This window comes from Myodes glareolus, chromosome 18 (assembly GCF_982192425.1).
Source record: "Myodes glareolus chromosome 18, mMyoGla1.1, whole genome shotgun sequence".
Taxonomy (NCBI): domain Eukaryota; kingdom Metazoa; phylum Chordata; class Mammalia; order Rodentia; family Cricetidae; genus Myodes; species Myodes glareolus.
The window spans coordinates 61170230-61452171 of NC_142043.1; the positions used below are offsets into that span (position 1 = coordinate 61170230).

General features: G+C 47.9%; 7 protein-coding genes, 2 long non-coding RNA genes and 1 pseudogene across 16 annotated transcripts; 4 read left to right on the plus strand and 6 right to left on the minus strand.

Moving 5' to 3' along the window:
* Window positions 1–916: 916 nt before the first annotated feature.
* Ybey (ybeY metalloendoribonuclease) lies at window positions 917–7373 on the minus strand. Of its 2 annotated transcripts, XM_048451431.3 has the most exons (5): window positions 7267–7373; window positions 6505–6757; window positions 4712–4840; window positions 3097–3165; window positions 917–1768 (listed from the first exon to the last, which is right to left on the minus strand). In XM_048451431.3, the coding sequence occupies exons 2-5, from the start codon at window positions 6712–6714 to the stop codon at window positions 1682–1684; spliced, it is 495 nt and encodes a 164-aa protein (XP_048307388.3). In that variant the 5' UTR covers window positions 6715–6757; window positions 7267–7373; the 3' UTR covers window positions 917–1681. The 2 variants fall into 2 exon arrangements, with proteins under 2 accessions (XP_048307388.3, XP_087754390.1); XM_087898264.1 differs by lacking the exon at window positions 3097–3165.
* Mcm3ap (minichromosome maintenance complex component 3 associated protein) lies at window positions 7372–59343 on the plus strand. Of its 3 annotated transcripts, XM_048451430.3 has the most exons (30): window positions 7372–7789; window positions 8165–8430; window positions 8953–9484; window positions 9711–9934; window positions 14191–14269; window positions 14417–14561; window positions 16546–16736; window positions 19004–19143; window positions 19817–20014; window positions 20302–20570; window positions 23056–23218; window positions 26662–26822; window positions 27600–27841; window positions 28160–28359; window positions 29018–29118; window positions 30273–30404; window positions 30810–30923; window positions 31028–31180; window positions 36122–36319; window positions 38947–39015; window positions 39094–39228; window positions 42003–42156; window positions 44829–45087; window positions 45294–45391; window positions 46409–46799; window positions 47393–47650; window positions 48641–48770; window positions 50932–51135; window positions 54747–54912; window positions 58259–59343. In XM_048451430.3, exons 2-30 carry the CDS (start codon window positions 8272–8274, stop codon window positions 58415–58417), a joined length of 5424 nt encoding a protein of 1807 aa, XP_048307387.3. In that variant the 5' UTR covers window positions 7372–7789; window positions 8165–8271; the 3' UTR covers window positions 58418–59343. The 3 variants fall into 3 exon arrangements, with proteins under 3 accessions (XP_048307387.3, XP_048307385.3, XP_048307386.3); XM_048451428.3 differs by having other exon boundaries at window positions 8165–9484; XM_048451429.3 differs by having other exon boundaries at window positions 8165–9484; window positions 16657–16736.
* Window positions 59344–62122: 2779 nt separating this feature from the next.
* On the minus strand, window positions 62123–67133 carry LOC125411384 (uncharacterized). Its single transcript, XR_014998367.2, has 2 exons — window positions 66998–67133; window positions 62123–66437 (listed from the first exon to the last, which is right to left on the minus strand). It is a non-coding gene; the product is annotated as an uncharacterized LOC125411384 (long non-coding RNA).
* Window positions 67134–67341: 208 nt separating this feature from the next.
* On the plus strand, window positions 67342–91579 carry Lss (lanosterol synthase). The gene is made up of 22 exons (XM_048451427.3): window positions 67342–67421; window positions 67601–67769; window positions 69850–69988; window positions 71220–71328; window positions 71865–71986; window positions 74352–74448; window positions 75583–75718; window positions 76217–76325; window positions 76743–76861; window positions 77676–77773; window positions 78397–78424; window positions 79722–79778; window positions 80333–80404; window positions 81246–81296; window positions 81832–81981; window positions 82553–82649; window positions 83021–83126; window positions 85733–85798; window positions 86443–86523; window positions 87634–87804; window positions 89010–89088; window positions 89602–91579. Exons 1-22 carry the CDS (start codon window positions 67408–67410, stop codon window positions 89731–89733), a joined length of 2202 nt encoding a protein of 733 aa, XP_048307384.2. The 5' UTR covers window positions 67342–67407; the 3' UTR covers window positions 89734–91579.
* A 5658-nt stretch (window positions 91580–97237) lies between these two features.
* On the plus strand, window positions 97238–111243 carry Spatc1l (spermatogenesis and centriole associated 1 like). 2 transcript variants are annotated; one of them, XM_087897839.1, is made up of 4 exons: window positions 97238–97550; window positions 100212–100559; window positions 110310–110461; window positions 110722–111243. In XM_087897839.1, the coding sequence occupies exons 1-4, from the start codon at window positions 97349–97351 to the stop codon at window positions 111046–111048; spliced, it is 1029 nt and encodes a 342-aa protein (XP_087753965.1). In that variant the 5' UTR covers window positions 97238–97348; the 3' UTR covers window positions 111049–111243. The 2 variants fall into 2 exon arrangements, with proteins under 2 accessions (XP_087753965.1, XP_087753966.1); XM_087897840.1 differs by lacking the exon at window positions 110722–111243 and having other exon boundaries at window positions 100212–100495; window positions 110310–110411.
* Window positions 110219–111597, minus strand: LOC148119172 (uncharacterized). The gene is made up of 2 exons (XR_015735411.1): window positions 111374–111597; window positions 110219–110444 (listed from the first exon to the last, which is right to left on the minus strand). It is a non-coding gene; the product is annotated as an uncharacterized LOC148119172 (long non-coding RNA).
* Window positions 111598–114429: 2832 nt separating this feature from the next.
* Ftcd (formimidoyltransferase cyclodeaminase) lies at window positions 114430–125866 on the plus strand. 3 transcript variants are annotated; one of them, XM_048451424.3, is made up of 15 exons: window positions 114430–114577; window positions 115289–115472; window positions 116345–116473; window positions 118458–118546; window positions 118664–118843; window positions 119893–120030; window positions 120108–120239; window positions 121659–121720; window positions 121993–122122; window positions 122347–122508; window positions 123202–123245; window positions 123464–123602; window positions 124409–124504; window positions 125240–125390; window positions 125505–125866. In XM_048451424.3, the coding sequence occupies exons 1-14, from the start codon at window positions 114524–114526 to the stop codon at window positions 125372–125374; spliced, it is 1674 nt and encodes a 557-aa protein (XP_048307381.3). In that variant the 5' UTR covers window positions 114430–114523; the 3' UTR covers window positions 125375–125390; window positions 125505–125866. The 3 variants fall into 3 exon arrangements, with proteins under 3 accessions (XP_048307381.3, XP_048307382.3, XP_085535894.2); XM_048451425.3 differs by lacking the exon at window positions 125240–125390; XM_085679768.2 differs by lacking the exon at window positions 122347–122508.
* A 7042-nt stretch (window positions 125867–132908) lies between these two features.
* Col6a2 (collagen type VI alpha 2 chain) lies at window positions 132909–158269 on the minus strand. Of its 2 annotated transcripts, none has more exons than XM_048451421.3 (28): window positions 158111–158268; window positions 151187–151335; window positions 150468–151066; window positions 150240–150260; window positions 149475–149540; window positions 148531–148584; window positions 148383–148427; window positions 148032–148058; window positions 147695–147721; window positions 147564–147608; window positions 147195–147248; window positions 146718–146780; window positions 146059–146121; window positions 145795–145884; window positions 145181–145243; window positions 144581–144643; window positions 144252–144314; window positions 143764–143826; window positions 143252–143302; window positions 142865–142900; window positions 142478–142540; window positions 141479–141541; window positions 141269–141304; window positions 140768–140813; window positions 140476–140628; window positions 139895–140347; window positions 139754–139792; window positions 132909–133935 (listed from the first exon to the last, which is right to left on the minus strand). In XM_048451421.3, exons 1-28 carry the CDS (start codon window positions 158137–158139, stop codon window positions 133337–133339), a joined length of 3123 nt encoding a protein of 1040 aa, XP_048307378.2. In that variant the 5' UTR covers window positions 158140–158268; the 3' UTR covers window positions 132909–133336. The 2 variants fall into 2 exon arrangements, with proteins under 2 accessions (XP_048307378.2, XP_048307379.2); XM_048451422.3 differs by lacking the exon at window positions 132909–133935 and adding an exon at window positions 134889–136589 and having other exon boundaries at window positions 158111–158269.
* Window positions 158270–240553: 82284 nt separating this feature from the next.
* On the minus strand, window positions 240554–257906 carry Col6a1 (collagen type VI alpha 1 chain). The gene is made up of 35 exons (XM_087898269.1): window positions 257673–257906; window positions 256774–256903; window positions 255350–255550; window positions 253803–253962; window positions 253361–253489; window positions 253258–253278; window positions 253081–253101; window positions 252952–252996; window positions 252172–252225; window positions 251632–251676; window positions 251486–251512; window positions 250999–251025; window positions 250857–250901; window positions 250099–250152; window positions 249795–249857; window positions 249360–249422; window positions 249217–249270; window positions 249098–249133; window positions 248700–248762; window positions 248254–248316; window positions 246897–246959; window positions 246613–246675; window positions 246278–246328; window positions 246037–246072; window positions 245742–245804; window positions 245521–245586; window positions 245282–245317; window positions 244852–244888; window positions 244549–244557; window positions 243869–244002; window positions 243388–243497; window positions 243095–243278; window positions 242808–242988; window positions 242322–242351; window positions 240554–241957 (listed from the first exon to the last, which is right to left on the minus strand). Exons 1-35 carry the CDS (start codon window positions 257791–257793, stop codon window positions 241335–241337), a joined length of 3108 nt encoding a protein of 1035 aa, XP_087754395.1. The 5' UTR covers window positions 257794–257906; the 3' UTR covers window positions 240554–241334.
* Window positions 257907–280127: 22221 nt separating this feature from the next.
* Window positions 280128–280547, minus strand: LOC125411179 (small ribosomal subunit protein uS19 pseudogene; annotated as a pseudogene).
* Between the last annotated feature and the right edge of the window lie 1395 nt (window positions 280548–281942).

Consider the following 281942-nt stretch of genomic DNA (forward strand, 5'->3'; position numbering starts at 1 on the left):
AGAGTACCTCCTGGAGCAGCAAGACAGAATCTGCCCCTACGGGCTGGGAGCCATGCCAGAGTGGCTGGGCTCAGGCTGACCAAACCATAGATTTAGGTCAGCAGAGCAACAGGCTGGAAATGTGGTGAGCACTTGCTAAGCATGACGATGCCTTAGATTCCATCTCCACTACTGCAAAACCAAACCAAACCGGAAATACCGAACAGAGTCAGTTAGAGGACTATGAAGGAGGGAACAGGCTGCATGGGTATATGAAGGCAGACATGGCAGTGGGGTCAGAAAACCCTATCTAGGTCCAAGGTTATTGGCTAGGCTACATGCTGGGAGGACAAGTAAACTAGAATTATATAGATGTTCAGCATGTCCAGTAAAGCTGAACTTCAAGTTGGCCAGAATTCTATGCTCTAGGGCTTGAGCAGAATATTGCAGGATGTCCTTCTGTATGCTGTGAATATGTGTTGCTTTTATTGGTTGATGAATAAAGCTGCTTTGGCCTATGGCAGGGCAGAATATAGGTAGACGGGAAATCCAAGCAGAGATACAGGGAGAAAGAAGGTGGAGTTAAGAGAGGTGCCAGCAGCCACCAGAGGAGTAAAATGCCAGGCATTACTGGTAAGCCATGTGGCACGTGGCGATATACAGATTATTAGAAATGAGTTAATTTATATGTAGAGCAAGCCAGTAAGAAGCCTGAGCCAAAAGCCAAACATTTATAATTAATATTAAGCCTCCAAATGATTATTTCATAAGAGGCTTTGGGGACTGGTGGGCTGGAGAGAACCTGGTCCAGCAGGAAAGAAACTGGTTCAATGGGACTGGATAGGACGAAGAAAAAACTCCGGCTATAAGAATTATCATTCCTCTATCAGCCAATAGGAGGAGTCCTAGCAGCAGGACCACAAGGAACAACGAGATGTCAGTGGTATGGCTCCGAAGCTTTATGTCAAGCTTGACACCCGAGTTCAGCCTCTCCTACTCACATCATGGAAGAAGAGTCATCTCCCCCCAGTTGTCCTCTGCCCTACACATGCGTGCAGTGGGACATGCGCACCCACACATACACACCCACATCAAATAAACACAATTCAATTTAAAAAATTTAAAGCAATAACAACAAACATAAGGGAATTGGAGATGGGCCCGACTGAATCTCTGGCTCCCGGGCAACAGGATTTGTGGACCAGTAGGCTTTCTTAGGGTGTCTATAGCCCATGGCTTAAGAAAAGTGAGGGCACGTGGTAGCTCTTAGGAGTGGAGCAAGCAAGGTACAGGTCACAGAGTCCGAGGGCTGGGGTAGGAGCCTTGCCCTTTCAAGCCTGCTTCTGTGCAGGGACCCATCCTCCTAGGAAGAACATCTCAATGTTCTGAGATGGGATCCACTTTGGGAAGACAGGGCAGTCCACCCAAACTCTATAGTTAGAAACTCAAAGAAGCATTCAGAACTTACATGTTTCTTCTCTTAGGAATGGCCTAGAACTGCTGTTTCTAATAATTAAGATAGCTTTCTAAACAGAGCAAGAGCCAACCCAACACCTCTTTGGTACTTCTTGAAGCCAATTTCCACTCATGGAATTGAGCTTCCGTGTGGGCCGATGTCACCCAGGGCAGCATGACCAGCAGAGATCCATTCTGGAGGGGCAGGACTCTGTCCATCAATGTCTCTAGCTCACAGTATCGAACATTAGTAGAGGCCCCTGCTCAGGGGCTGGAGGCTGGCTCCGGTGCAGCGATTCAGTTCCTCCAGCACCAGTTTCTCCTGGTTGTACATCTGGAACACAGCAGCACACACGCTGACGAGAGGGCACTTCTGGGACTTCTGTCCCCAGTCACACTCCTCCCTGTACCTCCTGCAGAGGCCCCCATCTCAACACCACACAAGTCTAAGGGCAACACCTGAACAGAGACCGAAAGAGCTCTGGGTGGACAGGAGCTACAAAGGAGTAAGGACAGCAGAGAGGGGGCCCTCAAAGGGTTGGGGGAGAAGCTTGGATACCCAAGAGGACCAGGGAAGTATGGGAAAGCGAGGGAGTGGGCATAGAAAGGACTGGGTGGGAGCAAAGCCAGAAGGGGGTCTACTTTTAATTGAAGTAGAAAAACAGTTCCTTCATGGGGGCTGGAGAGAGAGCCTCGCAGTTAAGAGCACTTGCTGCTCTTACAGATCCCCTGGGTTTGGCTCCCAGCATCCACATCAGGCAGCTCACAACCACTGTAACTCCAGTTCCAGGAGATCAACTCCCTCTTCTGGCCTCTACAGGTACCTGCACACAGGGTGCACATAGACTCATGAAGGTACACAAACAGAGAATCTTTTTTTTTAAAGTTCATTTCAAGTAATAGACTATTTGCTTGCAGATATAACCTAAGCCTGCCTATTAGATGCCATAGTGGGCTTCATAAATGTGGCACTTATCAGCCTTTAGAAACAAAAGAACCATTACTTCATATTACCTGTAGCCAACTGATGAGGGAAATTTTCTTTTTTTCTAAACATTAAATATCTCTTGACTCCCATCAATAATAGCTAGCACTTCAGGGAATTTAATATTTAATCTGTTTGTCCAGGTGCCTTCTTTTTTTTATATATTTATTTATTTATTATGTATACAACATTCTGTCTGTGTGTATGCCTGCAGGCCAGAAGAGGGCACCAGACCCCATTACAGACAGTTGTGAGCCACCATGTGGTTGCTGGGAATTGAACTCAGGACCTTTGGAAGAGCAGGCAGTGGTCTTAACCTCTGAGCCATCTCTCCAGCCCTCCAGGTGCCTCCTTTCAGCAGAGAACTATATAAGTGTCTTTATCTTTTTTTTTTTTTTTTTTTTTTTGAGACTGGGTTTCCTTCGTTGTACTGGCTGTCCTGGAATTCTGACCAGACTGGCCTTGAACTTACAGAGATCCTCCTGCCTCTGCCTCCCCTCCCCCAGTGCTGGGACTAAAGGTGTGTACTACCACCTACTACCTCATCGGTTTAGGCCAGATAGATGGAAGCCATAGATCCTGCTTCTTGTCATAGGGTGCATGGGGCTGGATATGCCTAGAGGTTAGGGTTACATCTGTGGATAGCACACAGCCCCTTGCACAGGTATTGCTCCTACCTTTTGCCACTCGACCTCAGAGTTATGGGTGAAGCCCAGAAGGTGACAGAGTCCATGGGCGGCTGTCACCTGTCAGAGCAAATGAGAAGTCAGCTTAGGGGATGATCTACCAGAAAGCTGCCCCTTGGGGGTCACAGACTACCCTTGTAAGACTGAGTTGCCTTATGCCAGGACACTGGGCAGTTAGTTACTTCACTGTGCAGGAGTTAAAGCACCTCAGTTCCCTCGTATCTAGGCAAGTGCTCACCATTGAGCTACATTCTAACCTCAGCTCCCTCCTGTCTAGGCAAGTGCTCACCACTGAGCTACATTCCAACCTCAGTTCCCTCCTGTCTAAAATGGAACATTTTGGGACTGGAGAGATGGCTCAGAGGTTAACTTCCTGAGTGAAGAGGTCAAACTTAAATTAACATCAGTGAGGCCATGACAGGCTCAGACTAACAAAACTGGGACTGGGCCTCATTATTACAATAACCAGGAAAAGTCACAGACAGTACCCTGCAGGGGAACAATCAGAATTGAGACAAACAAGTACTAGATGCTCCAGAACATTAAGAATAGCTTACCTAACCTGTATATGGGTTACCAATTTCATTACAGCAACGCCAGTATCAATACCTGTTTGACTAGATTTCTGTTACCTCACTCTGTCCCAATCAGGAGTTCAAGCCCCATCTGAATCAGGAATTCCCCTACCCCCTCATCCTTTACTCCTTAAAACCCTGCCATAGCTGAGCTCAATGATCCAACTGCTGTGTCGGAACAAATGGAGGGACCAAACTCAAGCTTGCAGTAAAGGGTCTTTGCTTTTGCAAACAAACTCAGACTCCTGGTGGTCTCTGGGGGCTCATGGCGCAGGCATAACGCTAAGTTCAATTCCCAGCAACCACGTGGTGGCTCACAACCATCTATAATGTGATCTGCAGGCAGAACACTATATACATAATAAATAAATCTTTAAAAAATTAAGAGGAAATAACATGGAACATTTTACATAGTTCACTTAATTAGTGTGGAGCATCACTGCTTGGGACTGTGCACAGGTAAAGAGAGTTGACTGTCCTTGGCAGGGTAGTTTCGGCTATCCAATTAGAACTAAGCAGGAGGGAAGGGTGGCTTATGTCTGTAGTCTCAGATCTAGAAGGCTGAGGGGAAGGACTGATTGGACCAAAGAAGTCAAGACCAGCCTGGGCAATGTAGTGACTCCATATCTTTTCATTCATTTATTTATTATTTTAAAATTGTACGTAGTGTCTGTGTATGTACAAACGAGTACAGATGCCCTGGGAGCCAGAAGAGGACACCAGGTTCCCTGGAGCTGGAGTTCCAGGCAGCTGTCAAACACCCCATGGGTGCTGGGAATAGAACTCAGGCTCTCTGGAAGAACAGTGCATCCTATTAACCACTGAGCCATCCCTCCAGCTTGAGCCTACATCTCTTTAAGAAAAAAAAGTTAAGCAGCAAGGAGTGACTAAATACAAGACAGGGGAAGGTGGGAACAGGGCTGACAATTGCTAATTTATAATACAATGGTACCTGTGGATACTAGCGTACCCTTCTCAGCCTTCTCTATGGCTTTGTTAGTGAATATATGTGATTTTGCATCCCCACTTACCGTTAGGATGTCATAGAAATCTTCATTTTCTCTGCACTGCTGGAAGATATACTCCACACCTAGGAAAACATCTCCCAAATTATAATCATCTGGCGACTGTGGCTGAGGAAATTCCCCTGCTTTCAGATTCTGAAAATGAGGAAATAGAGTTGGAGGCCTTGCAAACAGTAGCCTAACCACAAGGACTCGGCCCACTTGCCCAGCAGGGGACATCAAACTCTTGACCACAAGATGGATGCTCAGATGCTCAAACCACGTGATGGAGGCTAAAGACCATCAAAGAGGCCGAGGAGGTGGACTGCGGACTGCATAGTTATTACACACAATGGCCCTCACATGCTTTGATCTCACCAAATTATTCCATTTCTTCTATCCCTACCAAAGTAATTCACATTCTATATCGTTAAGTTGGCATATGGACACAATTACGTTCTTTCCCATTTGCCTGCCTCCATTTTCTTCCTATTAAGGAAATCACGTTACACTGTACCTTCTTCATGCTTTGGCCTCTCAGTTCTGTAGGTGTGACATGGGTAGATTATGACATACACATTTTAAGTCTTTGAAGCACTGCTAACTATCAATTTGCTTTCCCAAAGGATTGTTCCAATTTATGCGGCTAACGAAGGGTAAAGGTGTTTATGTCATGTAGCTACTTGTAGCTATCACAAGGTATCTGTTGAAACTTTACCACTTTTTACTTTGCATTTTTCTAACCCAGCATTCACTACTGAGGTACACTTACAATTTGAAAGGCGCTTATTTGAATTCCCTGACAGCACAGAGGAAGGGAAGGTGGCCCCTGCATAGAGGAATTGTGATGTTTAGGGACAGACATACTTAACGGGCATGGGTTACAGGTCATATTGCTTCACTTCTTTTGTTTTTATTTGCTTGTTTCTGAGACAGAGTCTTGTGACAGTCTTGGTTGTCAACTTGACTATCTGGACTGAATGACAATCCAGAAATGGAGGGTACACCTGTGATCCAGATCTCGAGCTGGAAGACACATGATTTTAGTCCAGATCTTGAAGTGAGAAGACACACCTCTAATCTAAGCCACACCGTCTTCTGGAAGCCTCTATAAGGACATGGAAGAAGCAAGGTTTTGTTCTTTGCCTGTTTGTCCTTGCCCTGTCAGCACACTGACTCCTTCGCTGGCCTTGGAGCTGACCTCTTCAGGATTCTAGCATCTACTGAAGACCAGTGGAGACACCCAGCCTTGTGGGCAGCTACTACATTCTTGGACTTTTCATTCAGGGCTAGCCACTGTTGGATTATTGGACTGCAGCCTGTAAGTCCATGACAATAAATTCTTCTACCCCCAAACACAAAGAGATTCATTCCATATGTTCTGTGACACTAGAGAATAGTGATTGCTACAGGGTTTTTTGTTTTGTTTTGAAGTTTTTCCAAGATAAGGTTTCTCTGTATATGCCTGGCTATCCCAGAACTCACTCTGTAGACCAGCCTTGCCTTGAGCTCAGAGATCCACCTGCCTCTGCCTCTGTCTCCCAAGTGCTGGTATTAAAGGACTGGGCCACTATTGCCTGGCTCAGACAGGGGCTTATTATGTAGTCCTGTCTGGCCTTGAACTAACCAGGTAGACCAAGGCTGGCCTTGAGCTCACAAAGCTGTGGTCGCCTTTGCCTCTTGAATAGATGGAATTAAAGGCATGTATACCAGGTCAGACGTCAATGCATTATTTTGAAAAATTCCAAAACCATATCTGTAACTAACAAGAACTCTTCTAGAAGAAAGGTAGGCTACATGTGAGGAACATATTCTTTTACCTCATGGAATGGGAAAGACAACACATCAGTTGGGACGTTTTTCTTCCTGTAGATCCTATTAATGTGCTGAATACGCTTGTTGTCAACACAGATGATCCCCACGTCAAAATCCTTCACTCCTAAAATACTCCTGACCACATTCATCCTGCCGCGAAGTGGCACTCTTCTGATGGGGACCACCCGCTGCAGATTTTTAATCACCAAACTCATTTTGGGAAGAACATCCAGCCCCTTAAAAATGATTGGAAGAAACCTGTGGTTGAAGTTCGAGAAAAGACCCGTCAGTATTAGAAAGTGATAAATTATGTAAAAATTACATACACACTCACAATAAATCAATTTTATTTCTGGGTGGTGGGGGCGCACGCCTTTAATCTCAGCACTCAGGAGACAGAGGTAGGCGGATCTCTGACTTCAAGCTCTGGTCTACAGAGTTAGTTCCAGACAGCCAGGGCCACACAAAGAAACCGTCTGAGAAACAAACAACTAAACCAAAACAGACAAACAAAAATTTTATTTGGTGGAATCCATCGGCACTTGTCAGGGAATTTACATTTACCATAGGAAACTATGAAACAGGGTAGGCTGGGCACAGTGTGCGGGCATAAGGCAGTTTGGGACAGTTGCTATCGTGTAGAACCAGGTAAGGGTGAAAAGATGGGGTCTCTGTGGGTCCAGGGTCTCTCCGACACTCGGGAGGGTGGATTCATACACAAGCATGGTGTTTCTACGCCGCACAAGGAGAAATCGTCGCACACTTACCGAAGCAGGTAACGTGGGAAGCTGGGAACCAGATAGCTCTCCTGCCGGAAGATCAATAGCAGCACACCCAAGAGAGCGGAAGGCGGATGCGGAGGACCGGAAGTCGGTCCGACGAATTTGTCTTCCGCCGCACACATCTAAGGGACGGTCCCAGTGGTCTGTAGTGAACCCATAGTGCGGTGGGCCTGGTGGTGAACGGATGCTTTCTGTGAATGAACATCGGCGCTCGTGACAGGACGATATCTGGTGGAAACGCTCCTGCGGCGGCCTCCGTGGTTCACTGCGTTCTTGCCGAGTTGGTTAAGCCCTGGCTTCGCCATCTTCGCACGAAGATCTCTGTAGTCCCTGCCACCCGTTTTCTAAGAGCTGCCGGCGAAGGCAACAAAACTTAAGTCTAGGCCAGGTCAAGGCATCTCAAGTTCGAGTTACTGGGAGAAAGATGAGATGGTAGAAAATCAGAACGGTGGCATTTTAACAGTATTACGCTATAATTCTCTGGCCTTGGAGATCGCAAGAATCAGGCGTAAGTGATGTTTTCCGTCTTAATGCTGAGATTTTTAGCCTTAGCTAGATCTGGTGGGGCACGCCTGTGATCCCAGCTGTTGGGAAACCAAGGCAGGAGAAAGGAACGTAAAACTATGCTTGACAGTATATAATAAGTTTGATGCAAGCCTGGGCTGAGACCTTGTCTTAAAACAAAACAAAACAAAAAAAACTTTAAACCTCCAATTACACAGTAATTTATTTGTACTTTCTTACTCTGTGTCCAAAACAGGAAGAACCTATTGGTTCTGAGTGGTTGGTCCATTGTGAACGTGCCTTTTAAATTATCCTTAGAGTATTCGCGATTTAAGACTTGTAACAATGTGCTGGAATGTTCTGAACTTTTGTTTTTTAGGTTATCCTGAGGGATGAAGGAGAACTTCCCCAGGCAACAGGCAGTTTAAGGAAGAGAGCTAGTTGTGGACAGACTGTATTGATTGCCTTCCAATAATTGGCTTGAAGATGAACCCAGGGAACCCCTTCATTGGGAAGCAGCCCAGTGCTTTTGCAGTATCTTCTAGTACCACAGGAACATTCCAGACGAAGTCACCATTTCGATTTGGCCAGCCTTCCCTTTTTGGACAAAATGCCACGCTGAGCAAGAACCTTGGATTTTCACAGGTATCGAGCTTTGCAGCACCCTCTGGAATAAGTCATTCTTCCTCATTGCCAACGTTTGGACTTACCCAAACCTCTAGTGCTGGACTGTTTACTAGTCTTGAATCCACACCTTCCTTTCCAGCTACCTCTGGGCCTTCAAGTTCATCTGCGTCGGGAAATACAGGATTTAGTTTTAAATCACCCTCTAGCGTTGGGGTTTTCCCAAGCGGTTCTTCTTTTGGGCCAGAGACTGGAGAAGTAGCAAGCTCTGGTTTTAGGAAAACAGATTTCAAATTTAAACCTCTGGAAAATGCAGTATTCAGACCAATCCTGGGGGCGGAGTCAGAGCCAGAGAAAACCCAGAATCAAGCTGCGTCTGGCTTTTTCAAGTTTTCCCAGCCTGTTAGTAGTGCCTCTGGAGGCCTGACCCCCTTTCCTTTTCCTCAGGCGACAAGTAGTTCAGTGACTAGTTCAAATTTTGTCTTTTCAAAGCCAGCTAATAGTAATACAACATCTGCCCTTATCCATCCTTTGCCCAACCAGAGTGTGGAGGAAGAGAAGAGGGGACCTAAGTCAGTATTTGGAAGTTCGAATACTGGTTTCACCACTTTCCCTATGTCATCTGGATCCTTGGGGGAGCACTTCCCAGGCAACAAAGCAGGTATCCATCAAGGATGTGAGGAAGCCATTTCTCTGGTGGAGCCGCTTCCTACCCCCATGAAAGGACTAAAAAGGAAAGAGGACCAGGATCGCTCCCCAAGGAGACACTGCCACGAGATGGCAGAAGATTCAGACCCCCTGTCCCGGGGCGACCATCCCCCAGATAAACGACCCGTCCGCCTAAATAGACCCCGCGGAGGCACTTTGTTTGGTCGGACGATACAGGATGTCTTCAAGAGCAATAAAGAAGTAGGTCGCCTGGGCAGCAAGGAATCTAAAAAGGAAACTGGCTTTGTGGAATCTGGGGAAAGTGACCACATGCCCATCCCAGGAGGAAATCAGTCTGCCCTGGTACCTCCCCGGCTTCCTGCTGTGAGTAAAGAGGAAGAGGCAGAAGGTAGAGATGAAAAAGAAGGTGAGTTCTAGATGTGCACGGCACAGGACACCTTGCTGTCGCGCTCTTGTCCTTTTCCCGGTGTTGGCTTAGTGTAAGTCCCCACCAAAACACTGGAGATCCTTACAGCGCTTTAGGGCCGGCCTTCCATCCGTGAGCATTTACTTTGCTTTTACACAGTAGCAACTCCTTGTGCTTGGACGTGCTATACCCCACAAACTTACATGTCTGCCTTCTGACTTTCTAGATTCCCTCAGGGGAGCATCTGGGCGCCAGAGCAAAAGGAGTGAGAGCACAGACAGTCTCGGGGGCTTGTCTTCCTTAGAGTCCACAGCCATCCAGTGTAAGAACATCCCCGACTATCTCAACAACAGGACCATTCTGGAGAACCACTTCGGCAAAATCGCCAAAGTACAGCGGATCTTCACCCGGCGCAGCAAAAAGCTGGCAGTGGTGCATTTTTTTGATCACGTGAGTATTCCCATCTTACCTCTTGGTACTCCAGATTTGAACTCAGGGACGTGTTTTCCCCTCGTGCAGACGATCAAACCCAGTGCTTGGAGCACACTACACAGGCACTGTACCACTGAGCTGCTGTTCTGAGGCCTCAACCTGGTCTCTTAAGATTCTTTTAATTATTTTTATTTTATGTTTTTGGGTGTCTGTCTGCATGCTTGTCTGTGCACCACTTGAATGCCTGTTGCCCTAGAGGACAGAAGAGGGCTTAGTTCCCCTGGAACTGGAGTTACAGATGGTTGTAAGCTGTTGTGTGGGTACTGGGAATACAATCCAGTCCTCTGGAAGAGCAACCAGTGCTCCTAACTGCTGACTCTCTCTGCAACTTCAACTTTTGTGCCTTTTAAACTTTCCCCCTTTTCATCCCTAAGTGGTTTGCTTGATACACTATAGGGAAAGCACTCAGGTATCGCATTCTTTTCTCTTTAATTATCTCATCCGAAGTTTAAGATTGTGTGTGTGTATGGGGGGGGGGCGTGGGTCATGAAGTTAGAAAAGGGATCTTAAAAGAGGGGCAGGAGAGGATGACGAAGGTAATGGACATGTGATGTGGAAACAGAAGGAAGACTGTTTCGGGGAATGTAGGGAAATAACCAACAGGAGCGCAGGGGTGGAGTAAGGGAAGGAAGCAAGTGCATAAAATGACATAATGAAATATGATATGTAATATGTATATTTTACATATTGTATGTATATTGTGTATAATATGTATTACATATACATATATATTATACGTATTATATATCTATATCCCATAGTAGATATGTCTACTGAAATAATTTTTTAAGAATCTCATTCTTCACTTGAGGTTGCGATGGTGTTTACTTTCCTGACTTAGGGTGTGCGTGTCTGAGGTCTCTGTAGAGCAAAGTTTTCTGGGGAATGTGAGTGGGCGCAAGTGGAGTCGGGTTCTTTTGAAAACCTTGAGAGTCACGTGTAGCTGCGGAGTACTTTTCCAAGCTCGGGTTCTCTGATTTTTATTTATTTCATTTGGATAAGTTCATGATTAGTGTAGACATTCAAGCAATACAGAGAAAAGGAAGTCTCTCTTTGAATCCTATTACCTAGGAAAAGCTGTTGGGTTTGTGGCCAGTTTCCAGTGTATACGTAAAGCACTTTCTGTGTGGTTTCACCTTGTGGGACTTTATATCTTTGCTATTTTTCTAAATATTCTTGTAGAAAGATTAAATCATATAAGAATTTAAGAAGGAGAAAGCATGTTTTCATAGCTTAAATTTTATCTATCTATTTATTAATCTTTGCATGAGTGGTATGTAGGGTCAGAGACAAATGCCTGGAGGTCAGAGGACAACTTTTGTGGAGTCACTTTTCTCCTACCTTTTTGGGGGCTCGAGGTCTTAAACTTGGGTTAAGTGCCTTTACTTGCTGAGATATCTGACTGGCCCTCATTGCTTTTTTTGCTCCTCTTTTGTTTCTGGAAGCATCCCTGTATGTAGTCCCTGCTCTGTCTTCCTGCTTCTACCTCCCAAGTACTGGGATAGTAGGTATGTGCTGCTATTCTCAGCTTACAACTTTGATTAATTATTTTTTAAGAGACAGGGTATTGCTGTATTGCCCAGACTCATTTTGAATTGCTGGGCTCTTGCCTTAGCCTGTGGAGTAGTTCAGGACTAGACAGGCATGTTCCATTGCATACAACTAACTGTTGGTATTTTCTGAAATTAATAGAAAGTCTGAGCCAGAATGTGAACCAAAATACTACATAATGTTTTGCTCTGTCTTGTTTACTTACTTACTCGGCTTTCTCTGTTTTTGAGTTTTATTTTTAGTTTTCTTTTTGAGGCTGGGTCTTGCTCTGGAGGTTCTCCCCTGCTTCAGTGCTAGGGACTGAGTGGGCCTTCAGCGTGCAAGGCAAGTCTTTTACCTCTAAGCTGTGTTTTAAGATGTGGTCTTGCTGCATGGCTGATCTCTCTATAGCTTGGTGTGTTACCCAGCTTGAAATTGTTATTTATTTATTTATTTTTGTTTTTTTTTTGAGACAGGATTTCTCTTTGTAGTCCTCTCTATCCTTTAACTCACTCTGTAGACCAGGCTGGCCTTGAACTCAGAGAACCTGGAATCAAGGCTGGGATTAAAGGCCTGTGCCACCACCACCTGGCTAGCCAAGTGCTTGGATTACGTGTATGTACCACTGTACCCAGCCTCGTCATATATTTTGGAATAGTTTTTGTCCTTTATTCAAATCTCTGAGAATAAAATTTTTGTGCCAGAACATAGTGTTTTATGGATTTTATTGTTTATTTCTTCATATTGATTACAAATTAATAAAAGTTTATAGTCATAATTATGTGCATCATAGTCACTGTTTTTGACATGCGTATTCTTAGACTAAACTGGTCTAGAACTTTAAGACAATTTGAAAAACTTATTTGTGTGTAAGTATTTTGCCTATATGTATATCTGCACTACATGCATGTTTGGTCCCTGTGGAGGACAGAAGAGGATGTTGAATCCCTTAGAGCTAGAGTTAGAGATGATTTTGAGCCATATTGTGGGTGCTGGGAATTGAATCTGGGTCCTCTGGAAGAGCAGCCAGTGCTCATAATCACTGAGCCATTGCTCCAGGCCCTGGCCTAGAACCTTTGATTTTTTTTCTTTTCCTGAGTGGTCTGATTGAAGGTATATACTACCATGCTTGGCAATCATAGTACTGTCTGTTTCCAGAATGTTCTCATTATCCCAAGCAGAAATTCTATAACCACTAAGTAGTATTTCATTACTCTGACCAACCTTTGGTTACTTCTGTTTTTCTCTAGGTATTACATGTATGTGGGACTCATACAGCTTTTGTTGTTGTTGTTGTTTGTTTGTTTGATTTTCAAGACAAGGTTTCTGTGTGTAACAGCCCTGGCTGTCCTGGAACTCACTCTATAGACCAGACTGGCCTCTAACTCAAGAGATCCATTTGCCTCTGCCTCCCAAGTGCTGGGATTAAAGGTGTGTGCCACCACTGCCCAGTGAGCTGCTATATCTTATGATCTACATTTTGAAAAATGTTATATATGCGGTCAGAAAAATGGCTCAGCGGTTAAGAGTATTTGCTGCTCTTATAGAGGGCTGAGATTCAGTTGATAGCACCCAGATGGTGACTCACAATTATCTGTAACTCCAGATCCAGTAGATCCAGTACTCTCTCCTGGCCTCCTCAGTACTGTATACAAACTATCCACCTATATTCATGCAAGCAGAACACTTGTGCATGAAATCAAAATAAGTAACACCTAAAAATAATAAAATGTTATATGTATGTATGTATCTGTGCATGTATTTTAATTATTGTTTTTGAGACAAAGTCTTTTGTAGTCCAGGCTGGCCTCACAATTGCTGTGTTGCTGAGAGTACCTTAAACTCTTTTTTTTCCCTCCTTTTTAAGACTGGGTTTTTCTGTGTAGCTTTGGCTGTCCTGGGATTTGCTCTGTAGACCAGGCTGGCCTCACATTCGCAGAGATCTGCCTGCCTCTGCCGTTAAGTGCTGGGGTGAAAGGAGAGCACTACCTCATCTAGCCTTTTTTTTTTTTTAAAGATTTATTATGTACAGTGTTCTATATGCATGCATGTACACCTGCAGGCCAGAAGAGGCCACCATATATCATTGTGAATGGTTGTGAACCACCATATCGTTGCTGGGAACTGAACTCAGGACCTCTGGAAGAGCAGTCAGTGATCTTAACCTCTGAGCCATCTCTCCAGCTCCTGTCTTTTTTTTTTTTTAATTTTGTATGTATGTGTCTGTGAATATGCCCAAGGAAGCTAGTAGAGAATGAGGGTTGGATCTCTAGGGAGCTGGAATTACATGTAACACGAGCCATCTGATGCAGTGTTGGGAACCCAGTTTGAGTCCAGAAGAGCAGAGCAGCAGGCACTCTGAATATGGGGCCGTCTCTCCAGCCCCTAACATTTATGTCTTCATTCTGTGTGTGTGTGTGGGGGGGGGTTGGAGTAGGGGACATCAGTGTGCCATGGTGAGTATTGTGGAGGTTAGAGACCAATTTTTGGAGGTCCATTTTTTCCAGGAGCTTGAATTCCAGTCTTCTGGCATGGTGGCAGGCAGCTGTACCTGCTCAGCCATCTTGCTGGCCCTCCTATTTATTTTTAAGTCGTCTGTTCTGATTGCAGCCTCTGAGTGTTGAGTTTTGTTTTCTTTGATCTCTACATGTCCTCATAGTCGGTGGTTCTGAACTGTTTTTCAGGCATCTGCAGCCCTGGCTAGGAAGAAGGGGAAAAGTCTGCATAAGGATATATCTATCTTTTGGCACAAGAAGAAAATAAGTGAGTTTTCAGTTATTGATTCTATAGTCTGATGCTCTGTGCAGGCCCTTGACATTCAAGTGGAGTGACTAGCTCCAACTGCGTCCCGCATCTCATCATTGTTTCTGGAAGCTTTTATCAACCCTGTTCTGACCCTTGTGTCTTCAGGTCCCAGCAAAAAACCCTTTTCCGTGAAGGAGAAGAAGCTTGGTGATGGTGAAACCAGTCAAGGCATAGAGGATCCCCCATTTCAGCATTCCCCTCTTGGCAAGCCCATACTGAGGCCTGCAGCTGGCAGCCTGCTGAGTAAAAGGTGGGGTTGACCTTTCTTAATAACTGTCGTAAAAGAAGAGAAGTAGGGGAGAGCTCTGACATTCTAGTAGGAACTGAGGGGCCATGGGACAGGGACAAGGAAGAGCTGCTTTTAAAACCCCTCCCGCACAGTGAGCATGGTCAGTGGGACGGTTTAGGACAGCTGATCTGAACTGTTGCCAGCTTGATTGGTGATTCTGTTTGTTCTAATAGTTCCCAGGACCTAGGATTTTGGGAAGACCCTCTCTAATGCAGGTCTGACTTCTAGGAGATTTTCTTAGGGAAAGCCTTATTACAAAACTGCCATTTTTGCTCTAGTCCTTTATTTTTAAAAAAAATATTTAGCCGGGTGGTGGCAGTGCATGCCATTAGTCCCAGCATTCAGGAGGCAGAGGCAGGTGGATTTTGGAGTTCAAAGCCAGCTTGGTTTATGAAGCAAGTTCCAAGTTAGGTAAGGACTACACAGAGAAACCCTGTCTCAAAAAATAAACAAATATAAATTATTTGTTTTCATTTTATGCCTGTGTCTGCGTGTGTGTCTAGACATCACTCTGTACAGGGCTGCCCACTCCACGGGGATCATAGAATGTGGTGCTCTGTGCAAGTTATCCTCGTACGGCTCCTCTCTTGTCTCTCTCAGTCCCACACCCTGGCATGTAAATCCACACGGGATAACTTCCGCTTTTATATGTCCAACTGAACTGGTCTTGCTGGAGTGTATTTGTGTTTTGTTTGGTTGGCTTTGTTTTCGAGACAGGGTTTCTCTGTAGCTCTGGCTTAGTAGATCAGACGCCTACTTAGTAGATCTACTCGCTTAGTAGATCAGACGCCTCTGCCTCCTAAGTGCTGGGATTAAAGGTGTGCACCACTGCCACCCCGCTCTCGCCTTAGTTTTCAATTGCTTATATACACGTGTACATGTTTATCTGTACATATGTCTGTTTAACACATATATTCAGTGCTCAAGGTGGCTAAAGGAGGGTATCAGATCCTCTGGAATTTAGAGTTACGAGACAATTGTTAGCCACTGTGTGAGTGCTGGGAACCAAACCTGGTCCTCTGTAAGAACAGCGAGTACTCTTACCCCTGAGGCCTCTCTCTAGCATCCACCCCCCTTTTCTTCTCTTTCTTCCTTTTCTTTTCTCCTCTTCCTCTTCCTCTTTCTCTTTTTCCTCCTCCTCCTCCTCCTTGTTCCCCCCGCCCCCGCCTTTCTCTTTCTGAGACATGGCCTTATCTCTTTCAGACTAGCCTGGGTCCCATGTAAGATCTGCAAATACTCTCAATTGTTGCATCATCTTTCCGGTCCAACCCACCCCCCTTTTTGGTACAGGGTCTCACCTATACCAGACTGTCTGTATTCATTGTGTAGTGGAAAATGACTGTGAAGTCCCCTTATCTCCTGCTTTCACTTCCTCAGTAATGGGATTATAGGCACGCACCACTACACCCCATGTATGAGGTGCCAAGGCTTGAACCCAGGACTCTTCTCTACTAACTTGAGTTACATTTTTAATCCGTTATCTCATTTTCTTAAGTATCTAATATTTCACAATTATTAAAAAGCCAACAAATTTAACATCTTTGTTCTCAGCACTGCCGCCCTTCTTGTAGGGTCCTGTTAGTTGCTCTGCTAACAGGTTGCTGGCTCAGACTTGTTGAAGCAGCAGCTTTATTTTTTGTATTTTAATTAAAAGTGAAAAAAATCTCATAATCAACTTTATTTAGGCTTTATTTTGTTTATTTTGTTTTATTGGGGGGAGGGGTGTTTAGTTGTCTTAGAACTCCTTATGAAGACCAGGCAAGCATTGACCTCAGAAATCTCCCTGAATTAGCCTCTCTAGTTCTGGGATTAAAGTCATGTGCCACTATGCCTGGCTGGCTTCTTTAATTTTGATGCTGTATTTTCTTAGCTTTAGAGGACCAGAAAGTCTTGATTCAGAAGTGGAAATGGTACAAGGGCCATGAATGTGTTGTTTTCTCTGTAGCTCTCCATTGAAGAAGCCAAGCCTTCTAAAGATCCACCAGTTTGAGATAGACCCTTTTGACTCTGGATCTGAGGGCCCTGAGGGCCTTGGTTCATGCGTGTCATCTCTTAGCATCCTGATAGGGACTGTGGCTGAGACATCTGAGGAGAAGTACCGCCTTCTGGACCAGAGAGATCGAATAATGCGGCAAGGTATGGTGTGCAGAGACAAAGTCCAGAGTCCCTGATGAGGTCAAGGTTGGGAGGCAGTTGAGTCTTGGGATTTCTTCTATGCCATGCCTGGTGTGACTGTGCTCTGGTCTTCCTGGGGGTATGAGCTGTGTGTGTACTAATGTATGGTGAGTGCATGTGTTTATGTATGTACAGGAATATGTAGAGGAACAGTTCACAGAGATTGCTGGTAGAGAGGGACAGTGTCTGAAAGGCAGAAGTGAATGGTGATGCTCCACTTCAGGCATTGTTTCCCTTTGGAATGGTAAACTGAATGCATTATTTTCAAACTGATAAATTAACATTACGAGTATATAGTATCCCAAATGGAAACCCATATTTACAATTTTTTCTTTTTTTCTTTAAACTCTTTTCTCTTTTTAAAAGTCTATTTTTTGTTTCATATGCATTAGGTGTTAGGTTTGTATGTCTGTCTGTGTGAGGGCGTCGGATCCCCTGGAACTGGAGTTATGGACAGCTGTGAGCTGCCATGTGGGTGCTGGGAATTGGACCTGGGGTTCTCCAGAAGAGCAGCCCTTAACCTCTAAGTCTCTACCCCCCTACAGTTTTTTTCCCTTAATTTTCAGCTGTTTGATTCTTTTTCCACAGCCGTACAGCCCATGCTGGCTAGAGCTTAAGATTTTCCTCTTTCAGCCTCCCGAGTGCTGGGATTGCACATATCTATCACACCTGCCAGAATTTTTTTCAAAAGTTGAAAATAATTGTAATAATCACAGAACTCGCTTATGATGGTAATAAAAACCGTTGCCATAATTTATAGAATTGATGCTTTTTACATTTCTCATGCATTTACGTATTAGTTAGCATTGCTGTTGCTGTGATGAAACACCATGGCCAGAAAGCGCGTTGGGAGGAAGGGTTTATTTGTCTTATACTCACTGTTCATCACTGAAGGAGGTCAGGGCAGGGGCCTGGAAGCCGGAGCTGATGCAGAGGCCATGGAGGGTGCTGCGTACTGCTCTGCGCATCATAGCTTGTTCAGTCTGCTTTCTTCTAGAATCCAGGACCCCTCCCCCATCAATCACTAATTAAGAAGATGTCCTACAGTCTTATCTTGTGGAGGCATTTGTCTTTTGTTTTCAAGACAGAGTCTCTCTGTGTAACAGCCCTAGCTGTCCTGGCATTAGCTTTGTAGACCAGGCTGGCCCTGAATTCACAGATCCACCTGCCTCTGCCCCCAAGTGCTGGGATTAAAGGCTGTTTTAAAAGTGTAACCAAAATGTGTATGTGTTGTGTTGTCAAGTTTCCTTTCAAACCTTGCATTCTGTGAGTAAAAATAATGGTATTCTTACTCAGGTAGGCACCCAGCTAACTCATATTATATAATTTTGAATACTGAGACAGAATCTTAGAATACTGATGTATTTTGAGTTATTTATATTTTATTTTAAATTTTTAAATTTTATGTATTTATTTATTTTGAGATATAGTCTCACTATGTAGCCCCTGGCTGGCCTCAAACTCACAGAGATCCTTCTGCCTTTGCCTCCCAAGTGCTGGGATTAAAGGTGTGTGCCACTGATGTCCAACCCACAAATTTATTCTTTGATTGAATTCCTGTTTTACCACTGAGAGGTCATGATAAGAATTACAGAATGCTGGCAGCACACATTTCTTTGAGTGGAAGTGATGGCATGCTCCATCTGTTTGTAAAAATCTTTTAATTTGTTTTTATTTTATGTGTATGAGTGTTTTGCCTACTGTATAGATGGCTGTGTTTCACTTGTATGCATCATGCCCAAGAACACCAGAACCTGGGTCCTCTAGAAGAGCAGGAAGTGCTCCTAACAGCTGAGCCATTTCTCTAGTCCCCGTCTTCCATCTTGAGTCTGTAATGAAAGTGTCTGATTATTGGAGAATTATTATAGGAACCTTTGTGGGCCTAAATGGCTGTTGCCTGGCAGGATAGTCTACAGTTCCTTTTCTGCAGCTCAAAGTTTAAGAAACATTTCTTTTGTGTGTATGACTTTTGGGCAGGGCGTGCGGGGGGAGGGGGGCAGTGCACAGATGAGAGAGGGTCTCACCGTATAACCTAGACTAGCCTGAACTTCATGTGACCCAGGCTGGCCACAGATTTAGGGTTCCTTGCCTCGGCCTCCTGAGTGCTGGGATTATAGTTAGTGTTTTTGTTTGTTTGTTTTCTTTTTTCCTTTTATGGAGCTACACTTTGTGAATTCTCAGTACCCATGTGGTGCATACACCGTCCCCTTTGGCTTGATTTCCTTCAGCTCGGGTGAAGAGGACTGATCTGGACAAAGCAAGGGCATTTGTTGGGACGTGCCCTGACATGTGTCCTGAGAAGGAGCGCTACCTACGGGAGACCCGGAGCCAGCTGAGCGTGTTTGAAGTGGTTCCAGGGACTGACCAGGTAGAACCCTGTCTGTCCTAATGAGCTGCTATTTTCCACTGTTTTGATTTTTTAAAAATGTATTTGTTTATTCTGTATGTGTGTGTGAAAGAGAGAGAGAGAGAGAGAGAGAGAGCGCATATGTGCCATAATGTATGTATGTAAGAGGATAGCTTAGAGGAGCTGGTTCTCTACTTCACTGTTTGGGTTCTGAAGATTGAACTCAGGTTATCAGTATCAAGTGCCCTTAACTCATGCTGAGCTATCTTGCTTGGCCCCATTTTTTTTTTTTTTAAAGACAGAGACCCTCTGTATGGTCTTGGTTGTCCTGGAACTCTCTCTGTGACCAGGCTTCCAAGTGCTGGGATTGAAGGCATGCACCACCACCCAGAGGCACAGCTTTTGTTTTTAATATTGATCTTAATATGTTTTCTGTTTCTTGAAGCCCATTTACCTGCTACCTCTGTGCTTTGGGATGAGTAGATGGGTCTTTCTTTACATTTCTGTTCTTGTGACACCCTCTTGAGTCCTTGTTCTATTCACCTGAATCAAATTTCTTAATTTATATTGTCCTTAAAATTTGTCACCTTTAACAGAACATTTTCATTGAGAAACTGTGTTCCCAAGCACTGATCTCCTGAGGGTGTGTATGTGATTTCCTCCTTCATTTTAAGGTCTCTATCCCTTGCCCCAGGTGGACCACGCAGCAGCCGTGAAGGAGTACAGCCGGTCCTCTGCAGATCAAGAGGAGCCCCTGCCACATGAGCTGAGGCCCTCAGCGGTTCTCAGCAGGACCATGGACTACCTGGTGACCCAGATCATGGACCAAAAGGAAGGCAGCCTTCGGGACTGGTACGACTTCGTGTGGAACCGCACACGGGGTATACGGAAGGTATCGGCTCCCTCTAGTCACATGACTAGGAAATGCATGTATAGTCACAAATTGAACTTTTGTTTGTTTTATGCAAATATTTTATATGAAATAGAAATGATTTTGTTTGAACCATTATAAAACTATTTGATTGTGTTTCATGGGGTTGGTTTCAAGTTGAAATGTAATTCAACTCATAAGCATAATTTTTAAAAAAGTTGACTTTTCATGGACTATGTGTGTATGTGGCTTAGGTGTGAGTGAGGAATGCATGTGTGCATATGTAATCCTCTCTAATGTGTGAACAGGACATCACACAGCAACACCTCTGCGATCCCCTGACGGTGTCTCTGATTGAGAAATGTACTCGATTCCATATCCACTGTGCCCACTTCATGTGTGAGGAGCCCATGTCCTCCTTCGATGCCAAGATCAACAATGAGAATATGACCAAGTGTTTACAGAGTCTGAAGGAGATGTACCAGGACCTGAGGAACAAAGGTGTTTTCTGTACCAGCGAGGCAGAGTTCCAGGGCTACAATGTCCTGCTCAATCTCAACAAAGGAGACATTTTGAGGTGTGTTTTCAGATTCAGAAGTTAGGCTTTGATGTATAGAAAGCCCATGGTGTAGCTGCCAAACTGAGCCAGGAGTAAATGTGTGAGCATGTCCTGAGACCAGCATGCTGTGTATAATCCCTTCACGTTCATTCCTGAGGGATCCTCTCAATGACATAGGTGGGAAATGAGGATATGTAATGAGGAAGTCCCATTTGTGTGTTGACTGTTCTGCTTCAGAATGTGTGGTTGGTGGTGTATAGTAGAAGGAAAAGTTAGAGCCAAGTGGATAAGTTACTGGGTGAGAGAATTTGAAATGCTGGTTTGATATTTCAGTAGACCTTTAACTAAGAAAGAGATACAGCAGATTTGCCTGGCCCACGTTTGGTAAACTAAACTCAGTGGTAGCCATTGCCTCCTTTTATTTGTAAAAAAAAAAAAAAAAACCTTATTTATATTACAATTAGTTGTTTTGTATTCTTTCTCTCCCTTCCTCCTCCCTCCTTCCCCTTTCCCTCCCCCCTCTTTCTGACTCTTCCTTTCTTTGATATAATCTCATTGTGAGATGTGACCCAAGTTGACCTCAAATTTGACGTTTCTTGTCTCTGCCTTCTGAAAGCTGGGATTATAGTTTATAGCTGTGTACTGCCTTGTTTAGCTGAAATTATTTTTGTTGTTAATATTTTCTCCAAGAACTTATTGTTGTAGGTCTATATGTATGATTGATTTAAGCTTTACAGCAGATAAACAGGTTATAAAAATTGCCTGGTAGACCCAGGTGGTGGTGGCGCACACCTTTAATCCCAGTACTTGGGAGGCAGAGACAGATGAATCTTTGTGAGTTCGAGGCCAGCCTGGTCTTTAGGAGCTAGTTCCAGGACAGGCTCCAAAGCTACAGAGAAACCCTGTCTTGAAAAACCAAAAAAAAAAAAAAAAAAAAAAAAAAAATTGCTGGTTGGTATCTCTTCATATATGACAATCATTTGTACCCATTTTGAATAATGCAGTTTAAAAAATGGGGAGCTTGGTCTTGAGACAGGGTTTCTCTGTGTAGCAGTCCTACCTGTCCTGTAACCCACTACGTAGTTCAGGCTGGCTTCAAACTCACAGAGATCCTCTTGCATCTGCCTCCTGAGTGCTCGGATTAAGGGTGTGTGCATCACTGTGCCTGGCTAAATGTATTTCTTTTACTAATGTTACTTTGTTTGCATCTGTGTTTATGAGGGTTTTGCCTGCTTGTATGTCTTTGCACCATGTAGTCTGGTGCCCAAGGAAGCCAGAGAATGGCATTGGAACCCCTAGAACTGGAGTTATTGACAATTTTTAGCTGCCGCATGGGTGCTGGGAATTGAACTTAGGTACTCTGGAGTAGCAAGTGCCATTAGCAACTATCCATCTCTTCAGCTCCTAGTTTTACTTTATTTTTGTTTTTTGGGGGGATGCGTGGTGAGACAGGTTCTTACTGTGAAGGGCGTGGTCGATCGGTAGTTAGAATTAACCAGACTAGCTTAATATTAAATATTTAGCTTTAATAAACAGAAGAAAGGGAACTTACAAAACCAGGGTTCCAGAGATCCAGAAGCGCAGGGAACAAAAAGGGCAGAGGCAAGAACACCTGGATTTTTATTTGTTTTCTTTGGCCCCAGGGGGTCACACCCTAAATAGAATGTGATTGGCTGAGCTTCCCCATCATCACTGTGTAGCTCTAACTGGCCTGGAACTTGCTTTGTACCCCATGTTGGTCTTGAACTCTCAGAGATCTGCCTTCCTCTACCCCTTAAAAGCTGGGATAAATGGCGTGTGCCACCATAACCCACTCCGTATTTTCATTTATTTTATTTTATTTTTCAGTTTTTTGAGACAGGGTTTCTTTGTGTTGTCCTGGCTGTCCAGGAACTCACTCTGTAGGCCAAACTGGCCTCAAACTCAGAGATCTGCGTCCCAGGTGCTGGGTTTAAAGATGTTTGCTACCGTGCTCAGCTCTGTATCGTCTTTCTAAGACTTTATTTATTACTATTTTAGTTGTGTATAGTGTGATCTGTGTGTAGGCACACGCATGCAGGCTCCTGTAAAGGACCGAGAGGGTGTGAATATCCCGGAGTTGACGTTCCAGGCAGTTGTGAACTACCTCACATGGGTGCTAGGAACCAAATTTGGGTTCTTTGCAAAAATAGCAAGTGCTTTTACCCTCTGAGCCATCTCTCTAGCCCCACAGTTTATTATCTTTTCAAAGAAAAGCTTTGAAAACCACACCTGTAATTCTGCGGGAGTTCACGGTCATCTTTGGCTCCATAGTGAATTTGAAGCCTGTGGGATGCGTAAGTTTCTATCTCAAAGAATACAACAAAATAAAAAGGAAAGAAGACCTGTGTGCCAGCTGGGTGTGAGAACTGGCAGCTCTGATTGTGGAGCTTAGGTTTCAGTAGTGGCTGTCAGCATTATTGCTGAGGTCTCGTTGTTTTATCGGACTGACTTAAATCAGCAGTGACGGTTTGCCTCCTTACAGGGAAGTGCAGCAGTTCCACCCTGGTGTTAGGAACTCCCCTGAGGTCAACTTCGCTGTCCAGGCTTTTGCTGCGTTGAACAGTAATAATTTTGTGAGATTCTTCAAACTGGTCCAGTCTGCTTCTTACCTGAATGCGTGCCTGCTACACTGTTACTTTAACCAGGTGAGTAGAAGCACCGCTAGCAGCACAGGAGCAAAAGCAGTAACTTGAAGTGTCGAATTGCTTCTCTGATCCTGTACTCTTCCAAATGGGCAGCCGTCAAGGTGTTTGTGGTTTAACCATGGATGATGAGCTGTCATGGGTCTCCACCAGCAGAGAGCATGCAGTGGGAAGAATTCTGCAGCTCACAGAAACCTTTGGGATGGCAGATTGAGTTCAACACTGTCGTCTTTCATGAAAACAAACCCTAAACCACAAATATTATATTTTACCAAATGCTTAACTTCGAAATTCTTAGTATTGATAAAAATTTTGAGAGGACAGCCAGAGTAACATAGACTCTGGAAAAAACAAAAACTAGTCAACTGTTTTTGAGAATGAGGCTGATGATGCTAAATACCTGTTTTTTCACTCTGTCCTTGCGTGCTTGGTCTTGGGACTACAAAGGCATTCAGAAGACCTTTATTTATTTATTTATTTATATCAAGGGATTTAAAATTCTTGGTCTTATTTCTAGTTAGTTGTTTGTTTCAGCACTTTCCATTGGCTTGGAGATTTCAGTAGAGGCCAGGTTAGTCCTCTGTAGGTATTGACCCAATGAGAAATGACTGGTCCTGTCACTCTTCCCCAGTGTGCCCTTCCCATGAACATACTACTTCAGCTGGACATGGGGTGATTCTGCTTGGCCTCTGCAGATAGGAGAGGGGGCTATCTGGAGGGGACACACACACACACACACACACACTCTTAAATATAAGGACAACCTGCTTAGTCTGGATAATGTTTCTTGTATATTTGTTTTCAGGGCTTACCACTGGTATTAGATATGGTATGCTCTTCCTTGAGGTGAACTACTTCTTCTCTTTTCTTTTTTTTCTTTCTTGTTTATTTCTTTATTTATTATGGGTGTGATGTTCTGCTGGCATGTACATGCTAGAAGAGAGCACCAGTTCTCATTACAGATGGTTGTGAGCCACCATGTTGTTGCTGGGAATTGAACTCAGGACCTCTGGAAAAGCAGCCAATGCTCTTAACCTCTGAGTCCTCTCTACAGTCCAAGGAAGAATATTTCTTCCCATTCTCAGCATTCTTTAGATGTTGGAAGTTTTTTAAATTTATTTTCCATACCAATCCCAGTTCCCCCTCCCTTCTCTTCTCCCACTCCCCCAACCCCCTCCCCCCAGTTCACTCCTTAGAGAGAGTAAGGCCTCCCTGGGATGTCTTTAGTTGTCAGTAGTTCTTTGTATAGAGTTGAGGCCTCCTTGGCTTTCTCCTGTCCACATAGTGTATCTGTTGTACAGTCATGTCTGTAAGCCTTCATGGCTGTAGCTTCTGATATCTGTAGTTGACACAATCTCATGACAAACTCCCCATTCCTTTGGCTTTTTTTGAGAGCTCTCTGTTCATGTCTCAGGCCTATTTTTTTTAACAAGTTGATTCTTTTGTTTGTTTTGTTTTTGATTCTTTGTGTATTCTGAATATTAATCCTCTGTCAGATGTACAATTGGCAAAGATCTTTTCCATTCCGTGGGCTTCCTCCCTGCCCTGTTGAGTGTTTCTTTAACTGTGCAGAAGCTTTGGTTTCCTGAAGTCCCAGCTCTTAGCTGTTGGCCTTAACTCTGGGGCAGATGGAGTCCTCCTCAGAGAACCCTGTCCTACACCTCTTATGTAGGTGCTGCCTACGTCTGTTCTAGTAGTTTTTGTGGTTAAGGGCCCACATTTAGGTCTTTGATCCGAGTTAGGGTTTTTTGTGCAAGGTGATAGGTGCGGATCTGATTTTTTCCTCTTGCACATGGATGTCAGTTTTCCGAGCCCTGTTTGTTGAAGATACTGTCTTTTCTCCAGGGCATGTTTTGGCATCTTTGGTTAAACATACACTTGACTTTGTTCCACTGTCTACACGTCTACTCTCCACAGCTCTAGCAAAGACTCTTTGACCAGTTGGCTTGCTGTTGTTAGACTTGCCGGTCACCAATTCTGGAACAAATGAAAACGTTACTAATAACCTTCCTTTTAGAGAAGTCTGTGCATTTGTCAAGTGGAACTTGCAGTTACTATTTTTTTAATTTAATTTTTTGATATTTTTACGGTTTATTTGTCTTCTCCTTAGGCATTTGCACCATTCTTGCAGAAGCTCTGTTCCTTTTGCTATACCCAGTCTCCAGGTCACTGTTTGGCACCTCTGACCCTCCTCATTCTGCTCTTGAGTTTTTTTCCCCTGTTTTCTGGAGACCTCTTTCTTCTCATGAGGCCACATCTCCCAAGTCTGTCAAGTCTGTGTGTAGGCTCAGTCTTCTTCCTGTAATCCAGAGAATCACATGAACCCAAAGTCAGTTGTCTTTCTACTGCCCAGTTGTTTAAATCCCAATGCAATGGTAGCACCTGGTATTGTTTTGTCCACTTTGACTAGCTTTTCCTGAGATTTTGTCTTTGATACCGATGCTCTCCCAGTGTGAAGGGAGTCAGTGGCCATTTGTTTTCTCTGAAGCAGATGGTCAGTCATGGACTTCCTGGTCCAGATAGTTACTGTGTCACTCGTGATGTGGTCCTCAAGCAGCTAAGGAGGCAGAGAGTAGTTTTTACTGTTTAATTGAATAGTAGTGTTAATATAATGTTAGATGCTATAGGCCACTTTAAATAAAAAGATAGGATTTCTTTGTGTATCCTTGACTGTTCTGGAACTCATCCTGTATTCTAGGCTGGCCTAAAACTCACAGGGATCCACCTACCTCTGCCTCCCAAGTGCTGGTATTAAAGGTATGTGGTACTGTAGATAAAGCCTGCTCTTTAGCTTTCTGGCCGCCCAGACCTGAATAGTCACTCAAAAACTATATTAATTATAACACTGTTTGGCCTATTAGCTCAGGCTTCTTATTAGCTAACTCTTGCATCTTAAATTAACCTTTTTCTATTGATCTGTGTATCACCACAAGGCCGTGGCCTACCAGTAATTTCTGGATCTTTCTCCTTCAGCAGTTACATGGAATCTCTTCGACTCTACCTACTCTTTCTCTATATATCTTCCAGCCTGGCTTTATCGTGCCTTGCCATAGGCCAAAGGAACTTTATTCATTAACCAATAAGAGCAACACATATACAGAAGGACATCCCACATTAGGCCACCACCACCTGGCCCTTCTGCCTGACTCTATTCCTGATGCTCAGAGTGCAATGGGAACGAAACCAGCACAGTTCCCATTTCCACACTACTGGCAGGGTAGGTAAGAAACTAGTGCTAAAGATGCTGAATACATAAAGTACATTTCATGGAAATTGTGTGCAACAGAGAAGAAAGGCAGTCCAAGGGAATATGAGCACTGAGAGAGAGATCAGGGTGAGCTCTTCCTAGATAGGGAAGTAGGAGCTCATGATTGTGTGGCTGACTGGCCATGCTCTTGGTTTAACTGTGTTTCCCCCTGAGCTTGCATCGACACGGCTTCTTTCAGATCCGTAAGGACGCCCTTCGAGCACTCAACGTTGCATACACTGTGAGCACACAACGCTCTACCGTCTTCCCCTTGGATGGTGTCGTACGCATGCTGTTATTCAGAGATTGTGAAGAGGCAACAGACTTCCTCAATTGCCATGGCCTCACTGTGGCTGATGGGTAAGAGCTGTGACTGCACTTGTATGCTTTTCTTTCTCTGTCCCACCCCCCCAACACACACACACCTTTTTAAAATTCTGATAAAGGGCTAATTATTGGGTCTCTGAGAAGGCCTGTTTTGTTTATTGCTTCCCTACTGTGAATCTAGGGAATAGTCCCAGGGCACACACAGGTCAAGACCAAAGTTCGTTCTTTTGCTTTTGTTTTGTTTTGAGTTAGGGTGTGTAGCCCTGGCTGGCCTCAAACTTACAGAGATCCGCTCCCAAGTGGTTTGATTAAAGGTGTGCTTAACCAGGGATTTGAGAATGAAAAGAACCAGACCAAGTTCTTTTTATTCCCAAATCATTGCTTTTCATCAGCAACCAGAGAACCTAAAGATAAAAAGGATTTTTCTACTGTTTTTTTCGAAGATTGCCTTTGTTCACCCATGTTTGACCCCTGTCCATCTGGTAGCAGAGCTGGGAGTCCAGTAGGCCGTGTCAAGTACTCTGTAACTGTAATCAGGGCTTGGAGGCTATTGGTGCCACAAACTGTTTCCCAGATAATGGCTGTGACTTTAAATGAGCGGGCTGCATCTCTGAAAGAGGGGAACAGTTGTTTGTATCTTTCCATGCACGGCTGTTAATGCCCCGGGTCCTGTGATTCCTCAAGACTGGAAACTTTCTCCTCATATCTGTCCAGTCCTACTCTAATCAAGGATCCAGTAGTTGGGTTTGAGGAGGTATAGTTGTCTTCTTTTCCCCCTGACTTCTCTCTGTGGGCTCTTTGTGTTTGTAGTTGTGTTGAGCTTAATCGGTCGGCATTCATGGAACCAGAGGGATTATCCAAGGCCAGGAAGTCAGTGTTTATTGCCCGGAAGCTGACTGTGTCAGTTGGAGAAGTCGTGAATGGAGGGCCACTGCCCCCTGTACCTCGCCATACACCTGTGTGCAGCTTTAACTCCCAGAATAAGTACGTTGGGGAGAGCCTGGCGACAGAGCTGCCCATCAGCGCTCAGAGAGCTGGTGCAGATGCAGCCGGTGAGTGAAGCTATAGGGCTTTCCCTCTTGAAGCCTCCCTCTTACAGAAGATTCTGTCTGGGTTTGCATGTCTGGCTCTTGGCCAGATGCTTAGATAACTCTCATTTTGCCTGGATTTGGAGTTTTGAAGCCCTTGTTAGTGCTTATGTGATACCCTGATGCAGTTTCCACACAAAGCAAATATTATCCTATGCAATATACCCTTAGGATGATTGTCAAGAGGGCGGTCCACTTCATAGGGTTTGGATAGCTCTGGGCCTTTTGTAGAGATTGTAGCTATGAGGTTCTGATAACAAGCACCTGTGTGTTTCTTTCTAGGTGGTGGGCGAGGAGAGGAGCGTGAGGCAGAGGTGGATGTGCCCCCACTGGCTCTCCTCCCACAGCCTCCTCCTGCACCCTCATCCACACCAGTGATTCATGTGGCACCACTGGCCCCAGCTGTGGCACCTGGTCTTTTCCAGTCCTCCATGCAGCCTGAGCTGCTGTCTCCAAAGCCTGCTCCTGTATACTCTGACTCGGTAGGGGTCTTCCACGATAAAGCTTCTTGAAATCTATAAATGTTTTGTGGGAGGGGACTGTGTTACCTGGTCTCATTGGATAGGAACCAGAGTCGGGAAAGTGAAGGAGAGGGCCTATCCAGGTCCTAGTCTCAGGTGACAGATGTAAGGCACTGTTTTCAGGGTAGCTTCAGAGACCCCATCTTCATCAAAGCAGTCAGGAGTACGCTGGAGTGGCTTCTGCCATAGTACCAAGCTGAATCCACATGTCTGTTCCGACCGTTCAGTGTTTGCTACTGGGTGACACCAGCGGATGGGCTGACCAGGGCCTGGGGGGCCACAGCACTGCCTTGTGCCTATAGACAGAGGGTGGCTTTGGTTTTGAGCAGAACTTATCTGTTGCACAAGTGAGGATTGTGAATCGCTGGCCCTACTGGAGGAAAAGCCTAAAGGTCACAGAAATCGAGGGTTTTGATGTGAGCAAGGATGATGTGTAAAGGTGCTGTTGGGGCCACCTACAGGGCAGTCATCAGCAGGCTTGCCCCAGCCCCCCAGGAAGGCACCTTTCTCTTGTTCGGAGGTCTTCCTGAACTGTGCAGACTAAGGCCCCGTGCTTTACCAGGAAGACCTTGATGAGTACCCACTGAGAAGTATTCAACCCTTACTGGTCTCTCTGTAGGACCTGGTGCAGGTGGTGGACGAGCTCATCCAGGAGACCCTTCAAGTGGACTGTGAGGAAGTCAGCACGGCCGGGGCAGCCTATGCAGCCGCAGCTCTGGGGTGAGTGACACCTGACATGCCAGCCTTTCCTGCTCAGCTGTTATTTGCTCTCTGAGGACAGTCGTGTCCTTCCTTATAAGCTGTTCTAATTCATCAGCAAGACCCAGTTCTATTTGTTTATGATCCACAGTGCCACTTGCAAGGGCTTCGCACCTCTCTCTCTGAGGCCTAAATGTTTCCTCTGTTTTCTAGGTGTTTTCTGTTCCTGTCCTTTAGTTCTTTCTTTTTATTTTTCTTGGTTATTTTTTCAAGGCAGAAAAAATAGACCAGGCTGGCCTCGAACTCACAAAGATCCTCCTGCCTCTGCCTCCTGAGTGCTGGGATTAAAGGTGTGCACTGCCGCCTCCCAGTTCTGACCTTTATTTCTTGTTAGCGTGTGATTTCCATCTGTGGTTGGTTTTTTAAATGTTTTGAAATTTATTTATTTACTTGTCATTTATTTATTTACTTGTTTATTTTAAACTTTGTGTTTGAGTGTTTTGCCTGCATGTATGTATGAATATTTCACGCATGTCTGGTACCTGCAGAGGCAAGAAGAGGACATCAGCTCCCCTAGAACTAGAGTTACAGATGATTGTGAGGTGTCATGTGGGTGCTGAGTATCAAATTCAGATCCTCTGGAAGAATAGCTAGTGCTCTTAGCTGCTGAGCCATTTCTCTAGCCCTAACCCTAATTTTTTTGGGGGGGGGGGTTGCTTTTGAGACAGGATCTCACTGTGCAGGCTATGCTAGCCTCCAACTCAGTCTGCTTCAGCCTCCCTAGTGGTGGAACTAAAGATGTGCTCCACCATCCCCAGCCCATAGCCTTGAGTTCTGGCTCTGATTTCCTTAGACTCCTGACCACTAGGGTTGCAGGCGTGAACCACCACATCCAGTGCAGTGGTTCTTCTTCCCCCTCCCGTTCTTTGTGACAGGAAGTGGTATCTCACTATAAGTTTGACTCTGTCCTCTCATGACTGACGACTTTGGCCCTTACTCTTTATGACCTTTGCTCGTTTTTGCACATACTTTTATTGCCGAGCCGTCCTGCAGTCTGTGATTGGTTTTCATGTATTGAACTGTCTCTGTGTTCCACAAGCAAATCTCACCTGGAAAGAGTGAATGGTGGTTTACACTTTTTCTGAGTTTGATGCCATCTGTTTTGTTTTGTTAAGTGTTTCTGATGCTGCCGTGGAGGATCTGATAACAGCTGAAACCACAGGCATCTTGAGGCATGTTGCTGCTGAAGAAGTATCCATGGAAAGACAGAGAAGAGAGGAAGAAAAGCGGCAGGCTGAAGAGGAAAGGTGGGTATTTCCTGTTCCTGTAGCTGGGCACAGAGGTCAGTTTGTACCTGACCTCTGATACCTGTTTTGCTGTTCACTGTGTTGCCATCTGACCCCTGTTGGGCTATTCAACATCCTCATGATTTGATGAAGAAAGGGGTTTTGTGTGTGTGTGTGTGTGTGTGTGAGATATTGTGTGTTGGGAGGTGGATGGCATATATATGTAAATGCAGGTTCTGTGGAGGCCAGAAGAGGGTGTCAAGTCCCTGGAGCTGTAGTTACAGGCAGTTGCATGTGGGTGCTGGGACATGAACTCAGGTCCTCTGCAAGAGCACTATGTACTCTTAACAACGGAACCATCTCTCCAACCCTCATTTGTTTTTATTCATAAGTATTACCTTTGTGCTTCTTTTCTTCTGCCCATAGGTTGAAGCAAGAGAGAGAGCTGGTGTTGACCCAGCTGAGCGAGGGCCTGGCTGCAGAGCTGACTGAACTCATGGTGACAGAGTGTGTGCGGGAAACCTGCTCCCAGGAGTTAAAGTGAGTGGAGCCCTGGGGCCCTGAGTGCCGCGAGTGTGGGAGGAGGCAGGAGGCGCTATGGCCAAGCCGGTTATAGTGTATGTGCTAATTGCTCTGTGCTCTAGGAGTGCGGTAGAGACAGACCAGAAGGCCCGCATGGCCCGCTGTTGTGAAGCCGTCTGTGCACACCTGGTGGATTTGTTTCTTGCTGAGGAAATTTTCCAGACTGCAAAAGAGACACTCCAGGAACTTCAGTGCTTCTGCAAGTATCTACAGCGGTGAGTCCTCTGTTCTGTCAGGAGTTGTCCACCCACATGGAAGTCCTTTATCAGTTCAGTGTCTGTGAGCCATCAGTTCCACTAGCCAGAGAAGATGGCTTAGAGCATGTTCTGTAAGAATGTATCTGACATCTTGATATTTGCAGGCAAATGGATGGACCTAGAAAACATCATTTTGAGAGAGGTAACCCAGACCCAGAAAGACAATTATCACATGTACACACTCATAAGTGGTTTTAAACATAAAGAAAACCAGCTTACAAATGACAATCCCAGAGAACCTAGACAACAGTGAGGACTCTAAGAGAGACATACATGGATCTAATCTACATGAGAAGTAGAAAAAAACTAGATCTCCTGAGTAAATTGGGAGCATGAGAACCTTGGGATAGACTTGAAGGGGAAGGGAGAGGCAGGGAGGGGAGCAGAGAAAAATGAAGAACTTAATAAAAATTAATAAAACAAAACAAAATAACAACAACAAAAAACAAAATTAATTGGTATTCTACAGAACTGAAGTGATAACAAAAATCTTGCATATATATAAAACAGGAATGTATCTGAAGTAGACATAGACTTATAGAAGCAGCTGGTCACACATGCATGTCTTCTGTCCTCAAGGCATTTGGCTAGGGCAAGGGTGTCTGGCTGTCTTGTATTGGAACAGATATTTATAAAGCGCGTGCTGCTTTGATTGAGTGGACTAGACCCAAGGAAATGTCTGTGCGTCTGTTAAACAAATGGCTCATGGGTGAACCTCCCAAGTGTAAGTACTCTTACTTTCCTAAGACAAAAACAAAACACTTGCCAGGCAGTAGTGGTGCACACCTTCAAATCTCAGCACCCTGGAGTCAAAGGCAGGCAGATCTCTGAGTTTGAGGAGAGCCTGGTCTACAGAGCGAGTTCCAGGACAGTCAAGGCTACCCTGTCTAGAAGAAACAAAAACAAATAACCAAACACTTATTTTTTTAGATTTATTATTTTTTATGAGTGTTTTGTCTGTATATATGTATGTGCATCACGTTTATGCTGTGTTCCCAAGGAGGTCAAAAGAGGTGTCCCATGCTCTGCACTAGTGTTACAGACAGTTGTGAACTGTACAGTGCTGGGCATTGAACCTGGGTCCTCTGCAAGAGCAACAAGTACTCTTAACACAGCACTAGCTATCCAGCTCCCAGAAAAAATTGCTGATTTTCTTAAAAAAATTCTCTGTAAGTTGAAAATGCATTTATGGGGGTTGGGGGAGAACTGGAAAGAGAGGAGAGAGGGAAAACTTTAGTTGAGTTGTTAAAATAAAACAGATACAGATTTATTACACCCGACCTTCCCAGTACCTAGCAACATCATACACTCTATAGTGCTGGGTGTTTGCTTTCTTGGCTTACTGGGTAGTAGCTGGTTGTACGAGATTTTCTCATGATAGTGAGAAAGTATTGTATAGCTATCACTAGCCTAGGGTAAAACTTCTTAAATGTGGAGTTGTATAACTGGCTATGAGAGTTGGAAACAAACAAAATATGCAGTGAAAGGTTTCTGCATGTGCAACCACCAAAAATCAATTTGAAACCAAATGTGTAATAGATCTGAGGTGAATTTTGGCAGCACAACCCTTTGCCTTGTGACACTGAACTGCATATTTGATTTTGAATATACAGCACATGGATTTTTCACTGCCATGGTGTCGTGCCAGTGAACATGGTCTGAGATTCAGGACTGATACAGGACTTGCAGTACCTTTACTATACAAAGCTTTATATTACAGAGATAAAATAGATTAATTAAAAAACCAGAATCTTAAACTGTTTTTAAAAAGATTTATTTATTCTTTTATGTGTGTGGGTCTTTGACCTGCATGTGTGTCTGTGTGCCATGTGTATAAACAGCCTGGAAAAGGTCAAAGGAAGGCTTTGGATCTCTTGAAACTGAGTTACAGTTATGAGCTGCCGTGTGGGTGCTGGGAATTGAACCTGGATCCTCTGGAAGAGCAGCTGATGCAGAATGCATCAAAGAGGGGGCGGGAAACATGAGTCAGATAATCCCAAGCTAACTCAGAATAGAGTATTCTGAGGTCCTTCTTTATTAAAAGGGAATTCACTGACAGTGAGGAAATAGGAATGGGGTCCAACATCCAGGTGTGGCTTGTGGGAAGAAGGGACCGAGCAGGGCAGTACCACAGCTTTTTTTGTACCCAAAGTCATGCCCTGACCTGATCCAGCCTGTTAAAGACAATTGGCTGAAGGAAGTTTTCTATCACCTCCCCCTTTTGTCTAAATAAGAGAATTCCAAACCCAATACAAAACTATATACACTAAGAACTGATATCAAGTATAAAAATTAGAATTACAACTAGCATAACCAATATTAAGCAAGGAACATTTTATGCTAAATGTTTTAATAATCATTTTATCCTAAGGATTCTAAGTCTTGTATTAGAAATGGCTTGGTTAGAGCATAAGAGGAAAGTAACTACAACTATATAATCTTTCACCCCATCAAAGGCCTGAGAAGGGAGATAATATTACTTGAGTAGGCAGGAAGTGCAATCAAGCAGCTTCCAAAATGTGCAGTAGATGACAGAGACAACTAGCTACCTGGGCAGTCACTCAAAGTCTCATTTGTAATGTTGAAACAATCTACTTGGGCTAAGGCCTAATGTAACTGACAGACCATCTTCAGAGGCAGGAAAAATTTTCAAAATTGTCTTACCTTGTCTTGGCAAGGTTTGGCAGTCTTTTTTCTTGTATCCTGTTTGTTCAGTCTGGACACCATACATTTTGTCAGTGGTCAAGGCATAGGCAGTTCCTTGCTCAAAGGCCAGTTGTGCCAAGAAGAAAGCAAGCTTCAAGTGGCATGTCTTCGGTGCCCAACATTATCTTGAGAATAGATTGGTGCTGCCAGGAGCAGTTGTGTCTCACGTCAGCAGAACGCTAAGTTGTTTAAATGCCATGTTCTACAGATCTTCGAAGTGGTTGAAGATTACCTATCTGTACAGAATACAATCTCTGTGTAGCTAAAGAACCTAATTAGTCTGACTATAAGTATGACAGACATGAATGATCTGACCTATAATGCTTAATGCCTACATAACTTAAAGACTAAGACTTCATATCAGAATGTTAAATAGTCTTTAAACAACTGTGCAGTAAATGAGGACAATGACCTCACAATGTAAACAATGTATAAGTATCTTGATTAGAGGTAGAAATATATTAGGCGGGGGCTGGAGAGATGGCTCAGCGGTTAAGAGCATTGTCTGCTCTTTCAAAGGTTCTGAGTTCAATTCCCAGCAACCACATGGTTGCTCACAACCATCTGAAATGAGATCTAATGCCCTCTTCTGGCCTGCAGGCAGACACACAGACAGAATATTGTATACATAATAAATAAATAAATAAATATTAAAAAAAGGAAATATATAATGCAATGTGATAAATATATTCTAAAATTGTATCAATATATCAAATGTCTTAAACAAATGTAGAACATGCTTGAATACTATCTTACAAAATAATTTTGCATAGGTATACAAATATTATAAACAGAAATAGGATCATATTCAATATAACAAATATAATTTGAACTTGTATCAATGTATAAGAATCTATACCAATGTAAATTGTCCATAAATAATAGCTCACAAATATTCACTCTATTACTCACTATTATTATTATTATTTTATTAATATTATTATTATTATCATTGTGAGTAAGCTCACACAAATCTACCTATTATCCCATTCAGTTTCCTTTTTTTTTTTTTAAGGCAATCTCTAGGCCTACATAATTTCCACCCCAGCCCCCAACACTAAATGATGTCTCTAACCCTGAGGACAGACTTTGTTGGGAGAGGGGACATCATCTTTTAGAATTGCTTCCAGCTGTTGTGAGGGCAATATTCTTTTTATGGATCTTGTAAAAGTAAAATGATGATTAAGTTTCAAGATTACTTTCTTATATAATTGCAAATGATCTCTGAGTAGTCATTGGGGTTTTTCTGAACTTTTTATTTGGTAGTTCTGGCTAGAACGTTGGAAGAATGTGCCCCATTTCAGCTAACTAAGTTGGAACCATCTTGAGCAGCTGGTACCCAAAACTGGTCTATTTGTAGTGCTATCAGCATCATGACGTCATATCAACCAGGTGGAGTCATTGTGGGGCCCTAGCTTCTTCCTGGAAACTTCAAATATTACTGCAGGAAAATCTTCTGTTTATTGTGGAAAACTTAAACATTATTTATATAAACATATATTTAACAAAAGATATGATAGATAAAATAGCCATGGGGAGAAGCAAAAGGTTTTCTAAACTTTTTCTTTCTTCTGTTCCATACCAGATGGCTCCTGACATGAGACAGAAACTCTGATTTTTTTTATTAAATAACATGCTTGGATTTAGAGGATAGCCATTGTCCAACTCCAAAGCCTGCTTTGACTTTTAAGTGACTTTATAACTCTATAGGAATACACACACACACACACACACACACACACACACATACACACACACACACAAAATGAAGTTTTACCCTCAGATGCCCTGCCCTCATAAGTCACATTTTTCTTTACTTGGTGATCTTTTTTGGATCGTTATTTTTTTCTCTTTAGGCATCCAAATGTCCAGGGTCCCTTGACTTTCTGAAGATGAGTATTCTTTGGTATACCTGTAATATGCTTTATATTATAATAGGCAAAAACCTTTGCTGTTCTTACAGAAGATCTGGGTTCAGTTCCCAGCACCCACATTGGTGGCTCATAACCATCCACAGTCGTGTTTCAGGTGCACATACATGTACACAGGCAAAACATTCATACACGTGAAAATAAATATAAAAATATTATAACAAAAACTTCATTTCTATATTATTATACTGGACTTTATATTTTCCCCACAGAATGAGCCATAAACACACTATCTAATAATGCTATGTTGATTTCTCTGTAGGTGGAGGGATGCTGTTGCAGCCCGGAAGAAGCTCCGGCGTCAAATGCGGGCCTTCCCTGCAGCACCGTGCTGTGTGGACATGAATGACCGACTGCAGGCACTAGTGCCCAGTGCAGAGTGCCCCATTGCTGAGGACAATCTGGCCAAGGGCCTCTTGGACCTGGGCCATGCGGGAAAAGTAGGCATCTCCTGTACCAGGTCAGTGCTCAGCGGCACATTCTTGGGGCTCTTCGTGTTGCAAAAGGAGCGGCAGGCTGTATTCCCGCCTGGATCCCGGCTAGCTTACCCCCGAAATAATTACACGGAAACTGTATTCTTTTAAGCACTGCCTGGCCCATTAGTTTCAGCCTCTTATTGGCTAATTCTCACATCTTGCTTTAACCCATATTTAGTAATCTGTGTAGCACCACGAGGTGGTGGCTTACCAGGAAAGATCCTAACCTGCATCTGTCTTGAAGAGGGGAGTCATGGTGACTGACTCACTGCCTTCTTCCTCCTAGCATTCTGTTCTGTTTACTCCGCCTACCTAATTTTCTGTCCTATCAAAGGGCCAAGGCAGTTTCTTTATTAACCAATGAAAGTAACACATAGACAGATGACCCTCCTCCATCATCTATGCCGCAACTAGTTTCAGCATGCATTAGACTGATGTATTTGTGGATGAAGATGGGTGGAGCCAGAAAGTAAGGACAGACATAGGGGTGCATCTTAAGGGTTGTGTTCCCCACAGTTGTGAATGTGTGACTTGTTCACCACTAGGAAAAGAGGCTCAAGTTTTCCATGACCTTGAAAGACTCAGGTTCTGTTGGTAGGCTCTGACTTAGCATTAGTGATTCCTAAGTCACCTACCCTGACTCTCTGCTTCTAGACACTGCTCCCTGCTGTGCTTCCTTCATATCCCACCTTCTGTATTCTGTAGAACTGCCTTTTTCTTCCTGTGTGCCCCACAGCCAGGCCTCTATGCTCCTGCCAGTCTTCTCGAGCTGTCCAGTTCCTGAGGTCCAAATTATTCAATCATAGCCGTCTTGGGCTTGGTGTTTCTCTTCAGGCCCAGTTTCAATATCATTTTTCATGGGGACTTTCAAGGCCATCTGCCTCCTAATGGGGAGGCCCTAGGGAGACAACGTGGAGGTGCATGGACCCTGCCTGAATGGGTCGTGTTTATTCTTCCCCTGGTCATCACAGAATGGTCTCTCTGAGCCTTTCCTCCTATGGTTTCATCTGATTCTCAGATCCCATGGTCACCTCTGTGTGCTTGTCAATGGGGGTTATAGTTTGGCACATACTCCAAAGTCAGGGCCTTGACTGGGCTCCAGCTCAGAGATCCACCCACCTCTGCCCCTCAAGTGCTAGGATTAAAGGTGTGCACTACCTCTCCTGGCCTATAGATGTGTTCTGTGAAGCATGAAGCCATCACAGAGGTTCTTCTCTTTTGTGAGAGAATATCTAGAATGTCTTTCCTGTTGCCATCTCACTGTGAATAGTTCAGCAGATGTTTGATGGGGTTGTCTGACCTGTTGGCTTATCAAAGTCTAAATGCTCTCCACCAGGAAACATTGGCAATTACTTTTCACCCAGAAATATCAGTCAATACTATTTATTTTTAAATTTTTCATATAGTATATTTTAGTTGTATTCTTTCCCCTCCCCTAACTCCTCCCAGTGTCCACCCACCCACTCAACTTCATGTTCTTTCTCTTTCTTAAAAATAAAACAAAAGGTAACAATAATAAAACAAAACCCATGAAGGCTGATTTGTGTTGGTCAACTACTCCTGAGCATGAGGTCTGCCCTGTGGTTGATTTACACAGTGTCATTCATTCCTTTGGGGAGATCTGATTTTCCCTCTTAGTAGCTATCAATTGCAAATGGCTTCTTGATCAGGAATTGAACTTTGTGCCTACTTCCTCTTCTCCATGCTGCCATTTTGTGTGGCTTCAGCTTGTATAGGTCTTGTGTATGCTGTCACAGTCTCTAAGAGTTTATGTTATGTGTATTATCAGTCCTATTGTGTCTAGGGATTGCTGTTTCCTTGAAGTTATTCATCGCCTCTGGTCTCTTAGCAATTTTTCCACCTCCTGTTGTGCATAGATTCTGGAGCCTTGAGGGAGGAAATTGATGGAGATATCCCATTTAGAGTTGAGGGTTCTAGAGTCTCTTACTCTAGTTGTAGGTCTCTATGTTAATTACCACCTACTGCTAGAAGAAAGTGAGGACTGATTGATGTACTGATCTTTGGATATAGTAGTATGTCATTAGGATTCATTTTATTGCTGTATTTATTTTATAGACTAATAATCTTAAGTGTTCCCCTAGGGCCCACGACCTGTGTAGTCCCAGATTTTTGCCCATGGTGTCAGGTATGGGTTCCATGTCATGGTGCAAGCTTTGAGTCCAAGCAAAAAGTATTGGTCACAGCCACTACATTTGCAGCACTGTTGCACCAGTGGTTGTGTCTTATAGGCAGGGCACCCTTGTTGCCACAGAATTCGTAGCTTGTTAAGACTGATGATTGCTTTTTCTCCTCCTGTAATTCATATAGTACACTGTTTCACTAATCAGTAGGGCCGAAGTTTGAGGTGCTGCACCAGCTCCTTTTCTCCATGTTTGATAAGTACATGGTGTCTTTAGCAGTAGAATCTTACCATCAGGTTGATGGGCAGCAGCCTGTAATGTTTGCGGGCAGGCCTATGGGATCCCTTTAGCCAATCAAAAAAAAGTAATCCATTCATGGTACTAGGCCAAGTAAATACTACTAATTTGTTTCTATGGGTTGAAAGTAGCCTTTTGTAGTCCTGGTATCTTTCTTTTTTTGATCTTTGTAGGTTGAGGCGGCTTAGAAACAAGACAGCTCATCAGATGAAGGTTCAGCACTTCCACCAGCAGCTGCTCAGGTCTGTCATTCTCACCATGTGTGTTCTTCCTGTTTGGGACTGTACAGTGGCTCATTCACTGTGATCTGTTCTTTCCAGTAATGCTGCCTGGGCACCTCTGGACCTGCCGTCCTTTGTGGCTGAGCACCTCCCTGTGAAGCGTGAGCGCATGTTTTGGAAACTGGTGCTGGTGTTGCCTGATGGAGAAGAGCAAACTCCAGAGAGTTCTGGCAGGTCAGGAGGTTTTCTGTGTGGGGAGCGGGATGTTCATGCGGAGAAGGACTTCTCTGCTGATAGTCACGTACACACATGCAGGCAGAATTGTGATTCTTGCTCATGATCTTTAGATTTTTGTCATTGTTCTATATACTTGGCATTATTCCATATATAGTCTTAGTCCAAAAGCTTTAATAGTTGAGAATTTAAATCTATTGTATAGTATCCTGATTAGTATCTCCTTTATTTAAGATTTTGGAAGGAATTAGTTTATACTTTTGTCTGCTATACTTTGTGTGTTTCATCTTAGGAAAAAATGTTTGACATTTTAAGAAATTGAAAAATGAGATACTACTTTCTTTTTTCTTTTTCATTTTGATTTTTTTGAGACAGAGTTTCTCTGTGTAGTTCTGGCTATCCTAAAACTTGCTTTATAGACTTTGCTGGACTTGCTACCACTGCCCAACAATGATACTGTTTTCTATAACCAAATAGCTTCCAGAAATTATAATAAAGCAACTATGATGCTGATATAGATTGGCATATGCCTAACACCCCCCATAGATTGGCATATGCCTACCCCCCTCTTCCCCCTTGAAGGCTGGCAGAAGAGAATTGCCATGAGTTTTAAGTCAGCCTGGGCTATAGAGTTAAGAGACCTTGTCTCTGAAAAACACCATGTAGAGGCTATGGAGAAACCTCAGCTGATATGTGCATGCATGAGCACCTGAGTTTGGGCGCCAGACCTCATGTAAAACCGTGGTAGCCATACTCCTGTAATCCTAGCACTGGAAAGGTGGTGACAACAGTGTCCTGGGACTCACTAGCCAGCTACCCCAGCCCATGGTGAAAACCCTGTCTTACAAGACAATTTGGGAGGACCTTAAGGAGTGACAGTCAAGGTTGACTTCTGCTTTCCACATGCATGCATGCACAAATACATGTCAGTATGTACATACTCACACATACAATCCCAAAACAACAAGCAGCCCTCCAGCTACAGAGTAAGTTATATTTATTCTAATAGCGCTATTGAAATGTAACTCATGTATTGTAAACTTTATTCACAATGACTTTTATTCATGATACTTTACAATCATCATCTCTATCTTATTCAAGAACCTTTTTTCTCTAAACATAAACTATGTTAATTAGCAGTTTCCATTCTCCTCTAATCCCAGCTCTGGGAGTGGCAGCTCTTCTGCTTATGTTTAGAGATTTGCCTAATGTAGGTGTCTTATGTAAATGGTGTCATATGTACATATAAAGTACATATCAGCCAATTGTCTAGGATCATTCATATAAGAATGTAAGAAAATACCCCTTTTCATTTATCTGATGAGTTGATAGCCATTGCGTTTCCACTTCACTTCTCTTACGTACCTAGGATTAGAATGACTGGGTTATGTAGCTTTGTTTAAGGCGTTGAAGAACTGCCATATTTTGCACAGTAGCTCCAGGTTGTCTGAATACATTACTTTTAACCAGTTATTTTTGGTATATAGGCTACGGAAAGAGAATAAGGAAATCATGAGCTTCATTTCACAGGACAGTTGAACAAAATGAAAGAGTTATAACATTTTTTAAAGTAATTAAATGATGTATTTTTTAAAGTAGCGATCATCTGGTTTGCTGAGTTCCTTAGGAAATGTGTGTCCTGTAACAATTCTTAAAGACTCGGACATGATACCATTTTTTTTAACTATATGTGTGTGGGTATTCTGCCAGCATGTGTGTCTGTGCACCTTGTGCTTGCAGTGCCCTCAGAGGCCAGAAGAAGGCATCAGATCCCCTGGAACTGGAGGGGTTAGCTGCTTTGTTTGCTGGGAGTTGAGTTGAACCTGGGTCCTTTGGAAGAGCAACTAGTGCTCTTAACTGCTGAGCTATCTCTCTGGCCCTGAAGGAAGTTTGTTTGTTTGTTTTGTGTGTACACCTGTGTGCTACAGACCACATGAGATCAGAAAACTTGGTTTCTCTTTATACAGTGGTTTTCAACCTTCCTAATGCTACCCTTTAACACAACTCCTCCCCAACCATAACATTATTTTCGATGCTACTTTATAACTGTAATTTTGATACTGTTATGAATCATAATATAAACATATGATATGCAAATGGTCTTAGGCAACCCCAGTAAAAGGATCATTTGACCCCAAAGGGTTTGTGACCCACAGGATGAGAAACACTGCCTTATCTCATTTGGGTTCTAGGGACTGAACTCAGGTTGGCAAGGCTTGGCACCAAGTGTCTTTATCTACTGAATTGTATCACAGGTTCATTGTGAGAAATTTGATTCTGTAAAACAGTTTTTTTTTGTTTTTGTTCTTGTTGTTGTTGTTGCTGGTGGTTTTCTGAGACAAGGTCTCACTATGTACCCTGACTGGCCTGGAACTCCCTGTATAGACCAGGCTGGCCCCAAACTCACAGAGATCTGCCTGCCTCTGCTCCATAGTGCTGGGATTAAAGGTGTGCGCCACCATACCTGGCTGAAATGGGTGTGTAACTCCAGCGATGGTTTCTGTTGCTCAGGCCTTTCCCTTGCGGTTTGCTGTTTTAAGTCGCATCAGAATGGGCCAGTTGCATGGTCGTCCTTTCCACTTACTCAAGTAAGTGACGTGGTAGAGGTCCTAAGTCCATTTCAAAGTAATAACCTGTTTTGTCCAGGCCAGCTTCACCATGCGATTTGGTGTCTAGCCCTGTATCTATATAGTAGTTCTTTGTTTTCCTGAAGATTTCTGTAATTTATTTTAGAATTAGACTTTCCCTCTAATGGTATTTTCTTTTATCTACAGAATACTAGAAAATTGGCTAAAGGTCAAGTTCACAGGGGATGACAGCCTGGTGGATGACACACATGATGGTGCCGGAGATATCCAGACACTCACAGTCTTTAATGCGCTCAGTAGTAAAGGGGATCAAACAGTTTCTGTCAATGTGTGCATAAAGGCGAGTGACAGTCACTTCATTTACTTACCTGTATGATTTCGTTTCTTTATTCAGACATTACTGAAATTATAAATTGCTATTTATTCTCAAAAGTGGTTTTAAATGATTTTGAGAAGATCAGAAGCAAATGGCATTATCTATTTTTCTTTACATCTTGATAATATACAGTCGCCCTCTACTTGTGTAAGGTTTAGTCTGCATTCTCTTTCTGTCCCTGTTAAACGTGTCTGAGATTATCAGTTTTCTAAGAGGGGATGTTTACTCTTGCTGGTAGTATTGATGATTTCAGTCTGTGCCTGATCTTGTTGGTCCTTTGAGGAAGCACATCCTGGTTGTGAGGGTGGGTAGGGGCACACAGCAGAAGCAAAACTGTGTGTTTGACAGACAGCCAGGAAACAACAGAGAAGAGGGGGAGGCTGGCATTCTGCAGTTCCTTCAAAAGCATGTCCCATTGACCTAAAACCTCCAACTCTTGGGTACACAGCCACCTCCTAATAGTGTCAAGTTGGAGACCAAATCTTAAACTCCTGGGCTTCCGAGGGGCAGTCAGGATTCAGACTACAGCAAGCATGGAGCCTTGGTTGCCACAGACCTTCTTGAGAACATGATACAAACCACATTACAACTTTATATTTTATTTTTTGCTTGACTCAAGGTATAACCTCTATCCAAATAGAATACCTTTGAGTCATTTTTTGGTGAGCATTTATCCCAGTTACTCTACTTCACATAGCACTTTCATCTGACAAGTATCCCAAAACCACTTAAACACAAAACACAATATTCTCCCTACGTCTCTTTTACCCAGAGAAATAGTTAAATGCTGTGGCTCTGCTCACCAGGTCCTTGAATTTGAAGTAAACTTTTCCATGTAGTGTGCTCAGAGCAGTGTCTGGCAGACACCTGGAGCTCGTCTGTTGGTGTTGGCAACAGTATAGTACTTTTCCTTGGTTTAGTCCCTTCCTGACAGTATATATCCTCCAGCCGATTCTGAAGAAAGGATGTGTAGGAAGGAAGTTTTCTCCTTTCCTCTATGAAAATATACTTAGTGTGCCCTCTTATTTTTTTTTATTGTTGTTTAACCAATTTTTTAGACTTGTAAATAGGACATTATTTTACTTCTTAGTATCAATTACTGCTGTTACGATTTTCCTTGGTAACTTTTCCTTTCTGTCCATGGGGTTCTGAAAGTTGGCTCTGAAGTGCCAAGTGTGCTAGATTTCCTTCATTGGTTGTATGAGCTTAGCAGGTCCCTTTAGGCCAGAGACTCTTATTATTTGGGTATTGGGACTTGGACCTGGGGCCTCATGCATGCTAGGAAAGTGCTCCACCTCGAGTTGCTCACCCAGGCTTTTCTAAAGAGTTTTTAGGTCTTAAGGATCTTGGTGAGTTTCTGAGCTGGCCTGGAACTTGCAGTCTCATTGTCTCAGCTTCCCTGAGTAGCAGTTCTGGTTATAACTGGTTTTAGGCATGTAGTCTCCTGACATGGAACCTTATGTTACTTCTGGGTCAGTTTTGTAGGGTTTCATTTGTTTGTTTTTTAAGTTGCAGGAAAAAATGATGGGTTTCATTGTAACATTTTGTATATAGATATCACTGTACCATTTCAAGTTGCCCCTCTCTCTCGCCCCCTTCCTTTCCCCTAATAGTTTCTCATGATATCTGTTCTTCTTTCCGTTACTTTTTTATTAGACAGGGATTGAAGCGCATGAGTTGATCCTCTGAACTTTTATTCTCTCTACCCTGTGTCTGTCTGTGTCTTTACACTGTATTCTGAAACATAGTCTTGGCACAGCACACCCACCAGATGGGTCACCTTATTTCTCAGAGGAGGTCAGTGCTGTTGGGTCAAAGATCTGGACAGTAAGAACTCTGAGTTTCTTTTATGTTGGCAGCTCTTTCTTCAGATATCTTAGCTGAGGCTGACTGTCTGTACCTGAACAGGGCCCTTAAACGTTGGCCAGAAGTTCTGTTTGGGTAGCAGTGGATGGTCACTAAACAGCGAGCAAACCTTTTTCTGGATCTGGGCTTCTATTCTATGGGCTGTTCAGTTTCTAGAGAAGCTTCGTTCCATTTCTTCCTGGCGCAACTGCTATTACTCAGGTCAGAATCAGAGGTGACCTCTGTAGCCTTACCCCTGTAGCCTCTACATCATTTATCCAGAGATTAGTCCCGTTTCCTCAATAATGTTAAGAAATATATCCGAATCTTTTGTCCACTACAGGCTTAGTTTCATGATGGATTTAACCTTTTTATATTTGTTCAAAGTTGTTAAGATGATAGTTATGTGGTCAAACATAAGATGTTGCTGGAAGTTTTTGTATCTCTTGACCAGACAGTTTCGTGGTCTTGTGAAGGGCTGGCTCAGCTGTGGATTTTGTTTGTCTTTTTGTTTTGTTTTGTTTTATGAGGTAGGGTTTCTCTATGTAGCTCTGACTATTCTAGAACTCACTGTGTAAACCAGGCTGACCTCAAACTCACAGAGATCCACCTGCCTCTGCCCCGTGAGCACTGGGATTAAAGGTGTGTGTCAGCATGCCTGGTCCAGCTTTGTCTTTAAAGGACTCCCCAGAACACAGTGAATGCATGGTGACTGGAACACTTTGGGGCAGACTGTTTCCTCTGTCCTCTTCTCTGGTACATTCATCCTGATGTCTTTGGTTCTGTTGCAGGTCACCCATGGCACCCTTAGTGACAGTGCCCTTGATGCTGTGGAGACACGGAAGGACCTGTTGGGAGCCAGTGGGCTCATGCTGCTGCTTCCTCCCAAAGTGAAGAGTGAGGATGTGGCAGAGGAGGACCTGTACTGGCTGTCGGCCCTGCTGCAGCTCAAGCAGTTACTTCAGGCCAAGCCCTTCCAGCCTGCGCTTCCGCTGGTGGTTCTCGTGCCCAGCTCCAAAGGAGACTCCATGGAGAAGGAAGTGGAGGATGGTTTGTGAAAGCCGTTTCATTTATGGTTTTAATTTTTAATTAGTGGGTGGAGCTTGAGTTTGGTGGATGACAGGCAGTACAGTGTTGGGAACCTTTGAGACTAGAAGGTTCTTGTCTACTGCATGGTGGGCCAAGACCAACACTGGCATATGTCACATGTGGAAATGAACATTATTACATGGAACCTTCCTCCTTTTCTCTTACAGGTCTGATGTTACAGGATTTGGTTTCAGCTAAGCTGATTTCAGATTACATTGTTGTTGAGATCCCTGATTCTGTTAATGATTTACAAGGCACAGTGAAGGTAAGTTCCATCATTTTTAAAGGTCTATCAAGACACTTGTTTCTCCCTCTTCTGATCTATCTTGAATTCTAATGGGTGGTTTTGTTTGTTGGTTGGTTGTTTTTTGCGATAATATCATGTAGGACAGACTAACCTCAAATTTGCTCGGTAGCCAGGGTAACCTAGAGCTGATCGATCGTTCTGCTGCTCCCTCTTCTGTTGGGATTGTAGCATGAACCGTCATGTCCAACTTATATTAGGGATTTCCATTTTAATCTTATGCTTTATACACACATATAACTTTCTAAAGATATAGGCAGGAATAAAAATAAAATTTTAAAAAATGCCCCATAGTTATGCTTTCAGCAGTATATGAAATTGCTCACATAAGTTTTTTGGCTTTGCTTTTATGAATTTAAAATGCCATATTTATTCAATTTTTTTAGAGTGATTGCTCTTGGAAAAGATAAAGAAATAGAGATTTCCTAAAAAGGTCTGCTAAAATTATATAGGAAAAGAAGTATAGGAATTAGTAAGACTAACTATATGGCCTGAGGATGTAGCTCAGTGGTACAATACCACCTTACCGTGTAAAATGTCCTAGGTTGTATCTCTAGCACTATATGAAAACAAAACAAAAGTCCTACAGAAAAGAGGTAACTGCAGGTTGTGAAGCGTCCTGGAATGCGGAGAAGCTGCTAATTCTAGGACTAAAATGGTGTGACTCTGCTTCAGTGGGCAAAGGAAGAACTGAGGTCCTAGGTCCTTCCAGGAGGGCTCTGCAGCCTCCACTTAATTGGTTGGATAATATTCATGGGCCTCCCCTTTGGTGCCTCTGTAAGGCCTGTCTCCAGGGCTCTAGGAATCTACACTCCCGCACAGAGGGCTTGTTCCCTACTGCAACGCCTGAGATTCTGTTCTTACACTACTTTCCTTCCATAGCCATGCTGTGGAAGAATGCTAAGCCCCTTTAGAAAGCTGCTTTTTAAAGTGGGTGTGAATTGTTTGACTCCATCCCCCAATTGTCTTGTTCCTCAGGTTTCTGGAGCAGTCCAGTGGCTGGTGTCCCGATGCCCTCAAGACCTGGACCTTTGCTGCCAGACCCTTATTCAGTATGTTGAGGATGGGATCAGCCGTGAGTTCAGTGGTCGGTTTTTCCATGACAGAAGAGAGAGGCGCCTGGGTGGCCTGGCCTCCCAAGAGCCTAGCACCGTTATTGAGTTGTTCAATAGTGTGCTTCAGTTCCTGGCCTCCGTGGTGTCCTCTGAGCAGCTGTGTGACATCTCCTGGCCTGTCACGGAGTTTGCTGAGGTGGGGGGCAGCAATCTGCTTCCTCATCTGCACTGGAACTCAGCAGAACATCTAGCTTGGCTGAAGCAAGCTGTGCTTGGCTTCCAGCTTCCACAGATGGATCTCCCACCTGCAGGAGGTGTGTACCCACTCTGAGGGCTAGCTTCCTGTTCCTTTCTTGTTTTATTGGCATTGTACCAGGTGTGGGTTCCAATGTGAAGTTCACAGTCCGCCTCTACTGTGCACCCACCTACACCAACCGTTGGGTCTAAGGTGGAAGGAAACAGGGTTTTATGGTGTAGAACTTGTCATTTCCCCCATAACAGCCCTGAGACTGTCCCACCTGCCCCACAGATCCCACTTAGCCCGGATGCGTGAGCCTGATGCGACTGTCTCTGAGCTGCTGGCCCTGATGGGGCCACAGCACTTAAGTGCTAGTTTATGCCAATGCTCCTGTGAGCCTGACTGTGCCTATGGTGCCTGCAGGATGAGGCCTGTGGTCTGTTTGATGCAGACTCCACAGGTAGTCTGGGCTGGCTCAAACCTGCTGCTGCAGGGCCTGTTCTTTCCTATTTTGATGACACCAGGAAGGAGGGAGCCTCCTTGCTATTTAGCTGACAGAGCTTGTAACCTTATTATATATTCTCAGTACTTCATAACTACACAGTAGCCCTCTACTAAGGAGATAGAGCATTAGTAATATTTCATGTTTTCTGGTAACTTTCTCTGCAGCGCCCTGGCTCCCTGTGTGTTCCATGATCATTCAGTATACCTCCCAGATTCCCAGCTCATGCCAGACCCAGCCTGTCCTCCAGTCCCAGGTGGAAAACCTGCTGCGCCGGACGTACCAGAAGTGGAAGAGCAAGAGCCTCTCTCCAGGCCAGGAGTCGGGGCCTTCAGTTGCTGAGATCCCGTGGGATGACATCATCATCTTGTGCATCAATCACAAGCTGAGTGACTGGACACCCCCCAGACTTCCCATCACAGCAGGTAGTTGGGGCTGGGTCTTCATGAGATTTCCCTGATCTAATTTTAACAAAAGAGGGGGTTGAGTTTTTGTTTGTTTTCTAAATAGGATCTCACTGTGTAGCTCTGGTAGCCAGGAACTCACCAAGTAGATAGGCTGGGCTAGCCTTGAACTTAGATCCACTTGCTTCTGCCTCCTGAGTAGTGAGATTAAAGGCAGACATCACCATACCTGATTGAAAAATGTTTTCTTGATACTCTTTCTTTTTCCTGTGTCCCATCTTCCCTTTCCTCAGTTCTTCCCTTTAAGGTCACTGGTTTCCAGGTGACTTGACTTTGGGTAAGAGCTAAGGTTTTACTGGGCATGGTGGTTCTTATCTTTAATCTCAGTACTCAGGAGGATCTCTGTGAGTTTGTGACTAGCCTGGTCTACATAGCAAGTTATAGGACAGCCAGGACTACATGAAGACACCAGTCTCAAAAGAGGGCTGGAGAGATGGCTCAGAGGCTAAGAGCACTGACTGCTCTTCTAGAAGTCCCAAGTTCAATTCCCAGCAACCACATGGTGGCTCACAACCATCTGTAATGAGATCTGGTGCCCTCTTTTGGCCTGGAGTCATACATGCAGATAGAACACTGTATACATAATAAATAAATACATCTTAAAAAAAAAAAAAAAAACAAGAACAGTGTCAGGCATGGTGGTACACACCATTAGTTCCCAACACTTAAGAGGCAGAGGCAGGCAGATCTCTGAGTTTAAGGCCACCCTGGTCTATAGAATAAGTCCTAGGACAACCAGGGATACACAGAGAAACCTTATCTTGAATAAAATAAAATAAAAACTTTTTTTTAAATAAAAAGGGGGGATTCCAGTAGAGCATAGACTCCTTAGGTTATGTCTTAGAGGGGCCTGTGCTCTGAGAATTATTCCTGGCCCTTCCATCCTGCGTGAATGAATATGCATATGTATATTTATATACATCTTAAATCTGTTTTTGTCTTGTTTCTCAGAGGCACTGAGTGAAGATGGCCAGATATGTGTATATTTTTTCAAAAATCTCTTAAGAAAATATGATGTTCCCTTTTCATGGGAACAAGCCAGAATGCAGACACAGAGGGAGCTACAGCTGAGTCAAAGACGGTAAGTTCTACATCACTGTGTGATAAGAATGCTGGTTTCCCATCTCATAAACCCAGTTCACAGATACCAAATGATATCTTAGTATTCATGGTCTTGCAACACCTAAAAGCATTCCCGAGCAGCCTTTGCCCCAGGATAAACAGTCTCAGCAGTAGAAATTTATTAATAAAATTTGCTGCTACGATAGAAAAGCATATGGTCATTTTAATAAGTGTTGAAATAACTTTTAAACATTTTTATTTATTTTGTACATAGGGAAGTTCTGCCAACACGTATGGCAGTGCACCACTTGCATGCCACTGTTGTCTGCTCTAGAACTAGAGTTGCAGGCAGTTGTGAGCCTGTGTGCAGGTGCTGGGACTAGAACCTGGATTCTTTGGACAAGCACTCAACTGCTGGCTCATCTATGTCGCCCCTAAAATGAGCTTCAGACTTAAACTCAGGGTCAGATAGATGGAACAGTGGGTCAAAGTACTTGCCATGTAAGGCTGGTAATCTGAGTTTGAACCCTGGTGTCCACTTAAAGGTAGAAGGGGAGAACTGACTTCACAGAATTGGTCTCTGACCTCTATATGCACCATGAACTAGGCTGCTGTCTTAGTTTCATTTCTGTTGCTATGGTAAAAAAAAACTCTGACAGAAGAAACTTGGAGAAAGGGGTCATTTTAGCTTCCTATTCCAGGTAACGGATTATCACTTGGGAAAGTCAAAGCAGGCATTTGAAGCAGCAGTCACAGTCAGAATGCATGCATGCTTGATTCCCGCAGTAGAGAATGGAATTGCACGTGTTGGGTAGAGTCTTCTCACAGCTACTAATGGAATCTAGACAGTCCCCACAGACATGCCCACAGACATGCTCGCTCTAGACTGCCCCACAGACATGCCTACAGACATGCTCGCTCTAGACTGCCCCACAGACATGCCCACAGACCCGCTCGCTCTAAACTGCCCCACAGACATGCCTAAAGACCCACTTGCTCTAGACTGCCCCTCAGACATGCCCACAGACATGCTCACTCTAGACTGCCCCTCAGACATGCCTACAGACCTGCTCGATCTAGATAGTGCCCACAGACACACTTACAGACCTGCTTGCTCTAGGCAGTCCCTCATGATGATCCTGCATTGTTTCAAGCTGATAGTTCAAACTAATCACCACAGCTACATACCATAAAGCTAATTTTAAAAAAACCCAGTAAAATAGAAGTATGACAACAACAACAACAAAATCCTGCCCTTCAATGAAACATTAGACAGGAAAGGCAGAATCAGCCTTTGCTGTTCATGTTGGCACTGATAGTGGCTAAGAACACTCGCTCCTGCAGAGCACCCCAGGCTCGATTCTTAGCCCCATGTAGTGGGTCACAACCACCCATAACATCAGTTCCAGAGAGCTGATACTCTCTTCCCAACTCCTTGGGCACCAGGCACATGTGTAGTACACATACATACAATACTCATACACATAAAATAAATCTTAAAAAGAGATCTACTTATAAGCTTACTGTATGGAGCCGAAGAGAGTTAAGTAGTTAAGAGCATTTGTTGCTCTTCTAGAGGACTCAAGTTTGATTTCCAGCACCCATGGTGGTCCTCAATCACCTGGAACTCCCGTTCTTGGATTTCCTCTTCTGCTTCCATGGCTCCTGCATGCTGGAGGTACATATAAACTCAACAGAGGCCAAATACATATACATAAAATAAATCTTAAAATGCAGACACACATGAGAGAGAGAGAGAGAGAGAGACAGACTGACTGGTATAAGAACCAAAGCCCTAGATTGAAGCAGCTCTGAGAACCCAGTGCCTCTAGATAGTGGAACATTTGAAAGCAATAGTCTCTTTCTCACTTTTTGTATTTTGAGACAGGATCTCACTCTGTAACCCTGGCTGGCCTGGAACTACAATGTCTCTGCTTCCCAAGTGTTGGAACTAAAGGCACATGCTACACACCTGGCCACCAGTGTCACATGATGTGTATGAGAACCACTGACTCTTGTTAGGGGAAGTCCAGAGCAGGCACAGGCTGACATGAGCATAAACCGTCCGATAGAGTGCATGGATCTTGAGACTTTTGTTCATAGAGTAAACATGTGTCCAGCTGTGTCTGTGTGCTTTGCATCCTTCTTAACCAAAAGAACTTCCACACTTGTGCTTTCAGTTCAGGGATAAAGGCTTCTCATCCTTCTGCAAGCAGTTTTTCTACTCCACTGCTTCATGTGCACCATAAAGGGAAGAGAAACGAGGAGAGTGGCCGAGAGGGGAACCTCAGTACAGACAATCTGATGCGCGGAGCTTCAGCGGAAGATCTCCTGGCACAGTGTCTGTCCAGCAGTCTGCTGGAGGAGAAGGAAGAGAACAAAAGGTGGGTCTGCCTCCCTCCTGTGCATGTGTGCCATTCATTCCACTTCGTGCAGGAGTGGGCAACTCCTGCTCGGGTAAGTCAAGACAGCCAGTGGTAGAGGAGCAGCTGGGCCAGCAAGGGCTATAATGATGGGACTGTTTTAAAAAAGAAAAGGAAGGAAGGAAGATGTTTATAAGTAAAAGCTTGGGACTAGAGAGATGGCTCAGAGGTTAAGAGCACTTGCTGCTTTTCCAGAGGACCCAGTTTGGTACCCACACCCACATCAGACAGCTCATAACCATCTGATACATCTGGCTTCTCTAAGCACTCATTTGTATTCACAAATGTGTACACACACACACACACCTATACATAATTGTTTTTTTTCTTTTTTTAATTGTTTTTATTGAGCTATATATTTTTCTCTACTCCCCTTTTCTCCCCTCCCCTTCTGCCCTCTTCCATGGTCCCCACACTCCCAATTTACTCAGGAGATTTTGTCTTTTTTTACTTCCCATGTAGATTAGATCCATGTATGTCTCTCTTAGGATCCTCATTATTGTCTAGGTTCTCTGGTCTAAGTGAACTATAGGCTGGTTTTTCTTTGCTTTATGTCTAAAAGCCACTTATGAGTGAGTACATATGATGTTTGTCTTTCTGGGTCTGGGTTACCTCACTCAATATGATGTTTTCTAGATCCAGCCATTTGCCTGCAAATTTCAAGCTGTTGTTATTTTTTTCTGCTGTGTAGTACTCCATTGTGTAAATGTACCACATTTTCCTTATCCATTCTTCAGTCGAGGGGCATTTAGGTTGTTTCCAGGTTCTGGCTGTGACAAAGCTGCTATGAACATAGTTAAGCACATGTCCTTGTGGTACAATTGAGCATCTTTTGGGTTGCTCAATAGTGGTATTGCTGGGTCTTGAGATAGATTGCTTCCTAATTTTTTGAAAATTGTCATACTGATATCTAAAGGGGCTGTATCCACTAGGAATGGAGGACTGTTTCCTTTACCCCACATCCTGTCCAGCATAAGTTGTCGTCAGTGTTTTTGATCTTGGCCATTCTTAGAGGTGTAAGGTGAAATCTCGGAGTTGTTTGGATTTGTATTTCTCTCATGGCTAAGGATGTTGAGCATTTCCTTAAGTGTCTTTCAGCCATTTTAGATTCCTCTGTTGAGAGTTCTTTGTTTAAGTCTATATCTATTTTTTATTGGATTATTTGTTCATTTGATGACCAATTTATTGAGTTCTTTGTATATTTTAGAGATCAGACCTCTGTCTGATGTGGGGTTGGTGAAGATCTTTTCCCATTCTGTAGGCTGCTGTTTTGTCTTGTTGACTGTGTTGTTTGCTTTACAGAAGCTTCTCAGTTTCGGGAGGTCCCATTTATTAATGGTTGCTCTCAGTGTCTGTGCTACTGGGGTTATATTTAGGAAGTGCTCTTCTGTGCCTATGCATTCAAGTGTACTTCCCACTATCTCTTCTATGAGGTTTAGTGTGGTTGGTTTTATGTTGAGGTCTTTGATCTGTTTGGACTTGAGTTTTGTTCATGGCGATAGATAGGATCTATTTTCATTCTTCTACATGTTGATATCCAGTTATGCCAGCACCACTTGTTAAATATGCTTTCTTTTTTCCAATTTATAGTTTTTGCTTTTTTTGTCAAAAATCAGGTGTTCATAGGTGTGTAGATTGATGTCTGGGTCTTCGATTCTATGAGTCCTCCTATCTTTTTTTTTTAAATATTTATTTATTTACTTACTATGTATACAATATTCAGTCTGCTTGTATGCTTGCAGGCCAGAAGAGGACACCAGACCTCATTACAGATGGTTGTGAGCCACCATGTAGTTGCCGGGAATTGAACTCAGGACCTTTGGAAGAGCAGGCAATGCTCTTAACCTCTGAGCCATCTCTCCAGCCCCCCCTCCTATCTGTTTTTATGCCAATACTAGGCTGTTTTCAGTACTATAGCTCTGTAGTAGAGTTTGAAGTCAGGGATTGTGATGCCTCCAGAGGTTCTTTTATTGTACAGGATTATTTTGGCTATCCTGGGTTTTTTGCTTTTTCATGTGAAGTTGAGTACTGAAAGTCTGTGAAGAATTTTGCAGGGATTTTCCTGGGCATTATGTTGAATCTGTAGATTGCTTTTGGTAAGATTGCCGTTTTTACTACGTTAATTCTACCTACCTACCCAAGAGCACGGGAGATCTTTCCACTTTCTGGTGTCTTCTTCAATTTCTTTCTTCAAAGATTTAAAGTTCTTGTCCTACAGGTCTTCCGCTTGTTTGGTTAGAGTCACTCTGAGATATTTTAAGCTATTTGTGGCTATTGTGAAGGGTGATGTTTCTCTGATTTCTTTCTCAGCCCATTTATCTTCTGTGTAAAGGAGGGCTATTGATTTTTTTTTTTAGTTAATATTGTAACCTGCTTGTTTTTTATTTTTCAAGAAAGGGTTTCTTTGTGTAACTCTGGCTGTCCTAGCTTTGTAGACTAGGCTGGCCTCAAATTTACAGACCCGGGATTAAAGGCATGGGCCACCACTACCTGGCTCTAAAAGTATAAGCTCTTAAAAGATGGCCATGCTCTAGATAGAATGTTTCTACGGTTTATCATTTATCATCGACTTTGTTGTTTATTATTTTAAAAGTCTATGTTCAATTTTCTAGAGGAAAATATGTTTAGCTAAGGCTACTTAACTTCTACCATGACTGGTCACAGCCTTTGGCCCTTGGGCAGCCTGCGGCTTCAGTGGATCATTTCCTACTAGGTGGGAGGAGCTCCTCTGCGTAACTCAGCTTCCCTTCCTCTGTCCTGTCCTCTTCTGTCCTCACTGGATGGTCTTTTTACTGTGAGATAGAATTGGGAGATAGAAGTTGGTAAAGGTCGTCTTCCCCCAACCACTGCCTGCCCTCTCTCCCCAGTGGAGTATTGTGTGCCTGCTGTACCTCTCCCGCAGTTGCTGGCGCTGAGCACCCCATCTCTAGTCGCCGTCAACTTGCCCCTGGGTTGCAACTTCACTTCCAGCCTCCTCACAGCACCCAGCCCCTAGGGCTCCCTGAGACATTGCCCTTCCCTCCACTCGATCATGCACGTCAGCACACAATCCTGCAGACATACGGACACATCTTTCTGTGTGGCCTCAGCTCTCTCTCGCCACCTCTGCATGCTTCTCCTTTAATAGTAGAACTGTAAGTAAAGCCAGCAGTGTTAGTCATTGCTCGTCCCTTTTGCCTTTCAGCCTGCACACTTGAGCCTGGTCATGAGCCCTGTCCCTGTCAGTGATCGCATCCTCGCTTCTCATTCTTGTTTCTAGTCCCCTTCAAGGATTTTCCTGTTTTTCTCTAGCATCCAGATCTACTCTCTGGACTTCATCTCTGCCTCTTACATGCCTACTCACTCCTCCATAATTCCATCCAGTTTCAAGAGTATTTAAATACTATCAATCTTGTAATAAATCCAAAAATTCCACAAAGCTGTCCTCTGACCCCCACGTGGGCATCCATGTCCACATGTATACATGGGCACACAGAAGAGTCGGTGAAATAAACGTAAGATGAGTGGTAGTTAAAGTTTTGCTTTCCAGTGCTCTGATCTTTCTCATATTTTGAGATGTCCTCCTGTTTCAGGTTTGAAGAGCAACTCCAGCAGTGGGTATCTCAAGACTCACAGCCATTTGCAGAGTCAACTTGCCTTCCTCTCTACCTTCCTCAGACACTCATATCTTTCCCTGACACTATCAAAACTCAGACTGTGCTGAAAACACTGAAAACATCTACAACAAGGAGACCTCAGGTGAGAACGGGGGGCTTTTCACATGTACAGAATTAAAGACTGAGAGGATGTGCCAGCCTCAGGGGACCATCCCTTTAATTCCCGCACTCCAAGAGTGTGAGGCCAGCCTGGTCTACACAGTGAGTTCCAGGCAGTCAGGGCTACACAGAAAGCCTGGAACGCTGTGTTAGATTCGTCCTGTGATGCGTTAACACATGGAAGTTAGACCTTTAAACTTCACATGTCAATGTTACTGAGTTCCTACCTGTGAAATACATGGAGAGGAGACCTAAACACAGTAAAACACTGACTAGGGGCTAGGAATGTAGTCAGTTGGTAGAGTGCTTACCTGGCATGTAGAAAGCCTGGGGTGCGTTCCCTAGCACTGAGTAAACTGTGCACCGAAAATCCTAGAGTTAAAGGCAGGCGGAGCAGAAGTTCAAGGTCATCCTTAGCCACAGAGCTCACTGAAGGAAAGAACAGAGCAAACCCATACCTGTGCCGATGTGCATTTAAACAGAGTAACGATGGCATTTTCTTAGCTGCTTTTTACAGCTGATAAGATACCATGACCAAAAGTAACTTGGGAAGGAAAGGGCTTGTTTCACTCCACATGACAGTTCATCAGCAGGGGCAGTCAGGGAAGGAACCTAGAGGTGGGAACTAATGCAGATTCCGTGTATGAATTTGTCACCAGCTTGCTTCTCCTGGTTTGTTCAGCTTCTTGCTTATAGCACCCAGGACTACCAGCCCAGGGATGGCACTCACAGTGAGCTGGACCCTCCCCCATCAATCATGAAAATGCGATGGAGGTGTTTTCTCAGTTTGGAGGAGGTGCCTACCTCCACAGTTGAATAGATATGTTAAGGTGATGTAAAACTAGCCAGCATGATTGGCTGTTTGTCAGCTTCACACAGACACACCACTGTCCAATCAGGACCGCTCCTCTTTGATTTTTCTTCACCCAAGATCACATGTTAATATGAATATCATAGTATAAAACATTTCAACTTTTAAAAGTCTCACCGTCTTTAACAATTTAAACACTTTCCATGTGGTGGTACACGCCTTTAATCCAGCACTCAGGAGGCAGAGGCAGGCAGAGAAACCTTGTCTTGAAAAAACCAAAACCAAACCAACCAAAAACATTTAAATATTTTTATACACTTTAAAAGTTCTATCCCTTTAAAACATCAAAGACTCCCTAAAATATTCATAATCTCTGTAAAATAGCCAAAGTTTATGTAAATATCCAGTCTCTTTAAAATTCCAAAGTCTCTTTGAAAGTTAAAAGTCTCTCAACTATGGATACTTGTAAAGTAAGAAATGAGTTACACATATTCTTATTCCGAGAAGGAAGAATAAGGGCACAGTCATAATCGTCAGGTGAACCCAGAGTCCGACAGCGTAAAGCTTAGTGTCAGGCTTCTGGCATCCACTCACGATCTTCTGGGCTCCGTGGACATGCGTGGGCAGCTGTGTGCAGCACATGCAGCTGGTCTCCTAGGCTCAGGCTGGTTCCACTCCACAGCTGCCGCTTTCCCGGTGGTCATCTCCACTGCAGCTGGTCTGCTCCTTCACCAGTAACTTCTTTTTCTTGGGCTCTCTTCAGGGACTCTAACCCTTTCACATTCACCAGGACCTGCTTAATCCTGGGCTTCTGCTGTGGTTGAGAGCACCAGCGGCCTGGCCTGGCCTTCACTGTGCCAAGTCTCAGCTGCTTGTCATGATCCCTTCATACTTTCAATCCAGTACGAGCTGGGAGTCTTACACTGCTAGGTTCAGCTCCCTCTGGACCACAGCTTCTGTGTGCTGAGCCTGAGGAAACACTTCACAGATTTTATCTCAGTGATGCTGGTCTCTTCTTAATCACAGCTGGCTCTTCAGTCCCAGCTGACAGCATCCATTGTTCCAGCAAAGCGAAGCTTCACTGTATCATACAAACAACCCTAATAGAGAACTTGAGGGACTCACAAACTTCCTCCAACTTCACAAGCCATCTTCATCTGCACTACTCCCAGCATTGTCTGCTAAGTTCCCACAGCAATTCATTAATCTTTGAGCACTAAAAGGTTTTTCTAGTCCAAAGTTCCAAAGTATTTCTACAATCCTCCAAAAATACAAGGTCAGGCCTGTCACAGCGATACCCCAAGGCCTGGTAACTAATTTCTTAATTGGGATTTCTGTTGCTGTGATAAACACCATGACCATAAGCAGCTTGGGGAGGAAACGGTTTATTTCCTCTTCACTTTGGATGTAGTCTGCATCCAAAGAAATAACTGCAGGAACTCAAACACGGCAGGAACCTTGAGGCAGGAGCTGATAGAAAGGCTATGGAGGGAGCAAGCTTCCATGGCTCGCTCAGCCTGCTTTTTTATAGAACCCAGGGTGACCCCATCCACAATGACTTGGGTCCTCCCATATAAGCCACTAAATAAGAAAATGTCCTACAGTCTTGCCCACAGGCCAGTCTTGAAGGGGCATTTTCTCAGTTGAGTTTCCCTCTTCCATAATGACACTAATTTAAAACTAACCAGCACAGATAGGAAGAGTAACTCCTGTCTGTAGGACTGCGTTACTATCTGAACCATGGCACTGACCAGACTCAATCCTGGCCTTAACTTTCCCTAAGCAAACACAGTAAATAAAGAAGATAAAGCTTACAGAAATCAGCTTCACCCGATAATAGTTGCTTTTCAAAATCAGATCTTCCAGGCTCCAAAGCTTCTCCATGTTTTTCTTGGGGGCTAAGGAAGCAAATGCAATTTAACTGAAGACACATGTGCAGGACAGGTGAGAAGGTATTTCTGGGGTGGTTTAAGAGCCCTCAATAAGAGGAAGATAAATTAAGACAACACACTGTTCCCACTAATAAATCTGATTAATACTTTAAAATTGTCTTCTCTTTGACTCACTGTGAGACATAGAGGTGTACACTTGTAACCCCAGCATTTTGGAGATGAAAGCAGGAAAATCATGAGTTCAAGGCCAGTCACTACTACGTAGCAAGTTTGAGGCTGTTCTGAACTATTCAAGCCTTTCTCACCCTACTCCACACTACCCTCCAGAGCTACTTAGGCTCTTTGACTAATTCTCTCCAAAGAAGTTGCCAGATAAAATTTAATGTACAAAAGTTTTCCCTGTGGTATTAGATGTGTGTCTAGTCAACAAATATCCCAAGGTGGGAGCCAGATTAAGTAATCCCAGTCCATAGAATACTATATGTGTAGTAGATGAAGCTGGAAAATGTAAGGTAGATACCAAGGGAGGGTTCTGTGGAGTCCAAGAGACTCCAAATGATGTAAACATGAATCAGGTATAAAGCCTTCACAGATGACTACTTTTGGCTTCTTTCTTATTCAACTAGAATGCAGGGGCAGAAGAGCAATTGCAGTTGTCAGAGATATCAGACATGTCGCTAACCGGAAGGCTGAAGCACCTGGAAAGGCTGATTCGAAGTTCAAGGGAAGAAGACGTTGCCTCTGAGCTCCACCTGTCTGCACTGCTGGACATGGTGGACATTTGAACAGTCTGACACGAGAAGTGTTGCTTTCTTTGTAATGGTTTCGGTTTTAACCAAATTATGCTGTGCTCAGATGCTTGGTGTCCTGTCGGAAATGAGATTATCAATTATGCAAATAAACTATTTGAGTCATCTGAGATCCTTCTTAGTTTTTGAATAAAAGGCAGTGTGATGTCTTTAATAGTATTTGTGCTGTAACCTTAGACTGGCACTCCCCAGAAAATCCTCTGAGGAAGTTTTTATGAGTGTCTGGTTTTCTGTGCATATACATTTTGAGAATTTCATGTATAAGTAGCTGTATTTACATCATTTCAACCCCTCCCTCTACCTGCATGTTCTGGAACTCCTGACCCACTCTACTTTAATGGTTGTTATCTACTGAGTCTGTATAATGTTGCTGATATGTATATGTGTTTAGGGCTGACCATTTGGAATTGGAGAACCTATTACAGGTCTCCTCCCTGAAGAAACTGATCCTCCCTTGGTAATCCATTGACTACTTGTCCTGTTCGAATAGATGATTAATTCTCTTAAGAAAGTCTCTGACCCTGGTGTTCTAGACATCAGAAATGCAGGGACAAGGTCAACTCTGCTCATCAGGAGAGCCAGCAGACCTATGCATACATACATGCATACATACATACAGTACTTACATATACACATACATGTTGTTGTGGTTTGAAAGAAAATGGCCCCCAGAGGGATTGGCCACTCTTTGGAGGTTTGGCTTTGTAGGAGTAGGTATGGCTTTGTTGGAAGGAGTGTGCCACTGTGGGGGTGGGCTTTGAGGTCTCTATATGTTCAAGTCATGCCCAGTGTCTTAGATTACTTCCTGTTACCTGAAAGGTGTAGAATTTTCAGCTCCTCCAGAATCATGTCTGCTTGCACACCACCATGTCCTGATATGATAATAAATCTCTAAACTGAAAGCTATAGTGGTATGTTATTTGTGTTTTAATAAATAAAGCTTGCCTGAAGATTAGAGGGCAAAGCAGCCATACTAGTCAGCCATACAAGCCAGGCTGTGGTGACACACACTTTTAATCCCAGGACTCGGGAGACAAGACAGATGGATCTCTCTGAGTTCAAGGCCATCCTGGGATACACAAGATCGAATCTGTCTAAAAGAAAAACAGCGCACACAAAGGTGATCCCAGCACTTGGGATCACATGCCTTTAATCCCAGCATTAGGGAGGTGGAGACAGGAATGATATGGTTGGGTGGAGAGAGGAACTCTGTGGAGTGTAGCTCGAGGACTTGTCGAGACAGAATCTCGCCCCTTCAGTCTGAAGAGTTGGTAGTGGATGGCTGCTTTGCTTTTCTAATCTTCAGGTTGAACCCCAATGTCTTTGTCTCTGAGTTTTTATTATTCATGCTACAGAAAGCTAGCCCCATTTTCCTTTCTAAGAGCTGCTGCGGCCTTGGTGTCTTCACCACAGTAAAACCCCTAACTAAGACACGTACATACAAACATATAAACATATATACACTTGGAAGATGTGTATGGGCACATACATATGTAATGTGACTAGATGGTTTTGAGGGTGCAGCATACCTGAGAAAGCATGACGAAAGCCTAGAGGCACTAGCTGGTTGTGTGGCCAAATGAACAGGCCAGCAGGCTCAGAATATATGCAGAGGGCCATGGGAATCAGTTGTGGAAGAACATTAGGCAGAAGTGACCTGGTCCTGTAAAAATAGCATGTGGAAGTCAGGCGGTGGTGGCACACGCCTTTAATCCCAGCACTCAGGAGGCAGAGGCAGGTGGATCTCCAAGTTCGAGGCCAGCCTAGTCAACAGAGCTAGTTCTTGGGAAGCCAGAGCTGTTACACCGAGAAACCCTGTCTCTAAAAAAACAAACAAAAAGCATGTGGAAGGGATGGCTTGGCAGTTAAGAACACTTGTGAGAGGAGATTTTTTTTTTTTTAAAGGAACAGTTATTGCAGAAGACTGGTTTTTGGTTTCCAGCACCACATGGTGGCTTACAACCATCCAGAACTCCAGTTCCAGGAGATCTGACACCCTCCGTTGACCTCTGCAGGTACCATGCATATGGTACACTACATGGGTGCAAGACACCACCCATTCACGTAAATAAATAAAATGGCATTTTTCAAGGAAGGGAAGGAAGTATTAATAAACTTGATGTTCACCTTTCTTAAACTGTACACTAAGCATTTCCAGGTTATCATCCTACAGCCCCTAATATTGCATTCAAGAAGAGTGTAGCATCTCTGGTTCTCTTAAACCTCTGACAGATCATGACCCTGCCACCACACCTGGTTCTTGTTTCATTCACTGAGCACAAAAGCACTAAGAAAGCCTATCTCACCATCAAAACCATCAGCAAGTCTCTCTCTTCCCCAAGCAAACACTACATCTTTAGCCTTTAAAACATTTTTATTGTATGTATCTTAATGGAAACTTTACATTTTGTCTGCACATGTGGGCAAGTGTGTGCTACAGTGTATATGTGAAGGTCAAGTTGTCCTTCCATGTAAGTGTGGTAGCACATCATAGGACAATTTCCAGGGTCAGTTCTCTTCTTCCACCGTATGGGATCTGAACTCCCACCATCAGACTTGGAGACAAGCACCTTTACCCACTGAGCCATCTGGTGGGCACAAATAGATCTGTGTCTGCACGTGTGTGCGTGCACTCGTGGATGTGAAGGGCTCAGAAGACGACTTTTCAGAGCCAGTTCTCACCTTCCATCCTTGTTGAGGCAGGGGCTCTCATCTGTGGGGTTGTACTGTATATCCCAGGCTAGCTGACCCTTGAGTTTCCAGCCAATTCTTCATTTTATTTCACTTTATGTGTTTTGTCTGCATGTATGCCTATGTACCATATGCATATCTAGTGCCCAAAGAGGCCAGAAGAAGGTGTGGGATCCCCTGGAACTGGAATTATATATGGTTACAAGCCACCATGGGGTGTTGGGACTCACACCCAGGTTCTCTGGAAAGGCCACTAGTGTTCCTAATCTCTCCAGTCCCTTCCAGAAAGTTCTCTCTATCTCCAATCTCTGGATAGGGGTGCCAGGATTACAGATGCACACCACTGCTTCCTGCCTCGTGGGGGTTTTAGGGATCACACTCAGGTTGTAATTTTGTGTGTCCTGCTTTACCGAGTTTATTAATAAAGACTTGCTGTTATTTTTTAAATGTTTATTTATTGTGTGTTATTGTCCTATTGCTGTAATATGGCACCATGACACAGGTAACTTATAAAAGAAATCATTTATTTGGAGTTTTTAGAGGGATGGAATTCACGACATCATAGCAGGGAACATAGCAGCAAGCGGTAAGTTTATACCTCACCTCCAGTGTTCCACCTCCTCCAAGGCCACACCTCCTAATCCTTCCCAAACAGTTCCACCAACAGGGGACCAATTATTTAAATGCACATCAGGGGAAACACTGTTTTCTCCTTCCATTTGGGTTTTGAATTTAGCTAAGGCTTTTATCGTCCACGTAGACCATGAAACCCAATATGGACAAGTTCAACGGAACTGTCCTATACAGGCTTGCCATGCATGCTTCAGCATTGCCAGGGCATAAATTTCATTTCATTCAAAAGGCTTTTATGGTTGGTGGCTGCCACGGACCGGCTCAGGGGAGCCACTCAGACCGTGGGGAATCAGGGCGAAGGCACAGGAGAAATCAGGATACGGCGAGGAAATTGACAGACAGACCATTCTCAATGTATTTGAGACATGCTGCTGCAACTTTATTCTTACAGTGTGAGGTTTTTATATCTTTACAAACAAAGAACTTGGTAAAGGCATACATCATCAGATTATAAAATAGAAAAGATCAGCACAAAACAGTTTTACAAAGAGAATCTTTGAAGATGCTTTGGCATGGGTACAAGGACTTTTGCTCCCTCGCATTTTGTAAAGTCAGCCTTTTTTCTTGTTTTTAGAGAGACCACTGTTCTTGAGTTAGGCCATCTTTATCAGCTTACACCAGGTGGCCGGCTGGTCTGAGCTAGGTGACCTTGTGCTCAGAATATCCTGGGTGGAAGAGAGGAAGGCCATTATCTTCCTGGGAAAACTTTCTGCTAGGAAATTTTAAAGACATGATCTCAACTCTCCTCCCTTCCTGATGCTCAGGTGTTGTTATCAGCCTAGGTTTTCTGGCCATAAGGAAGGGCTGCATAGGCCTCCTGTTGAATTGCACGTAAATGTCTATTACTGTTTTCCTGTAGAAGGTTTCTAAGGTTTTTCCTAGTAAAATTAACTCCTTTTGTTCCACATCATCAAGGAATTATTCTAATGATGACCCTGCCAATTCCCAGAACTGGCTACTTCTTTTAAGGCTTTAATGAATGATGGGGCAAAATTCAAAAATGTCCTCAGCAGTCTTGTTTGTATCTGCAACTGCCTGGAATAGTCTGATCTGTTAGCAATATGCAAGGATCATAAAGAACACACAGACAAGGGAAAAGACACACATTATGGCTCCAAGGACAGCAAAGTCGAGTCAGTACAAATGGCGACTCAGGTGGCATCACACCACAACTGATTGCCAAGGGACCGCCTGGAACACACTGCTCCGAGAAGCACAGATCCCAATCCTCTGGCAACACCTGCCTGCCCAGTCAACATTTCTGCTATACTGGTGTGACAGACGTGGATGTAGCAGGTGGCAAGCAGTTCTATCTGTTGAGCCATCCTGTAGGCTCCTTAATGTCACCCTTTCACCTTGGTTTAATCATGACATTATTTTCCTACAATAAAAGACTCATATCTTCCCTATAGCATACAAACATATATACATATATTTTCTTTATTATTTGCCTCCTTGAACAGTTTAATGTTGGCTAAATTCAACGTTCAGTAGAGCTATGTTTGCTGCTAGTTGCTGAATCCATACTGATTTATTACTTTATTTCATTTTGGTACAATTTTGGCTTTCCCTACCTTGTTTTCTCTGGTTTTCTGAGCTCTTGTTGCTACTACACAAACTCTCAGTCCATTGAACACAGCCATGTTTACAAGGTAGTTCTAGTTCCTCTTCTGCTTGAAGATGCCTTCTGGGAACCCTGTCTCTCTAAAATGACTTGAACGCTTCCTGGGTTCTGAATAATACCTTTCTCTTCCCTGGTCCGTTTTCTCAGTTTATGAAACTCATGCTTTAGTAGCCTTCTGAGCTTTTACATCTAAATGTTTTTTATTTCTTTATTTTTATATCTTTAGTTCTTTACATTTGATTCAACATTTCAGTGAGAATAACGTTTTAGATGGTAAATCATTACCTTGTACCCTCGTCTGCTGTTATTAATGTGTGTGCTGTGCATGACGTTTGGGGCATGCATGGCGGTCAGGGGACAGCTTTGTGCAGCTGATCCTCTCCTCTATCCAAGGTTGCACAGCAAGGGCCGTTACCCACTGAGCCATTTTGCAGGCCCTTTCTTGAAATTGTTATGGTCACTTCTGGGGGGTGGAGTGGGTAGGCTTGGAGAAGTCAGTGTGAGGGGTGAATATGATCAAAATATAGTGTATACACTAGAAATTAAAATTTAAAATATTGTATTATGCAACTTCTGTCCATAACATACTAGCTTAAAAGTGAGGCATCGCCTGAGCAGCTCCTCCTTCACATCCCTCGTGTACTTTAGTCAGGTAACGGCCGAGGTGCAGACGTCTGCTGCCGCACTGGGCTTCACGCCCACGCATGGGCAGACGTGTTCTCACATTGTTTTCTTCTGCACATGTGGACCATGGAGCGCTGAGTCAGTGAGCATGGTCTGCCTGCGGATGGGCTGCTCTAGCTTTCTACTAGATCCCAGTTACCAACGCTTGTAGGGCTTTCTTCTTTCTTCTTTTCGTCTATGTGCTCATGTGGGTAACATTGGGGTCCTTTTTTTTTTTTTTTTTTGCGAGAGGGTTTCTTCTCGCTGAACCCAGTGCTTGTGCTTGCCAGTTCTTTCAGGCTGGCTGGCAAATGGGCTTGAGAGTTTTGTTTCTGCCCCTCTAGCACTGGGTTGACAGAGCGGTGCCACTCTGCCTGGCTTTCATACGAATGCGAGGGATCCAAATTCTACTGCTTGGGAGCCAAGTACTTTACTGACTGAGCTATCTCATCAGCCCACTCCCTTCCCTTCCTCTCTACCCTCCTTCTCTCTCTTCTATGCCCCCTCTCTCCTCCCACTCTCTCAGGTGGTCCTTCTATGTAGCTCCGGCTGGCCAAAATTACAATTCTCCTGCCTCAGCCTCTGAAGTGCTGGGATTATAGTCATGTGCCACCATGCCCAATGTCTTACAGACTACTCTTGTCTCAGGCTCTCTGTTGGAATGTGAGAGGCAGGACCAGTTCCCCTCCAAGTGTAGACTTTTAATCTCCCTGCTTTTGGTGACCACTGCTACACTTCATGCCCAGCTCTGATCTGCCCTTTACTTGGTCGTTCAGGCTTCCACCCAGGCGGGGAGATGACACTGTAATAATGTTCCTTTGAGTTTTCCACCACTCCTCCCAGTTTCTGCACTTCAGGGTTCATTGGCAAGATCTGTCACTTTCCTGTTGACTTTACACACACACACAATATATATACACACACACACACACACATACATACACACATGTGGCTTGCTGAATCAGTCACTCCTCCATCCATTTCCAGCCTTTATAATTTTCCTGTGTCTTAAACTCTTTTCTAAAGTTGAGAACATCACACATGCATATTCTGTGTTTCATTTAAACCCATCTAACTCTTTTCCTATCTCCCCTGTTTCTTTCCACTTTTGTTGTCGGTTTTTATGTCTTTTGACCAGTGTATGGACAGGAAATAGAGGACAGCTCTACATCCAGCCTGGTGTTTTTAAACTAGAAATTTATTTCCCCGTCACTAGACTTCTCTTGTCTCCTAAGATAGCAGCTCAGTCACTACTTATTTTCCCACAGCCAGTTAACAATTTCCCCCAGCTTCATCTTATAATCCCTTCAGAACTTCAATACAATCAGGTCTTCACATGTTTCTTGACCCGTTCACTTAGTTCTCTTCCTCGACAGACCAGGAAAGATTGGTACCTCAGAGCTCACCCTAGGGCGTCTCAAGTGGGTTTCTAGTTGATCTTAGCCCATCTCATGATTCCAAATGCCACCTGATCAGATTCCTCTCTCTGGACTTGTCTCTGCTGAATGACAGTCAACGTAACATTTCCACTTGGATGGCTAATATCCATCATACCATATCCCCAGTGCAAGCTGAAATTTCCAAGCAAGCCTTCCCTCTTTTCATAAACAACAATGGCTCCTCCGATCTTTTCTTACTTCTATGCCTAGCTTAGGCCTTTCCCCTTGGCCTATCTTATAACCCTTGGGCTCCAGGATCTTTGCCAGCCAAAGCTCTCCCAGTCTTCATATGGCTAAGGTATATTGCCTTCCTTGTCAAGGGAAGCTCACTCTATACCTAGCTGTCCTGGTTCCAAACTTGATAGTCTTCTGCATTTAGTTTATAGAATAAGATAAAAGTGGTACAAGCTGAGACAAACATTTCTTTCTGATGATCGTCTCTAGACATTTATCTGTGTAAATTTGCAGACGGACTTGATGTTTTTCTTTCTTAGATATTTAAAAGTTTGACATTTTATTCATGTCTAGTCCAGCAGTGCATGCATTGCCTACATGTCTCGTGCCTGAAGTCAGAAGAGGGTATCAGGAGTTATGCACGGTTGTGAGCTGCCATGTGGGTGCTAGAAACCAATTCCAGGTCCTCTTCAAGAGCAGCAAGCACTGTTAACCACTGGACCCTCTCTCCAGTCCCCACACCAACCGCCTGTGGCAAGGCTGTCATTATGATTCCATTATGATCTTGTATCTTCAGAAGTTTCTAAGTTGGGCTAGGATGAAGTTAGTGCTCCTGACTAGCCATCTGAAACTCCAAGATTCCATCGTGGGAAGGTGTGTGGGTGTTCTCTCTCTCCAACGTCTTCCTCTGACTTGTGGTACATGGCCTCTTCAAGTTTCACAAGGGCAGCGGTTAGAGGGCTGGGTGCACGAGGCTATCTGATTTGGGTACCTGTAACAAGGTTTGCACTCCGTAGGGCAGATGAAGCCTTAATGAGCCGCGGTGGGTTCTTGGCGCTCTATCTTCAGTACTCTGGTTGTCCCTGAACGCCCGCAATGCTTCTCAAGTCGCCTCCATTTCTACATTGTTCCTTACTGTTAGTTTCTGCCTTATACCACAGGCTTTCCTGCTTTCTTCCCTATGTTCAAACATAATCAAAGCCTTCCCCTCTGCCCCTTTAGCTGTTGGGATCCCAAGCCCCAGTACCCTGAGTTCTGTGGCTAAGAAGGTGGAGCTCCCCACCCCCCCCCCCCCCCGCCCGCTGCTGGCAGCTAGGAAGTCAAGGCTGCCTTGCCAGCCTTGACCATGCCTTTCACCTAGTCCCTATCAGAAGCTGTGCCTAGTTTACAAGAACACGGCGGCCCTGGCCCTCTTCCCAACCACGTCATCTCAGTTTACTCCGTAGACTCAAAGCCCCTGCCCCATGCTGGTCCCATCCTCTGTCGTGGCGCCTTGGCTTCCTGCGTGGCCCCTGTTGAACACCGATCAACGCTAGTTTATTCCGCTCTCACCTCAGGCCATTCTAGCCTCCTCGGTGCTTCTCCTGAAGCTCCCGTGGCTTCCGCGGCCTCTTTCTTGCAGGTGTCGGCGGGGCCATTCTTCACCCACCCTGCAGAACTCCACCTCTGAACGTCCAGGGCAAGTCGCTTAAGGCCACGCCCCTCCCATAGGTCCCGCCTCCTAGATCTCCCCGCCCCCTCGGGCCCCGCCTCCTGGGAGCCTGGCGGCGTGGGGCGGCAGGCGCTCAGCCACTGCGGTTGCGGTGCGGCTGTCGTGCTCACCTTCGTGATGCTCTGATTGGCCGCGCTAGCATCGGCCCACCCAGCTATTCCGGTCGGCCCAGGCTCGCGCCTGCGCAGTGCGCGAAGTTGTCATTCAGGTAAGGTGCTGGCAAGCCGGTGGCAGAGAGTGCGGTGCTGTCATGACAGAGGGAACGTGAGTCCCGGACCCTGGGCCTCCCGCGGGTGCTGCGAGGAACGCGGCAGGGCGGTGGCAGGGAAGGTGCCCGGGCAGCAGCAGGGTGGCGTGGTGGGTGGCTCTCCTCGCCTGGGTTGCAGACAGCACCACCTGGGTGGAGCCTAACGACCGCTGCTTATTGTGGCTGACCCGCTCAGGTGTCTGCGGCGGCGAGGGGGACCCTATAAAACTGAGCCGGCCACTGACCTTACCCGCTGGCGGCTCCGCAACGAACTGGGTCGGCAGACATGGACGTACTTCCAAGCGGAGGACGACCCTGGTCGAGAACAGACTGGGTTGGAGGCCCACTCTTTGGGACTGGACACAGTAAGTGATGTGATTCGGATTATTTTATGATTTCCGCCATTATCCTCAGGCGCCATCTCACCCCAATCCTGGAAGTGACCACAGACCAGCCTCTGCCTTGTCTTTCCTGCGCCAGAGCCCTGAAACAGGAGAGAGCCATGTTCAAAAAGCAGGCAGCTCTCCAGTAAATAAAGTATATGTGAGTGTAGTGTAACACAAAGAAAAGCTAAATATGCTAAATATAAAGTGATGGGGAAGGACGAAGTGCAGATAATGGACTCAGTTTACGAAAGAAGGTGTAAAGCCAGCTATTTTTGCTGTTTTTGTTCTGGGTGGCGGATTAATGCATAAAATGCATTGGGATTGAGAGTATAAAATTTAAGGTCGAGCTTCACGGCTTCTTTTCAAATGCCAAGTTTGTTAGAATAGACTTTGTGTGTGACTCGTTTTGGTGTGTGATGTTTTTATTTATTTGCAATAATGAAGCTTACAGTTTTTATAGAGCGGTGTAAACCTGGACATGGGGCATTTCTGTAATCCCAGCTACTCAGGAGACTGTGGCAGGATCTGTGTTTGAGATATGCCTTGGTAACTTTGACTTTGTCTCAAAGCAAAGAAGCTGGGTGTGGCTTTAACCAGTGCTCAGGAGGCAGAGGCAGGTGGGTCTCTGTGACCTGGAGGCCAGTCTGGTCTACAAACCAAGTTCTGGGTCAGGCCTGGCTACCCCATCTCAAAACAGCAGCAAACAAGCAAAGCAAAAGAAGTGATGAGCAGCTCAGTGAATGTTTACCTAAGCTCAATCTCCAAGATAGAAACAACAACAACGAAAAGTGTGGTGACCTGGGGACCATGCCCTCTTGTAGAGACATGATTGAAGCAGCCATGTTGCTTCAATCCCTTCATCCCAGAGACCGGTGGAAGAAGTTGTCCTAATTTGATTTTATTTTCAGCACTCTACTTTGATAAAATCTTTGATTTGTAAGAGAATTACAAAGATGGGTGTGATTTTGTTCATATTTACTCTTTGGTTTAATCTTAATAAAAGCTTCTCCGTCAATACAAGAAACTTCAATCAAACCAGATTAGACCAAATTAAAATGTACGTGTTTAGTAAATGCGGCACTCTTGGGTGGACCTAGATAGCATGGCGGGGAGAAAAGCTCAGCAAACCTAAACCACTGCATGAACTTAAATAGCCTGTGAGAGTGGTCCTGACCCTCTCCAGGGAAGGGGTCAGCGCTTGGCATGCTGGGAGTTGGAGTTCAGCCTGGGGCGACTCCCAGACCAAGGGCTTCCAATCTACAAGGTGAAGTACTTGGACCTTACCTTGTTGTGTGTGTCCACATAGTATGAAACTCAATCAGTCATAGAACAGTTAGCTAACATGCTTCTTTTCTTTTCTCTTCTCGTCTCGTCTCGTCTCGTCTCGTCTCGTCTCGTCTCGTCTCGTCTCGTCCCGTCCCGTCTCTTCTCTTCTCCCCTTCCCTCCCCTCCCCTCCCCTCTCCTCCTCTCCCCTCTCCTCCCCTCCCCTCTCCTCCCCTCCCCTTCCTTCCTTCCTTCCTTTCTTTCTTTTGAGACAGGGTTTCTTTGTGTAACAATCCTAGCTGTCCTGGAACTAGCTCTTGTAGACCAGGCTGACCTCGAATTCACAGAGATCCGCCTGCCTTTGCCTCCCGAGTGCTGGGATTAAAGGTGTGCACCATCACTGCCCGGCCATTAACAGGCTTCCTGTGAGTCCTGGCCATCAGCTGTGAAAACCTGCTCTGGTGATCCGCTATGCTGTTATGTAGGCCCTGTCTGAGAAGGTCCGCTCAGTATCAGTTGGGCGTCTGTGCCCCACCCTATGCTCTGTGCTGTGTTTAGTTAAGATGTTTTGAAGTTTTGAAGAAATTTGCAGATCGGTATCTGGAAAGTAAATCATGACCACATAGAATTGCATTTTTACTTTGCTGGTGTGATCTTGTCACCAAAGACTTGTCTCAGATTGAAACCAAAGTTTTAAAGTAAATTAGATTCACTATTTTGACATGAATTGTGAATGAGGAGGGTTCCTCAGGGCACCACGCAACCTTAACTCTCATTTTTTCTTTCCCTTCACAGAAGAGTTATTTCAAAGACTTCCCTAAAGCTCAAACAGCCCGTGAGGGGGCCCTGAACGGAGTAACATTTTATGCCAAGCTGCAGGCTGAGGATGGACACTGGGCGGGTGATTATGGTGGACCCCTCTTCCTCTTGCCAGGTAGGTGCACGCTATCCTAACTCAAGGGGAAGGCTGTTCCGGACTGTCGGTGGGTAGGGCCTTGACCTACACTGGTAAAGCAGGCTGAAACCCGGCAGTGCGTTGGAAGAGCTCTGGGGGAGGGTGGCCTTGTATCCCATTCATCTTACTGCCGGGATGGGGAATGATGGTAAAGCATGATTAGCCCAGGGTAGACTGGCAAATGCTCTAATAATGGAAGCAAACGGGTCTTTTGGAGAGGGGGACGGGTGCTCTTGAATCCCAGTGCAAAATGGTACTCCAGGTAGAAGGCCCAGACAGTGCCAGGGCAGGGCGCTGTAGATAGGCAAGGGTATTGGTGAAGAGCTGGTATCCATGTGTGTACCGTTTGAGCACTAAAATATCCCTTGTGAACTTGCTGTCAAATGGTGGCTGAGGGAGTTCTGGCAGGAAAACCACAAGTCCAGGTTGGTGAGTGGTAACAGGATTGTGTTTGAACACGTGGGTCTCTGATCTAGTTTAGGTAAGATTTTTTGCATCCTGGCAGTGTTTCTTTAAAGAAACCCATTTTCATGCATCCAGACCCTTTTCCTCATTGAGTTTTAACTTTATTTCAGTAGCCTGAATTCTTAGGAGAATGTGGGTTTGTTTCTAAAGTAGCTGCCATATGATGCCCTTCCCACGCCATGCCATGGACATATGATATGGAGCTGCCCTGTGGATGATGAAGATAGGAGTGTACACTCAGTGACCAGCCATGGAACGCAGGTTTCCTGTATAGTGTCGTCTATCTCCATATGTGCAAAGTGGCACATACATGTAAAAAGTTTATAAAACAGAACACTTAAATCTAAGCAATAACTATTATCCTGTCCAGGGTTGCCATTTTAGTATTTCAATCCCAAGCAGATGTTAAAACAAGACCTGGTCACCCCCTGTGGTCCCACTGATCTTGAATTGGCTCTTAATAGGCCTTCAGAGCACTTGTGGGAGGCCTCTTCAAGGCTCTGCCATGTTTCTCTGACCCAGATTGTGGTATGGCTGCCAGGCATCACCACTTGGGCTCTGCAGGCCCTGGCCTGATAGTGTTTCCAAAGTCATTCAGCCTAGGAAGAATGGCCTTTCTGGGAGATTGCACGGGAATGAAAGCCACAGGGCAGCTATGTGTCAGGATAGGTTCTTAAGAGGAAGAGCTTAAGTTTAGTAGTGCTGAGCATCGTTCTAATGTGGGGACATCCTTCTCACCACACAGGTCTCCTGATTACGTGCCATGTGTCACACATCCCTCTGCCAGCTGGATACAGAGAGGAGATAATACGGTACCTGCGATCAGTGCAGCTCCCCGATGGCGGCTGGGGCCTGTGAGTGTCCAATTGCACATATGTACCTGTGTGTGCTTGCATGTGTCTTTATGTAACTCTTGCTTGGGTTTCCAGGCAGCCGTTGAGAAGTGGGATAACTGTAACCATGAACCTAAGGTGGGGTCGGAGAAAGCCTGGCGGGAGGAGAGCAGGCTGGTACCTATGCGAAGCCTGACCAGGGTTTTACTTGGCATGAGACTCACATGCCAAGTTAAAGCAATGGTATTTTAAAATTGTGGAGGCAGCAGAGATGGCAAATGTAGGGGCCCCATAGACCCCTCTCCATCTGCTTCTCTGATATAGACATTCTGGGAGCAGAGGGGTAGGCAGGCCCTGCCGAACTAGTTTTGGAGCAATTGGCTATCTCCTGCTGGGTGGACTAAACTTCCCCACAGTGTGCTTCCTGCATTGTCATGCTGTAGGAGATATTTTAGTAGTCTTTTCTAGGCGATCTTCATCGCCAGTATGACTTTATTTCTTAGAAATAGTGACAGATGACAGAAGCCCTTTCCCCACCAGTCTCGTGTTTCCATTAGGCATGTTGAGGACAAATCCACAGTGTTTGGGACTGCCCTGAACTATGTGGCTCTCAGAATCCTGGGTGTTGGGCCTGATGATCCTGACCTTGTACGTGCTCGGAACATTCTTCACAAAAAAGGTATGTCCTGTATGGCATGTGGGGTTTGTGTCATACTGACACAGTGAGCTCTTGTAAATGGGAATTAGTAAGATGCACCTCTAGTTGAAACACTGGGAAAAACATGAGTAAGTGGAAACTGTTGAGCTGTGTAATGATTAGTAACATTAATAATAATTATTCCTTTTAATTATTTTAAAAGACTTTTGGGTTTTTTGTTTGTTTATTTGTTTGTTTTTTGAGTCAGGGTTTCTCTGTGTAGCTCTGGCTCTCCTGGAACTCTTAACTCTATAGACCAGGCTGGTCTCAAACTCAGAGATTCATCTGCTTCTGCTTTGCGAATGCTGGGATTAAAGGTGTGTGCCACCACTGCCCAACTGGAGACTTATTTACTTTTATGTGTATGGGTGTTTTGCCTGCACGTATGTCTGTGTACCACGTGTATGCAGTGCTCGTGAAGGCTAGAAGAGTGTGTCGGAGCCTCTGGAGTTGTAGTTAGAGATACAGACCTGCTAGCCGCCATGTGAGTTCTGGTAACTGAAGTCAGGTCCTCTGCAGTTTGTGCTTTTAACCTCTGAGCCCTAATTTTATTGTTTTTAACTAATTATTTTCTGTGTGTGTTTGTTTTATGAGGTGTGTGTGTTTATGTCATTATTTTCTCTGTGTGTTTGTTTTGTGAGGTGTGTATGTGGAGTGTGTGTTTGTATCACAGTGCACATGGAGAGGTCAGAGGACAACTTTGTGGAGTTCTCTCCTTTCATCTTTACCTGAATTCCATGGATCAGACTCAGGATACCAGGCTTGTGTGGCCAGTTCTTTGCCCACTTAGCACAACTACAACTCGAGTGCTGTCATGGTTTTGTTGTTGTTTTTTTTTGGTGGGGGGCAGGGTCTCATGTAGGCAGGCAATCCTTGAACTTACCCCGTAACCAAGGTTGGCCTTGAACTCCTGATCTAACTGCTTTTTCCTCCTGAGTGCTGGGGTTACAGACATGCACTACCATGCCTTAGGTATGTAGTGCTGGGATTACAGACATGCACTCCCATGCCTTAAGTATGTAGTGCTGGGGTTACAGACATGCACTACCATGCCTTAAGTATGTAGTGCTGGGGTTTGAACACAGGGCTCTGTGCCTGCTAGAGAAGCATTCTACCAATTAAGTTTTATCCTTAGCTCAAAACAATTTGATATTTTATATTCTGCTTCCTTCATGAATTGGTAAAGATTTAAAGGCGCCATGCTAACACAGTACTTGGGGTACAGTTCATGGAGTCTGCCTTCTGAAGGCAGCTGAGCTACAGGTGCACATCCCCAGTGAGGGCTCTGCACATCCCTCCTTACCATCTCTGGGCCTGGGCACAGTTACTTCTCAACTCACCTGTGGGCTTTGGAGACCATTTCAACCTTCGCAGGCTCTGTGGCTCCCCTTGCTCTTAGTCCAGAGCTTATCTTGCATTACCAATCTGCAGCTTGGCATGAGGTCCTGTGCCTTGCCTCTCCAGGACCTGCACTCCTGTCTTGCTCTTTGCTCCATGATCAAGGGTCTCCTTTCACTTGGTCAAAGTGGTTTCCTACCTCGAGGTTCCCATGCGCTCTGTCCTCTCACCCCACTTTCCACCTTTGCCGTGTTGTCTTAGAAACTCCTCGTCACACTTAGAGTATGTCTTAAACTTCACTCCTTCGGGCTCTCTTTCTGACTTCCCAGGCTAGAGGAAGTGTTCTGTATGCTTTATGAAATTCTGCAGTCTCCTGTCAAGTGTTTGCCCCTGTTGTGATTAAGTAAGTCATCATAACCTCTGATGGTATTGATCGTGTGCTCTCAAAGTTTTCTCTGTTTCCCTGTTGCTGTCTTGTTCTGAGGCTGCCAGGAGGAGGAATGTGCTTGAACCATGCTTCAGCTAGCACCTTTCTCAGTCTTTCTAACTTCGACATATTTGAATTTAGGACAGAACTTGTAAAATGTGTATAAATCAGTATTGCCATGTGATGCATAAAAGGCTGACCATTGCTTGGTAGGGGCAGGAGTGGCTCTGAATGTGGGCTGCATGCTAGACTGTCTGCAGTCACTCATGCCAGGCTGTCTGCTGAGTGGAAACACACAGATGTGCAGCTTGGTCTTGGCTGTGCAGTACAATGCACAGTGCACAGCACTGGCCTCTTCCTTCCCTCCCTGAGCTGCCTTCACAGGTGGCTGCCTTCATGGGTTCCTTTTTAGGGATAAGGGCTGTAAACAGCTCTCCTAAGATTGGTCATGCTTGTTCCTGACTGGGAGTTACCGGACCCATGGCAGGTTGACTCTCAGTTCATGCAAGAGGAGGTACAAGAAATAGCTTCAAGCCAGTATTCACACGTAACAATAGCTACTTTGTCCTGTTCTCTTTCCAGGCGGTGCAGTGGCCATCCCCTCCTGGGGGAAGTTCTGGCTGGCCATCCTGAATGTTTATAGCTGGGAAGGACTCAATACCCTATTCCCTGAGATGTGGTATGCCTGCCCTCTTTGCACTGCCTTCTAGTAGACTGATGGGACCTAACGGGGTGGACTAGCCTCTCACTAGAGGCCCTTCATGTGTTCTACACATAGGTAGAAGGGGGTTCTCTTTTCGGTAAGCGCAAGCTATCAAACCACACAGCAGTGGAGCAGGCTGTGGGACCTGTAGGGTATTTCCATACCCATTGTGTGGTTTGGTCTTTGTGGTGATAGACAGCAGATCATACCTGGTAATTACAAAGACTTGGGGCATCTTTAGGAGTAAAGGAAGAGCCTCCCCCATCTCTGTATCTTGTTTTCTTAGCTGATTTGAAAGTCCTAGATACCATTTCACCAATGAACGCTTCCACGTGCATCTTTAAATTTTTTTTTATTTTTTAATAATTACCCAACACAAGCAATTTCTAGTCCTTACTAACTGAAACCTATTGTCACTGTTTTTATCTTTTTTGTGAATATCTTGTAAGAACATTGGCTCTCTATATAATGTGTATATAAATTTACCCCTAAGTTAGGTAAGCTCTCCAGAACTATACAGAGTTCAGGTAGAGCCTACTGTCCTATTGAAGACAGAGTTGAGGGTTCCTGTAGTAGACAGCTTTCATACGCAGAAAGATAGGATGTGAGTGACCCCTTGGAAGACAACAGGGTCCTGAAACAAGGATTAAAAGGCTTGACTCTACAGCCTGGTTGAATAAGTGGAAGATGTGGCAAATGCCTGAACCAGTGAAGGGCATGGAGAGAGCTCTCCATGTATGGGACAGGGTGGTTGTACTGTTTCTTGAAGTACGGAGATATACTACAATTGAGCTAACATCCAGATGCTAGGCTTGCCTCAGGAGGTGCAGGCAGAAGAAGGCTTTGCCAGGCTAGAGTAGGGTGCTGAAGTTTGGGACTGGAGAGGCTTCTGGTCTGTGTCCCTACACAGTAGGGCTCCACATATGACTCCACATGTGTGGAGCACAAGCTCCACAGTCATTTGGCATTAGAATGCAGAACGCAAGCATGCACACACATGGATGGATATACTCACAGCAGCATAAGTGTCCATGCTTGGAAGAGTACAAGGCCTCAGGGCTGTTAATAGTGGAGCTTATGTCCTGTCCCACTGACACATGCTTTCTTCAGGTTGTTTCCTGAATGGGTACCTGCACACCCCTCCACTCTCTGGTGTCACTGCCGGCAGGTCTATCTACCCATGAGCTACTGCTATGCCACTCGGCTAAGTGCCTCAGAGGACCCACTGGTTCAGAGCCTCCGCCAGGTAAGCCTTATGGTCTCTAGGGTCCTTGTAAGGTTATGACACACAGTCCCTAGAGCTTAAATGCATCTTGGTACTCCGGGGTCCAGAGGATCTGTAAACAAATGATAAACTGCTCATAGAGGCCCGAAAGGCATCTGCCTTGTACAGTGTCCCACTGGGGCTTGGAGAGTTCACAAGCTGCAGTCCTAACCCGGGCTTGTAGTCATTGTTCCTGGGAAAGAGCCCTGAGATGGGCTTTGGAACAGGACTTGCACTAGAGTGGGACTTAGGCTCTTGGACTGAGGCAGCTCCTCAGATTAGCCCTGGTGTCACTGAACTAGCTGAGCCTTACACCCAGTGATAGTTTGCTGGGTGTCTCCACCCCTGAGAAAGGATGTGACCCAGAACCCTGAGAATGTACAGCCGGAGATCACTCCTGGTTAGAGCTAGTCCATCTTCTGTGTTTGGGAGGCTTGCCTGCTGCTTCTGCTAGGCTCTCAGGTGTCCCCTGGTCTTTAGGAGCTCTACGTGGAGGATTATGACAGCATTGATTGGCCAGCACAGAAGAACAACGTGTCCCCAGATGAGCTATACACGCCACATAGCTGGCTGCTGCATGTGGTTTATGGTAGGTGCTTCCTGAGGGTTGGGAGAGTCGGAGTTAATAGTTAGATGATGGTCAGTCCTCCACATAATTCATTCACTCTGACTCACTCTGTCAATGCAATAAATAAATGGCCCTGGAGTGGAAACTCAGAAGATATAACGTTGCTCTGGTCCCCAGCAAAGACCAGCTGCTGTCAGGCCACCTAGGTAGGGCAGGGCAGGGTCACGGTGGGAGGTAGGAAGCAGCACTTCCTAGATGGGAAGGAGGAAGTAGAGATGAAACAGAGTGAGTGGGAGGAGGATTCCCGGGGGAAATGAGAGGCCAGATGCTGGACTGTGTAGGACCCATTCCCGTCCGTAGGACTAGGGCATAGCCTGTCCAGGGATGCCAGTTGTCCTCTCCTGTTGCTGAGTGTCCCCAATGCCTTCTCCCCTTCAGGAATCCTCAACCTGTATGAACGTTTCCATAGTACCAGCCTGCGGCAGCGGGCCATCCGAATGCTGTATGATCATATTGTTGCCGATGACCGCTTCACTAAATGCATCAGCATTGGCCCGGTCAGTGTCCCTGTCCTGGGTGCCTGTAGCACCTTTGGTGACAGTGAGGTCCTGTCAGATGCCCTAGGATAGGCTCTGTGGAGTTAGGAATGAGGTAGGCTTATTTCCTAGATTCTGGCGCATCTCAGTTTGGGTTGGTGTATTTGAAGCACCACTTAATACTTGCTTCCTGGGCTCCCGTTCTCCTACCTGGCTCTTGTCTAAGAGTCTGAGAACCTCCTGGAAGACCACTTTCTGAGCTTTCTGGTCAACTGAGTGGGGTGCCTTTTTCCACTTACTCCCTCATAGATTGCACCCTAGATAATCCATCTTCTACCCTTTATATAAGAGTTATAGGTGTCTAGGGGTGTAATGCAAGCAGCAGGATCCTCATGTTCACTTCTGGTCTCTCCCATCTGGCTGAGGATGCCAGGCCTCTAGTCTGACCAACTGTGCACAGGCTTTGGGACCTTACAGAGCACATGCCTGCGGCTGAGTAGTCAGCGCATAGTGACCAGAGCTACTGGAGACCCAGCAAGGAAGCTGTCCTCATAGATGGGAGACGATCAGGATGTGGATTGTAATATTGGGGACTACACTATGGTCGGCTGCCCATAGGTTCTCTGGATAAATTGAGCTTCCTCCTCCCTCTCTGTGGACTCTTGGTCCTTGTTTGTCACACCCTAAGCTGACTCGGAATCGTGAGTGACATTGCCTTCAGTTTGAGTCTTGGGGCATGAATGTATAGAGAACACTTAGGAAGCTTGTATTAGAACAGATAGGGCCCTGTCCCAGGGTAAAGTTGCATGGGTCCTGAAGCCCACATATTCTGCAGATCTCAAAAACCATCAACATGCTTGTTCGTTGGGCAGTGGATGGGCCCTCCTCCCCTGCCTTCCAGGAGCACGTCTCTAGGATCCCAGATTACCTTTGGTGAGTGTGACTGAGTGGTGGCTGGGGTGTGGTGACAAGTGCTGACCATGGACATGCAGCTTAATGCTGGCCCTGTGCCTCATCTAGGTAGCGGTGCCAGGGTGTCACACTTCTGAGAATATTTTATGGAATCAGGGACACTGCCAGTTAGATTGTCTTTGGGAAGATTTTTTTTTTAATCTAGCAGTAACTACTACTAGACTACTACTAGACTCTACTAGAGTCAGAGCCAGGAATCCTGGAGGCAGGCAGTCTTAGACTGTTGTAAAAAAGGCCAGTGGACAAGAGGCTTGTCAGCTCTGTACTGTGTCCAAGGTGGGGACTGTCACAGTGACCATAGCAGGGAGGCTCTGGCGGTGTGGTGTGAGCTGAGGATAGCAAGGTAGACCTGGCTGTAGAAGCTTCTATGTACCCTGGCATGGACTAGAGCTCCCTGGGTAAGCCACTGTCTTGTTCCTGCTGGGTGTAGGCCTTGTGCTTGTGAGCCCACTGGGCAGCCCCGAAGTCAGCATGGCGGGAGGTGGGAGATCTGTGTGCTCTTTTGTGTATGTGTGGCTCCTGATGGACAGCTGGAATCCCAGCTTTCACATTGTCCCTGACGTAATCTTTTCTCATCCCTGTAGGCTGGGCCTTGATGGCATGAAAATGCAGGTAAGGACTGTAGAACTGAGGCCGCCTCTCTCTTTGTAACCATCTCTGCTTATTTATTATGATTCAAAAGTGACAGTCAGGCATGGTGGCGCTTGCTTGTAGTGCCATCACTCAGTTGGTTAAAGCAGAATGATTGAGTGTGGGATCAGACAGTGCTATACAGCAAGACCCTATTTCTGAATTTAAAAAAAAAATGGGACAGGGTTGAAAAACCATCCTCAATACAGTTTGTAGTAAAAGAGGAGAGACAGAATTACCCTTTATTCCTCGTGTCTGTGGGGCTTTGAGTACCTCCTGGTCTCTGTGGTTGCTGTTTGTTCTCACGGGTCCATCTGTAGTCCTTCATCAGGGTAGACTAAACCATGGCAGATCCAGACTCGGCTCAGACCCTCAGGAACCATCCTCCTGCTGTTGTGAGGGAAAGTGGCTCTGATTGGGAATGGGCCTCTCTGTGAGGCCATCTGGAACTCCTCTGGCGGGTTACTAGGAGCTGTGTGTGCTCACCTAATAGGATAACCCTAGAGATTTCCCTCTGTAGCCACCAGTACAGGAGAAGCCTCTGGGGCAGAGGGGCAGGCCCTGAAAATTGTTCCTTTCTTGATACCCAGTGGTAAATGGGGATAGCACTTGGTGTATGGTCAGCTTTCCCCTAGCTCCTCCTAGGGCTCTGGCCAAAGGGTGGCAGTGGAAATGCTTCTTTCTGGTCAAGTGTTTGCCTGCGATCTTTGGCCCCCAAGGAGCTGTGAGAAACTTAGTCTATGATTACCCTGTAGTGTTGGGAGCGGGGGTTTCTGCCAAATATTTAGAGATTCCTGAACAAAACCCATTGTCAATTCGATCATCCATTTCCTGCACTGAGACCCAAGAGTGTTGTCCAGAAATCCAAGGTTCCAGGGTGGGATTTGAAGTGGACCTTTCTCATCCTGTCAGGGCCACAGTAATGTGTCAGCTGGGTCCCTAACCCCTCAGGCATATTTGGAAATGGAGGAGCTTTATTTCTGCTTGTCCCATGCCTGGGGTACCCTGCTGTCATGGGGTGTTTAGGAGCCTTCACGGGATCATGTGGTCCTGGGTATGTCCTGAGAAAGTGCTGTTCTGCTGGAACTTTAGAGGCAGGTAGGGCTCTGTTACCCATGGGTGCCTGCAAGGTTTAGGGTTCTTTCTGACCTTTGTCAGCTGCTTTGGTGCACAGGATTCAGACTCTGGGATAAGGTATTAGCTGGGTATGTCTCCGACACCCTCGGATTCTAGGAGTCAGTGGATGGGGATGCTATAACAGCTCATTCTTTGTGAACAGGGCACCAATGGATCACAGATCTGGGACACGTCATTTGCTATCCAAGCACTGTTGGAGGTATGCGGCTCTGTTTCTCTGTGCAGCCCATGTGAACTTCCTGTGTGTGTGAGCCACACATTCGCCCTGAGGAAAATGATGCTGCTTCCATGCCTCTGCCCCTTGAGCTTCCCATTTGCCTGGATGCTCCCAATCCCCTGTTGATGATCCTCTGGAACTGGACACTAAACTGGGAAATAAGCATAGGAAGTGGAGAGCAGGGTGGTACCTGGGCCGCGTGGGCTTGAGGCTCTTAGAACATTAGCTGCTATGTGAGTTAGAGAAAAAGTTTTTCTGCCTGTGGGAATGAGAGCAGTGAAATCCTGAGGGTGTCTTTGGACAACCAGGGCCTAGGCCCAATTGGGCTGCCCAAAGTAAAGCCTGGCAGAACAGGTGGGACTTGGTGACTGTCCAGGGTGGTCTCTTCTGTCCATTACTGTCTTTAATTGTGTCTCGCTGTCTTTAAAGCTGAGAGCCTCAGGAAACTCTAAGATGCGGCATTTTCTGGGAGTGAGGTGGCAGGATGTTACCAGGGTACTGGAGGACTGGCTTAACCGTGCTATTCTGTCTTCTAGGCAGGTGCACACCACAGACCTGAGTTTTTGCCCTGCCTGCAGAAGGCTCACGAATTCCTGCGGCTTTCACAGGTGAGGCCCGTGTCCTTCCTTATCTGTCCTGCTGCCCCAAGCTGGCTTTCTTGAGTTGGTTCTGCCCTGTTCTGCCCTGCCCTTGCCGTGTTGGTACAACTGATAATCCTATGTAGCTCTGGCTGTATCCCGTGGTAGCCCATCACCAGCCAGTGCTTTCTGTTATCCAACTGAAACACCTGTGTGCAGAGGGCCAAAGCCAGCCTGTGGTACAGTCAGGAGTTGTATCCTTGATCAACAGCCTGTGGACATCATAACCATCTTTGAGTTGCCAGTGCCTGCCTTCCCTGAGACCAAGTACAGCCATATCAGTATCTCTCACCCCTGCCTTTCATAGCCACCTATAGCCCCCATCATGTACTGCTTTCTTAGGCTGGCCTTGCATATCCTGCTTCAGACATAGTGGATGCCTCCAGCCTTGATCCCACTGGCATCCTCCTGCCCTAGAGTCCTTGTGCCCCTAACCCTCTGTCCTCTGATCCCACCAGGATATAGCCTCCTCAGGAGCCTCCATGTAGCTGTTATCCATGTGTGTCTAGGGCTGTTGGGAGTGAGTCAGCACTGTCTCCCACAACAGGACCTGATCCGAGCCCTACACTGAGCAATGGGCCTTTTGCCCTTCTCAGTGGACCCTGCTGCACTTGCAGACCTGTTTGCTTTCTTGTTGACCTGAGTCATGCAGCTCAGTAGTGAGCCCACGAAACTGGGCAGGAGAGTGGATTGTTTAGCCCTCTCTGAATGATCTTACTTCTTAGTAGTGATACAGTGACGGGTCTTATGGGTGCCATGCTGCACTGACCTTATTTCTGTTTTCCACATAATGTTCCTTGCTGCTCTCCAGGTCCCAGACAACCTTCCTGACTATCAGAAGTATTACCGCCAGATGTGCAAGGTATGTGTGGGCAACCCACCCAAGCCAAAGCCCACTTGTCTTCCCTTTGAGGAGGGCTTTCTGGCTTTTTGCTCTGTAGATGCCTCACGTCAGGAATTCATCATCCCCTGAGATAGCCCACACCTCTGTGGCCAGGCTCCAGGCTCCAGGTAGTTCAGATGTCTAGCACACACAGATGCTGAGCTGGAGTATTGAAATCAAGGCAGAGGGCATAAAGGACTCAGAGCCAGCATTAACCTCCTCTACTATAAGGGCCTACTTTTGGCTGCAGGTTGTGGAATGAGACATTGACGTAGCTGCTGCCTCCCATAGTGGGGTCCATAGGGCACCTGTGTTGCTGTTTAGGTCCCTGACCACTTTATTGCTAAGCTCCAAGGGCCATCAGAATGGGCATAAAGTCCTAGATAGTCCCTGTGCTGAAGCTCAAGTCTATTCAGCTATGCCCAGTTTAGGTACCACTGTGTGGTGGAGAGGCCTCAGCCCTGCCTGTTACAGCTCTGCAGGGGAGGAGCACCCTTACACTCTGTCTCTGTAGGGCGGTTTCTGCTTCAGCACACTGGACTGTGGCTGGATCGTTGCCGACTGCACAGCCGAGGCTTTGAAGGCTGTGCTGCTCCTGCAGAAGGAGTGTCCCTTCATCACCGAGCACATCCCCCGAGAGCGGCTCTATGACGCTGTGGCTGTGGTGAGTGTCTACCTCATGTTTATGCCCTCTTCTATGGTTCTGTCTTAGAAGACCAAGGTGAGGGTGTAGGAGCATCAGAATCTGAGACTATGAGTCCTGGATAAGACCCAGGGTTAGAAACTTTGGCTGGGTGTGTGCATAGGGCTCTGTGCTTTAAGAGATGGTGCCCAGACAGTCCCAGAAGTTACAAGGAGGCTGTATGGTCCCTGGGGCTTGTCTTCTTGGCTCTAGAGCTCAGGAACTTCTCATATCTGTGCTGAGATTTCTGCAGGTCTCATTTGGAAGGACTGGTGGTATCCAAAGGGAAATTAGAAGTGTCTGTTCATTTCTGTGTGAATTTTAGCACACCTGTTTCCTGTGTGTATCTTACTATGGATATCTGCATTGGCCTGACATTGGAATATGTCTCCAGATATTGTGGGCAGCTGCATTGAACACCTAAGGGCTCGGCATGAAAACTGGCTTCTTATCCCTCGTTCCTGTCCTATATGTTGTTTGTCCCGTGGTGCTTTGGGAAAGTCGTACTGTAAGTTGTGTACTCAGCTCTCAGTCTGTCCCCTTCATGTTACAGTTGTTGGGCATGAGGAATTCTGATGGAGGATTTGCTACCTACGAGACCAAGCGTGGGGGACATTTGCTGGAGTTGCTGAACCCCTCAGAGGTCTTTGGTGAGTGCGTTGACTAGCAGTTTGGTGCATAGGCAAGGCCCAGCATGCTGGAAGGTCTATGCAGAGCCCTCTCTGGGCCTCAGAGTATGGAGTATCTGTATTCTTGATGAGTGGCTGAGGTTCTATCTTGGGCCATGGAGACCTTATGCTAGGTTTCCATTCGCCTGCTTATCGACAGCCATGTGCCTTGCAGCACAGGTGTGCAGGTCTCTGCCCATTGTACTCACTGTTGCCACAATGCCCAGGTTGACCTTGGGGTGACATGGAGGTGTAAGTCCTGCATGCTTCAACGTGCGCTCACCATATTCTTGGCCTGAACTATGGCCCTGGGCCATAGTGGAGCTCAGGTGCCTCCTTCTTTCCCTTTCTAGGAGACATCATGATTGACTACACATATGTGGAGTGTACCTCAGCAGTGATGCAGTCTCTGAAGCATTTCCATGAGCACTGTCCAGACCACAGGGCAGTAGAGATCAGGTAAGGAAGGCGAGGGCAGCGTTCTCAGACAGCAGGCCGTGACTTCTCACAGGGCAGTGGCTGGAGTAAATAGAGGGACAGTTTCAGGTACCTACAGATCCATCAAGAGTATGTGAGTCTGTGTAAGTCTGTGAGTGTACATGTGTGTGTGTGTTGGTCTGGGGAAGACAATACAACTGTAACACAAGAATGGGTTATTTTTCCCATCTTGAACATGTTTTAAAATGAGCATACATACCTAACTTTGCCACAGTGTCCAAGTAAATAATTGCTAAGTGTTCTTTCGTACTGAGAGCCAGGGAATGGTCAGATGCTCTTGAGATTGTCATGTGGAGACCCTGCCATCACCTGATTTACACCTCCTGTTGCTCCATGAAGGGACTGCCCTCCTGTCTTCTCAGTCACAGATTCTTGTTGCTCACTTTGAGCCCGCCTTCATGGAGTCCCTCACTGTGGACATACGTTGGTTCTTTCACTGTTACGCAGACGTGCAGAGAATGTTTGACTTCTGCGGAAGTAACCACACTATAGCTCCTCCCTTCCTCTGGTTCTTGCATTCTTTTGGTCCACCTTGTTTGTGATGTTTCTGGCATCTTGGAGGGGTTGGTACAGCTGTTCATTTCTCTCCGTCTGTGGTTGACTACTGGGCCACAGTGACATAGCAACAGTTCGTTGGTCTCAGAGCCGTTACTAGTTATGACTCTTTGTGGTAGACCTCTCATTATTACTGTCTCCTTTCATTGCTGATGAAGACTGAAGGCAGCAGTAATGTAAGGGTGTAAACACAAATTTAGAAGGAAATTTGATAGGCATATCATATCCATTTAATAAAACAATAGCAATGGACTCCTTATTGGGGTTCATGATTTTTTTCTAACCAGGAGCTTTGCCTTGGCTTACAATATCACATGTGAGTTACATCACAGCAGAAGGCAACGATGTTGCAGTGTTACTATTGTGTTAGTGTTGTGTTACTATTGTATTAGTGGGTGTGTCTTATCTGATATTTGCACTGTAGCAAGCAGGGCTCATAGCTGAGCTGGACCCTTGGTTATGCCCCAACAGCCTGCATGCTATCTTCCAGTATTATGAAAGCCAGCTAGCAGAGAAGGATTTTCTACTTTTGTCTTAGCCTAATTTTGCCAAAGCTTATGGTGTCTTTAACACTAAGGACTATCTGGTTTGGTTTTGTAGCCAAGGACAGTGGCAATAGCCTTATGATATGAGGGGCTTGACTAACAGCTTCTAGGGAGGTCGCCCTAGAAGCCCACTTCTAACATTGAGACAGTTCACAAAAAACATATATGATAGAACAATACACATAAAAAAGATTAAGCTGGGAGAGCTGGCTCAGTTAGTAACATTCAGACTGATCGCATTTGTCCCCACGGAACATCAGTCCAATGCCTTTATCTCACTGCCCGAGACTGTGAGCCTTGCTGAACTCTTTCTTTTACGAGTTGCCTTTGTCATGGTGTCTCATCACAGCAATAGAAAGTAACTATAGTATAGAAGCTGGCAGCAGGGTAGATTGCTGTGACAGACCTAACCACACGGCTTTGGGGAGGAACGTGGGAGGATTTTTAGCTTTGGTCTACAAAAGTGGTTGAATGCTGTAAGCAGAGCTCCATGGACCGTCCTAGTAGGAGCATGGAAGACAGTGCTGAGAACTGTGCAGACCACAGAGGCCCAGCTCAGGAGGTTCCATTCTTGTGATATTTTGGCAAATAGTAGCTAATTTCTGCCCTCTCCTAAGAACTTGCCCGAGGCTAACTGTGTGATAGTATAGCTCATATGCAGGTCACAGGGGACAGGAGTAAATGGGGGCAGAAATACAAATGGACAGTTTGAAGGGGAAAAAAATGCTAGGAAATGCAATGCGGTAGCCAAGGCCTGTGCAGGAGGAGATAAGGAAATTAAGGATAGGCCTGGCCTGAAATGGAATAAATGGAGAAGCACCCTCAGGGCAAGACCCTACCAGATTGTGAAAATAGACAGCCTAAAGAATTTTCTGACAAATGAAAGCTGCTGTAAATGATGCAGGGGGACCAGGCTCCATCTCAAGTGAGCAGCCCAAAAAACACTTTGTTGTTGTTGTTGGTTTTTATCTAGCTCATTTTATAGATTTGTTTGGCTCCTGACACTAGTGTCATTGTCAGTGGCTTTGGTAATTTTCAGTGCTACCTCTCTTGTGGTCCTTGTCTCCAAAGTCCATTTTCCTTTGTGTCTTCTCTGAACTTTGACAGTCTCTTTACCCCTTCTGTGTCCTATAGCTACATTTTTTTTAATCTTTTTGTTTGTTTGTTTTTGGTTTTTCGAGACAGGGTTTCTCTGTAGCTTTGGAGCTTGTCCTGGAACTAGCTCTTGTAGACCAGGCTGGCCTCAAACTCACAGAGATCCACCTGTCTCTGCTTCCCTAGTACTGGGATTAAAGGCATGCTCCACCACCACCTGACCTTTTTTTTTTTTTCATTTTTGAACATTTGTTTTGATGTGTTTGAAGGGGAGAGGCCATTCTTGCCTTTCTGAGACCATTGTGTAGGTGCGGTTGGGGAAGACATTGATCCCGCCTGCAGTGTTCATTGGGCTAACTGCCTGTGTTACAGGGAGACCCTCAAGCAAGGCCTGGAGTTCTGCCGAAAGATACAGAGAGCTGATGGTTCCTGGGAGGGGTGAGTAGGCACCTGGGCTCACCTGTAGAGGGGTTGGTGGGAGGTGGTGACATGTGCATGGGGTTGGGGGGTCTGCCCTTGCTGCTTTTGTCCTGGGGGGCTCAGGAGAGGGACTTCCTGGTTGGTCATATTCCCTGACTGGTGCTCGGCCTTCCCTTAGCTGAGAGCTTGTGTTGAGGGCGCAGCTGGGCTGCATACTGGAAGGGCCCTGTGGCCTAAACACGACTGCCCTCCTCCTCATGTGCATCAGCAGTTCTTTTATGTCTTGAGTGGAGGAGCAGTGGTTGAGCGGCGCCTCTTGAAACAGCGTCCACACTTGCACTGTGTGGAATGTGTGTGAACGCTGCTCTAAGCAACTGCCCAAGGCCTTTCCCCCCCTTTGCTTTCCCTTTCCAACCCTCCGCCCTCTTCTGAGTATGTCTCTTACTCTTCGGTTTTGTGAGACAGGATCTTGCTGTGTATCTCAGGCTGTCTTTAAATTAGCAATCCCCTGTCTCAGCCAGTGCTGGGAATGTATGGTTGTACCACCATGCTCCATCCCAGTTCTGTCCTCTGCTTGAGGTTGTCCCATACCTGGGTAGAGTACCTGTACTCTCACTTGGAATGAAGACCCAAGTCTGACCTTCTCTTTTGTCTCCCTCTAGCTCCTGGGGGGTTTGTTTCACCTATGGTACCTGGTTTGGCCTGGAAGCTTTCGCTTGCATGGGGCATACCTACCAAGATGGGTAAGTGTAGCTCAGACTGACGTCAGGTGAGGGCATTGCCATGTTCTGGTCTGTCTTGCTGCTGTGATGAAACACTGGCTAGAAGCACCTTGGGGAAGAAAGGGCTTACTTTAGGTTTATACTTCTAGGTCATAGTCTATCACTGAGGGATGTAAAGGTAGGGCCTGAAGCAGAAACCCTGAGAAAAACCCCATTCAGCTGGCTTTCTCTCACTATGGGCTAGACCTTCCCACATTCTTTAGTTGGTGACCTCTCTTCCCAGGTGACTATGTTAAATTGACAGTAAAACCATCCTAGTAATGTTCTACATGGTGGTTTTTTTCCTTTGATATTTGATTTTATTTGTTTAATATTTTAAAACAATGAGTGAAGACCACTGTTTCAGAAGAAGGGAATTCTGAGTAGTTACTTTCTTTGCTCAAGCCTTAGCTAGGTGTTACCTCAGAGTCTTACAAATCTTTTTTTTTTTTTTAACCAAATCACTGCTTGGCCCATTAGCTCTAGTTTCTTACTGACTAACTCTTACATATTAATTTAACCCATTTCTATTAATCTGTGTATCACCACGAGATCGTGGCCTACCAGCAAAGTTTCAGCATGTCTCTGGCAGCAACTCCATGGTGTGTCTCTGCTCCGCCCTCCTCCTCTTAGCATTCAGCTTAGCTTTCCCTGCCTACCTAAGTTCTGCCTTGCTATAGGTCCAAAGCAGTTTCTTTATGAGTCTTACAAATCTTTGTCTCTCATCCTGAGTGAGGAATTACTGGAGTCTCACTCAGGAACTCAGGAAGAGGGCTTGGTTCAGGCCCTGCCTCTGACTGCCTAGCCGGTGCTTCTAGACATAGTGGGTTTGGGAGTAGGGAAGTTGTACTAAGCCAGATGTGGCCCAAGGACCCTGGGTCTGTATCCATGTACCCACATAGTCAGCTTGCATATGCCTGTAGCTGCAGAGTGGTTTTCTCTGTGCCCAGCATCCGTGTGAGACATGTACACCTATAGCCACTCACCTCTGCAGGCCCCTCCCATGACCCAAGGCAGCCTGTCAGAGTAGTAGGGTATAGACAGCTTAGATCCTCCCAAGATACGGTGTCTCAGATCTCTTCCTCTCTGCAGGACTGCGTGTACAGAAGTGTCTCGGGCCTGCAACTTCCTCCTGTCCCAGCAGATGGCAGATGGAGGCTGGGGGGAGGACTTTGAGTCATGTGAACAACGGCGTTATGTGCAGAGTGCCAGGTCCCAGGTCCACAGTACATGCTGGGCCCTGATGGGCCTGATGGCTGTGCGGTAAGGGCAGTGAAACCCATCATTGGGCATCCAAGGGGTGCTCGACTTGGAGGAGGTGGCCTAGGGTGTATAGATGTGGGAAGAGGTGAAAGGAGCCACAGGACTGAGCCATTATCCCTCTATTACTGTGGATAGAGGCAGCTTCAGAAGCCACACACCCTATTCCTAGGCTAAGTGGCAGCCTGTTTGGCTGAGTGGGTCCCTTTAGAGAGACTTAGCCTCTCTATGGTCTATTTATCTATTCATAGTCAGTGCCTGTTGGCAGAGCGAGAGAAGCTGGGGCCCAAGGGAAATGAGTGAGGAGGCTGTGGTGGGGAAATTGCTTTCCAGTGTAGAGAGTACTGCCTCAGTGTTAAGAGCTACTTTTGGTCCTCCTGTGTCCGTAGCTCATACTGAATCACTTGTATTGCACTCATGTACACAGGTCCACACATGTACGTGTATGCACTTGTGGGTGCATATACATGTTTAGGTATACGCACGTATGTGTTTACACAGGTATAGGTATATATGCACACACACACACTCACATATACATGTACACACAAATAAATTTGTATGTGCTGTCTTAACCTATGTCGCCACAGTACACTTAGAGCCATTTGGAGATCTTCCTATTTTTTGTCCTACTGAGATATATGTTGATGCCACATGCTAGATTTGTTCAAGCCTGTCTTCTTGCCTCCCTTAGTCAGTGCAGACAGGGACCCCATGAGCAGGATAGTCATCAGTCTGCTCCCAGTCTGTCCCCCACTGCTGGCCTTGCTTCTGTCAAACCCTTAGTCCTTCTGGTATCTCACTCTTGCCAGCAAGTGCACATAACCTCTGTGGTTTCCAGTGAGCAGAGTAGGCATGAGGCTTGTCTTCCTCTCCTTGGGCATCTTATCAGCACCATGTGCCAGCCATGTCAGATGATATACTTGATTTTATCCATAGAAGACATGGTTGACATGCTGACATGGCTGGCACGCGGTGCTGATAAGAAGACAAGCCTCATGCCTACTCTGCTCATTGTCCATCCCCGTGCTTGCACCTGCCCTGCTTCTCAGGGCTCCTGGGAAGATTGCAGTAGGAGTCAGTCTTAGGTATTCTGGTTGTTAAGTTGTCTCTATCGTCGTCATAGTATTTGGGGAATGTATGTCCTCCTAAGATGTATGTTGATGCCACATGCTGGGTTCATTCAAGCCTGTCTTCTTGCCCCTCAGGCATCCCGATGTCGCTGCTCAGGAGAGAGGAATCAGATGTCTGCTGGAGAAGCAGTTCCTCAATGGAGACTGGCCTCAGGTGTGCGAGGACCATGCGACAGTGGTGCCAGTGTTACTTTCCAGCTTGCTCACTTTGCTGTGCCCACGTTCCTCCTAGGGTGCTTTGGAGATCTGGGATGTGTGCACTGTCAGCCGGAGGCTTGTCCTGGTCATAGATCTAAGATATGTTGCTGGGTCTTGAGATATTGAGCACATTTTGCTATTTGTAAGGGCGCTGGCTGGGGAAGGGACTGGATAGTTGATGTTTCCTCCAGAACCTTGGCTTTATCATCGTACCTTCACTGACAAGATGTGCAGATGTTTCCATCTGCCCCTGTGGTTACCAGAGACCACTATTCCAAGGAAGAATGTTTCCTTCAAGCTCTAGTCTCTGAGCTGGGACCTGTGCTTCCTTGCCTATGGTTGCCTGTCTTTGGTTCATCAGCTCTCCCCAAGCTCTCTCCCAACTTGCTCTGGGGCTGGGAAATTCAGTAGTCAGGACTGCCATCTAGGGACAGGCTCCTTAACTGTTCATTTTTCTGTGTTCTTCCAGGAGAACATCTCTGGGGTCTTCAACAAGTCCTGTGCCATCAGCTACACAAGTTACAGGAACATCTTCCCCATCTGGACCCTGGGCCGCTTCTCCAGCCTGTACCCTGATAATACCCTTGCCGGCCACCTTTGAATGCATGTCTGCCTATGCTGCAGCTGCCCAGCATCATCACCATGCAGGCCCAGGCGAGACTGGGGTTTCTTGGCTAGGTGGTAGGAGCCTCCTTAGCCCTGATTTAGGCCTTGCTCTCTTTTCTGTAGACATGAAGCTGGGGATAGGGTCAGGTTGGTGTCTCTAGGCACTTGTCAGTGTATGTTTAGTTCTGAGACTAGCTCCCACGAGAAAGGGAACCAGATAAACCTTGAAATCCAAGGAAGCACACTGCACCCTACAGCTCGTGGGTACATCCTTCTTGAATGAGTGAGACTAGAGTTTTTATGACCAATGACTTCCTTGTGAGGGGAGCAGCTGGCTTCTTCACCTCCCCCTTTGTCTACTGTGCAATGGGCCTCTGACCAGACTCCTGTTTGCTGGCCTGGCAGAGTTCTGGCAACCCAATGGTGCTGGTATACTCAGAGAAAGGCTCAGTGGGGAGTGAGGCAGGGCCCTTCTTTACTGTGTCCTGAGCAGTGGCTGTTGGTCTTGAAATACTAGTTTTCCAGAAAGGAAATATGAACTTGCTTTATACTAAAAATGCCACCAAAAGTGATTTAAATGACCACCGACTCCCTTAATAAACAGACATTTTGGGACTGGAATGATGGCCTAGCAGTAAAGAACATTGACTGTTCTTTCAGAGGACCTGGGTTTGATTCCCAGTACCCACTGGTGACTAACAACCTTCTATAACTCCAGTTCCCTGGGGATCCAATGCCTTCTTCTGGCCTCTGTGGGCACTGCACACATGGTGCATAAACATACACACAGGCCTAACACCCATACACATAAAGTAAAAATAAATCTTGATAATAAAATATTAAAAATAAAACAACAACGAAACCCCCAGGCATTTCATCCTGGAGTGCCCTGAGGCTGTGTGGCATAGAGCCAGGTGTGACATCCCATTCTGCCCCTAGACTGTAAGCATGTACACATTGCATGCTTTCTGGGGTACAGGTTCTGCTCTCCAGTCATCTTGTTGAGCTAGAGGCACACGGGGGAAACCACACAGAGTAAAAAGGGTAGGGTCGATAGTGGTTATGGTGTTCATACTGGGACAGCACTGTAACAAGGACAGCTGATGACATCCGGCTCACCACGTAGACCCACTGAGTCAGCCAGGCATTTGTGGCCCTCTGGGACCCAGGAAAACATCTGTGACACCCAAAAGCCATTATAAACCCTTTTGCCAACTGCTCTGAGTTCAAGTGAGGGCCAGATTTCTGGGGTGATGCTTCTTGGGGGTGAGCTCTGAATTCCTGATTTCAGACTCTGTGTCTGGCCAACATGCAGGCAGAGTTTGGGGTTGATAAAGTAATAAGTTCTCCTTGAAGTTACTCCTTTTCTCCCTGGTCATGGTGAGCAGGGTCCAGCCTGGTGCCTTCTCAATCTAATGCTTTCTACCTCTATTACATGTGGACTGGTGGTGACTCCACCCTCTCCCTGGCCCATGGCCTTCTTGCAGACAAGCAGAGAACTGTCAGATCTGGTTTCCCTGCCCAGGATCTTTTAGGCTGACCTTCTGCCATGGTGCAGATTCCCCGAGGCTTTGTGCCACCTGCCTCCTGCCCAGTTCCCACCACTGCCAGCTATGCTGTGACTCCTCAGGGTCCCCTCCCGTAGATCACAACCTATGCTGTTGCCTGCACAGTCTTCCGGCCTCTGCCGGCAGCAGAGCAGATGGATGGTGAATCACTAGATCTGCCCCTAGCAGCAGCAACTGTCCCTCGGAATTCCTAGTCATGACCAGATCACTGTACGAAATACACCGACACTTACGGGACCAATTCTCTTAATAAACAGACTGCTGATGAACATACACCGTAGCGTGTCATGCTTGTTTTGTCCTGCAGACCAGTCCTGCTGTGGAGCTGTCAGTAGGGTGCACAGGATTACCAGCCCCAGTTTAGAGAGTTGGTGGGGGACACTCCCCAGATTACAGTCCAGAAGTCCTTGAAGATTCTTGAAGTTTTAGCTTCAAGGAACAACTTCAGCTTTCCCTGTGGAATGGTTGTAGAGTCTCCGTGTTTCCTGTGGCGGGAACCTCCACACTCTTTCCTGTGTGTCCTTTAGGAGAAAATGTTGACTGTTATTCCCTCATGAAAGTCCTGTGTGGTACTTACTGTGACATGATATTCGCCATGTAGTCCAGAGTGACCTCAAGCTTGAGGGCGCAGCCCTGCCTCTGTCTCCTGAGTGCTGGGATTACAGGCATGTGCTACATGCCCTGCTGAAGGACGTGATGGGAGCTGCTTCTGACAAAGTCGTTGTTCTTTTCTGTTTTAAATAAATTTTTGCTGTATGCTGATTTTTTATTCTCTAATTTATTTTAGCAAGTACAACTATATGGTAATATATAGTCGATTTATTATCTTTTCCCTCCCTTCTTGACTTCGCTTCCTTCACTCTGTAGCTCTGGTTGTCCAGGAACTCACTCTGTAGATTAGGCTAACTTCAGACTCACAGAGACCCACCTACCCCTGCCTACCCAGTGCATTCATTAAAAGCTTGTGCCACTACACCCAACTTTCTTTTTTTTTTTTAAATTTATTTATTTATATATAGTCTATAGTATTCTGGGCACCAGATCTCATTATAGATGGGTGTGAGTCACCATGTGGTTGCTGGGAATTGAACTCAGGACCTCTGGAACAGCAGTCAGTTTTCTTAACCTCTGAGCCATCTCTCCAGCCCCTACACCCAACTTTCAACTTGATTTATTATTACCTCAATTTTATTTCATCTCTGTGTTTTATACAGTTAGTATTTCTGTGTACCTGTAGTATAAACTACTATTTTTTTTAAAGTTTAAGATGTTTTTATTTAAAGGTTCTCAGAAGAAATAAATCAGACAAAGTTAACAACCTGATCAAGTGTACAGCTCCCAAACAGCCTTCTGGCGTCTGACGAGTCCCGGGTGGGAAACCGCAGTCGCCTTGACACAGTGCAGCCGCCTGGCGGTCCCGCAGCGCAGTAGAGTGAAAACGTTAGCTCTTGGTCAGTGGTCGCTATGAAAGTCTCTGTTTATCTATAAAAAAAGGTATTCATAATTTTTTTTTAGCAATTCAACAACTGTCTACTATGTGATAGCTAACTGATTTTTCAATTTTATGTACAGAGGCTGTATTTCCCAAATCTGACCCAGGTGAACACGGCACTCAGTTCAGATGTACCTAACAGTAGATTCTCCCTTCCCCTTCTGACTGAGCTACCAACTTCCTGTCTTAACTAATGCAAAATACAGCAAGCAGTGAGAGCCAGACTGTTAAATGTGCTAGGTACATGGATGCTGCTGCATTCAGTCTGGACGTCCACAAAGCAGGATACTTTAGGATATGCAGACCCAGTGATACCACGGCTTCTTTTAAAAAAAAAAAAAGGAAGAACAAAGCCTCATTCATCCTATGACTATGTAATTTTCACTAGGATCTACACTTCTCAGAGCAGCAGGGACATTTGAAACTATGAAATGTCACTGCCATCCCTCATCAAATACAAGCAATAGAATTTAAGAACTAAAAAATACTCAGAAGAGCTGGGTGGTGGTGGCACACACCTTTAATCCCAGCACTCGGGAGGCAGAGGCAGGTGGATCTCTGTGAGTTCGAAGCCAGCCTGGTCTGTAAGAGCTAGTTCCAGGACAGGCTTCAAAGCTATAGAAAAACCCTGTCTCGAAAAACAAAAACAAAACAAAAAAAACACTCAGAAGAAATAACTGCTTAGCCGTAGCTCCTGAGCTAGGAGGATTTGGCTGGTGGAAACAGGGAAGGTCAGCCACCTTATACAGAACAAAAGAAAAATAGCCCCTGAGGTAGGCAACTGGTCTCTGAAGACAGTTTATCATGAGTTTTAGAACTTACACAATTGCTTTTAAAAAGCATCAGTAACAGCGCATATTATCTCATATGTACTAAAGCAGAAATAACTTGATGAGTCACAAATTTCACCGTTTCAAAGTTGGTTTTCTTCACACTTGAACACCTGTAGTGATGACATAAAGTGTGGCGCTGCTTGAATTCAAATCCGCCCCCTTTCTCCTCTGTGTGTCCGTACATAATTAAAATTATAAAACATAGTGCAAAGGTACAAAGAAGGCACGTTGTTCTGGCCTCAAACTGGCCTGGCAGAAGTAAAAGAGCAGAGAAGATTCACCACTGAGAAAGATGGAGCTCCTGGCTCCTGGCTCCTTAGTCTTCGGTGTGGTCACCTTTAAAAGTGCCGAGTTTTTTAGTTTTTCAAGTTTGCCTAATGGAGAGCATGCCTGTCAGCCAACAGGCAGCACCTCCATGGTTCCTGCCAGACTTTGGCTGTAAAGTGAATTCCTTGATAAGAGGAAATGCTCTGTGGAGTAATGAGCCTACCTTCAAGCCGCCCCCAGACTGCTCCCAATACCTTCCCCTTCCCAGGGAGATCCAAGTATTCCTCCTTGAGTCCTCCTTGTTACCTGACTTCTCTGGATCTGTGGACTGTAGCATGGTTATCCTTTACAGCTAAGTGAGTACGCAGCATGCTTGTCTGGGTCTGGGTTACTCCCACTCAGATGATCTTTTCTAGTTCCATTCTTTCCTTCCTTCCTTCCTTCCTTCTTTCCTTTCTTTTTTTTTTTTTTTTTTGGTTTTTTGAGACAGGGTTTCTCTGAAGCTTTGGAGCTTGTCCTGAACTAGCCCTTGTAGACCAGGATGACCTTGAACTCACAGAGATTTGCCCGCCTCTGCTTCCTGAGTGCTGGAATTAAAGGCACACACCACCACTGCCCGGCTAGGTGTCATTTTTTTTAAACAGCTGAGTAATATTCCATTGTGTAAATGTACACTTTCTTATTCATTCTTCAGTTAAGGGACATCTAGGTTGTGCTCAGGTTCCAGCTTTTATGAATAAAGCTGCTATGAACATAGTTGAGCAAGTGTTCTTGTGATATGATTGGGCACACTTTGGGTATATGCCAAAGAGTGGTACTGTTGAGTCTTAGGTATAAAAATTCCCAATTTTTGGAGACACTGCCATATTGACTTCCAAAGTGGCTACACACGTTTGCCCTCCCATCAGTAATAAAGGAGTATTCCCCTTGCTCTACATCCTCTCCAGCATAAGCTGTCATTAGTGTTTTTGATCTTAGCCGTCCTGACAGATGTAAGATGGAATCTCAGAGCCATTTTGGTTTACATTGCCCTGATGGCGAAGGATATTGAACATCTTTAAAAGTATTTCTCAGCCATTTGAGACTGAAGCTGGTCTTTAAAGACAATGATGCGAGCACAGGAGAAATTCAAGCTGAATGAAACGTAAGATGACACCGGAATGTGCAGGATGTAGTAAGGCATGCAGTGAATAAGGATTTCACATCTTTGAGCTTAACAGCTACTGCAGGAAGCCAGACTGAATGTAAAGGAGGAAATAATAAAGTGAGCAAAACGTCAGATGCACTAAAACATGGATCAATCTGAAGGTTAGGGCTCTGAGAAGATCAACCCAGTTCTGGTCTGATAAATAAAAAGAAACAACTTCTATCATAAATAACAAAGGGCTTAGCACAATGGTTCTCAACCTGTGGATCGAGACCCGTTTGGGGGCTGCATATCAGATACTTACACCACAGCAGGAGGAACTGTGTTAAAGGGTCCTAGTATTAGGAAGGTTGAGAACCACAGGCTTATCGCCACAGATCCTAGAGGTGGTAAGTCTTTGCCCACCTTGCTTTCCCAAGGTGGTGCTTGCTCAACCTTGCCCCCACATCGCACTCCAAGCCTGTCCCCTTTGGTTTCATAGTTCCCAGTACCCTGCTCGCTGTCCTGGAGCTTGCTATGTAGACCAGGCCCCAAACTTAGAGAGATTCTCCTGCCTCTGCTTCCCAAGGACTGGAATCTGGCTTCCTAGAAACATTTTAAAGATTGAATTATAAGTTTAAAATATCCCCAGAATAAATCTAGGTCTATAGTTTTACTGCAAGGTTCTAAGAAACATTTAAGAAAAGAATCAAATTAATAATTTAAATAATTTAACATAAATACCCCAGAGTTGGGACCCTTGGCAACTCATTTTGTAACTTGATAGTATAATATAAAATCAGATGAAGACATTACCTCTGGGTAAAGGCAGCTGCTGCCAACCTCATGACCCCATAAGGTCCTAAGTTTGATCCCCAGAACCCACAGGATACAGAGAGAACAACTGACTGTTGGGAGCTGTGAATTACAAACTGAATTGCTTGTAAACAACGTGTTATGCTTGCAGCTGCTCTGAGCACGAGACCCTTAGGAGTTCCTGATGGCAGGGGAGTGATTTCTGGTGGGTTTGGTTGGGGTGTGGCTATCAGTTAGGGATCTCTATATAAGCTGCCCCTGGACACAATAAAGGGGGCAATGTTTCAAGGATGACCCGTGTCTCTGTCTGTGTGTCTTTGTGTGTTTAAATCTCCAGGCCCTTGCCTGGCTCGCAATGGTCCTGTAGTGCAGGCGCCGCTATACAGGAGTGGTACTGTAGTACACGCAGTACAGGCGGGCAGTACAACTGGCTCTTGGAAGTTGTCCTCTGATGGCCACATGTGTATATCCTCATCATGGAGGATCAGTCAGCAGCCACTGGTGTCTCTGAGTGGCCAGATTCAAAAATAGAGGTTTTTTTTTTCTCCATACAGTAGGAAAAACAGGTACCTGGGTGACAGTTACGTTAGACAGTTTCTAGACAGTTACGTTAACCGCCAGTCTTGTGATCTCCGGTCCTCATCCCTACTTTGTTGAGTAGTTGTCATGGAGACAGACACTCAGTGCTCGGTGTATGTGATGGACTCCAATGTGTTGCCTTCAGCCTTTTTGTGAGGGAAATGTGATAACGTGATCAGTAAGTGGCCTCTGCCTCCAGCCCTGCCAGGGCTCCCCTGGAACCTCCCTGGGGCTGTGGGGCAACCGTGGGGTCCTGCCCCAGGCCAGTCATCTCCTCTGCTCTCATGGCCATTTTATTTCTTATATAGGTTCCGAGAGTGACTCAAAACCAGCATGTCATATGCCCTGTATGTTCTGTGAGCGCCACTGGCCTGTGATCCCATGGAGTCAGGGAATGACAGGGTAATCTCATTGGCACATGTCACTGAGATGACAGCCAAGTCTCCACTGTGGCCTGTAGACTTCTCATAGTGTGGACAACATGACCCTCCCATAGCCTGTTCTGGCTTCTTCTGGAAGGTGCTATCGAGGTCTAGCCTTGGGGGTCTTGGTACATGCCGTCCTCCCTGTCTAGGCTGCCTTTTGGGAGGTCCTTCTCTTGTCTTCATGTTCCATAGACCCTGTCTGTGTTATTGACACCCTCAATCCCTCTGTGATTTGAAGTGCTTGCCTATATACCCCGTATGTATCTGGTTCCTGAGTGTATCACCACGCCCAGGTTGGTATTGTCTGGGGAAGTGACTGAGGACCAGAGGAAGAAGGGTGCTGGCCTTGTGGCGCTGTCTCTTTAAGGGTAGCGACATCACAAGGCTGTGGAAGGCCAGGCAGCGTGGAACTCCGTGGTCTTCGGTTGTTTCTGTGGGGTCTGCGGACTCTGTATTTCCATCTCCATGGGGCCACAGGCCCACATGTGAACACTCTAGGACACTATGGCAGAGGGCAGCGAGTTGATGAACAGGCTCATGAGTGAGAACGCAGACCTGAAGAAGCAGGTGCGCCTCCTGAAGGAGAACCAGATGCTGAAGCGACTGCTCAGTGAGAGCTGCCAAGAGAGCTGTGGCCGAGGGAGCCGGGACCTGCTCTTTCCCAAGACCCCTACCTACCCTGAGGCCTGCTCCCCCGGGAATGGAGGTGAGGTGCAGGCCTTGCCAGGACGGGGCAGCTCCACCTGTGAAGGGTTGTAGGGTTTAGAGAGGCCCTGCTCACGGGGTACCTTCCAACCTCTCGGGTCAAGTAGCCTGTTGCGTGGAATGTCCCAGGGAAAGCCTTTCTCTCAGGGGCTCAGTCCACACCTGAATGGTGGAGCGGACATGTCAGCTGGTGGATATGCCCACTGGTCATGTCTTCTCAAAGCACTGTAACCTGGATTGAAACAGGCAGGGTGTGAATGCGTGGTTCCAGGCCTGCTGCAGTCATTTCCGTCTTGCTGGGCTTGACTGGGTGTTTTTATCCTGCTTGATGTGTTTCTTTTCTCTGCTTTGTGGCAACTGGTGCCATATTCTTGTCTTGCCGTGAGACAGGTGTGCCCGTTGGTCGAGCTGAGCTGTGCCTCATCCATTCATTTGCCATAGGTTTACAGAGTCCCTTGATTGAGCCTGGCTCCAGGAGCAGGGTGCAGCTCCCACCCCGGAAGGAGACTCTGCTATCAGAGTGGTAAAGACTGGCAACCATCTATTCACCAAATATATCAATTTAAATCTGTGCCTTTTTTTTTAACAGATAGGAGGGAAAAGCATATGTGGAGCTGGTGATCAGTTTCTGCTAAATGTAGTTGGTTGTGTTTTAAAAGGTTTGGTAAAAACAAAAAAATTCTCTTTTCACACATAGTCGTGGGATTTGGAGTGTGTTTGGCATATGTGACCTGGGACTTTGGTTGGAATGGTGGGCAGTGGACAGAGGACCCCCATCACTGATGCCTGGGAACTGTAGTGATTGGTACTGTAGTGTAGGTTCGGCTTCCTTAAGGAAGTGATTGCTGTTCATACCACTTAGCCAGAGTGGGAGGCTAGAGATATGTTCCAACTCCCCAAGTCCTTAGGGAAACAAATAGCCTGCTGCAAACTTTGGAGTTGGCCAGGCCATAACCCACTTGTGCGGGGTGTCTTGGAACTTAGCGATGAACCTGTCAAAAGGGAGACTTTGAGGACCTGTGTTTGGCGTAGTGACTTCTTCGGGTCCACTTTGGATGTCTGCCTCTGTCCTCTGAGCCCAGCCAGCACTGGAAAGGCATTTTGGAGCACACGGGGGTCTGGTAGGCACAAAGCCTAGAGGGTTCGAGGAGCCCTTCACCACATCTCCATCACTGAGTCCCAAGTGGAGCCTTGAAGAGGGAGCTTGGCTAGACAGGGGATCCTCCGTGGGAGCTGGAGTTGGGATGGAGACGTTGCTGCTGACAAGTGGCTAAGAGAACAGAACGTTTGTTGGCAGGACAGTGCTCATGCAACTGGGTCGCGTGTGATGTCCTGCAGTGAATGCGTGAAATTTGTGACCCTATGCATTGTGGTGACTGTGGAGGTACTAACCCCTATGACTCATTGTTGCTGACCACTGCTGGAGACTGACAAACCTTGTGCTACCTGACTGGGTCCCAAGGGTATGAGACAGGGAAATAGTTTCGTACTTCCCACATGTGAAATGCAGTTCCCGGAATTAATGTTGAAGAGATCCTTTTCTCAGAATTTTTAGAGTTTTGTTTATTATCCCACTGTGGTTTTCTTGTTTTCTTCTCCTCCTCCTCTTCTTCTTCTTTCTGAGACAGTGTTTCTCTGTAATCCTGGAACTCAGTAACCAGGCTGGTCTCAAACTCACAGAGATCTGCCTGCCTCTGCCTCCCGAGTGCTGGGATTAAAGGTGTGCACCACTACAGCCCGACGCGGTTTTCTGCTTCTTACGGAGCCCTTTGACATCAATTTCTAAGAGAAGCTCCCCTGCCAACGTTTCTAGTGGGGTCCAACTGTCCCTAAGGCTCTTTGGTGCTTTGCGGAGTGTCTGGGTAGGGGCTGTGAGGCCTTCAAGGACCAAGGGGTCTCACAGGGCAGACAGGAGGTGCAGTATCTTGCTGGCAAGTAGTTGTGTTAGCTTCTTAGAAAACACCTTTGGGACAGAGCAGTTGGTTCCTGCATGTGTACATTTTAAGATAGAACTTTTGATAGGCTCTTAAAAACACTTTCTCAAGTACGCTTGCTTTCTCGCTAAGAGAACAAGCCCTGGTTAGACGAGAACTTCCCAAGTCAAAGAGCAGACTGAGGAGGCCTGTGGGAAACAGGAAAGAGCAGTCCAATTGCACGCACCTGCGCTCAGGCCTGGCCGCAGAAGGGTTCGCCGAGAGCCAGGGGGCACATTCCGAGAAGCTGACCACAGCTTTGCCGTTTGTTTTCAAGTACTGAGCTTTGAACTCAGAGCCTAGCCCAGTTAAACAAGTGCCCTACCTCTGAGCCACCAACCCTAACCACAGCTTTGCTTTTAGACTAGAAAGGGATGAAAAAGTCGTTGGGCCAGGAAGCAGAGGAACCAGGTGGTCCACAAGTGGCTGGGTATGGATAAATTTTACGTTACAGGAAAACTAGTAGGATGAGACCATTTGTGATGGATTTAAAAACCACGCAGGCGTCACTCCCGTGAGTGTGGTTGGTTGTGAGCACAGGAAGGCCCGCGTGCTTGCTGTTGAGCTCGGGTGAAGTGCTAAGGCGCCAGAGCTCCGGGTTGGGAGCGAGCATTTCCATCCGCATCTCTGTGCTTCCCATGCCTCAGTACCTCCAGTCTGACTTACCGCCCTCTTCTTCTCCTCCCCAGGTCCAGATTTTGGAAGGTTTGCCAGTGTCCCTGACACACCCTCTCAGCTACAGACATCTTCCCTAGAGGACCTGCTGTGCTCACACGCCCCACTCTCCAGTGAGGACGAGGCCTCCCCGGGCTGTGCCACCTCCTCTCAGCTGCCTTTCAAGACCTTCCTCAGTCCTCCAGAACTGCACACACGCATTGCCGACAGGAAGCTCTCGCCACTCCTGAGCCCCTTGCAGGATTCCCTGGCTGACAAAACCCTGCTCGAGCCCAGGGAAATCGCGCGGCCTAAGAAGGTGTGCTTCTCCGAGAGTAACCTGCCCACTGGGGATAGGAGCAGGCGGACCTATTACCTCAATGGTATGGTACACACATGTGGCCCTGGGTGGGGAAAACGATGTTCAGGAGACTTGGCTGAGGCTAGCTTCTCCAGTGGTGATGAGCAGGGAGGAAAGCCAGGGAGGGCCAGGGTCCAGGGTTATGTCTGTCTGTCCTGGCCTTTTGGGAAAAAATGGAGTTGCTTTTCCTCATATTTAGTTGCAAAAGCCGTGCATGCGATTCTGGATATAAGACCTTTTGGGGGTTGTCGCCCAGTCTGCGTGTTCTCCACTGTTTACTGGTTCGTTAGGGGAAGGATGAAACTACTGAACACAGTCATGTCAACTGCCTGATAGTTTTCTTTTGCAGTTCGTACTTTCGGTGTTCAATTTCAGAAGTCCTTGTTAAACCCGAGGTTATAGATTCTCTTTATTCTTTTGGAAGTTTTATAGCTTTAGGTTGTGGATTTAGGTTTCTTACGAGTTACAAGCTTTATGTTTTTTGTTTGTTTTTTTTAATTTTTTTTTTTTTTTGGTCTGTGGTATGAGGTTTGCATGTAGAAGCTACTTCCAATACCAATCCTTGAAAAGATGGCTCTTCCTCATGGAACTACTACTTTTGACTGCACCTTGTCAAAAACTGATCCTCTTCCTGCATGTGAGTCTACTTTTGGACTCTTATGTGGCTCAATGCATCCGTCTGTGTAGACCCACTTGCACTGGTGGCTTTACGTAAAATCACAAATCAAGTCGTCCTGGGTGTTCCAGCACCTTCATGCTTCTGCACCCTCTTTAGAATCAGACTGGCCATGTTTACAAAAGAAAGTCTGATGCTGTCTTGGCTGGAAGGATCTTGGATTGCTAGACCAATTAATTTTTAGACAAACAGCACCTTTGAGAAATTGACATATTTTAGTTTTTATTTTTTAATAATTTTTGAATATGAGTGGGTGATTTCCCCTTCTCTTTTCTCTGTCCAACCTCTCCCTGTACCCCTTCTCTCAAATTCATGATGGCTTCTTTTTCTTTAGTTGTTGATACATATGTGTGTGTGTTCCTAAATATATAAACACAACCTACTCATTCTGTATAATTTTACTTGTATTTATGATTTCAGAGTTGGTCACTTGAATTTTAAATGCACACTGTATGTTTATATTAATTGAGGTATGTAAATGTTGTTTATTTATTCATTTGTTTGCTTTTGAGACAAAAGTCTTTCTAAGCATCTCCAACTGTCCTGGAACTCACTATATAGACCAGATTGATCTTAAACTCACAGAGAGCCGCCTGCCTTTGCATCCCAAGTGCTGGGATTAAAGGTGTGCACTATCATCTACTGGCCATAAATTTTATTAACATTTTATATTTCTTACACATGCAAATACCTCTATATATTCCTATAGATAGTTACTATACACCTGTATATTGACCTCTGTGATAGTTAATTTATGTGTCATATAGCAGCCTCTTGGGCTAGGGCACCTAGTCATTTAGCCATTCATTATTCTGGGTATGCTAGTAAAGATTTTTTTTATAAGATTAATATTGAAATTGGTAGACTAGAAAAAATGAATCTCCGAGATCTTCACTGTGGGTAGTCTTTGAATTAGTTGAAGGCCTTGAAGAGATTCCCTGATAATTCTGCTTTCAGACCTGGACCTGAAATATCAGTTCTTTTGGGCTCTATGACACTAGCCTTTGGATAGGAATTTTATCTGTATCATCAGGTCTTCTGACTTTCCATTTGCCAACTGCAGCTCTCAAGATCTATGGTGTTTCATAAGCCTGTGAATCCCTTATAATGAATCCCTCCAAACGTGAGTGTGTAAATGTGCGCACACGCGCGCGCGCACACACACACACACACACACACACACACACACACACACACTGTTCTATTTCTCTGGAGAACACTGATAAATACAATTTGTGTTCTAAATACTTACCAAACTAGCAACTATTTTGATAGATTCCTTCTGTGTTGTTTGTTGTTGTTGATGATGTTTGCAGTACAGGGACTGAACCAAGGTTCCCCAGCATGCTAGGTAAGCGCCCTATTTACTCCTGAACTATATATCCTGCCCGATTATGTCACTTGTGAAGGAAGACAAGCTCATTGTTTTATTTCTAACTCTGCCTTTAATTTCTTTTTCTTATTCTATTACCCTGGCGAGGTCTGTAAAGCAATGTGGCATGGGAATGAAGACAATGCCATCTTCGACTTTTTCTAGTTAGGGAAATTTCATGTGTTAACTATGAAGTTTGACACCAATTAAGGTTCTTGTAGATGTCTCTTACTCAGTGAAAGAAATCCCCTTTGGTTTCTAGTTTGCTGATTTATCACAAGCAGGTGGTAGAATTTTGTTAAATACTTTTTCAGCATCTATTGAGATGAATATTTTTTTTGTGATGCATTAAGATATTTTAACTTTTCCTCACTGTGAGGGAACACTGGAAGCAAGCTACTTATGAAGACAGCGTTGTTTTGGCTCATGGTTTGGGAGACTCAAGTCGAAGATCAAGGTGCCCCCTGTAGTTGTAATTCTGGTGAGGGGGCGCAGGTGAGAAGTGGGGAGAAGGACAGGGATCTCAGGTCCCACAGTGCCGTGTGAGGGCACACACTCAGTGAGCTAAGGACCTACCACCAGGCTCTACTCCTTTAAAGGCCCATAGTACCCACCCTTAAGCCAAAACTTGGCATATGGACCTTTGGAGATCCCATTCATACCCTTGCTTATGGTAAACCATACTGACTAATTTTTTTTTAATGTTAAACTAACCTTGCATTCTTGAGATAAACCTCATTTGATGTTGATATACTTTACTTTTTCACCTTGTTGAATTCCACTTGCTAAATTTTTTAAGATTATATGCTATTCACGTGAGATATCATTCTTCAATTTTCTTGTAATATAGTTTTCTGATTTGGTATAAATTGTTGGTCCCAAAGAATGAGATAGACAATGTTACTGTCTTCTTATTTTGTTGGAAGAATTTATGTCTTGTTTGTCTTCTTTCTTTCTTTATTCTTTCCCCCTTGTTTTTTTCAAGACAGGGTTTCTCTGTGTAGCCCTGTCTTGGAACTTGCTCTGGCCTCCAACTCAGAGATCCACCTGCCTCTGCATCTCGAGTAATGGGATTAAAGTATTTGCAACCACTGCCCAATTTTTATCTATTTCTTACATGTTTGTCAGAATTCACCACTGAAACTACCTTGGCCTTGAAATTTCTTTTTTTATTGATTTTATTGAGCCATACATTTTTCTCAGATTTCCTCCCTGCCTCTCCCCTCCTCTTCAACCCTCTCCATGGTCCCCATGCTCCCAATTTACTCAGGAGATCTTATCTTTATTATTTCCCATGTAGATTAGATCCATGTTTATCTATCTATCTATCTTGGGGTCCTCATTGTTGTCTAGGTTCTCTGGGATTGTAATTTGTAGGCTGGTTTTCTTTGCTTTATGTTAAAAAACACTTATGAGTGAGTACATATGATAATTGTCTTTCTGGGTTTGGGTTACCCCACTCAAAATGATGTTTTCTAATCCCATCCATTTGCCTGCAAATTTCAAGATGTCGTTATTTTTTCTACTCTGTAGTACTCCATTGTGTAAATGTACCACATTTTCCTTATCCATTCTTTGATAGAGGGGCATTTAGGTTGTTTCCGGGTTCTGGTTATGACAAACAAAGCTGCTGTGAACATAGTTGAGCACATGTCCTTGTGGTACGATTGAGCATCCTTTGGATATATACCCAAAAGTGGTATTGCTGGGTCTTGAGGAAGGCTGTTTCCTAATTTTCTGAAAAATCACCACACTGACATCCAAAGGGGTTGTACCAGCTTGCATTTCCACCAGCAATGCAGAAGTGTTCCCTTTATCCCACATCCTCTCCAGCATAAGTTGTCATCAGTGTTTTTGATCTTGGCCATTCTTACAGGTTAAAGATGGAATCTCAGAGCTATTTTGATTTGCTTTTTTCTGATTACTAAGGATGTTGAACATTTCCTTAAGTGTCTTTCAGCCATTTTAGGTTCCTCTGTTGAGAGTTCTCTGTTTAGGTCTGTTTCTATTTTGGATTATTTATTCTTTTGATGTCCAATTTCTTGAGTTCTTTGTATATTTTGGAGATCAGATCTCTGTTTGATGTGGGGTTGGTGAAGATCTTTTCCCATTCTGTAGGCTGTCGTTTTGTATTGTTGACTGTGTCATTTGCTTTACAGAAGCTTTTCAGTTTCAGGAGGTCACATTTATTAATTGTTTCTCTCAGTGTCTGTGCTACTGGGGTTATATTTAGGAAGTGGTCTTCTTTGCCAATGCATTGAAATTTTTTTCTAATGATCTTTTTCTTTTTTTTTTTAAAAAAAGATTTGTTTATTTTATTTTATGTGTATTCATGTTTTTCCTGTATGTATCTGTGTGTACTGAGTACATGTACAGTGCCTGTTCAGCCAGGAGAGGGAATAGGATTCCTTGGAACTAGAATTAAAGATCATAACGAAATCACCATGTGGGTACTGGAAACCGAACCCAAGTCCTCTGAAAGAGGAACAAGTGCTCTTAACTTCTGTGCCGCCCTCCAGTTTCTGTAAGAATGTTTTGTAATTACAAATTACATTTTACTGAGTAAGTATATTCTGTAGTTATCTATTTGTTTTTGCATGAGATTTGGTAATTTGTATATTCCTGGTGACATGTTCTGTTTCACCTAGGTTGCTATTTTTTGTGTAAAGTTATTCCTAATATTATTATCCCCTATGTGTCATTAGAGTGGTATCATTTCTAATTTTTGATCACAGCTATTTTTGTATTTTATTCTACCCTAATATCTCTAGCTAGAGATGCATCAATTATACTGACGTTTTTCCTTGATGTACAGGCAGATTTTGAAATTCTAGGTAGGTCTAGGAATGAGTCCTAGAATTCTAGGTAGAATATGTTTCATCTGCGTAATTAATGCTTGTGGGATACAGAGGAGAGAGATAGACCCCAGCATGAGACATGCAGGGGCTGGGAAGACGACTCAGTCAGGAAAGTGTCTGCTGCGTAAGCAGGAAGTCCTAAGTTCGCATTTCTATCCTCTATGTAAAGGCTGAGGACTGTAGCGTGTACATATAACCAGCTGTGGAGCAGGTCTCAAATCCAGTCAGAGAGTGGTTGGTTACTCCTATAGAAACCATGCCACTATTGCATCACTGGACATGTCCTGCTTGTCAGGTCAGGTCAGCAATGTTGCATTTTCATTGCCAGGTGAGAGGATTGATGGCTTTTCTCCCCCAGTGACCTGCATGTCATCTTCTAGCACTAGAAAAGCTAAGAAGCAAGGAGGTAGCTTCCAAGCTCAGTTCTCAATTCCTGGGGTTTTAATACCTTCTGTAACTGTACAAAATGACTAAGAAAGAAACACATTGAAAGGCATAAAACTTAACTAAAAATTTGTGGATTAGAAGACTTAATATCCAGTTTCTTTATGAAAGACAAGCAGAACCTTATATTTATATTGACCTACAAGCAGAACCTTATATTTATATTGACCTATAAGGGATCCAGGACAGGTAAAACAACTTAAAAAGTGAACAAAGAAGATTCACACTTTCTGATTTCAAATCCACTATGATGCCAATCAAGACTTAACATAGGGGTGAGCCCAGCTCAAGCTCATGCATTTAAAGTCTGGTGTTCTAACATTGCTAAGACAGTTAAGTGGAGAGAGGATGGTCCTCAGCACATGGGGTGTGTGTGCAAAGCGTGATGCTAGGCCATACCTCACATCATATACAAAAATCAACTCAAAGCCTATGAAAATGCCTAAGAGAGCTAAGAATTCTAAAACCCACAAAACTTAGACACAGGGTTAAGTCTTCATTACCTTAGATTTGACGATGAATTTTTAGGTATGACACCAAAATCTAATGCAACCATGATAAACTGAACTCTCTTTTTTTTCTGAGTGAAAACCTCTTGTGCTTTAATAAGGGACATCAAAAAATGAAAAGTCACTGTAGAAATTATTTGTAAGTCATATATTGGTATGGAAATAGTTCCAGAATTTATAAGAACTCTTGCAGGATATGGTGACTCACTTTGGCAATCCCAGGTCATAGGGAGCTGTGGCAGGAGGATTGCCTTGAGTTCCAAGGTTGCCTGGGCTACATATGATTTCTAGGCCAGCCTGGGCTGCAGAGTAAGACCTTTATGAAAAAAAAATCAACTAAAAGCAAAATAAAAACCCCTTGCATTCGATAGTAAAAAGCCAAACAATCCAATTAAAAAAGGAGAAGGCTCCAGGTGTGGTGGCACCCTCCTGTACTGTTATCACTTAGGACAGTGGTCTTCAGCTTCCTAATGCTGTGACCCTTTAATACAGTTCCTCATGCCATGGCGACCCCAGCCATACAATTATTTCATTACTACTTCATAACTGTAATTTTGCTACTGTTAGGAGTCATGATTTAACTATCTGATATGTAGGTTATCTGATATGTGACCCCATGAAAGGGCCGGTCAACCCCAAAGGGGTTGCCACCCACAGGTTGAGAATCACTGACTTAGGACTTGGAGACAGAAGAATCTCTAGCTCTAGGACTGGGGCCGATAATTCTTCCAAGAAGATATCTAACTGGCCAATATGCACCGTTAACCATGCTCACAGTGAGAACCACAAGGAGATCCATGTTCCCATCTGCAGTGACACAGATGGGCAACAGTGGTATAAGATGGGGAGCGTGTGTGGATTTTCTTTGAGCACTGATGGGAATGCAGAGTCGGGCAGCCACCAGGGTCCTCACAAGGTCATAAACCTCATGACCCAGGAATCCCATTCCCAGGTGTTTACTCAGAGAACCGAAACATCTGTTCACACAGAAACTTTCCCATGAGTGTCCACAGCAGCCTCATTGACAATAGCCCAAAGAGGGAAACAATACAAACACCCATCAACTCATAAACAGGTCTATAAAGGTGCCTTATTTATACGATGGGATAGTCTTCAACCACCAGAAGGAATAATGAAGCGCTGATGTATACAAGACTGGACTTTGAAAGCAGTATGCCAAGTGGGTGATGTCAGACACGGAAGGCTGCCCACTGTGTAGTTCCACCAATGCGACACACCCGTCTTAGATAGATCCCTAAGTCAGAGTCTTGCAGGGGCTGGAGAAGGGAAAGTGTTTGCTTTGGGAAGTCGTGCAAACTTCTGAAAGTGATGGTGGTGATGGCTGTGTGGCTCTGTGGAATATTGGCCATTGAATTGGCTGCTTTAAAGAGATAAAGCTTATAGTATGTGAATTATGTTCTGATAAAGGACTTTTAATCTTTATTAATCAGGTGACCCTAGCTTCTACTGTACTAGATTCTGAGGTGTATCATCCGCCTGTACTTCGTGTACTTCCATACTATGCCTGTAGTGCAGCGCCTGCCCTATTGGATGGCTCACGAGCCGAGAAAGAGGCTGGAGATTTAAATACACAGACACCCAGTGACACGGGTCATCCTTGAATGACCCAAGAATGCCCCCTTTATTGTGATCCAGGGCAGCTTATATAGGGATCCTTAACTGATAGCCATGCCCCAGCCAAACCCACCAGAAACCACTCCCCTGCCATCAGGAACTCCTGAGGGTCTCGTGCTCAGAGCAGCTGCAAACACAGGAAAACAAATTGCTTTGCTCAGAGCAGCTGCAAGCATATCAAGTTGTTTACAGGAGAATCAGGGTCGGGGGGAGGGGGGTGTCCCACAGCCCCCAACAGTGAGGTTCCCTCAAAGGATTCTCATCTGGATGAGTCAACTCTTCCAAGGTTAAGAAATGAAAACGGGGCGTGCTGTTGGCCTGGCTGCTTGCTGCTCTGCCATGCTTTTCCAAGCATGTGACATTCCCTGTCAGGAGTATCACTCTCTTTGAAAAAGCTCCCTTCTTCCGACTAGACTGAGCCAGGGCACAGAGAAAAGCAAAGTTCACTCTCTTTCCTGGTCTGTGCCCTCTGGTTGTTTTCATAACCAGAGCAGGCTGTGGGGAGAGTATAGCTCTGCAGGTACCATGAACCCAAAGTCGTTGACTCCTACTGCTTGAGTCTGTGCAGGAGGCCAGGATGTGCGCCCTTGGCCTCTCTGCACTGACTGGCAGTGACGAGCTCCCCAGAGCACACTTGGGAAGTACATAGACTATCTAGCTTTGGGAGAGGCTGGTCTTGCAAGGGGGGGGGGTACCAGATACCAGCTGATCCTACTTCCAAGTACCTTGCTATACAGAGCAGTGAATGGGCTGGACCTTCATCTGCCCTGTCCCCTATTCTGTGAGCCTGGGTTGGAGTCCCTGTTTCTCTTGTCTACCCAAGCTTCTCTCTGGTTGTTTCACTTACTAGAGGAACCGGTATTCACAGGTATACATGCTTTTTGGCAATGTTGTCCTGGTCAATGAGTATCCCAGCCCCTGGCTTAGGACCTGACCCTGATGGGCAGCTGCTTGACCAAGGGCATTGGCAGAGCTAGCTCTGGGCCTGCCCCTTCATTCCATCATGGCTGTAAGATCAGCAGGTCATTCAGGGTCTCAGGCTGATGTGGACATACCAACAATGCTCAGGGTCACAAGGCACCAGCAGCAGGGTCCAGGGCCCACTTCTCGGTGTGGTTATCAGTGTCTTGTGTATGGATGCTGAGCTACTGCGGTGAGCGCGGGTCCTAGGCTTCCTCAGCCATGTGGTCATTACTGTTGCAGTCTCTGGGTCGGATCCATAGGACCTCACCAAACTGACACCCGGTCAGGGCTGTGTCACAGGTCTGGTCTGGAAGGTGCCTAGGTGTGAGCATGCCGTCCCATGTCTTCCATCAGGATGGGCATGTGAAGCTCAGGAGAGATGATTCTAAATGAGAGCAGCATATGGGATGGGGGTGGGGCCCTCAGGTCAAGTTACCTTGCTGCTCTGCTCTGTCATGTAGGAATTGGGCAGAGAGGGGTCATAGAGCTGACCCCCTCAGAGTGACAGGTTGTTACACATCCTGTAGATACCGGAGCTTTCTCTCAAAGTCAGAAGAGGTTCATTTCTCAAAGAGCGTAAGGTTTCAAAAATATATACTACATTTTTTAATAATGATTTCTATGACACCAGAGGCTGCTGCAGGCAGAGGGGTTATTTGGGGGCTGTTTTTTGTGGGGGGAGGGGATGCCAGGGTGAAGAGTCAGCCATCCAAGTGTTCCAAGAAAAGAATCTTCTATCTGCCCATTATCCTCTCCACAGACATAGGCAAGATTGGGTTGATACTGAACTTTAGACACCAGCCAGTCTTTGAGGGCGATGTTTGTGGACCCCTAGAATCTGGCCCTTTCCAGAGCCAGGCTGTGATGCTCTACGGTCCTCAGACAAGGCTGAGTTGGTGGGGTAACAGAATAGCATCTGAGAACAACAGGGAGCACCCCATTCTACCTGGATAGACCCAGAGACCCTGACGCTATCCTTCCCAGGGACCCCACTGTGTTCAGGTCCACATTGCAATCTCAGGCAGAGAATGGAACCACGTACTCAGGTCCAATCCCAGGAAACATGCAGAGAACAGAGAATGAGAGAGAGAGAGAGAGAGAGAGAGAGAGAGAGAGAGAGAGAGAGAGAGAGACAGAGAGAGACAGAGAGAGACAGAGAGACAGAGAGAGAGAGAGAGACAGAGACTGAAAGAGGAGATAGTCCCCTCTCTGGCTCCAAACATCTTAGCTTTAAAGACTTTTATTTACTCTGGCAATGGGGGGCAAAGGTACCTTGGTACCCTGAAATGGTCAGGATGGCACCTATCTCACCCAGAAATCCAGAGTTTTGCGGGTGCGGAGAAGGATGGCCGCATCGTTGGGGAGATCGCGTTCCAGCTTGACCGGCGTATCCTGGCCTATGTGTTCCCAGGGGTGACACGCCTCTATGGCTTCACAGTATCCAACATCCCTGAGAAGATCAAGCAGGTACACTGTCTTTGTTGGCCCAGGTCAGGGCTGGTACTGGGGGTACATCCTGGTGCTGACAAGTGCTTGAAGACCCTCTGACTCTTCAAGTGGGTCCAAGTGCAAACCCCCTAAGGGCTCATCCTTCTAAAGTGCTGAAAGGGACCTAGGGCATCCATTTCCCCTCTAAGCCCGCAAGTCTGCCCTGTCCCACCTTCCTCCACTAGGGTCAGAGACTTCTCTGACCTGGTCCCTTGTCTCCACTACTCTGTGTCCCTCAGACATCGATCAAGTCCCTAGACGGCTCCGTGGATGAGAAGAAGCTGCGAGAGTTGACGCATCGCTATCTGACCCTGACGGCGCGGCTGGAGAAGCTGGGCTACAGCCGCGAAGTGCACCCGGTGTTCAGTGAGTTTCTCATCAATACCTACGGCATCCTGAAGCAGCGTCCAGACTTGCGGGCCAACCCGCTGCACAGCAGCCCCGCTGCGCTGCGCAAGCTAGTCATTGACATTGTGCCCCCCAAGTTCCTGGGTGACTCCCTGCTACTGCTGAACTGCCTGTGTGAGCTCTCCAAGGAGGACAGCAAGCCACTCTTCGCCTGGTGAGCCACTCGTCTCACCCTTCCTGCAATAAATGTGTTTATTCCAAACCCGGGGGCCACCTGCGTCCTCCCGCATGGAAAGCTGTCTGCTCAGCTACAGTGGGGAGAGGCCTCCTCCACGTCTGCGCTTGCCCCGGGCAGCCAGCAGGTCGGGCTGCTCACAGTTGTAGGGCACCTGTTGCTTTATTAAAAGCTTATTTATTCGTGTTTGCCTTACCTCTGGCTCTTTGAGGGCGTGGTGAGGTATTTTGGTCTCTGCTGGCCTGCAAGAGCTGGGGATCGATGTTTATGAGCAGAACCTGGGACTGACTCCACCTGTGGCCACCTACCTTCCCTCAGAGGCAGCACCGCATCCTCGGAGGCCTCAGTCTCATCCTTGAGAGGACCAGCAGGTCCTCTTGCACTTTGGGTTTCTCCAGAAGCAGAGCTAGAGGCAAAATGGTTGTGGAACCTGCAGAGCCTATTAGAACAGATGTATCTGCAATCCAAGTTAGGGACTTTGGCCTATGACAACAGTGTGCAGTGTGCGTCAAGTCTGTGCTTGGCCTGTGTGACTGAGCATGTACTGTGCCCAGGATAGGCTCTGTGCAGCAGGAACACAGGGAAGGGATCACCAAGAGCTGCCGGGGCCTAGTTCTTGGGGCCCAGGAGCCTACAATGCTCTTGGACATTGGTCAGAGTGGCAAGGCTGCCGCGACTCCCGTCAATTCCCACCCCACAGGGGCGCATGTACACTGCCATAGTGTCAACCCTACAGCAAACAGATGGGCGTCTCAGCAAATCAGTGGGGTTGGGGCTAGGCATCCAAAGACCTGGAGTGCTGTGACTCTGGGCAGGTGTAAGAGCAAAAGTGGCTCAGGCATCGCAGGTAGCCACCCCAAGCGGCTCCCTGTGCTAGCCTCTGAGTTTTGAGGATAGGACTTCTGTCTTGCTCACTAAATTGTCGGAGCCAGAATACTGAGTGACACTCTCAAGGGACCCCACTCTGCTTGGTCTAGGTGTTCAGTTCTGAGTGCTGAGTCTTGGCGAAGAAAGCGACAAAACCTGATACAGGAGCGGGAGGGTCTTGCCAACCTGGCGTTGCCCCCGCCCTTGAGAGGCTCTGGCTCAGTGTCGTTGGCATCACCTTACCGCTTTGGAGTCACCTTTAGGGTGGTTAAAGCAAGGCAGTGAGCATGACAACACCCAGGAAGACCGCACGAGGAGCTGTCAGACCACAGGCCTGTAGCTATGTCTGTTGTCCTATGTCCTAGCCAGATAGGCCACAGCCACTTCCCCTTGGAGTCAGCAACTGGATGCTTCCTGCAAACCTGAGGTAATAAATAAGGGTGAGTATACCTGGATTTGTTTAATTAGATACAACAGGCTGGCAGACGTGGCGTGAGAGTTGAGTGCTCTGCTCACAATTCCAGCAGGAAGTATATCCTGCTTCTGTTCAGGGCTTTGTAAGGTGAGGGCCAAGATGCTTCAAAGGAACAAGGGCCTGTGTCGGCTTCTTTGAGAAGGAGTGGGTGAGGTAGGGTAGGTGAGTATGAACAGGTATGGGGGTAGAGAGTTCAACTTCCATAGGCTAGGATACAGGAGGGTGTCTCTACTGACCAAGTGCCTTGCCCTGTGTGGTTTGGAGGTCAGGGACCCTTGGTTTGGGGGGAGTTAAATGAGGAAGTGGGCTTTGAGTTGATTATTTTGCATAACAAAACATTTATAAACCAGGTGTTAACTAGCTCAGTGGAAAGACTGGTTTTTCCAAATAGCAAGGCATCCTGGATGTCATACTTTTCTTCTTAATTATTTTTTAGATTTATTTTATGTGTGGATATTTTGCCTGCATATACATTTGTGGAATATATGCGTGCCCAGTGCCCATGGAGGTCAGAAGAGGGTGTCAGATCCCCTGGAACTGGAGATACAGATGGCTGTAAGCTGCCATGTGGGTGCTGGGAATTGAACCTGGGTTCTCGGCAAGAACAATACTCTTAACTACTGAACCATTTCTCTAGCTCCAGGAATTGGCTTGGTTTTTGTTTTGTCTTGTCTTTTGTTTGTTTGTGTTTCAAGATAGGGTTTCTTTGTGTAACTCTGGCTGTCCTGGAACTAGCTCTGTAGATCAGGTTGACCTCAAACTCACAGAGATCCGCTTGGCTCTGTCTCTGGAGTGCTGGGATTAAAGGTATGTTCCACCACCGCCTGGCTGGCTTGGTTCTTGATTGCTGTAGGGGGGACCAGTCTATTACGGGCAGAACTATCCCTTAGGCAGGTGGTTCTGGACTACAGGAGTGAGCCAGGAAGCAAACCACTAAACAATGTTCCTCCATGGTTTCTGCTTCATTGCCTCTTGAATGCCTGCCTTGACTTCCCTCAATGATGGCCTAAGACCCAGAAGTGTAAGCGGAAATAAACCTTTTCTTCCCTGACTTACTTTTGGTTAGTGTGTTTTATCACAGCAACAGAAAAGCAAACTAGGACGCACACATACACATACACACATACACATATACATGCATACACATACATTCACACACATACACATATACACACATACATACACATACATACACACATACATACACACATATACACATACATACACACATATACACATACATACACACACACACACACACAGATACACACACATACACCCCACAGGTTTGTTCACATCAGTGCCTACATACAACACCAATATCCATCTTTCCTGTATCATGGTCGACATCCATCCACTTGCAAACACCAACATCCAGATCTATGCCATCATCCTTACAGTACGTGTATTCTAATAACTACCTGCACAGGCCCACTAACACCCATGTGCACAGTCACACCAGCCCCTACAGATTCACATATATTTCTATATACAATCATACCCATAGCCACTCATTTCACCCATATGCATACCTACTCCATGGACTGCACATATAAACACACACACATAAATCCCCATGGTTCCACACATTCTTGCTCTCACCTGACACTCTCTCCTGCCTCTCTGAGCTAAGCTGACTTCTGTGGAGGAGCAGGATTTACACTAGGCCTCACACATGGCCTCTCCCCCTGTATCACTGAGGATCGGGTCGTCTATGAAAAGATACAAACCCAGAAGTCCCGTGGGTCCTCCTTCGGAAAGGCCATGTTCTGAGGGCAAAGCTGCGTCATCTGGATGGTCAACAGGCAGCCCTGGATCAAGCTGGGCCTTGAACCCAAGTTGGCCTGATGCCCTAGCTTTAACTCTGCCCCTCTAGGCCCCTGAGAGTCCTCAGCATGTGCCCCTCTGACCATGATCGTGTGCTTTATGGAGAACCCATCATGGAGAGCATGTACTTAACTGGGGAGCACCCTCCACTCTCCAGCTCCCTTTGCACGGTCCCTGGTTAATAAGAAACTAGCTGTGAGGAGGTATAAAGGCCCAGGGCCACCAAAAGGCCGTCACTCCACACACCTCTACTGCCTTTTGAGAAGAGCGACTGGACCCAGGGCTGACCATGTCCCAGTTGGTGGAATGTGTCCCCAACTTCTCAGAGGGGAACAACCAGGAGGTGAGGCTCCTTCGGGGTTTGCTCACAGGAAGGGAGTGAGTTTGGTGTGGGAGGAGGTTGCCTTTCCAGAATGGGCAGAATCACAGCCTACTGGCCCCCTCCAAGGAGCCATCTCCATCAGTCCTGGAATGTTCCATGGATTTGGGGGAACTCTGGAGAACTGGCAAGTGGGCCTGGGGATTTTGGAGTACTCCTTGTGGGGGTCATGGATCCTGTGACCTCAGTGTTTCTATCCGAAAGTGAAGCCCCTTGAATACAGATGCAGAGGACCGAGTTATTTGAGGTCACAGGAAAGGTCATTCCCATACGTATTAACTCTTTCCTCACCCATGGAGCCTTGGGAAGTAGGCACTATTATTGGCCCTCTTACCTGATGGGGAAACTGAGGCCAGAGGGGTCCTCAGGATAGGGTTTGAGCTCTGAGCCCAACTCCTGACCTGGCAGGTTCTGCGTTCGTCAGGGTTCCTTCCCATATTAGCTAACGGTCCCTACCCTGCTGTTCCCACTGGAAGGCTGTCACTCTGTTCATCCCCTCTGAGTGTCAGGGCGTGGCACCCTGAACCTGGGGTGGCCATAGTCACTGCCATGGGAGCCTTCCTATTGTGCCATGTGGATTCTGGGACTGAAGCTTAGTGCTTTGGGGGATCCCTCAAACCTCCTTCTTGAGATCACACTTGGGTGTGGGGCATGGTGTTGGGCCTCTGTCTCCAGGTGATTGATGCCATTTCCCGAGCCATCTCCCAGACCCCAGGCTGTGTGCTCCTGGATGTTGATGCTGGACCCTCCACCAACCGCACCGTCTATACTTTTGTGGGGCAGCCAGAGCGTGTGGTCGAGGGAGCTCTCAACGCTGCCCGCGCGGCCTCACAACTCATCGACATGAGCAAGCACAAGGGTGAGGACTTGCGCTGGGCCAGGCCTCCCATGTCTCAGTTCCCAGGCTGAGCTTGTGCCACGGTATCCTGGGAGGGGGCAGGCTCAGGGCATGGACACGGGTATAAGTGCCACACGTCTGGGGGCGGGCTTCTCCTTGGAGGCTCCCCTAGGACTAAGATCAGACTTGCTGTACCCTATTTGCAGGGGTGGATTGGGGGAAAGGCAGGGAGACAGCCCTAGGACGCAGGCTGTGGAGATCAGCAACCCCCTAGAGTGGGGTTCAGTGGGGTTCAGTGATTCAATGATACTATACAGGGGCTCACTCATGCCAAGGTCTTGACTAGACTGAGGCCTCGGGGAGACAGAAGAGGACACGGTACTAGGAAGCAAACTTGTCAACTGCCTCAAAACCAAACACAACGGCAGGGGTGGGCAGGGCCAAAGGTTGGTGGACACACAGACAGAGCTGGGCAAAAAGCCAAGGCCACTGTCCGTTCTCGGAGGTCATGGCAAGGAGGAGATAACAGACTTGTCAAGGTTAGGAGGAGCCAGGCACAGTATTCTGGATGTGGTGTGGATTCTCTGCTGCCAGAGAAGGTAGAACTGGCTCCTGGTCAGATACTTTCAGCCTGGCAAGGTCTCACTGAAGGCCTTTGTTTTGTGGGATGTTTTAAAAATTATTATAAAGGGCCAGCTCATGCAAGCCCTACCCCTTCTCCAGGGCTTTAAGGTCTTTCTATGCTAGCCATAGCAGCAATAGTCCCCATGTTCTGTGGCATTCCTAATAGTCCAGCCTGGGAGGAACTGCTGCTGCCAACTGCCTGAAGCTGGTGGTTTTCTGTGATCAGTGTGGATATCTGTAAGGGTGATGGCCTGCCCCCTTTCCTGCAGGAGAGCACCCTCGCATGGGCGCTCTGGATGTTTGTCCCTTCATCCCGGTGAGGGGCGTCAGCATGGACGAGTGTGTGCTCTGTGCTAAGGCCTTTGGCCAGCGGCTGGCAGAGGAGCTCAATGTACCAGGTGAGGGTTCTGGAAGGAAGGATGGACCTGGTTCTGGATTCCAGTCTCTGACGCGTGCTCTGGTTCTCCGTCCTTGACACCTTTTAAGGATGCAAATCATACCTAGCATGGAGGTACACGCCATTAATTCCAGTGCTCAGGAGGTGAGGCGGAAGCAGGCAGATCTCTGTGAGTTCAAGGCCAGCTTGCTCTACAATAGAGAGTTTCAGGTCAGCCTAGGCTATATAGACCCTATTTCAATAAATGAATAAATATTAAAAAGAAACAAATGAAAACAAAAGAATGCAGATCACTACCAGAAAAGGAAGGAAGGAAGGAAGGAAGGAAGGAAGGAAGGAAGGAAGGAAGGAAGGGAGGGAGGGAAAGAAAGAAAGTTCTGTGAGAAGCCATCAGCCGCAGCTTCTTAGATTATGAAACAAACACGAGCAGAAATCACAACCACAGCAGAGTGTGGATGCGTGCCCCATCCTGCTTGTTGGGCTGTAGATATTTGTAGGAAGACTTTTCTGTGTCCCAACAGTCATCTCTGTCCCAGCAGCCCATAACCAAATAACCACACAGACTTGTTAGTATTATAAATGTTCGACTGATAGCTTAGGCTTGTTACTCTCTAGCCTTTACAACTTAACCCACATTTCTTATCTATGCTCTACCACATGACGGTACGCTTTTTCAGCGTGGCATGTTCGTCTCCGTCTTGCTGGCGACTCCTTGTCATGCTACCCTTCTTTCCAGCACCCTCTCAGTTTGGCTCTTCCACCTAACCTCTTCCTGTCTAGTTATTGGCCAGTCAACTTTTTATTAAACCAATCAGAAGGCACCTTGGCAGAGATGCATCTTCACAGTGTACAAAAAGATTACTCCATAACAGACATTGTTTGACCACAGTTTAGCTTGCTGAGCCTGGAGACTAAAAAGTCCATGCCTAGTAAATAGAAAGAATTTGGGGCGGGAGAGATGGCTCACTGGTCTAAGCACCTGCCACTCAAGCATGAGATTTCCAGAAACCTCCATACTTGCAATGGGCGTGATGACCCACCTGTCATCCCAGCTGTGTAAGGCAGAGACAGAAGAAGCTAATTAGCACGCCAGGGAATTCTGGGTGTGATTGAGAGACCCACCTCAATGAATGACGTTGAAGAAGAATGACCAAGGATGATTCCTGCTGTCAACCCTGGGCCTCATTATGTATAATCATGCATGTAATAAGCCCATACAAAAGCATCATCTTGCATGCACAAATGCATACCATACAGACATGAAAATGAGGATAAAGATTTAATTTGGGGAATTAGATCAAGAAAATGATAGGAGACAAACTAGAAACAAACACACAATATAATGTTATGGGGAGACACCAGGATAGACCATCCATATGGCAGCACAGGGTGGGGAGATCCCAGGATAGACCATCCATATGGCAGTATATGGTGGGGAGACACCAGGATAGACTGTCCATATGGCAGCACAGGGTGAGGGGACACCAGGATAGACCGTCCATATGGCAGCACAGGGTTGGGGGACCCCAGGATAGACCGTCCAGATGGCAGCACAGAGTGGGACCCAACCAGGCTGTTTTGTTGCCATAAACACAAGCTAACATCTGAGGTTAAGGCCCATGTGTGTGGCAAGTTCTGCTTTTTCCTCCTATGAAGACAGGTTCACCACACAGTAAAAACACATTTTTAAAAAAGAAACCTGAGTGTATCCATCAGCACTCCCCACATATCCTACCCTAACTCCCATAAGCATGCCCTCTTCAGTGGCACTGTTTTGGGTGGGTGGGAGGTCTATGCTGTGCCATCTGCACCTCTGTACCCACTCTAAGAGTGTGGAGAAGGTGGGAGTTCTCAGAGAGAGTCAGCTAAGGAAGACCTACCCCCAGTTGAAGTTGGAAGGAGCCGCCCTGCCTGGCCCCCTGTGGGACTGGGGATATATTGGATTCTTCCCGGCTAAGCACCTGCCCACTTGGGTTCCTTTGCAGTGTACCTCTATGGTGAGGCAGCGCAGACACCCAGTCGCCAGACCCTGCCGGCTATCCGGGCTGGAGAGTATGAGGCCCTGCCTGAGAAGGTGCTGCCCCAATAGGTGGCCGGGTGTGAGAGGGTGGCCTCCCTGCCGTTTTTTCCCCTGGGGCGAGTGGGCAGGCCTGGGGCCCCTCCACCTCAGCCCATGTGAATGTTCCTGCAGCTCAAACAGGCAGAATGGGTGCCTGACTTCGGCCCTAGCTCCTTTGTCCCCAGTTGGGGCGCCACTGTCACAGGTGCACGGAAATTCCTCATTGCGTTCAACATCAACCTGCTCAGCACCAAGGAACAGGCCCATCGTATTGCTCTCAACCTGCGGGAGCAGGGCCGCGGGAAAGACCAGGTGGGTAGCCTCTGCCTTGCTGTCCCATGCCTAAGAGATCTTCCTAGGAACCCCCTGGGGAGACTGTTCCCCTTAGTGTCACAGCCCTGTGGGGTCTCAGCATCAGAGTTCAGTGATTGAAACTGAGGATCCTTTTAAAATTTGTATGCGTTTTGCCTACATATGTGCCAGAAGAGGGTGCTTGGTCCCTTGGGACTGAAGTTAATGATTAGAAGCCATCATGTAGGTGCCGGGAACCCAGGTCCTCTGGAAAAGCAGCAAGTGTTCTTCACCACTGAGCCATCTCTCTCCGGCAACCCCAGCTGCCCTTATTTTAACAGGCTTTTCCACAGAAGCAGACAGGGTCAGGCCTCTGTGTTGACAACTGCCTTAGCCGTCCTGGATGTCTTCACATCTTGCCAGTTGCTCTAAATATGGCCCCCCATGATGCGTCAGTAAAGCTTCAGGTGTTGTGGGAAGGCTCCCCTGCCAGGTCTGCATAGAAGTTGTCAGCTAGCTTGAGCATCACTTCTCAGAGTCCATATCAGGTACCAGCCTCACATCTTACCAGGTAGTGAGGCTGCAGGAGACTAGCTGCCTGCAGAATAAACAGCCTGTAAGTACAACACGAAGCAAGGGACCCTCGAGACCATTATGCCTGTTCCAAAGATGAAGTCAGAGTCTGCCTCTCCCCGATCCTCAAAGAGAGGGTCAGAGTGACAAGCAGGTGGGGTATGGATGACAAGGGGAGTTGGGACTTTCCCTGGCTTCCCACATCAGTGTTCCTAGGTCTCTCGGACATGGTATGGTCAGAGACCGGCACCAAACCTGGTCTCAGTTTTCATGTGGTGGGTGAGGCTTTGCCTCATCTCTCTAGCCAGAACAAGGATGACAGAAAGAGCAAGGATGGTCACAGTGCCGACCCAGCTATCAGGGGCCACCTCGCCTGACTCATTTGGCTAGGGAACACAAGCACAAGAGGCTCTCAGAGCTAGGCATGATGAAGGCTGGGAAGGGGCCATTCGGAGCCCAGATTCTTAGCCCAGGCTGGGGAACGCATCTCTTTGTAGCCAGGACGTCTGAAAAAGGTTCAGGGCATCGGTTGGTACCTGGATGAGAAGAACCTGGCTCAGGTGTCCACAAACCTCCTGGACTTTGAGGTCACAGCTCTGCACACAGTCTATGAGGAGGCCTGCAGAGAGGCTCAGGTGGGTAGAGCAGCTTCCCCTACCTTTCTCACACTGGGAAACTCCCAGCCGCTGACCTCACCGCCTCTGTCTCACAGGAGCTGAACCTCCCAGTGGTGGGCTCGCAGCTGGTGGGCCTGGTGCCTCTGAAGGCCTTGCTGGATGCCGCGGCCTTCTACTGTGACAAGGAGAAGTTGTTTGTTCTGGAGGAGGAACACCGGATACGGCTGGTGGGCTGTGCTCGTTTTGGGAGAGAGATGTCAAGGGAGGCATGGGGGCTGTAGGCCTTCAGCTGCTCCAGGAGCAAGCTCATGCTTCCAGACGGGCCCACTCCAAATCCAAAACCCTCTTCTTCCTTCAGTTTCTTTGTTTTATTGATATGTGTGTGTGCATGTGCGTGCATGCATGCGTGTGTGTGTGTGTGTGTGTGTGTGCGTGTGTGTGTGTGTGTGTATTTCTAAGGGGCCATCCATCTTTTTTATTTTTTTTAAATAGGGTCTCTCACAGGGACTCACCAAGTAGGCTAATCCTTCTGTCTTTACTTCCCCAGCATTAGAATTACAAATAGTGGCATACCACCATGCCAGGATTTTTAAAATTAATTATTAACCAATTAATTGATTTTGATATGGGTCCTGGGGGTGTGACTCAAGGTTTTGTGCTTGCAGGGCAAGCACTTTACTGAGCAAGCTCTGTGGCTAGCTCTTGACTTGTAGGTAGAAGATTTTCCATTTTCATTGCCCTGTAGAACCTTATGAAGGCTTCCTCTGGAACTTGTACTACATAAACTTTATGTTCTCTGCCTTCTTAATTCCTGGGCTGGCTGCTTCTCTGAAGAGCTGTGTCTGCTGCCAGCCCCTCTGTCGGGTTCCTTACACCCCAGTAAACCACAGTCCATGGATTTGGGTACATAAGTCCCAGGCGTCCCTCCCCTGCCCCCATCTACTCATGACTCTCTCCGAAAGCAGTTCTGCTTGTCTACAGTACATTTGCTCAACTCGTTGGGCCCAGGATCTGCTCTGGGGGTGGCTGCATCTCCAGTGATATTGCTTTGCTTTCCCATTCTTTCCTAGAGTATCCATCCTTCACTGCTTGCTGATTCTGTGACCCGACTCTTAGGCGGCATCCTTTACCCGCCTCCAGAACCACCTCTGGAGTGCACCCTGCTTGTGTCCTTCGAGTGTGTGTGTGTGTGTGTGTGTGTCCCTTTCTGCTTTCAGAAAGTGAAATGTGTTGTGCCGTTGCGTGGCTTCATAAGGGGTCGAATGGTTTTGCTGAGATGAATTCGAATCCGGCTGGGATAATTTTCACTGTATCCTGAGTTTGGGTGAAACTCGGTTTCCCTCACATTTATGTGCAGGGGAAATCAAGGTTGCCCCTGTTTGTAAGAATTGATTAGATTCTGAATTAGAATCTAATCCCAAGAAGAGGACTTAGCTGGCCCTTCCCAATGGCCACCTAGGCTCTGCTGTGAGGGAAGGGTGGGCAACCCTTTGTCTTGTTTGCCCTGGGAGCGTGGAGTGTTCCTGTGTGTATATCAACCTGGCAGGTAGAGAACTGGCAAGGTTCCTGGGAAGAGAGGGTGGGAAAAACTTGTCAAGGTGGCGCTAAACTGAACAGTGGGCTAAGGGGCGATGCCCACTCTACAGGTGGTGAACCGGCTGGGCCTGGATTCCCTGTCACCCTTCGATCCAAAGGAGAGGATCATTGAGTGAGGCCTCGCATCCCTACCCCACTCTTCCACTCTGCCCGCTTCCTGCCCCTTCTTTCCTTGTTTTACCCCTCTTCCCCCTCCCCTTCCACTTCCTCCTCATCTTCACATCTCTGATCGCCAAATCTTAAGCCTAGTGCCTGATTCTCCAACTTCTCAGTATGCTTCGGTCCTGCCCCGACTGGCCCGCCTCCTTCTCTTCTCTCCAGCCTATCAGCTTGGGGCTGAGGGTAAGAGGGTGTGTCTCCGCTTTAAGCCACTCCCTTTGGTAGGTACCTGGTTCCTGCTAGTGGACCAGAGCAGAGCCTCATGGACAAGTCGCTGCTCAATTTTGTTCGGGAGGTGGGCGCCCGCTCTGCTGCCCCAGGCGGCGGCTCTGTAGCAGCGGCTGTTGCAGCCATGGTGAGCACCTGAGGTAACCCACTGAGGGCAGAGCCATAGATGGCAGGACCCAGGCCGGGGGCGGGGTTGATAGTGGGGGATTCTGGAGGGTAGGCCGCAGGGGTGGGGAACCCTGCAGGGTGAGATTCTACGCTTGATCTCTTTGCACCTGGGGTTCCCTTGTTGGGCTCTGGCCTGGGGTGGCCAGGCCTCCCTAGTGGCACCCACAGCTTGCCCCTTACCAGGGTGCAGCCCTGGCCTCTATGGTGGGCCAGATGACCTACGGGCGGCGCCAGTTTGATCACCTGGACTCCACCATGCGGCGCCTGATCCCACCATTCCATGCGGCCTCCGCCCAGCTAATCCCATTGGTGGATGCTGATGCCCAGGCTTTTGCTGCCTGTCTGGTAAGCATGCTCAATGGCCAGGCCTGGACTTGCTAGCTTTAGTAACCTGCAAATTTGGAGTCAGGGGCAGGATACTGGGAAGGTGGCACGATCTGCCAGTATTTTAGGAGCCCCCACTTTCAGCAACCTTGAGGGTCTGGAGATCATGGACCTTGCCCCAGGAAAGGGAATTTAGGAGGGCAGGACCCCAGAATAGGTGCCCCAGGGTTGGGGATCCTGGAGGGATACTAGTTGGTAACATTGAAAGTAACAGCAGACATGTGTTTAGACTGCGCACGGTAAAGTCGTTCACACCATCAGATCCTGGTACTGTAGGGAGGATGACTGGAAGAATCCAGGAGCCTTTAAAGGCTCTTGGTGTCTTTTTCTAGAAGCAAGGTCCCCAGAGAACGCCACTCACCTGTCTTCTCCAGGTGGCTGTGGGGACCTATGACACCCAGACCCAGGTGCCAAGTGCTGTAGACCACAGATACCAACAGAAACATCATCCCCACAGAAGGTGTCCTTGTCTGTGGCCTGTAGCATACGATGAGCTTCAGTAGGCAATGCCCATGCTAGAGGCCATGGATAAGCAGTGCCCAGGCCTGCCGTATCCCAGGACACAGTCCTCACTGCCATCCCAGCATGGCCAGGGGACGCAGCCAGCCCTTCGTGGTCACTCATTATGTGTTCTTTGGTCTTTTTTCCCTATAGGAGGCAATAAAGTTGCCCAAGAACACACCTGAAGAAAGGGACAGGTGAGCACGGTATTGGCCAGGTGGGCCTGCTGGACCCTCTGGACCATGAGTCTCAGTGTCTGGGGACGGGGTGGGTTGGCCCAGGTGCACCATGGGTAGTGAGTAATGATCATTTTGTCACTCCTGAGTCTGTATGCTCAGCCTTTGGGAAGGGACTGTGATGGTTGGGGTCAGAATGCACTCAGCCCCCAACTCATGTATCGCCGCCTGGGTTCTAGGCGGGCCTGTGCCCTGCAGGAGGGGCTGAGACAGGCGGTTGCTGTGCCACTGAAGCTGGCAGAGACTGTGTCCCAGCTGTGGCCGGTGCTGAAGGAGCTGGCCCTATATGGGAACTTGGCCTGCTTGTCTGACCTGCAGGTATGAGGGTTCCAGGGTGTCAGAGCAGCTCAGGGTGGTATCCACATTCTTGTTCAATGTTGTTCCACAGTTAACAGCAACTTGGGTGTCTCCAGAGGCTCGAGTTACAGATACACTACTCTATATACGGGGAGATACCTGAGCCAGCCTGTAGAAGTGGACATCACTCATCCTGTATGGGGGATGGGACAAAGCAGAGGCATGCCCTGCGGACATCACTCATCCTGTATGGGGGATGGGACGAAGCAGGGGCATGCCCTGCGGACATCACTCATCCTGTATGGGGGATGGGACAAAGCAGGGGCATGCCCTGTGGACATCACTCATCCTGTATGGGGGATGGGACAAAGCAGGGGCATGCCCTGTGGCCCCTACAACTAACCCAGGAGTCCTACATTATGCAGTGTATTTCAGTGCATGGCCTGGAGGCCCCAGCGAACTGATCCTCTCTACCAGGAGTGGCTCTAGTTTGCAGGCAGATAACTGCTGAGGGCAGGTTCAGAGGGATCGACGGCCTCTAGTACATACCTTCATAGCCTCCTCAGGCCTCCAGGAGCTGCATCTTCAAATTAGTAGTGGATTCCTTTTCTAGGTTCTGGTCTCAGACCAACATGGCCACGGTAGCCTGATCTCTGTGGGTAGGGTTAGGCTTAGTGGTCCTAACCACTAAGAATGCAGGTCCCTGCATGAAGCCCTTGCCTGCCAACCTATAGGATGGGTCAGCTTGCTCAGTCTCGACAGGAGGGTTGATATTATCAAGAGGCATTGTGGTCCAGAGCCATCCCCTTTCACTGGTGTCTCTTCAGGTGGCAGCCAAAGCCCTGGAGACAGGCGTGTTTGGCGCATACTTCAACGTGCTCATCAACTTGAAGGACATGACCGATGATGCATTTAAAGAGAAGGTGGGCAGGGGGAAGACTTGATGCCAGGCCCCACTCAGGGACCTGCAGTGTCTACTGTGGGCAGGGGTGACTCTTGCTGGTCACCTGAAGGAACAGGCTCTTGCTCTCTCTCCTGGAGCCATGGGTACAGGGTGACCAGGTGTCTGCGGGCATACACGACATTCCCCCTCCCAGGCCTGACTGGGAGATGAAAAGTTGCTAAATAGTACCCCAGTGCCCACACCACCTACCCTGCTCTTACAGTAGAACTGAAGGCTTGGCCATTCCAGGCTGGGGACTCCCAAGCACCAACACCCCAGGGACTGGAAAAATAATGGCTTTCAGCAAAGAACCAAATCTCAGCATTCATAACAGCTGCGTGGCAATTTTATTGTATTATTGAGGCAAAAATCACAACGTACAAATTGCTATATTGAAATATAGAATTCAGTAGAATTTTTGCACATTCTCAGTAGTCTATATCCATCGTTCTAGCAAGCTTCAGGACATTTCTATTGCTTCAAAGGAACCTTCTGTCAATTAGTAGCCGTACTGTTCCATACCCTAGCTCTGACAGCCGTTGTTAAGCATCTGTCTCCTAGATATTTGTGACAACTTTGAAAAGGCTTTTTTTTTTTAAGGGCTCAGTTCTTACATAGAATGTTAGCAATTGGGCATCTTTGGGGCCTAGCCCCTCCCTGACCAATTTTAGATAATATGACCTCTGTGAGTGAGCCCTGCCCCTTTGGGTCTTAGGGATACAACTGTACCGTCAGCAGTTTGGGCAGAAGTAGAAGAAATGGGATGGGAGTCTGTGGAGGGTCAGTCGGTATGGCTGTCCCCAGAACTTCTACCCACACTGATACATCTAGGAGTGGCTGTTCAAGATGACCCTAGTCACTGTGAGGTGGGTATGCCATGGGGAGGTGGCGGTAGGAGCCTGGGATTTTTCTGTTAGGAGCAGCAGGCCACAGCAAGCATGGAGCAGGTAGGGTGAGATCTCTCTCTCTCTGTCTGTCAGATGCGCCATCGAATCTCCAGCCTTCTGCAGGAAGCCAAGACCCAGGCTGCACTGGTGTTGGATAGCCTAGAAGCACGGAAGGAATGAAGAGATGTCTCCCTTTCCCCCCACGCCATGAATGGTCCAACTTCCAGTGGTCTTTACCTATCCTAAGTGACCCAAGCCTGCTTGGAGGGAAGATTCAGGCATGATGTCAGCAGTGTCAGGTTGGGGCTCTACACACAGCTGTCTGTGTAGGATGGTGAAGATGTAACGGAGGTGGTTTGGGGTAGGGAGTAGGGCCTGATTGGTGGTGGTCTACTGCAGGCATTCAGTCTGATACCCTCTGTTACCTGTGGCTTCTAGTAAATTCTCAACACAAACCTGCCTGGTGTGCATGGGTTTGGGGGCAAGGCGGAGCTGAGACTGGGATTGGGAGCAGGACCAGGGGACTCCTTTGTTTGTGAGTAACGAAGCCCCAGCTCCAGATTCCCAGATGGAGTGTTTATGGGGGATGCTCCCAGCCCTAGGATGTTCTGAGCACTGAACGCATTGCCATTGTCTTAGTTAGGATCGCCATCGCTATGACAAAACACCATGACCAAAAAGCAAGCTGGGGAGGAGAGGGTTTGTTTGACTGACATTTCCACTGTTCATCATCAATGGAAGTCAGGACAGGAACTTAAGCAGGGCAGGAACCTGGAGACAGGAGCCAATGCAGAGGCCATGGAGGGGAGCTGCTTACCCTTCTCCATCAATCACTATTTAAGAAAATGTCCTGCAGTCGGATCTTATGGAAGCATTTTTTCAGTTGAGGTTCTTTCCTCTCTGGTGACTCTAGTTTGTGTCAAGTTGACATAAGAGCAGCCTGCACAGCCGTGTAGCAAGGGACAGAGACTAGTGCACCAAGCCCTCACACTAGGGAAAGTCTGACTCCTGAGGGCTGTGAGGACATTCTCTCCCTTCACTAGACAGTCTGCTCCTAGCTTCCATGTCCCCATCACGGGAGCTCCCCCCTCCTCCATCCTCAGATGTTCCGTGGTTCGCTTCTTGTCTCTATTCTCCATTACTAATAAAAAAACCTCACCCCAATGACTTTCAGATGTGCCGCTCCATGAGAAAATTCTCCCAAGTATGGTTGTAGTTATCAACACAGGACATAAAAAAGAAAACAGCTTGTGGTACATTCTTCTTAAGTGAGGCAGAAAATCTAAATGCCTCTTAGGACAGATTTGCTATCTGAAAATTTAAGTCACTTGTTTCTGGGAAGAGTCATCAACCAGGGGAAGCAACACAAACAGACATTTCACATGTGTTGCAGGCAAAGTGGTGGAATCCTTCAGTGCAGGAAGTTCTGCAAATTAGACTGCACCTAACGAGGTGCTTGGGAGGGCCAGCCCAGTTCTGATGAGGGGTCCTGGCCAGCTTGTGAATAACAAATGTCTATGCTTCTGTCCAAGACAGAACAAGGCTGACTCGGGGGTTTTGCCCCTTGCTGCCCCCAAAGAGCATTTGCTTAAGCATCTCTCAGGGATGATTCTATTTGTCCTTCGCCACGGCAACCTGAGTCCCAGGGGACTGGTGTGTGTGTGTGTGTGTGTGTGTGTGTGTGTGTGTGTGTGTGTAAGTCTCTGAACTCACTCCTATGTACCACCAGCAGGCTGGAGGCTGTACGACCCTAGCTTTGGAAGAGCTACGCCAAAAAGCTGATGTGGCATCGGTGCAGGGGGATTACTCCTTTCTGAGGCTCAGGATTCCATAGAACTTCAGTGGTGAGGGTCATCGGCTCAGAGCTCTGTGGGGAAAGCGCTCCACAGTCAGAATGCAGAAGCACGCAGTGGCTGTGCTTGCAAGTGGGGCAGGGCACGGAGGCCACTGATCTATTGCTCTCTCCCATGGGATCTTTCATGACTGTCTGAGCTGCTAGTCTCAAATGCATGTCCTGCCCAGGGTTGGGGCTGTCTTGGGGAGGGGCAGTCAGGTGATGATTCTGTATTCTTTCCCTGATATCCAAGGACATTGAGGACCGAGAACCTGATCCCATCCAGTCCCCCGGCTCAGGCTTTGTGCTTCATACCAAGGAGACACACAATAGTGGTCCAGAAGACTTACTTCTCCAGGGTACAGCTTCCTTTAGCCCTTCCTCAGGCAAAGAGGAGATTTGGACTTAGGTCTCTAACCCTAGCCATATCCCCAGCACTGTAACCCAGAGATGGAGTGGCAGCCCAGAGAGGCTGCAGGACAGCAGAGAAGGTTGGGTTGACATTCTGCCTTCCAGCACGTGTGTTCTGGGGATGTGTAGTGCGTAGGTGGAGGAGTTGGGTGTGTTATCATTTTCATGAAGAGGCATCCTGCTTAGTTTGTTGACAACCAAGAGTCACCTGAGTCAGAGGGAATCTTAGCTGAGGAACGCTGAGATCTGACTGGCCTGTGGCCGTGTCTGTGGGGAATTGCTTGATTGTTGGTTGATGTGAGAAGCCCGTGACCACTATGCAGGTGGTCCTGGGTTGTATAAGAAAGCTGGCTGGGTATGAGCCAGAGGCAGTGAGCCAGTAAACAGTATTCCTCTATGGTCTCTGCTCTGCTTGAACTCCTGCTACAACCTCCCTCAATGATGGATTGTGACATCAAAATATAAGCCAAGCATACTCTTCCCTTCCCAAATTGCTTTTTGTTGGTTATTCAGCATAGGAAAGAAAACTAACTAGAACAATGGCTATCATGGACCCAAAGCAGGGTGGGAGATGGGATGTTCCCACCATAGTGGAGAGAAGCCTAGTATGGTATAGCCTAGTGCAGTATGAAACAGGATTCTGGGAACATCCAAAAATGCTCCTGTGTGTATTTTGGGGGTGGGGGAGCATAGGTGTCAAGAGCTGTTGTGGGCCATGATGCAATTACAACATATGACAGATGATATTCCTAAGGCTGACCCACCGGGGATCAACTAATCTGATGGAGGAAATTCATAGGCAAGGCTTATGAAAAATATTGCCTATAAATACTGACTGCTTCTGTCTGTAAATCCACATGTGCAAAGACGGTCATGGTATCTCTCCCCAATACCTGCACTATAATGTGTAATTTCATGTGATGTAATCTCATGATTACATCACAATCTTATGGGCACATATATCCGTGGATGGTCAGGAAGATGATTTCGCATTAATCTGTATAATTTTGATATATAGAAAATATACTATGATATATTCAGAACTAGATTTATTGTCCCACGAGGACTGTAAGACTGTTACAAGCCTGCTTTGTTCCTTTAACTGAAACTAACATAGAAAACAACAATTTCTCCCCTGTCAGACAAACTACACAATTAACTCGTATGTACCTCAGAGCAAGTTCAAACAAGGCTGAATGTTTCTGTAAATGGATGATAAGTTAAAAACTTTACAGATACACACAAGGACAAAGTCTCAGATGCCCTAACCAACGTTGTTAACACAAAGAAACCTAAGAAACGGTGCCAATTCTTTGCTTGCTAAAGCCTGGCTGATAAAGACCTGAGTCTCTTTGCAGATCTCTTTGCAGCTTGTCTTACTTGGCATTGTGCCCCCAGCCTCTGGTCACAGTCTTACACCAGGAACCTTGAAACCTTGCGTTGCCATGGTAAATGGCTCTGTTCCTTATCATTTGTTTGAGGAATGTGCTATGACCTTCAGAGGTAGCTTTGTATTTTTTTTATTATTGCAAAAAAGCCTCCATACACACACACACACACACACACACACACACATACACATGCACATACATATATGTGGTAATTGGAAGATGCTATGGGGAAGGCAGTGAAGAGACGGTGTTGAAGGAGGGTAACTGTAAGGGGAAGGCAGTGATGGGAAATTGGTAGAGGAAGCTAAGAGAACCTTGATGTGAGGAAATGTGAGGAGGGGACAGTGGCAGGGAGGCTAGTACGGGGAAAGCAGATAGCTCGTGTCTAGAGGAGGAGACAGTGGCAGGGAGGCTATGGGGAAAGCAGATAGCTCATGTCTAGAGGAGGAGACAGTGGCAGGGAGGCTATGGGGAAAGCAGATAGCTCGTGGCTAGAGGTAGTGGCATCACTGGATTTGGGAGGTATGATTTGGTGAGGATGTTGTGGGTGCTATGGTGAGGGAATCTTTTGACAGGACACTTGTGAGAGGTAGGAGCACAATGGTGAGGGAACTTTGGTTTGGAGCTGTGTGTAACAGATGTTGTTGAGGATATAGGGGTGTGGGTGTTGGTAGAAGGTTATTGATGTCGCCATGTCTGGTAGGTCAGAGATGGGATGCTGATGACTGTCATGGAGTGTTGACAGGAGAATACTGGCAAGGAGATGTAGGTGAGGGGATACTGCAATGGAATGTTGGTAAGAGTGTGATGTTGCCTAGCGGTGTGGTGCACGCCTTTAATCCCAGCACTTGGGAGGCAGACACAGGTGTATTTCTGTGAGTTCGAGGCCAGCCTGGTCTACAAGAGCGAGTTCCAGGACAGGTTCCAATGCTACAGAGAAACCCTGTCTTGAAAAACCAAAAAAGAAAAATAATAATAATAATAAATAAAAAAGTGTGATGTTATGTTGGTAAAGGGTTATTTGCGAGGAGACTGTGGTATGGGCACATTGGGTAGGGGTGTTGGTGAGGGGGCTTTGGCGGCATTTACTGGTGTGGGGTGACTGTTGAAGGGACACTGGTGAATGGAACTTGTGGTGGTTTGAATGAAAATGGCTTCCAAACAGACTGGTACTGTAGGAGGTGTGGCTTTGTTGGAGTGGGGATGGCCTTATTGGAGGGAGTGTGTCACTGTGGAGGTGGGTTTTGAAGTCTCATATATGCTCAAGTCACGCCCAGTGTCTTAGTTCACTTCCTGTTGCCTGCTGATTAAGATGGAGGACTCTCAGCTCCAGCACCATGTCTGCTTGCATGCTGCCATGTCTCACCACGATAATGGAGTAAACCTCTGAAACTGTGAGTTTCCACCCCAGTTAAATGTTTTCCTTTATAAGAGTTGTTGTGGTCATGGTGTCTCTCCAAAGCAATGGAAACCCTAACTAAAATAAGACCCTTTCCCATATCACTGATGTGTGAAAGTCCTTCTGTGAGATTGGCTTTCATACCACCCTGGGTCCAAAGCTGCAGGAATTGGTGTCACAGTGAAGGGTGTCCCTTTCCTCTGAGAGGTCCTGGTTATAGTCCTGTGGTCTACACTCTGGAGAGTGGAGGGGGCCCTCCATGTCATCCCACATTCCCAGCTTGTGGAATTGCTAATGAAATGTATAAGGGTCTTGGCTTAACGCTTGGATGGTGGGGACTTATTTGCAGGGTTTATTGCTAGGACTTTGTGTGATTCTTTGTAGGGAGACAGAGTTAGGGTTAGGGCCTTTCTGCTGCAGGCTGTGTGGCCAGATGGCACCGGTGGAGCGTTAGTGACATGACGTTAGAGAGTGTGAGTTACAGCAGGGATGCTTATGTCTAAATGCATGTGTTGACTTCCAAAGGCCTGTACTTCAGAGTATGGCCCAACATGGAAAGAAGGCCTTTGCAAATGTCACCCATTGCAGAGAGAAGAGGTTTTGCTGGAATATGGAGGGCCCTGGCCCGCTAAGATTAGCATCTTTTTTTAAAAGGGCAATCTGGAGTAAGGCAGACAGCTGGGAGACAGTGGCAGTTCCTCAGCAGCTGAAAAGGCTGTGGAGCAGCTGTCTGAGGAGGACATTGCCAAGTTTTGGCACTACCCCAACTGAGATCCATTTCTTGCAAAGCCTGAGTTATTAGGAAACACTAAGATGTAGCCAAGAACACTAGTGAGAGTCATGTGATTATCAACATTTCTTAAAGCAAGAGGTTTAAGTATACACAAAGCGTAAGTGTTCAGCAAATGAGAAATAAGGTACTTAGTGAAGATAAACCCAAAGAAATGGGAAGGGTCCACCGAATGCACAAAAATGCAAAAGAGGGAGATAACCCCGACTGCCCCCCAGAGGGAGATGCTCACTGCGCATCCAGGAATGCAGCAGGATGTGGCTGCTTTTGATATCGGTAAACAAATAAGTTCAAAGATGCCAAGTCCCTGTCCTTAGGCTGGAGCAGGCAAGCTTATCAGAGGACACTAGATGTCAGTATGGCTGTGAGCGGGAAAAGGCTGCAGTGTGAGCCAGAATGGGAGAGGTTGGAGAGAGGGAGATGCCAAGATTCCACCAATGCAACCCACTGCTGAAGTGGAATTAGTGGCTGTTGATTGAAATGGCAGGGCTTTAGAACTACAGTACCAAAAGTAGAGGTAAAATCGGCCTCGAGAGCGGCCTAACTAATTAGAACTTGTTTATTAGGAGGGAAGCACCAGTGGAAAACTCAAGGAGTCAACACCAGTTTACTTGGTCCAACTTTTAGAAAAAAAAAAAAATCCTTCTAAGTCCCCGGAGCTGGAAGTAGTTCCCTACATCTGTGTAAAATACTGTGAAGTAGAACTGTCTTTCCTATCAGCTCCTGTTGTAAACCAGGAGGTGCAGGAAAAACGTATCCAGTTCTGAAAAGCAGTGGAAAAACGGGGAATCTGGGCAGACGGACACCGGAAGAACATCTTACGAGGCCTGCTGTGATGCTGACGGCTTCCGAAGACAAGGGGAGTGCCAGTTCTCAGGCCTGAGAGCTAGGATAGATCCTCCAAGGTGCAGGCTGGGGCCCCCAACCCTGCCAACTTCACACCTGGACTGCTGGCCTCCATGTCCGTGACCCCATGAGCTTCCCCTTTCTAGTTCTTTTGTCTTTCCTCTTTTCTTCCTGTGCTGGGTTCGAACCCAGGGCCTCACAAACACCAGGTCAGCCCCTGTCTCTCTGCAGAGTACCATGACCCAAGACAGTAAACTCTAGGCCACTCAGGTGCCATGCTTAGTCATGTAGGTGGGACACAGCACAGGACCCACCTGTCCTGGAGAACCCACGGTTCTCTGTGGAGCCTCCAGGGCTGCAAGTGTGGAAGGCCTCAGGGTATGAGCAAGCTGAAATCACCCACCTGAAGTAAGGCTGACTTTTGATGGTCATTTATCTTGTCCATCCACAATTCACTAATTATATGTCCTTCCGTGAGTATCTCATTCAAGCTATGGGGTAGTCTCCTAGCACCTCGCCCTGACTGGGGACTAAGAGACAGCTCACATCACAGGGTGACAGATCTAGCTGAGTGCTCACTGGCCAGGGTGGAGTCCATGTTGAGGCTTTGCTGAAGACTCACTCGGGTCAGTGTAGTCAGTCAGCACCTTTTGGGAGTCCTTGCCCCTTGAGGATAGGGCAACTGGAGCTGGGAGTCAGGGAATGATGGATTCTGATGGGCATGTAGATAGCCCAAGTGTCCCCTTAGCGTTAGGAGAAGGCCCAGTGTGACATGCCTGGAGTAAGGCCCGGTTGGGCACAGACACTGGGGATCTGGCAGCAGCAGGGAGGTTCAAAACCTTTATTGGGCCAATGGGTGTGTGACATAGGGCTCTCAGGTCTGATCTGATATAGGAAAAAATGGGCAGAGAAGGGCAGGGCCCTGGGCAAGACTAGTACAGGCCAGCAGACAGCCTCGGAAGGGAATGTGGGATGCATGAAGAGGAGTGGGGAGTGGAGGGGCAAAGGCAGCGGGAAACTCTGGGGTCCCCCAGTGCTTGAGGGAAAGGATGGAGAAGTGGGAGGGGACACCGAGGGAGCTGAAGAGGGCAAGGGGGCTTGGGTCCAGAGTCCTCCGGTCCTGACCTTGGGAGAACGGCTTTCACTCTCCAGGAAAACCCAGTGTACAGTCCAGCATAGACTGGCCAAGCTGGGGTCCTGTTAGCACCACAGAGAGGAGATGGAGGAGGGATGGGTGGGCACGGTGGGCAGGTGCTAACAGATCCAGCGGATGAACCTGTCAAAGAAGCTGGGCTGGGCCAGACTGTCAAAGTCTTTCTCCCGGAAGATGGCCGCCCTGTCACCCAGGCTGATCTTGGTAAGCACATCCATGTCCACGTCGCTGCCCACAGCGATCACGGTGGGCACCACATTCTGCTTGCGCATGGAGTGCACCGACTCTTCCAGGCTGTCATTACCCGTGACGCCATCCGTGAGGAAGACAAAGGAGAGCTCTGCGTGACGCCGCGCCCCGCCTTGTGCACCCAGCACCACATTGTTGATGGCATGCACGATGCCGGCACCCACGTGAGAAAAGGAATTGAGGTAGTCAGTTCTCTCCAGTGCCTCATGGATGGTGGTCAAGTTGTAGGTCAGTGGGAAGGCCACCTGCTGCTGATTCTGGCTGCCGTACTGCAACAGGGCCATGCGGGCGTTGAGCGGGTCATCGTCCCTCCGTGCCAGAGTCAGGCGCCGTGATACCTCCTCCACGAAGCGCCGGGCCTTGTGGAAGTTCTGCTCGCCCAACCGCTCCGAGCCATCCAGCAGGAAGACAATGTCCACAGGCCGCTGTGTGCACTGGGCCACATATAGCTCTGCAGGGAAGATGTAAGGTGGGCCCAGACGGGCAAGGGGTGGCCAGATCGAGACTCATCCCATCTCTGCCTACACCCTGCCCACTGGATCCCAGATCATGGGACTTTGGGGCTTCACCCACAGCCACAATGGACCTCAGCAGAGCTGTCTCAGGTGATGTAATTGGCTCAGGCTCCTTTGGGAGTCTGTTTGCCATTCCCTGGGACTGTCTCTTAAGTGGTCCCAAACTAGAGGACTAGAGATCTGGCTAGAGGCCAGAAGACCCATCTTTTGTCACCAAGCATGTCTCAGCCTAAACCAACTACCTCTGGGACCCTCAGCAGCCCAAAGACCACCTTCAGCCCAAGATAAAGTTACTCACATAAAGTCCATCTTTGTTGGGAGGCATGATAGGGCCTCTGGACCTGACTCCCTCTCTCAGGGGCCACTTACTTCTGAGCCAACTGGTCTGTCTGAGTCACACATTGCCCAGAAAGAGAAAGGACCCATATGTCCTGGCATTCACTGTAGCTTTGGTATGCTGCTAGGGTATGGCTAGAGGAGTCCAGGTAGTCCCTTTGTGGCCTCACTGCCACCAAGAGATGCTTTTCTCTAAGGGATGGTCACTAGCCCTGACATGCAGTACTATGGAAGCCGAGGCCACACGTACACCGCCACGCACGTGTCAGAGACCACGGGCTGAGGCCTGGCTCCCTATTCATCAGGCATCCATCTAGGCTCCCCCTAGAGGAAGATGAGCTCGGCTCACCTGTACATGCTGCCATGGCCCAGCCATTTGGGACCCCAGGGAATCGCATTGAGACTAGCCTGACTCCAGTCATGTATGACCACAGATACTGAGGCAGGCCCCAGCTGCCAGAGTGCTTACCCCCCACCCCACCGAACCCCGGTGGTGCGTGAGGGTCCATCCCTGTGTATACTAGCCCAGCTTGCATTTGACCACAGCAATGCATTAAGTTACAGGTTTCATCTTTTTATAACATGTTTAACACGGCTCACTCCCCCTGAGACTGAGCCCTGAGCCAGGGAGTGCCTGCAGACAGGGTCGGTCTTTTTACAGAGCTTACTAGTCACATAACTTATTGTCCCTTCACCGTCCCTGGAATCTGCTCAGATTTGCCCCGAGTGTCTAGAAAGTTGTTTGTGGGAGACTACTGGACTTCCTAGCTCCTCATAACTGACAGGCACCCTCACAGCTATTACTGCAAACTCAGAGGCAGACATACAGTAGGGGTTGTTGGCTTGGGTACTTTTTCTTAACATCAACAGCTACAGGGCCTGGGGGAAACCAGGAAAGGCTGGTGAAGATCCGTTTGTAATTTGGAATTTGGGGACTCAAGGATCTCTGTGGTTCATGTCTGTGGGGGTCCTTTCTTCTATCTGTGACCTCATAGCAGGGAGGGGATGTCACCCTCCCAGAAAGATAGGTCTCACCCTGGGCTAGAGGGGCACAGACAGGAACAAGGACATCAGTCCAGCCTGACAAGCTCCCTGGAGCTCAGTCAGAACATTCCAGGTTCATGAGCTAACCTGGATGGCTAGTGACTTTGCAGTGGGTCCCTTGCCACTCCCCACACCAGGAGAGGACGCCTTTATGGTTCTCGGTCACGTGACTGAGGGTATCAGAAGCTCTGCCTGTCAGATACTCTTATGCTTTTATACATCCAGAGACCTGGCTGGGCATACAGGTGTTGGGGGCACACCGGCAGACCTGCTCTGGTACCTCTGGTACTTTGATTTACTGGGCATGACAGAAGTGGAGGTATCTTAAAGCCCTTGTTACATCCCTATGGCTTTTGCAGGCTATAAACACATACCTGACACCAAACATGAACCCAAATCAGAAGCAGAAAAGGAGGGGACCTCCCCAAACACTCAGATAGCACCCCATCCTAATCTGTGCTTTCAAACACAGGAGAGCTCCGCTGAAAGATCCCCAGAAGTTTACATCTCAAGAACCTCAATATTAATGCCCTTTACAGTCCTTTGCCAGATGTGAACTTCTGGGGCTTAAGGGGGGCCCTTCAATCCAGTCACTGATGTCCTTGTAAAAAAGAGGAACGAGGGGGACAAAAGAGGAGGGGACACAGACACAAAGAGAGGCTATGGGAAGACAGAAGTGACGGTGGGGTAGTGTGCCCACAAGCTAAGGATGGCAGCTCTGCCAGCGGCTGGAGGAAATAGGGAGGACCCTCCAGAGAGAATAACGGTAAAGAGGTAAGATTCTGGACTCTGGCCTCAGGACTAGGAGGGCAGGTCCCCGTGGCCTAAGGTCTAAGCTTATGGTGGCAGCGCTGGGAAGCTGTAAGAATTGAGGGGTTAGCGCGGGCTGTCTGCTCATGGTGAACCCCAGGGCTTTAGCAGAGTGTCAGCACACTCTCTGGGTCCCCCGTAATATCCCTGTGCACCAGCTTAAAGGTGTCAATAAACAGCTGCATCCAGTCCTGCCGCTCGACCCCTGTGGAGAACTTGGCCCTCTCGGCGGTGTAGACCATCACAGCCACCAGTTGGGAGTAGGCAGATGGGTTCTGAGTGAACTCCGTGGCGTTTAGCAATTGCTGGATCAGGGGGATGGTCTTGGGGAAGGTAGGGTCCGGACCCTCTTCCGTGCGGAGGAAGGTGACCGGGGGCTTGCTGCCAGGCCATGGTTCATCTGTAAGGGAGTGTCCAGAGAAGACTTTAGGGGCTCCAGTGGATGTGGCTGGCCTCCAGCCCTCCTTAGGCCTCTGACCACAGACAGTAGTTAGGACCAAAGAGACTGAGCCAGGGAGAGATTGAGCAGGTGGTGGTATCTGGCCTAGGCAGGAGGCCTGCTGGGGAAAAGAAGCTGAGAGCAAGCAGCACAGCCCAGGAGACTTAGCCTTGTAGCAGTTTGGGGGTGTCCATAGAGCTCTAGGGAAACCCAGCATGGAGCATTAGCGCCCAAACCCAACTGAGAGACGTGCACAAATCTTGTAAACTTCTCCAGTTCAGTGCTCCGTCTCAGCATCCCTAGATGAGTCAGCTCTGGAAAGCGCCCACAGACAGAACCACACCGCTGACACTTTGTCCCAGACATGATCTGCTATCCCAGGACCTATCCTTGAGGGTCTGAGATAGTGGTGCAGACATCATGGGAGAGCAAGAGCCTCTCTTCTTCCCTCCTCTCCTCCCTCGCCACCCCCTCTCTCTTCCCTCTTCTTCCCCATTCTCTTATTTTCTCTTCTCTTTTTGTAACTCCATCTGCCTCTTTCTCTCCACCCTTTCTGCTCTGTCCCTTTGTTCCCCCTTCCCTTTGTTTCTTCCCTCTATTTCTCTTTTTTCTTTGTTTCTTTATCCCTTCCTCTCTCCTTTGTTGCATCTTCCTCTCTCTGGATCTTACCCTCCCCCCCTTGTTCCTCCCTCTCTCTGGCATCCAGTGCCTGCTGGATCAGAAGGGATGACTCAATGGATGTCATGGCCAAACTCACTCCCTTTTCTCTCGTAACCAAGGAGGCATGAGGAAACCCAAACGTGTCCAACACAGGACCAGGCCCCAGGACCCCGGGCCTCCTTGGGGACACTTCCTTTCCTAAAGGCTCTTGTTTCTTTTTTCCACAACCAGTGCTCAGGTCTCACTGCAGTCTTTGATGCCATGGTCATTACCAATTTTCTCCCTGCAGTTTTGAGCTTGCCAGGCACTCTCCACAGTCCCTAAGGACTGACCCCATGCTTAGCCTGAGGCAGGCTTCTGGACAAGGCTGGCTACTTGGCTCAGAAGATCAGGGCTATGTCAGAGTTGGAAGTGTGTTGTTAACGCTGTATTCACATCAGAAATGCTCACAAGGATGCTCACCCAGGACCCCACTCGTAAAGATACCGTCTAAGGTCACTGTGTCCCCAGACACCATATTTAATTCACCTTGAAATTTCATATAGCAGTGAATGGAAATGTGCTTTATAAGGTCAGTAGAAGGGGGTTAGGGAGCTGGGAAGTGTGGAGAGGACCTAGTAAGGAGCGCTTTGTGGGGTCCTAAGCTCTTAGTGTAGGCTGCCATCCCCATTTCCTCCTGATCTTGCCACCCTCCAGAACTGGTGTGCCCACAGATAGAAACTGTCTGATCCTGGCCCCTATCCTGGAGCCACTGCATCCTGTCACCCATAGTCACCCTATACAAGCCAGACACAGACATCACCAGAAAGGAAGATGCAGAGAGACAGCTCTTTGAACACAGAGACAAACTCTCCTCCATAAGGCATGAGCTGAGCAAACTCAGCAGGTAAAATCGAGGTAGACCAAGAGCCAGGGCTGTGCCTCAAGAAACAAGGCTCACCCAACAACAGAAAATCAACATGACTGACCATTGCTTTCAAAGCTAAAGAAACCCCCTGAGGAGTCACCAACGAACAAGCACGTGACAGGATTCAACACCTCCTGTCCTGATGGCAAAGCTCAATAAGGGGGAACTTTCTACTCCCTAAAGACAGTCACAGACACCCGCAGCTGGTGTCACACTTCGGACGTCTCCCACTGCGATCAGGAGCAAGACTCAGGGACCAAGACTCAGGAGCAAGACTCTGGCTTCTGTGTTGCGGGGATGGAGCCATCTATAGCATCAACCTCCCTTACACAAACCTCACTAAAGGTTTACATCCTGTACAGTACTGCGCTACAGTCTAATACCAAAGGTACGGTCCAACCTGGGAGCTAATCAAGGTGCCAGCAGCTGGGGTTGGGGGGTCTCCCTGCAGACATGGCCCCTAGCCTTTGACAGATACCAGAACTGGCAACTTGGGGCCCATGCTCTGAGCCTCACACAATCCTCCTCGGGGTGGCTGAGGCCAAGGCATGCCCTGAGAGTGTTTTCTTGGTAATGATCTCTGCTGAATAATGTGAGACCCTGACTCCCAGTCCACATGGTCCCTTCTGTTAGGCGGTTTCAGGGTCTGTGCACATGCTCAGTGGCCACCTTGTCTTTGAGAGGGGCCAAGAAAGTCTATGCAAGGAGATGCAGCCGCATAGTGTGGGCCCTACAAGAACTATCACCTGGGGCCCAGCTCTACAGCAGGCCACCAGAACCGGCCCACCCCCTACTCAATGCTCCTGGGAGGGGCAGGGCTTGCAGAGCAGACTGCAAGGCTCCCGAGGCCCCGGGGCATCTCCCGGAGACTCTTGCCCAGTTATTCTGCAGCAGTGTCTGGGGAGGCATTGGCAGGGACTCTCAGCACTTCAGGGACCCCTTCTACCCTCCCCTGGGAGTATCAGCTCGGGTTCCAGCCTCCTACCACGAAGGCCACAAAGGCAGCTGCAGGGTTAGAAGCAAAGCCAGTCCACTACTGGTGGGCATCAGCATGCTTGCCCTCCCCTCCCCCATAGTTTACACCAGCCATTCTGCCCATCAGTTTTAGGGCTGTATCTTTTGACAAGAGCTTGCCAGGCCCTGGCAAATAGATGGTTCTTTTAGCTAAATCTGTCCAGGGCCAGGCCCCCATGGACCAAAAGGAGAGTCCCCAGTGGTAGGGAGACTTCAGACTCTTGGATGAGACTCCCTTTGTCTTGAAATGCCTTTTTGGTCAGTGGCCAAGCATCAAGCACAGCCAGGCCAGCAGTCTCTGCCCAGATGGTACCATACAGGGGTTCAGGATGACACTATATGCTCCCAGGAGCCAGTCCTCACCCTGAGCTCCTGACTCTACCATGCCAGGGGTGGACTTCAAGGGTTTCTCCCCAAGGAAGCACCTCCACAATGGTACACCCTTGAGACTGCACAGTTCTTTGCAGCATCCCTGGCTATTAGAACAGGAAGGATGCTGGGTCTGCTCTGCTTGTCTGGGGTTAGGGTTAGGCACCCGTGTTACCTGTTTGGCAGGGAAGTTCTGGACACACGATCTGGGGATCTAGAAGAGAGAAAAGAGAACAGGTCTCTATTAGTTCCTGCTGGGCCCTCGGTGGTCACCTACTAGCCTGCTGGAGCAAAGGTGCTGGGTGTCACCACTCACCTGGGCAAAGGACATCTTCCATGTCATCGATGAACTTCTCAGCCACCAGGTCAGAGAACAGTGTCATGTTGCGCACCTGCTGCGGCTTGTCACAGGCGATGGAGTAGAGGTTTTCGCTCTCGTGCGTCTCATGGAACATGTCACCAATGCCGATGGCTGTCACGGTGACATCTCGGTCACACAGGGCCCGGAGATTGAGGTCATCATCGCGGGGGTCGTGGCGCCCATCTGTGATGACCACCGCGAACACCCGGGTCTTCTGGCGCCGGCTCTCCTTGATGAGCTGATTGTAGGCGAACTTGAGGGCAGAGGGCGTCCAGGTGCCGCCGGCAATCCACTCCAGGTTTTTGACAGCCTCCTTGAAACTGGACAGGGAGTTGACTCGTTCGTCGTCCAGCCGGATGGCCTCAAAAGTGCCCTCGTGGCTGTACTGCACCACACCCACGCGTGTGCCTACAAGGGTACAAAAGCGGGAACAGTGTCTACCAGCCACCTCGAATGAAATCACAGGCGAAGCCATGATCCTGGCTAGAGGCAGGGATCTGATTTCTGCCTCAGGGTCCTTCATGGCCTTCACTGACCTGTCTCAGACTTAGGGTCCTTGGCAATGGCGCCCAGCCTGTTGACCACATTGATGACGAAGTTCTTCTCCAAGGTGAAGTTGGTGTAGCCAATACTCTCAGAGCTGTCAATGACGAAGACCACATCCAGGGCACCACATCGCTTCTCACAGTCTGGAAGTGTGTGTGTGGGGATGACAGGGTTAGTGGGTAGAGCGTGTGAAGACCCTTAGGGTACACGGCCAGGGATACCCTGAGTGATCCCACCCCATATACTCCATCCCTCCTGCACTTTTGCACTAGGCGAACTCACCGCAGCACCCGCAGGTTTCCCTCACATAGGTCATGACATCACATTCCTGCAACACAGCCCCAGTGGGTGCATTTAGGCAGGGAGCACCTGCCATTGCATGAGAGCTTCCACAGGAGTCCCTGACCCCATGTCTGCTGGTGTCTGTGCCAATATGTGGAGTAGAGGTACCCACATCTCCAGCTTTGCCCTATGACCTTACCCATGCCAACTCCATCCACTAACTCCTACCCTATGGTCTTGTCCTTGCCAACCTGATCACTGCTGACTCTGCCCTCTCAACCCCCTGCCAGCCTTGATTCATCTTCTGACCGTGTCTCTGGTCAACCTCAAACCTGTTGGCTCTGACCTCTGCCTGGATGCCTGCTAACTTTGCCCTCTGAGCTCCTCCTCTGACTTTGCTCCTGCCAACCCTCTGTACTTGATGCTCTTGGATTTTGCTTTTTAGAAGAGAGACGGACACTTACAAACAAGGATCCTGACTCCACACTACATGACACCTACCGTGAGACCAGGGTCTCCAGGAGGGCCAGGTTCTCCCTGGAAGACAAAGGGCAGCCGTGAGAGGTGAGACTGCTGGGTTCAAGTCACTCCTGGTGCCACCACTCAGTGCGTATCGACTCATGGGCCCACTAAGGGCAGAACCAGGATGCTCTGTGTACATCAGCCTGGTTGGCCCAGGAGCTATGGACCTAAGGGATAGAGGTGGCTTACCTCAGGTCCTGGGATTCCTCTTGGTCCTCGAGGGCCAGGTTCACCAGGGGGACCAGGATCAGCCTGAGGGGGAATAGGGAAGTAGGCTCAGTATAGCCCTGGGAGGTCTCTTTGCCCCATAGAAGTATTGTCCCCTATCAATGGCCTTTGCTGGGAGTACAGTGGCATGAAGGACTGCATCATCCATTTGATCCTGAGTCTGATATCACCCCAGGAATGTCCTGAGCTGCCGTTATCAGAGCCTGGTAGGCAAGAGAGAGTAGAAGGCCACTGAGGAACTCAAAGATAATAACGGAATAACTCACGCTGCTACATCCTAGGGTCATCTAGTCACTCTGTGTGCCCAATCTACCTACCCATTTATCCATGACCTGTCCACCAGCCTGCCATCCCTCCATCTGAACTGAACTGCCAACCCCATTCATCCATCCATCCACCCATCCATCCATCATCCATCCATCCATCCACCCATCCATCCATCATCCATCCATCCATCCATCCATCCATCCATCCATCTATCCATCCATCCATCATCCATCCATCCATCATCTATCCACCCATCTATCCATCCATCCACCCATCCATCTTATCCATCCATCCATCCATCCACCCACCCATCCATCCATCCATCCATCATCCACCCATCTATCCATCCATCCACCCATCCATCTTATCCATCCATCCATCCATCCATCCACCATCATCTGCCACCCATCCTTATCTGTGCTGTCTTGCCCTCACTGTCCCTCCTGCATCCATACGTCCACCTAGATACCCAAGGGTGCTAGGGACATGGAAGTGAAGACGATATGGGCCAGGCTGGTGCCAACGGACCAGAAGGAGGTGCTGGCTGAGGATGGGGTGAAGAGCAGAGGAGGCCTCTGAGTTTGACGTTCCCGTCAAGGGCTTGGTGTCAGACAGGCTGGGTGTTTTCCCAGGAATCTCAGGCCCGCCTCATGTGCTAGCCCATTGCCCTGGGCATAGGATGGTGACACTCACTGGCTCGCCTTTGTCTCCCTTCCTTCCGGGTGCTCCTTTCACACCAAAGTCTCCTCGGCCTCCCTGTGACACAGGACATATGTTAGTTGTGGGCAGTGGGTGGCATACACCCACCCACCCCACATGACAGGACCTTCCACAGACTTCCAGAAGCTCGGAGGTAGCACAAGCCACACTCAGAGTTCTGGGCATTTTCAGGGAAGCCCTGGGTTTTGTTTGGAAAAGGACACAACACAGGAACCACCATCAGTTAAAGCCCAGCCAGGGCTCATGTGGCCTGTCTTGGGCCAAGGACATGCCTGAAAGATGGCTCCCAAGTGGACATGGCATGCAGGACTTCCATGACCCCACCAGGAAAAGGCTAACCGGGACGAGACCCCCAAGTACCTCAGGGCCTGGTGGGCCAGGCTCTCCTTTTTCACCCTGTAAAGCAAGCAAAGGTCTAATAGGTGGCTCAGTCACAGACTCCAAGTCTAACTACAGGCAGAGAAGCCCACCCTCCCCTGGAACTGGGGTCACCCCTCATGATTTCTTGGATATTAGAATTTGTATAGAAGCTCACACACACCTCAGGTAAAGGCCACAGAACCCACACATGCTGAGCTATGTCTGACCCCTGGCGTCTCTGGGTGCTGGCTGGATCTGCCTTTGCACCAACTGACAGGTGGCCCCGTCCCCTCCCTATTCCTAGTCCCACATCGAGGGAACCACAGAAGCCTTGGGGCCCAGTCCACAGGGTTTTCCTGGGGGTTCTTCTTCTATGACATGACTCACGGGTGTTCCTCGGGGTCCTGGGTAGCTGAATCCAGGCCTTCCAGGATCCCCCTGAAGGAGAAGATTGAGTTAGTAGAAATGACTGACAAAGAGGCGGTGTCCAAATAGTGCAGATGAGGACTGGGGTATCTTGTGTAGGGTGGAAACAGAAAGTGTGAGCCTCGCCTTGCTTGTCCACCTCTGGACAGGAGTGTGTGCGATTGATGTGCCAGATAAGCCAGGGGCTGTGACACACACTAGAGAGGCCACTGGGATCATGCGGTACCCATATGGCTGTCCATCCCTCAGGACCCTGCCATCATCCTAGGCAGGTCATTGCTGGGGAGGGCAGAGGACAGGTTGCATGGTCTCCAGCTGCTCTCCAGTCTCACTAGGAGCTGGGAATAGGAGGCTCACTGGAGGCCTCTCTCTTCCTCCAGGCCTCCAAGCTTCTCTTGAAACCTTCCTGTTGGGTTCCTCCACAGGCAACTGCTTTGGGCCCCATCCCATATCGACAGGAGGAAGGGACGTACCTTGGGACCTGGCTGTCCTGAATCTCCACGGGGTCCAGCATCACCAGGGTCTCCCCGAGATCCCTGAGGGCAGGAGAGCAGTCAGAGGTGGCCTTGTCACCTGAAATGGTGACGACCTAACCTGCTTTGACCAGCTCGGAGAAGATGGTAGGTCTTGGCACCAGGGCCGCCACCTTGCCTGGGGTTAGGAGTTGGGATGAGTGCAGAGTAGGCAAGTGTGGGTTTGTAGGACTGTGGAGTAGGGTGGGGAGTGGGTGGGAGGTCCAAGGCAGAGTGGGGAGTGGGCTAGGGGCCTGGGAGCAGAGTGGGGAGTTGATAAAGGGTTGGGGGAAGGGTAGGGAGTAGGGAGTTATGGAACAAGATGGGGAACAGGTGGAGGGTTGAAGTGGGTGGAGAAGTTAGGGATTGAGAACGGGGTTAGGAGTGGGTGGGAGCCTGGGGGCAGGGTGCTGTCATGGCCTCAGGGCTTCTAGTGTCCTGCTACCAACCTGTTTTCCAGGCTCCCCAATAGCACCCTGGGGGCCTCTGGGTCCAGGTAAACCTCTGTCTCCCTGAGAAGAAATGAAATGAGGGGAAGACGGTGAGGTGCTGAGGTCTAATAGTACAGAGTCCTGACCTCAACCCCGTGGTTCAGGGTGAGGTCAACCTGCCCTGGGCCCACTGCCCACCAGTGGTCTTGCCTTGGCTGGGTCTGCGAGATAGTTAAGTGGGGCAGGAAGATTATGGGGCACAGTTTCCTCCAGCCTGGCCTTTGCTACCTCCTGTCCTGGAGATAGCCCCCTTCTGTCTGGTATCTGCCACCCTCTGCCTTGCATACCTTGGCTCCTTTGCTGCCAACTTCTCCAGCCAGGCCTCGAGGCCCCTCAGGACCAGGATCTCCCTGTGAGAAGACAGGTCTGGTCAGGCTTTGCCAAGGAGTAACTCTGAGTTCCCCTCTCCAGAGGCAGTATTAGGGGGATGGGGTGACGGGGTTAGAGGAACGAACTATTCAGTCCACTAGGACAAAGGCACTGGTGTGTGAAGGGCGATGTCAGAATGGCAGTGTTCTTCCTCCTGACATCCCCTCATCCCCACAGACCAACAGTGTCAGTCCTGCTGAGGCCACTCCAGGGGCGAAGGGACCCTAACCAGTTCAGAGGAGAACTCCTTCACTGCCATTCACTGTGGCAGTGGGAGCTGCGGGAACGTGTATGTCTGACGTGGAGATGATACTGTAAGACGGAGCAGCATGCAGCCTAAGTAGTTGTATAGGGCACATATGGGATGGGCGGCGCCCTTCCAGAAGCCTCACAGACAGCTGGGAGTGGGAGCTCGCCGGTCCGGTTCTTACCGTCTCAGACAGTGCAGGGACCAAAGCCCCTCAGCTTTCTGGGGAGAGTCCAGAGCAGACCCCTTGGGTCTTTACAGAGCAACTCACCTTCTCCCCCTTTGGACCATCACTGCCTGGGCCGCCCTTGGTTCCAGGATCTCCCCTGCGTCCCTGTAGAGAATGGACGTGAGGACGAGGGAAGAGTGAGATGGCCGGGGGGCGGGGGCGCACGTGGGCCACCTGTAGCCCTGCCCTCCCTAGGACACTGGGGACCGGAGCCTGGTGTTGCCTCCCGATGATATCTGCTTGGGGTTGTGGCTCTATTTTCATACTGCTTCTGTGCCAGCTTTGTCCCATCGGGGGAGTCAGGACTCGGTATATGGGTGCTCCTGGTCAGGCTGAAAGTCCTGGTCAATGGCTGGGATGTGGCTTGGATAACCAGTATGGTCATTCCTGATCATTCCCTGACTGGGCCTTCTCAGACTGTCTCTTCTAAGGATCAGCCCTGGGATGGGGTTCCCTACACCACGTTCAGTCCTGGGGAAGCTTTATAGGGACAGTAATGAAAGGGCTGGCGGGCAACAGAGGGTTCTGCCCATCCTCAGTGCCATTTGACAATGTCCCTTCATCAACCTTGCTGCCCAAAGTGGTGCCCCAGAGGTGCCCCAGAAGAGCCCAAAACAGGGGCCTGGTTCAGGCTGAGAGACTTAGAGTAAACTCACGGGTTCTCCTTTTGGTCCACGGGGGCCAGGCGCTCCCTTGCCTCCTTTCACTCCGGGACTTCCAGGAGCTCCGTTGTTGCCTTGGTATCCCTGTGTGGGGCAGGGACAATTCAGCACGGCTGGGAGCATGGCTGAGGAGCGCACCAGGGCTAGGACATGATGTCTCCCTTAGTCATCCTGTACCGTCCCTCCCCACACGTATGAGGGCATAGAACCGCGTGGATCACATCCTGGGCAAGGGTGGTGAGCGGGCCAGCAACTCACCTTGCTTCCCTTATCTCCAGGGTCTCCTGGTGGTCCCCTGCGTCCTGGGCGGCCAGCGTCCCCCTGGAAGCGTTGGGGGTGACATCAGCTTTTCGCATGGACAGGTACTGGGGCAGTGGGGCAGGATCATCTAAATTCCCCCATGTTCTTGGAGCACACAGAATGCCAGGCATAATGGGGGAGGAATTTGCCATGGTGCCCAAAAGACCAACCCATGAGCCCAGTGTAAAGTCTGCTGCCCCCTCTGGGGAAGAAGCCCTATGTGAGAGGCCCTGGTGATGGCAGGATTGCTAGGCAGGAGAGTCAAAGGAGGAAGCAGGCAGAAGGGGCACGGTCTGGTCTCCTAGGGAAGGCCGACTATTCTGTGGGTAAAGGTCCAGGCTACCGAGGGCAAGGGAGGGTCACAGGGCCTCGGGGAATAGGAACTACAGTGACTGGAGCTCCCTTTAGGGTCTCTGCCCGATTGAAAGGGGAGGTGGGCAAGCTGTGCTACAGGTGACCCTGCTCTTGAATAGTGAATCTGAGAATGGGACCTCCCTGCTAGGCTTCACAGCCTGGGCTGTCCCCTCACCCCGATGTGAGCTGGCATAGGGAGCCCCAGAGCAGGGGTTCCTGAGGGTGCTGACAGCCTGTTTTAGAGTTACTAGCCAAGTCCTTACCTTGGCACCTTGGTCTCCTTGCTCGCCTGGGCTCCCGGCTTCTCCAGGGTATCCGTCGGGGCCCTGAGGGAGGTGAGAAAGGCTTCTCTGAGTGCTGCCATGGTGGACTGTGTTTCCCACGGGTCAAGAACACAGAGCCGTCCCATAGCTGCTCACCCAGGCTCTGAGGTCCCGGCTCCACAGGAGCCATGCCTAACACTGCCCTCGATGGGCATCCAAGTTTCAGAACTTCCCAGCCTAGGACCATGAGCTCCACCTGGTCTGGAAATTGTGTATGTCCAAGGGTTGGCTCATAGGCTCCTGGGGGTGGGTGGGTTGGGACCTCAAGACTAGAAGAGCTCAAGACTGGGGTGAAGACCAGGCAGGGAGAGGTTGGGCAGAAGAGAGAATCCAAAGACTTGCTTCCAGCCTAGCCTGGTAGCCATGTCCCCTGAAAGACGTTTCATGTGATAGACGGAGGATGGTGAAGTTACCCACCCGACTTCCTGGGTCTCCCTTGCAACCTGGAGGTCCAATGCGGCCCAGTTTGCCCTGAAAGAAGAAGAGGGAATATCAGAGGGTAGATCTGGAGGTCTACACACATCAGTGATGGCGCCACTCAGACCTTGTATGACAGGGCCAGCTGTACCCTCGTCAGAGCACAGAATGGTGGGGTGATTCCCACTTTGCTGCATTCTGTCTCCATGACAGAATCCCAGGACCAGGTCAGGCGCATGGGTGTGGACTGTCCTCACCACATGCACGTGTGTGTGTGTGTGTGTGTGTAGTACGTTTCTGTGCGAATAGACTTATGAGCATGTAGGGAGAGGCAGTGGCTGGCAGTCCGGGCTGGGCTGGGGACTCTACCTTCTGTCCATCAGTTCCATTCTTGCCAGCTAGGCCGGGGGCTCCCTGGCGAAGAAAGAAAAAGAACTGGTTAGTCCCAATCCATTCCTTCGGAGCAGCATGGCAGGGCACACCCATCCCTTCAGGCTTACCTTCCGACCATCTGATCCAAATTCACCCTGTGCAGGAGGCAAGCGAAGTGTTAGTGAGTTTCCAAGCTTCACAGATACTGTTGTCTTTGGGGTGCAAATGAAGATCCCCCAGCCCAAATATGAGGCCAGAAAACTAGGTCTGCCTCCAGGCAGGGGGGAAACTTTGGTCTGCCTCCAGGTAGGGGGAAACCTCAGTCTGCCTCTAGGCAGTGGTTGGGGGGGAACCTAGGTCTGCCTCCATGCAAGGGGGAGACCTTGGTCTGCCTCCAGGAGCCCACATGCTGTGTGCTGTCAGGGCACAGTGGCTCTCTATGCCCTGTGCAGCATCCCAACCTACCTTCTCTCCCTTGAAGCCAGGCACACCCTAAGGGCAGAAGGAAAAGACAGTGTTACCAAGGGCATGCCAGCAAGTGCAGCGGGACCCTGGAGAGACAGATGCGAAGGACAGCCGAGACCCAGCAGTGACTGTCATGCCTAGAAATCATATGTGGGTCCTGAACGCATGCTTGAGAGAGGAGGGGTCGGGCTGAATGCAGTTTTGGAGTGATCTTCAAACTGTAGAGGAATTCCTCTTCTTTGACAACAGGGGCTGGGCTGTGGACGTCCCCAAGGGCAGGGTGGGGAACTGACCCAAACTGACCTCCCTCCACTTCCCTTCTCCCATCCTAGCCCTAGGTAGGGAACTTGCCTTGGGTCCTGGGAATCCAATGGGGCCTTCGATGCCAGGGTCTCCCTGTGAAGAAGGAACAATGAACCTTGGGTGTGACCCCAACCCTGGAGGCGGGGAGAGTGGTTGGGAGGTGGGTCAGGGGCCAGAGGCTATGTGGGGACCTTACCTGTCGCCCCTTTTGTCCAGGCTCTCCTGGCTCTCCCATGTTGCCCTTGGCACCCTAAAAGTAGAGGACAGGGTAAAAGGTAAATTGAGGCAAGGGAATCCTGTCATCTGCAAGAGGTGGTATGGCAGAAGCTGTTGATCCCTCCCCAGGTGGGAACATCTTGGGACAGGGTCAGATGCCCCTGAGAGCCCCGGTGGTCCCCACCAGGCTCTTGCTGACTCTCTTCTCCGAGTCTTGATGACAGCCCTCCATGAGGGCTACACTGCAAATGGGGCTGAGCAGCTTCTCAGCTGGGGATGCTGGGGCTCAGGACCTCAGTACCATAGCCCAGACCACAGCTGACCCTGGGCCAGGGAGCGGCTGGCGCAGGAGACGTCTCACCCAGCTACCTGCTGCTGTAGAGGCTCTCAATCACTGTACTCGGAAAAAGCGTGTGAGGATGATCTACCCCCTTTCTAAGTCTCTGCATGTGATTGGCGTCATCTCCTTCCTACCCCTCTGCTTTCTGACACATGAATTGTTGGTTAAAGACGCTAAGGTGGTGAAATAGGAAGGGATTCATTTTATACAGCTCCGTTGTTAGGAAAATGCCAGGTAACCATTCAAAGCAGATTCCTCAAAGCCTAGAATCAAGTAAACCTCCAAGTGGATGCCTCACATCAATCAGCAACCACGCCACCGACAGAAAGGAACCTTGTGTGTTATGGGCATGTTTACTTGCTTCACAAATGAATTTTAAGTGGCATATTTTAAAAAACTTCTCAAACATTTCCTACTTTTCTCAAAATACCATTTAGAAGGGAATGGATAAAATCTGAAGTTTAGTCTTCCCAAGTCTTGAAATGCAGAGTTATCCATAGCCAGCTGGCCTTCATTGTGGAATTCCTGCAGGTCAGGTCAGGGGCTTCCTAAAGCATGGGCCACACACTCTCCAGGCCTCTTACCTTCTGTCCTCGGTAGCCCTTGGGTCCATGGGGCCCAGGAATCTCCAGGCAGCTCACTTTATAGCACTGAAATGAGGTGAACAAACAGCAGATCAGGTTGGTGGGACAAGTCCCCAGCTGGGTGTGGACTCGGGACAGGCATAAGGTCAGTCTCTCAGAGGAAGCTCCCAAACACCCATACAGACAAGCAGAGTGGAAGGAAGGACCAGAGCCACAGGGTACTAGATAGGTGGGGGCCGGTGATTAGTCAAATCATCCAGCCAGGTTTGGGGTAAGAGAGGCTGAGATAAGCAAGGACCAATGAACTCTGGTTATGGCTAGGCACCATCTGTATACGGGGACTGATTTGCCGTTCTTGGAAGTAGCTGCTCTAGGATGGCATGTTTCCACAGAAGGAGTGGGGTGGGACTTTGGGTACCCAAGGCTGAAGGACCCCGAGACAGGTACATGGCTTCCACTCTGGGTTAGATAAAGCCCCCGGTCTGGGACATGCCTTAGCTTCTCCAGAAGTCATGTGTTTGGTAGATAACTCTAGTACCAGCCATCTAGGGATTCAACAGCCTGCGTTTGATTGGGGATGGATTAGGGCTTCATGTGAGCTCAAGAGTATCCGGCCCCACGGAGCAGGTGGACGTCAGTCCTTCTGCCGCTCCAGTCTGCTCGAGGCCCTGGGCAATCAGGAGTGTGGCGTTGGCCCTCTGCTTGGTCAGCAGTCTTGGCTGCCAACAGGCAGCACAGGCTGGGCTGTATGACAGGACAACTCACCTCTCCGTAGGCTTCATGTTTCTGCGGAAAAGACAGAGACCAGATTAGCCTGAGCCTGGGAACTTGTGTGATGCTTCCTGAGTCTGGGTGGGCTGGTGGCTATGAGAGGACTTGACCCTGACTTCCACCAACTGCCTCACTCACAGGGGGACCCACTGAACTCTGACTGCTGCCTCACTGGTGAGTAGACAATATTCTTAACCTCTTAACAATATCCCAGCCGCTCACCATGACCTTGATGATGCGATTGATGGTGTCCTGGTCAATCTCAGTCGAGTCGGGTCTCATGGTGGCGTAGTTGTTGCGGTAGAGCTCATGAGGGGTGTTAGCAATGTCCCGCAGGCCTTGCTCATTTAAGTTCCTGTTTGGGGCCACAGCAAAGAGCCGGATGCCCTCCTCACGGGCCCGCTCAGCCTGCATTTTGATGCCCCCACACGGACTGCCTGTGACGTGGCCGTCGGTGATGACCACAGCAAAGTGGACCACCCCTCGGCTTCCGTGCTGCCGGATCTGCTGTGTCATGTTGGCCAGGGCACAGTCAGTAAAGGTGCCCCTGCGGAAGGAGCGGATGCCTTGGAGGCTCTTAGTGAAGGAAGCCCGGTCGCTGCCGGGTGGGCTGAACACCTCCACCTGGTCCGAGAAGTGCAGACCACCATAGCGCCAGCTCAGGGCCACCTGGTCCAGGTAGAATTCATTCTGCAGCTGGCTGATGAACTGCGGTACAAACTGCTGCATATGATAGAGCAGGCTGTCTGTGGGGGACTGCATGGCCACGCTCTCCGATGTATCCAACACGAAGTAGACGTTGACGGGGCAGTCAGCCTTCTCTGGAGTGTGTGGGGGGGCGGCAACATTAAACCCATCAGGGTTTGCCAAATCAGGGCTAGCCCACCCTCACCCTATGAATACAACTTCTGCCCCAGAACTCCAGAGCCCCACCCAGGTACCTGGACAGTTGTTGTTCCTGTCGGTGGTGGTGATGTCGGGAGAGATGACTTCCTGCTGCTGAGCGTGGAGGACTCCCAAGAGCCCCCCAAGCAGGAACACAGAAAAAGAACCCTGGAGCATCTTGATAGCTGTCATGTGCCCTGACGTCCTGCAATAAAACCGGGGCCCATTATGGACACTCCCACAAACACGTGGCTGCCCTCCCAGGGTGGAATGCACATAGCTGGTAATTCCTTGAGGAAACAGGGGCTTCCATGTTATTGCCATAGGGGAAATGTGGCTCTCCAACTCTATTGACTGCAGGGCTCAGTTCTAGACTGGATTCAGACATCCAGCCTTCCCATGTTGTCTGGGGGCAGAGTACACATGGATGGATGATTTGAGAGGGTTGGAAACACCAGGGAGCAGCGTCTCTTTACACACCCCACTCCGGGGTCTGCACTGGGAATAGGAGAAGGGAGAAACACACCCACTTCACTACTCTGTGGGCAGGTCCTAGGCTCAGTGTGGGACTCTGGGCATACCCTGCTTCCTATAGCCTGATCCTCCTTCACAATGGGCATTGGTATGGACTGAGTTGGTCAGGGTTAGTCAGGTACAGTGAATTTTAGTATGACTTTCCACCAGGTGCCAGCAGACTGAGGGCAGCCTTTTCCCCTCTGTGGGTGCAGCAAGACCAATGGACTCTCTGTGGCTGTGCTCCTGGGGAGACTCTGTCTTAACTTGTCATCTGGGAAATTTCTTCAATCACGGAAAGTACTTTGGATTTCAGATGTTACAGGATTTTAGTTGAAAAAGAAGTAGCATCAGCAAACAGCATATTCGATGCTGAGGATGGAAGGTGTCAGGTATTGCACACACACTTGTAATCACAGCATTTGGGAGTCTGAGACAGAAGCCATGAGCTCAAGACCAAGTCTACAGAGTACGATCCTATCTCTAAAAATGATGAAATAGACTATACACGAGTGTGGTAGTTTGAATATAATTGGCTCCCATAAGCTCATAAGGAAGTGACATTATTAGGAGGTGTGGCTTTGTTGCAGTAGGTGTGGCCTTGGAGAAAGAGTGTCACTGTGGGGGACGGGCTTTAAGGTCTCCAATGCTCAAGCTACACCCAGTGACTCAGTTCACTTCCTGTTGCCTATAGATCAAGATATAGAGCTCTCAACTCCATCTCCAGCACCATGTCTGCCTGCACACCTCCCTTATATAATATGCCATAGTATTTGCATATAACTTATGTATATCCTCCTATACTCTTGAAATCATCTTTAGACTGGTGTTTATGTCAAGCACAATGGAAATTCTATATAAATACTTGTTATATGACATTTTAAAGACACTGACGGGAAGTAAAAGGTCTGTCAATATTTAGCATGGATACTATTTTATTTTCAATCTGTGATTGATTGAATTTATAGATGTAAAAGGCTTTTATAGATTTATAGATAGAATTTATAGATATACAGAGGCTGACCATTTATAATTTCAAAACATAACTAGTACATATTTAAATTTCTATTTTATTTTTATTTTATGTGGATATGTATTTTACAAGCATGCATGTATGTACGCCACATGTGTGACTGGTGCCCAAGGAGGCTAATAGAGGGTGTTCAATCCCCTGCAGCTGGAGTTATATACTGTAATGAGCTGCCATGTGGGTGCTGAGGAACAAATCTGGGTCCTCTGGAAGAGCAGTCAGTGCTCTGAACAGATGAATCATCTTTCCATCCCCATAACTAACATTTCAATATACTGGTTTCTTAAATTATATAGCAAAAAGACTTTGAAATTACAAATAAAAATGGAAACACCAGCTTTTAAACTAATAATTGTTTTCTTTAAAATGTACTAGTTTTCCAAATCATTTCTGAAAACAAACACTGGAGCTCCCCTCCATGGCTACAGTAACACTAGCTTTTAACAGTTGCCCACATTTCCCTTTTCTGAGATATTTATGTTTTCTTATGGCTTAGTTATTGTCCATCATCCTTCATGTTAGCCTTTGGGGTTTCCCTTAGCGTCCTCCTCAGGGAAAGGGAAGTGATGATGAACTTGCTCAACTGTTGTTGATCTAGTAAGGTCTGTTTCCCCCTCACTTTCAAAGAACAATTTGCTAGAAACAGGCTTCTTGGCTGATAGTCTTTTACCTTCAGCACTTTGACTATATTGACCCTCGGCCTCTGGACTCAAATTCCACGAGAAATCTGCCAGTAAACTTGTCAAGGCTCCTTTTTTGTACTCGACGACTCATTCTTTTTTTTTTTTTCTCCTGCCTTCAAGATGTCGTCCTTGGGGCTAAATTATGATGGGTCTTAATGTAGGCCTCTCTGAGTTCATCCTGCTTGGAGTTTGAGCTTCTTGGATGCTTATATCTGTGCCATTAATCAAATCTGTGAGGTTTCCCCCAGAAATCATTTCTTCAAACTCTCTGCTCCCCGCCCTCTCTCCCCTAGGAGACTCCTATAGAGCGTATGTTGATCTCGATGATGCTCCACGGGGACCCCCTGGACTTCCTTCACTTTTCTCAAGAATTCTCTTTCCACAGGGTGACTAATTCCCTTCTCTGTCTTCAAGTTCACTGATTCTCTCTTCCAGTTGTTCAGATATGCCTCTGACTCTCTCTAGTAAAAATTTTTATTTCAATTCTGTACTTTCAGATCTTTTCATTTATTTTGAGTTATTTCTGGCTCTTCATTGACATTTTCATTTTATTCATACATTATTTCTCAAATTTATTTATATCCTCCATTAGTTTTTAAGGCATTTTAAAGATGCCTATTCTAAAGTCTTTGTCGAGTAAACCTACTGAGTTGTTTTCACACGGAGGTCCTAGTGATTATTTCTTCCCTTTCTCAGTCAGGCACTCTACCCCTGAGCCATGCCTCCCCTTCTTTCTTGGTACATCTACTGATGTGAGCACTGTTTATCTCCCATTGCAATTCTCTTCCTTTACGTTCTGTGTGATAGTTTCCTGGAAACTGGAAATTTGAGTCTAATAATGGAGTATCTCTGGACCTCAGAATCTCCTCCTCTCTGATGACTTGACGTTTCTCATTTGTGTTTAACTGTTTCAGGCTGCCTCTGTGACAAGAATCAGCCTGAGTAAAACGTGAAGCCTTCTCGGGCTCTTTCTGATCCCCACCACCTGCCTCTGTCCATGGGCACCTGCAGAAACTTTCTAATATCCCCTGGTCACTTCATGGCTTTGTCATGCATGTATGGTTTCAAAGTGGGAACAGAGGAGAATAAGGGGAATAAAGTTTCAGTCCTGTAAGTCCTTGGGAAGTCACACTGTCCAGAGGGGAAGAGAATTGCGGCAATGGGAGGTAGACACAATAATGCCCAGGTCAATAGCTTTGCCATGACAGACACCCAAAAATGCATCTTCTTCAGCCTCAGAGAAGTGAAGGTAGATATTAATAACAAGGGGGAAACTCGGAAAATCACAAAATTGTGGAAATTAAACATTATGCTCTTAAAACAACCCACAAATAAAAAAAAGCACAAGGGTTATGGAATATTAGTTTGGGATGTGTTACATTCGTTTATGTTATGGAATATTTGTTTAATGATGCAAAGATGTGTTGCATTTCTTTGTGTTGCATTTAATTCTGTAAAGCTGTGTTACTCTGCCTGTCTAAAACACCTGATTGGTCTAATGAAGAGCCAAATGGCCAACAGCGAGGCAGGAGAGGGAGAGGTGGAGCTCCAGGCAGAGAGAATAAAGAGAGAGGAGAGGGGGAGTGAGAAAAGGAGACAGGATGCCAGGGGCCAGCCACCCAGCCACCCAGCCACCCAGCCACCCAGCCACCCAGCTACACAGGCAGCTACAGAGAAAAAAAAAGAAATATAGAAGAAAGATAAAAAGGTAGACAGGATAATTTTTTAAAAGCTGTCTGGAAATAAGCCAAGCAAAGGCTGGGCATTCATAAGTAAGAGTAAGTTTTCGTGTGTGATTTATTTGGGAGCTGGGTGATGGGCCCCAAGGACCAAAGAGTTAAAAGAAAAAAAAACCACCTACACTTAAAATGAATAAAGACCAATAAACAAATTCCAAAACTTACACAGCAGAAGCAATGCTAAGAGAGGAGGCACACAGCTGTAAACGCCCACACCAAAGCTAAGAAAGAGTTCACATCAACAGCCCACCTTACAGTGTAAGGAAGTGGAGAAAGGACAACGGAGCAAATCCATGGGGAGTGGAGGAAAACAGGTGTATACTAAAGAAAATGGAGAGAGTCAATGAACTAAACCTGATACTTAGAAGACACAAACAAAATTGACAAGACCTGTAGCTAGATCAACAAAAACTTTTTGAAGAAAACTCAAGTTAATCATAGATAAAAGTGGAAACACATGAACCAGTTCTACACACCTCTTTAATATTAAAAATAGCTACAGAGCAGGATTGGGGGTGTGGCTCAGCGGTAGAGCATTTGCTTAGCATGCACAGGTCCTAGGTCTGAGTCCTAGTGTATACATGTCTCTCTCTCTCTCTGAAACCAACCAATCAGGAAATGACAAGTGGTAGGGATATGAAGCAAAATGAAGCACACGGTGGGGACCCTGCTGTTGAAAGTGTAAGGTGGTGAAGCTGGTGTCAAACCTTGGTGGTTTCTCAAAAAATGATAAACAGAATTGCCAAAAGTTATGACTCTTCCACTTCTGGGTATGTCTTCATGCATTCAAAGTATGAATACAGAGATTTAGTTCTTCCCCTCCCTCCCCAGGGTCTCACCACATAGCCAAGCAGTTAAAGAAAGAAAGAAGAGAAAAGAACATCTATTAGGAACACAGGGAAACTGTGGCCGGGCGAATCACCATAAGTCTACAAATGGTCAGTGATCAGATAACGTTGCATAACTGAGGCAGAGCAAACCCACAGCAAGGCACTGTACACCAAGATGGGCAGATCAGCAGAGACCAAAGGACACAGGTTCTGCCCCGCTTCTTCTGTGGGTGTGTCTGATAACACGTGGCTCTAGGGGCTCCTAGAACTGAGCTCCCCACTCCATGATCGTTTCCCTGTCTGCCACATGGACTAGGAAGGTACCCCACGTCTAGCTAGTATTGTGCCTTGGCTCTGCAGTGGGTCAGTTTGCATCCCTGGAGATGCTGTTCACAGTACGGTTCGCCCCAGGGTTGAGGGCAGAGGCTGGGTTTCCAAGTTTGCTTATGTGTGGTACCCATAATCCCTGCCTATTTGTAGGAGTTCCCTAGATTCTTACACTTTTCATAAATGAGCAAAAAGAGACACAGCAAGGCTGACTTATTGAAATGTGGGACCATGTAAAAGGAAAACAGACACATAAACAAAAACCACACTAACCATCTGCGTTCTAGAAAGCCTGCCATCCCCACATCTTAACCGGGTGCTTTGGGTTGTGAACAGTCAATCTACACTGTGTATCCAGGCGCCCAGACTCCCTGCTAGCTGAGACCAGTATGTGCTTAGTCTGAGACCAGAAAGCAGAACTCCTCCAAGAGGGTGGGTATGGCTGGTGTCTGCCAGGGTCTGTGAAAATTCCCAGTCCCTCTCATCCTGGACTCTGAGAGTCCTATCAGAAAGCCCCTGGTGCCCAGTGTTTCCCAAGTCCTGCTGAGAGGCCCCTTCCAAAGCACAGCTGCCTGGATTTGCTGGACAGGAAGGAGCTCACTCTCCAGCAGACAAACTGCCCAAGTGGCAGCAGCCTCGTCTGCTTCTTCCAAAGTCTGTGCCGGCTCCCTGACACCATTTCAGTAGACAGAGAATTTTACTGTCCCCAAGACTAACACACAGTCCTCAGAATGGCTGCTCTACACCCCCATACTCAGCGCCGCCCCCCCCCCCCCCCCCCGTCTGGTCTGTGGTACCTGACATCACCTGTTCCCTGGAACCCTAGGTCCAAATCCCGTTCCTGGCCCTACCTCTTCCCTCTAAGGGACCGCAGATACCTGCTTCACAGCCAATATTTGTAAGAGGAATTTTCAAATGCCCCTTTCCTTTTCTTTTTTCTTGCTAAGTGTGTGCTGCCTCAGAGCCTGAACCATTTTATTGGGGGGAACAACCCAGCAAGTTAATCTGGACCTCAAATGTTCTTTTTAGGTACCTGGTCCCTCTGTGGCTCTGGCTCCATGTCTTGAGGTGAGCACGGGGATAGTCCCTGAAGACCCAGGCTTCATGAGGGCTGCTCTGTCGATAGGGGAGGTGTCTCTACTGTTATCCTCTGTGCTCCAGCTGTGCTCCGGGGAGTCCCAGGGGTGGGATGGAGCCGAGGGTGACAGATATTATTAGCTTGGGACCCCCCTCATCTTAGGGTCCCTCAGCTCCTGCGCCTCTCCCTAAACACCGAGGAGGTTCAGCGTGAGGGTTGGTGTCTCCTTGAGAGTATCTGGCTTGCCCGCCCGTTGGACCTGAGACTCCTCTGTTGCCCACAGAGCACCCTTGAAGTCCATCTGAGGAGCTAGTTCAAGTAGCAGCTACTTTCCCCAGGAGGAATCCCCTTTCCTGGGGCCTGCAGAGAGGACAATAGGGCCTGTGTCCAAGTCCAGGTCACACCATGTCCTCCCACTGAGGTTCCTTAACCCTCGGGAGATGGCCTCCAGGCCAGAGATAACTCAGACCTGCTAGGGATGGCCATGGGTCTGACCAGATGCCAGGCACTCTGTGGACTAGTGAAGTAGGGGGAGTCTGGACCATCAGTGGTCAGTAGAAAGCTGTGGAGTTCAGACCAAGAGGAGACCTGCACACCAACCAGGCTGTGTACGGCATAGACCTAGGGGCCAGCTGGATACTAGAACCCGGGGCTGGATTGTCGGTTTGGCTAGAACTGTGACCCCTGAGAACTCAGCCTCCACCGTAGATCCCTGAGGTGCAGCACCTGAACCCTGTTTCTCCTCTCCCCCAGTCAGGCTGGACCCCACATGAAGCTTACCTGGCTAGGCACTTCCAAAAAGAGGTCATCTGGGCACTTCCAAGGAGAGGCCCGGTCCTGACGGCCCGAGATGCGGGCGCCGAGTGGGTAGGAGGGAGGGGACCTGGGACGGCCCGGGACTGAGCGGGAGGGGACGAAGCCAGAGGCCTCCCACTTTAACCCTGCCCCGGGCGGGCGGATGCCTGGGAAGCACGACCACCGGGAGGCGCTGCGGCCCCGCGGATGGGCGGGGTCAGCGGGTGGGGATGCCGAAGCCACTAAGGGGGAGCGGAATGGGGGGGAGCGAGGGGAGCGGAGAAGAAGCTGGGGGAGGGGATGAAGGGAGGCGAGGAGGAGGAGGAGGAGGAGGAAGCGGCCAGCACACGCTGCTGCAGCGGTGTGGCTGGACCCTGTCTGCACTGTAGTACCTGATGACGTTTTTTTCTTAGCAAGTTTTTGGGCTGCCAGGTCTCCCGGACCTTTGCTCAAGTTCCTTCCTCACTTCCCCAAAGGAAGGGACCCCAGGCTGGCCTAGTAGGAGCTATTCCCACCCTGTTGAACCGGGGTTCTCCCCTCCTCCATCCACCATCCCCGAGTATTCTAATTGAAGTTGGGCGGGATGTGGAGTTGAGCTCCCAAGCGCAGTGAAGGGACCACAATGCGTATGTCTTTAGGGTCCCCTGGACAGTGGGTTGTTCTCAAGGCCCTTGGGAGTTGAAAGGGCCCTGGAAACGCAAGAGGACCTGTCATAGGGGTAGGAGGAGGTGAGAGGGCCTTGACATTGGTATATCACCCCTTTCTACAAGAATCCCAAAGGTGGGCTTTGAGTGGGTCCTGCTCATGTCCCTGGCAGGCGGGGTGAATAGGCAGGCAGTGGCTAGGGTTCCGGTTTTCCAGCCTGGAGTAGGTGTGGCTCAAAGAAGCTCAGTTCAGGATAGTTCTTGAGGGTGAAGAGTAGTGGGGGCGATGAGCTTGCTTCCCATGAGAACTGATAAAAAATCTCCATAAAATGTCTGATCTGTTATCCTCCCCCTCCCTCTGCCCTGTGTCCCGTTCCTTGTCCCAGGAGGAACTACTTTTGGTAAGCCCACACTGGATGTGCCTTCCCTATGGACGCCCTTGTCTTCAGGGCCTTCCTCCCTTGGTCATCGCTCTCTTTTGCTATCTCACCTCTGAGAAGTTGGCCGAAGGCGCCTTTACAGTTTCTTGTGTCCTTGTTCCTAGCAGTGGTTGGGAAACAGCATCTCTTGTAAGGAAGAGGAAAATGCCACTAAGGCCATGTTTTAAGAACTGCCCCTACAAGGCCCAGCCTTAGCTACCTGTCCCATCCCTACTCATTTACAGTTCCTCGAACCCGGAACCCTGTCTAGACTAGCATCATGGGCAGCACCAGCTACGGCTGTTCTCTGCTCTAGAGGCCTTTTGAGTGGGTAGGGAGCGACTAGGGCCAGAGGTGTGAGCATGCATATGACTGAGTGTCTTGTGTGTGGTATTTGCATCTGTCTGTCTGTCTGTCTTTCTGTTTGTCTCTGTCTGTCTGTCTTTCTGTTTGTCTCTGTCTGTCTCTGTCTCTCTGTGTATGTGAGTGCATTCTTGAGCTGTAGCATGTGTGCACCTGAGAGTGAGCATCTGTCTGGGTCAGGGTGTGCCTGAGTGTGACAGCTGCATGGTGGCCATGAGCAAGAGGCTCAGGCTTCACACCAGAGCAGGGGTTCTAGGCACCCCTTTTTTCCCCGTGAAAATCTGCTGTGTGCATGAGGGCTCTGGAGGGATGTCCCTTTGGCCTTCACGCCTATGGAGGAGAAGCGATCACCTCCCGCCCACATTCCAGAGCCATAGGAGGGTTAGGCAGCCTTCCTCCTCCTCAGCTCCGTTTCCAGGCAGCTCACCATTCCAGCACCCACTGTGGTACTACCCAGACCTGTGGTACTTCAGATAAGGTGCCTTCTGGGTGCCAACCCATGATGGGTCCCGTGAGGCTGGCCACCTGCTCAAGGATGCCCCTCAGTTAAGTATCTTTTCCAGTTACCAGGGAGAATTCAGATACCAAAGCCACATGACACCCCCCCCCCCCGGGTGAGATTGTAGGACAATGAGCAACACAGGTAAACTTTGCTGTCTGTTGGACCAAAGAATGACTGGAACAAGACACACATGCCCTGTGAGGAATAACAGGCTGTATTCGCCTGTTGAGCACACTGTCACGGTCTGAAGGACGAGTAAGCCATCCTGTCGTTCCTTCTGCTCACATGTCCTCAGGCCTATGGGGGACTGCAGTAGGACTGTGGGGAGAGCCCTTTGGGTCCTCTTACACTGTGTTATCTGTGAGATCATTCTAGGTTCAGGGGTGTTGTTTCAGGCATGAAAATGTTGAGCGTGTTTCAGAGAAAGGCCTGTTTCTTTTGCTTAGGTACAGAGTCAATGTATCAATAATCTCTCAGCTCCCAGAGCTTCACTGTCTCCAAAGACAAAGCAGGGGGAAAAAAAATAAACAACCCACAAAGCCCCCTGCTGTAGGTAATCCCATCAACTGCTCTATGGGTAACACGTGACTATTCAGAGTTGGTGGTAGAGTTACAAGGTTCATCTTCTCAAGTTGTTGACACCCCGGTATTCTCTCACTGGGTCTCCAGTGGCTGGGCCCTCATGCTGGCGTGTTATAATTTTACAGCAGCATAGAGGACAGTGAGAGCTGCACCGACAGTTGCTTTCAGTTCCAGCATGTCCAGGAGCAGAGGACAGGTTCTCAGGGCCCAGGGGGGATGAGGAGGCCAGGTGATTGGGGGACAAATGCCTCAAGGGGTGTCTCAAGAGCAGTCAGGGAGAACCCAATCACAGCTGTGGTTAGGTAGTTTTTAATTTCCTCTGTGTGTGTGTGTGTGTGTGTGTGTGTGCCATTTATCAGAGCGTTTATTTACCAGAGAGTCAGTCCTTTATCAGGGAGTGAAGCTGGACCGGTGATGGAGCACCCCTCAAAGCTCTACTCATGCATCCAAACTGGAGGACCGTGTGCCATGAAGGGTGGGCTGCAGAGGCCACTCTCCTCCCAGAGGGAAGAGAGACTGGGATGGGGAAGAATGTCCTAACTGTTTTAACTTCCGGTTCAGTGGTATTGCTTGTCTCCCTTCAACCGCTCTGAGAACATCTAAACGACATGGAGTTAGATTACAAAATACTTCAAAATATTTATATTTTGACAAAAGCTTCCTCTTCGCCAGATGCGCTGTGCTGAATGAAGGGGTCACTTGAATGTCATGTAATTCAGCTCTGCGCTGGCATGTGGCATCTGAGCCAACTAACCCCCTGCTGCCTGGCCTGACTGGGATGGAAGCATGTTAGCACAGGGCCCCTCTGGAGGACACCAAGTCCCCCAGGTATGAGAAAAACCTTGCCAAGAGTACTTCTATGAGATAGGAATTCATGGATTTAATTGAATTCTCAAATACATACTGTGGTGGTTGGTATAAAAATGGCGCCCATCAGGTGCATAGGGAGTGACATGATTAGGAGGCGTGGCCTTGTTAGAGCAGGTGTGGCTTGTTGGAAGTGTGTCACCACCGTCACTGTCACCACCATCACTGTCACCACCATCACAGCCACCACCGTCATAGTCACCACCATCACAGCCACCACCGTCACAGCCACCACCGTCACAGCCACCACCGTCACAGCCACCACCGTCACAGCCACCACCGTCACAGCCACCACCGTCACAGCCACCACCGTCACAGCCACCACCGTCACAGCCACCACCGTCACAGCCACCACCGTCACTGTCACCACCATCACTGTCACCACCATCACAGCCACCACCGTCACAGCCACCACCGTCACAGCCACCATCGTCACAGCCACCATCGTCACAGCCACCATCGTCACTGTCACCCACATTATCTCCTTCATTAACATTGTTGCAATTATTGCTTTCATTTGTTTACCCACTATGACCTTCATGGTGGTTTAAAGGAGAAAGAGCCCCCATAAGCTCAGGCATTTGAACACTTGGTCCCTACTTGGTGGTGCCATTTGGAGAGGTTGTGGGAAGATGTATACATGGTTGGAGGAAGTACATCACTGGGGGTAGGTTTTGAGGATTTATAGCCATACCTGTTTCTATTTTGCTTTCTGCTTCATGTTTGTGGCTTAAGATGTGATTTCTTAGGTTCCTCCTCTGGCTGCCTGATATCTCTCTCTCTCTCTCTCTCTCTCTCTCTCTCTCTCTCTCTCTCTGCCCAAATAAATGCTTCCTCTATTAAGCTGACTTTGGCAATGGTATTGCATCACAGAAACAGAAAAGTAACTGATGCAGCCACCATTGCAGGATTGCCTTTACACAACCAGGGCTCCAGAATGCGACCCTGTCTCCTTCTCCCACCTACAAACCCATCAGAAATGCATTCCTTCTGGGTCTTGAAGGGTTATGGGGCAGACTGTTGGCTAGGGAACCTAAGCTCCTTTGTGTAGCTCTCAAGAAGGTCCAGTCTGACTTGTTTACATGGAGTCAGTAAACAGAGCGAGAACAAAAGCTGCTAAGATTCTTGAAATCTGGGCCCAGAAATATATCATTTTGTCACGTTTTGTTAATCAAAGCAATTCCAGGTCAAGCCGAATCCAGGGGATGGAGAACCAGACCTCAGCTCTGGTTGGAAAGGGTTGCAAAGATCCCACTGTTACCATTGCTCTTCTTTCCCGACTGTCCTCTTTAGGCGGGCGGTGACCAGTGAGGGGCTTGGGTTGGAAAAATACAGTCTCTGTTAGCAAAGGCCCTGCTGTGGTCCATACTGATGAGTGAGGTAGTGTGGATGCTCTCACAGCAGGATCCTCCTTTATTCTCATCAGCTCTCTTGAGGGAGAAGAAGGGGAGGAAGTTCCAGGTGACAGGGATGGTTCCCTCATGGAGTGGAAGAGGGGTGTGTTTATCTGTCTGTCTGTCTGTCTGTCTACCTTTCTGATACAGGAATGGAAAGAGGAATGTGTTTGTGTGTTCTGTTTTTTCTTTTTTTTTTTTTACTAATTACAATTTTTAACTAAAGTTGGATATCGAAGTTATATTATTAGTTATTATTTCTGTGTAGACAGTGCATGTTCCTTGAACAAGAGTAAAAAGACACGATGTGGCGAGAGCATAAAGAGTGGGCGCCTAGCCCTCCCTCCAATTACCCGCAGCTCCCCGTGTGCCTGCAGCAAGCCACAGCCTCTATGGGCCCCAAATACCACTTTCTTACCACAGCCAGTACGTCACTACTGCATAGAAGCTTCATCTCCTCGGAGTAGGGGAAAACCAGAGAGAGGTAATGGGGAGGTGGGGACTCAGTGAATAAGACACAAAGAGACAGGTAGTCCAACAGAGGGTGGGGGAAGGGAATGGAGGCGTGGTAGAGAGAAGCCAGCTCTTGGGTAAGCTCACCTCAGAAGTGACAACCTGTGACTTTTGCTGTTATCTGCTTGTTAGAAGAGAGTCATTAGGTATAGTCACACTCAAGGGGAGTTCTTCACAAATGATGAGTGTTCAGAGAGGTGGGATCTTTGGGGGCCACTTCAGATACTGGCTGCCACCATCCCTTCTACTGTGTTTTGTAGTGTGGACACAAATTATTCAATTTCCATTTGTCCAAGCAACTTTCTTATTTAACTTCCAGTTCTGAAGACTATTCACCTAGGTAGGAATCCCAACTTAGTGTATTTCCTTTCAATGGCATTCCATTGTCTTCTGGCCTCCAGATGTGTGGCAAAGCCTGTCTTTGAAGAGACAGAGCTTTCTTCCTCTGGCTTCTTTGAAGATGTTCTCGTTGGTTTGTAGCAGCCTTGCCCTGATGTCCCTGAGTCTACTTCTTGAACTTAGCCTCCTTGCCGTGTACAAGTGGGGTTTTAAAAATTAATGGTAAAACATCTTTTTATTGCTTTCAGCAATTAACTTCTAAAATGTCGCTTCTGCCCCATTCTGTCTTTATTCTCTTCTGGACCTCGATTTCCACATTTCCCTGCTCTTCCTGTGTGTATGTGTGTGTGTGTGTGTGTGTGTGTGTGTGTGTGTTTATTGTTTTTTCTTTGCCCGCTCTTCCAATTCATTTATTTTCTTTTCTGTCATGTCTATCCTGATGGTAACTCTATCAGCTAACCTCTTAATATTAGATATTGTTTTATTTGTTTTTATTCTTTCTCTGTTTTTTTTGTTTTATTGTGTATACAAGTGTGTGTGTGAGCATGAGTGTGTGTATGTGCATATGTGTGGTGACCAAGGGTCAATGTCTTCTATAGTTTCTCCACCTTCTGAGAAACTAGTCTTTTATTTTATGTGTTTGGGTGTGTTGCCTGCAGCTGTATCTGTGCCACACATTCATGTCTGGTGCCCACAGAGGCCGGAAGGGGGTGTTGGATCCTCTGGAACTGGAGTTACATTTGTGAGCCTCTATGTGGGTGCCATCAGCTGAACCCTGGTCCTCTGGGAAAACAGAGACATCTCTCCAGGCCTCCATTTTCTATTTAGAAACCTAGTTTCTCACTAGAGCTCACTGGTTGGGCTGACTTGGCTGACTAACGGGTGCCTGGCTTCTGCATGGGTTCTGGAGACTCCAACTCAGATTCCATATTTATAAGCAAGTCCTTTATAGACTAAACTATCTCTTCCCCCACGTTCTCTATTTTTAGAATGTTTGGGTTTTTTCCCTTCAGGGTAGTTTACTGGTCCCTTACACAGTCTTTTATCTCACTTCCAATTTTGTGAGGTGCTTATCACCTATATTTCAGGGTTCTTGTCTGAGAACTCCAAAATCAGGGCTACACATATGTGGTTTTTGTTGTCTGTCTTTCCACATGGTCTTGTGATACAATCTCTTGAGTTGCCTGGTAGGTAATTTTTTGATTAAATGCTGTGTGCAATACCATAGGAGTTCTAGTTAATGTAAGCTTCCTTGTCATAGGATTCTGGATGGCCAGGTAGCACAGGTCAGTTTGCATTCTCAGAGACCAAAGTGACTCAAATCTAGTCACAGGCTTTCTTTCACACTTTCAATGTGATTCTCAAGGGGCCCCACTGAGAGCTGAGGTGTTTGATGAGGGCCCTCCATTTGGTATTGCCTCTCTGGCACAAAAAGCCTGTCAGAGGCTGGGATCAACTTCTTAAAAGCTGGATAAGATGCATTTAACATGTCAAATTCACCTTGTTCACACATGCAAGTCAATAATGTTTTCTGTGTAACTATCAGTTTCAGAACATGCTCATCACCCTGGTAAGGCCTCCACCTCACAGAAACCACAGGTCTATTTTCTGTTCTGGGATTTGTCTTTTGGGCATTTTGTATGTGTGGGATCATTCGCTGTGGCCTTGTGTGTCTGACTTCTTCCCCTTAGTGTTACGTTCTGAAGCCTCATTCATGACAAGGAGATATCATGGGTTATCACTAAGGTATAGCTTTATTTTCTTGATTAAATGCATATATATATATATATATATATATATATATATATATATATTTCTCAAGATTGTTATATTTTGGCTAATTCCCTGAACTTAGAAAATAGTAGGTGTTGACTGTTTTGTTAGTAATTGTACTGGTTTTAGGAAGGGAAGGGCTGATGGTGACGCTTGCTCTACTATTCTGCAGTCTTGCCTTGTATATCTGTGTATTTAAGCCGTGGCTTGCTAATTCACTTACTGGTTATGATAGTTTAAGAAAAATAGACTCTGGGATTGGGAAGACAGCTCAGTATGTTAAGTGGTTGCTGCATAAGCATGACTCCCCAAGTTCAGATCTCTAGCACCCATGCAGAAAGGTGGTAACAGTGCACCTTGGAGCTCTATGGCCAGATAGTTTTGCCAAATCAATGTCAGTAAGAGACCCTGCCTTAAAAATAAAGTGAGAGAGAGAGAAAGAGAGAGAGTGCTAGAGAGAGAGAGAGAGAGAGAGAGAGAGAGAGAGAGAGAGAGAGAGGTGGGGGAAGACACCTGACATTGACCATTGGCGTGTGCATACATGTACATATTCTCTCTGTGTCCCTCTAACACACACACACACACACACACATGCACGCACACACACTATAAACACAGAATCAATTCTGTAGAATTTCTTAGGCTACAGCCTCTCTAAATAAAGACAGTTTTTGTTTCTTCCTTCCAATATATGCCACATGAATTTCTTTTTCTCAATTTATGCATAAATTTGCTAAGCCACTGAATAATAGGTGGTGAAAATGGAGCTCTTCATATTCTGGTGAGAGAACAGTGTCTGGAGTTTGTCTTATGATATCGGTCGTTGGAGAGATGCTCTTCATTTTGTTAGGAGAGCTGAAAGAGTTTTTGCAGGGTTGATGTTGCTTCCGTCTCAAATGTTTGGTGCAATACTTTTCAGATAATGAATTCAATATTCTTAGCAAGCACAGGGCTGCCTTTTTACTGGCTAGTTTAGATAATTGTGTATCTCAAAGACTCTGTTCCTTTCCTATTAATTGCCTAAATTTATTACCATAAAGCTGATCACCACATCTCTTTATTGTCTTTATGTCTGTCAGATCTGTAGTGATGACTCCTTTGTTGTTTGTTTTCAGAGACAGGGTTTCTCTATGTAGCCCTGGCTGTCCTGGAACTCTCTCTGTAGATCAGGCTGGTCTCGAACTCATAGAGATCCACCTGCCTTTGCCTCCTAAGTGCTCAGATCAAAGGTGTGTGCCACCATCACCCGCCTTTGATGACTCCTTTTTAAGTTCTTTTACTTTTTTCTCTCTTTTAAAAATTTTATTTGCTTATTTATTTAAGGACACTATTTTACTCTATGGTCCAGGGTAGTTTTTAACTTGCAACCCTCCTGCCTCAGTCTCCCTACTTGCTACAATATTAATCATTAGTAGTTAACTACTCCTTTGCCTTTTAAAAAGATTCATTTATATATGTTATATGTATATATGTGTGTGTGTGTGTGTGTGTATGTGTGTGTGAAAATACTGTGAGTTGATTCCCTCCTCCCCAAATTGGCCCACAAGGATTGAATTCTTCTGTACACTGTGAAGATGTGTTGTTCTCATCATTAATAAAAAGCTGGTTGGCCGATAGCTAGGCAGAATTTTGGGGGAAGAAAGAATGCTGGGAAGAAGAAGGGCGGAGTCTGAGGAGTCTTGAGCCAGATGCTGAAGAAGCAATGTAGGACGTTCATAGAAGAGGCCAACGAGCCTCGGGGCAGCTCATAGATTAACAGAAATGTGTTCATCTAAGTTGTTAGCGCTGACTGGAGACAAGCCTAAGCTACTGATGAGCATTTATAATTAACAAGAAGTCTCTGAGTGGTAATTTGGGAGCAGCTGCCGTGACACAGAGAAACTCTGCCTACAACGGAACTCAGGACATCAGTCTTGGCAGCAAGTACTTTACCTGCTGACCCACCCCACCATCTTAGACTCTTTTCTTTTCAAATTCAGTATATGTAGAGTTTTTAAAGTTTTCTTCAGAGTTTTTTAAAATCAACTTTGTCAGTCTTTTCATTTTATTGGTTTTTGCTATTGTTTACCTGAGACCAATACCTGTATCCAGCCTGTGTGACAATATGGGGAGGCACAAACTCGTCAGTGTCTTGGGCAGGCCTCTGTTGGAGGGCCATTCACAGACCTGAACCATGTAAGAAACATCACAGATGCAGGACTGTGATGTTGGAACCCATAAGCAGGTTTCCCCAGCACCATAGTACTTGTGTGATAGTGTATGAATTACATGTAGCTGAACCCAGGAAACACGCCTAAATCCTCTGACTGCCAGAAGACAGACCACAGAGAGAAGCATGGAGCTCGTGCAGCCAACACATGTAAATGGATGTTCTCATAAAATTAGAGATTCTGCCCACAAGGTGCCCTAGAGGTCTCCCTATGAGGCTCAGGACTCCAGGACTAGCCTACCCCTCCCCCACCTCTGTGGCACTAACATCAGAAACGCAGGAAGGACACTGCAGGATCTCATTTCCTGCTGCTGTCCTCTGAACTCTGGGTCTCCCGATAGATAGCCGCGCAGCATCCTGGCTTGCCCCCATGCTGCCTTCCAGCCTGTACTCTCCGCGGGTTGATTCTGGAGGATGCTTAGCAACATAAGCCACAGAGAAGGACCATTTCCCTTTGAGGAGCAGTTTCTTGGCAAGAAGAAAATGTTAAATTGTCTAGCAAATTCAAGCCCTAAGCAGAACCAGCTTGTCTGAGGTCTACCAGCTTCGAGGCTCAGAGCAAGCCAGTGGCATTGAAGCTCCTCTAGACCTGCGTTAGAGTATGCGTGGTGCTGAGGGCAGGAGACCAAGGATTTGAGAGCTGGAAGTGACTTCAAAGGACTCTGGCATCAGGGCTCAGGCACTCGAGGGGTTTGGGTTTTCTGGAGTGAGTGAAACTTCCACAGACCTGCTTGCGTCCTCTGTGGGCCCGGGGACTCTGGGAGCTGCTGCTAGCCTCCTGTGCTCTGCTTTCTCCACGGAAGCTACGGTTAGAGATGGTCGGTCATAGAGGTGCAAATGCTCTTTACCATAAACGGCGGACTCCATGAACACCGCCAAGGGAAAGAGAGGAGCAAGTGGCCCCCTCCCACCCTCAGTGCCCTCAGTTGTGGAACAGGACATGATGTAGGTGCAAATGGTGGGTTTCAGTGTCTGTCTCCATCCTGCCTGGTCTCTAGCAGGGCTCTATATATCTCCTGCACCGTGGCATTGGCCTTGTTGGACTTTCATAGCTGGCCTCCCAGGGCCAACTAGCCACAGCATAACTAGGAACAGCTTCTCCTTGGACCCTAGCCCTAGCACCCGCACAGTAGATGGAGTTCACTCTCTACTTTGCAGAGATCCCCAGAATCCACTCACTGTCTGTGTCCTCTGACTACTTCTACCACATCCTGTAGGGAATTGAGAGACAGAGCCCCAAACTCATTAGCTATTCTACCCGAGACAAGTCACATGTTCCTTCTGTGCCCCAACAACTCCCGCTTATGAGGTGGACTCATGTGTTACGTGAGTTTGTCCGTGGAGTGAATGAATACCTCCATGGCTATCAGCGATTCCCTTTGACCTGTTCGAGAAGCCTGTGATGACATCTCAAGCTGCAGGATTATTGCTACTTGGTCAGTCCTGACAAAGCTGCTCCAGTTAAAACCATCTGCCCTTGAGGTTTGAATGTATGATCTTCCAGCTTTGTGTGTGTGTGTGTGTGTGTGTGTGTGTGTGTGTGTGTGTGTGTGTGCATGCTTGCGTGCTCCTGTGTGTGTGTGTGTGTATACATTGGGCTCTCCAAAATGTTCTAAGTAGGGGTTCTTCCCTCCTCTCTGACTTCCTACTGTGGCTGATTGTATGCTGCTTGCTGTCTTGGCCTCCCCCTGCTACTTGGGGTCCTGAGTGAGACCCTAAGTGAGAAGAGACCACCCTCCTTTCACTTCACATCTACCCTTCATTCCTTGGTCTGGGTATGGGGTTTCCGTAGAGCTGGAGGAACTGTTAGATCCAGCCCTTACCCTGCTATGGGCATCTAGCAACCCAGATGGCCCCCAAGATCTCATAAATGGCAGTTTTATTACTCAGACAGAATGTTCCAGAGGTGACCGGTCCAGGTACATGAGTCACAGTACACATTTCAGGAAGGACTCTGGGCTTCCAGTGAGTAACTGTAGTAATGGTTAAACACAGGTTTTCTCCACACAGACATCTGTGTCTGAGCTCAGAGGGAGCATAGTTTGGGTCATAGTAAAGACAAAGAAACTCCACAGGCATCTAGAGCGTCCAGCCCCACGGGTTGTCAGGGATTATTAACATGCTTCCCAAGCAGCCTGCGCAGGGAGCGGGGGACGCTCTGGTTTCTGTTGACTCACACTGTCTCATGGTCTGCTCTGGGCCAGCATTCAATTCCCTCCTGCAGCAAGGGGAATCTACTTAGCCTCTGTACTGTGCACCTCCCGTTTCTCCTCTGCCCCCATGTCCTGTTGTCTGAGACTAAGGTTGCCAAGTAGCTGATTTTGAGATAGGGAGCCGTGTTACCATTGCAGGAACACCACAGCACTTCTGCTGGGGATGTCTGAAACCCCAGGGGGACCTGCTGTGGGGGCAGGGCCATGTGGATGAAGCAGAGTGGGGCCTTAGCTCATAGCTGTTGGAGGAGGCTGCTTGTTGGTTCCCGGCCACCCAGCTAGCTTAGACCCAAAATAATCACACAGAAACTGTATTAAATCACTGCTTGGCTCATTAGCTCTAGCTTCTTATTGGCTAACTCTTACATATTAATTTAACTCTTACATATTAATTTAACCCATTTCTATTAATCTATGTATCGCCACGTGGCTGTGGCTTACTGGCTAAAGTTCCGGTGTCTGTCTCTAGTGGGGCTACATGGCTTATCTCTGACTCCACCCTTCTTCCTCTAAGCATTCAGCTTAGCTTTCCCTGCCTACCTAAGTTCTGCCTTGCTATATAGGTCCAAAGCAGTTTCTTTATTCATTAATGGTAATCACAGCACACAGAGGGGACTCCCATATCACATGGTGAGCCAGAAGTTGTAGCCCCACAGCTGGGGGTGAGCTTGAGAAGCCTCTAAGCCTATGAAGAGTCCCCAGTGAACACAGCCGGGACCCTGGGCAGGGGGACAGTGGCAGAGGAGAGAAAGCTGTTGAAGCTGCTCTCTGTGGCCATTAGCTATGGCATTTGTCACTCAAGGGCCCCTCCAGGCCCTGAGCCCTCTCTAGGTTCCACAGCTTTCTCTCCTCCCAAAGCACCTCATCACCTCCACTCTGTGGGCCGGTTACTATTTTAAGATGTTTTATGATTTAAGGCTGGGTGTGTCTCGGAACTTCACCCACTTGCAGGTCTGCTCTCCTTGATGCCACTGCCTGGGCTTCTCAGTCAAGATGACACGCCCCCGTGACTCTGAGCTAGGAAGCTGGAAGTCATGTGGGCAGGACAATGTCTGCACCAACACCCAGGAAACAGAGGGGATAGGGTCAGGGTGCCGTTGGGCAAACTGGAAGCAGGTTGTTCAATGCTAGCCTTCAGGCATCTGTACTGACTTACCCTCCGGGTCCTGGCAGGACACATCCTCAGCTGCAGCCACTAAGAGCACCTCCTGGGCACATTTGCTACATTTCCCCTTAAAAGGTGGGCTTTGACCACCTCCTGTCTCTTTCTCTCTTTCTTTCTCTCCCACTCTTTCTCTTCCATCACTCTTGTCCCCAGGGACCCATCTCACACCCCCGCCCCCCACACCCTTTCTCTCTCCTCTTCCAGTAAACCTCCTGTGTGAGCCTTGCTGTGTGGCATGACTTCTCTTTGCAGCATTTTTTTTTAAAATTACAACATTGGTTCCCTGACTGGGAGCAGAACAGATGCCCCAATACTCACACTCAGCTCAACATTGGCGGTGTTCCCCACATTCATCCCTGTGAGGAGCCTGAGATCAGAGGAGCCCCCCCCCCGGGCACCCGGACACTCTGCAGGGTGCAGTGTGAGTAGCGCCCTCTGAGAGTGGGAACAGTAGACTCACCCCAACCGCAGGGGCTGAGGGCTTTAACTAGACCAGGTTCAGCAGGATCGATTGACGCCCTCACCACCAAGGTAGGGGTTGCTTTGCAGTAAGAGTGGTGCAGAATATCTGTACCTGCTGTTTTCCCCAAGGCTCCTGGCAAGGGCCTGAGACAACATGTTGGGGTCCCTGAGTGGTCATGGGTAGGATTCTGAGATCCTGTGCCCAGGACAGTCATGAATAGTTGTAGAAACTATCCTCTGTAGGTGGCTATGCATGTATAAATGTATTTTGTACGTGTGCATGCACACACACCTCTGCACACATGTGTGCACAGACATGTAAGTGGAGCACATGTAGGCACAAACATGTATTTCAATGTATATGTGTTGCACACAAATGCAAAGCTATGCATGTGTAAGCATATACATGCATACACATGTACACATTGCTTGTGAAATACACGTAAATGCTCATGCAGATACCCATGAGCACATGTGTATGTAGTACACATATTCACACACTACACACATAACTGCATTCTAATACATATGTTAATCATGTGCACACATAGTCATGCATATGCTCATGTGTATATGTATATATGTATATATATATATATTGTGTGTATAGACATATATAAATGTGTATTTAAATGTATCCAGGTGCTTTTGACTTGGACGAGTCATCCCAGAATTGGGCTGGATATGTGTGGGAAACATCTTTCTAGAACACAGCAGCTAGACGACAGCAGCTGAGCAGCCAACACATGTCAGCCAGGCAGAGCTGGGGGCTCACAGGAAGCTAAACCCCCTTCTTAGAAGTCCTCAAGGAGGGAACAGGATGTGCTGCGTGAGAGGGTGGGACAGTGCTGGCTTTCTCTGAGTCACACACTCAGGCTGTTTCCAATTATGTGTCCAGCCAGCACAGAAAATGTTGTGTCAGGGCCTCATAGTCTGCAAGAGTGTGCTTAGAGCGTTACCTGCTCCTCGGATCCCCAATCCACACAGTACCATGGAGAGCCCAGGACTCAGCCAGGCTGTGGTATGGCTGTTGCTCCCAGAGCTAATGGCCTTCTGGTTCTGATCCCACAGTTAGGACTGTCTGCCTGAGTCTTGGGGACTTGTGATGAGTTGGTGGCTGTCCCTACCATGGTAAGCATGAGATTGAGTCCTGGGGGTATCTCCTCTATCCCCCAGAACCTTCTCTGTTCTATTCTCAGGGGTGGCAGGACATATCCTACCTCCTGTCCCCACAACTCAGTTAGTGGTAGCTATGCCTCTTCCTTTGGGTCAAGGGTAAATGTTCATGCCTGTTCTGCATCTCGAGGATCCTTCCAACTGTCCCAGAGCACCCAGGAATAGAGAAATCAGGGTCTCTGAACAGGCAAATCTTCAGCTTCCCAGAATCACTTTAGTACTGTTTCTGGGGTCCTTCAGGGGGTGCAGGGGATGCTCCCCACCTTTAGGACCCAGGCCCTGCTCATTGTTGAGGTCACTTCTCCCATGTTTGCACTATGTCACCTCCCAAAGTTGCTACCTCAGGCTTAGTCTGTGACACAGACCTTTCTAGAATCTTACACACCTACCTAAGGACCTTCTAGTCTCTTCCTAAGTCTTAAAACTATGAAAGGTGACATAGGCCCTTTTCTTTTCTCTTTGAACTGGCTATATCCAGAACATGGGAGGTAGGGTGCTGTGGAAAGGGCCAAATGCAGAAAGACTCCAGGGGATACGAACCCGGTACTGATGGCAAGGGAGCAACCTATATCATGTGCAGTGATATTTCATTCGTATTTTAATAAATAAAGCTTGTCTGAAGATCAGAGAGTAAAACAGCCACACTGATCAGCCTTACAGAGCAGGCAGTGGGGACACACACCTTTTTTCCCAATAGCCACACTAGTTGCCATTGAAGCCAGGCAGTAGTGGTGCACACCTTTAATCCCAGAACTAGAGAGGAATGTAAAACAATCTCGTTCTGAGATTCCTGGAGGCAGGATATTCTGAATGGCTGTCCCTCCTTGTCTTGACAATGTTTGACAATCACTTTCTTTTGTGTCCTACTTGTTCAATTAGGGCAGCATACCGCCAGTAGCTGAGGCAAGCCTGGTCTACAGAGTGAGTTCCAGGACAGTCAGGGCTATACAGAGAAACCCTTTCTTGAAAAAAACCAGGAGAGAGAGAGAGAGAGAGAGAGAGAGAGAGAGAGAGGAGAGAGTTGAGAAAAATGCAGATGTTGGGGCTTGACTTGTAAAGTACCAGAGAAAAGTTTGGAGAATTCCTCAAAGAATAATTAATTTGGGGTAGTTTGATATTTTGAGTCAAGAATTTGTGGGTGCTGGTCAGCCAGGGATGGAGAATCAGTTGTGATTAGGAAGAGACCAGACTCACTAAGGCAGAATCTTCCGTGAAGTACCTCTGCAGGGTCAGCACACGGAGGCTGTGGTTCAGAGGTGGCCAAGGCTATACCTTATGCCAGCAGCTGAATTTGGTAGTGTGTAAGAGTCGGCCAGGGGATACTGGTTTTAGAAGGCATAGGAGGGAGCAGAGGCATGGTAATGAGTGTCAGGGCTGGAGTCCCTAAGGAGAGGCCAGGGGAGGCCATTATATGGGTGCAGCCTGGGCTGCAGTCAAAGACCCAGGCCTGAAGAGTGGAGAAAAGTTGAGTCTTGTCATCATGTGGTAGAATCAAAGTCCCCGGAGAATACTTAGGAGAGGCTATTGGGTGAAAGTGGAGCCCAGCTGCAGACGGGACCCCAACGTTTTGGAAATACCAGTATCATGGGACAATCACCAAGGACAGCAGTAGCCATGGAGCAGAGTGGGCCTGAGCCTATGAGACACTAAGCTGTGGGGAGTCCTTTGGGGCTGGAGGCCTATGAGTCGCAGACATTGTACACTGAACTGTGTAACAGCGTCGGAGTTTGCTTTGTTCAGATGGTGATGGGTCTTCCATTCTTCCTTTTGAGAGCTAGAAAGTGTGCAGCTTACTTGGTTCTGCTACGGAAGCCCATGGCTGAGAGATTTTGGTGTTTTAGAGACTCTGCAAGTCTAAAGAGACTTTGGGTGTTGTAAAAATACTGAATTTTTAAAGTATGTGGGGCTTCTAAAGTTATTTAGGTTTTATGTTGTGATATTAATGAGAGTTTGGGGTTTTTGTCAACCTGATGCAAACTTACCCGGGAAGAGGAATCTTAATTGAAAAAAAACAGCTTAATAAGATTGGCTGTAGGCAAGGCTGTAGGAAATGTTCTTAATTGGTGATTGATGTGGGAGGTCCAGCCCATTGTGGGTGGTGACGCCCCTGCAAGGGGTTCTGGGTGTATAAGAAAGCAAGCTGGGAAAGTCAGGAGGAGCAAACCAGTAAGCAGCACCCCTCCCTGGCTAATGCGTCAGCTGCTGCCTCCAGGCTCCTGCCCCGATTTCCTTCAGTGGCGGACTTCGCTGTGAACCTGTAAGCTGAAATAGACCCTCTCCTCCATACTTTGCTGATGGCCATGTTGCTTTGCTGCAGCAAAAGAACCCCAACTAAGACACAACCTTTTAAAACTTTTCAGAAAAATAAAGAGTCATCAACTGTCTTCGGGCATCTTTGTGAAAATTCAGACTCTGGTCAGTAGTTTCACCTTCATTATTTGGGTTTATAATTTCTAGTCAGCAACGCATTTAAACATTTTTTTAATTCATCCTTTTAAGTTGTATTTACTGTCTTTGAGGGAGTTGACTTCTTTACCTTGTCAGAATAAGAGTCCTTGACTGATTTTTTAAAATATAAAATTTATAAATGCGTACTTTACATCTTTAAATTGTACCAGTTTTAAGTTGGTGAGTTTGACAAACATGTAGACCTTTGCATCCAGCACAAAGTGAAGACCAGGACACTGAACAGGGCCTGTGGTATCAACTGATAAACCCAGCGTGTGGGAGACTGAGGCAACTCTGTCTGCACCTGAGGGCTCAACCTACATCCCCAGGGGTCTTGGACCCCACTGTCCTCAGGAAGAGGCCTGGCATTTTTTCCAGAGAGGGCCATAAGCCGCTCACTGAGAGCAGCGAGCCCAAAACCTGTCTCGGGCATCTGTACTTGCAGGAAGCAGCCCCACAACCTGGAAAGCACATGGGAGCTGGAAGAGCCTGGGCCTACTGCCTGGATGTTGGGCCCCCTGGATCATGAGCAGCCTGTCATTCTGTCTGGAGATTGTCCCGTCAGTGTTTAGAGAAGCAGCTTATGTCTGTCCATCTCTGCTGCCTGTGTTTACATTAATTTCCAGTTACTTTCAAAAGAAAGGCCAGCCACAATAGCATCACTCACAGAGGCCAAAGGAGGACCTAACTGGGTGGAACCCTTTTTAGCCATGAAAAGGAAGAAGCAGCTAACTGTACCACCACAGAAGTGAACCAGACAGCCATACTTGAAGAAGGCCAGACACGGAAAGCTATCGGTCACATGACTCCACGTTGTGGCTTGTCCGACGCAGGTAGGTCCAGAGACATCCCACCTCCCTGGTCTATGTATGTTTGTCATTTTCTCTGTTCTCTCACCACCCCAGTTAGGTCAACCCCTAGAGCCACGTAAGATACAGCATGGGTTCATAGACACACAGAAAAGCTGGGATCCAGTAGGCTGGGTTCTCAGGTGGGGAGGCCCCAGCAACACAAGAGCTCAGTGTGGAGACTGTGTACAGTTGACCAGGAAGGTGGGATCGTTGTGTACAGCTGAACTGGGAGGCAGGGTTGTTGTTTGCAACTGAAGAGGGAGGAAGGTCTAGCTAATCTCAGCAGGAACAGTCTTTGTAGGGAGCCGTCTTCAGGCAGTAAACATCCGTAGGCAAAAAGCCACGGTGAACATTTCTTCACACACTATTAGCATCCACACGTGGGCAAGAGGGAGGCTCTATCATCCCTCTGAGCCTTCCGCAGGGAAGCTTTGCTGCGCCCAGGGCCATTGACATGGCCTGTGCCCATGTTAAATGGTACGCTCACTTGCTAATTTCACTCACTCACAGCCAACTGAGCATAGGGAGAAGGACATTGTCATAAGAGTTGGCTTTGAGCCAGCAGTGGTGGCACACACTTTAATCCCAGCACTCTGAGGCAGAGGCAGGCGAATCTCTGTGAGTTCGAGACCAGCTTGGTCGACAGAGCGAGTTCCAGGACAGCCAGGGCTACACAGAGGAACCCTGTGTTGAAAAACAAAAACAAAACAAAATAATAATAACCCCCCCCAAATCAGAGCTGACTTTGTCCCTCCTGGTGGCTTTGCTATACCACGGTTTCCCCATCATGATGATCCAATTTCTTGAGGATCACAGTAATATGGCAAAGCAACCAGGAACCAAAAACCAAAACCACTGACAAAAATGTATGAGCCAAAAAAAAAAAGCCTATCTTGCTTTCTGCTGATTTTCTCGATTTCTTAGCACAGCAGCAGATACTGACTAGTGGAGTGGTGGAGTGGTCAAGAGCTGAGTGCTTGCCCTGGCAACCAGCTGCAGCAGAGCTGAGCGCTGAAGTGCCCACTCCTGGCATTTCCTGGCCCCTGTGTAGACTGCCATTTCCAGAACCTGGTTAAACAGACCAGCCTGACCCTGCTCTGCCAGGGAGAGTGCTCCAAAGTGCCTGGATTTGCAAAAGGACCAGTGTTGGATGCTATGGAAAGGCCTGGAGGCCCAGTTGGCATTGGCGTCTGGCCCTATGCCGTGTCTTTAAATCCACAGACTCCTCCCTTCCGGTCGCTAAGCCCCGATGTTTAATGTATTAGTAAGGACCCCTCCCTCCTATTTATAACCCTGAGTAAGGCACTGTCCTCCGTGGTTGGTTTTGTTTAATCTACTTCTGATCTAATGCTGACAGTTAGTGCAGTGTGTCTCCAATCTGGGCTGGGTGTGACCTCAGAGGTGGTACAGCTCCTGGCCAGAGACACGAGCAGTCCATCCCCACAGGGACAAACCTCCTGGCTTTCCCGTCTCCAGCACGGGGGAGTGTAGCGTGTGTTCTCAGGTGGGTGGCATGTGCCAAGCAGAAGGGAGTCAGTGTTTCTTCTCTCTCCTCGCACACAGACACTTTTGAAGTCAGCTTGGATCTTTTGTGGAAACTTCATTTCTTATTTTTTCCTCTTGTTTCTCTGGTAACACCAAAACAAACCCACATAGCCATGTCACCTGGCTCCCAGCTGCATTTCCCGGCAGACACCTAGGGCTGGAAAACTCAGTAGGCTGTGGGCGCCAGAAGCCCGAGCAAAGGCGGCCTTAACCCTTAACTTTTCCAGGATGGGTTTCTGAGCTCTGGTTGGTCTCAGGTCCCTCCTGGGAAGGCCATCTGCAGGCCCAGGATAGTCCTGGGATGCTCTTCCTACCATACAAACAAGCGCCTTCACACCGTAGAATTAGAGAATGGAGAAGCCCAGACAGACCACACAATGAACTGGTAGAACGAAGGGCCTCCGCCCAGCCTTCCGCCCCCCACCCCCGCCCCGTTATGTGGCCCCATGGGGGTGGGGAGGTGCTGGGGGAGGCAGCTGCGTGCGCTGTCTGGGCTGTTCTGCAGGCCCTGGGATCTGGCAGCTTCAATCTTTTCTGCTGACTTGTTCTTTTTTTTCTCTTTTTATCTAAACAAAGAATTCCCTATTTCTGTCCAGTTTTTGAACCCTAGTGTGTACTCCAACGGCACGGGGACTTTTCAAACTCGCCTAACAAATCATAGCCCAGAGTACCAAATGTCAGGTTTCCTGGTCAGAGGGCAAGGTCCTGTGTGACACAGCTGGGTGTGCATGCAAGTGACAGGAACAGCGCTGCAGCAGGGGACACACTCCCTCTGCAACACTTGACAGGGAGACAACCTGGAGCTTTGGCTTCCCAACAAACTTCTTTTGCCTTCTTCCTAACCTAAAGTAGTAGAATACTAGACAATCATGAAAATCTCAAAGGTCCTAGTGTCCCGGGTTCCTATGGCCACTGTTCCCATCAGCTCTGCTGTATGGTTTTTATCAAATGGTCAGCTGCTCTAGCCTCTGTTGGAAAGGCAACAGAGGCCAGAACTATCTTATTGTTGTCTAAACGATCTCTTCTCAATGCATGCTATGCTATACTTAGAGCATACAAAATTAATTTACAGTACTCTGTAACGTATAATTCAGTCTGGGGGAGAGAATTTCAGGCAGAACAGTTATTTGAAAAGCAGTCCTAACTCTCCCACCCCAGAACCCTTTCAAACGCATCTGGGCTAGAAATTCCCCACCCTCTTTAAAAATGTGCTCAGGCCAGAAGCCAGGGAAAGCTGGGCCCTGGCCCAGAGCGTCCAGTCCAGCCTTTGTGCTAATGATACACGGGGCAGGGCCAGCTGAGGGCTGTTTGCCCCTGATAGTGACCCTGGCCCAGGAGACAGAGCCAGGGTCTGGGTGGTGGTGAGACCCCAGATCTTTGTTTCTGCAGATAGGGGGCAGCTCTGGGAGACCCCAGAACTCTTCCTGGGTCAGTAAGCTCTGTCTGCAGGTCCTCAGTAAGCTCTGCCTGCAGGTCCTCTGCTTCCGGGCTTCTGGACTCTGGGGTACCTCTCACTAGACACACACCTTCGGGGAAATCTTTTCATCAGTCTGGGAAGGAATGCGGATGGGAGAGCCCAGTCCCAGACAGCGACTGCAGTTCTAAGTTGAGCATAGGCGGTGAGCCCCTGGGACAGAGTCCTCCTTCCAAAGAAGAAGGGAAGTCACGGGACCTGAATTTTGAAATGACGCTGCCCAATAGAAGGACGAGGGTTCCGTTATCTCTTGGAGAAGCAGGTGTTGAGCTAGACTAGATGTGTAGGATGTGTCTGGGAAAGTTAGGGGACAAGGAACCACAGTGGCACAAAGATGGGGACTAACTCAGGAGCAGAAATGGTCCAGACAGTTAGCAGCTCTTGAGCCAAATCACCTCTCGGTTCCCTTGGTGGAGTCCTGTGACTCACGGGAGAAGACCTATGTTTACCTATGTTTACATGGGAGGACAGTTGTGACCATGAGGCCAGGCTGAGAACTACTGATCAGCCTTGCTGGCACTCACTGAGCTGTAATGGAGTTCACGTCTCCTCTAGGGTCCTGGGATTAGGTTCCCACGATTCTCATAGGACTCTGAGAAGGGCACAGTGGGTGAGCTACTGCCCTGGCTCTGAGGACAAGATTCTCTGAGGGGAATTCCACCCTGCTCATTCTGCCTGACCAGGATGAGGCCAGTGATGTGGCCAGTTGGTGTGTTTAGGATCTACAGCTCCTGGACAGGGGTCAGAGAAACTTCAGAATCTGACACACACACACGAAAATGAGCGTTTTATCACCCCTGAGATGGCAGACCACCTCTGAGAGCAATCCCAGTCAGAACAGGAAGGAGGGCTTTCGCCAAGTCAGTGGCCAAACGTTCCGGGCCTGAGCTCTTACTGATCAATGCCAGATAGTTATGGTCACACCCTAGGCCTGTAGAGTTGTCTTGAGTACAAGAGGGAGCCAATGCTTCCGCATTGTAGGAGGCAGCCATGATGGGACTCTGAGTAGTGGAAGCCTCTCCGTGTCCAGGAGACTTCAGGGTCCAAGCCTTTCCCTCCCAGTCCCCAGCCCTGGTGCAGGCTGGTGTGATTTCCTTCCTGCCTCTCAGTCTGCTCACGGAACACACATGTGCGGGTTGCAGGCAATGTGCTTTATTACAAATGTTTCTGACTCTAATTCAGCTCCGTGGACTTCCCTTTCATCTCCTTACCATGGGTAAGCAACAATTTCTTCAAGCCACAAGACCCCCTGCATCCTCTTGTTTGTTGAGTCCTGGTTTTCAGAGGGGTAGGTTCAGGACTATACCAGAAAATCACGCAGAACCTTACGATCTTGGGAAAACCCAGATGACACAGCCTCAGAAGGCAATCCCTGCGTGCTGGTAAAGGGGCACTGGCATTCCCACCCAGAGGTCGGTCATGGTACCTGCCATGGTTCAAGGCAGGAGAGAGTCGTAGGACCACAACACGTTGAGGCCCCCAAACACAGGGACATAATGGAGGCATATGCAACACTTAGGTGCCAGGGCCAGGCTGTGGCTGCCTTTGTATCAGTGAGTCCATAGCACAGCCCAAGGCACCCATCCCAAGGAATAACAAAACAACTCATAAAACACAGCCTTTCTAGGCGAAGTGTGTGACCTGTGACCCAAAGACACACAGAGATACAGTGTGTGATATAGCCGAGAGGGTGGGGGACAAATTCCTAGCTTCGAATTCTTCATCCCCTCTGGATCCTTCATCACCACCATCTCCTTTATCCCAGCTGTGAATCCTCCATCTCGCCTGGATCCTTCCTCCTCCTTGCATCATCATTCATCCCAACTGTGAATCTTTGATCCCCGCTAGATCCTTCATCATGACTATGAACCCTCCATCCTCATTGGATCTTTGATCCCCACTAGATCCTTCATCCAACTATGAACCCTCCATCCTCATTGGATCTTTGATCCCCACTAGATCCTTCATCCAACTATGAACCTCCATCCTCATTGGCTCTCTGATCCCCACTAGATCCTTCATCCCAGCTATGGACCCTCCATCCTCATTGGCTCTTTCACTGTGACTTATTCATCCTCCCTTGATCCTCCTTCCCTTGGGTTCCCCCATACCCTCTGATTCCTCTCCACTGTGTGAATCCTTCATCCTCACTGTGAATTCTTGGGACCCAGAACTCTAGCACCCGTGCCTTTGTGTTCACAAGTCGCACATGGATGAGGGATCCTGTGGGCCTGGGGCCCAGAACAATAGCCTGGACCAGAGGTTGTGACTCACACTAAGATGGCCGAGGGACGGGATCTGGGAGATACAGTAGAGGGCAGTTGCTAACCCTCTCAGGCTAGTTAGCCTGGAACTCCAGATAAAGGAGGAGTGTAAAGGAGGTCACTCAGGGAACCAGATCTTTAGCACATTAAAGAGCCTTTGGAGGCATTTAGCCAAACCATAGTAGAAACAAAACTGATTAGCAATTAGAAGTAAATCAAAGGTATCATGTGCCGCCCAACGGCATCTCATTCGCCAGCAGACCACACAGCAAGAAGTGGTGCGGTAAGGCATGATGTCTTTCCTCTGCAAGCTTGCTGAACAAATCCATCTAATGGCAAAGTTCTAAGACCGTATCTCCACTTAAGGTAGGAGCATCGCTGAGTGTTCCTTTCCTCCTTGTTGGTATTTTTGAGATAGGGCCTCATGTAACCCCAGGCTGGCTTTGAACTCAGAGCTTGGCCTGCTTCTGCAGCTCGTGTGTTAGGATTAAAGACGTGCACTACCACACCTGGTACAAGAATTATTTTTTATGGTTTGTCTGCAGACTCCACCCCCTTTCCGTTTCCCTCTCTTCAGAGGAAGAATATGGTGATAATCCTTAACCAACACTTACAATCTGAAGACTACTGAAGTCAAGTCGTGGTGAGCGCTTAGACACAGGCACTCTGTACTTAATGTCAGTAACATTTTAAGATTTTAATTATTAAATTTTTTTTGTATGTCCGAGTGGGCGGATTGCATGCTAGCACATATGCGGAGGTCAGAGGGCAACATACAGAAATGGGTTCTCTCCTACCATGTAGGTCCTGGGGATCAAACCCAGATCCACATTCAAAGCATTTTAAAGATTGATTTTATGTGTATAAGTGTTTTTCTTGGATGTATGCATGTGCCCTGTTTGCTTGCCTGGTGCCTGCAGAGACCAGGAAAGGATGTTTGGTAGCTTGGAACTGAAGTTACGGGCAGTCATGAGTCACCGTGTGGGTGCTGAGAACTGAACCTGGGTCCACTCCAGTATGTGCTTTTACCCACCTTCCAAGCAGCTTATGTATGTTTACATACATACATGTGAGAAGGTGCACATGAGAAGGGCGGAGAGATGCTCTGCATACACAGACCTGAGAGGCAGTGGCACAGCCCAGGCTGAACATTCTCTGTCAGTGGGTCTTCCCAGCTCCACCCGTCGTGTTCTATGTCTGCAAAGTACCGTCTGCCATCCTTGCCACCCCTGACTCAAGAGCTGGGGTGGACTTCCCCTGAGGTTTCTTCTCAACCCTGGGATGCTGCACAGCGTCTGGAAGTGATTCACACAAGCTTGATGAACATTCAAATGGATTGGGTTTGCACCAACTTCCCACATTCCTTCCCACTCTCTGAGTCAGAAGACGACTTTCCACAGAAAGTTCCCGCAGGACCCAGGCTGTCCAGCGTGACTCACTGTGGTCACCCTGTGACCTACTTTCCACTGTGAGCTTTGGCAGAGAGGATTCCCATGGCACCCCTCTGTCACCACCGCCACCTCTGTGTGAGAATCGAGGCTCAGTGAAGCAAGCTGGTGTGGGCAATGCTGAATTTGGCAACTATGGTTTTGGGTGTGGATGGAGGGTTTAGAGGGAAAGGCGGGTCCCCCAACTCCCCAGGGCTCCCTGAATTGCTCCCAGCCAGGCTAAAGTTGCTTCTGCACGCTGAGCATCTGGGAAGAGGGGAGCTGGGAATGCATAAGGCAAATCTAGAGCCAGATCCAAAATGCCTGCTTCTGAGCTGGTGGCTTGCCACCAGGAGAGTTAAACATCTTCCTCTGGTCATTTGAAAACCCTTAAATGCATTGTGCCTTTTAGTAACGTTTTTGCATGTGACATTTTTAATCTTCAGGGGTTGGGCGAGTTGCTCTGGATGCTCATAGGTTGTCTTCACCATGCTGGACAAGCCAATGGCGCTCTCGGCGGTAGAGGGTTTTGACTTTATAGCTGAGCACAATTAAAGGGTTCCCTCTAAGTAAAGATACACAGTGGTCTATTAGTGTGTCCAAATGGAGAGAGCATTGGATGAAAGATTCTGTTAAGCAAGGGGCATGGGTAGCGGCATTCTGGCTATTGCCTCTATAAGACACCGAATGAACAAAACCAACCAAGAGAAAAGAGTAGCCGTCTGTCCATGCAGACACGAGGGTGGATGCCCAGGTGTGTCCTGTGTTCTTGTTTGCGGCTTTCCACTATTAAACCCCACAACAATGAGGCAGAGAAGTGAGGGATTTGTCCTTTCCACATAGCCCTGGTATAGATTACTCTGGGCTGTGCCCCACATTCAGGGGATCAGATTCTCTGTCATGTGTCCATCCTGTTTGGACCAAAAGCACCATCTTTTAACTTTCTGAAAATTCTCCTTGGATGCCGATGATGACGCACCTTGATGGCCATCCACAGCAAGGCCTTGTCCATCCCTCGTGCTCCAGAGAACCTCAAAACCAGCCTGCACCAGAGATGAGCCTGGCAAGACTTTAAGTGGGTGTCTCCTAGGCACTTGACACCTGCCAGGCTGTGATGGTGGCTCTGGCTTGCCTCTGGCTCCTGCAGGACCGCTTGAAGTCTGGCTTTCCCCAGGCACAGAAGCGTACATCTTACAGGGAGTTGCAAAGGCACCAACAGTGTTAACTTCCCCACTGTGTGGCAGGTGGTGAGGCTAAGTTCTGGATCTCCTAGAGACTGGTATCATCCAACCCCAAGAGACACGCTCCTCTTTAAGCCATCTTTAAAAAAGAACACAGCATTGTTTTGTGATTTGGTGACACTTTAGCTGAGAGCAGAGGAGGGTCACTGTCTGCTGCAGAGCTCCACTCTTTATTTGGAATCCTCTTCTTTGCTCCCCAAGTCGTAGGAATCAAGCTCCTGTGCTACTGGGGGGTGGGGCGGGCAGATGGGGGTGGGGCAGGATGAGTGGGTGTGGCTTGAAGAAAGAGCCTCTGAGAGAGCTGAGCAGCCTTAGGAATTAGGTCCTTGAAGACAGACTTCCAGACCCAGTGGGGCTCAGGACGCCTCTAGTGGAATGTGCTCCCTGGAGTATATGTGCAGGGGTGTTAAACCGCATCCCTAAGGGACCAGGTTGTCCTGCTCCCTGGCCTCTGGTTGGCAGGTCCCTCTGGGCCTCATATAATATATGCTTGGGCAGAGTTCATTTAAAGCAGAGACGAGTGTTGCCTTCAATCCTTACTGTCTGCCACCCCTTCCCATGCGCAGGTAGGTCCTGCCCCACAAAGACTCAGTCTCTCAGGGCCCCATCAGACAACCAGGAAGCAGAACTAAGCAGCAGCTGGACATATCAGTGTGGATTCCTGAGAGCCCCAGCAGGTTCTCTGTAGGACCCAAATTGTTTGAATGATCCTGGCGAGAATGCAGTGGAAGCTGAGTGTGGACCCCACCTGAGGACCCGTGGGGGACACGTCTATTACCGTCAGCCACAGCATGGCCCCTCCTATCCACTTCCCTCAGCCCCCTCTGACTTTGGCTGCATTTGAGAGAACCCATAAATGCTCTGATCGTTTAAGTGTTCCCATCTGTGTGGCCAAGCCGGGATGAATTCTAACCATAAATGGCAACATTCAGAAGGGGCCATTGGCAACACCAGTGATAAACGGCGGGGTAGGAGTCCTGCCAACAGACACTCTCTGGGCTGTTCCAAGGGACCAGGAAGCGTTATTAGGGAACCACGGTCACAGGCCCAGCCATGACTCTCTCCTGGCTTCTCAGCCTGTGCTCTCTAGCCAAGGTGGGCTGTAAAGATTCTCAACTGCTTAGAGGAAGTCTCCATTTTAGCCTCCTCAAAGTCCATTAGAAGTTAACGGAAAAGGGTTTTTTTTTCCCTTCAAACTTAGGGCTGACTAATGCTGGCAGGAAACTGTTCCCAGGCAGATGCAGACACGAAATGCAAGCCATGCAGCACATACCGCAGACCAACCAGCACCCACAGACTGGGCCGGCCTAATGAAAACCAGGCCCAAGAGATAAGTATTTAGAGATTGTTGGAAGAGTGTTTAATCTACTGCCAATGAGCTTAGCTTTGAGCTTAAGATGGTCCACTTTCTTCTTCGTGTCACCCCGGCTCTGAGCAGTCACTGAGTTGTCGTAGAAGAGTAGCCAACAAGGGGAATAAAATACCGGGTGTAGAAACCCTAGGGGAAGGACATACCCAACTCCTGCTGGGATCACAGGTTTCTGGCATCTGTAGGGAGATGCCGGTGGATGTGGGTGGTTAGGCATGGCCATCAGGCACACTAGGGGTCCCAGCCAGTCTTTCCTGACAGTGGGTTGTCATGTCCCCACCGACCTCCATCATGGAAGAGCCTCAGGCATCAGGGTTTTCTGAGAGCCAAGATAGAGCCACCCCTACTCACACACCCACAGATAGGAGACCCCAACATCTGGAACCATGTGCCCAGCCCTAGCCGTGACTCCCTCCCGGTTGTGTGACCCTCAGCCATCCTACACTCAAGAGTATCCAAAATCAAAGCCCCATAAAGCCAAGTACCAATGGGGTCATGGAGCATCAGGAACATATACAATGGGAGTTCAAATGATACAGGAGCTTGGAGAACTGGCAACTTTCTAAAATTATGTTTCCTCCTGTCTGCTGGTCCACCCACTTCTACTTCCAAGAGTTTCCTCAAGACAGTGGAAATGGTCCTTGACAGGCAATGCAAGGACATTCGCAGCCTCATCCACCCCTTCACGCAGTGGATGTGACCGCAAGTCCCGCATCTGAGCAACAGGAACCTGCTCAGTTCTTAGGAAGACATCGGCTTCCCACATGCAGCCAGACGGAGGGAAGCTGGACAGGGAAGAGATGTGCAGGGGTCCCGTTCTGGTAGCATCTGGAATGGGCTAGAGCAGCCGCATAGGCTGGGAGCTTGTGAGTGTGGCTGGGCACGTATGGAGTGACCCTTTGGTGCAGACTCTCACCCGAGAGACAGATTCTATGGCTTGAGGATGCTGTGCTCACACTGGTGTGCATTTGTGCAGTCATTAAAGTGCACAGTCAAAACGTACATGCCTCCCTTTCATTAGTGTATGTGCGGTGTTCAAATAATGGGTTTCGTGATGACATTTTCGTAAAGTCCATCAGGTGCTTGACTATTTCGCTCCCATTACCATCTCCCGTCCCCCATCCCAAACAGAACCCCATGTCATATGTGTGTGCCATGTACATATACATACCTCAAGAAAACAGAATAAAAGTTTATAAAAGGCAGCTGGGCAGTGGTGGCGCACGCTTTTAATCCCAGCACTTGGGAGGCAGAGGCAGGCCGATCTCTGTGAGTTTGAGGCCAGCCTGGTCTACAAAGCAAGTTCCAGAATAGCTAGGGTTGTTACACAGAAAAACCCTGTCTTGAAAAACAAAACAACAACAAAAAACCCAACTTTATAAAAGACACCAGCCATATGGGCCCTGAAAGGCGTCGGGCAGGTGCCTGTGTTAGCCAGAAATGAAATGCTTCAGACAGAGCTGTGTGTCCCCATGGCAATGTAGGCCAGGCTTCCCTGGAATTCAGGGTCCACCTATCGCAGACTCTTGTGTTGGGCTTCACAGGTGTGCCATCATGTCTGGCTGTCCCCTCAAAGTTATAGAGTCAGAAACTCAAGATGGAGGTGTGGCGGGCTGGTTTCTGGTGAGGTACCCTTCCCTGGCTCACAGTTGGTTCAGCTTTCTCTTTCCCCTCCTCCTTTTTCTTCTCTGCCACACGCCACCACCCTCTCTTCTTCCTCCTCCTCCTTTTCCTTTTCCTCTTCCTTCTCCACTTCCTCTTCCTCCTCTTCTTCCTTCTTCTCCTCCACAGCGGGCTACCGTCTCCACCTTGTCCACCTTCTCCTCCTCTTCCTTCTCCTCCGTGGTACCAGGGAGGATCAAGCAGGGTCTTGCACATTCTTGACAAGCTCCCCACCACTGGGCTGCCCTCCAGTCATGCTTACAGAGACAGAAATGGGGGAATGTATATTCTTGACACGCTCCCTCTTTTCTTATGACTCAATCCTCAGGGATCCGGCCCACCCCTGAGACTCCAGTGTACCCACCTTGCCCACTAAATCCACCCTTTCTGAACACAGTCAGCTTGAGGTCAGGGTTGCCACAGTGATCATGGGCAACACAGTCCGTTGGCACTGGACAGGGTGAGGTGAGTCACGAGGCCTTGGCTCTTTGGCCAGATGCATGCACTCCTTTTTTCCGTGGGGGCCGTGGAGCTGCTAAAGGGGGGTCGAGAGTGGGAGGGGTGGTAAGCATCCTTACAGCCCTAAGGGTGTGGGGGAAGCAGGCCAAGAACATGGCTGGGTGGTCTCACTGTTTGGGAGGGAAGGGCGTCCCTCCGCCAGGGGAAAAATGCTGAGAAAACCCGGGATGCATCTGCCCAGGGCTTGATTCTGTCTTTCACTGGCTCAAACTCTAGGCACGGGAGCCTCAAGCAGAGGGGCTGCCAGGGACAGTCACCCTGGGCCCCAGGCTCCACCAGGTAGACAGCTGTCTCCCTTGTGACTTGTAGCTTCATTCCACCATTCCAGATGGTGGAAATTCGGAAGGGCTTTGTTCACGCAACTGTTTATTAATCGGTGTTTGAATCAGAGATTAAAAGAGGAAAACAAATATAGATTCAAAATGAACATAATAAACCCATCACATATGAAAAGAGTTTATTTTTTTTAAATGAAGACACATTTTTCCCAAACAGAAAAGACTCGAGAAGAGCAGCCCTGCTGTACATTCTTAGGAGTTTCACCGCGGCCTTAATGGGAGACAGCTGTGCTGCCAGATCTGCTCTATTCCAGCTGTGGTAAAGGCTGCTGGGGAAAACTGGGCCTTGAGTCAGTGGAGGGAAGAGAGAGGAGCAGGATGGCCTTAGAGCCGTGGATGCTCGTCAGTGTGACCCTGAATCTGAAGTCTAGCAAGGAGCTTTAGTACTTGATGGCGTACTGAGAGAATGATAAAGATAATGAAGCCAATCTGGCCTCCTGGACTCTTTTACTAGGGGTTATGGGTCTGTCTAAGTTGCTTATCTGATCTTAACTTTAGTAGGTTGTATAATTTTTATTAGGTTTTCCAGTTTGGTGGAGTATAGATTGTTAAAGCGTATCCTTATGATTCTTTAGATTTCCTTGTTGTCTCTTGTGATTTCCCCCTTTTTGTCTCTAATTTTATTAATTTTGATATTTCTCCCTGTCTTTTAGTTAATTTGGGTAAGGACTTGTCAATCTTTCTTATTTTCCCAAAAAACCAGCTCTCATTAAATTGACCCTTTGTATTAATTTTTTGGTTTGTTTCTGTTTTTTAATTTCATCTCTGAGTTTGATTATTTCTTATCATCTACTTCTTTGAGGTGTATTTATTTCATTCTAGATCTTTCAAGTTATATCATTTTTTTAAAAATGTATTTATTATGTATATAGTGTTCTGGGAACCAGATCTCATTATAGATGGGTGTGTGTCATCCTGTGGTTGCTGGGAATTGAATTCAGGACCTCCGGAACAGCAGTCAGTTCTCCTAACCTCTGAGCCATCTCTCCAGCCCGATATCATTGTTAATATGGGATCTCTCCAAGTTTTTAAATGTAGGCTCTGACTGTCATGAACTCAATTCTTAGAACTACCTTTACCATGTCACACTAGGCTTGGGTATGTTGGGTTTTCATTTTCATGCAATTTTAAAAAGTTTAAATTTCCTTTATAATTTCTGTCATTTCTCATTTTTCATTCAGTAGTGAGTTGTTCAGTTTCCATGCGTTTGTATACTTTTTGTTGTTCTTGATAATCCAGCTTTAATTCATGGTTGAAAAGCCTTGTTAGCTACACCCATAAATCTCACCAGCACAGCTGCCTAAACGCAAGCTGAACAAGGACAATAGACATGCCAGCATGGCTAGGAGAAAGCCCAGCAGGCCTCAACCCTACACAGAGTGCCGTGGGATTCCCTCTGCAGGCTGTGAATATGTCTTATTGCCATTGGTCAATAAAGAAGCTGCTTTCGGCCAATGGTTTAACAGAGTAAAGCCAGATGGGAAGTCTGAACAGAGATGTAAAGAGAGAGTAGGCAGAGTCAGGGAGACTGCATGTAGCTGCCAAAGGAGAAAGACGCCAACTGCAAGCTAGAGCTTTACCCAGTAGGCGATACACAGAATAATAGAAATGGGTTAATTTAATATGTAGGAGTTATTTAATAAGAAGTGCAAGCTAATAGGCCAAGCAGGAATTTAATTAATATAGTTTCTGTGTGATTATTTCAGGTCTGGGTGGCTGGGAAACAAATGAGCAGTCTCTGCCTACACACAAGGAACTATAGACAGCTCAGGAATGCTGATAGCTGAAGGAGTCTTCTCCACAGAAGAGCACATCAATTGTCTATCCAATACCAAATGGTCATCCCTAAAGATATATATACAAGTAACATTATACAGACTGAGAGACTATATATATTATTATTGTTATTATATTGTTACATATATATGTAACAATGAAAAAAGAGGCCATGAGTTTAAAAAAAAAGAGCAAGGAGAGGTGTATTGAAGGATTTAGAGGGAAGAAATAGAAGAGAGAAATGATGTAATTATATTATAAATCTCAAAAAAATAAAAGGGATAATTAATAAATAAGCATAGTAATCTTGCTGATTTCATTAGCGTCTATCAGTGATTTACATATTGCATGTCGTCTCCTAATTGAATTGGACATGTGTCTTAGGGTTTCTATTGCCTTGAATAGATACCATGACCACAGTAACTCTTATAAAACATTTAATGGGGGCTGGCTTACAGTTTCAGAGACTTAGTCCATTATCATCATGGCGAGAAGCATGGTGGCATGCATGCAGACATGGGGCTGGAGAAGGAGCTGAGAATTCTACATCTTGATCTACAAGCAGCAGAAGGAGACTGTGTACACTGGGTGTAGCTTGAGCCTATGAGACCTCAAAGCCCCACAGTGACACACTTCCTCCAACATGGCCACACTGCCTAATAGTGCCATTCTCTATGGATCAAGCATTCAAACACATGAGTCTATGGAGTCCATACCTATTTAAATCACCACAACATGTACAAGGTTTTTAATTTCATGGTAACTGACAATCCTAATAGCTCATCTGATCTGATGGTAACAACTTTGCTGTGTAAAAGGAAAAAATGGTGCTCTGTTTAGTAAATGTTGGGGGAAAACAAGAAAACAGAAAGACTTGGGAGCTTCTGTGAGGATCCCCTGTGGCTCAGAGTTTTGCCCAGGGCTTAGAGAGCTGCTTACTGGCTCAGACCCTGAGCAAAGCCAGGGGTGGACTTGGCTTTCCACCTACATGGGGGTCTCTTCCATTTCTGCTCCCTTTATTGCTTTGTTTGCCTAGGATAACAATCTGGCTCCCTAATACAATGCAACTGGACATAGAAGGGGGACAGGAATCCCACCCCACTTCAGCCCAAGCTCTGTTTGATGTGAAGGACCACTGATGATCCCCAAATATGTTTTCTTAGAAGAGGACCCTATAAGGGGGTCCCCACATTCCTTCTATTTGCTCTCCAGTCTCAACATACTCTACACACTGTATCCTGCTCTCTGTCCCTACCTTGAGTCTTCAGGGGCTCCCTGTTGCAAACCCCATGCCCCACTCTCTACATCCATCAGAACTGTCTACCACCTTGTCCTTGTCTTCACTGTCCCGCCACACCCTTCACTGGGCTCTGCAATTTCACAAAAAACCATGATTTAGGATAGGCAAATAGAACGATGTTTTTACCTTGTTCTTTCAGTTGAGTGTCCCTGACCTGGTCCATTTCATGTCCAAACGACAGGGGCCTGCATGATTTGAGTGTTGTAGACTCAACCCTCAGCCATAATTCTTCACAAGCTGCCCCCATCTTATGGTCTATACCAGCTAAGGATAGCAGGATCCAGGGCCTGTCATTTCCCTATATATGCTCAGGTCCCTCCCTGTTCAATGTCACAAGTGGGGATGGGTCTCGGCTGCTGAACCCATGGGTAACCGGCTACACTGTTGACAGAAGGGCAAGCTCTTCTCTGGCTGCTGAATTTAAGAAGGGATTGGGGAGAAACTCCACTTCCAGAGGCTCTATAAAGCCACTGCTCATTTATCCAGTAAAAACCTTTGTTTTCCAAGCAAGCATTTCTACTACTGGGACAGCTCATTTCCGGGGATGCAGCTTCAATCAGATATTTTTTAGCCTGGGCAAACACACACACACACACACACACATGCATACACGCACACACACATGCATACACGCACATGCACACCTAAATCTCTGAGAACAAGTGTGGAAAACCTGTGAAGAAGAGAGCAATTGGGAGAAGAAGGAAGATACGTTCATATCCGCTCCCCGCTGGGAGGACGTGATGGATAATTGTGCAAAGCATGGGTCTGACAAAATGTTCTTGGGAGAGACAGTTAAAGTCTGTAATAAACTGCGAACTTAATCTTCTGGCTCCCTGTTCAGCTTTCTCTGATCAGGTCAGAGGGAAAAAGGCCACTGAACCTGGCTCGGGTTTCTTCAGAGCCGCTCCCCACTGCTGAAGTGTTGGCGGAGGTTTCTCTGGATTTGGATTCCATTGTCCTTTGGTTATGCAAGATCCTTTCTAGCCTTAGCCAAGAGGGGTCAGAGATGGCTTGGGAAGGAGCTGTGTATGATGTGGCTGGGTATTCTGTTCTGGCTCCAGGTCAGAGGTATGTTTCCTGGGAATCTCCCTGGAAGTCTGGAAGCCCTTAAACCCCCACAGACCGCTTTCATCACCGATTCCCAGGGGTCTGTCTCCTACGGCGAACCAGATTGGGAGGGCAGGTAGGGAGTAGTATCCAAGTTGCTCATGTGGAAGTGGGGGTGGGGTGGGTGACAGCCACCATCCTCTTGGCATGGAGTGGAGGTAGTAGAACTGGGGAGGTTCTATTAAAAACCCACTTCACCAGCCAGGCATAGTGGCGCACACCTTTAATCCCAGCACTTGGGAGGCAGAGGCAGGTGGATCTCTGTGAGTTCAGGACCAGCTTGGTCTTCAGAGTGAGTTCCAGGACAGCTAAACTATATAGTGAGACCCTGTTTTGAAAAAACAAGACAAAACAATAATAGCAACAACAGCAACAACAAAAACCACTTCGCGAGGTCCCAGTCACCCACTAGAAGAGGCACCTGTTATGGAGTATTTTGGGGGGATTTTTATAAGTTTGGTTAGCACGAGATAGAGAGCAGATCCACTGCCCTGGAGCCCTCAAACTCTCAACCCCAAACCACTGACTTGTAGTATGAAACTGTAGATTCACTTTGCTGTCTGCTAATTCCAGGCAAGTGGAGTAGACGATGCGTGCCCTGCTGGATTCTGGGTAATGCCTTCCAAATCTAACTGCATCGCTGTCTGTGGGCTCACCCTCTTGTTAATGGCTGCTTCCATTCTGGAGCGCACTGTAATTAAAGCTACTGTGAGCCCACTCAAGAAGTTTTTCCTTTCTTTTGAGTAACTGTGTACAGTGGAATGGTGCATTATAAGTAAGCTCATGTCTAACTCCCTAATGAATCTCAGTTTCTAAAGGTGTTCGCACCATTTCCTGTTCTCTCAGTGTGTGCATCTCAGTTTCTCCCCACTCTCTGCAGACACCTGCTACCATCAGTTCCTTTTAGCTGTCCCTGTGACTGTGCAGTGCAGAGTTACAGACAGTTGTGAGCTGCCATGTCGGTGCTGGGAATTGAACCTCTGTCCTCTGGAAGAGCAGTCATTGCTCTTAACCATGGAACTATCTCTCCATCCCTGCCTCCTTTTTTGCTAAACTTTTTAAAATCATTTAAAACTTTACAAAGAACTTACAATGGAAAGCATAGCATTCCCTGCCCTACGAACCCCTGTAACATGAGGAGGCCAGCTTGTTGGGGTTTTTGTCCTGCCCGGCCCCCCAGCTGTTTAGTCCCAGAGAAAAATCACACACAGATCTCTGTAAATTATAAAGCTGATTGGCCCGTTAGGTCAGGCTTCTTACTGGCTAACTCTCACATTTTGATTAACCCATTTTTCTGATCTATTTTAGCCATGTGGCTCAGTACCTTTTTCAGCTGGGGCAGATCACATCCTGCTGCTTTGGTGATCTGGGCAGGAGGGGGAAGAATCAACTTCCTCCTCCCCAGAATTCTCCTGCTCTCCTTGCATCATTTCCACTTCCTGTCTGGTTTTCCCACCTACACTTCCTGCCTGGCCAATCAGCGTTTATTTAAAACATGATTGACAGAATACAAACAATTCTCCTGCACCACTTCCCCCTCTTTTTAAAAAAAAAAAAAAACAAAGGAAAATATCCATAGTCCATTTTTTGGGAATGTGGGCATAGTATTCCAGGCTACTTCCAGCTGGTTGGGGGTACTGCAATCTTATGGGAACCTAAAGGAAATTTAGAGCTATGATCAAGTCCTGACTGAAGTATCCTGTGAGTCTTGATCATCTCGGGCAGCAGTCTTGAACCTGTTCTGGATGAAGAACTCAGACATCTGGGCCATCTATTCCTGTTGGAGATTTTTCAGGTGGTCTCCCTGATCAAAGATGATTTTTCTTAACTCTGAATAAACCCAGAGCCTCTCATTTTCTGTGGAAACAAAAGCAAAATCTCTTCTCCAAAGTAACATACCTTTTGACTTCAATTTTGAAGCCAAGGTATTTTCAAAATACCTATCTTGGATTAATTCTGCAGCATTTATAAGCATATCTTTTAGCAGCTGTTGCTCCTTCCTCAGTATTTAAACAATTTAAAGAGAGCATAATAGCATACAGTATCAAGATTCTCTGTGTATTTTCCATCTTTCTGTGGCTTTATTTTAACCTCTATTTCTTTTATTTTTACTTTTAACTTTTGGCATTTTGAGACAGGTTCTCTGCATATCTTTGTCCTGGAATTCCCTCTGTAAACCAGGCTATCTTTGAACGCCCAGAGATCTGTCTGTCTCTGCCTCCCAGGCAACTCGTTCTTTCTTTCTTTTTTTTTTTTTACTCTGAGAACTTTAACCTTTAGCCTGTATATATTTTTAACACAATGTAAACCATTTAGAGGTTTTCTTACTCTTTGAATCTCTTTTTACTGTATATCTCTCTTTTTCTGACCACAAGGGTCTTTAATTTGCTAAGGAATATGGAGAAAACAACAGTCAAAAGCTCTTAAGGCTTTTCAAGGTCTTTGTCAGGAAGCAAGCTGCAACAGTGTTTCCATAGTCTGGACTGCCTGCTTGAAAGAGTCAGAGTTTTCCCTGGCCAGATGGCCTAGAAAGCCGGCAGCGCAGCTTTTTTCCTGCTACGGCTGAAAACTGAAATGCTTTACTCTAGTCTTTCCCAAGCTTTCTCAGGCTTTCTCTGGATACAGTTATCCACGTGGGCGCCATTCTGTAACATGAAGGGCTGGCTTGTTGGGGTTTTTGTCCTGCCCGGCCCCCCAGCTGTTTAGTCCCAGAGAAAAATCACACACAGATCTCTGTAAGTTATAAAGCTGATTGGCCCATTAGGTCAGGCTTCTTACTGGCTAACTCTCACATTTTGATTAACCCATTTTTCTGATCTATTTTAGCCATGTGGCTCAGTACCTTTTTCAGCTGGGGCAGATCACATCCTACTGCTTTGGTGATCTGGGCAAGAGTGGGAAGAATCAACTTCCTCCTCCCCAGAATTCTCCTGCTCTCCTTGCATCATTTCCACTTCCTGTCTGGTTTTCCCGCCTACACCTCCTGCCTGATCAATCAGCGTTTATTTAAAACATGATTGACAGAATACAGACAATTCTCCCGCACCACTGTACAGTGGCATCCAGGGCATCCAGTCATTTTATTATCACTTCTCTAATCACTAATGACATCCAGTACTGTTTCATGAACCTTCTTTGGTGGAACATTTGTTCTAACCAATTTGCCGCCTTTTTTGTAATCTTTGTGTGTGTGTGTGTGTGTGTGTGTGTGTGTGTGTGTGTGTGTCTGCACACATACATTGGTGTTTTGCCTGCAGGTATGCCTGTGTGAAGGTGTCAAATCTTTAAGAACTGGAGTTACAGACAGTTGTGAGCTGCCATGTTGATGCTGGGAATTGAACCTCTGTCCTCTGGAAGAGCAGTCAGTGCTCTTAACCACGGAACTATCTCTCCATCCCTGCCTCCTTTTTTGCTAAACTTTTTAAAATCATTTAAAACTTTACAAAGAACTTACAATGGAAAGCATAGCATTCCCTGCCCTACGAACCCCCAATGAGTTTGTCTTATCTAACATCAAAATAAAAAAAACATGCCTGAACCCAGAGACTGCCTTTGGTAACAAAGTGACCCTCACATCTGGCTCAGGTGAGATCTGCTCACAGGCTGCTTGACTGAGTATAGTCACAAACTCAAAGTTGTGTAGCAGAGATCTCAGTCAGACATGCGATTCCCCTGGTCACCCAGAAACTTCTTGTTCTGCCCTCTCAAACCTTGCAACCACGAATCTCTCCATCTCTGTAATTTCAAGAAAATTGAAACAGAACTTTGGCCTGGCCTTTTTCACTCAGCCCTTTGCTTCTGAGATTCCTCCCTGACCTATGTATATTAACAGTGAGCTCCTTGCAGGGTCCGAGCACTCAGCTGGTGTTTGGACCCATCGTGGCTTATTTATCTCTCATCCATTGAGAAGTGTTGAAATTCCTAGAAGACCCCACCCTGGACTTCTCTCGTTCTGTTTTCTGGTCTGGCATGTTTGATTTGCTCACATTCTGTTGACCAGTTTTGTATCTTTGTTCATGGGGAATGCCAGTGTGCAGGTTAAGCACCAGCTGGCACTGGCCTCCCAGGATCACCTGGGAATGACCTTTCAATTCCCTGGAAGGATGCAGCCATAACAGGTGTTATCTCCTTTTTAACATTTGATGGAATTTACCAATAAGACCAGCTGAGGTATTTCTTTTTGGGGAAGGTTTCCCTTCCCTTTCTTTAAGAGACATGGACTTGTCTCAACTGTCTGCCCCTGCTGTGGTTTGGTGTTTACAGTTTCTGAGGAATGGGCTCATCCCACTTTAGTTGTCGAGTTTGTAGAAGGTCTGTTCTTAGGACTCTGTTTTTTTCTTGATGTAAATGAGACTGATAATTTTTCTTTCTTTAGTTCTGGAAATTTTTACCCCCCCCCCTTTATTTTGTGGTTAGCTTTGCTAGTACTTACTGATTTCAATTGTCTTAGGTAGCTTTGGTGTCCATCAATTTTGTCTATTGCATTTTCTTTCTTTCTACTTGCTTAGAGTTATTTCTTTCTGTTAGAATAGCTTTTTGAGATGGAAGTTTAGATTATTCTTTTGAGATTGCTCTCTCTTTCTCTCTCTCTCTCTCTAACAGAAATAGTATTATACATTCCCTTCTCCTGTCACTGTATACCACAGATCTGATTTTTTTTTATTTTAGTTAAATTGAGTAAAATTTTCAAGCTCCCTTGAGGTTCTGTTGTTATGGATCATTTAGAAGGTATTCGACTTCAAATTTGTGCACTGAAAGATGTTCACAGCACCTCTTAGGGATAACACACTCTGGACGATTCAATTCATTTAAAGTGTTTGGGACTTTGTAGTGACCTTGGATGTTGCTTGTTTCTACTTGCACTTAGGAAGTGTCTAGGGTAGGTGGTGTGGTCTATACATACTGGTCAGATCCAGTTGACTGAGGTGAGACTCAGCTGCCTTGTATCCTTGTAGGCTTCTATTTATTCTGGAAGATAAATGAAGAACTTCTGATGCATATTTCTCACCCCCAGCTCTGACTTCAGGGATTTGTGTCGCACTGGGAAGCTGTGTTTCAGTTGCACATGCTCTGTGGGTTGGTCAGCCTTCTTGGTTAATTGATCCTTTTAACAAAATGTAATTTCCCCCTTTACTTCTGATGATTTTCTATGAATTCTGTGTTTATTAATATGGTCATACTTAAGTATTTTGTTTATGTTTGCATATCTCTTTCCATTCTTTTTGTACATCTTTACTGACGCCTTTGAAAATGGTTTCTTGCAGGCAGCATATAGGTGGGTCATTTTAAAAAAACTGTGACAAATTTTTAAAAAAATTTAGACCAGAATAGCCAAAGCAATCCTGTACAATAGAAGAACTTCTGGAGGCCTCACCATTCCTGACTTCAAACTCTACTACAGAGCTACAGTACTGAAAACAGCCCGGTATTGGCATAAAAACAGACAGGAGGACCAATGAAATCAAATTGAAGACCCAGATATCAATCCATATCCTATAAACACCTGATTTTTGACAAAGAAGCTAAAAATATAAAATTGAAAAGAGAAATCATATTCAACAAATAGTATTAACACAACTGGATATTAACATGTAGAAGAGTAAAAATAGATCCATATCTATCATCATGCACAAAACTCAAGTCCAAATGAATCAAAGACCTCAACATAAAACCAACTATACTGAATCTCATAGAAGAGAAAGTGGGAAGTACACTTGTACACATTAGAATAGGAGACCACTTCCTAAATATAACCCCAGTAACACAGAAAGAAACAATTAAAAATGGGACCTCCTGAAACTGAGAAGCTTCTGTAAAGCAAAGGACACAGTCAACAAGATAAAACGGTAGCCTACAGAATGAGAAAAGATGACCAACTCCACATCGGACTGAGGACTGATCTCCAAAATACATAAAGAACTCAAGAAACTTGACATCAAAATACCAAGTAGTCCAATAAAAAATGGGGTACAGACCTAAGCAGAGAACTCTCAACAGAGGAATCTAAAATGGCTGAAAGACACCTAAGTAAATGCCCAACATCCTTAGCCATCAGAGAATGCAAATCAAAACAACTCTGAGATTTTATTTTACACCTGTCAGAATGGCCAAGATTGAAAACACTTATGACAGCTTATGCTGGAGAGGATGTGGGGTAAGGGGAACATTCCTCCATTACTGGTGGGAGTGCAAACTTGTACAGACGCTTTGTAAATCAGTATGGTGATTTCTCAGAAAATTAGGAAACAATATACCTTAAGACCCAGCAATACCACTTTAGGGTATATACCCAAAAGAAGCTCAATCATACCGCAAGGAGATGTGCTCAACTATGTTCTTAGCAGCATTGTTTGTCATAGCCAGAACCTGGAGCAACCTAGATTCTTCACAACCAAAGAATAGATAAAGAAAATGTGGTATATTTACACAACATATCAGCAGTAACTTACTCAGTGGTTAAAAAAAAAAAAATAATGACACCTTGAAATTTGCAGGCAAATGGATGGATCTAAAAACCACCATATTGAGTGCGGTAACCCAGACCCAGAAAGACAAATATATGTACCCACTCATAAGGGGCTTTTATACATAAAAGAACCAGCCTATAATCCACAACCCCGAGAACCTAGACAATAAAAAGACTGTAAGAGGGACATACATGGATCTACATAGGAAGGAGAAAAAGACAAGATCTACTGAGTAAATTGCAAGTGTATGGGGTCATGGGAAAGTATAAGGAAATAGGGGAGGAAGGGAGGGGAGAAAATGTGTAGTGCAATAAAAATAAAAAAGATTAAAAATTAAAAATTTAGGCCAATTACATTTAATGTGGTTATTGATATACTTGAATTCAAGCTCACTATTTTACTGTCTTTCTTTTTGTTTCCTCTTTTTCAGTTCTCTATTTCTGTCTTTATTATTATTAATGGAACCTGTTGAAATACTCTGTTACTGTTGCTATTTTATTGTTGATAGTACAGCCCTTTGAAAGAGCCAGCGGTTTTACAGGGTCTCTGGTACCCACACTTACCTCCCACTGTCTACCTGTGATCTGCTTTTAACCTGTCAGGTGTTTGTGCATCTCACCATGATGGCGCTGCCTGTAGTCATACTGTGTGCTGCTCATGTCCTATACGTCATTCTATACTTGGCTCTGTCTCCCTCTGTTGCCAAGGATGTCACTGCTTCTACCTCCCAAGCCTTGGGATGACGGCTGTGTGCTGCCGTGCCTCGTTTCACCATTCCTCTGATCTCATTGAAATGGTTTGTCTTTTGTTTTCATAGGTGTGGTTGTGATGTGTCTGTGTGTGGATACATGTGGGTCTTTCCTGTTAATGGAGGCCCCCCTCAGCTTTGTGCACTTTAGAACAAGAAGTCAATATCTGGACACCAGCCCAGATCCACTAATGATGTCGCGTGGGAGACATCATTGGGTTTGTAGTACCTAGACACAAGAGTCTACTGAGCTAGTTTTTATTTGTACATTTTTAAGGTGGGTCTTAGCTGTGTAAATGGAGGCAGAAGAATCTGGTGCTGCTGTAGCTCAGGTCGGGACTAGCTCTTGGTCTCTGTGTTCTCTGACCAGTGGAACCAACCACACACAGGCTTGGGGAGGACCCGCTTTAAACAGCAGAAGTCGGTGGATCACGGGGCTGGCTTCCCTTGTGCTCCTGCAAGCATATGAGGGAGATTTGTATCGTTTAGCTGTTTGTAGCTGAGATAGGGTGGGCAAGAGCGAGATGGGGGTTGGGGGACCTCAGGAATAGAGAGAGGACATGGAGGCTCATGCTCTGCTAGCAGCTATAACAGCTCACTGGTGGTAGAAAAGACGGCTTGGGGTTGTCTTGGTTGTTGGAACCTAACCTCCTGAGAACCCTAGGAAGAAACAGGAATGACCATAGTGGGCCAGTCCCTGTAGGAATGTCAATGGTGAGGAGATACAGACATGGCTACATACTGTCTCACCCAATGGTCAGAGTTAACCTTTTGAAGGACCTTGACTCAGGCCAGACCAGGATTGATGTCTGAGACAGAAAAGAATTTCAGGATCAGGCAATATAAGGCAGAGTCAGAGACTGTCTTCATTTGGTTCCCCACGACCGTGATATAGTATGGCAAAAGTAACTTCAGGAGAGAAGGTTTGTCTCAGCTCATGGTTCCAGGCACAGCCCACCATGGTAGGGACACCAGGGCAGTGGGCTCGCATTCTATTCACACTCAGGAGCAGTGAACAAGGAAAGCAGGCTGCTCCTGGCTTCCCTTTCTTTACTTGTTCAGTTCAGGAACAGCTGAGGAATGGTGGGTGGGTCTTCTTACTCAACACGATCAAGATAATCTCCCACGGGCACACCCAGGAACCCTTCCCAGGTAGCCCTAGATTCTGTCAAGTTGACAGTTAGTGCTCACCAGCACGGGGATTCCATTAAAGGCATTAATAAAGGTGACCCAAAGAGAATAAAACACAACCAGGAACGCAGAGCTGGGCTTCAATAAAATAAAAGGTAAGACACACCCAAGTACGGGTTCAAGTCCCTTGCGGAACAGTAGCAATCAATTGTCTTGGCAGTAGGCACAGGTGCTATTTTGGTTGCTCTCGGTCTCAGGTCACATATCAAAAGACTTCTAAGAAATCCATTCTCTCTATCTTTTGATAAATTCAAGATTATAGATTATAGAGTGACTCTGGAGGCGCCTTGAATGCAATTAGTCTGATAAGGTAAAGCCAGGAACCCACAGGGTTATATAGAGGTTTAATATATGTTCTTTCCCTGCAAATGGGGTTTCTGGTGAGATTCATGGAAAACTACAGGCTTATAATTGGAAAGGGGAAAGATTAACAATTAACAGTTGTTAGCTGTGAAAGAATTCTTGATTCCCAGCTGGGAAGAGGCTTCAGCTAGATTCATGGGTGAAAGGCTCCTTTCCTTATCACGTTATAATTTTCCCTGTCCCTATATGCGATGAAAGCGAGGCAGCCCAAGCTTCACTCCCTGTTCATGGAGTGAACCACTATCCCTCTCATCCCAGCTAGGCCTGCTCTTCCTGGTGTAAGGACTGAGACTCAGCTCCTGACTCTGCTGACCCAGCAATGGCAGCATTGCCACTAACTGCTTCTGGTTTCTAATAGTGGTGGTGGTGATGGTGGTGGAGTTGATGGTGGTGGTGGGGATGGTGGTGGAAGTGGTGATGGGGTGGTAGTGGAGGTAGTGGTGGTGGTGGTGGTGGTGATGATGGTGTTGATGGTGTTGATGGTGTTAATGGTGGTGGTTGATGTAGAATGTGTTGCTTTCATTGGCTGAATAAAGAAAACTGCCTTGGCCTTTTGATAGGGCAGCCCTTAGGTGGGCGGAGTAGACAGAACAGAATGCTGGGAAGAAGGGAAGTGTGGCTGAACGCCATGAATCTCTTGCCTGAGATGCACGTAGGTTAGAATCTTGCCGGTAAGCCACAGTCACGTGGTGACATACAGATTATTAGAAATGGGTTAAGCAAGATGTGAGAGTTAGCCAATAAGAGGCTAGATATAATGGTCCAGGCAGTAATCTAATACAATTACTGTGCAATTATTTCGGGGGTTAAGCTATCTGGGCGGTGGGATGCAGGCCGTCCCTCCTCCCTACTACTGGTGGTGGTGGAGGTGGTGGAAGTGGTGATAGTGGTGGTGGTGATGATGGTTATGGTGAAGGTGGTGATAGTGGTGATGATGCAGTCAGAGAAGACATGCCCAAGTAAAGGCTTAAAGGGAGAATCACTCAAGGAGACAGCAGATCTGAGGTAGGGACTTCGTGAGCAAGTGTCTAGGGAAAGCCAAGGGTATGCGGAACACCAGGGGTGCAGAATAGCCACCTCTGTAGGCACTAGGTACTAGGGGAGGAGGTCAAATGGGGATATCAGGGGCTGGAGTGAATCATCCTGTGGTTTTCCGGCATGGTGGCTGCAGGCACATTTGATAGGCGTTAGGATCAGGGCTATTATTGGGTCCTCATGGGGGAGTGTATGGAGTAGCACTCTGCAGTTGTTTCTGACAAGGGGATCCTGCCAGGGCAGTGCTGCAGGGGCTTGGCAGGCCGTGCTGGAGCGGTTGATCCATGACTGATTGTGGGCACAGTCCAGGCCTGTGTGCTCCGGGCACAGAAGTAAGTAGAAAAGTTCCTGGAAACACAGCTCTCAGCAAAAGGTAGCAATGGGCGAGCAGGGTGCGGGAGCGCCTAATGTCTGCGCTATTCGTTTTGGCTTCCTTGAATGGTAGGCTTACATACTTTGTGAGAGATGGCTGTATTCAGAAACCGCTCGCAGAAGTTCTGAAAGGGAAAACTTCTGTGCAAACCTGGGGTGCTGGGTGTTTAGGTGGGCTGTGCCTACATCTACTGTGTCTGAGTCACGGGTCCCCCTCTCCATCCTGACTCACAGGTTGGCAGTCATCCTACCCGATGGTGCGACATCCAAGGGAGGCAGTTTAATGCTGCCTGCCCCAGTCCCAGAGCGCCCTCACCACAAAACCACAGGTCTGTGTGGGAGCTATCTCTGAGGACGATTTTGTGGCATGATTGTTTGGGAATGGCTCCCTGTGGTCTCCTGGGAGGTTAGCAAGGCCTGGGGAACCAGAGCCCTGGAGTTTTCCAGCTCAGACCTGGAGGAGGAAAGACAAGATACAGTTCCTGAGGGCTGGTTCTTAAAGTCCCCTCTCTTCAACTAGGCTCTTCAGTCTCCGTGACCCCACATAGTCTCTCAGATTCTGGGCAAAAGCCATGGTGATGTCAGAGCCCTTGCTCTCCACTCCCCGAAAGCCCCGTCTCTGAACATTGCTGCACTAGAGACCAAGCCTTTGGCACAGGAGCCTTTGGGGGACAGTTCAGATTCAAGTTTATGTCCATCCCATCAAGCCAGATGCTCTCAGACGATCACCAAGCACCCCATAGTCTCAACAATGCAAGCATTATGCAGAAGTTCAAGTCTTTCAGAGTCTTTTCTGGAACTCAAGGCAACTCTTGGTGGAGAGACCTCTGCAAAAACAAAAAATAGATCACATAATCCCAATGTACTGTTCCCAGAGTCAGGGCCTGAAAGCAAAATGAAACAAAAACAACAACAAAAAACAAACAAACAATAACAAAAAAGCAACGTCTCAGATAGCAATGCTGGGGTGAAGGAAGGCTTCATCCCATGATCAGAGAATGAAGAAACCCTGTGCCGTAAGCCAGCCTCTCTACCCCAGGGGACTGAGGGGCTGTGGTTTCAGGGTAGAGATGATAAGGAAAATGCTGAAGGGAGAAAAAAAAAGTGTTGCTTTTTTCTGAAAATAGGCAAAGATCTCCCAGACTCATCTTTCTGGTCTGGGGTGTCTGGTCATTGAAGCTGGAAGGAGTCTTGAGAGGCAAGAGAGATGAGGCAGGACAGAGCTCTCTTGTGTTACAGGCTTAGTCACGGTGTTTCTCAGTGATCGGCGGGTATCCTTCAGAGGTGAGCGGAGACAGACTCCAGGGACAGATGACGTGAAGACAGCGTGCCAGCCTTTCCACTTGTTCCAGCAACCTGGGCAAGATGCCAGCCTCCTCACCTGCTTTCTATGTGCATCAGACATCTGTAGCCATGTAAAGAGCCAGTGTTGCCAGCAGCAGTGGTCCTGAGCAGTAACTCCGGTGACCCTTATCACAGCCGCAGCAGCCGCCACCCATAGCCAGATCAGTCGGGAACTAGTGAGGGCTGGGCGGGTCTGTGATCTCATTAGTCGGGAACTAGCAGGGGATTGGGCGGGTCTGTGATGTCATAGTCGGGAACCAGTGAGGACTGGGTGGGTCTGTGATCTCATATTCGGGAACCAGTGAGGACTGGGAGGGTCTGTGATCTCATAGTTGGGAACTAGCGGGGATTGGGCGTGTCTATGACCTCACAGTCACTGATTGCCCATGAGTGATTGAAAGTAGAAGATTTATTTAGGTGTCTCTTTACTCATTAGGACAACATTGTCATCTTCATCAACTGTGTCTTATAGGACAAGGTTTTCCCCATGTAATCCATTTCATAGGCTACTGAAGAGTGGTGGGTCTGGACCTGAACAGCCTTTGCCTTGGTTGTGAGCCCCCTTGTGCTCCTCCCTGAGAGGACAGGGCACCCTAGCTGGAGGAAGCCCTTGGTAGGTCCATTGACTCCAAGAGCCCTATACCCTGACGGTCCTTTGGTCAACTGGTTGATGCAGCTTCCTCATGACAGCACACTTGCGTCTCTAACTTAACTGTCAACGTGAAATGACTTAGATCATATGGGAGGAAAGACTCAGCTGAAGAGTGCTTAGATCAGATTGGTCTGTGGGTGTATATGTGGAGGCACTGATGTAGGAGGGCCCAGCACACTGTTGGTAGGATCATCCCTAGGCAGGCAGTCTTGGCTTATACATCCTAGGCAGTTAGCTAGGGATGAGCCGGTGGGTGAACTAGTGAACTAGCCATTAGACAGTGTTGCTTATTGGCTCCTGCCTTAAATGACTGCCTTGATTTTCCTTAATGGGAGTGTAAACCATTAACCCTCCTCCTCCATGTGTTGTTTTGTCCACGGTGTTTGATCACAGCAACCCAGAGGAAACTGGGGCAGCATTCCCAGAAGACAGGCTGTGACCTTGGCTCCTCAGGGCCGTGTTTCCTCTTTTCAGCCCTGTGAAGTCCCTGCCTTGCTTTTTAGCTTTATTCTTAGGACTTGGTCCTGTTTAACTCTCTCTGTTCCTTCCCTCATCTTGTTTTTCTGTCCATAATAGTCTCTTTATGTCTCCATACTACGTCTCCATCAGATTCCCGAAAGATCACCATGCACAGATTTGAAACACTCTCAATCATTTTAGCCTAAGCAGTGACAGGTGTCACCTGGAGCGACACGCAGGTCTAAACACTGGCTCTCCATGGCTGAGATCAAAGGCTCTATGGGATGTACCCAGATCCAGCTCAGAGCCCCTGGCCTTGGAGCTGTTGAACATTGAGTCCAAGTTGTGCTTACTTTAGGGACTGGACTTATCTCTTCGAAAGTCCTGTGTTGTCACCCATACACCATATCCTTAGACCTTGTTGGAGGAGTAGAGTGTTCAGTGGGCTGCAGGCATGGAAGGGACCACGTGGTGCCCAGGAGACATTTTGAGGCCCCCCAACCACGTGCTTATCTGTGTGGTGAGGAGCTTCTGAGATTCTCGCAGGGCCAGCCTTACCACAGGACCTTCAAGGTCTCTCCTAACATTGTTTGCTAGACATTGTCACTACACCTTGAGTGTATGATTGAGCTCAATCTGCCTTGAGCTGGCACACACAGATTCAAACTCCCTCCTCTCCTGCAGATGGGCAGTTTCTGTGCTTTGCAGAGAAACATCTGAATGGTTTTCTCCAGTAGGGCTCCTTTAAAAAATTATTGTTTCAAATTATTTTTAAACTTCCACAGAGTCAGTAAGTGCATCAAGATGTTTGATTCCCACTGTGGCAGCCAGGCACACAAAGGCTTTGTTAATCTCAAGAGTCTCTCAGACTACCTTGTGGTCAGACACAGCCACTTAGCCCCAAGAAACCCAAATCCCGTGACCCTTTTCCCCATGGCTGCATCCTCCTAAGTATCATACTCTGGCTTTGGTACTTGGCTTGATGCTCTGTCATGTTGCCATGGCAGCCAACAGTTCACTCTTCCTCACTGTTCTATGGGTTTCCAGCACACGCTGTGCAGAGTCAACACTGGCCCTTTCTTTGATGAGTGATGGTGGCCACGCTGCAGAAGCATTTATGTTTGCGGGTTTGCTCCCATCCCTCCAGAGTCAAAACCCAGCAGTGGGACGGCCGGGTCATCTGGCAGGCACATGCTCAGCCTTATCTCCAACAGGCCGCTTCTAGAAGGGAAGTAATTTTCCACCGACCATGTGGGATCTTCCAGGGCCCTGTGCCCTTGTCAGCACTTATATGTTAGTCACTTGTCTTGTTGCTGTGAGAAACAAGATGCCATGACCAAAACAAAAACAAGGAAGGCTCAGAGTTTGGGGCAAAGCATGGCAGAGTTTGAGGTGTCTGGTCGCATTGCACCCACCATCAGGAAGCGGAAGGAACTGGCTGACTCACGGCATCTTTTCTCCTTTTTGTGTATTTCAGGACCCTCACCCATGAAAGGTTGCTGCCTATGGTTAAGGTGTGCCCTCTTGCCTCAGTTAGCCTGACCTAGAAAATCCTCCAAAAGTGTACCCAGAGACTCTTCACCTATGTGAATCATATAAATCAACACAATGCTACCCTTTGCCAGTTTGAAACCCACCCACATCACTTTTAAACCATAACTTTCCTCTCCTTGTCCCCACAGGTCCAAGGCCTTCTCATTATGCAAATGAGTTCAGTCCACTCTAAAACACCCCCACAGTCTTTAAGCATTCCAACTCTGTTTAAAGAACAATGTTCTGGGGCTGGCAAGATGGCTCCATGGGTAAAGGCACTTGCTGCTGAGTCTGACAACCTGAGTTTGGTCCCCAGAACCGACATGGCTGAAGGCTAGAACTCACCCCTGAGAGTTATAAAACTGTCTCCTGCAGGTTTTCTCTGACCTTCACATGCATGCTATGGCATGCACTACTCCCATCTGTAAACCGAGACTGTTCATTTGCTTTCCGGCCACCCAGACCTGAATAATCACACAGAAACTATACCAATTATGATACTGTTCCACCAATGACTCAGGCTTATTCCCAGCTAACTCATATCTCGAATTAACCCATTTCTATTAATCTATGTAGTGCCACAAGGCTGTGGCTTACTGGTAAGGTTTTCCAGCGTCTTTCTCCTTCAGCAGCTACATGGTGTCTTCTTGACTCCGCCTACTCTCTCTCTATATTTCTGTTCAGATTTCCCGCCTGGCGGTAGGTATTCTGCTAAGCCATTGGCCCAAACAACTTTATTCATCAACCAATAAAAGCAACACATATATAGAAGGACATCCCATATCACCCATCCACAAAATACACAAATAAACATTTATTTAAAAAGCTCAAAATCCCTTCTGAAGCCTAAGACAATCTCCTAACGATAAGCCCCTGTACCAGTGATTCTCAATCTGTGGGTCATGACCCCCTTGGAGGGTCGAATGACCCATTCACAGGGGTCACCTAAGACCTTTGGAAAACACTGATATTTACATTGTGATTCATAACAGTATAACAAAATTACAGTTATGAAGTAGCAAAGAAAATAATTTTATGGTTAGAGGTCATCACAGCAGGAGGAATTGTATTAAAGGGTTGGAGCATTAGGAAGGTTGAGAACCACTGCTCTATACCATCAAAAAAAACCAAGTTACATATTTCCAATATATAATAACACACAGTAAACAAAATAGGAGCATGATAAAGAATTATTAGAATAAAGGGAGACCCAAATGAAATATGGAAAACACAAAATCCCACAGCTCTCTGGCATCTGGGACTCAATATGGAATCATCTGGGCTCCAAAGGGCTTGAGTAGCCCGGCCCCTCTGCCACTTGCCCCAGCTCTGCCACTTGCAGCACACATAACCTCAATCTTGGGCTGGCTTTACTAAATGCCTGAAGCTTTTCTTGACAGATGTTCATGGTTTGGCATCTCCAACATCCTGGTTGCTTGTTGCAACTTGGGCTTTACCTTGACAGCTTCATGTAGGATCTCACCCACCTATCATTGCTAAACCTCACATTTTCATCTTTGTTTTATCTTACTTTATATCTGGATAAGAGCCACAGTCTGAATGCTATATAGTCTTGACATTATCTTCATCAGAGAAATTAGTTCATCACTTTTAGATTTAGCCTCACCCAAGTTCTCAAGACATGAGCAGAATGTGTTGCCACCATATCAAATGTATGTCTCCTTGCTTAATTCTGGATAGAGTCATTGTTCCTCCCTGCAATTCATGAGCTGGACCTCCACTGTCTGTTTCTTTCAGCCTTCTTATCTTCCAGTACCCACCAGAGTGGCTGATTAGGTTCTGCTTATAGTGTTCTAGGGATTTTCTAGCTCAGAGTTCTAAACTCATTGACATTCCTCTTGCAAGTCAATCCCAAAAGTCTAAGGGCTACATTGTTAGGTCTATTAACAGCAGCCAAATTTCTGGCACCATTTTTTATTAGTTACTTTTCTTGTTGCTATGAATAATACCATGACTTAAGACACTTGGAAGGAAGGATTTGTTTTTGCTTCCTAGTTCAAGGGTCCAGTTCAACATGGTGGGATAGACATGGCAGTGGGAGCGTGAGGCAGCTGGGCACATAGCATCCATAGTCAGGAGTAGAGAAGGATTAACGATGGTGTTCATCTCACTTTCTCCTTTTTATTCAGTCTAGGATCCCAGCCCATTGAATGGTGCTACCCACAGTCAAGGTGCATCTTCCTGTCCTAGTTAGCACAACTCCTGGGTGATTGTAGGTCTGTTCAAGCTTACAGAGTTAGCCATTATAATATGACCTTCCTAAAGAACTTTTACATCACAATCTAGGTATTCAAATGTCTATATTTATCATTTTTACTGCATCTATTTATTTATTTATGTGTGTGTGTGTGTGTGTGAATGTGTGTATTTATGTGGGTACACACTTGCCATGGTGCATATATGGACAGAGGACAACATTTAGGAGTTGGTTCCACCACTTGGGTCTCAGTTGGGAGGGTTGTTGGCAAGTGTTTTATCTGATGAATTATGCTTGTTCTTTTTTTAAAAAAATGTTTATTTTGTTCATGCATGTGAATGTTTTGCCTGCATGTGTATCTGTTCACCATGTGCCACAAGAAGGTTAGAGGAAGGCGAGGATATTCGGTTCCCTAGAACTGGAGCTGTTCTGGTTGTGAGCCATCATGAGGGTGCTGGGACTTGAACCTTGGTCCTACGCAAGAACAACTAGTGCTCTTAACTGCTGCACCATCTCTCCAGCCCCTAGTGTGTGTTCTTTAATCTGAAATTATATAATAATGAAGACTTTGAGTAACTCACTTATTTATTTGCCATCTGTATTTATTCTTTGGCAATATGTCTTTTTTAATGGCTCATTTTAAAATGTTGAGTTGCTTGTTCTTATGCCATGGCTGTGTCTCTCATCTTTTCCTCAGCTTGAGATAAAAATAGGCAAAGTTCTCAATGTGGCTGAAATCTGACTTGCCAGTTCTTTTTGCCAGCGATGCCTTTGGTGATGTTTATGATATTTGTCGTCTAACATGAGCTGTGAAGATTTTTCTCAAGCGTTTTTTTTTAGTGCCTGGATACTTCAGACTTTGCGCTGGATATGCAGCCCTCCTTGAGTTTGCTTGTGTGACCGTAGAGTTGAAGTCTCTCCTGTTCCAGCACCACTAATTCAGAGAAGGAGCCTTTCTCTACCCAGGCACTTTCTCACTCACACCAGATGCTCCGGTTGTCTGAGAACATGCAGGTGTGTGTGAGGACAAGAACTTCTGAGAAGGACCCATGGGTCAGATTCAGGTCACATGTCCCCCTCCCAGGGTCTGCAGTGAGCAGTCCAGCCTGAAGTCATTCCCAGGTATGGAGAGGGAAGAGGATAAGCAGGGTCTCCCTTCCCCTCCTTGACTGGGTTTCTACCCATGTTCTGTAAGCACATGCTGTGTGCCCAGGGCAGTACCCATGTTCTGTAAGCACATGCTGTGTGCCCAGGGCCGTACCCGTGTTCTCTAAGCACATGCTGTATACCCAGGGCAGGTCCCTTTGTGCAAATCATCACCACTGTTAAGACCTTGCCCATTTGGTGATGTGGCCCTGGATGTTCCCTCGTCTTGGAATTAGGGGACTGGATACTCTAACTTTCCACACTAGTCCCGGGTATCTGGAAACACTCACCCCACCCCCCACGACCCACGGTGCTTCAGCAAGCATGAGATTCCCCCAGCTCTGATGTTTACATGACTTCCAAGAATTGAATAAATATTTACATCTCAGACAGTTGCTAGAAACCCTTAAAAAGAAGAACTGGATTCCAGGAATGGACTCTTTATGGATCTTTGGGCCTTTTAAGAAATATTATTTTATTTAGTTATTTGGCATATTGTGTGTGTGTGTGTGTGCACACGCATGCATGTACATATATGCACTCGTGTGTTCCCACAGAGCTCTGTGAAGGTCAGAGGATGTCTTTGTTAGGGTTTCTATTGCTGTGAAGAGACACCATGACCATGGCAACTCTAATAAAGGAAAACCCTTAATTGGGTGGCTTACAGTTCAGAGGTTTAGTCCATACTATCATCATGGGACATGGCAGCATGTAGGCAGACGTGATACTGGAGAAGGAGCTGAGAATCCTACATGTTGATCCACAGGCTGCAGGAAAAGAGACAGACACTGGGCCTGGTTTTGAAACCTCAGAGTCCACTCCCACAGTGACACGCTTCCTCCAACAAGGCCACACTTTCTAATAGTGCCACTCCCTGGTGACCAAGCATTCAAATCTATGAGTCTATAGGGACCATTCTTACTCAACCACCACAGAGGACAACTTGTAGGGGCTGCTTTTCTCCTTCTACCACCATGTGTGCGTCCTGGGGATAGAACCCATACTTTTAGGCTGGGCAGCAACCTTGGCTCTCAGTGGGGTGACAGCTATAGCCACCCAGACACCCTATGACTCCTCTTTGCTAAACTGACCTTTTGTCATTATCCACCAGCTTCTGTTATTGGTCTTTTCCTTCTCTGGATGTTGACTTTGTATGATATCAGAACGGCAGCTCTGTCCTCTGAGTGATGTTCGCATGGCACATCTGTAATAATCTTTATTGTCAACTCAACAGGATCTGGAACCAACTAAGAGATGTGCCCCTGGGTGGATCATTGAGGCCATTTCCAGGAGGGATCATGAGGGAAGAAGACCCTTTTCCAAAGTGGGAGGCACCTTCTGGCAGAGGCCCAGATATAAAGAGGGCCGAGGAAACGAGCAGGGCTGATGGCCTGCTTGCTCCCTGCTTGCTTGTGAGTATATCCATCCCATTGTGTTCCTCTGTTGTGACCAGCATCCTTCCGGCACACCAGAGTGCAGCTTCTTCCAGCACTGAATGAGGACCAGCAGACTTCCCAGGATAGTCTTGGGTGTTGGGACCATGCTGGGATGTTGAGACCTCTCGCAGACACAGTTCAGTGTGGACTGTGCAGCCCCTAGTCACGGTAGTAAATCCTTTTTATAAGGATTGGCTGCGTTCTCTCGGCTCTGCTCCCTGGAGGTCTACACCTGGTAGAATGTCTTTCCCTGTCCTTGTATTTTCAACACCTCTACATTATATCTGAATGAAGTTTCTGTGAATGGCATATGTGCTGGCTAGTTTTTATGTCAACTGAGAGGCGGAAACCTCAATTGAGAAAACAATCCCATAAGACTGGGCTGTAGGCTGGCCTACAGGGACATTTTCTCAATTAGCGATGAATGGCCCAGTTCACCATGGGAGGTGCCACCACTGGGTGGTCCTGGGTGCTGCAGGAAAGCAGCTCGCACAAGGCAGTAAGCAGCACCCCCCATGGCCTCTGCATCAGCTTCTGCTTCTGATTTCCATCAATGATGAACTGTTATCTGGACATGTAAGGGAATCAACCCTTTCCTTCCCAACTTTTGGTCATGGTGTTTCATCACAGCAATAGTAACCCCGATAAGACAGTGCATCGAATAAAATACTAAAATTATCTAATTTGCAAGTTATGTGATTTTGTATATAGACCCTTCCCCAAATGTACAAAACTATTAGAATCAATAAATGGAATTATCAAGGTTTCAGGACTTTAAAAATGTTTTAAAAAAAATCTGTATTTCCATAAACTGAAAACAAGGAAGTCAAAGCTAAATTAAGAAAACAATTGCATTTATAGTGACATCAGAAATGATAAAACTTGAAAAGAAATGAAAGAAGCACATGGCTTATACAGTCAAGACCATAAAACATTATTTTAAAAAACTAAAGAAAGGCATCTTACATTCATGGGCTAAAGAATATAGTTGAGACAGGGCTACGTCTTGAGCTGAATTATAGCTCAGCTCCCTCTCCTGCTGTGTAGACACAGCAGCTGTGACCCTCTAATGCAGTTCCTCGTGTTGTGCTGACGCCAACCACAAAATCATCTTGTTGCTACTTCATAACTATCATTTTGCCACTGCTATGAATTATAATGTAAATATCTGATATGCAGATGGTCTTAGGTGACCCCTGTGAAAGGCTCGGTAGACTTTCATAGGGGTCATGACCCCCAGGTTGAGAATCACTGGCCTAGCCAGCTCAGTGGGATAAATCTAAGGTCAGTGGGAGACATTTTCCCAAAAAATAAAGTGGAGAGTAATTCATTAGTCAACGCAGTGTTGACCTTTGACCTTCACAAGCATACACATACATGCATACACAAACATGTGTACACTGATACAACACACACACACACACACACACACACACACAAATATACACATATTGACACAATACATACCCATAGACACCAACTTTTGTGATCTTGGATTCACAAAAGCACAAGCCACACAAGAAAAACCAGAGAAAACAGACATGATCAAAGTTCAACATTTCAAAAATATTAAATACGTGGTCATAAAATGAGAGAAAATACTTGTAAATCAAACAAATTAAAATAAGCTAGTGTTCAGAATATATAAAGAGCATCTATAACTCAACAACAAAAAGACAAATATCTTGTAAAACAACATACAAAGGACTGAAACAGGATGGTCTCCAAAAACATCTTAGAAATGACCAATAGGCCTATGGAAAATGATGGACATTATCAGATACCAGGGAGATGTAAATTAAATAACATCAATGCAAAATGTGTACCGAGCTTGCTGCATTACTCAAAAATGGCTAAAATGTGGAAATAACTCTCATCAACTGACTGATGGATAAATAAATGTACTATTCTCTCAGAAATGATTTTTTTAAGACAGGGCCACACATATCTCAGGTTGGTTTCCACCTTACTGTGTAGCCAGGATGACTTGAACTTCCGATTCTCTTGCCTCCACTTCCAGATGCTGAGATTACAGGTCTTGCCAACACTCCAGGTTTGCAGAATGGAATATTAAGTCAGAAGGAGTTAGACTCCCCTCCAGTCACACACTGCAACTCTGAACATCTGAAGATGCCGTACCAAGTGAGCAAAGCCAATCACAAAGTCGCATGTTGAGGGCTCCGTGACAAAATGCCGGCAACAGGCAAGTCTACAGAGGGAAGGGGCTCCAGGCCCTGAGATGAGGTGCTGGTCAGTGACTTCTGGGGTTCCTGTGGAGGTGACGGGATGGGTTGAGGTTGAGAACCGGTCTTGGTGAATGTATCCAACACCACCAGGATGGACTCTTGGAAATGACTGTGCTGGTGGACACCCAGCTGTCCCCGCTGGCGTGAGGATAAGAGGAACCCATTATACACTCAGGGGAAAGGACACAATGTTCATTATCTTCCGTTTTAATGGGTCAAAGTGGTATCAGAATAGAAAAGAAAAAACAGCGTGTAAGTGATGGGGTAGGGTCCACATTCCTGGAGGAAGGGCTGTCAAAGAAGGCTGGGAACCCAGCAGCACTAGCTGCCTCAGCCGTTCTGGGACCAGCCCCCTCTGAGGGGCCTCGTGGAGGACTCACCCAGTCTGTAGATACTTCCTCCTTGGCATTTCCGGTGTCATGTGATCCTTGTCTGTAGCCATGTACCCGGGTCTGTAAGCAGGCACACATGGGGTGGAAAGAGCCACTGAGGCAGAAGGAGGGTGGTACTGACAGGACACCTAACAGCAGGATCTACCTGTGGGTGCCCAGTGGTCCCTACAGAGGCTGCTCCCAGGATGCTGGTTGTTGCTTAGGAGGTCTGACCCAGCGCACCACTAGGCCCCTGTCCACCCTCAAAGAGCACTGTGGAATGGGGCAGAGAGGAGACCACACACCAGAGTTGCTTACTTGGGTGTCTGTGTAACTGGCGCTCTATCCCTTGGTTTCCCAGCTCTAAGAACGGGACGATGGCAGTACCTGCCCCCATGGACAATTCTGAGAGTCAATCCAGGGAATGGTGTGCTGGCTGGTTTTGTGTCCACTTGGCACAGGCTGACGTCATCTGAAGGGAGGTAGCCTCAGTGGGGAAAATGCCTCCATAAGATTCAGCTGTAGGGCTCTTAATTAGTAATTCATGGGAAGGGGCCCAGCCCGTGGTGGGTGGTGCCATCCTTGGCTGGTGATCCTGGGTTCTGTAGGAAAGCAGGCTGAGCAAGCCATGGGGAACAAGCCAGTAAACACTACCCCTCCACGGCCTTTGCATCAGCTCCTGCGTCCAGGTTCCTGCCCTGTTTGAGTTCCTGCCCTGGCTTCCTTCCGTGACGGACAGTGGTGTGGAAGTGTGAGCCAAATGAACCCAGTCCTTCCCGAGTTGCTTTGGTTATGGTGTTTCATCACAGCAATATTAACCCTAACTAAGACAAGTTGGGACCAGGATAGTGGGGTTTGGCTGTGACACACTTGACCATGTTGTTTTGAGGAGGATTGTGGAAGAACTTTGGAACTTTGGGCTAGAAATGTCTCTGAGTGTTAAGAGCTCAGTGAGCTGCTCTGTAGGAGCCTGGAAGACAAGAATATTGGAGCAGTGTGGATGATGGAGACCTGGCTTGTGAGGTTTCAGAGGGAACCAGAGATTCTACCAGGCCTTTGTGTGGAGAATCTGTGGCGTCTGGTCAGTGAGGCTGAAGAATCAGCTGCGATTAAGAAGAGACCAGCATCACTGAGGTGAAATCTTCTGGGAAGTTCCTGAGAGTCAGCGCACAAAAGCTGTGTCCCAGAGGTGGCCAAGGTTATGCCTCCTGCTGGCAGCTGAACTTGGTACTGTAAGAGCCACCCCAGTGGTGCTGGTTTTGAAGGCATTAAAAGGTCATGGCAGACAACTGAGTCTTGGCACTGTGTGGCAGGGCTGGAGCCCCTGAAGAAAGCCTGTTGGTGAAAGCACAGCCCGGTTGCAGCAAGGGACCCTAGCATTTTGGAGATGCCAGTACCGTGGGATGGCCACCAAGCAGAGTGGCCGGTGTGGATCCAGTGGGAACTTGAAAGACAAAATGTGTGTGCTGCGGAGGGCAGGGCTGGAGAAGTGACCCGACTCCGTGGAGGAGCCCCGAAGATGGTGAGTGGATCCCAGATAACTGGAGATTGAAGTTTTTTGCACTTTTGGAGTTTAGTTTTGCTTTGTTAAGATTATATCTGTGCCCTGGTTCTTCCCTCTTGAAGTAAGAAAGTATTTTTAATTTTCCAGGAGTCCACAGTTGAGGGGCTTTGAATTTTAAGACTAGATTTTTAATATTTAAATTGAACTGAATATTTACGTTTTTTGAATTTTTAAAGACTACCGGTAAGATTTTTAAAATTTGGAATGCTTATATTAATGTGTGATCTTGGGGGAAAAAAAAGGAAGGGGTATGACTGAATAGTGATGTTTCTGTGTGTCAAGGTGCCAAGGGGTGAGTTGTGCTGGCTGGTTTGGTGTCAACTTGACACAGGTTGGTATTATCTGCAAGGAGGGAGCGTTGTTTGAGAAAATGCCTCCTTGAGATCTGGTTGTAGGGCATTTCCTTAATTAGTGATTGATGGGGGAGGGCCCAGCCCATGGTGGGTGGTGCCATCCCTGGGCTGATGGTCCTGGGTTCTATAAGAAAGCAGGCTGAGCAAGCCAAGGGAGCAAGCCAGTAAGCAGCACCCCTCCCTGGCCTCTGCATCAGCTCCTGCCTCCAGGTTCCTGCCCTGTTTGAGTTTCTACCCTGACTTCCTTCAGTGATAATCAGTAATGTGGAAATGTAAGCCAAATAAACCCTTTTCTTCCCAAGTTACTTTGGTCATGGTGTTTCATCACAGCAATGGTAACCCTAAGTAGGACAAACGGCTACAGAGGGCCTAGAACCCAGGTAAAGGGCTGAGGTCTGTACCCCTCCTGCAGTCTGGGAACACACGACCCCTATGTATCCCTCCTGCAGGCTGGGAACACCTGACCTCCCTGGCAGCCTGCACTGTCTTTGACTTGGTCCAGGGCTCCTGACTAGACTGTGGCCCCAGAAACCCAATAGTCACATGTCTTTGGGAAATCATCATGAAGGGGACAAGCTAAGGAGACTGTACAATGGGGGACACTTGTACCTTGTAGCAAGTACCCTAGGGAACAAGGGCAGGATGCTGGCTGTCTCGGAGTGAAATACAGAGGTGCGTTTCAAGGGTCTGCAAGGTTTAAAGAGGCAAAGCTCTCTCTCCCCCATGGGGAGAGAAGAGGCTTCATCAGTAAAGGTGCTGCCCCCATCCCCAGCCAAGGCCTGGAGCAAAGGTACCAATTCCCAGCCCTGTCCTGTGGAAGAGCCGAGGACTGATGGGGTACACTGCTTTCACCCTGGATCTCCTTGGGCCCTAGATGGTGGCCATGCTCTGAGAGATAAAGGAAGGAAAGGAGAGGGGGCAGGGAGGAAGGAGAGTGAAGGGAGGAGAGAAGACAGGAGGAAAGGGGTAGAAGAGGAGAGGGGGAGAGAGAGGTGATTCACTTATTCCCCCAGAAGCCCCTGCAGCAGCCCCCACCCAGCCTTGGCCGACCATCCTGGGCCATCTGCCTCCTTCGCTCTCTAGTTCTGAGGAAGTTCCCTGAAGATGTGTCCTCCCTACTGGGTTTGTATGGAGCTGGCTGACATGTTCCAGAGAAGGAATGACTCCTGGCAGGCAGGAGGAGGGTCAGCTTCCTGTGGGGGAGAGGCTGGCCTCATACTGAGCAAGGGAAGGCAGGGGGCTCAGTTTAGGGGATCACCCTGTGACTTTGGGCTAGCCAGGAGATATTCAAAGCGTCTTGGCAGTTATTCCTCTTGCTTCCAGAGAAGGATATCAATTTGGACCTGACTTGTGGTTGGATCTGGGAATGTGCTGCCAAGCAAGGGTAGAGTCATAAATGGATCTTTCTGAGCTCCTGAGAAAGTTCTCTGAGACCCAGGTTGGAGCAACCATGGGATGGTAACCATGGTATGAGCCATACCTCTGTTCCCTTTTGCCAGACACCCAGGCAGTGTCCATCTCTGCAGACCAGCACTGTGGATCCCAACTGATGGTCCCAGGTACCAAGTACTTCATAGCAAAAAGGCTCTTCCTACTGCAGGCAACCCAATGGCCTCTCGGGGTTTCCCTCTACACAGACAGCTCCCAGCCAGGCAGATGCCACCAAGAAGCCCTGAGAAGGTGATATCCTGAAAGCAGAGGTCCTGCATGAGTGTGGTATCCATTTATGCCAACCACACTGGCATCATGTTTTCTCTGAAAGGGGTAGAGTAGGGCTAGCAGGTCAAGCCTGAGACTGTGAGACACACAGCCCCACCTTCTGCCTGCTCAGGTGATACAGCTGTAGATGTAGGCTTCCCAGACCCTGGCTCCAACACCCTGCACGGAACCCCTTCCCAGGCCTAGGCCATGTAGGAGGCTCAGACAAACTGACTCACTTAAGCGGGAGTGAAGACTCCCTCGGGGGGTGGGGTGGGGAGATGGCACTAGTTCCCATGGGGTGAGGGGAAAAAAGCTTTTGCCATCAGGCATGAGAACTGTATCATAGCAACCAACGTCTCATCTCTGGGGGCTTAAGGTTGGCCAGCACTAGCTCTGGAGCTGTCCTGAGCACCGAAGCTAGAGCGACAGAACGTGGGGTCCCTTTGAGGGCCGTTTGTGGTCACGAGAAATGCAGCCTTCCTTAGCTATCTCCCCAGTCCTCACCACAGGAAGACCTGGAATCCCCAGGCTGAACATTCCATGTGTCTGGGATGGTGGCCAGGCCAATGCGCGACTTCCTGATGGCTCCCTCGGGTGTTCCCTTCACCCTGAAGAGCGATAAGCATGCTCCAGAGCAAGCTCACCGAGGCCCAGGCCACCCCGCCCTGGGTCACAGATGCAGCAACAACTTAGGCAGGGCTGCTGAGGGCACAGGGCAGCAGCTATGTAAAGGGTCTGGGCCACATATTCCTTCCATCTGGAGCTGCCATGGGACAAAATCGATCTTCAGCCACCTCCTTAGGGAGACTTCAAGCCTGACGTGGGAGCTCTGGACTGGGAGTAGGGTCTCCTCTGTCCTTAGCTATGATGCGGCAAATCAGCCTTCCTTCCCGGGCTGCCTTCCTGTTCTGCAGGACCCAGGCCTGTGTCTGATGTGGGGCAGGCCCAGGACCCTCTGTTCACATTGCCTGACTTTCATTAAAATTACGAGGCATATGTAATGTATTCTCACTGGATGTCACAATGTGTTTAATGAGTAAATACTTAAGCTCTTTTTAAAATTGCTTGAATGAACTTTGTAACCAGGTGACCAGCAGTCAAGGAGAGCTGGGTCTTTGGCTTCTCTGAGTCCCCACGGTTTCTATCCCTTCTTCCTGCCTGAGGCATCACCAGCTGGAGTTGGCCCTTCCTAGGGTCATATCTGCAGGGAGGGTAACGCTTCAGGGGAGATGACTGGGACGTGGCCTTCATCTGTTTTAATTTTTCTCTCAGAGTCGTCTTTCATTTCATATTCTACACAATATCCTGGGACATTTTCCCAAGTGTATGCCCTTTAAACGGCATAGCTTTCTATAAAATCAAAATTTGCATTTAAACAATGAGAAACACGGACATAGAATCTGGAGGACTGTCTAAGATCTGGACCTGTCTCTTCCTGTTGGCAAGTGGTAAAGTTTGGTTCTATTTTTTTGCAAGCATTTTCTTTCAGAAATAGACTACTACTAACATAGCGGAGCCTCGTGTTTCCTTCTCCATCCCCCAAAGTGCAGGCCCCTAAATGAAGCAAGGACTATGCTATCACTAAAAAATATACCAGCTTACAGGACCCCAGGATCAGACTGAAGAGAAATCTACACCAAAGTGTTAATGGAACCAAAAAAAATAGTATTTAGCAAAATCCCAACTTCTCTCAGAACATGAAATGTTACAAGCAGAAACAGAGGACATGTTCTTGCCCAGATAAAGGATGTTTATCAAAAGTTCACAGCTAATGGAAACCGTTGGAGGTGGTGGGGTTAGAAGCATCCCAGACAGCTAGAGGCTGGGTGAAGTTGCTGCCGGTAGCCCACATGCCCTGGGGAAGGCTAACCCAAGCTCAGGCTATGGTCGCTAGGTCTGTAGGGGAGGGATGGAGTCGGGACAGCAAAGTGGATGGGCTCCTCTTCTCTCTGGGTGTTTTCCATAAGTTTTACATTTGAGTGTAGTGATTGCAGCAAACCTTCTGTCCTGTCATTTACCTGGCCTGTAGGTCTCTTTGGGGGGGGGGGGGGTTAGAGTATCTTGTGTGAACAGCAAGAACTGACTTTTCTATTTTTTAAATTATGAGTTTTATCTACTTACAGTAATTTCTTATGCATTTTAAACCTTTTATTAAAAGCCACTTTCTGCTTTAGGTCTTTCTACTTGCTCGGGTTTATCCACCCTTTGCATTTTTCTTTCTTTTGTTCTCAACTGCTGGTGGATACATTTTTAAATCTAGTTTCCTTTAGTCTCTGGTTTGGAAACTGAGACGAGCATCTCTGTCCCTCCCTGCCGACCACCACTGTTCCCGGACGGTTTTCTGGTGTAATCTTACTCAGCATTTGGGTTCTCTAGAATGGAGACCATTAGCTTCTTGTCACCAGATATTTCAGCTTGCCTTTCCAAGAGACGAAACTTCCCACACGTCTGTATTACGGTTCCTGCAGTTCGACTATTCTTAGAACTTGTCTCTTGAGACTGCTCTTCCTAATTGCGTACCCAGCCCCTCGTTATTAGTCAGCACGGCCTTTGGGGCTCTGTCTCTGCTCTGGTTTGTATGTCACTGCAGAGCCGTTCTGACCGAGTACCACCAAGTGCCCCACCTGTAGGCCACAGGGATGGCGTCTCTCAGGAAGTTTGGGGTCTGGGCCAGCTCTCTAGACAAAATCAGCTCACATTCCTCTCCCAAGACCTCCCCAGCCATCCTGTTAGAGTTTCAGCCTCCTGTTCAAGGCAGGCATTGATCCTTAACCAAGTCCAGCTGTGAGCAGTTCCCAGTTAAGTATCTGGTTCTGGACTCAGTTCCCCTTGTTCTGAGACTTGTAAGAAAAGACAAAGGTTATTTTCCATCCACTCTCAGGACACAGTGGTGTGACAGAAATAGAAGACTCTGAGCCTTAGAGAACAGTGGTACCCCAAAACCTTGAATAGGTTCCCCCATCTGCTGTGATGTTTTTCCTAGCCTCTCTTCTGTCCCTGAACACACTGGACCTTCTGGGCTTTACTTCTTTCATAAGAAACAGATGGAATCAGCATCAAGTTTGGGGTTCCCCTTCTTCGAAGGTTGAGGGGTCCTAGACCCATAACTTATACATCTGTTCCTTCAGTTTGCCCATGCACATTCTGGGAAAGCCATACCCCACAACTCTGCCCTTCTGTGGCTTCCCTGTTATCTGCTGGGGCTTGGACTTCAGGATGCTCTTTTCATGGTACTTGTAGGAGCCAGACCTGTGCTATCATTAGAGAACCGTGAACTGCGTGGCCTTGAGGCCAGGCTTTGGAGATTTCTGGGACAGTCTTGGTCTGTTCTTGCTGTTATAACAAAAGTACTACAGACCGGGAAATTTACAAAGCACATTGACACCTCCCAGTGCTGGGGACCACAAGTTCTAAGGTCAAGGTATGGCATCTGGTGAGAGGGTCAGCTTGTTTCCTCACATCATGGAGACAGAGAGGGGAGTGGCAAATGTTGTGCCCTCAAATGGTGGAAAGTCAGCGGGGGAGGGGACGGACATCTTGTCTGTGAGGAGGAGAGAGCTAGCTCCTTCTGCTGCCTTGATCATGGTGCCAACTCCTCTGTAGGTCCAATTCTGAAGAGCCTGTCTGCAAAACTGCTCCTCATCCCTGCTGGTGGGGACACAGGGGATGTCACAGAAACCATAGCTAGGGATTCTGTAGCCTCTTCCTTGACTCCATCTTGACTGAGTCTATTCTGCCCATTCAGTGCCTGGTATCTTTATCACACTCCTCACCGAGGTGAAAGCAGGGACCAAGCCAGGAGCAGGGACTAACTTCTATTGCCAGCAGCCTCCGCCCCACGCACATCCCTGCTTGGTACATTGCCCAGGTCTGCTGACACTCGAGTGGACTGTGTCACTATTCCTGGCCGCCTCCTGTCATTTTCCAGAGAGGAGGTTTATAGTAGAAAGAAAGCCAGATTGCAGCCCCCGCCTTGCTCCGGGACTTTATTCCAGCTTCTCCAGCCAGTGTTCTCCAGAAATGTCTGGCGGGAACCACTGCAGGGAAATTGACTACTGAAGAGGCCAGGGAGCCGCCTTCAGTACCAGGGTGAACAGGCTGAATAGCAGACAACAATAGAGGCCAGGGCCTTTGTGCCTCGCTATTGTTAAAAGCAGCAATACATGTGTGCACTGCAAAGGCATTCCAGATTCAGCTCCTCCGTGATGAGGCACACGCAACGGAGGCTCGAGAAGACAGTTGATGCTCTTCAACACCAGTGATGTGGAACTCGGCTGTCAACTGGCTCAGTTGCCGGCTGGCCATGTGGGTCTGTGGTTGTGTGGTGTTGGTGACCAGTTTTATTAAAGCCAGCGGAAATGAGGAAGCATGTGGCTGGGAGCAAAGGAAGGGACCAAATCTCTCCTTAGAGCCGGGAGCCCATCCAACCACTCCTTCAGCAGATTCCCCAGAAATGAAAGCCACTCGTAAGCATTGCCAGATGCTGGCTTGCACTGGGAAAAGACCTCTCTAAGATAACTTCCCAGGACTGGCCGCATTGGGCCTGGAGGGCATAACGAACACTACACTTTCAGGGCTGGACTCGCGGGTTCACATAAGAGGGGAAACACAGTGGTGCTTTTCCTATGTAGGGCCACAGAGTATGCCAGACACAAGCCATGGCACGGGCACCACACAGTGTCATGGAAGTGAGAGTGGCTTGTGTGTAGCCAGTCCCATTCTCACGGGCACTGGATGCTGCCAGCTCTTTAAGTTTCACTCTGTGTTGAGTCTGAGTTGCCCTGTCCCTGATGTGGCCGTGCTGGCCACTGTGGTTGACCACCAGGATTTGTGGATCTTCTGAGCAGGGATTCTTCAAGTTGTTGCTTCATTTCATTGGGTTGTCGTGTTTCTTATGAACTATGAATATGTTACTGTCCATATATATATATATACCATTAGTATTTACTTCAGGACCCACATAATATGAGGAAATAATTGATTCCTGAAAATTGTTCTCTGACTTCCCCACATGCTATGTGTGTGTATACAAACAAATGTAAAAAAAAAAAACCAAATACCTCCCCTAGTGAGAGCCCTTATTCTGACTTCTAGAACCATAAATTTAGTTTTCCTGTTCTTGAGCTTAATATAACCAGGAGTGGGTAGTATATACTATTGTGACTGGCGTCTTTTGTTCAAAGAAAGCCTTTGAGAGTCGTTCATATTGTCATCTATCTATTGTTTATTTTTAATTGTTGCGTAATATTCAACATGTGAATTATGTTACAATTTATTAATTCATTCTCCAGTTGGTGGACAATTAAATTGCTTTCTGCCTTTGGCTTTTTAAAATGCAGTTGCTAACAGGGGGTGGTGGCACACACCTTTTATCCCAGCATTTGGTAGGCAGAGGCAGGTGGATCTCTGTGAGTTCAAGGTCAGAAAGAGAAGGAGGAAGAGGAGGAAGAGGAAGCCACTGCATGTTGGGTACAAGGTTTTTTGCTGTTGGTCATTTCATTAATTTCTCACATCGGATTGAACAGTTGTATCCCTGAGCCTCACGCAATATCGTTCTCAGGAGTTTAAGTCATGGCTGGGCTTATTGACTGTTGGCATCCTCTCATGGGCATGACAGGAAAGTGGTGGCACCCTCACCTGAGTTTCCAGCCATCCTTCCCAACTAGTGATATAAAACTCTGCCCTAATTGCATGCGGCTGCAGTACGTAGGTGGGGAAGTAGCAGCAGAAGCAGCCGCATCTGTATAGTCCAGGTGGAGTCATCCTCTATGCTGACCTTTGGGTGTGGTTGTTTAAGTCCATCAATGCCCCTTACCACAACCCTTCATCCACTACTCTGTTAGTAATTCGAATAAAACCATTGGTTCCCCAGAGGGAACACTGGTGGAATCAGACCTTGGTTTGAGATGGCTGGAGGAAGGCATGTCACCTTCACCTCTTCCCCTGAGGAAGAGTTTTAGCATCACATGGTGGAGGGGTGGAGCTTTGCATCCATAGTCATCACAGAAGTCCCCAGTTTCCCCTGTGGAACCACTCTGTCCTCCGAGAATGTATGAGATTCCAGCTATTTAAATCCCCACTGATGTTTGCTCTTGTGGTTCTGTTGAGATTTTTGCCATTCTGTTGCTGTAGGGCACTTTCAGTGTATTTGTCTTGTGCCCCCAGTCTCGTGGCTGTGCAGCGCTGACTAGCATGAACACATTAGAATTCACCTAGCCATTTCCAGGTTGATGGACAGCATCAATCTTGAAAATATTGTCTTATTTTAGAAACCTGACCCCTCCAGCAGGGATTTCTGGTAGCATCCGGGGTCATTGCTCTGTCGAGCAAAGCTCAAAGGGACAGACTGTGAGTGAGAACTGGCACAGCCTGTTCAGTCTCCCCAGGACAGCCACTCTGAGATATCACAGAGATGCGGGGCTTCTTTCCCACAGAGCTCAGGGCCCTATTCACTCTTCTGCCTCTTCCCTGTGGAGCTCAGGCTCCCACCTCCCACTGCCTGTCCATACTCCTGGTTCTGGAAGCTCTGCTTTGGACCATTGTTCCTTTGACACCAGCATAGACTGGACATATTTCCCGGTGCTCCTCCTCAGCTGCCTTTTAGACACGGCATTCTAAAGCAGCGGTTCCTGATCTGTGGGTCGCAACCCTTTGGAGGTCGAACAGTCCTTTCATGGGGGCCACTTAAGACTTATCAAAAAATGCAAATATTTCCATTACATTTCATAACAGTAGCAAAATTACAGTTCTGAGGTAGCAATGAAATCATTTTATGGCTGGGGGTCCCCACAGTATGAAGAACTGAAATGAAGGGTCGCAGCATTAGGAAGGTTGAGAACCATTGTTCTAAAGAAACATTCTTTTGTCTGTCACCTCAACAATAGACCCACAGCAGAAACCAGCTCAGGAGGACGCTCACTCTGAGGTCTTCCTGGGGACTTCAGGTCTTGCCCTGCTCTCTGCTTCGACGGGAGTTGGAAGCGTCTCGCACTTAACTTTCCTCTTTTCCAGTCTCATCAGGAAGTTATCCCTCATCCAGACCCCGTGGACTCTCCATTTTAGAGTCCACCATACTGAGAAAGCTGATGCTCCCATTCAAACACAGGACTTGAGAGGATGAAGATGGTGGGGGTGGGTGGAGCCAAGAACCATCCTGAAATCCCTTCCTAACCACAGGGATGGTGTAGAGGTTGTGAGACCCAGTCCCTTAGCAATTGCCTAGACATACGTATGTGACATCTTTCCTGCCATTGAGATGCAAGGACAGGATTCCTGGAGCATCCTGGGGAGAGTGATCTTTCCAGACAGAAGAAACAGAACCCTCAGCCTGAGGCGTACAGAGTATGAGACCTGTTTCATGTGGTTCAAGCAATGACCCTACTAAAGTGAGTCTCTTCCGTGGGATGTGAGCCTTGCTCCCCATGTGATATGTGTGATGAGAACAGTGTCCTTGTGTGGTGCCCCAATCAGTAATGTCATCAGGACCTTGAGCAACATGGCTGGAAGAGGAACTAAGCTGTGTTGACACTGGTGTCTGCCTCGCATTTGTTCTGTCTATGTCCAGTCTATGCTGGTGTCAAAGGAACAATGGTCCAAAGCAGAACTTCCAGAGCTAGGAATATGGACAGGCAGTGGGAGGTGGGAGCCTGAGCTCCACAGGGAAGAGGCAGAAGAGTGAATAGGGCCCTGAGCTCTGTGGGAAAGAAGCCCCGCATCTCTGTGATATCTCAGAGTGGCTGTCATGGGGAAACTGAACAGGTTGTTCATTTCTTTAGTTCACTGTTGAAGACCCCCTACTGTAGGGTGAATGCCAGTGACCTCACTTTCTGGGAGGCCGGTGTGTGACGTTGCTTCTGTTGCTCATATTCCCAGCGTGTCCTCCAACAGCCAGTTAGGAGGCTCGCTGTTTTGCTGTCAATGTTCACTCTGTGCAGCAGAAGGGGCTCGCAGGGCTTAGACACACAGCCTTAGCTGGGCCTCCTGAACACATGAGGAATGCAGCAAACCGGATCTGAGGTCCTGGACTCGATCCCGAGACCGTAACTGTCATAGAGGTGGCTGGGACTGAGATATTCGAGGGTCAAGGTACCAGAACTGAATGGGCTCAGTGTCACAATCCTTGTGAGCTCCTTCCCACCCAAGCTCTGTCCTCAGGTGAAGATGCAAAGAACCTCTGTTACAAGACCTGACTGGAACGACTGAACCCTCTCTTGTGTGGGCCTGATCTGAGCAGCCATCTCTGTAGGGGCAGGGATCAGCTGAACATGTGGTCAGCCATGTGTCTGCGGCTTCCTGTCGAATTGTCCCCCGGGGCATCTCACCTCGGCTGCCTTATCCTTGCCATTCCCACCACATAGGGCCATTTCAGTGCTGTCATGGCCTCTGTCACATTTGGGGCCATCTTGGAGAAGAGATCAAAGGCAAGTCTGTAGGCAGACCTCTTTATCCCCACCTGGCAAAGAGAAGATCTGTGGAGGAAGAGGCAGAGCCCGTGGACGGAGCCACCATGGCATTGTGGTGGGCACCTGCCCAAGAGCGGGCAGAGAGGCGCGACGGGGCACTTCAGGAGCCTGAGGCTCACAGAGTCTCACAGTTGTAGCTAGACTGATTCTGGGTGGGTTTGTTTCCTGTGGTATTTTCTGAGGGGTGCTGCCCTTAGGCGTTGCAAGGGCCTGTCCAGCATCTCTGTGGACATGCTCCACCTTAGAAACCTCTAAGCTTCAGACCTGGGTTGAAGAGGCAGGGACTCAGACAGGAGCTGTCTTCCACGTCACCGCCTGGCTTCACATACTGACCAGCGTGAGCCTGGAAGTGATTCAGACATGGAGGACTGCCTCTTAATTCTCAGAACGCCTGACAGTCCTCCCCTGTATCCATGGAGGGATCCGAATGCCGCAGGACTCCTCAGAGGTGTTTGTGGAACCACCCAGTGACAGGAACAGGAAGAATCAGGTGTCTCCCCAGACTCCCAGACCCACCCTACCCACCAACTCCAGACTTCTCTCTCCTCCTGTGGTCTCCTTTCCCTGAGGCACCGTGGCCTTATGGGATACGGAGAAGGGAGCAGATGAATCCATGTGGTCAGTGTCAGCACTTGTCAAAAGTAGTTCATCGGGCTTTCTTCCCAGTTGAGGCTCTCCAGTCTGTGGCTGGAAAGTAGCCCCTGGGTCTCGGTTAGGTCCCTGTCCTAAAGGGAGAGTTATAACAACAGGACTGGCTAGCATGTGAGGGGCGACTCACCACTCTATCTGAGGAGTTATGGGACCCGGGCACCTCTTCAACACGCCTGGTACCTTCACTGCTGCTTCAGGGCCCTGCCTGCTCTCCAGTACAGATGACCCCAGATGACCCCATGGCGTTTCACAGCTGCACAGCCATCGGTCAACTTGGATGCCCTTGGAATGTTCTTTTCTGGTTAAGCCCCTGAAAATCTACCCAAGGCTTTAAAAAACACACACATCATTTTGGGGTTGGAGCTGGGGTCCATGAGCTTATGAATGACGTCTTAAAAAGGATGTTTGTTTCTGCCCCGCAGATCCTGGGTAGGAATCCGTTAATGTTGGCTGCTAAATACAGATTTCAGCCAACCCTCAGCCAGAAAGACTCGAGAGACCCATCTTAGCCAGGCTTCCAGCGCCCACAGGCCAGTGGACTTTATATCTTCCCCCAGCTGTGATAGAATGCTCCCTTTTCGGGAAGGAACACTGCACGTGTTTCCTGGGGCCTGAGAGATCTGGCTGTGGGGTGCCCTTAGTTTATGTTCCATGAAAAGAGGGAGTTGCAAGTTAAATGTGGACCTGACTGGTTGGTTTTAGAGACCTTCAAGTCCATGTCTGGGCTCCCTGGAAAAATGGCATGAGTTTAGTTAGGGTGGCGTACCCTAACTCAGTGCTAAGGCCATTACGCTGGCCTGCCTTGTCCCCTCCGGTGACCCCACAGTCCTACCTGGGATTTCACAGAACTAGCCCCTGTTGGGACTCGTGGAGGTGCCCAGGGCAGGAAGGAGATCATTCCTCTGGGTCTGGGGCCAGCAAACAGTTGCCTGTCCTTGGCAGAGAGTCTCAACTGGTTTGTCTCGAGGGCTGATCACGGTTTCCAGAGAAGCCACTGACTGTAGACAAAGACATCTGCTTTATGTAATAGACACAGCTCAAACTTGGCTGAAAGAACTGGTTTCTTCAGAGCATGGCTTTTGGATGTCACTTGTTTTCTAAAAGTGTGCCTTTTCAGGAGAAAGAAGGAAGAATACGTAAAAGGAGTTTAGGGTGTGGTGTCCATTCCCCTGCACCTGAGCTGGGGACAGTCACCCACTTTCTCATCCTTACAGGCCAGGCCCACTCCTGTGTTTCATCTGAAACAAGTTCCTTTCTTCTCCTCTTTCTTGTAACCACCAGCTTCATTTCCATTAATGAACCTTTGCGACCACGGAGAGGAGAAAACGGTCCTGGACCACTGGCACCCTCTCCCAGGCCACCTGCTGTTCGTTTTGGCACACCTTCATGATTTTGTGGCATTAGGGTGAATCAGAGACATCTAGAACTTCACAGTCACAGCCTGGTATTCATCTCCACGACAACCAGGGTCCCTCTGAACCAACGTCACACTCAGAATACCCAACCCACCTTAAACGAGCCCCAGAACCCTCTCTAGCATCCAGGCCATAGCCTCATCTCCCTGCTCCTCACATCTGTTTTTTTTATTGTCATTTTTTCTCCTTCTAAGTTTTATGAAGCCTTGAGTTTCCTCCAGGCATCTGTGTTTCCATTGCACTTGGGTGGAGGTGGTGGCGATGCCGAGACGTGGGACTTGGATGATTTATGGGAACCACAGATAAGAGCTAGATTTACTCATTTCAACTTGTTCTTACACCAGGACATCTCTTCCCGTAAATCTTATTTAAGTGTTTCGAATACATAAAACTTGACCTGGCCCAGAAGACCAAGACTGAAGGGTCCCCTGCCCACTCCTTGTCTCAGAAGAAGCTTGATAGTTTCTGGGAAGTTCTTTTTAAAATAGAATATTTTTTTCATTAACTCTTAACATTTTCTTCAGGTATACAATATGTTTCGATCATACTGCCTTGACACTTCCACCTAACTCCTCCTTGGCCTATTGCACCCCCTCCCAACTTGACCCTTCTTAAAAAACAATAAAACAAGAAAACAAAGCAAAAAAAACCACACAGCTAAATCCAGTTTGTGCTGCCCATACATTCACAGTTGTGGAGCTATCCATTGGAGCATAGTTATTCTATTGGGGCCATATTCTTAAAGAAAACTGACTCTCTGGCCCCCTTAAAAAACAAGAAAACAAAGCAAAAAAAAAAAAAAAAACCACAGCTAAATCCAGTTTGTGCTGCCCATACATTCACAGTTGTGGAGCTATCCATTGGAGCATAGTTATTCTATTGGGGCCATATTCTTAAAGAAAACTGATTCTCTGGCCCCCAGAGGAATCACCGACTATCAATGGCTCCTTACCCCTTCCTTTGGGGTTCTTTTGTGATATGTTGATGGCTAGCTTCTGTCAACACAAGCTAGAGTCATTCTTTTTGAAAGAGGAAACCCCAGCTGAGCAAATGACCCCCCACATGATTGGTCTGTGGGCAAGCCTATGGTGTCCCCCACCAGATTGGTCCGTGGTCTAGCCTGTGGATTGACTGAAAGGGCCAAATTCACTGAGGACAGTGCTACCCTGAGGGTGGGTCATGATCAGAGAACCCAGAGAGAGAGTTGACCTGAGCTCATGGACCAACAGTTAGGGGGCCTCCATGGTACTGACCTAGGCCTTCTGTATGTGTGTGACAGTTGTGTAGCTTGGTCTATTTGTAAGGCACCTAGCAGCGAAATCAGGACCTGTTCCTGGCACTTAGCTGGCTTTTGAGAACCTGTTCCCCATGCTGGATTATCTTGCCCAGCTTTGACACAAGGGGAATGATGTGGGATTCCCCTCTTATGCTGTGAATATCAATGTTTAATAATGAAACTGTCTTGAGCCTGTAATAGGACAGAACTTAGGTAGGTGGGGAAAACTAAACTGAATGCTGGGAGAAAGGAGGCAGATTCAGGGAGAAGCCATGGAGCTGCTGCTGAAGACAGAGTGCTTAAACTGCTAGTAGACCATGTCCTCGTGATGATGCACAGATTAATAGAAATGGGTTAAATTAATATGTAAGAGTTAGATAGAAATATGCTGTCCTGGATAGCACTGGTTTTGAAGGCGGGAAGGAACCATGGATAGTAGCTGAGGCCTGGCACCGAGTGGTAGGCCTGGAGTTCCTGAAGAGAGGCCAGAAGAGGCCATCGGTGAAGGCTCCCGTTTGAAGGGCTCAGGGAGAGAAGTGGAGAGCGAAGCCCAGTTGCAGCAGGAGCCTGAGTGTTTTGGAGAGGCCAGTAGATTACTGCCAAGGACAGCAGCAGGCGAGGCGTGGAGCCAGCCTGAGTCTATGGAACGAGCTGTATGTGCTGTGCGTGAGTCTCAGATATTGGACACAGACTCATTCAACACTGTTGGAGTCTGGCTTTGCCTTGTTTAGATTGTGGCTATGCCCTGACTCTTTCTTTTAACATAAGAAAGCATATAACTTTTTTTTTTTTACAGGAGCCCAAAATACACAGATTTTGGAGTTTTAGAGAGACTTTAGTTATTCCTAAAAGACTTTGGATATTGTAAAGAGATTAAATTCTTAAGTGTTTGAATTTGTAAAGACTGTGGGGCTTTTTACAAGTTGAGATGTTTTATCTGATGATGTTAATATTAGCATGGGATCTTGGGAATAAACAGGAAAGAAAGGCTGCCATTGAATATGATGCGTGTGTGTGTCAAGTTGACATGAGATCAACTACGCTGGCTAGTTTTGTGTCAGCTTGACACAAGCTAGAGACATTTTGGAAGCAAGAACCTCAGTGGAGAAAATGTCCTCACCAGATTTTCCTGTAGGTAAACCTGTGGTCCATTTTCTTGGTTGATTACTGATGTGGGAGGGCCAAGTTCACCATGGGCAGTGCCATCTCTGGGGTGGTGCTCCTGGGTGCTGTAAGAAGGCAAGCTGAGCAAGCTATGAGGAGCAAGCCAGTAAGCAGCACCCCTCTGTGGCCTCTGCATCAGCTCCTGCACCCAGGTTCCTGCCCTCCTTGATTTCCATCAATGATGGACTGTGATCTGGAAGTGTAAGCAAAATTAACCCTTTCCTCCCCAAGTTGCTTATGTTCAGGGTGTTTCTGGCAGGGGCAGTTGAAACCCTAACTAAGACAGACAACTTTTTATACAACATGAATTTAGTGGTACTTTTAGAGATGTTTTGTATTATAATGCATTGTTTGTCAACTTTTTTTATTTTTTACCTTACTTGTCTTTTGCTCAACTATTATGTTTTCAACTTTGTTTTTATAGGCTTTGGGTGAGTGTTTGTGTTTGTGCGCATATGTGTGTGTGTGTGTGTGTGTGTGTGTCTGTGTTTCTTGTGCATTTTTCTTTGTTTTTCTCTGTCTGTTTCCTTTGTTTTATTCTGCCTTGTTTGTTTTCTACAGAAGGAGAGAAAGAAGGCATGCAGTTGGACAAGCAGGGGGTGGGGAAATTCTGGGAAGAAACAAGAGAGGGAAACTGTCATCAGAATATAGCATATGAGAAAATACTTTCAATTTAAAAAAAAGAAAGAGATGCATCTGGGGTCATAAGAAAATTACCACACAATTCATATTATTTTGGCAAGGCACAAAGTTTTCTTTCTACAAAAGGATATGTGGCTCCATTAGACAGTCAAGAAAGCAAGCACACCCATTGGGGTCCTGCTGGGGTTTTTCTTCTGCAAAGGGGTCCTGTGCCTCATTCTGCCCCATAGTCTTATACCGCTGGCCAATTTAAGGCTTGGTAAGCAGAGTACAGCTTTGAGCACCCCGCTGCAATTTTGAGCCTATATCCTGATTTCAGGAAGCCCTGGACAAACCTGAATTTTTGCAAGGCAACTTCTTGACAAGTTTTAGGCAGCATTTAGTCCTATTTCACCTTTTCATAGAAAAGAGAGCACATTTTGTTTACATCTCTCACAAGGGAGGCAGTCTGAGTTTGTCAGAGCAAGTGGTGCCCCTTGACAGGCCTTGTCACTTTTCAGTGGCCAGAGAGGTCCCCCGCCAGGTTCCCTGAATCCTCACAGCAATATGGATTGGTCCCCACCAATCAACCCAATGATGGGAGTGAGTTTGCGCCTATCCAAGTCCAAGCCATGGTGCTGGCATTTGCTTGTGCATCAAGGGCCCTAACGGGTCCATTCGTGGCTTCCCCTCTATCTTTGCTTTTTCTTCATGTTTCTGAAGAGTCTTCCTATGAAGTAAGTGGATTAGCCTGTGTGACAACTTGCAAGGGTCCCTAACTCACTCCCTGACATTTCCTCTAGTCATATAGAATCTTACACAATCTTACAGTACTGGGAAGGGTTTTCTGAACCCAGGTTATAAAGCAGTTCCCAAGCCATTCTCGTACTTGTATGCCCCATAGTTTATTTCTGGTCTTTGATCCACTTGGCCCTTGCCCGACGGTGTCTCGTGTGACACACAAGGACCGCGGAGATGCTCATATGGCTCTCATTAAAAGCTGCCTGCTCCATATAAACCCTGTCCCTGCCGTGGGGATGTGGTTGAGCTGGCCCTTTCTGCCTCTGGCTTCTTTACACACCCGCGCTGCGCCATTAGCTGCGGACACTTCAGAATGTTTTTAACATCTGCTGGAGACAGCCCCACACCCCTGCCATGGCTTAATTGTTTCCAGGGTTCTCCAGACGTTTCCTGCTTGTTTTTTCATATGGGTTTTAGAGTAAACATGTCTGGAGACTTCTGTAGTCTTCACCGCTGTTTGTCGTCTGAGGACTATGGGTTCCTATCAGCTTCAGGTCCCAGGCCCTCGGAATTCTCATTACTCCTTTGCGTTGTGTTTATAAAAGCCGTGGTTTACAGTGGAGACAGCCTGCCTCTTCTTCTCTGGTCCCCAAATGCTTAGCTACTCCAGCATGTCTCTCCAAGGATGTTGATTGGGCACCTGCTTGTATCCCTGGCTTTGGTGGGAATGCCACACTGTGCCCACAGGATGCCAGTCTGGCTATTTATCTGTGGATGAATCTCCTCTGTGTGAGAATGACTTCTTGTCTTGAAGCTTCTGAAAGGTAGCAGCGTGGAGCTTGGGGTGTGGGGAGCAGTTAGGGTTCTACTGAGTGAGCCTACCGAGACTCCCCATACCTTGGTGGGCCCCTACTTTTTCAGTCATGTTTTCCTGTGTTTTATCCTGAGCTGTGCAGCCCCTTACCAACCACGTCTGTTTCTCCTCACCCAGTTCCCCTTTAAGGGTTTGTATAGATCATATATGATGGCTTTACTTGTATTATATATCATGATTTTGCTTTGGGTGGGAGAGTCTAGACTAAATTACTTAATGATACTTTATTGTGGCCCGGCTTATGGCTAGCTGTCATGTCAACTCTGCATGTCCTGCAAGAGAAAAACTTGCATGTCTCTGTATCCAGGGCCAGACCTGGAGAGAACCAGGGCCCCTGCAGTTGGCATTACACTCCTGCCCGAACTCATGGAGGGACTGCTGTTGGCTGCCAGTGTGTACTGTTTCCAGACCTCGGGTGGCTCTGCTCAGCGGCTGTTGTCATATCCCTTGGTGGATCACCCCATCTCATGGTTCCATCACTGTGAGGAAAGGCTACAGTCCACCATTCTTCCCTTCCTTGGTGCTTCTTGATCCAGTGTTTGTTCTGTGCAATGGAAGACCATAACCCCGCCATTTTGTTCAAACCAACCCTACCGAGACAATGCTTCCATGTGATGAAGTTGTGAGTCAATTAAGGGTGTATGATCAGGTGAATCTTGACAAGCCAGGGATGTTTGTGTCATCCCGGAAAAAAACTGTTCCCTTCCCAGAGATCCTCCAACATACCAGGCAGCGAGGACTTCTGATGCTCCAGGTTAGACCAACCTGCTCTGGGAGGGGACAGTGCGCATGCTCTCTGCTGACTGGCGCATGCCATGTGGCATTCAGATTCTCAGCTTTCTGCAGTAGCAGGCAGCGGGTTCTGCTCTTCTAGATGCTGAGTGGCATGTCCCTGGCGTGGTGGCTTGTCTTGAACACACAGAAGACACGTGGACCTGCCTCCAGATCTGGGGTTTCTTGGGTAAAGCTACTGCAAGCTTTCCTAAGCAGGACTTGGCTTAGACCAATATTTTTATTTTCTTGGAAAAAACAAATACCTGAGAGAAAACAGCTGGATTGTGGCAGGGAGGCACGCTTTTGCTGAACACTTTAAGAAGCTATCTCTTAAAATGTGTATCCCACTGACATAGGAGCTAGCTCAGAGTAAGGGAGAAGGGTTTATGTTAAAAACTACAAATTGCTCAAAAATATTACAGTAAAAATAGATTCTGGTTAAAGGAATATTAGGGCTAAAACAGTGGCACCGGGTCAAGATGAAAAACAGAGACTGTAGCTGGGTATGAACAAACCAAACTTTTACTAGGAGGCAGATGGGGCCTCTAAGCGGCAAGGCCAGCGTGGACCCACCAGCCAGTTGGCTCCCACGGGGTCTCCCTGGGGAATATACAGAGGTCACTGTAGTCTTTGTGATGCAGGGGAAACTTGAAGGGATAAAGTTGAAGGGATTTACTAATAAACTTGCTTAAGAAATACTCAGGCACACAAAGTCGAATTTTGCTGGAGTTGGGCTGGCTGCCTTTACTCTGACTGGAGATAAGCAGGGTGCCAATCAGACTAGCTAGAAACTGTGAGAAGACCATTTTCTACTGTAGCTGAAAACCAGGGTTGCTCCAGCAGCTGATGGAAGCAGATACAGAGATCTATAGTGAAGCACTCGGCCGAGCTACCAAAGACCAGTCCAAGAGAGGGAAGAGCAATATATGAGCAAAGGGGTCAAGACCACGATGGTGATACCCACAAAAACAACTGACCTGAGCTAGTAAGTGCTCACTGACTCTGGACTGACAACAGGGGAACCTGCATAGGACCAAACTAGGCCCACTGAATGTGGGGGACAGTTGTGAGGCTTGGGCAGTCTGAGGGGCACTGACAGTGGGACCTTGAATTGGCGTCCTGGAGCCCATTCTCTTTGGAGGGGTAACCTAGCTCAGTCTAGATGTAGCGGGGGAGGGCCTTGGTCTTGCCTCAAAGTGAAGTGTCAGGCTTTCTTTACCCATGGGAAGCCTTACCCTTTCTGAGGAATAGTGGGGTGGGAGGAAGGGGGGGCAGGAGGAGGGGAGGGAGTGGGACTGGGGATAGCTCTGTAAAATGAGAGAAGATTGTATTAAAAAGTACTTAATAAAAAAGGAAAAAAAAAAACAGGATTGCTGAGAAAACATTTCTGCTAATGTTTATTCACTGAGGCTGACCTCCAGTTAGGCTCCATTCCCATAACAAAAGGAGACAACCCTGCACACAGCCAGCAGTCAGCCCATCCCCATATGGAAGGACATTCCTCTAATGAGCAGCTCAAGGGGACAGCCCAGGGTGAAACTGTCATCACTTCTCAGGAAAAGCATCATCCTGCCAGGTGGGCAAGAAGACCCGGTGACAACTGTTCCAAATCATCACGCTGGTGAACTTAAGAGATCATTCTGGCAATGTCTTTGCCGTAGAAATCTCCCATTTGCCCCAGCGGCCAGACTTGCAGTCTCCCAACCGTTTAAATTGTTCAGAGTGTGACCTGGGGCTGGGCCTGGAGGAGATTTAAGGATGACAGCATATGTGGGATATAGGAGCCTAAGGCCTATATAAACTGGTGAAATTTTCTGTTCGGGGCTGGTTCCTTTGGTGTGCTAGCCAGAACCTGTTGGGTGCTATTATTAATGAGTTTTCCCCTTCACAACCTCTAAACATATGGGGCGGTTTCTCCCTGGGAAAGTTTATTAATTCTGTGACATTTTCACAGGTTCTTGCTGCCAGGGCAGCTAATCATAGCAGACCACAGTGTAAGTCAGGGGTGCTTCTAAAAAATGTCCCCCTGTAATGTGAGCGCTGGAGGGTATCTGAGGGATCACCTAGCTTGTTCCATGGGACAGACAAAGAATTGAATGGCTGAAAAATCGAGACCAAGATGCAGAGACGCCAAAGTAACACCTTTACTGAGGCAAGCAGCTCTCTTTGGGATGGGAAGGGTCCTGGAGCCGAAGGTCCCCTAAACAGACTCTGGGTTGGGTGTTTGGATACTGTCTCATGAGTTCCCATCATCTCTTGCAAAGCTTTCTAGAACCAAGAAGCTGCCATTTTAGGGAGGCCACTGTTACTTCCCCTCTCTTCCTCACATCTATTCCACAAAAGAGACCCTTTGATTGCCCCAGGGAGGAATTGAATACATGGTAACGAAGGAAAATTGCAACTCTATCCTGGCAGCTGTGCTAGAGAATCTACAAGCTGACCACATGACCACGAGAACAAACATTATGGCGTAGTTAACAGGAAGATACCCACAAGATCGGCACTGGCCTAGGCTAATGGCTAGCAAATGAACCGCGGCCAACAGTTAGCAAAGCAAAGCATCAAAGATGGGGCTTCGAAAGATGACCACACCTGGTGGACAGTGGGTGGGCAGCGTGAAATCATTTCCCTGGATGAACCAGAAAAACAGGCACAAAGCATACGTCCTGCTGATTGACCGAGTAATGTCCAGTTTTTGCTACAAGTTCTAAAAAAAACATCTAGACAAAGAAATTCAGCATCTTCCCCTTCCCCTGCTCTTAAGAGTTCCATTCACTTTCCCTTAATTTTTGCCCATGAAATTTTCTTCTGGCATCTTCACTGTGCCCATAAGTGTCCTCTTTAATCTCCATTGGATCAAGACAATGACTATCTCAGGTTGACTTTTGGGGGTTTGTTTGGTTTTTGGAGACAGGGTCACACTATGTGTCTTAGTTACTCTTCTATTGTTGGGATAAAACATCATGACCAAGGCAACTTAGAAAAGAAAGTGTTTCATTGGGCTTACAGTTGTATAGGGTTGGAGTCCATGAGGATGGAGGGAGAAAGGTATGGGTACTGCACCAGTGAAGTGTATGCTCACACCTCAAAACCACAAGCAGGAGGCAGAGAGGGCCCTGAAGAAGGCAAGAGACATTTGAAGCCTCAATGCCTGCCTCTAGTGACATACTTCCTCCAACAAGACCACACCTCCTAATTCTTCCCAAATAATTCTACCAACTGAGGACCTAGTGTTCAAACATAGAAGCCTATGGGGGGCATTCTCATTCAGACCACCACAGTATATAACTCTGGCTGGTCTGGATCTCTGTATGCAGCCCAGGTTGACCTTGAACACACAAAATCCTCCCGCCTCTGTCTCTCAAGTGCTAGAATTAAAGGCATGCACCACATGTGGCCTTGAAAGCTGATTTTTCATGACCACTGAGTGACCAGCATCTCAAGTCTCTAGGTCAAGTACATCCCGGTCAAGAAAGGTCTCTGTGCACTTTCAAAACTGTGCCACTATCTGGCATCACCCCCAGGAAGGCTCAGTAGTTATAGCCAGCTTCTCCCCATGGCTTCTTGATGCCTGGCTTGCTCATCACAATCCACGGGCAGGCTTAGCTCTGGATTTTCTTTGCCTGGTGGCACTGCTGTCCTCATGCTGTCTCTGCTGTGAAATTCCTGAAATTCTCTCTGTCGCATCCTTGCTCTGTGTAGCTCTTCCAAGCATCAAGTTGCAAACCGTTCATGGTCTCTAAGCACCTGACCATCTCAGGAACTGGGGAGCCCTCAAAACAGCAGTTTCTGCTTGAGAAGAGCTGAAGGGGGACCCAGAGATTTCAATTCCCCGATCTTGTTGGATATGGAGAGTCAAGTTATGGGATCAAGTAATGGAGGTAGATACCTAGACCCCATGTCCTCAGAACTAGCAGATCACAGTGTTCTGAGTGCAGAAGCACACTAAAGACCCTGGCAGTCTGTTAGGAAACACAATCCCTCAGACACCCTGACAGTGATATTTAATTTATGTTTTATAAAGCTTTCCTGAAGATCAGAAGGTAAAACTAAGCCACTAGAGACCCGGGCAGTCTGCTAGGAAACACAATCCCTCAGACACCCTGACAGTGATATTTAATTTATGTTTTATAAAGCTTTCCTGAAGATCAGAAGGTAAAACTAAGCCTCTAGAGGCCAGGCAGTGGTGTCACACACAATTCATCCCAGAATTTGGAAGACAGAGGCAGATGGGTCTCTGAGTTTAAGGCCACCCTTGGCTACACAAGATTAGTGCAGAAACAAATCCAGGTGGTGGTCGCTCACACCTTTAATCCCAGCACTAGGGAGTCACATGCCTTTAACCCCAGTGCTAGGGAGGAATGTAAGAAGGGGTGAGACAGGAACTCCTTCTCTTTCAGTCTGAGGATCTCTTAGAGGTAAGAGCTCTCCAGTGGCTTGGCTGCTTTGTTTTCTGGTCTTCAGGTTGAACCCCAATAGCTGTCTCTGGGCTTTTATTATTGGTGCTATACACCCCCAGGGGCTACCTCTTACAACTAGGAGGGAAAAATAGCTAAATGCTCCTATAAGAACTGGGTCCAGGTGTTACCTCCTCTACTCTGGTGAGGGTGGTTGAGGCTTCTGACAAGTGACATGCCAGCTTTCTCATCAACCCTGGCTTCTTCATGTAAGCCAGAGAAAGGAGGGGACAAGGATAGGAGACCTGCTGGGATCCCCATATCATGGACTTAGGCAGTCAGCGTGGCCCCCAAGTTTCCCCGCCAGCCTTTCCAGGAGTTAAAAAACCAGTATTTTCTTAGGGGGAAATTCTTGTATCTGGTTCCCACTGTATGGCAGAATTTTGAACTGGTTTGAGTGACACCTGACACAGCATCAGAGACTTTTGTCCCGGGTGCTGCACACTAAGAGAGGCACGGGATAGGAGAGGAGGATGTAGATTGGAGCAAGCTCAGCGGGACGGGGCATGGGCAACTGGGCTCAGTCATCCATGAACCTGTAACCTCCACGGTGCTAGCCTTGTGCTGGCCCACATGTGCAGAGGGGGTGACTTATACCTCACTCTGTGGGAGGCAGGGCATATCCAGACTCTGGGAAGCTACTATCCAGACTCTTGTTGCTGTCTGACCTCCTGTTGTTATTCATGGCAGAGTAAATCCAGAAAAGATACAGGAAGTTCAAAGGGATAAGAGATTCAGGGGACTCAGGTTTGGGCAGAAGTGGTCAAGGGTCCTAGCTTAGAAATAGTCAGAATTGATGTGGCAGCAACCACTGATTTATTGTGACTATGGGGAAGTCCCTCACTGTATCTCAGTGTCTCAGTCTGGAACTGATTCTAACTCTATGAGAGCAGAGGTTCCTTCCGCTGGGCTCCAACAAGGATCTGTGACAGCTAGGCTCAGTAGACCAATAGCCCATCCTGCCTATAGTCCCTGGTGACCACAGGAAGCATCTGGGGTGGGGGACATTGTGGTAAAGAACCACAGTATGTGCCAAGGACTCAGAGTAGCATGGCCTACCTGGATCTGGGATACAGACCTGGAGCCGTCAGTGGGGACTGGGCAGTAGGGAAGGGTGTACACAGAAAATACCTTCCCTGAGTCCTCCTGACTCGGGCTCCTTGTCCTGTCCCAGTCTAGCCTTTGGTCCTCCTCTTGGCTCCTGGGCATAGGGATGAGGGATGTGACTGACCCTCCAGGTAGCCAGTGTCAAGTTTGTAGTGAGGAAAATGAGGAAAGAGTTAGGTGTCTGATGGAGATGGGGTGGCCAAGGCTAGCAGCCCCTCTGAGTTCCCACTATGTGACTCTCTTTGGCTCTCTTCCCTCTTTTCTCTTTCCAGTTATGCTTGGATACTTAGCCTCCATCAGCAGAAAGGGCCTAGTGCAATTCTCTCAGCCTCCCTGATGCTGCGACCCTTTAATACAGTTTCTCACATTGTGGTGACACCCAACCATAACATTTTTGTTGTTACTTTATAACTATAATTTTGCTACTTTTATGAATCGTAATATAAATATCTGTTTTCTGATGGTCTTAGGCAACCCCTGTAAAAGGGTCATTTGACCCCGACAAACGGATTGCACGCAACCCGCAGGTTGAAAACCACTGATCTAGTGGTTTTGTTTTGTTGTTGTTGTTGTTGCTATGGGCTGTTATGGCTGTGTGTGAAGTACTCCAGTGTGCATGTCCCCACACCCAAACCACACATCACTGCCTCCCAGGTCAGCCCTTCCTCTGCTCCCAGTTCCCCAAGAATGAAGAACAAGGCAGTGAGGACTCTAATGGCTGCGTTCTTCCTTTGCCACTTGGCCAGATTTGCATCTGTAGCCCCCACCCTTCAGGTACCATTTCAGAAGACATAGGCCATCTCCTGGCCAGCGTCAACACCATGGCAGACTCACACCTCATTCTGAGTAACCATCAACCAACCTAGGCATCGTTGTCAGCTTCCCTTAGGGACTTCTGGAGAATGGTTTTAGAAGTAGAACTAGTAGTTAGTCGTCTATTGGGTCTTCATCTGGTTAGATCTGGTTTAATCTGGTTGGATATGGATTAATCTAGTGTAATATGGTTGGATCTAGTTGGTCCTGGTATAATCTGCTAGAATCTGAGTTAGTCTGTTATTTGGCTTGGTCTTCTTTAATCTGGTTGGATCTGGTTTGATCTAGTTGGATTGATTTAAATTTGTGTACTATGCTTGGATCTAGTTTGTTCCAGTTTAATCTGGTTAGCTCTGGTTTGTTTCAGTTTAATCCAGTTGGATCTGGTAAGGTTTGCTTTAATCTGATTGGGTGTGGTTTAATCTAATTTAATCTGACTAAATGCAGTTTGTTCTAGTGTATCTGGTTGGATCTGATTTTATGTGAGGTTTATATTTGTTTGGGTCCAGTGTATTGTGTTAGATCTCATTGGTTATGGTCTAATCATGTTAGATTTGATTAGGTCTGGTGTAATCTCATTGAATATCATTTGGTCATGTTTATTCTGGTTGGATATGTTTTTATTTGGGTGAGTTTTGTTGGAACTAGAGTAATCTGGTTGGAACTAGGTGGTCTGAAGTTATCTCTTTGGACAAATCCATCAAGCCCTAGTGTCTCTTGAGTTGGCACTGCAGGGTGCTGTGTACCTCGGCACTACAGCCCCCTGGTGTGGGAAGGTCTTTGTGCCCCTGTGTTCTTCCTCTCAGAAAGAGATGGGCTGTGTCCATGGGCCAGGGCAGCCTCTCCTTGACCCCGTGGTCTGTTTGGCATTAGCTTCTTTTTCCAGGTGTGTTGGGTAGTGTGTGTAGATTCAGTGAAGAGCCCCAGAGAAAAATGGAGACGTTTATTATCAGAGAGAGCTGGCACAGACCAGATTAGGGGAGCATGGGGGAGCCACGACAAAACTAACTAAGATAGGTCTTCAAAAAAAAGGGTGAATCTCTGTTGGAGGAAAAGGAGCTCCGGATTGGTTCTGACAGAACGCATGAGTTTGAACTGTCCAGACTAAGCCTCTTTGTATATGAAGCTCTTGCAGGTAGCACCTTTGCTCTTAGACAAGAGGCAGGAGCCAGCATTTCCTGCTGCTCATGTTGAGCCACTAAGGGCCAGGACCAAGGTCCGCGTTGGTCACTGACAAGCACCTGATGAAGAGGAGTGGTCTCCTCCAAGTCTGAGTCTGAAAATGCTCTTGGTCTCAATTTTTCTAAAAGTTGTTACCCAGCAAGCTGAGCCCGTGCAAGGGTTTGCTTCACTGTTGGTGTGGAAGGCTCAACACAGACAGAAACTGCAGATGATGTGAAGACACCAGAAACAGATTAGGGCAGCGAGAAGGAGAAGGAGATAGCTGGGTGCAGCCCAGAGGCAGAGGGAGGTCAGCAAAGATGGCCGCCACGCTGGACAAATCAAGGAAGATACAGATAGAAGCTCGGGTGAGCCATGGAGGACATTACACAAAGTCAACAGTGTGCATCTCAGCTTTCCCTCTAAGGCAGTGGAACAGTGGTCAGGAACATTTGGGTCACATGTCCTATTCCTGTTTGGTCAGTGGTGGGAAGGGCAGGAAGGCCTGTCAAAGTGTATCCCCATGTGTATGGCCATGCATGTGGCCCTCTAGCCCAGTGCCACCTTCCTGGAGACTGTCTGGTAAAATACACCACGAAGCAGGGCCTGATAGTTTGGTACACGGAATAGGTGGCGCTCACCAAAGGCCACGTCATACTCCGCGGTCTTGCCAGTGACGAGCACGCGGATGTGGGGCTCATTCACCTGGGGTCCCACTACCACCACAAAGATCTCGATGCCTGCACGCTGTGCCTCCTGCACAGCCTTCTCAATGGCCTCCGCTGTGGCCCCCTGTGAGTTGCCATCTGAAAACAACAGGAGTCTCTTCTTGGTGGCCCCCGATGAGGCTTCCCGGTAGAAGCGAGTTACGTAGCTCAGGGCATCGTTGACATCCGTGGCATCGTTGATGAAATCCATGCTGTCCACAGAGCTGGCCAGCACTGTGTAGTTCTGCATGAACTGAAGAGCTGCCCTCCCTGGCTGTTGCTGGCCCTGGCCACTATACTGGACCACGGCTACCCGCACGTCCTGGGAGGGATCCGTCCTGCCTGCTGACAGGAAGCGCTCAGCTAGGCGCTTGGCGAACACCTTAGTGGTTTCGAAGTTGTGACTGCCGACGCTGGCTGAGCCATCTAGCAGGATGGTGATGTCGGCCGGGGAGGAGAATGTGACTGTGGGGCAGAGATGGTGGGTGACCTGAGACTGGATGGACTCCAGAGGGCTGGCCAGAGAGTACCCAAATTTTCAGAGCTGCAAGCCCCAGAAGAGAGGGCCCAAAGCTCTGTGGTACCCTTAAAAAGCCCTGCCTTAACCAGGCGGTGACAGCGCACGCCTTTAATCCCAGCACTCGGGAGGCAGAGACAGGCGGATCTCTGTGAGTTTGAGGCCAACCTGGTCTACAAGAGCTAGTTCCAGGACAGGCTCCAAAGCTACAGAGAAACCCTGTCTCCAAAAACCAAAACCAAACCAAACCAAAACAAAACAAAACAAAAGTCTTGCCTTTCCCACCCTGCCCTTCCCAATCCGCACACTCACTTGGACAGGTATAATCCGGACACTTCTTATCTGTAAAGAGAAATCACATGAAGTGAGTGCCATGCCACCATGACCCTACGCACCATGCCCACTCTGAGCCTCAGAAGAGGAAAGGTGGTTTGCAGGTCAGGCACTATGCCTTGCTGTTCACCAACTGCCCTCACGAATCTGCCACAAACTGCGTCCCTTAACCAAGTTGTCCACACCATGGAGTCAGACTCACACAAGGCTGACATACAGTGTGCCCATGGGGTTGGGGGCAGAGACCGTGGCCCATGCAAGTGGCATGAGAACACCTGCTCTCAAGTGGCTCTGCTGGTCACCCTGGGCAGTGCTACCCAGTCTGGTCACAGTCCTTCTTGAGGTGACAGTGACAGGTGCATCCTGAGGGCTGTCACTAGCCCACACAGTCCCAGAAAGCTGAGTGGACATGTCTAGGACAGACCTTTGCACTGCCCACCCAGATCTCTGATCCCCAGCACCCACCTATGCAGATCTGGGCCGTGATGTTCTTCAGAAAACCATCATCTAGAAGCTCGGCATAGTTCTCCTTCACCAGGGAGATACCTGGCCGGCCTTGCGACAACAGGCCTTGACAGGAAATGACGTTGAGCTGGTCAGAGCCCGCGACAAAGCCAAACACATCCTTGATGCCCACAGAAACGACCTGCAGAGGGCAGAGTGGCATGGGTCGGTCTGACCCTGTCCTCCTGTGGTCCCCTGTGTTCGCAGGAGAGCCTGCTCAGCCACCGCAGCACTGTGCGGCTGCCCACCTGAATGTCTGGCCCGCAAAGCACACTGAGGGGCGTGGTGTCCCGCTGAGTATCAGAGCGCCCATCGGTGATGACCAGAGCGATTCGGTTGTTCTGGGTGGGTGGAAGCAGCCGATCCCGGGTGTACTGCAGCGCTTCTCCGGTAAACGTGCCGCCAGCCATCCACTGCAGTTTCTTGACGGCTCTGCACGGGAAGACAGACAGACCAAGGTCAAAGCCAGGGTCAGGGTCCCGGTTGGGCCAGGCCCACTGTAGGACCAGGGATGGGGTAGCGATCTTGGGAATCCTCTCACTCTTTGAAGTCCTGGGCGTTGCGGATGTTGGGGCTCCGCATGTCCACGTGCTCTTGCATCTGGTTGTGGCTGTACTGCACCACGCCCGCGTGTGACTGTCCTGGCTCAAACTGTAGGAATGACATCGTCAGGTCTGGAGCCCAGCACCTGTGTCCTGGAGTCCCAGCCTGCCAAGGGCCCTGAGACCCCTACGTGCTCTTTCACACAGGGCTGTCTGTAGCTGCTCCTGCAGGTCCACATGGCTCTGCACATGGCCCTCCCAGCTTCCGTCACGGAAGGATGAGCTCTGGACCCACTACCACGATTCTCTGCACCGCATAGTGGCGATGCATGCATATAACTTCCGTGGACACTAAAGATGTGTTGTTTGACTTTGTTGCAAGCTACTACCAGCTCAACCAGTGATGAGCCGGGAAGCCAAGGTGGAGGGACTGAGCTCTCTTCCGGCCCTACCTGTGGTCCAAGGCTGGCTTGTACTCACCTTGACCAACTCATCCTTGCTCAGCCGGTCAATGACCTTGATGATGAAATCCTTGGCGATCTCAAAGTTCTGTAGGCCAATGCTCTCGGAGCTGTCCAGCACGAAGAGGATGTCGATGGGGCCGCATGTGCACTCTAGGAGAGGGGACGAGCCAGTCCTTAGTGCCCTTCTCCAGGCTTCCCTCAGTACTCCATGGTCCCACCCCACACTGTGGATTCTGAATCTCCCACGTCTCCTCGTGAGCTAGACTTGCCAGGCTGGCCTTCGTTGGCCAGACCCAACAGTCGCTACCCTTTGTCCCTTCCTCTTCACTCTCGGCCTGTGGAAGAGTGGAAGGGACAAGCCTGGAGGTCTGGTTCCTGCTCCAGCCTGTGGAGGATTACTCAAAATGATAAGGAGACAGGACAGGGAACAGCAGTGTCCTGGGCCTGTATGACCCCAGGGTGCTGCTCACGGGGAATGCAGATGGGTGAGAGAGCCAGGTGATGAACGCATGGCTGATGCATTGCTCGCCCACCGCAGAACCAATGTGGATGAATGCATGGCTGCTGCATTGCTCGCCCACCGCAGAACCAAGGTGGATGAATGCATGGCTGCTGCATTGCTAGTCCACCACAGAGCCAGGGTGGGTCCACTTAACACCGTGCAGGAATTCCCGAGAGGGAAGAGACACCACTCACCACAGCAGGCTGAGGAAAGAAGAGAAAGAGCCCTAAATAGAACAGCTCCGGACTCCGGAGTGCCCTGCTCTGCCTAGCTCCACCTAGCTCTGGCCAGGCCCTCAGCTTGTCAGAGTCCCTGAAATCTCAGAGGATGTGTAGTCCAGCCCTGGTTCTCCCATGTGGGGGATCTCAGTAGCACCTAGGCCCTGCCTGCCTGTGCCTCCCACCCTTGGAGACCCTTCTGGAACAGCATGCTGGGCCCCGTGGCTGACAGGAACTTGTTGGCTCATTAAGAAAGTCACCCGGGCTCCAGATACTCACAGCACATTTTCATGATGATGTCCAAAATCTCGCACTCCTGGGAAGAGAGGTGAGAATATTAGTGTGGCTTAGGCTGAGGCCATTCCTGGTGGTCCCTGGGAACCCCGTGAGGGTTAGATCTGTGCAGGAACTTCCCACGGCCTAGAGTGTTCCTGGCTTAACAAAAGATAGGGTGCAATGACTAACACATAGCTGTCATGTATCCCCCATGGCCACATGTCTTCCATGGCTGTTCCGTGTCCCCTGTAGTCATCCATGTCCCAGTGGTAACCATGCATCCCTGTGGTCTGAGTGCAAGACTCCAGGCCTCCTCCCCCAGCTACCCCCATCCATGAACAGTGTTTGCGAGCTTCAGGCTTCATCAATGTCCCCATCAAGGTCCAAGGCCATAGTGGTCAGCCCCCAGGTCATTTGCAGATACCCTACTTACATCCGGGCCAGGTGGTCCCACGTGTCCTGGAGGTCCCTGTCAGAGCAAGAGCAGACAAAGTCTCTAAATGGGGAGCTTGTGCCCAAGGATTCTTAAACTATATGGGTTCTAGGGACCTCAGTGTCCCCAACTGTCCTTGGGGCGATCCTGGTCCCTTGAATCTTTTGGCTTCCACCTCTAATTGCTATATATGGCCTTGCCTCGACTCCACCCCTAACCCCTACAGCCACATCACCTACCTGGGGTCCTTCAGGGCCTCGGTACCCCTTTGCTCCTTTGACCCCACGGGGTGGAATGTCGTTGTTCTGGAAGGAAATGGCAAGGGGTCAGCAGGAACATCCATGTGTATCAGCTGCTCTGGCCCCTTAGAGTTCGTCTCCAGCCTCCCTGCTCCCCTGTTCCAGTGAACAAAGCCAGCAGGGTTCACAGTCTTGAAAGACTCCGCCCCTCACCCACTTACATCTTCTCCTGGGTCTCCAACTTCACCCTCATCTCCTTTGAGGCCAGGGTAGCCTTTTGTGCCCTGCAGGAGACAAAATACATGGGTTAGCAGGACCTAGGATGTAGAGAGGGCAGAGAAGATGAATGTGACCACCTGACTGGAGTGTCCCTGAGTCAGTGATGTAACCCAGACTCACACATATGTGCACGCTGCCTAATGTCATGTGAGAAAATGGACACAGGGTGTTGGTTGCGCATGTGTGCAGTGTGAACACACATCTATGGCCTGACAGAGGCATGGTGGGGATACTCACGTTTAGCCCAGGGGGGCCTCTGTTGCCTGGATACCCCTGTGAAGGAAGATAAGGTAGTTATACCAGGGTCCAGTGGGGGTGGGGCGTGGAATGACAGCCAAGTGAGAGCTACAGGTGAATGGGCTCAGGGTTGGCAGAGGCCCAGGCTAGCTGATGGCTCTGGTCTATCTCACCCACCCAGGTGGCCAGAAGCATTCGAAGGGGGACTTGGTAGGTGTGTAGGGAGGCCTATAACACTCACAGGGAAGCCGGGGAAACCTTCTGTGCCATTTCCTGGTGGGCCATCTTCACCCTGAGAGTAGAGAGAGCTGCTGTCATCACATGAGATTATGACTAGATGCCTTGGGCGTCCAGGACAGCTGTGTCCCCAGCCAGGGAAAGCCCCCCTCCCCAGGTAAACCCTCAATTGGACTTCTAAGCAAGAGGGTCTTGCCTGGGGCATCCTCATCCTTGAGAGCTGAATGTGGATGCCCCCCCCCCACACACACACATCAGCACCTCTCCAAGGGACCAAATAAGGCAAGTCCCAGCTACTAACCCAGCAATAACCTGGTAGGGCTGTTCTCCCATACTCACCCTTTCACCCATCAGTCCCGGGTCTCCCGGGGGTCCAACGGGTCCTGGAGCTCCTCTGAGACCCTAAAGGAGTGGGACAGGTAGTAGCCAGGTCATAGACGACACGACTTAGTAGCATAATATCCTCCCTGGGACCCAGTCTCTCCCAGGGCAAGAGAGGGAAGGCAAGTTGCAGAAAGATGGGTGGGGGTGTGGGAGATGCCACGGGACTAGGGCCGTCCTCGGAGTGACACTCAGAGCTGGCCTCCTAGGTAAATAGCAGCGCAGAGTGGGCAAGTACTTACCTCAGGGCCTGGAGGACCCTCATCACCTCGGTATCCTTTAGGTCCAATTGGGCCAGCGTCACCCTAGGAGATTAAGACCCATGAGAACTCAGCTCACTGTCTCTAGGCCATACTTGTTTTCCTTCCCTGAGAACTGAGAGTCCCAGACCATGGGATCCTATCTCATATGGAGAAATTAGGCTCCTGCCACTGTCATCTAGGGCCCTGAACACAGGGGTGGAGGACTCTCAGGGACTCATGATAGGAGGGGCAGTAGTCAGCATGGGGTATGGTCAGGATGGGTTCCCTGCAGGTCCCTCCTCTCCGCTATCCATGTTGGAGTCTTCGCTTTAGGTCCCAGTGTGTGTGGATGTCTTCCTTTGCTCATGAACCCTCCATGGTTGGACTGGCCTGGGAGGGACTGCTACCTGTAGCAGTTAAGTTCCTATGTAGTCTTTTCCTTACCAGACTTCTGACCAAATGAACAACTACAGATTTAACTACTATATTCAGATGCAGTCTGTTTGGGCTGCAGAGGTAGCTCAGAGGTTAAGAGCACTGACTGCTCTTCCAGAGGCCCTGAGTTCAGTTCCCAGCAACCACATAGTGGCTCACAACCATCTGTAATGAGATCTGGAGCCCTCTTCTGGCCTGCAGACAGAATACTGTATACATAATAAATAAATCTTTAAAAAACAACAACAAAAAAACAGATACAGTTGTTCCTGAGATGCATGACCTATCTACCTGGTTCCTTCCTGAGGGCTCTGGGGACCATACCTGTTCTGGGGACCTGAAGCCCCAGTGTCTCTGGGCTGAGCTTAGCTGTACTGGCCCTGGCTCCCTGAGCATGAGTCCTGAAAGATCTTACCCATTCCTTTACATCATGGAACCTCTTGCATGTTAATCCTGCCAAACTCACCTCTATTCAGTCTACCAAGGATTCAAAGAGTTCTCCATCCACCCCAAAGCCTAGGGACTTACTCTGTTCTCATGGCCATAGTCCCCCTGCCTCTGTGGCCGAGTCTCTAGTAACCCCCATGCCCACACTACCAGGCCCTGTGACCATAAGGCACAAGGCCAGAGATTTAGGGTCTATGGAATCTACAAGTGTCTGTGGCCCACAGCCTCCAGTACATCCCTTGGTCTTGTGTTGAGCGCTGACACACATCCATGCCCAGCTGAACCCAAGCTAGCTCTAAGAGTGGACACCATGAGTCTGCAGGAACACGCATTTGTAGGAGGTCCCCCGTGCTGAGTCACAGGGAACATTTCTTTAGGAAGACCCAAATGGAGCATTTAGCTTAGTACTGAGCAGTATGTGGGCCTTCAAAACTGTGAGGCGTCGCTATTCCCTGCAATACATTAGGCTTCCTACCGGATCTCCAGGGATGCCGACGGGGCCTTCTCTTCCTTGGTCACCTTGTGGTCCAGCTTCACCCTGGGGAGAAAGGAGCCCATGAATGCAGAGGTAGGGGCCACATGGCCACCACCAGCAATTTGCTCTAGGAGTAGCAAGTGATCTTGGTGGCCAGCAATTGAGACACAATTGCAAGGATCGAAAGAGTCTGCTGAACTCCAAACTGTGGACCATGACTGGCCCCACTTGCAGATTCTTCTCTTCCAGATGGGTCCAATGCATGAGCAAGCCTCTGATGGGATGTGAACTGATGCCCTGCCTTGGATGTTCAGAGCCCTGGGCAGCTCCAGCCCTTCATGGGAAGGCAGGAGGGCTGAGGCCTAGACACCAATAAGGCTGCGTAGCTGGCCCTGTGAACCTATGCTCAGCTCTAACCTCAGTGTGTCCCCTAAGGCATGACTTACCGGGTCTCCCCTTGGGCCCCTCACACCAGGGGTCCCCCGAGGTCCTCTTTCACCAGGGCCACCCTGTGTGGAGAGAAGTGGATATGAGTCTATCTGGGATGCACCCCTGGGAAGGGTGGGAGCTTGAAGGCTGGGCCCAGTGATCTCCCCAGATGTCATGGCAGATCATTCCAGTGGTGGGCCTCTGCGTTCCTCAGGCTGGCTGCCTCCACAAGACTCTCAAGTGACTCAAGGCCCTGCATGCATGGTGAAATCTAGAATGGCTAGGGTCTGGCTTCCCACCTAGCCAAGGCATACGGACAGAGCGCTAAGGACCTACAGAGGTCAGATCCAGGCCAGTCTGCATGAACCTTTCCTGCTGCCAATGAGGACAATACAGTACCATCCAGCTGACTCACCCTCTCTCCAGGGGGACCATCTGGGCCAGCGTTCCCCTAGGACAAGGAAGAACAGTACATGAGTCTGCGCACTAGCCTGCAAGTGAGGATGGAGGCTGGACCAGGATAGGGGTGCTTACCTCATCACCAGCCTCTCCTTTCTCTCCGGGGGGACCAGGATCTCCTGGATCACCCTGGGGGAGGACAAGTTGAGAATGACCACAAGTCCCAGTGTCCATGAGGCTCATCCTATCCCATCCGATAATATGTCAGGTCATCCTACCTCGTCTCCAGTTGGCCCCGAGCTTCCTGGTCTCCCAGCCTCACCATCCACTCCAGCTTCTCCCTGGGGAAGATCAGAGATCTTGGTCGATGGGTTCAGACACTGGAAGCCACATCAGGGCCTGGGCCTAGTGACGACATGCTCTTATCTAAACCTCAGGTCATCCCAACCAACTCTAGAAGAGTTCTGGCCTCCTAGGGACCTCACAACTCACCCACATCTGCATAGCACACCCTTGACCATAAAAGCCTTAAAACTCCTCAGGTCCAGACCTGAGATGCATGACGGTGAGCGGCAAACTTGAGTCTGCCAATTGAGGTTTCATGGCTGTACTTCTCAGAGCCAGGCCTGTTCCTCACACTGTGAGTCCCAGGAGGAATACCTGGCCTTAGTAGATGGTGAAGTCTCGACTCTCTGGGGCTGCCTGTCACCTACCTTCTCTCCTTTCAATCCAAAGGCACCAGCATCACCCTTGGGACCTGGGGGTCCTTGAATGCCCTGGTGGGAAGACAGAAACACAGGTCACAGCTAGCCAAGATCCCCCATGGGCCCCAGATAAGCGGCCATCCTCAGACTGAGCAGATAAAGCAAATGAATTCACATACAGCTCGGCCACTGGGCAGAGTAGGTGAATTCACATATAGCTGGGCCATTGGGTAGAGTCAGAATAGCGAAGGTTGGGACCAAATTTCCAAGAACCCATTATTCCAAAATATAGGGGGTAGAGGAAGTGACTTACATCAAATCCTGGAGAGCCCTTGCAGCCTGGTAGTCCTGGGAACCCTGTCTCCCCCTAGGAGAAGGAAACAGTAAGATTGGAGTGATTGAGTAGAGACTTGAACTCTGTTCATCCAAGCCCCACCCAGGAAGGTCAGGAGCCCTTTGAACTTAAGGGGATCACTTTTCTCCTTTTCTGCCACCTCTCTGAGGAGGCAGCTCTCTCTCCTCCTCTTCTCCCCTCCTCTCCTCTTCTCTCCCCTCCCCTTCCCTTCCCAAGTAAGCTCTGTCTGATGTCTGATGGCATGTTTGTCCCCACGCCCCATCATGGAATCTGCAGTCCCACCTGTGCCTGCATCCACTACAATATTATAAATTTAAAAATGGCTGGGAAGGAGTCACGCCATGCATGCCATACAACAGAACTCACGTAGGAGGTTTATTGGGAGAGGAGAGAAAAAGGGCAGAGACCAAATGTTGTAAAACTGAACAAAACAAGAAGCCAGAGGCCTCATGGCGGGCAGAAGACAAGCATGCCTTGGAGGCAGAGCTTAAGTGAGGGCAGGGTGAAGGGGAGGGAAGAGGAAATGAGCGAAACAGAGAGGAAGAGGAAGAAGAGGCAAGAACCAGCCTTTCCTACGACCTGACTCTCACTTCTGAGTCTCCCAGGAAGACCCACCATGGGAACTGCGCCTGCACACTTGGGGCAGCCCCTGGCTTTGTCTCCTCCCACCTTAGACGGTATACCCCAGCCTCTCAGCCTTCCCGCCTCATGATTACCTTCATGCCGTCTACCCCGTCGATGCCACGCTTGCCTTTCTCACCCTGTGAGACAGGGAGACAAAGGGAGGTTAGACAAAGGCCAGATGTTGCCAGAGCTGGTCTGTGAACACATTTACGTCCTTGACCCATCCATACTCACCTTGTAGCCTTTCGGTCCTCGGGAGCCCTGTGGGAACAGGAAGAAGAGGGTGAGAGGCAGTCCCCTGGCTGGATCAGAGGGCAGCCCCCACTACACCTTCATTCTCCCAATAGCAGGGAGGGAGGCACGCACAGTGTGGTGGGACCACTGTGAACGCAACAGCATCCCACACACCCAAGAGATATGGAATTGTGGTGATCAGGGACACAGGACAGAGGGGTAAGGAAGAGGACAGGGCCTGTATTCGGAGGGTCTCCAGGAACGGCCCACTGAGGCAAAGTGACATTCCCAGTCCTCTCTGATCCAGGTGGCCTGGATCAGAACTCAGGGAATCTGTCCCTGGAGACCAGACACATCCCCTCTGAGGCATAGAGGGTGGCGGAAGGGTCTGTTTCCCATGCTTCCCCCTGACAGAAACCCTATGATACTCATCCATCAAGATAACTCCCTACCCAGAAGGACAACCCCGAAGCTGGCCCTCACTCACCTTTTCTCCGCGGCTCCCTTTTTCTCCCTATGAACCAAACAGAAAAGGAAGAGGCATGTTATTTTTGTACTGACCAGTTTGTACCTCACTGCCAAGCCCTGATCCATTCCATTCAGGAGAGGTCACCGGGCATTAGGGACACATACCTTCATACCCTGGTACCCGACTGGCCCAAGATCTCCGGGTCTTCCCTGGAACAGAACAAGAGATAGTCAGACATCCCTGGATAGCAGGGGAAGGGACCCTCAGCCCACCTCACCCCTCACTGCGACTAGAAAGACCTACATAGAATCTTGAACCCAGGCAGGCCCAGGACAGAGTGGGAAGGACAGGGCCTCTGTGAGGCTCCCAAAGGGTCTCATGGCAAGTTCCTGGAGGGAACCCAGAACACCCAGGATGGGGAGAAGGGGGACACAGTACCCCAGAGGAGAAAGAGGGGATCCAGGTCACCATGAGGAGGGCTGGAAGGGAAGGGGAATTGCAGGACACTGATCATGGCCCAAAGCAGAGGTCCCGGGACTTGTTGGTCTGACCCCTGGGGCAGCCTTTCTTTCCCCAACAAAGGACAGGCTCTGTGATCTCTGTGCTCAGGACTGCTGTTCTAGAAGTTTCTACTGTGCAGATCCCCAGCCTCAGGCTTCTCAGCACTCGTCGCCACTGTCACGCTGACGGTAACCCATACTCACAGGGTCTCCAGCTTCCCCCTTCTCTCCGGGAAGACCTGGCTTTCCTCGTTCCCCCTGGAAGGCAAAGGAGTTCAGCTCAAGGGGACCAGGTCAGGAGCCACGCCCATCTGTCCTGAAAAGCTGGGCGAGACCCCTTAGGCATGAGGAAGATCTACAGAGCGATTCCATCCAGGTTCCTGAGTTCTTCTGGCCATGGTTCTGGGCCTGCCTGGGTTCTGGGAGTCTTTCCTGGTTCCTCATGCTGTGCCACCCTAGACTTGGACCTAGACTTTGCCTCTGCCTACAAGTTCTCAAGGCAGAGCTGGTATGGTATCTAGGCCGAGAGGAACAGGAAGATACAGCAAGGAAGCTCCCTGGGGTGGGGTGGGGGGATAGCTCAGCTCTGTGGGTGACAGCCATGTGGCAGGAGAGCCACCCTAGATCTGACCCCAGCATCTCCCATAGTGTTCAGATTTGTCCCACGTGAGTCACAGAAGGACTTGGACCCCCAGTTTCATTCCCAACTCCACCATAAGGTCTTTGATTTCAAGAATCAAGTGGATGCCAAACCAACATTTAAGCCTGAAGGCAGTCTTGGGGACCACAAGGGGGAGACTCTGCATTCCCAACCCCCACACCCCAAACCCACATTTAAGTGATGTCCAGTCTTTGTCCCAGTGCTTTTTTTGAAAGCACCTGCCCAGCCAATGTCGCTGTACAAGATTCCCAAGGAGGTGGGCACAGAGCTATGGCTCCCAATGGCTCCATCTCAACAGAAGCAAGGCAACCTCAGCCACTCACCTCATACCCGGGGTCACCTCGGGGACCAGGAGGTCCTCTGGCAGCCTGAAAGAAACAAGAGACTCCTCTTGATTCCCCAGACCCTAGACCAGGGTCAAGGGGTCAGCAGGGAAATTGGGCCACACTTACCTGGCAGTCAAAGGTACAACACTGTGGAAAAAAGGGATAGGAGATCAGTCAGAGTCCAAACTCAGGGGATGGACACCCCAACAAGGACAAGAAAGGGCCCTGGGACACTCACTCCAACAGGGGGACACACTGGCAGGGCTAGGACCGGGTGGGCATGGCTCAGGGGGACGCACTTACCACTTGCTCCACGTTATTTTTCTGAAATGGAAATTGAAGGGTGAGTTAGTGTCTCCTCTGGGCCCAGGCTTTCCTCCCCCACCCCGAAGAGGTCAGCGCTCACAATCATTTCCACAATGGTGTCAATGGTCTGGCTGATGGTCTCTTCGGCATCGCGGCTATGCCCCCAGTCCGCTGCCGTGAAGTTGCGCCGGTACGTGTGGTCTGTGGCGATGATGCTTAGACGTGGCTCCTGGGCACGTGGAGGAGGAGAGAATGAATTAGCTCCGAAAGGCCGCGCACCACTGGAAACTGGGTGGTGGTTGCAGAGCCAAGCCTCAGGGGGGTGGGGTCAGCCCTTTGAAGGGCTAGGACTGTCTACTGGGGTGTCTCCACCTCAAGGGTCATACCAGGGGCCCAGGAGGTTGGGGGGGGGCTTGAAACAGTCTGTGTGTACCCAAACGTTAGCAGAGGAGAAGACTCCAGTGAGTCTGGGACCCAGATGGCAGAAGCCCAGAGGCCCTCCATCTTGTGTGTTGAGAGTGTAAAAGGAGGTGGGGTCTTACTAGGTGGTCAGGTGTGATGGCCACGGAGAAGACTTTGATGCCCAGATGCTTGGCCTCGTTGACTGCATCTTCAAGGCCCCCACATGGTTCCTTGTAGCCCTCTAGGGGGTGCCCATCGGTCACCACGATCAGGTACTTGTTCTCCTTGAGGTGGGAGCCCCTGGAGAGGTGGGCAGCATGAGACCCCTCTCTAGGGCTCAGAGCCTGGGAACCTGAGCTGAGACCCTCAGAGCTGGTGGCCAGAGGTCCTGCAGAAGGACCTGAGGCAGCTCTGGACATGCTGACCCCTGTCACCCAGGGACCAGGATTCCCCATTGCTTGTGATTTTAAAGGATCAGGTCTTGTTACATGGCCACGTCTCTGAGATGCACTTTCAGGGAAGGCTCCGGTCCTTAGTGTGCATGCTAAGTGGGCATCATCTCAAGATGCACTGGACCTCAAACCTCTGAGAACAAGAGAGCCAGGGGTGACCCTGGGCTACTGGGGGTGTGGAAGGCAATTTGTGTAAGAAGTAGAGGGACTTACAGATACTCTCGGATTGTTTCACCCTAAACAATGCAATGGCCTCTCTGAGCAAGGGGTCAGAGTGGGGTAGGGGGCCACACAGACATCGGGGCTTTTCCACATGGATAGCAAGTGGCACCCATGCCCTAGGCCATATCCCCAACCCAGCCACTAACCTTCCCACCTCATACAGCTACAGGTGGGAGACAGGGCCTAGCACAGCCTGTACAATTTTATCTCACATTCGTGTTCATGTGGAGGGGCCCAGTGGGCCTCGGAATGGGGCTCAGCCCTGCAGCCTCACAATGCTGTGGTATCTCAATGAAGCCGCAGAAGGGAAGAGGGGTGAGGGGCTGGTATCTCTCCCCTGAGCTGGCTGCATGGGGCAGCTTGTGCCTACCCTACTAGTGACAGGGCAGCCCGGGAAGGAGTAGAGTCATAGCCACCTATTACCCATCCCCTCAATGCCTGGGTCATTATGGGAAGACATCAAGCCAGATGAGGAAAGGGCCTCAGACTCACACATGATGGGACGTGGAAGAAGCCATTCTGCCCGCCGCTAAGGACTTCAGGCGATGCCAAAGCTGTCCTGCGGTAACTGGCTGCTCTCCCCATCTCTCCCTACGTCACTATCTGCTTCTCTGTCACCTCTTTCTCTGGGTGGTGAGCAGGGCCATTTAGTTCACCGGTTGAGACAGTGACTAGACACACGGATGGATGGAGATTGGGGTATGGCCCTGTGGTCCCTGGTGAATAGGTTTGTGGCTACAGGCACATTGCCCCCTGAGATAGAGTTTCCAGTCCCCAGCCCAGCCTTTGATGGGTAATGGGCAGCCTGGCAGCAGTTCACCTGGCCATGAAAAATGGGTCAAGGAGGCCCCGTAGCACACAGGTTGAGAAGGTCTGTGTCTGAAGTCACCTGAGACCGTTCTGGTTGATAGAGCTAGACATGACAGGCCTGGATTGGACCCCTGTGAATGGCCTGAATTGGGCCCTTGTGAATGGCCTGGATTGGCCCTTGTGAACGGCCCTGCACCACTCACCCTATGAGCAGCTCCTCCAGCCCCTTCTTAATAGCGCAGTCGGTGTAGGTGCCTTTGCCGAAGTACTTGACCGCATCCACGCTAGCCTTGAGCTCATCGCGGCCACTGGGCATGCGCGTGAGCCCTCGGATGATCTCCACTTCGTCGCTGTAGTGCAGGGCACCCGCATTCCAAACCAGGTTACGGTCACACCGGTAGTACCTGAGAGTCACAGGTGGGACGAGGTGAGGGGGCTTCACCCTAACCTGCATGAAGGGACTTACTGTCCCACCCAAGAGTGATCTCATGGATGATCAGGCGGCTCAGGGTCCACACAATGGGCATGGCTAGAAAAACCAGCCTGAGTATCAGCTGAGCTATAAACATGACCCCAGCTGGGGCCACAGACCCCCATGTACTGCAGAGGGCTGGGTGAGGACAGAGGCAGGCACAGGCCAGTTCTAAATAGGACAGGCGGGTTTCTGATGTAGGTTTAAGTTGCCTCCACCTTGTGCTGTAGCGTCTGGCCACACAGCTCTCCAAGGCCCGCTATGGTGCCCCATGCTGGACATCAGGAGACAGGGTAACCAAGGCCCCTGCAGTAAAGTGTAATTCCATCCATATCATAGGTGAGATCTCGGGACATAGAAGCTGAGTAAAGGGACCGAGGCCACCTCACTGCCTTCTATATTAGGACCTCCCTTTTTCTTCCTCGAGCCTCAGATTTGTTCATTAAGTTCGTGTTCTAGAACTCCACAGTCCCTGAGGTGGCAGCCCTGGGGGTAAAGGGTTCGCTCCAGCATTCCAGAGCCACGGTCTCTACGGGCAGGGCCCTGGGCCCTGGTTGGGTAGTTAGTAAGGCTGACGATTATACTGTCTGAGTTCCCATCCTCACACTGACTGACTGACCACTGTGCAGGGACCCTGCTATGGGGGGAGGCTCATTACCTACACCTTTCCTCAGGTCCTGCCCCTAGCCACACCCTCTGTTCTCAGGGCCCCATTGAGGAGGGAGTGAGCAAGGGGGTACATGAAGCATGCTGTGTCCCACGTGCCCCTACTCGCAGCCTGTGTTGAGGACACTGGAGACTTAGGCAGATGCTCTGAAGGCCATGTGGACTAGGTGAGGTCCAGCTGCCTGCAGGACTCCAGGCATGAGGCATAAGTAGTTATCTGGCTGACTCCCCAAACTCCTGTCTGTGTTTGGAGTGTGGAGACGCCACATCTCTACACTCAGTACTGTCTCTTTAGTCCTGCCGGTGAGGCAATTCCTCCCTATTGTCCCATCTCACACTCCTTCAGGCCCCTTCCTGCTCCTCCGCTCCCCTGCCCAGCTGCATTACACAGGAAGGAGTCCTGAAGTAGGAAGTTAAGGCTCAGCTCTGCATGCAGGTCCACCGCCTCCCCAAGCCCATAGAGGACAGGTCAAGGCAAGATCACGCTACCTGTCTCTCAGGTTGTCGATAAAGCGCTTGGTGAAGGACTTCACCTTGTCCACCAGGGCCCCATAGGGTTTCAGCCTCAAGGCCACACTTTCCGACGTGTCCAGCACGAAGAACAGATCCACAGGGCAGTCTGAGCCAGGGGAGGTCCCATAAGGTCATTCAGCCATGCCTTGAGCCCCGCTGGGAGCACCAGGCCCCCTTCACACATCCCCATTCAGGTCAGAGGCTCCCCGAGACACCATCCTTCTTAGCAGCAGAGCCTGGGCAGGTGATGGTGGCCCACCAGTCACCCGGACCATCACCTGCCTGGTAGGCAACACCCAGTAGGGTCCGAAGGACACCCAGAGTGTCCTGTCCCTTGAACAGAGCCTCACTCAGAGTGGCCTTGGCCACTTATAGAGGGCAGAGACTGCCTGGGAGAACTGGATTATTTCTCATTACGTTCTCAGGTTCAACTCAAAGCCATGACCTCACACTCAGGTATGAAAGGACGGGTCATCTATCTGTCTGTCAGGCAAAGAGACATAGCAGTTCTGGGGCCTCCAACAGTCATTCACCCAGGACAGAAGATGGACCGGGTGTGCAGGCCGCAGGCTCCCCTTCATTGATAGGTCCCCCTGGAGTTTCCAGCTCTGTCATCTCCCTAGTGTGGAGAGACTTGAGGTGACAGGACTCCAGGGCCTTGTGGGTGGGAGCAGTGTTCCAGCTGCTTCAAGATGGGAACAGAGTGGAAAGCAGGCTTGGACAAGGGACAAGGCCCCTTCTCGGTGGCCCTCCATGGGATTAAGACGAAATGGGACAAATGACAGTACCCAAGTTATGGGGGTGGGGGGAGGTGAGCATTGAGTCTATCTACTTCCAGCTAAACAGCGCTCGGGGAGTGCAGGAAGCTCACTCACCTTGGAAGGCAATAGGCTTGGGGCCCTGGATGTCCTGTGCGGCCACCCAGCAGGCCTGTAGCAGCAGGGGCAGCAGAGCGTGGGCCAGCCTCATGTTTCTGGCTGGTCTGCAGGTCACCATCAAGTGCGGGCCAGGGTCAGGGTGGGCGCTGGTGATGGCAGAGTAAGAGGATTGTCTCCGCTAGCTCGCTGCAGTTAGAGCCCAGGGCTGTGGGGAGCCAGTGAGGGTGGAGGGAGCGAGGGAGGTGCAAGGAGGGGAGGGATCAGGAGAGGAGGGGGAGAGGAAGGGGAGGGCCTCAGAACTGAGTGAGTCACAGCTTTGGGTCTCTGGAACCTTGGGAAAAAAACCCTCTCCTCAAGGATTTTATGAACCAAGATACTCCTGGGCTGTGGAATTCCAGTGGCCACAGCGTGTGGGGTGTTTCCTCACCCATAGTCGACTACCCTGTGTAAAGAAGAATGAAATATAGTGTGCACAGAATATGTGATCCCAAAAGAAGTTCAGGGAATGTTTCTGGCAGTTTCATTCCAAATACTGCCTGTGGGACTGACCAACCCAGTTTACGGGTGTGAGTACTGACTCCCACAAACGCGGCTTTCTCAGGTGCTGGAGAATTCCATGCCACTGTCTCTTCAGTTTAGTTAAATATTTGTTTGTCAAAGGTATTTTTATCTTTACTATGGGAAAACCAAGTTGTTAACAACAACCATATGGATGTGTTTGCAGAAGTGTCTCTCTCTCTCTGGGGTGGTGTGTGTGTGTGTGTGTGTGTGTGTGTGTGTGTGTGTGCATGTGTGTGTGTGTACTGATAAAGTCCCTGTAGGAGAGGGCTCCAGACAAAGCCAGAGCCATCTTTGCCCCGAGAAGATCCCAGAAGACTGGTGTAGTTGTTAGAACACAAAAGCTTGATTACAAATAGTAACATCATTAATAGCAAAAGTTCTTTAAAGAAAGCCAGCAGTGACTCTTGATCCCAGGACTCCTTGCGATTGCATTGTTGTCTTCATGCCTGTCTGACAAAATAGAATGTGTCGCCATGGTGTGCACATGGTCTTACTGGCACAAATCTCATTACCCCCTCCATTGCTTCAGGCTGTGGCTTTGGGCTGTGGCCTCATGCTATACATATGGCCTTCTTACTTGGTTTCAGAACCTCCACAAACTGAGCTGTTTCCTCTGTAGGGTGGTAACCCTCACGTGCTGACATTGACAGGGACACCAAGCAATAAAGACAGCTCCAACTCTTCCAGCCAGTCTGGTGTGGCTGTACTGATGGATACCCTGGTGGACATATGGACAGATACACTGGCAGCCACACTAATTCCCATGCTGGACTCTCATGAGTGTGCTTTTCTGAGCCAGAGAGAGCAGGGGTCTGCCATGCAGCAGGGATGACATCACACGGGGACAGTCATAGAGGTCTCCTGGTTGGGTTCAAAGCCATGCACTGTCAGCAGGCCTGACAGGTCTCGGGGCGATGAATAAAAGGGTGACCAGAGAAACAGACAGCACCGGTGCTTTAGTCCGTTGATCCCTCAGCAAGCTACACACCATGGTGGATATTGGACCGCTACGCCTGCTTCACTTAGCCTGTGTTTCCCAGGATGGGTAGATAATAGTGCAGAAGAAGCCTCAGGATGGGAAGCATAGCCTAGTGGTGCAGTCAGCTGTGCTCGGGGGTGTTCTAAACAAGGAATTCAGAGCAAACCCTTCAAATGACTTCATTTGTCCTTTTATAACTGGTCTCGGCGGCCCTACAACACCTTCTTTTCCTTTCCTCCGGTCATCTCTGTGGATAGGAGAGCCGAGCTGGAGAGAATGCAGAGCGAGTCCCGGAGAATCCCAGCCACCTGGTCCCCCACTGCAGCCACCTGGTCCCCCGCTGCCACTGCTGCAGCCAGCTTGTCCCCCCGCTGCCATGGCTGCAGGTCCACACATGGCCCTTTCCATCCCACGGCAACACCGTTCCGTCATTCCTTCAGTCTCTCTCTCATCCCGCCCTTTGTCTCTTTACCGCGGATTTTGCTGCCTTTCCCCACCGCAGGACCACTTTCGGCTCCTATGGAGGCTACTCGGGTTGTACCTGGCCAAGTTCCTTCCTATTCACCCCTGACTCAAATATTTGCCAGGCTGCAGGTCACTTTTGGGCATATCTCTCCTGGGCAGTGTGCCCTTGAAGCCAGCCTGGTCTTTAGTGCTTTGGAGAAAACTGTCCTAAATCATAGGAAGATTAGGGCTGGAAAAGTGTGGGGTACCAAGGGTGCTGAGACTCAACCTGTATAAATAGATGCCTAGATTCGCCTGTGTGTATGTTTGCATGCACGTGTGTGTGTGTGTGTGTGTGTGTGTGTCCAAACAGTCCAGAGCAGCAGCAAGCCCAAGGCTCTCTCCCCATGACCTGAGGCTCTCTCTTCCCTTGCAGACCCACCTACAGTCCCTGGGGAGGACTCAGGGCTAGGCGGCCCCTGGATCTAAAATGCCAAACCAGGTTCCAGAGACTTTGTCAGGTCTCAGGTACCCACACAGGATGGTTGGGGGTCAGTGAGTCAAATGCGCAGGGAGGAGACCCCGTAGGCACAGGGCTGCTAGACAGGAGGGTCAGGCCTGAAGGGGGAGGGAAGAGCACAGGCCGGACCCCTGAGGGGCTTTTTCCTATTTCCAGCTCCCTGTAATGGGGGAGGGGGAGTGTCACCTGAAAAAGTGAGTAGAAACTGGAAAGAATGAAACCCCACAGAAACTGCCTTTGCCAGCCCTTGGGTGGCTCTGAAGTCTTGGGCGTGGTCAGGAAGGAGTGGAGAACCATTTTTCTCCACGGAGCAACAGCGCCCCCTCTGCCTGCAGACGACCAGTTCTGCCAGCTCCTGGCCTCTTTTGAAAGTGTCTTCTCTTCCAGCGCTTTGAGGAAGAAAAAAAAATTAAAGCTTGCTTTTTGGGAAGGTAGGGATATTTAACCTCACTCAAACCCTGCTCAGTGTATGAGCCCCAGAGGCCATAGGCCACCATCATGGGAACGATTTTTGTGTCTTACTTAGAAACATTTTAGAAAACTAAAAGACAAAAATCCCTTATCTGTATCCATAAGAACTGCAGTGGGTGTCAGATCCCTGTCTCTGTGGTGCCTGCCTGCCCAGGCATACATATATATATGGGGTCTCCTACTAGGAGGGAACAGGCTGTGACCCAGGGGTCTCATGATAGGGTAGTGGGGTCTTCAGGGAGGAGGGCTACAGATAAGAGAGGCCTGGGAGACCCCCTGCTCTGGTCTTGGGCCTATGTGCCCTGGTAGTGACCCACTAGCTAGACCCTACTGTCTCCGAACCCCACAGCCCTCAGAGGTCTCCTTGTGAAGGACAGCCCCTATACTCTGTGGTCTCAGTTGGTGACGGCCATGCCAGTCTGCGTTCCTTGTCTCTCTTGCAGTCTCTCAGTGCCTGCCCACAGTTGGGGACAGCAAGGCCCCCTACAACACATCCCGTTGTGCCTAGGCTTGCCAATCAGGCCGTCATCCATGTCTCCCAGCAACGGCAGTACTGGCTGTGTTAGTTCAAAGTCCAGAACATGCAGCCTACTGAGCAGGACCTTCTGGAACTCTGGTGGCTCAGGGACCTCTCAACCACACTCTTCGTCGTCTGGTGACCCGCTTGGCCAGCTATGTAGGACCAAGGATAAGGGATTTTGCCTGTGAGACCTGGAGGCTGTAGCACAAATCCCCTAGTGCCCTGTGGTTGGGTGGGCATTATAGCCCAGGTATAGAGTCCCCTTGACTGGAGGCCTGGGCTCTTTGGTCCCATGCCGAGCTTCTTGTTTTAATGGTATAGTCACAACCTCAAATGCTGGTTTCAAATTTCAGCCTGTGCCTTGCAGATCCCCATTCTGACAGAGTTGGGGGGTGGGGGACTTGTCCTGTTTGTTCAGTTAAGATATCTGGCTGATACATGGCCCAAGGAGCTAGGTCCAAACTTGGGATTCTGCTGATCTCTGGCCCTATGGGTAGCATCTTGGTGACTCCCTTGCCCTCCCAGGACAGTTCAGACATAACTGGTGCCCTCCATGGGCACTACCCAAGAAAATCGGTTAGAAGAGGGATCCCAAAGGCTGGAGGCTGCAGGGCAGAGGACACGTGTGTTACAGGGTTCCCTGACCTGAGGGTGCATGTCACAGCCAAGCACTGCTGACCGCCTACTGCACACCGACTCCAAGGCCTCACAACTGACGAGAGAAGCCACACGTTCGGCAACCGCTTGACCCCGTTCTCTGAGCTTCCCAACATACAAATGCTGGTGCCCAGCGTTTTCACAGCCTGGGCAATTCCAGGTGCCTCTTAACTGGACCAGGAGTTTGTCCATCCTGCACTCCAGGCAAGGCCGGAAGAAGAGAGATCTGGGATTTTCCAGCCCCAGAGAAAAGCTACATGCCTTCAGAGAGAGCCGTGACCGTGAGCCCAGGGGGACAGGCGTGGAATCCAAAGGATGGGGTTACCCAGTGTTTGAAGGGGGCTTTGGGGGCTGTGGGATTTCCGGAATGTCTTCAGCCTTTCCCAGGGTGTGGGCTCTGGAGAGCCTGCCTTTATTGCCAACACCAAAGACCCAAACCCTCTTCACATCGGCTGAACAAAGCCCGCGTTGTTCCCTGTACTGCCTCGACTGTCTAGTGAACTTTCCTCCCAACTTAGAATATGACTCATCAAAGAAAATAATGTTTTCCATGAGCTACACTCTGTTTCCATGGCTCCTCACTGTGGATGTTGGAACTAGTAGAGATGCCTGGCAGGCATGTGGCCCCACCCAGAGGACCCACACAGGGGACTCCGCTGTTTCCCTACTCTGCACCTCAACATGGACAATTCTTCATTCTGGCGAGCCCACATTCCCTCAACGCCGCCACACAGGGTCCTATGATGTAGCTGAGGCCAGGCCGGGCTACATGCCTGAGGTACACCGTGGACAGGGTGGCTCCCGTCTCTTAGGGTGGCTCCTGTCTCTTACCTCCTGTTTACCAAATGCCAAGTGAGTCACCTGGGCAGAGAACTCTCGTGGTGACATTTATTCCTGGGTCAGGGCGATGCTCAGTGTCTGGGTTTCCAGAACCACTGATCCGAGAAATGTAATCTTTCCTGGCCACCACCAGGGGTGACCATCATCTGAGCCGTGGCCCCTCAGCAACCACTTGGTACTAGCTGACAAAGATCCTCTTATTGGTGGCCAGACAGGGAAGGCAGTGCTCTGGGGAGGAGCACCATAATAATATCGCTGGGGACACACTGATCTGCTCACAGGGGCTGGGGGATAAAGCCCAGCAATCCATATATCAGGTTGGGGACACTATACAAAGCTCTTAGTTCCCACCACTGGCCCCAATATGGGGACAATATTGTCCATCTCAGGGTATGCAAAGTGGTCAGGGTAACTTGGTAGCATCTCCCCAACTGGCATGCACCTCTGCAGCCAGGAATTTCCCCCAGAGATGGGGTGTAAAATTATATTGCCATGTGAGTCTGCATGAGCCACACATTATAACAACAACAACAACAATTACAACAAAGCAGTAATGTTTGAAGGTGCCGCAAGAGGGGCTGGGCTATTGAATAAGCCCAAAGCTATATAATAGTCCTAAGGCCATGAGACTGAGCTGGGTGGGCATTGGAGTGTGAGGTGGCACCAGAGTCCCACAGGGGACATAAATGGAGATGTCTGAGGTCTCCCTACAGAGCAAGCTAGGTGGGGCCTGATTTACACAGGGTGATCTTTCATCATGAGGCAGATAGGCAGCTCACTGTCATAGGCCGTGCCCACAGTGCCCAACTGATTGCTCCATGAAGGCAGACCCCCTTCATTTGCCCCCCCCCACAACCCACTGTGCTCAGTGATTCCGACTTATTTGGCTCCCAGGCTGCACATGAACCTAATTTATTTTGGGTTCTGTTGTTTGAAAACTGACAGTTTTATTTTCTCATGAGAAGCCAGGGAAGCTCTGGTTGCGTGCAGTCATTTGAAAGAGACACGACAGAGCTAAAATGGGCGGTGTGCACGATGCCCAAAGAGGCCAGCAAGGCAGAGCCAAGCAGCCAAGGGTAAGTGGGAAATCCCAGGCCTCCCTACCCTGCGAGGCCTGGCTGGGAGCTCAAGGATACACAGTGGTGCTAATGCTGGCGACTTGGCCTGAGGGGCTCCAAGGCTGTCTGGGGCTGTCCCAAAGCCCACAAATCTGAGGGTAGATATTCTTGGAGCCCTGGCTGGCAATGGAGACTGAGAATTCATGTAGCACTTGCATTCCTCTTCCTCTGAGGAGGAAGAGACTTCCCCAGAAAAGCAGCTGACCCACGCCACAGGCTGTGGCACGTGGGTGTCCCCATGGATCTCCATGGAAACCTTGTCTCTGAACTTGGAGCCCCACCATCAAAGCGCCATCCTGGGAGCATGACCCCGACTCATGAGGACATATTGAAGCTTCCTCTGGGCAGAGGCAGGAAGTAGACACTTTGCTAAGACCCTGCAGGCCAGCTGGAGCCAGTGTTTGCACACACAGGAAAGCATTCAGAGAGCAGGCACCTTGGGAGCTGCAGTCAGAGGTTTCTGCTCTAATCTGTGCTTGCTGATGGTGGGCGTCTATGCCAGAGGTCAGTTGGCAGAACTGGCCACATCTCATTTTGTACCCTAATGCCTCTTGCGACCCTTTAGTTTAATCAAAGTTTTCAACATCCACCCAGAGGACAATGACCCCCTCTTCTCAGAGAGCAGATTGAACAGCAGGTCCAGCCTTGGGGATGGAGGCAGGGGTTTGAAAAGTGGGGACCATTGACTCGGGAATATTCTGGAAATATCCGTGTGCAAGGCCGGGGTTGGGTGCCATGGGCAGCAGACCCACGCTGAGTGGAATCATCCACTGAGGCTACTGTGGGCTGCAGTGCCCCCAAGAACACTTGGAGACATCCTTGTACAAAGGACCCTTGGGCTCTAACCCCTACTCAAGGGGCCCTCTCAGCCTACTTGCCAGCTAGCGTGGCTGGCTTTAAACATGGCGGTAGGGGGCTGCGGGTCTGGATGGGTTAATCTTTCCCATTACCTCATCCTGGCCTCCTGCCTGCAGAGAGAGCAACATCTGGCAGGGATATTTCTCCAGCAGAGCCTGGGCCTCTGGAGGAGCAGCCTGGCTCCCAACCAAAGGCCAGCTGCAGGCTTAGCAGGACTCTAGGGAGGGGGCTTCCCGGAAAACGACAGCCACACTGGTGCCTCACCACCTGGGTCTGCGAAGCCCACCCTCGGGGGCCCTGGAGATGACAGCCAAGCATTCCTGCGAACAAGAGTCACTTTCTGTCCTACTAACCCTGGGAAGTTGTTGGAATTGTGGTGTGGGGGATGGGCTAAGCAGTACCCCAGAAACTCTGAGGGGTTGGTAGGGACAGAACTTCCACACAAGATTTATTGAAGGCTCAGGACCATGTTTGGGAATACCAGGTCTAGGGTCTGCCTTCCTTGTCTTTATCCCTCAGTAGCCACTAAAGTGGGCCCCCGTCCTGAGTGTGTAAGTGATACCCCAGACCCTAGAACCCCAACCACACTCTTAGCACACACACTGCTGGCCCACGTTCAAGACCACACTGCTTTACTCAGCCAGAGGGCTGAGCTGTGGAGCCCACTGGGCATACACTGTCCGGGCTCCATGTCTCTGCTGAGACCCTGGTATTTGGGTTCCAATGTATAAACCTCACACTGTTCTCATTAGGATAGATGTCCTCCCAGCTGCTGCTGAGACTCTTGCTTGGAGAAGTGCTAATGCCTGATCACCTGACTTCTACTGAGGACAAGTCCTTTCAGAGGAGAGATCTTCCTCAACCCACTCTGCTTCAGGAGGGAGAGACAGGGACACGCCCTCCCTTCTGCAAGGGGCCGAGCACAGGCTACTCCAGGCCCAGTTCACCATTCACCCCAGGCAGCCAGAGGATTTCCATGGAGAAACTCCTTGTACACAAGCGGCTGCTGAGGTCTCTGTTCAGTCACACCGGGGCTTGGAGCATCCACAGCCCGGTGCTTTAGGGTGTCCTGGCTGGTCCTCTCGTTCCACTGGCCTCACCACCCAACCACGGAAGCCCCTGCTCCCTGGTCTTCTCTGGAGGAGAGGAGCCCAAGGTACCCAGGCTCGGCTAGGGCAGCAGGGCAGGCAACAGAAGGTGGGCAGGGTCCTCCTCATGAGGGCAGGTCAGGACAGCAGCTGTGCTTGCATTGATGCCGTGAAGTAGAAGCCACTAAGGTGCCCAGCATTTGAAGCTGGCACCTCTCTGAGAAGGGCTCAGGGATCAAGTCTGGGGAAACCTTCATTGCCAGGGCCAGCAACCTCAGCATCTCAGCTTCGAGTTCAAGGGCACCAGAATGGGTACGCTGCCAGGCTGTGGGACTCCAGCGGTTCTTGGCATACAGCATTGTGCAGACTTCTGGGAGCCCAGGCCAGCAAACCAGCACCAGAGCCTAGCACAGACAATGCCTGGGGAGCAGTGGGGACGGCATAACACTCTGAAAGCCTGAGACCTGCTCTTTAGCCTTCGTTCCTTGCTCTGGAGCTAGGGATAACCTGGAGATGCAGAGGCTGGAGGAAGGAGGTCCAGAGAGGCTCTCAGGGACCAATATGCTGGGCTTGGGCGCCCTCTGTTGTCCATATGGGCACTTTTGCTGGGTGATCAGAGTGGATCTGGGCGAGCAACCCAGATTGGTAGTCACTATTGTCTTCTTCAGGCCTCTGGCTTGCCCCAGGTACCTGGAAGGGTTGAGTCTAGGAAACACGGAAGTCAATGAGGCCTCCATGGAGATTCATAATGTTTCCTCCAGTTCTCAGTCCTTCTGAGACACACCATGGCTTCCTTAGGCTGCCTGTCTTGACATGGATGAAGGGACCTTTCCTACAAGAGGTTGGCCCCTGTTGTCTTGTAGGTCCAGTTGTAGATGCAGAACAAGTGGGCAACCCCAACTCTGTGACTAGTCCAGCTGCTCCCAGCCTTCGCTTGCCTGTTCCAGAAGTTTCTAATCTGCCTGAGGCTGAGAGCTCTGGGTACAGAGGAGATGGTCAATCCTTACCTGAGCAATGGGTATCCCAGAACCTGGGTTCATAGTCCCGTGCCATGACAGTGTGTTCTAGAAGCTACATGGGTATCCAGGCACTATAAGGACTTCCTATGGGAACTCCTAGCCCCAGAACTAGGATCGTAACCAAGGGGAGGGAGTCAGAGTTAGATCAGAGTTAGCTCCGATAAGCTTCTTGTTCCCATCAGAGACCCCATGTGACAGGATCCACCACCAGGCACACTCCCAGGGTCATGCCCAGTGGCCAAGGCAGTGAGAATGTAGCTACTACTCCTTGGGGCCTGCCTCCAAGAGGTGAGGGCTACTCATTCGATCTCCTTCCTTGAAGACGAAGGTCTCGGTGACTTGGGGGCCACGACTTAAAAGCTATCCTGCACTCTTCTGCCTGCCTGGTTCTGCTGAGTTTCTGGAGAGTGTGGGCGAACAAGTGGAGGCTTGTGCAGGTCAGGTTGTGGGCAGCGGTGGCCATGGATTCTCAGAGCAGTGGGCGTGATGGGAGACTCAGACTGCATGGCAGGCAGGACAATACTCGGCTTCTGGTTGTATGCTGGTTCTTAGAGAATGAAAGTGGACAGGGCCTGGATACTCACTGCCATTCCTCCCAATCAGACAGACAGATATCACCGTAGTCAGGACACGTGTCCTCATGGCAGGCCTAGACACGGTATCGTCACTGACATTGGTTTGTGCAGTCAGAGCAGCCAGAGGTACAGCAAGCTGCCCTGGTACCCAGATCCAGGCCTTGGGGGATCAGGAACACAGTGAGAATATGAGACTCTAGTCCACAGGCCTCCACTAGTAAGAACGGGAGCATTCAGGGGAGGGGCTGGATTTACACTGTGGGGCCTGGACCACAGTGTGGACTGTCTCAACTGTCTCAGGCAGCATTACACTGATACCCACAGACACCTCGATCTTCCTGTATTCTATATGACTTCACGACCTTAGAGGAATTATGTCCTCCATTACATCCTCTGGATTCGATTTTCCCAGATGTCGGTTTTATAGCCTGCCGTTTCGCAAAGGTATTTGAATTTCCGCATCTCTTGATTGATTCAGACTTGCAGCATTATGATGGAGTGGTGTTATATTATTGTCTTTCACAGTTCTTATCTTCTAATTTCATTTTCCAATCTAACTGCATTGGCTACAGCCTCCAGCACAGCGCTAGGAGGGAGCCAGGGGCCTATGCCCCTCTCTCAGCAGCTTGCACCCGCGCACTAGAGAGTCTGAGCTTCTCGTGGAAAGCCCAGGAAGTGGCGTCACCTCAGGGCAGCAGCAGCTGTGACTGATGGGAGCAGGGTTGTGGTAACAATCCCCCTTGACTCGTAAAATTGGATACCTGTTGTCACTCATGTTCCCGTGCTCTCTGAAATCAAACTGAGAGGAGAAACCTTTGTGTTTGGCCAAAAGTAAGGGTGTGCTCCTACCTATCCACACTGCAATGATTAGAGTGGAAAAACTAACCAATTCAGCCTATTACCCAACCTACAAAACATAGCCATAGGCTATCAGTTGTCACACTGATGTATGGTAAAAGAAAAAAAATACATATCTACACACATCTCAGTCTCCCTCCCTCAACTTTCCATCCACAGTTCTTTACCTTCTTTCTGTGTTCCTCGCTCTCTCTCTCTCTCTCTCTCTCTCTCTCTCTCTCTCTCACCTTTCCCCCACCCCATCTTTTGTTTCCTGGTTTCCACAATTGACTCTACATTAGACAAACTGAACCAAAGAGTCGAAACTGGAATCCTCCCATAAGAAAGGACATGTGGTTTCATCCTCTGGGGCTTAGGTCACCTCACTCATACATTTTCCTCAATTTCATCTATTTGCCTGAGGATTTCATGAATTCATTTTTCTTTAAATCTGAGTAGTATCTCTTGGTGGATAGACGCCACATCTCTATTTTTCAATCCACTGATGTGGACCAGGTTTCTTCCACTTCTGAATTGTGATTCACTTGGCTGTGGTTCAGTCTTCTGTGTGTTGATTCCAGATTGTCCAGCATTTAGTGAATTTATTTTTTGGTACAGAACAGCCACTGACTATTATATGTTGATTTTGTATCCTGCTACTTTTCCATAAGCATTTTTTTCAGGTCTAAGAACTTTCTGGAGGAGTCTTTATGGTCTTTTAAGTATTGGCTCATGTAATTGGCGAATAGGGATATATGATTTTTTTCTATTTGTAGCCATTTAAATTGTTTTTCTTGCTGATTGCTCTAGCTGAGACTTCAAACACTATCCTGAATAGGAGTGAAGAGAATGGACACCCTGCCTTGTTCAAGATTTTAAAGGAAATCTATCAACTTTTATCCATGTGTTTGGTAATTTTATGCCAACTTGACATAGCCTAGAGTCATCTGAGAGAAAAGAACACTGAGAAATTGCCTCCATAGATCAGGCCGCAAGCAAGACTGTGGAGCATTTTCTTAATTAGTGATTGATGGGGGAGGGTCCAACCCAATGTGGGTGGAGCCACTCCTGGTCTCGTGGTCCTGGGTTCTATAAAAAAGTGGGATGCACAAGCCAGTAAACACTACCCCTCCATGGCCTCTGTATCAGCTTCTGCTTCCAGGTTCCTACCCTGTTTGAATTCTTGTCCTGACTTCCTTCAGGGATGAATAGTGCTGTGGAAATGTAAGACAAATAAACCTCTTCCCCCTGAATTACTTTGGTCGTGAGATGTTTTATCACAGCAATAACAACCCTAGGACAAGTTGGTACCAAGAAAGTGGGGTTTGGCTGTGACACACTTGACCATGTTGTTTTGAGGAGGATTGTGGAAGAACTTTGGAACTTTAGGCTAGAAATGTCACTGAGTGTGGAGAGTTCAGTGAGCTGTTCTGTAGGAGCCTGGAAGATAAGAATGTTGGAGCAGTGTGGAGAATCTGTGGTGTCTGGTCAGTGAGGCTGAAGAATCAGTGTGATTAAGAAGAGACCAGCAGCAATGAGGTGAAATCTCGGAAACATTTTCTCAGGGTCAGCACACAGGGCCTGCTTTCCAGAAAAGGCCAAGGTTGTACCTCCTGTTGGCAGCTGAAGCTGGTAAGCGTGTAAGAGTCACCCAGGTGGCGCTAGCTTTGAAGTCACGAAGGGATCATGGAGATCAGCTGGGGCTTGGTCCTGTGCGAGACCAGGAGAAGCCGTTGGAGATGGTGAAGCCCTGGTAGCAATTGAAGGGGCCATGCAGACGAGTTGAGGCTTGGCACCAGGAGAATGAACCCAGGGGAGGCTGTTGGTGAAAGTGCAGCCCGGTTGCAGCTGAAGATCCCAGCATTTTGGAGATCCCGGCACCGTGGGATGATCACCCAGAACAGCAGTCGTGGAGTAGAGCCTGCTGAGTTAGGAGACAACCTGTGTGCTGCTACGGTGGGTGGAGCTGGATAAGCGACCCAAGGAGAAGGCCCTTGGAGGAATCCAAAAGATGGTGAGTGGATCCTAGATATTGGCAACTGAATTGTTTGCTCTGTTGGAGTGTGGATTTGCTTTGTTCAGACTGTGACTGTGCCCTGGTTCTTCCCTCTTGAAGTAAGGAGGTTTTTAGCTTTTCTTTTTTCTTTATAGAAGCCCACAATTGAGAGACTTTGAATTTTTAAAAGAGATTTTGGGCTTTAAAGGAGTTTGGATTTTTACAGAGGCTAAACTTTTAAAGTATTTGAATTGGTGAGATTTTGGTGATAAACAAACAAACAAAAAAGGTTATGTCTTAAAGTACTGTGTGTCAAGTTAATGAGAGGTCAATTGTGTTGACTCATTTTATGTCAACTTGATACAACCCAGAGCCATCTGAAAGGACAGAACCCCAACAGAGAAGACACCTCCATTTTTGCCTCCCATCCATAGAACTGGACCATAGGCAAAGCTGTGTAGAGGATTTTCTTAATTAGTGATTGATGGGGAGGGCCCAGCCCATTGTGGGTGGTGCCATCCCTGGGCTGATGGTCCAGGGTTCTATAAGAAAGCAGGCTGAGCAGGCCATGCGAAACAAGCCAGTAGCAGCACCCCTCCCTGGCCTCTGCATCAGCTCCTGCCTTCAGGTTCCTGCCCTGTATGAGCTGTCACTGCTGTGGAAGTGTGAGACAAATTAACCCTCTCCTCCCCAAGTTGCTTTGGTTATGGTGTTTCATCGCAGCAATAGTGACCTAAGACTCCCTGTCTAACATCCTGTTGGCCATGAGCTTGTTGTGTGGAGCCTTTTATTATGTTGAGGTATGTTCCTTACATTACTGGTATTCTCAGTAATGTATGAGAATTTTTTTTATGAAGGAATATTGGATTTTGTTCTGATTTCTGTGTCAACTTAGATAATCGTATCTATTTATTTACCAAATTGCACTTATTAGTAGGTCATATACGTCTTGGATACCTTTAGATTCTTTAGATTCATTTGCTCTACTGTGTAGTTTAGCTTTGTAGTTTCTGTGTTGATTTTCAGTGTGGGTGACAGCTAGAGTTGGCAATGGGGTATAGAAACCAGCTACCATTGTTGTATCAGGATCTACGTGGCCTTTTAAGTCAATTAGTATTTGTTTTACAAAATTTAGAGTCCTAATACTTGGTGTGTATATATTTAAAATCATTACATTTTCTTGATAGATTATTTATTAATATGTAGTGGCCTTCTTTATTTCTTTTGACGAATTTGCACTTTGAAATCTACTTTATCAGATACATAGCTCTTGGCCTCTTTCCAGTTTCATTTCTTTTTTCTTTTATTTCATTTAGGTAATTTTTAAAAATATTTTTTACATACTGACCACGGTTTCCCCTCCCTCCTGTCCTCCCATCCCCCATCCCCACCCCCTACTCCTCCTTATCTCCATTCAGAAAGGGACAGGCCTCCCACGGACTTAAAGAAAGCATAACACTTCAAACTGAGGCAGGACCGAGCTCCTCCCCTTACATCAAGGCTGGGCCAGGTAATCCAGCATGGGAACAAGTTCCCCAAAGCCAATTAAGTGCCAGGACAGGACAGGTCCTGATCTCACTGCTAGGAGCCTTACAAAGAGACCAAGCTGCACAATGTTGTCTTCTACCCTTTGATTCTCACTCTATGAATGTCTTTATCAGTAATGTGTACTTACTAGGGATCTTAGTGCTTCTGCTGCTGTATTTAAACACCATGGTCAAAAGCAGCTTGGGGAGAAAAGGGTTTATTTCATCTTCCAGCCTCTAAACGGACAGTTGGGGAGCCTGCATGGGACCGAACTAGGCCCTCTGCATGTGGGCAGCAGTTGTGTAGCTTGGTCTGTTTGTGGGACCAGGATCCATCCCAGGTGCATGAGTTGGCTTTTTGGAGCCCATTCCCTATGGTGGGGATGCCTTGCTCAGCCTCAATGCAGGGGGAAGGGGCTTAGTCCTGGCTCAATGTGCCAGACTTGGTTCACTCCCCATGAGAGGTCTTACCGTTACTAGGAGTGGCTAGGGGATGGGCTGGGAGGGAGGTGGGGGGTGAGAGGAGGGAAGGGAGGGGGAACTGTGATTGGGATGTAAAATGAACAAAAATTTAAAATAAAAAAGTGAAAGAGATGAGGAGTTGGAACAGCTTCTTTCTGGGCCCTGAAAAGGGAAGGTACTGTTTCTGTGGGGATGGGGAAGGATGGTTGAACGTATGTTGCAGAGTCTGTATCAACCGACATGTCCATGGCTACCACCACTGTGTAATTGCGGTCATTTTCCTGTTGATGTCAGCTTGTGTCTAGGGTTTGGTATGCAGCATCTCTTTAACATCTGACCCTGGCTAGAGTACAGACCATTTGATATCCCCGCCTGCTCCCCTCCCCCTCCTCTCCTTATCTGTGTCCTAACTTTAGAAATAGATTGTGTTCTGTATTTGGAACTGGTTCATCTGTAAGGGCTCATGCAAACTTAGTTGAAATTTCTTCCAATTCATAGTACTTAACCCTAAGAAGCCATTACATTCCTTGGTTAGTACATGTTTCCATGTTTTCAGGACTGTGAAAATGTTTTGCTTGTGTTGTTTCTAGATATTCAAAATAAAATGTACATATTTGCTTTGTTTCCTGGACTTCCATTAAAATATTTTATTTGGAAATTTTTTTTCTAATATCACAGAGAAATAAAACGAGAGAAAGAGATACACAAAGCTATAGGTGTACAATATCGTTTGGATAAAGAAGACCAAAGCAAAGGACGCTGTAGCTGACATGGGCTCTGCATGGTAAAGTAAGATGTTTCCCAGTAGGGTGTTTTCTAAAGTGGAAAAGGGAAATAAGACAAAAAAGATTAAAATATTCAGTAGGAAATTTCATAAAAGATAAAATTCCCAAATAATATGTGTGTGATTAAGTTCCCTATAGTTAAAGATTGTGAAGACTTCCTTGTGACCCTGACCTGACAGATGGACCAGGGACTTCCCACAGGGGCATAGATGGGTCTCTTGCTAGGTTTTTCTTTACTCACGAGGCTGAAACTGCCCCTTTGTCGGAAAGCTACTGCCTCCGGGGAGGAAATGGTCTATTAGAATTATTCCTGTTTCAGAAAGTCCTGCTGAGCGCTTTAAGTATTGTGAAATTCATTTTACTAGACAGGGTTCTAAATCCGTTTGTAAGACTTGGCCTGTGGCACAGAACTCTCCTCGTGCCAACAACCCGCAGGCCTCCGGATTGGCTGACTGGATGAACGGCACTGTAAAAAATCAATTGGCCAATGAGCTGAAGCTTCCTGTGTCCTTAGCCAAAGTCACTCTCTTTAATTCTCCTAAATCTAAAATTCCCTTTCCTTGAAAACACCAATTATGTACTTATGGAATGACCACTGAGCAGCCCAGGAGGATGGACAAAGGACCAAAGAGCCACAGGGAGATAATACGCATGACAGTAAAGGACTTAAACAATAGTGACTACAAACTCAAAATCGGTTCCAGTCTTTCCACAGTGAACGCCTGGTCAGCAGATGACCTTGGTGTGTGTGTGTGGGGAGGGGGGGACCCTGTCTCTACTACACAGTCCCAGCAGGAAAAAGTAAATGAACAGGAGCAGAAATGAGAGATTTCATCAACTGGAAAAGATAGACTCCAGAAAGGGGAAGGGGGGCATGGGAAAGAAGAAGGAGCCTTCCACCCTCTTGACAGGGTAGAATTTTTCTAATGTTCTATGTATTAAAGACTTAAAATAGAAAGTGAATTTTTGAAATGTCACGGGAACAATAACTCTAGCATAACTGGGCACACCTGGGACGGCACGTCAATTCCGGCTTCTTAAGCCAACGTCCCAAGGCAGTCATCCCAGCCCTGACTTAATGGTCAGCTGGGTATATGCCCTGGTAATGGACTCAGCATCTGTTTGGAAAGTTCTGGAAACCAAACTCGTGAGGAGCCTTGTGCTTACACTTAGACCGTCCTTGGCATCTCAATGCACATTGCTGAGCCGGAAGCTTCGGCAGCAGCAAGTGGAATGGACGTCTTTCCCCAGCTCTCTGTAGAGGTAGGACATCTTTCCCTGCTCTGTCTCTGTGTAGGGCAGGGGGTACAAGAGACAGGCCTTGCGGTTGCTTAGAGCACACCCCAGGGCCAGTGATCCCTATGTGTGAGGCAGATACTTTCTTGATATGAGGGAAACTCTGGGAGCTGCTGGCTGCTGCCCTTGGGCTGACCACTGCTCACCCCAGGGACTCTCTTGTGGCTTCACTTTCATTTGCTCTAATTTTTCAATATTATTATTTTATTATTTAAAACAATTTTTAATTTAAATATATTTTAGTATATTCTTTCCCTCCCCTGAGTCCTTCTAGGTCCTCTCCCCCTCCCTCCCCATGCAACTTTAAGTTCTCTCTCAAAAACAAACAAAAGTCCAATACAACACCAGAATCCTCCAAACCAAGAAAACAAAAATAAAATCATGCCCCAAAAGAAAAAACAATAAAAAACTTACCAAACTGTAACCAAATAAAAGCACACAAAAAACTGTGGAATCCAATATATGTTGGTCAGCTATCCCTGTACAGGAGGCCTGCCCTGGCGTGGCTGACACACTCAGGGTCAGTCCAGTGGAGAAACTGGTTTGCCTCTCCTGGCTCAGTGGTCAACCTTTACCCTAGTGACGAGGTTTTGATTCATTTTTTTAATATAGAAAAAGAAATAATAAAACGAAAACTACACTTCAGTGCTGGACAAGACAAACTAACAGAAGGAAAAGAGCCAAAGAGAAGGCAGAAGAGTCAGAGACCCACTTGTTTGCTCTCTCAAGAGTCCCATAAACACATTAAACTGGAAGCCATAATATCTATGTAGGCACCTGATGCAGCCCTGTGCAGGCCCTGTGCTTGCCGATTCAGCCTCTGAAAATTCTTATGAGCTTTCCTCGTGTTGATTAAGAGGAGAGGTTCTCCTTCTAGGGGCTGCATACTGGATATTCTACACACCGGATATTTACACTCCGGCTCCCAACAGCCGCCACGCTACAGTTGAGAAGTGGCGGTGAGAATAATCATACGGTGGGGGTCACCACAACTTGAGGAACTGTATTCGAGGGTCTCGGTGTCAGGAAGTTTGAGAACCACTGGTCTAGAAGGCCTTATTTCCTCGGTGTTCTCCACCCCCACTGGCTCTTACACTCTTTCTGTCTTCTGTCTGCAGGGGCCACTGAGCTCTCTGATGGGAGGGATTTGATGGAGACATCCCATTTAGTGCTGTGGGTTCCTAAGTCCATAATTACAAAGTGTGTAATGTATGGCTGTATTTGTTCCCATCTGCTAGAGGAGGAAGTATCACTGATAATGGCTGAATATGGCACCGATCTATGAGTAGAACAGATATCATTAGGAATCCTTATAACTTCCCCTCCTCTTTTAGACCAGTATTATTTGGCTTTCCTCTCGGTCTCTGGGCTATCTAGTCTCAGGTTGCTGGCCACTGAAGCAGTATCAGGTACGGGTTCCATCTCATGGAGTGGTCCTTGAGTCAAGGACCAATTGGTCCTTGCTGGTTGGTTGCTCCTACAAGGTTTGCATCATCATGTGCTAGCTTATCTCGCAGGCAGGACACCATTGTAGATAAAACATTTGTGACTGCATTGGTGTTTCTGTTTCTCTTTTGAGAGTGGGCAGAATACATTCCTGTACCAAAGATGCTAGAACTTAGGGGTGAAAGTTCTATGTAGGCGCCAGCTCAGTATCTCCAAGTTCAATATAGGTGCTTTCTCCTGCAATGGGGCCTTGCTAACAGTTTGTGGAGAACATCCTATAGTTTTGGCAATGGCCTGGGTTGTTTGTGGATTCTCATGTGGCTCCTTTGGCCAACAATTAGATGTAACCCAAGCCCAGCACAAGAAGCTTCATTGGATGACAAGAGATGGCCAGTTGGGGTTCTGTCTCCCCCATTATTGGGTGATTCCATTTAGATCACCTTTATAAGTATATATTTTAGGAAGTTTCTAGTGTATTACGTTTCCACACTACTTAAGTGCCCCTTAGTTTTTGCTGTCTCTCCCTGTATCCCCTCCCAAACCCCTCTTCCTTCCCTTCCTTCCGCACTTGATATTCCTATTCCAGCCCTGCTTCCATCCACATGAATCCATGTTGTTTCCCTTTTCTCATGAGATATGCTTCCTCTAATCCCTTCTCTCTATCTCCCCTCTGTGGCTCTATGTTCATCACTGACTTAACACTAATATCCACATATCAGAGAACATGTACCATATTTGTATTGCTGGATCTGGGCTTTGGATGCTTTTTTCTAGTTCCATCCATTTCCCTGCAAATTTCATGATATCAAATTTTTTAATGGCCAAGTAAAACTCCACTGTGTAAAGGTACCACATTTTCTTTATCCATTCATTCATTGGTGGGTATCTAGGTTGTTTGTAGTTTCTGGCTGTTATAAATAGAGCAGCAGTGAACATGGTTGAGCAAGTGTCTCTGTAGTAGACTGAAGCATCCTTTGGATATATATCCAAGAGTAGAATAGCTGGGTCTTGAGGTAGATGGATTCCCATCCTCCTGAGGAGCCACCACACTGATTTCTACAGTGGCTGTACAAGTTTGCACTCCCACCAGCGATGGATGTGTTCCCCTTACTCCACATCCTCACCAGCATGAGTTCTAACTTACTCTGTTGATCTTAGCCGTTCTGACAGGTGCAAAATGAAATCTCAAACAGCATTTTCCTGATGTCTAAGGTTGTTGAACATTTGTTTCTCAGTCATTGGAAATTTACTCTATTGAGAATTCTATTTAAATCTGTACTCCCATTTTCCCCTCCCCCTGAACCCCATTTTTAAGTTGGGCTATTTTATTTTCTTGACATTTATCTAGTTTCTTGAATTCTTTATATATTTTGGATATTAGCCCTCTGTCAGATGTGGAGTTGGTGAAGATCTTTTGCTACTTCTTTGTCTGAACAACAGTATCCTTTGCCTTACAGAAGCATCTCAGTTTCATGAGGTCCCATTTATTAAATGTTGATCTTAGTGCCTATGCTAATGGTGTTACGTTCAGAAAATCTTTTCCTGTACCAATGAGGTCAAGGTTATTTCCCACTTTCTCTTGTACGAGGTTCAGTGTATCTAGTTTAATGTTGGGATTTTGATCCATTTGGGGTTTACTTGGTGCAGAGCGGTTAAGTATAGATCTATTTGCACACTTCTATAGGCCGACACCCCGTTAGACCAGCACCTTTGGTTGAAGATGCTGTCTTTTTTCCAGAGTTTATATCTGACTTTTTTTTATATATAAAAACAAAGAAACAACAACAAAAATGGTTGTCCACGGGCGTGTGAATTTATTTCTGGGTCTTCAGTTTGATTCCGTTGATCAATACGTCTGGTTTTGTGCCAGTAGTATGCTGTTTTTATTGCTATAGCTCTGTGGTAGAACTCAGGAATGAGGGTGCCTTCAGCAGTTCTTTGTTTTAGCTATCTTTAGCTATCATGGACATTTTATTTCATTTTGTTTGTGAATGTGTGTTTCCATATGGAGCTGAAAACTGTTCCTTTAAGATCTGTGAAGAATTGTGTTGGAATTTTAATGGGGATTGCCTTGGATCTGTAGATGGCCATTTTTACTCTTCCTGACCCATGAGAACTGAAACTTTTTCTATATTCTGGTATCTTCTTCAATTTTTTCTCCAATGACCTGATGTTTTTTATCATACAAGTCTTTTACTTGCTTGTTTAGAGATATCCCAAGATATTTTCTATTTTTTGAGGCTGCTGTGCATGGTGCTTGTGTGATTTCTCTCTGTGTCTATTTCTTTCTCATCTGTATGTAGGAAGGCTACTGATTTTTTTTGAGTTAATTTTGTATCCAGCTACTTTGCTGAGAGTATTTATCAGCTGTAGAAGTTTCCCAGCGGAATGTTTCAGGTCACTTATGTAGACTATCTTAGCATCTACAAGTAGAGATACTTTGACGTCTTCCCTTCCATCGTATATCCCTCTGATTTCCTCTAGCTGTCTTACTGCTCTAGATAGAACTTAAAGTACTGTATTGAATAGGTAGGAAGAGAGTGGACAACCTTGTCTTGTTCCTGATTTTAGTGGAACTGCTTTGCATTTCTTTCCACTCAAGTTGGTGTTGGCTACAGACTTGCTGCAAACTGCCTTTATTATGTTGAGGTATGCCCCTTGTATTCCTAATCTCTCCAGAACGTTTATCGTGAAGGGGGTGTTGGATTTTGTCAAAGGCCTTTTCTACTAATGAGATGATCATGTGGTTTTTGTCTTTCAGTCTGTTTGTATGGTGGACTACAATTTCAGCTTACTTATGTCAAACCATCTCTGTCTCTCTGGGAAGAAACCTACTTCATCATGGTGGATGTTCTTCTTGATGGGTTCTTGGATTGGGTTTGCAAATATTTGTATTGAACATTTTTGCATCTGTGTTCTTAAGGGGAATTGGTTTGTGACACTTTCTTTGCTGGGTCTTTATATGATTTGGGTATCAGGGTAACTGTGACTTCACAAAATGAAGCGGGCAATGTTCCTTCTGTTTCTATTTTGTGGACTAATTTGAGGGGAATTGGCTCTAACCCCTTGGACGTCCGCTTCCTAGGCCGTCTCCTCCCTTCACAGATTCTCTCTCATGGGTGTTTCCCCAGGAACCCTTCACCGTTTCTCTTCCCCTGGTGCTCTTCCTCCCTCATGGCTTCTTTACCTTCTTCCCAAGTGCTACATCCACGGCAGTCACGCCAGTGTAGCAGAAATGCTGACTGGACAGACTGTTGCCGTAGGATTGGAGCTAGCGCTCCACGGAGTTATGTCCCTGGCTGTCCCTTGGCAATCAGCTGTGGTTATGATGCCACCTGAAGTTGCTACCTGCACTGACTCGACCTCACTGTCCTTGGCGCTGATATGGCTGTCTTTTCCTTGTCTTTCTGTTCTTTGTGATTCTTGCATATTGCCAACAGATCAAACTATTCCAGGCAGCTGTGGATACAAACAAGACTGCTGAGGACATTTTGAGCTCTGCCCCACCATTCATTAAAGCCTTTAAAGAAGTAGCCAGTTCTGGGAATTGGGGATCATCGTTAGAATAATTCCTTGATGATGTGGAGCAAAAGGAGTTGCTCTTATCAGGAGAAACCTTAGAAGCCTTCTGTAGGAAAACAGTTGCAGCAGCCCCCACTAGACATTTGCCTGGAGGATACGTGCAGTTTCAAACAGGAGGCCTATGAAGCCTTCCTTATGGCCAGAAAAAACCTAAGCTGATAACAACATCTGAGCCTGAGAGTCGGGGAGGGAGGAGAGTTGAGATTAATGGTGTAAGATGAGTTTCAGAGAAGTTTGAGATCATGAAATTTCCTAGCAGAAAGTTTTCCCAGGAAGATAGTGGCCTTCCCCTCTCACACCCAAGATATTCTGAGCACAAAGTCACTTAGCCCAGCCAGCCACCTGGTACAGACTGAGCAAAAGTCCTTGTACCCAAGACAAAGCATTTTCAAAGATTCTCTTTGTAAACTGTTTTATGCTGTTCTTTTTTCTTTTTTTATGATCTGATGATGTATGTCTTTGTCAAGTTTTTTGATTGTAAAAGAATATAAATCTTACGCTGAAAAAAGTAAAGTTACAGCAGCATATTCAACCACATTGAATGTGTGTGTCTGTCATTTCCTCGCCGATTCCTAAATTCTCCTGAGCCTTCGTCCTGATTCTCCCACGGTCTGAGTGGCTCCCCTGAGCTGGTCCGTGGCACCCAGGCACTCTTTCATGGCATCTCCTTCATGGCTCCGCTCTTCATGGCCTGCTCTCTCTCTCTCTCTCTGGTGTTCTTTCCTTTGTGGGATCTCGCCTCCTCCATGGCTGTTCTTCACAGACATCCTCTTGATGCGCGCGCTGAACATTTTTAACTATTGTCTCTTCTATCTGCACCATGGTTTCAATGATTTGTTTTTTACACTGAACCTGAGTCTTTATTGACCACAGCTACTTGAGGGGGATGAAGCAGGAGGAGTGGGTGGCACCGATGCCAGGCCGGCCATGCTTCACAGGCTTGTAGGTAATGGAGAACTTGCCCAGGTAGTGGCCAATCATCTCCGGTTTGATCTTCACCTGGTTGAAGGTCTTGCCGTTGTGCACGCCCACCATGTTCCCCACCATCTCGGATAGGATGATCATGTCACCACTTTGGGCTTCTCCATGGGTGGCGCCTCCTTCTTGACCTTTCTCAGGCACTTGAGCAGTGAGTGCTGCTTCCGCTGCAGGCTGCAGTTGAGGCGTCGCCTCTGCCGGGGGCTGTAGAGCTGCATGAGCTGCTCATAGGACATGTCCAGCAGCTGATTGAGGTCCACGCCACAGTAGGTGAACTTGCGGAAGGTCCGCTTCTTCTTCTGCTCCACCTCGGCCTGTATGAGCATGGGTCGGGGTTAGCGGAACCTGGAGACCCCAATCAGCGCCCCAGAGGCCTGTGACCCCTGTCCCCAGGCGGATGGCGGCGGATATGCCGAGCGGTTTCAATGATTTTTAACCCAGGGTCCCCATGTATGAAGGACCCTGCCTTCTGAAGTGGCAGAGGTCCCTAAGCTGAGGTCCTTTTTTTCTTGGCCCCAAGAATGAATTCCAGGGATCACAAAAAAATTGCACTTTTCCATGTGCCTTGGGTTCTGTCTTCCATGTGCCTTGGGTTCTGTCTTCCATGTGCCTTGGGTTCTGTCTTCCATGTGCCTTGGGTTCTGTCTTCCATGTGCCTTGGGTTCTGTCTTCCATGTGCCTTGGGTTCTGTCTTCCATGTGCCTTGGGTTCTGTCTTCCTGCTTCTGTTTTCTTGCCAAGTTTGACAGGGTGGTGTTGGGTGGTATAGGACCATAGTGAAGACCTCATAGAGAAGGCCGTGGTCAAGCTTGGCAGGAACATGGCCTATGGCTCAGGACCTGAAGCTATCGTCCTGGCCAGGGCCTTCCTTTCAGGGTAGTACTCCTGTGTGCTCCTGGCAGAGGCCCTGGGCATCCCCCACAAACATCCTGAGGGATCTTTGTCAAGGACTTCATCCGTTGTTGACTTTAGCTGATGGCATCCAGAAACATTGTAAGGCAGGAAATGAAGGCCAGAGTGACTGCGTACCGGAGCTACCACAGGACCATTTTCAGCCAGAAGGAACAGAGTGCCCAGTGTCCTTCAGTAGCCCATCACAGAACATAGAGGATTTTGGGGGGCTTGAATGCAAAAAGATACCTTCCCATAGAGTTCTATAGAGCCCTGTAAGTTCAGTCCATGTGACTCTAATCTATGCGAATCCAACCAGCTTGTAGCTGTGAGTATTCCTGAGGGCATGGGACGTTAATTCTGCTGCTGATGCTCGAGTGTGCAGTCCTATTACCCCCTGGCTGCCTCCTCTTTGCTCCACAGTTCTCACGCTGCCCTAGAAAGTCTCTATTAGGAGTAAACCTGCCTTTACTTCCTGTATATAATCTATTAGCTAAGGCATTGCTGGGAGAGCAGCTAGCCAAAAAATGAGGGTCAGGCAAGGCACACAGGTGACAGGCCACATCACAGCTGTGCCACTGTGGGCCTAGGAACCCAGAAATGCTTTTAGAGCAACAGTCTTTGGGGACACCATCTTCTCCAATACGGTTTTTGTTGTTGATTTTTGTAGTTGGGATGTGGCACACACTAGGAGAGCACTCTACCATGGAGCTGTATTTTCAGCCCCCAGTAGGTCTTTGCACACTGCCTGGGCCAGGTACAGCAAGAGGTTGGTTGCAGGTTAGCCATTTTGTGGTCCTCCGGAGTCTGAGCCCAGAT

Coding starts and splice junctions, on each gene's coding strand:
- Col6a2 (XM_048451421.3), bottom strand. CDS start 158,139: ATGACCTCTTTTTGGAAGTGCCTAGCCAG. Junction 146,122..146,717: donor AAGGAGACCAAGGTGCCAAG/GTAAGGACTTGG, acceptor CAACGCTTCCAG/GGGGACGCTGGCCGCCCAGG. Junction 141,542..142,477: donor AGGGAGACAAAGGCGAGCCA/GTGAGTGTCACC, acceptor ATTCCCCCTCAG/GCTGATCCTGGTCCCCCTGG.
- Ybey (XM_048451431.3), bottom strand. CDS start 6,714: ATGAGTTTGGTGATTAAAAATCTGCAGCGGGTGGTCCCCATCAGAAGA. Junction 4,841..6,504: donor TGTCTTTCCCATTCCATGAG/GTAAAAGAATAT, acceptor CCTCATTTTCAG/AATCTGAAAGCAGGGGAATT. Junction 1,769..3,096: donor CTGAGGTCGAGTGGCAAAAG/GTAGGAGCAATA, acceptor GCTGTGTTCCAG/ATGTACAACCAGGAGAAACT.
- Mcm3ap (XM_048451428.3), top strand. CDS start 8,272: ATGAACCCAGGGAACCCCTTCATTGGGAAGCAGCCCAGTGCTTTTGCA. Junction 20,571..23,055: donor AACAAAGGAGACATTTTGAG/GTGTGTTTTCAG, acceptor GCCTCCTTACAG/GGAAGTGCAGCAGTTCCACC. Junction 29,119..30,272: donor TATGCAGCCGCAGCTCTGGG/GTGAGTGACACC, acceptor TGTTTTGTTAAG/TGTTTCTGATGCTGCCGTGG.
- Col6a1 (XM_087898269.1), bottom strand. CDS start 257,793: ATGGTGACCTGCAGACCAGCCAGAAACATGAGGCTGGCCCACGCTCTG. Junction 253,490..253,802: donor CCATCACACCTGACCACCTA/GTAAGACCCCAC, acceptor CCACGTGCCCAG/GAGCCACGTCTAAGCATCAT. Junction 248,317..248,699: donor GGGGCCCAAGGGGAGACCCG/GTAAGTCATGCC, acceptor CTTTCTCCCCAG/GGTGAAGCTGGACCACAAGG.
- Spatc1l (XM_087897839.1), top strand. CDS start 97,349: ATGGCAGAGGGCAGCGAGTTGATGAACAGGCTCATGAGTGAGAACGCA. Junction 100,560..110,309: donor GCGGACCTATTACCTCAATG/GTATGGTACACA, acceptor TATCTCACCCAG/AAATCCAGAGTTTTGCGGGT. Junction 110,462..110,721: donor TCCCTGAGAAGATCAAGCAG/GTACACTGTCTT, acceptor TGTGTCCCTCAG/ACATCGATCAAGTCCCTAGA.
- Lss (XM_048451427.3), top strand. Junction 71,329..71,864: donor CCCGATGGCGGCTGGGGCCT/GTGAGTGTCCAA, acceptor TGTTTCCATTAG/GCATGTTGAGGACAAATCCA. Junction 81,982..82,552: donor TCTATGACGCTGTGGCTGTG/GTGAGTGTCTAC, acceptor TTCATGTTACAG/TTGTTGGGCATGAGGAATTC.
- Ftcd (XM_048451424.3), top strand. CDS start 114,524: ATGTCCCAGTTGGTGGAATGTGTCCCCAACTTCTCAGAGGGGAACAAC. Junction 118,547..118,663: donor ATGAGGCCCTGCCTGAGAAG/GTGCTGCCCCAA, acceptor ATGTTCCTGCAG/CTCAAACAGGCAGAATGGGT. Junction 123,246..123,463: donor ACACCTGAAGAAAGGGACAG/GTGAGCACGGTA, acceptor CCTGGGTTCTAG/GCGGGCCTGTGCCCTGCAGG.